General features: G+C 45.0%; 2 protein-coding genes across 31 annotated transcripts; both read left to right on the top strand.

Annotated features, from left to right (window-relative positions):
• Window positions 1–15744: 15744 nt before the first annotated feature.
• Window positions 15745–189237, top strand: RBFOX2 (RNA binding fox-1 homolog 2). Of its 30 annotated transcripts, none has more exons than XM_064654941.1 (15): window positions 15745–16210; window positions 51669–51719; window positions 127332–127556; window positions 137850–137993; window positions 151728–151781; window positions 161011–161103; window positions 163864–163924; window positions 166245–166298; window positions 166440–166532; window positions 167647–167779; window positions 173072–173111; window positions 178118–178194; window positions 180681–180769; window positions 181710–181782; window positions 182886–189237. In XM_064654941.1, exons 1-15 carry the CDS (start codon window positions 16013–16015, stop codon window positions 182938–182940), a joined length of 1440 nt encoding a protein of 479 aa, XP_064511011.1. In that variant the 5' UTR covers window positions 15745–16012; the 3' UTR covers window positions 182941–189237. The 30 variants fall into 30 exon arrangements, 20 of the variants coding, with proteins under 20 accessions (XP_064511011.1, XP_064511031.1, XP_064511017.1 ...); XR_010430660.1 differs by lacking the exons at window positions 173072–173111; window positions 178118–178194 and adding exons at window positions 171314–171371; window positions 175696–175738 and having other exon boundaries at window positions 15748–16210; window positions 137847–137993; XR_010430659.1 differs by lacking the exons at window positions 178118–178194; window positions 181710–181782; window positions 182886–189237 and adding exons at window positions 171314–171371; window positions 175364–175487; window positions 175696–175738 and having other exon boundaries at window positions 15748–16210; window positions 137847–137993; window positions 180681–180716.
• Window positions 189238–210797: 21560 nt separating this feature from the next.
• MB (myoglobin) lies at window positions 210798–214461 on the top strand. Its single transcript, XM_064654939.1, has 3 exons — window positions 210798–210975; window positions 213058–213280; window positions 213978–214461. Exons 1-3 carry the CDS (start codon window positions 210881–210883, stop codon window positions 214122–214124), a joined length of 465 nt encoding a protein of 154 aa, XP_064511009.1. The 5' UTR covers window positions 210798–210880; the 3' UTR covers window positions 214125–214461.
• Window positions 214462–236395: the final 21934 nt, after the last annotated feature.

Genomic DNA, 236395 nt, shown 5'->3' with positions numbered 1-236395 from the left:
CGTGTGCTTTCTGAGGGTTACCAGTTCAAAACACAAGGCTGTGAATTTAAGCTGAGCTAGCTCTGTTCTTGGCCTGAAGATGGTATTTCTGAGTCCGTAACTAACAATATGCAAACAGACTCTGCTTTGCTCCTATTTCCAATCTCTGGAGTCACTGGAAGGTAAGGATAATGGAGGAGGCAGTAGATATGTCTAGAAGTCTATTTTAATGAATGGATTGTCAAAACTGCCTTTCACTCATCTTTGAGCTTGTCCCCAGAAAATCTCCTTTTTGTTGCATTTTTGCTAGAAATTGAGAAGAAATATGAAGAAGAATGCGCTGGTGTTTTGGTCTTTCTGGCCTGTTGAAGTGCCACAGGTGTATTCTGGTCCTACAGCCACAGCATGAAAAGCTGCCATGCGACACCAGCATCTTGTAACTCTAACCTTGTCCCCTCCCTGTGCTGGCAGAGATTTAAACCTTGAGAAAGTCTGAGTTACAAGTTGTGGTCAGGGCTGGGTCAGGCAGTGATGGGAAGGAAGTGCTGGCACTCACCATGAAGGGCTTGGTGCAGCCAGCAAGTGCTGCTGCCAAGGTCAGTGCTGGCAAACGAGGAGCAGGGAGGGTGCAGCTTACAGTAAACTCCTTCCCAGGGGAGCACATGTGTCTGCTGCTCCCAAAGGGTGGGATTTCTGTCTAAACAAATGTTGGGAGGGGGAAAAAAGTCTTCTCATTAAGAAATATAAGTGTAAGTAGAAGTTAAAAAATCCAAGGGGGTGCAGCCAGGAGGAGGCATGAAGATTCACCACACACTGCTGCATGAGTGGGTGCAGTCCCATTAAGGGGTCAGTGTAAGCATGAGCTACTTCTGAAGTTGTGTTACATGAGCTACATCTTTTGAAAGCTTTGATAGGGATTAAGGCATGAAGGGCTGGAGAGGGTTCATGGCGTGTGGAATACAGGCACTGCTGTGCTGATGTCCTGCACATACACTGTTAAAAACAGGACTGGACTTACTGTCATCGGGGAGGTTACTGGTTCAGCTACTTCAATCTTTTTCCAAAGTGTTTACCAGGAACTTGCAGGGTATCTCTGTGACCAGTGTGCCCTCTAAATTGCATTAAAATTGCCTTCCCATCATAGGATCAACTTGAAATGACACCGCTGGCCAGGCACTGATGTGGTACAGAGCAGAACCTGCGTGCTGACGGGGTGCTGACCCTTTTAAGCTCAGGCTGCTTTTTGTGTCCTTTGCACTGTGATGCGTGAGCCGGTCCTTTGCTGCTGCTCTCTCCCCTGTGCAAAATGAGAGCTGTGTCCTTTTTATTTCCACTGGCACAGTATTTTCCTTCAACTTAGCACCTCTTTGTGCATCCTCATGGAAGGGACAGCATTTACCACTTTGCAGAGTGCAACCTTGAGCTAGGAAGTTCTTGTGGCTCCAGGTTAGTTGCTCTTCTGTAGATTTCCAGAGCTGCTAAGTGCTTCATAGAGGTTTTCCCAGGATTTTGGGAACAATATGAGTAGGTGAGTGGTTACAAAGGCTGTAATAATAGTGCAAAAGATATTGAGCTGGGACCTGATCTGTGGGCCCTACAAGAAAATAGTTCCTGGAAGTTGGTGCTGGAGCTCTGTTGTCTGCACCTTCCAGCCTCAGGGCTGATTCCAGCCAGTGTTGGAAGTGCCTGAATGAGAGGGAGGGCATAGAGATAGTTTGAGGAAGTGCAAGTGATGATGTTGATTTCAAACATTCCTGTCCCTGCACCAAGCAGTTCTGCTGGCACAAAGGATCTGCAAATCAGATCATTAAATGTAATAAACCTGGCTAAAAAAAAAAAAAGAAAATACACTGATGCAGGTTACAGTGTGGCCCTCATGGGGCCAGTGCAGCTGAGAGGCAGAGCCACCAGCCCCTTCACAGCCTCTGGGAAACGAAGGTAAATCGCTAAACCTGCAGCATCATCCTGCTGCCAAGAGCCTTCCCCTGTGGAGAGCAGCTGAACTTGTTCCTGCTACAGCTTCCCCCAGGGCAGAGCAAGAACAGTGGCTATTAGAGCCAGTTCCTTCTGGGTTCCTGGGCACAGCAGGAACTTAAACCTGACGGGTTTAGGATTTAGCCCTCTTCCATTTCTCTCACAAACTGAAATCAAGTACCACTTAATGTAAACAGAGAATGACAGTGCAGATGCAATGGCTGTGGAGTGGGACTCCTCGGTGACAGGCACTGGAGTGGGAGAGCTATGCTGGAAATGTGCAGCCTGCCCTGCCTGTGTGGTGAGAGAGTTCTCAGGACAGTGGTTTGAGTGATCGGAAAATAAAATGCAGGCTGCTGCAGCCCAACTAGAAATCAGGCAGCTCAGCCTGTTCTGGAGATGCTTTGTCACCACCCTGCTGGCAAGATCCCAGCTGTGTTGCTTTCCCTGAAGAGCTTAGATCTGAACTTTGCTGGGGGCACGTAGTTTTAAACCTTGTCTTCAAGTGCAGCTGGAGACAGTGTTCCCAGTTTCAGGACAGAGTTAATGCTTGTAGATAACTGCATGCTGTCTTTTTGGACTTAATTTTGCCTTTTCCCAATGCTCTAGCAGTGGGAGTGAAAGCAGAAGGAAAAGGTTAGGAAAAAAAAACAAACAAAAACCAAAAACCAAAAAACCCTTCTGTCCTAAATTTGTGACTCTTCCATCCTTTCTACCATTTTGAGCCAGTGTGGCTGAGCAAAACAAACAGCTGAGTGGCCACGCAGCAAGAGGAAAAGAAAAATGTGAAATGTCTTGAGGAATGATGGTCTGGCACACGAGAGAAGAGGTGCTGGAGTCTCTTCTCAAGCTGTCTCCCTGTGCTAGGGCAGCCTCCCTCACCAAGACTTTCAATTTGGGTAAAACCTGCAGAGGACACTTAGACGTCGATTAGGCAAAAGTACAGTCACTTTTTGGACTGGGCGATGGCTTGGTTGTGCATGAGGAGCATTTTAGGCAGGCCAGGCTGCCTTCTCCACTCACCTCCAGCGGCTGAGGGCACGTGCAGGCAGCAGAGATCTGCAGGACTCGGTGCTGCCTGGTGCACACGTGCCCTGCGGGAGAGGTCTGCCTTGGAGGTTTCACTATTGCTCAGCACTCAAGCCCTAAGGAAGAATGAGGGAGGAAGTGGAGAACTGATGATGATGGAGTGGTTGGCCTCGCAATGCTGTGTTACTAATAATGTGGTTGCTTGCTGCTAATTAAGCTGGAATTATACTGTGGATGGCTTAATTCACTGCAGCCCTAAGTGACTTCTGATGGAAATTGTGTGGGATCTCATGGAAGTGGGTGTTGTGGCAGGGTGTATCACTCTGGATAAATGTATTGCTTGCTTAGGCTCCTTCTTAGGAGAGGAGCCATCATTCAAATCCCTGACCTCATGTAAGACTGAGGCTGAAGCAGGGCTCTGTGGCCAGAAAAAGTCTCCCTAGGCATGAAGTACTAGTGGCAGAGAGTGGTGGTACCAGCCATGAGAGGGGAGGTGCTGAACCGTACAGCCAAGAGATGTGCTGAGCAGCTGGCCTTGTAGGGCAGCCTACCCAGCTTTGTGGGTGAAGTGACAACTTGATGAAGAAAAGGAGGAAAAAAAAAGGCAAACCATTGGAGCTGTGATCAAAGAAACTTACTTTCTGCTCTTCATTCCCGTTGTATCCAGGGAAACATCTCCCTGTGTTGCCTTATAAAGAAACAGCATCGAACCAGAGCTGAGCCCACCTTTCACTTTTCCTCCCCCAAACTCCTGGCACTGAGTTCTCCTAGTGTAGCAGAATGGGAAGCATCCTTCCACCTAGGCCAGGCTCTTCCCTCCTGGAAGGCTTTCCTCAATCCTGGGCTGTCCCTGGGGTTCTCCACAGAGGACTCTGGTAAAACTTCCAACCCCTGCAAGTTGCTGGACGGATGCAGCCTCCACAGGCTGCCCCACAGCCTGTGGGCATGTGTTGAAAACTTGTTTCGTTTCCTTCTCAGCACTTCCCCACTGGGGGCTGTGAGGGACATATGGGGTCTGCATGCACCATGTCCGTGCTGCCAAGTCCATCCTGGGCTGGAACTGGCTCTTTCAGACTGTGTTTCTGCCTCCCAAAGCTTCCCCTGTGGCCGGTGCAGGTGCAAGCAGCTCATCTCTGGAGGAGGGACTGGCTCCAGACTCAGACGAGTCTCTGTGCTTGCCTGAGTGTTCATGTTGTCGCTAGGAACTGCAGTAGGCTTTGAAGCTGAGGTATCGGCACAGCCAAAACAGGTTTTAATGAGGTAACACACAGCCCAATTTGCTGTGCAGGCTTTTGATCCTTTCTGCTGTCAGTGTAATTGTGTGGTGCACAGCTCACCAGCTCATCATTTTCAGAAGCACGAAGCACCCAGCTGTCTTGCCCTGATGTGCCCTTGTGGGTAAGGCAGGGATAATCAACCCCTTGATCAGCTTCTGCCTGAAGCTCAGCTCACCATTTCCCTCTCACCTGGAAAGTTTCTGGGAGGCAACTTCAAGGACATGGCTTATGCTCCAGCACAGGTCCACACTTTAACTGCAGTGTCACCCAACACAAGGAAAGATCCCAGGTTTGTGCTGTCCGTGTTTACTTGGACCCTTGTCGTGAGGCTGAAGGGGGTTTATCTGCACCCCACCCCCTTTCCTTTGCTAAGGGAAGTGCTCCCCTCTCTACTGCAGCCAAGGAGTTTGGTTCAGAGGAGAGACAGCCAGCAGGCTTGTTCCACTGGAGGGTAACATCCAGTATCTTCACAGCACAGGAGGAAATCTACACCAATCTAAACCTCACCTACCTCAGAGGTCACTGGCCTGTGCCGCTTCCCCGGAGCAGAAGGTAAGAAAACTGGAGCTGCTCGAGCAGAAAAGCCAGTGGACTGGCTAGGGCCCAGCACCTGAATTTATGGGGCTGACTGGTGCAGGGCACACTCCCCACTGCCACCCATGGGTCTCAGGACACAGATGGGATCTGCATAGGCACTCCAGTGGCTGAGGATGTTGGCACCATGTGCAGCATGGCCTGCAGGACTGGCCATCCTCTCATAGGGTGTAGCTTTAGGGGGACACTGAGGATGAGCCAAGCCTGGTCTTTGCCCCTTAGGCAGACAGAGCAGTAGTTCCCTGCTCTGCTGTCTACGATCTGGCAGATCAGTCCCCCAAAATCTTCCCTCTGCACTCCCCTGGCACCTCTTGAGCTATGCTAGAGCCAGAGCATAACTAGAGCACAGCTAGAGCATAGCTAGAGCTACGCTCGCACAGCCGCAGTACCTATGGTTTGCCCAGCAGGAGAGGCTGCCTCACAACTCTGCCGCGAACTATTAAAAGCAGCAAGATGATTAAAATAAACTGTCATGGGACATTCGTTCCAAACAAAAAGCACGAGAGCTGGATTCCTTCGTTTCCCAGGAAAGTTAATCTGTGTTTGCAGACAAGGAACGTGTCCTGGGAGGCGCTCGAGCGACGCTGGCAGGAGGCTCCCCAGACCCACTTCTCCATCGGCAAGCGGTGTGTGGGCAGCAGCACTGCTGCGGGCAGCTGGCTCCGTTATCCCCTGTCAAACAAAGCCTTTTCCTGACCACTGGGGTGGAGGAAGGAAACACCGCGCAGCAGGCACCGAGGCAGGAAGAGCTGGGACTGGAAATGCCAGCGCTCTCCTCCTGGCCCTGGCAGAGCCATGGCTGTGCTGCAGAAGGGTGAGAGGTGCCTGGGTGGGAGCCCATGGTGCAGCTCTTGGCCACAGTCCAGCTCGCTGGGGCACGGGGTTGAGCCCTGTGCTGGTGTCTCTGGGTCAGGGGTATTTCAGAGGCAGGAAACCCTCCTGCCTGGCTCTCGCAGTGTCAGGCACATAACGCTGCAAAGGGTGACACGACTACAGCCACGCTTCCCGGTATTCCCTGCACCAGGCAAAGCATAGCCGGGTCGCTCCCAGCACCAACAGCCCCACGGGCTGTGCCTGCGCCCTGCTCACGTGCTTTCTGTGGGCTCAAGCTGAGCTCTGAACAGCCCCATCCCACCAGGGCAGAGAGCACTCCCTGTGAACTGTAGTGGGCTGGTAGGATTTTCATCCACCCCGGGGCCAGCCAGAAGAGCCAACAGCTCCCTTCTGCACTCAGTTTCCTCCAGCACAGGTCAGAGACTCCCTGAGAACCCTCGAGCTGAACCCAGCAACCCTTCTGCCCGTCCAAGAGGCACCCTGCAACTGTGTGGGCAGGTAAGCCCCCTACCATCACTAAAAACAAGGCACTTAGGCTCTTGTTTAGGCTGGGGGTAAAGGCTTGATTGCCACCACCCAAGTACCTTTGCCAGGGATGATCACAGCCACCTATTCTCAGGTCTACCAGCCCTGTGTCCACCTCTGGAATGGTGCAGGGCTCACCCATCGTGTTCGAGTCACTGGGTAGAGTGAACCAAGCCGCAGAGATGGGTTGCCCAGACAAAAAAATTTTGTTCTGACGTTTGTTCCCTTTACCTGCTTAGCTTTTGGATGCTGTTTTTTTCTCCCTGGATGCAACTGGCACAGCCCTTCTTGCTAACCTGAGCAGCTACTGCATCAGGATGGTGACAGTTCTCGTGTGGTTTTGTTGCTACTGCTTTCTGGTTCTGTTGAGCAGTGAATAGATAAAATACTTACTGTCTTTTCTACTTTTTTCTTTCTTTTTTCTTCTCTCTTTTCTGAACTATCCAGCAAATCCTTTGATGAAAGAGTCAGTCACAGTACAACATTTCACAGAAAATAGGAAGTGCTCATGGCAAATCCTGCTCTGCAATTTAAACTTCTGTCCTCTTAAGAAAAAAAAAAAAAGAGAGACAAACATTGATGGGAGAAAGACCAGTGATGAAAATATAAATCTGTCTTTAGCAAGTACTCACACCCTTGTCACAGCTGGGCATAGGCTTATGCAGAAGCTGTTGGGTAAAATTTGGGGACATGAGCATCTGGTAGGGTCCTACTGCTAAATTACAGCCTTAGAGGATAACGTGGAAATTGCGGATGGAGAATACCAGCTGTGGCTAATGGACTGGGATGCATTTAAAAATTAGGTATCTCCAAAAACTAATGAAGAATGGTTTCAGCTGAAGATATTTCTCGTGGGTCAAAAACTGGAGGAAGGAGATGAATTATCAACGATACTTCAGGTGAAAGGGGCTGCCTTATTTATTTCCGAAGCACAGCGAGACGCGATGTGTACTTACCTGTGTTGATTATGAGCCCTGCTGAGCTTGATTATAATCCGCTCTCCGGGGCGAGCATGCTGCGCTCGGCGGCAGGGAGGAAGTGCAAAAGGAATTTGTCTGTGCCAGGATGAAATGTGATTACTGGCTGCACACTGCAGCAGGGGCTTGGGGTCTGAGGGTTGGGGATCCCACGCCTCTCAGGTAGCCTGTGAGTGCTAAAGCACTTGGGGGAAGTTTATTTCAGCTGGTAATTTTTTTTTTCGGCCTGTTTCTGACCGGTTTGGTGCCTTGACACCTAAGCTGGCACTTTGTCACAGCACAGAGCTGATAGCATGAGATGTCCTTCTTTAAAACAAAGCAACAGCTTGGTAATAGCTTTATATTAAATGGAGATCTGTGCTACAAGTTAATTCTAAAGAGGCCACCCCACAGATGTGGAGGAGCTGAAAACTGCTTTAAGAATGGTTTTAGTTAGAGCTTGAGCAATTTATGGAAGGGATTACCTGGCATGATGTCTGTGCTAGCAGAGCTCTGGGCTCAGTGACACAGGATGGTCACAGGCAGCCCGAGCAGGGATTTTGGGCACACTGCATAGACCTCAGTGGGTTCTAGGGAAGAAGAAGGCTGAGCCTGAGGCAGGGCAGTGAGCCCTTGTAGGCTCACGCTCCTGGTAGCTCCAGAGCCTTCAGTGAGGTTTTGGCAGCAGAGGGATGAGTACAATCCTGCTTACAATCTGAACCTCTGGCTCTCATTTCTCCTCATCTCCCTTCCCCTACTAATGGCTCCCAAGGGAAAGTTCCTGCTGCAGTAAGGGGGATGAAAAGACAAACCACAAAAACAGAGGGCTGAGGGATGCAGTGGGGGAAGCAACCCCGAGGGGCTGGCCTGCTGGAGCAGATGCAGGGATGCTGGAGAGGGAGTGTCAGTGGGGACAGACACCCCCTGCCTGCCCCCCCATCCAGGCTTGGGTTCCCATTGGCCTAGGCCAGCAGGGAGCTGCACAGGACGGTGCAAGTCGAGGATGTGTCCCCAAATCCCCAGCGACCTTCTAACCACAGGAACCCAGGGGCTCCCTTGAGACCCAGCGCCTGGCACTGTGTCTGGCAGTGGGCGGCCAGAGCATCCCCCTCTGGGCAAGACAAGCAGCTGGAAGAGATGGAGGCCCAGGGAGAGGCACCAGTGAGGGATGAGCAGCCTGCATGCATGAAGCAGCCCCTGAAGGAGCAAAGAGCAGTGCTGAGGCTTTCTTAAACCCTTACATGTATGTGTGTGCACATGGGTGTTTGTGTGTGAGCACACGTGTATAGATAAGCTTACATACGGGCATAAACTGACATATGTATGTAGGTCTGCATTAAGTAGAACACAGATGTTATCCAGCGTAAAGTCTGTCACATGGATTTTGTAATTAACCTCTAAATACATACTGCAAACTGAGGAAACTCAGTGTGGGAGTCAAATACAAAGTGTATTTGGTAAGTGTATGAGGTAAGAGCTGTACAGCTGAGGCACCCAAACAGGCTGATGGCTGGAGAATGGATAACAAGAGGAGAAAAAGATATACTGTGACTTTAAAAATCAGTATAAGCAGGTTTCAGGAGATAAAACTGAAGTGACTCCTCCAGAATGACACGGTTATAACCTGGTACCGCAATTACATTTATTTGGTTGCCCTACCTGTGCATTCTCACTTCTGAAGAATGCACTCAGACTGCTTCCAGCTTTCCCTTCTGTTCTAAATTGCTGGAATTTATAGCACTTATTTGAGAGACTATGGTGATTTCCCCTTTCCGTATTTAACCCGTGTTACCCAAACCACCTAAACTCTGAGTGCAAGTTGTATGAAGAAAAGCGGTATTAACAAAGTGGGAAGCAAGTGTCTGGAGGGAGTGGGGCCTGCACAACAATGGTAATCCTGAGTCATTCAGCTGATTTCTGTGTCAGCCAGACCCTACGGCATGGGGCTGGTATCCCCGGCCAGCTCCAGTGTCACTCAGGCAGGGGTTTCCACCATGGTTTTGTCATCAGCTTTGCAGGGCTGTGGATATCCCCTTCTGAATTTTGCATGGGCTGGTAACGTTTCATTTTGGTTTGAATCTGTAGCCCTGATCACCTTCCAAATGGCTGTTCAGCAGGCAGGAATAGGAGAAGGGGCTGGAAAACATGACTAAATATGGCTGTGTTTCTGATTGCTACAGACTGCGGGATTAGCGGCCCCTTCTTGCCAGCAGCCACAGCTGAAGTTCCCAAGGTTTGAGGAACACTGAGGAGAGCTACAGTCCATTCCTCCCCCCGCCTTTTTTTTCTTCTTCTTCTGTTATTTTTTTGTTTTCCACAGAGAAATCTGCAACCTATTGTGTGGGCTAGCAAACTTGGCACCCTCCAGCTGCCTATAAAATTGCATTAGGCGTTTATATTTCCTGTAGTGGATTATATGTTGTCTGGACTTTGGATGATTCTGGGAGAGAGGATTAGCTTTTTTTTTTTCACGGAGGGGCTACAAATTGCATTTGAAATAATTTCATCTTCTTGGAGATAAGAGAGCACTGGCAATTGGCAGGGCAGACGGACATGTTCCGAGACAGATGTAGGCAGCTTCCCAGCCTGCCACTTGCAGAGCCGCTCTGGCCGTGTGCGCGAGGCATGGGCACTGGGGAACTTGCCTTGTCCAGAAGCACGTCAATAACCTCATTGATTACAATGATATTTCTCATGCTTAAAGTTAAGCAACTGCTTAAATGTCACACTGAATCACAAGCAAAGGATTTCTTCACGCTCTCACAGAGTCAGTTTTCTTGACTCTCTCTCCGTGTTCGTGCACGCATCGGGATTTTATCTGAACTCTTAGTATTTAAGAAGATGTAGCATGTAGGGGGGATTCTCTTACAAACTGGGGGTTGGCTTACTTTGAAGATACCCTCTTGGCTCGTATGTAGAGTATTTATTGTGCTTTATCGCCGTTTCTAAATTGGATCTGAAGCCAAAGAGGCGGTAACTATTTTTAGAGAGGAGAAATCATAAAAAAAAAAAAAAAAGAAGTATGTTTTCAAATCTTATTTGAAATCTGTGCTGTATCAGCAACAAATAACATTGTGAAAGGGTAAAATCAGATTGCAAGTGCTTATTGGGATGATATTGTTATAAATTCACAGAGCACTTTTCTGCACAAAGGAAAACCAGTCGTCGTTTGTAGCAAACGTACAATCTAAGTGCACGATTTTATGGTCATGTTTATATGAGTAGGTAGTACTGTGTCTCACAGCCCCTGCGATGCAAATGCCGAACTGCTGGATAGCCAGCAGGTGGAGTCATCCATAATGGATGTGCTGTGCTCCGAAAAGTTGAATAAGTACGACTGGACACGTGGAAATTTCAGTTGGAAGCTGAGACCAAGGAAAATATAAGGAATGGAACTGGAAAATGCCACGAGTGTGGAGGACACAAAGAGCTAAAACTTTAGCAGAAAAAAGAGGAGGGACCTGCAAAATGTTTGGAATAGCAAAAAGCTGGAGCAATCCTGGAAACACTTCCGTGGCTTGGATCCCGAGGCGTAATTCATGCTGTTGTAATTTGCACAGATGGCGGATGTCTCAAGGGAAGGCTTGAACAGCTGGGAAACATCAGGGTGTGGGCCAGCTTCAACCGCACACCCTTTCTTTATCCCTGAATCAGTCACAGAAGTGAAAGGTGATACCAAGATCGCTGCAGAAAATATCTGCAGGCTATTCTCTGCCCTGTGAGATGGCTTCTCTCACTTATTGAGTCCTGTTATGGGCCAGCTTAGTTTGGCATTTTGTGTATAAGAATGCACTTTCAGATGCTTTTCAATAAACCCATTAGGGAGGAAAAATCAGCCTCAGCTCCAGAGATCAGCCATGTAGTAAATTGAGTTGCAGCTAAAGGGCCCTAATAAACAGGGTGCTTCACTGAAAATGAACAGGAGTTACATGATAACACCCATTCTGTTTGTATGATATGCGCAGCCACCACAGTGGGTGTTTTGCTTTGTCCTTTGCTCCATCTGCCTGTTACACCAGAGATGAACGTTGCCTCTGGCGGGGCATTTGCCCTTCTCGAGCTGTGCGGCCTCCAGCCTATTTGGAAACGAGCAGTTGTAAATAATGATTCATGCTGTCTGTTTGTCTGTGTGCCCCTGTAAGCTGAATAATAATGTCATGGCCACTCAGCTGCTACAGACTCATGTCTGAGAGAGGAGAGGGTGGTACAGCCATGAGGTACTTCAGAGACACAGCCAGGGACATGTAGCCAGGCTACCAGAGGACTGCATCAACAGCTGCCATTGCTGGCCCTTTGATGTGAACTCCAGCCTTCAACTACTTCTGGTTCACTCATGACAGGCAGCTGAGGGGAATAAATGCCAGGCATTTCCCCCCTTCTTGATTTCTGGCACCCAGAGGATAGTGGAGAGCCAATGTGGTTTTTTTCCTTCTGGTCTGTGTCCCCATGCAGGGAGGTACCACAGGTCCCTGTGGCACCCCCATGGCTCGCACTATCTTGAGCCCTGCTGTCTCAACAGGAAAACAAAAGACCTTTCATCTCCCAGGTATGCTTCTCGCACAGTTTTCTGTTATTATACATTTTGGGGATATAGTGGGATGCTCTTTCATATTAGAAGTGCTGAAGGACCTACTTTATTTCCCATCCCCCCAGGCATAAGCAGCGCAGGCAGATGGCATTTTTATGCTAATTGCACACATGCAGGTAACTGCATCTGCACTGCAGGTGCCCTCTTGCTTTAGCAGCACTGTTACACCTGAAAAGCCACAACTGCTGTACACGCTGATACCCCACAGAACCACAGAGCAGGCAAACAGCAATGATGAATGTGCTGCAGTGATGTTTGAAGGAAGCAGGAAAACAAGTCAGGAAAGTTTTGCTCTGAGCTCTCTGGTTGATTCCCAGCTGCTACCATGCTGCAGCGCTTAGGTGCTTTGTGGCACTTGCTGACGCCAGATGTCCTCATTGCAAGAGGTGCCACTGGGAAAACACTGGGTGCACTGTGGGTGTTGACCCAGTGACTGACAGCTGCCAGTACCCTTGCGCCACAGTGACATATCGATGTTGGTCTCCTGCCTCTGCCTGGGGACTGGGATCCTTCCAGCAGACAGTTTGAGTCAGGTGACAAGGTCTTTGGGTTTTGTTGACTTAGGTTATGTATTTTTGGCTGTGTGCTAATTGGTGACAAGAAAAGGCAGCTTCTGTTAATAACATTTTGTAGCAAAGAGCTGGCTGGAGATAAGCAAGAAGAAACATTTACCCACACTCGTTGCTACGGAAAGCTCCATCGCCGCTTCCTGTGAAACCAGGACCAAAGTCCAGGCTGAAACTTTACCTTGGCGGAACTTCATTACCTGGGGGTGCACTGCTGTGAGAAGGAAGAGCATTTGGCTCTGGAGGTTTGTCTGGCAGGATAGAAATAGCAGGAATGAGCTGGGTTGGGCAAGCCGCTAAACCTCCCCTGATCTGCTTAGCAGAGAGACCAAATACACTGTGAAGGTGCCAGGGACAAAGCTGTGTGAGGCTGCAAGGGCAAGAGGGAGCCGGTCAGCAGGATGAGACATCATGTGTAGATGATGGAAGCAGCAAGAAACAGTTCAGTTGTGGTGGTGGAGAGGAGAGATTTGCTGTCTCCTAATGATTTCTATGCCTTCAGGCCAAAGACTAATAGCTGAGCTTGTGCCTCTCTTCATGCCTGTGCCTTAGAACCTGCATGAGTCATTGCCTCTGCTTAATCCGAGCACATTCTGGGACCCAGCCCTTTGTACTTCCATAGATGTTTCATACCCAGCATCCCAATGCCACCTGATCTCCAGCCCAGTGGGAGCACCAGCACACGTTTCTTCAAGGAATCTCTTCAGAGGGTGTCTTTTGGAGGGGAGAAAAAACCTCACAACTTTACTCTAAAATGATATTAATCTGTTCAGGAAGGATATATTCTGCATTCCAGCTTCTGGGAGCTCTCTGGTAGGATAACATTTTTTAGAGTTCCTCTCACTGATCTGTTAAATACAGAACACTCTGCAAACTTGTCCATAAAATCACAGCATGTAGGGGCCTTTGGCAAGAGTGCTGTGCAGCAGTGGAAGGGTTAACAGAGGAGTCAGCTGTCTCTTTAGTATGTCTCAGATGTCACATACAAATACCTAAAAGGCAGCTGGGTTGTGTGAAAGGAAATCAATGGATTAAGATTGTGGTCCCAGCTCAAAAGCTTTTTTGTGACTTCAGGAATGCCTCATACCCCATCTGTTAAATTGAAATAATACCTATCCCCCGAACACACCATGAAGATTAATTAATTAATCTTTTTTTTAAGAGGAAAAGGAAAGAGCTAGAGAAATAATAATACATAGTTGCCCGGCAGTAATGTCAGCAAGCACACAATGCCACAGCCCATGGCAGTGGCAGCTGCAGGTCACTGGTAGGAAGGGAGCAGTACCTCAGCTCTTTTCACCTGCACCATAACTGAGGGTGCTCTGTGCTCTGCAGTGGTCCTGGCTGCTCCCCTGGCAGGCTGCAGACCACAGCCAGCCAAAAATGCCTCGCCAAGGGACATACCTATGGCACTGCCAGCTCTGCCAGGAGCTGCTCTGCAGCACAGACCATGTGCACGCAGGATGCAAGGGAGAACTGGCAGCAGCTTTGGCACCCGCATGGCAGGAGGTGGTGGTAATGGGTTTAGGGGGAGGCGAAGAGAAAAGTGGAGGCTGGGTACTGTAGAGCAACTCCTTCCTTTGATATCTCTCAAGGGGAGTGTCAGACAGACACCTAGACTGCAGTGAGAGGAGCGCTCCCAGTGTACACAGATTTGTCTCCAGACTGTTTACTCCAAGCTTGTCCGAAGGTTGAAGCCTTTGCAGCTCCTCACAGGCAATAACTTTTCCTGTACCCTTCATCTAGAACCCCTCATCAAAATTAGAGGGAAGACAAACACAGAAATGCTGCTTTTCTCTCTATGAGCAGCATCCCAGTCACAAGAATCTCAGCTTCTCTTCAAGCCAAGAGTGGACTGAACATGTTCCTTCAATGTTTTTTGACAGTCTGGTTCATTTTATCAAACCCAGTCAAGATGAATGAAATACGTGTTTACCCTCGGTGGGCGAGCAGACAAAAGCTGCATGTAATTGTCCTCTGGGTGCCTGCCATTCCGTGGGGATTTGTAATCATTTTGAAAAAAGAGATTTTCCCTTGTCACTGGAGGAGACAAGCTGGCACCTCAGCACAAAACATACCACTTAAAATAGCTTTTAATGTGGCCTTGAAAACTATTTTTGGATGACAAAAAAAGTGGTGTAAGGGAAGACTGGAGTCATGTATTGTAACTGTCACTCAAAACCAAAGGCTCTATCATTTCATGAAGATTGTCAGATGTAGCATGCACGGGGGATATGGGACACCAAGATAATCTAACTGGTCCCCAGGCTTTGCTACACATGATGAGATTTGAGAACTCAGGAAGGGCTTCCTCCTATGAGCATTGACTCACAATGACCACCTCCACTTTTAGTTTCCTTCTTTTTCTCCAAATCGTTTGCAGGAAGAGTGACATTCCCATCCTGTAATAAAGCCAACTGCGGATTTTTGTTATGATCCACAGGTTAGTTCCCCATCAAGTTGCCATGGCTTCCAGACTACTTTCAGGACGGTACACGCTGCCTGTGCGTTCCTCACCCTAGAGCAGGCATCGTCCTTGGTGCTACCAGACAACAGCTGTGTAATAAAACCAACTTTATGTTTCCATCGAGGATCCCGAATTTGTTTCTCAAGATCAAAAATGTGGGGACATAGAAAAGGGCTGATGAACAGGGTTTTTGAAGACTGGTGTCTCCATCTCATTGGAAGTCATCTGAAGCAGAACGAGGAGATATATATATAAAAATGCAGGAGAAACCCATGGAGGCTATTAGGAACAGGAAAGCGGAGCAGCCCCTTTCTCAAGGAATCAGATGCAGTCTGGGGCTGTGGGATGAGGCCTGGGCTGATGTGCCCAGAACAGCAGTAAGGAGGCCCAGAAAAGGCTGTGAAGAACACATGCACTGATTAATGCGAGCCTGGACTGAGTGGAGCTGGGGAGCACATCCCTCGACGCTGGATGCTCCTGAAGCTGGGGGTCTAGCCAGTACCCCTCACCCCAGATTCGCCTCAGATCAGTACCACTTCCTTACTGGAAGAGCTGCGAAAACCTCACCCCAAAGAGCAGCCCCGCGCCAGCTGGGGCCAGGACCAAGCGAACCCGTGACGGGAGACCCGGCTGTGCCCGAGGGAAGGGTGCCCCACGCTCCTGCGGCCGAGGTGGCCACCCCAGCCCCGCCGGGCGGTCCCGCACCCACCGCGGGCCCTCACAGGGGGGCACTGGCTCGAACCGCAGCGCCTCTGGCCCAGCCCCGCCGCAAACAGCCGGGCCGTGGGGATGAGGCAGCCGGGCCGTGGGGATGAGGCGGCCGGGCCCGGGCGGCCATTTCCCGCCCCGTGCGGCTCCGCAGCAGCGGCGGGCGCGGGCGGCCAGAGCCCCACGGCGGCCCCGCCCCGCCCCGCCCCGCCCGGCGCTCCGCCCGCGCCCCGCCCGCCGCCGCCGAAGGTTTCCGAGCGGGGGTCGCGGTGCTCGGCGGCCTTTCCGGAGATTGCCGAGGGGCTCCGGCCCCTCCCCAGCCGCCGCCGAGCCCGTGACCGAGGCGCTCCGGTGGGTCGGAGCCCGGCGCTCCCGCTGCTGCTCCGGTCGCGGCGCGGGGCTTGCCGCCCTCCCCCTCCTCCTTGTGCCGCTCCTGCTCCTCCGGCAGCGCCGGGCGCCGCGGTGACAGAGCGGGGCGATCGCGGCGGGGGGCGGCCGGGGCTCCGGCGGCGCGGATGGCGGAGGGCGGCCAGCCCCCGCAGCAGCAGCAGCAGCCACAGCCGCAGCTCCTGGCCGGCGGCGGCGCGGGGTCCGCCCGCGGCGTGAAGCGAGAGCCGGAGCTGGAGCAGCCCATGCCCGGCGGGGACGGCGCCGAGGGCGGCCACAGCAAGCGGCTGCGGACGGAGGCGGAGGCCGACGGCGGCGGCATGCAGGTAGCGGGCAGGGCCGGGCCGTCCCCGGCTCTCCCTTCCCGGGGGCTCGGCCGGGCCGGGCCGCGTTTGATTTCGGTTTGCGGGGTTCGGCGCGTTGCGCTCGGGCGTGCGGCCCTTTCCCGTCGGCAGCGGGGCGAGCGGGGCTCCCCGGGCTCCCGCCGGGTTTCCCGGGCCGAGCCGGGCGGCTCCGGGGCACAGCCCGGCACGTGGGGCGGCGGCGCGGGGCCCGCGGGAGCCGCCGCCGGGTCCGGCGCTCCGGGCACCGCGGCGCAGCCCGGGGAGGCCGCGGTGCGGGGCCGGGCGCGGGGCACCGGCAGCGCTCCGGGGCCAGCGGGGTTCACCCGCGCCGCCCTGGGGCTCGCGCGGCACCAGGAGAAATCCCAGGTACTGCCTGGGAAGGGGGAGAAGAGGACTAGTGGGGCGTCTTCCAGCTTGGTTCGGGATCTCACGTTCCTGTTTGTCTTCTGCCAGCGCGGTTTGATCGGCCCCAAAACATCGCTCGTTCCAGGTGCATTGGCTTTTGTGTTTGTGGGATGATGCTGGCAAGGTATTTCTGCCTCCCTTTGTCTGGGTGTTGTGGAGGGTTGTTTTATTATGGCAGTTGCACTGGCCTTTTCTGCTTCTGTCTCTCGTGACGAGTATATGAGAGCTCTTTGGAAGTGGAGTGATTTATTCATCTCAACTTGTTTCTCCTCTCACCTTTTCTTGGGCTGGTAAGCGCTGCTGGTAGTTTCCAAGGGGAGCATCCTGTTCTCCGCTGTGCTTCTCATCAAGATACCGAATGCTGACCAATACTCTTCCCTTTTTGCTTCACAGGCTGCCCGCAGTTTTCATGCTCAAGATTTATTTCTTTTTTAAACGGCTTGCAGCAGGGGAGTTTTGTTTGTGGTTCTGTCTGATGTTCAGCCTTTCACGGTGGTCTCTGCACACCACAACATCGTGTTTTTCCCAGTGTGATGGTGCGGCCTGAATGTGTGCTAGAGCTTCGCACCCAAGTGCTGCCGCTTGTGCTCCCCAAGGGCTGGCAAAAATCGTGCTGCACTCTTTTATCCCTTGGAGTAGTGTGTTCTCCCACACGTAGGTGTCAAGTATGACTCAGACAATGTGTACAGTTGCAAGGAGAAAGATGCTCAGCCTCGAAGGAGTTGAGTCTAGCTAGGAGTTATGAATGAGTGCGCAAACACAGTGACATGAAATTCTTCCAGCTCTGCAGAGTTGAACTGAGACAGAAGTCCTGTGTAACCACAGGAGATGCACCAGTTTACCTGCAGTTAGTGGTTAAACTGGTTGGTGTTCGTGTAAACTAGTGGTAAATCAACTGAAAATTGCCCAGGAAGGGACTTGGACTGGTTTAGCAAAAGTCTGAATTTTTTTTTTTTAACTGCAAATGAGTACAATTTCTGTACAGATAAAAGACTCCTCTTTATGTTTACATGGAAGAGTGTTTTGTTGTCTATCCAATGAACAGTGCAAGTTAGTAAGGTTGCAGCGTTCAGCCACGAGGCTACAACAGTGCATGTGTGCAGCAGTGTGTAATGCTGGTGTTAATGATACTAGGGATTAATTGTGGAATTAATTAGTAGAAAGTTGGGGTTTATTTCTGTATCAGATGGTGACAAACAGTGGAGAAATTAAGTGATGGGCTATTAGTAGGGTCTGATTTTTAATTATGTCTATAGTCAGTATAGCTGTTCTTCAGATTAGGACACCCATATTGTACTTATTTGGCATTTATAGCATAATTTTAATATTTCCATATGTATATACATGGAAAAGATTTTTCAATCTTTTCAATATAAAATATGAAAATGAACATATATATATATATATGTGTGTGTGTGTGCACAAATACATACTGTTATTTGGAACTAGATGATCTTTAAGATCCTTTTCAACCCAAACCATTCTATGATTCTGTGTCCAGAAGTTTGTCTTGACTTTTTTTACTGTTAAAGCATATGGCTTATATATTTGGAGAATCTTTTCATATTTGTAAGCAAGAAGTACCAAATTTGAAGCTAAACTTACAAATAATATCAGAGGTAGGAAAAAAGTGTTCTCCAACGTTTGGGAAATTCGGTGTCTTTTAACCTAGAAGTCAAAACACAAGATTGCCTTTTACAAGGATTTTGGTTCAGATAGTGTCTTCTTTTGGAGTATCTTATTTTAGAATAACGGGTTCTTTTTAGTAAATCCTCTATGTTTAGCTGTACGTAATGCTTACAAGAGGAATAAAGAGCCTATTCTTTGATTTTTCTTTCTCCCCCCCCCCCATATGTACTAGAGGCTTTCTGGAAGCTGGAAATAACACCAGCAACTGTCGTACCTTGTTTTTCCTGGAGATCCTGTCAATTTTCTACTTCCTGTTCCAAGAGCCACAGGCTGTTGCTGTGTAAACTTGGTGACCTCGGGTCTCTGGGCTGATAGCAGGGAATCATGGAGTGCTGTGCCTACCACCATTTCTTCTTTGCATGACCTGTACCTACCAATGGTTCAGGATATGAACACGGCTTGTAATGCTGAAATAAATCATTTAGCTGTAGAAATTACTAATGTAACTCTAAAACTCATAGCTTTTTTTGGGTCCTATTAATATGAAGTATCAAAACTAGCCTACAGGAAGATAAGATAGTAGCTAGTTATTAAGACCTTGGGGCAAAGGGTGTCTAAAAGCTTAAAGCAGCCCTTATATTTACCGGGCTTCTTGTTTTCTGCTGTCTCAGGCCAGCATGCTCAGACAGCTTATGCAGTTAGGGTTTCATTATCTAATCCATCTTTGATCAGGCCGGATAAATGGTGTTTGGCCAGTGCTGATCTTGTTAGGAGGGTGGTGTAAAGCTGCTTGAGTTGGGATTGGGACAAATCGGATCATGGCTGCTATCTGCTTCTGGGACATATTTCAGTTAATCATGGCGTGGGAGGAAAAGGTCCATCAGAAATTGCTGGTTTTTAGCTCCCTCTGTTTCATAAGTGGCAAAAATCAAACGCCGCCAGCCAGGAATGTCTCCTGGAAGTATTTGGATAGGTTTGTAAGCTTTGGAAGTGAAGTGCCCCAAAGGTGCTGCTGCTTTTTAACTGTATAAATACTAGCTAGTGACTAGTTTGTGCTCTTTGCTGGCTTGGATGGTTGGGTCATTTGGATCAGCTTGCTGATCTGAGTAAAAATAATGCCTAATAGAGGAAAGGAAAAAAAAACTTATATACTGCACTGAAATGCAGTTGTTGATGCAGCTGTATTTGCTCCTTGTCAAAAGAGACTGACTGCTGCACAGATGGAAGAGAAAGTACCCTTGCAATAATCTCTCTCCTCCTCTGTTCCTCGCACGATGAAAGATGAGAAATGTTGTGGCTAGCTAGAAAGTGTCCCTTTCTCTTTAGAGCTGCAGTCAAGGGTCCTGTTTTTGTATTCCAGGGTGCTGTTTTTGTATTCTTCTTCCAAGTGCTAGAGGTGTATCAGACATCTTACACTGCTCAAGAAAGTTACTAAAATATCTTCCCCTTGCTTTGCTTGGTTGAATGAGTTAATCAACTCCTCCTTCAGTGCCCAAGCTGAATTTTGATTTAACTTTTTTTATGGGGTCTAGACTGGTTAGTTTATACCTGGGGGTAATATATGGGTGGAATTATATGCAAGGTGTGAACAGAGCTGGTCCTTGTTCCTCTTTCATGAATGACTTTTGTGCTCAGCATCCCTGAGTATTTGGGAGAGTTACTGTTCTGCAGCCATGAGCATGGCCAAGTGCTCGGGGCAGACAGTGCAGCTGTGGTCTGTGCCTCACCCAGGCCACGTAAACCTTTAGTGGCAGCGATGAGTGGAGACTTTGTGTTGTCATTCAGCCATGTCTGCATAGGGTTCATAAAGATGACTGGTGGTGTTGAGATCAGTCCCCTGTGACTAAATAATGATGTAATAGACGATAAGTCTTTCCTCCGCAAGAAAGTCCACGGTTTCTCCTCCTGCTGTGAGCCAGAAGATGGTCTGTAACACCCTCTACCAGCCCGGCTCATTCCACCATAATGACTGGAAACCTTGAACTGCAGTATGCCACAGAAAGGGGGGAGCAGGAACATGGCTTGTGCTTCATGACAGCCACCAGTGTCCTCATTCAAATTGTGGCCTGTTTGTGGTGCTCCAGAGGACAGCAAGAAATCAGTCTGCTGATAATTTCCTAAGACAGGTTTGAGTTTATAAATAAGAGGGCCGATTGGGATTGTAATCAAGAAGGGGCCAGTGTATAACAGCTTTTCTGCTGTGAGGGATCCTATGGAAGTCTGTATTTTTAAATCTTACAGAAGAGAACATCTAGTTCCAGTAAATGGTGGAAAAGCTGTGTAATCAGGTTAGCTTTTTCCTCCCTCTTATTATTCATGGCATGACTGTCTTTGTAAAGAGATGCAGAGCAATGCAGGGGATACAAGATACTATAGAAAAGAAAGGAAGTTCCAACCTTTAGAAGCTGACCCCTGCCTTGGATCCAGGATGAGGTTTCCTAGGATGCTTTCCACAGACTATTGCTGATGTGTTGAGACATAATGAATCACCTCTAAGTGTGTTGTTGTTTCTCTGTTTGCTTTTGTCCTTTTTTTTTTAAATATTTGTGTGTTATGAGTTAGACCTGACACAGTCTGGGAACACTTAGAAAATCTCCAGTTCAAAGAAAACCTTTGGCAAACAGACTGAAAGTTGGGATTTTAGAGTTGTTGAGAATGCTTTAATGTTGGCTCTTTTCTTGCCCTACTCAGGAAAATGGAAAGCCCAAGTGAAGTATTCTGGATGCTTTAGTACCCCTCCAGGCTCTCTCGTTATTTCTCTGTAGATTCCAGAGGTTTCTGTTTAAAGGTGATGGCCGCAGTTGTGAGGTTGGAAGCCGAACAGAGGTCTGGCTCTACTGGAGATGGTTTCCTTCTGCATATGTGTACCAGCTGTAGACATATGCTTTTTATTTTTCCTTTTCAGAATTCCCGTTTAGAAACATGAGTGCTCTGATATTTTGCAGGAAGCCCGGGCCTCTCCTTTGCCTGTTGGAAAGGTTGCCCACCTAGCCGAGTTTGGAGCAGCTCCAGGCACATCCTGTGAAATACCCTCTGTCGGCTTTTCCTTCCAGTGATGTAGCAAGCAGGGCTCCTGCTTTGCCCTTCTGCGCTGGGGGTTTGCGTCTCTGTTTTCAAGGTTGTCTCAAAGAAGTGCTGCTCACTGAAGGTTTAGCAGCCGTGTTGCTGTGCTGGTTTCATGCTTTATTGTGACTCTGCTGAGAGTTTCCTGACTCTGCTGAGAGCTTTCAGTGGCTCTGCTGCGTGAGGCTTGTGGCAGTAGGAGTACCAGGACACACGAGATGCAAAGGAGGCAGCAGTAAAATAAAATAAAAAAAATTAACTGCTTCATTTGCACTAGTGGTAGGGAAGCCAAATTGAAGTCGAGACGAATCTGGACTGGATTCTGTGTGTGGTCTGTGGCCCCCTGGAAACTGCTGCTGAAGGACATACCCCTGTTAGCTTGGAAAAATAAAGCCTGTCGTTAGCAGCATTTGGTTGGCTGCACAGGAACCTCTGCCCCTTTGGAAAATGCTAGGGATCACATCAGTTGATGATGTTTCAAAACCTATCACTATGCTGCTGACTTGTCTCTTGGCGTGCAGTAAACCTTGGGTTTTGTATGAAGTGAAAGAGAAGGGCAGATGTTTTGGATGTCTGGAAACCTCTTATTTAATTTGCCCATCTCTGATATTACTTGACCTTCTCTGTGTGTGTGTGTGTTTGCTTTTGAAATGTGGTGGCTGAGGGATCAGAGGAACATCCAGAAGAGAAGTGAGAGAAGCAATTAGAGGTAACGAGTTCCAGTTCATTGAAGCATTCTGTTGATCTACATTTTACAGTGGTATTGAGTGGACGCCTGAGTGTAGCTGTCATGAGATAATCCCGATGTTTAGGGATTAGAGCTGCTTGGCTGCATTTTGGGCCTTAACTCCCTTTGCTCTCCAATAAATTTAATTTTGCCAGCAATCTTGTAAATTCAGTTTGAAAGATGTGTGTGTATTTTCCCCAGCATGTTTCCCCCTCCTTCTGCTTCACTTTCCTGAGCGCACCTCCTTTTTTCTAGGTTGAGTTAGAGGTGTTTGTAGGAGCCAAATCTACGATGACAGGGGCTGTATGAAACAGTCCTCACCGGTCCTGGTCCACGCCACTGTCCTGACCCCGCAGCATTCCCTGTCAGGGCTCTGCTGAACTGTCCTGCTGAGCTGTGCCAGGGCACCTTTCCTGCAGAAAACCTTTGCTGAGAAAGGCCCGACATAGTTTTCTAGGTTTCTAACCTTCATTCTCGGCTCTGGAAGATTTCCAGGGTGTTTGTGAACCGTTCCAGTGTCTCTCTTGTTTGGCTTGTCACACATACATACGGCATCTATCGAAACCACCCCTATCAGTTCTCTTGCTGGTCTGAAGGAAATGGGTCTTTAACTCCTTAGCAGTGATATGATGTATTTAAGTGGCCACAAAGAAGGAAAGGTTGTACACAAAAGCTCCATTGTTTAATGAGGGGCATCAGCTGAACTTGAGCTGGATCCAGCATCTGCTCGGGCAGAGCAGGAAATTTTGGCAGTTTCTGTCAGCTCACTTAGTGCGACATTGGTGTTCAATCAGCTATACCATTGCCACCTCCTAACCTTTGGAGTGTGGGCAGAGTGTACTTGTAATTCATACGGATTAGAAAAGAGGTAATGAGATCTTTTACTTGGATAGGACAGTGGGATTCACTCTGGCATGTTTTTGGAAGGGGCTGTGCTTTCACGCGGCTGTTGCTTGTACTTACCTTTGTTTAGGAGAGTTTGTTGTGCAGAAAGATTGGATGCTTGCTTCAAAGAGCATGGGCTAGAAGCAATTGTTGATTTTTTTTTTGTATGACTTTCTTGGGTTTTGCCTGCTCGTAATTGCCTCAGCAATAATGCAAGTATTAGCATAGAGATGGGGAAGAAGCTGCACCATTTAAGGGGGGGGAAAAAACCTCAGTGTGTCAGCACTTTTTACCCTTTGGCTGTACGTAGCTAAATTTCCTTTAATAAAGAGACTAAAGAAGCAACTTTATGTGGCATTCTGTGTGCTGCAAATATCAAAATATGCTCCCCAGAGGCCTTTGAGGTCTTGGGATCTGGATCCAGCTCAGGTTTCTTCAAGGAACAAGAGCATTGTGCTCTTTTAATGGAGGCTTTCTCTACAGCTTTCCCACTGCTATTTCTGTAGGAGATCCTTGCAGACACTTGGGGTGGTTATCACCATTGGGGGTGATGCCCAGGAAGAAAATCCCACCAAAGCATCACTAAAAAGCCTTGATTTAGTGCTGCGTGGGCTGACAGGAGGCTGTAGCTGGGATCCTAGTGCTATAATTTGCTGCTTGTGGTTGCCGTTCCCTTACCCGGATAGGGGCGGGAAGGTCGCCTTTTTTCCAGCCTGCTCACTGACCTCAGGCAGCGAGGCAGGGGGAAGGCTGGACTCTGAACTGCTGAGGGGCTGGGTGCCTTCTTTCTGCATTCCCAGATCTGCAGGCAGAGGAGCCAAGCGTGACTCTCCAAGGAGTTTCTGTGGGATCGTGCTTCTGAGCCATCTCTGCCTGTCTTTTTGGTTTTATTCTGTCTGTGGCTTTGCTTCCTTTTTGTGGGAAGAAGTGAGGGGAAGTGCAAGGAATGGCTTCTCCATTACCCTTTGTACTCTTCTGTCCTGGAAAGCAGGTCCGTCAGAGGCCTCTTTCCTATCCTTGTTTCATGTTAAAAGCCCTGTGTGGCGTTGAAGTGAAGCTGGACCAGGAGGGAGTGTATTTTGTAGGTACTTTGCCTTGCCTGTTCTTGAAGCTCAGCTTTGGAGTGATGTGGGGTTGTTCCTGGGATTAAAGACTGCTCTCTCTGAGTGATGCTGCTTTTACTTCCATTAGTGGGACCAGCCATACAGCCTGAGGAGATCCAAAAGGTTCATTCATGGAAGGAAATCTAGGCTGTGGTGTTGTTGCTGCAGCAGATGGAACCATGGGGCATACTGAAGGAAATGGGAGCTGGCAGTGTGATATGGGCAGATGTCCTGGGACTGGTGGCATGTACAAGAGTGGGAAGCAGGAGTTTGTGTTATGTTGGCCTTAGGAATTATTCAGATTGTGGAGGAAACTGTGGCAATAAAGCGTTTGCAACACTGCTGCTGTTTTGCAGTAGTGGATCTGAATGTCTCTTGGGCAGCCTGCAGGAGAATCCAGTTGGCTTCTGAAGTTCCTGCCCATCCTGCTGTTTGTTTTGTCCAGGAGCAGAAGTTGAAGCATGTGAAAATGCAGAATGCTCTCAATGCTCCAGTTTTTGGAAGAGGTGTGTTACGCTACGGTGGTGCTGTGGGGGTTGGGGTTTGACCTTCTGTGGTCTGAAGGTGCTGGGTGCTGTGTCCTCAATGCAAAGGAGACAGAGAACATGCCAGAGTGAGAACCTGTGCTGCAGCAGGCTGTGACTGGGGAGACTTGATACATGGGGCATCCGCATGGTAGGGGTCGGAGTTCGTGCCCAGCAAGTGCCCAGCAGGAGAATGTGGCAAGAAGGCATCGTGTGAGGTCATAATTATGTGGCTGTACCTTTTATGTTTTTAGAAATGACTTCATCTCCGCAAGTGTAGCAAATGGATAGTGCTCATTGAGCGCTATTAAATCTAATGGGAATTTTGTAACCAGTTAAAATGGGTGTGAGGTCAGGTTTTGGACCGAGAACTATCCAATATTTCATTTCTTCTTTTTCATCTCACGTATGACCCCAAACTGAATTTACTGCAGATAATCTAAACTTTGCACTGAAAACACAACTATTAATTTTTAATGGTCTCTTCTATGGTACTCACCACCGTGCTTCAGAGATACTGATAATCTTATTTTTTAGTTTTTCTGAGATGTAGAAAAGGTATATTCTGTCTTATTGTAGAAATGGGGAATTGTCGTACTGGTAATAAGACCAGTTTTGCAAAAATCTGATTGACACTTATAACCTGGTTTATTTTTGATTTGTATTTTTTATTGTAGTTGATGGGGTTTTGGTGATATTTAAATCCTTGATCTATGACTCTCCACAACATCCACTCTATATGTGAATGCCACTGCTTCCAGAGGATGATCCTTAAGTGTGTCACGTTGGGCAGATATAAAGTGGTGATGTCTTCGTCTTAAGAAACAGCAGAAAAGCTTGAATTAAGTAACTTGGTCATCGTAGTTAAACTTCTCTTGGAAAATGAGGTTTGAAATCTAACTTTTCAAGTAGAATGAATATTGTTTGTCTTAAACTACAAAACCATGTACCTTTTGGTTTCTGCAGGTGTTTCTCCTGATCAGAACACAGCACTTCCTAGGCTTGAATGCAGTGGGAATCAGGAAAAAATAGCATATAATCCTGATTTGTTGTAACATCCCTGCACATGAGGAAACAGTGCAAGTTGCATGGGTAGCTGTAGCTGCTATTTTTTAATCCACAGGCCTTGACTTTTGCAGTTGCTATTCTAGGAGAGAATGTAGCTACCTTGCCTTTTGAGTTAAAAGCATGTTTCTGTCTGTTAGCAATCAGAGAGCTGCTGTGTGGACAGGAAAGGCAGGAACTGGCTCCTGATCTGCTCCTGCGCTGGCTGCCTTGTGGGACCTGCAACTCTCTCCCTTCTTGGGTACCCAGGTCTCAGTGTGGTCACTTGGACTGTCCAGGAGGAGAGAGAGGCATGTTTTGCTGAGGATACTTTGTGACACATTGGGGCTGCAAATCAATCCCATTGCTTTTTGAAAAGAGGAGATAAGGAGCAATCTGGCAAAACACTGTTTGTGCCTCTGCATGTGTTCTGGGAATTCTTGTTGCCTTGAAGTGACAGGAGAAGATGAGGTTGGAGTCCTCTCCAATGCTCACATGAATCCAGTGGAGACCTGACATCTGCTGATGTCACCAGCTGCATTTCACAGCTTTTTTTCCTATATGACCTGTGTACCTAAGCACTTGGAAGATTCTGACTTCCTGGGCTAGTTAGATTTCCCTAAGAGTGGTGGTCTACATGCCAAGTGTTGTGAGGGCTGGGCTGAGAGGTCACAATCACGGACAGGAGGCAATATCATCCTCTGCAATGCCATGGTGGAATGGATTCAGCAGGAGGTGGTAGTGGCTTTTGTGAACAGTGCTGTCTGTGTGATGGTTAGATGTCAACCATGGACCAGAGAATGGTTCAGAGAAGGGGAATGTAAAAAGAAATGGACTAATTGTGGATTTTGATCATCAAATAAAGAGTTACAGTGGAACTAACCCTTTGTAGTGTTTCCATCTGTCATGGTTTAATCCCAACTGGCAGCTGAGCCTCATGCAGCCACTCGTTCACTCCTCCTCACTGGGAAGAGGGAGAGAATCAGAAGACTAAAAGTGAAAAAACTTGTGGGTTGAGATAAAGAGAGTTTAACAGGTAAAGCAAAAGCCAAACATGCAAGGAAAGCAAAACAAGGAATGATTTCACCATGTCCTATGGGTATTCAGCCATCCCAGGACAGCAGAGCTTCATTATATGTAATGGTGACTTGAGAAGACAAACTTCATCCCTCCAAATGTCCTCCCTTCCTCCTTCTTCCCCCAGCTTTATATGCTGACCATGACACCATGTGGTATGGAATATCCCTTGTGTCATTTGGGGTCAGCTGTCCTAGCTCTGCCCCCTCCCAATTTACTGTGCACCCCCAGCCTCCTTGCTGGTGGATTGGGGTGAAGCAGAAAAGGCCTTGACTCTGTGTAAGCACTGCTCAGCAGTAACTAAAACATCCCCGAATTATCAACACTGTTTCCAGCACATATCCAAAACACAACCCCATACCAGCTACTGTGAAGAAAATTAACTCTATCCCAGCCAAACCCATGACACCATCTGTCCATCCCTTCTTTCAGCGCTCACTTCTGACCTGTCAGGACTGTTGTGATGGACTTGGATGTGGTGAATGAGGCTGAGACTGGTATTTGAGTCTATATTGTCTGACCATCTGATAAATGTGTCTATATATATATGTCTGTATGTGACTTTGCCAGGAAATTGAAATTATGCTTGTAATTAGGTCTGTTTTTTGTGTGTGCTTCTGTCCACTGATTACATCCTTCCAGAAGAGGCTGGCTGCATTTCATCATCTTGCCTGATCTCTTCTGGCTTTTAACGGGAACATCATGTGGTCAAATACTGCAGATTCAGAAAAATAACTTTTCTCTGTTGATTAATCACAAATTAGCACCATTAAGAATTCTTGGTGCTTCATATTCTGTCTTGAAATCTGTGTGTCTGTAGGGCTGAGAACTGAGTGTATCTGTTTCAGCCAGATCACTGCATAAGTTCTCCTGGGGATGCTTCCCTTGGGAAAGGTGTTGACTAGAATAGATGAAAGTGCAATGAGACTTTGTGTGTGTTTGTTTTCCTTCTGTTATTAATTGCTTAAAGGGTTGAGTAAGAATTCCTCCTCTGCTATGGGTTGATGTTTTCATCTTGAGTGATCAGGTATTTGTAACTGCTTGGCATACCAGGAGGAGCATGGGTTGGATTTGCAGCTTCGACCATGATTCCTTTAAAGACCAGGAATTTTTTGATGAATGATTTCACTTAAGTCTGGACTCTTAGTTGATGGATGTAGATGGAGCATGTCCGTGTTGCTTGGGAAGGTTTCCTTAAATAGGCATGACCTTTCTAGTGAAAACAGGAAGATAGTTTTTGCATTGGATTTTTTTTTGAGCATGGTGTTTGTTTCATTTTTGGAACTCATGATTACTGCAGACATTTATGGTGGAAGTAGCTCATAGGCTTGGTAGCTTTGTGGGGCAGGGTTTGACAGCCCCACTGAAGTTTTGATAGGGATACTGGGTTGCTTTGCAGTGTGGCATTTGATACAGCATTTGTTCATCCTTACTGTATTTGTTACATCCTTTCTGAACCAGCCTCTATTTTTCACCTTTGGTGGTCTGGTTCTCCTTCCTTCTCATGCTGGCATCAAAACCTCTGAGGCATCTCTATGTACAGGGAAAAGATTAGCCAGTCTGCATGTTTTAACATGTAGCTGGGGAATGGATAGTGATTCACTAGGTCTGCTTCATCCTCTGGTAAGTGTTCTTGTTTCTGTTGGGTTTTAGTAGTTGTTAGTGTGGAATTTGCAGGCAAATTCGGGAGAATGGTCCTGTTCCCTCAGAATGAGGAACCCTCTGGCTGCAACGTGAATGTGGTGACAGTCTTCCTGAAGTAGTGCCTGTTCCTTACTCCTTGGGAGGTGTAGCAGGAGGTGGGTGTGTTTGACTCCCGTGTGCACTGAAATTTTCCAAGATGCCTGGTTTCAGCTAGTCACTGTTGCTGACAAGGTGTTAGCAAGCTGCTTTGTGAAGTCTGTCTTTAAACAAGCATAAAATCTCTATGCTTGGGCTCAGATATCTATTGTAAGGTGTTCTGTGAGGTAGCTTCTCTTCGATTTCGTGCTTGATAAGGAGATGATGCATGTGTTCTGGAGAAGATGCAGTACACTGGATAGACTGACCAGCCCTGCTGGCACAGTAGTATCAAGGGCTCTGTTTGCCTCATGTAGTTGACCTGATCCTCAAGGTTAGTCTGAAATACAAATTTTTATGTCCATTCTCCTGGCTCACCAGTTTCTTGATGCCTGAATTGTTGGGAATTTGCAATTAAGATACTGAGGTCTGTAGATCTATCTGGTTGGTTCTGCAGCTTGTGATTTTTACTTTTGTTTTTAGAATAGGATTTTAAAGGCAGTCCTGAAATCTCTGGGCCCTTTGGGCAGGAGTAAACATGTGGCATTTTTCCTCTTCCATGGGTTAATTCCTACCATCGTAAGGCTTCCCCTGCCTCTGACTTCCTGGGCAGGATTTTTGATGATGAATACAGTCACATTAAATAGTGGAGAACTTCTTAATAGGTCACTTCCCAACTTTACTTCCTAGGTAATATTTTTCTGTCTTGTATGGATTTTCCTGGGGTGTGGAGGCTGCTGTATGATTAACTTCACTCTCAGAATGACGTGCTTATTTATAGATGGCTATTGCTGAGTGCTCCTCATGGAGACAACTATCTTCATGAAGTTGCTAGAAAAACTAACCATTCATTTTGTACAGGCTGTGTTTGAACAGGAGCAAATAAGATTGCAGTGGGAAGGGGGGATGGGATGTGGTATCACTCATCTTCCAAAGGCTGTTCCATCCTCATGGAGCCAGGGCAGGTGGTCCTGCCTTCCCTGGTTACTCAAGGGGGGCTTTTACCTCTGTTAAATTAGCCCTGGGTTGGAGTTGCTGGAAGCGGGTCTAATCAATGCTACTTCAGTATGTTATGTGTGAAGCTAATTGACAGGGTAGAAAAAGTGATGTTGCCTGTAGGAAACTTTCTTCTTGCCTGGAAGAGGTATAAAAATGTAAAATGTAAAATGTCCAGTAGGAAAATTTTTTCTTCCTTGAGTGGTTTAGCAGTGATAACCAAAAGCAAATTATTCAAGGCTGTGTTCAGAGCCCTCTGATAGTATTGTCATGGCTTCTGCTTCTGTTTACAGATTTCCCATGTAGCTGAATTAAATTAACAAGACCAGTCAATTCATTGCTGCTGTATTTAACCCCCTGGGCAGCAATGAATCTGGCAAGGATGGAGCATCATTTTCATGTGCTGCTTGGAAAGGGAGGATGTACAGCAAAATGAAGTAGTGTTGCTGCTTGGGGGAGGGATTCACAGGCACAGCTCAGGTGTCAGACTAAGGGAATAGTGTAGGTTCCCAGAAGTCTTTTTTTTCCCCACGGCTTCCAGCGTGGGTCAGTCACTAGGTAGCGTGAAGGTTTTTTTTTTCATGTATGGGCTAGCCGGAGACTAATGTACCCACAGAGTTTGTTCAAGGCAGATAGCATTACAGGAATCAAAACAGATCTCTTGGTTCGTGTTCATTGATTTAATCCTTTGTTTTTAGCGGTTAAATATCCCTGTATTTTTTAGCCTAGCCTTCGTTATCCTGGATTTGAGCCCTTCTTAAATCCTAATTGCATGGTATTCATGCTAGGAAGAAAAGTGGTGTGAGGTAATGCACAGAAGAATGAAACAACTCCACTGGGTCAGCTGTGAAGGAGCAGAAATCTTGGAGCACTGGGTTCTGTGGGCCATCTTTTTCCCCTAGTTTGAACTAGGTGATCTCCTTGCTTTAATGCTGCCCACTCCATCTAAAGGAGGGTCCTTGGGGCTTGGTGAGCTGTGCACTACTCCTGTCTTGTGCTTCCTCAGTTTGCTGTGTTAGCAGGAGGGAGTTTGCAGCATTTTACAGCATCTTTCCCTAGCTCCAGAATTCAGTTAAAATTTATTACATATATGGATCTGCATCCTGTTGTTACATGTTTAATATTTTCTTTAGGCTTGTGCAAAATACATGGTATGACTGTACAGATTTATCTTTTTTTTAATGCCCTCTCTTGTGAGTCTGCATAGCTTGTGAGACTGGTATGATACTATGTGCTTAGCCTTGCAGCTGGTTTGGAATTCTGGGCTTCACCATGCCATGCTTGCTTTTCTTGTCTGTTTGCTCCAACTTTTTTATGTGTTTACAGATACTGGTGCAGTTTGCATAGCAGGAAGTGTCCCTTTGTAGCAGCTGATGAGTGGATGACGGACAGCTGATTAAGCTAAACCTTCAAAAGGCTTCTGAAAAAAAAACCAGTAGTATTAAATTTATGACTTGCAAATGTTGTATTAGTACTTCTGGGTTAAACAGCATTAGACCACCTGATGTAGCCTGGTCTGACTGATAACACCCCTTTGCTCTGGGCCACCGAATGCTTGTGTCCAAGGGGTATTTACAGTAGGTACAGCCCCTGTGTAGTGACTCCCTGTGTTGGGGTGCATGGTGTGAAACCTTTCTTCAAGTCTAAGATGGTCTGGGGGTCAGTAGATTCTGAAAGAAGTGATCCTTTTCCTCTGCTCTCCGTTTGGCTCAGAATTTCTTTTTCATGATCTCATAGAAAATGAGTAATGCCAAAGAGAAGAATTTATCACTAAATCCAGCTGACTCCACTATGGTGGATGTGTTGCCTCTGCTGTCCTTTTGACAGGGAAGGTGCTGTCCAGTGCTGGCAGTGCCCATCTCAGCAGTGCCAACAGTAGCAGCGTGTGCGTTGATGTGGCACGATGTATCCAGAGTGCAGCTGCACATCACTTCTGTCACCTGGGCAGCATCTGTAGCTCCGGCAAGGAGAGCCCTTTGCGTGTTTAGTACCACCATGCCACCGTCAACCTCTCTCACATCCATACTGCTTTAGGAGTGAGCGGTTGTCCGCTCCTCCCACAGAGGAGGGCGATAAACATTTGCTCATCCACTGTTTCTCTGATCCAACTGTGTTTCCAGCTCTGTCTTTGTATTTGACGGCAGGTCCTCCTTTCCCTTGGCGCGCGTCCGCAACGTGCTCATGTGCCGGCACGCGTGTGCTGCCCTTGAAAACAGACCCAACTTATTAAAATCATTGCTAGTTGCCATGGCAGCTGTTGTCGCTGTGGGCTAATAGGAAAGGCAATTACTGCTGCATGCTGGGGAGCGTACGGGGAGAGTGTGGGCAGGGGGGGACAGGCGACTGCATGCTGATGAATTGTGTGACGGATAAGTTGGCTGTCACAGTGAGCAAGCAGCAGAGGAGAGAAAGACCGGAGATGCCCTGTAATGAGGTTTGGCCAAATATGCCGTGTTTCCACCTCCTGGGCAGTCTCACGGAGAGATTCCCACCCTTCCTTTGATTGTGAAGGGGAATCTCGAGGTTGAGATGCATGTTTGCAGCTGGGTGCAGTGCATTGCTGCTCAGTGACTCTCAGCTGGCCCAAAAACTGAAACAGGGATCTGGAAAACTTTATGCATGTTGAAGATACTCATCTGGTCCCTTTCCTGCTGTTTTCTCTCTGTGAATATTCCTTTTCGGCTCTTACTTTGCTGTTTCCTGTAGGTCAAAGGTCATGATATAAAATAGCTCCAGTTTTCTTGGAGTGAGAAGGATCAGTTAAGAAAACTGCTTCTCATAGTAAATTTACAGCTAAAGGAAATTTGCATCCTTCATCTTTATTCTCTGAATTTGGGCAGCACGTGCCCAAGCAGTGCCAGCACTGTTTGTGCCCAGTGCAAACATGAGAAAAATGGGGACCATTTTATAGTGAGGAGCTTGTGGGAAATCAGTAAATTCCTTGAAAGATTTGAGTCGGGAAAGTAGGTGAGAGCTATAAGTCTGCAGCTTCTGTAAATCTTAGAGATATCCAAAACTGATTGACAGTGTCTGACAGAGCCCTGCACTCCCAAATTGCAACCCTCTGTCCCCTCCAATTTGTGCTGCTCTCTCTCGTGCTAGGAAATGGCCTGAGACTTTGCTGCATAGGAGCTCTTCCAGGAGATTCTCTTCGGACAGCAAGAGGCACATCACATAAGTTTCTTTTGGCTTCTAGAGTCCCTGATGGTGTCAGTGAAGCTAAAATGATGTCTGTTGCCCCCTTCAATGGGGAGACAAGTCCCTGGAGGCATGAGGGAGGCTTGTGGCCCAGACAAAGTGAGAAGAATAAAACAATCCTCTTGGAGCAGGCAAAATTGGGACCTTGTCTGAATTTATTTATCTCTTTCGATTGATCTCCCAGCAGCTGTTTCCAACGGCCCTCTGGATCATGCCCCGTTGGGATAGCTGCGCTGACTCACTCACTGGGATGGTTTCCGCTGCGTGTGGGAGCCTGGCTTCCCAGGGAGCTGTGGCACCAGGAAGGGGAAGGTTTCTGGTGCATTTGATTCCCTCAGTCAAGATTATGCTGTGTCTGTTTAATTAGAGACTTCTGCTTTCTTTACTGGGGTACTAAATATAAATAGAGGAGCTGGTCTAATATACTTGAAGTTGCAAATGTCAGGAGTTGATAGCTTTATTCTCCTCTTGCCGAATCTGATTTGATTTTAAGTACTGCCACTAAATCTAATGATGCAGTAATTCCTGTTTGTAAAAAGGAATGAGGAATTTAGACTGAGAGTGACTTCATACTCTTCTCCCTTCTCTCATCCCACCTCTGTTTTACAAAGGAAGAGCTACTGGTTTGCAGGTGTTTGTACAGTAAGATCTGAAGGTCAAAAGGCTTGACCTAAATACACTGTGAACTATGTTTGTATTCAGCTAAAATACAGTTGTAAGGTTTTCTCTCTGCACAGTTTTTGGCACAGATTTGTACATTCCAAACATTACCTTTGTGGCAGTCAGCAGAGTGCTAAAAAAATTTAAAAAGATAATAAAAAATGCAGGGAAGATAAAGAAGCTGCTTCTGGAGCCCAGGCTTGCGAGGATTTACGTAGGGCTTTGTGTTCTGCTTGGGATTCTTTCTTTGCTGAACTACAGGATAAGTCCTAGCAGGCCCCAGAGAGATCTGTAATGGGACAGACATCTGTGTTTAAGATGCCTTGCCCTGTCCGTCTGCTGTGCAGGAAAAGGAATAGGTATCAAATGAGATTTTTTTTTTTTTCCCCTTGAGGCTCCTGCTGAACACAGTGGACCCAATCTACCTCCATCTGCTTAGCCCTGTACAGTGCTGTTTGCTTGAGCGTGTCCCTGAGTTGTAGCGCGATGCCTGGGAAGTACAGCTGGCACTGCTGGCCACTGTGTGAAGTGTTTGGTCCTGAATCAGTTGGTTGGAAAGTTCTTGAGAGCAGAAAGGATGGGGAGAGCTCCTCGTGGGGAAGACTGATTTAGTGCTGTTATCAGCTGCTTGGTACACGGTGAGGCTCTGTGTCTTGCCCTCAGCTGCTGTAACTGCTGTAACTGCTGTTTGTTCATGCCCCGGCCAATTTGGAATGCTTTTGTTCTGGCCAGTGGGATAACGTGAGGTACCTTGTCTCAAGGCAAAGCTGGCTGCTGGGCTGGAGGAGGAGGGAGCACGCTCATTATGTGCTGGAGGCATTTTTGCCGTGTTGCAGCATGTGGTTGGAGAGGCATGCTTTAAAACTGAGACTACCTAGAACTTTGGGCTGATCTGCCAGGTCTCTTCTGGCCTCAGAAGTCGATCTGGCAGAACAGTTTCAGCATTAGATGTCTCTGTGGAAGGGGAGGAAAGAAATCCAGTGATACTTTTTGCCCTTCTTGAGGTTTTCCTGTTCCTAGTGGTGGCAAGGAGAAATTGTGTTTCTGGAATGTGTTTAGTTGTAATCATTGTCTGTTCTCAGTCTGCAAAGAGGAGGTGGAGACTCTCCCCAGTGTTTCTGTGCGCTCCTGCTCATCATTAGACATTACTGACTGGCACAGAGGGTTTTTTTCAAAAGCTTTTTCCTCTCCTGCATGATGCAGTGTTGAATCAGTAACCCTGTCGCTTTGAAGGTTAACATTTTTCATATCCCCAACACTTATATATTGTCTTGCTTTATCCCCCTTTTCCCTCCCCCCAGCTTTTCCCATTTTTGCTAGACTAATATAATGCTAGCATTTCCAGGGGCAGAGCAGTGGCCGCGAGAGAATAGCCTCCATCCTCTTCTGCTTTAAGCTTTGGGAGCCCGGCTGATGGAGAGCACATGACACTCCCGGTGGCTTTTCCTTCCAGACGGGACACAGGGAGCTGTGTGTGTGAGGGGAACAAGCTGTGCTGTGTAGCGCGTCGGCGCTCCACTCCCGCTGGTGGCAAGGGCAGGCCGGGCTCGCTGGCTCCTGCCAGCGTGGCACGGTTCACCAAGCCGGCGGCTTTCCCGGCACCGCGGGCCTTGCCCACCCATGTGCCGCTCCCGCACCGGCTCCTGGTCCCGAGCCCCAACGTGAGTGCGCGGGGTGGCTGAAGGCAGCGTGAGCAGGCTTCGCCTTTCCTCGGCGTGGTGTAAGCGAGTGGAGTGTCTGAATTATTCACTCCTCCTCGGCCTGCTGTTCCTATTGAATTCCCGGTGTCGAGGCACCCTGCCAGCACCCGCTGGTGAATTCACTGCTGCGCCTGCCCAGGGCCACCCTGCGCCCTGTGTGTTCGGGGCTGGGGGGGACAGGGGGCGGCCGCCTGCGCCAGGCTCGCCCTGGAGTTCTGTAGCTGCAAGTTGGTGAGACTCAGGTAGCCCTAAGGTCTTTCCATCTGCAGCGTGGGTGAGCACCGGCCCTTTTGCTGCTCAGAGGGTTGTTGGCAGGTTTGCGTGTCTCTGCCTTGCCGCCGTGCTGAAGTCTGCCTGAGCTACCAGATCCTAATCTTTTCCTACTGTCTCTTTATACGTGATATCTGGTATTGTGTCCTATATGTATTTTGTCTGGGTGGCATGGATTTCTCTGCAAAACAAATCTTTATTTTTTACACACCATTTGGGGTTCTCCTCTCTTCTGTATACCAAGTTTTCAGGGATGGTTGTGCTAAAAAAGAAAAATCACGTTTCACAATTTCTGAGAGGAAATGCTGATTTTATTGTTCTAGTGGAAACCATTTCCCTTTTGCCCATGATGTTACTCTTAGTAATCTGAATAATTTTTTTCTTAAATGTTTAAAAGATCTGTACTGTTCACATTATCACAACTCATAAAAGCTACTGAAGACATTTTATACTTTTGGAAGCAGATTATCACTTCTCTTTACAAAAACTTCTGGGTGTACGTTTGGTACCATCTTCATTGTGTTGATCCTCTGCTTTGTTCCTCTGTATTTTCTTTTTTAAGCAATTACAGCAGGTGGCTGGTCCCTGGGGAAGCTTCCTTTGACCAGAGTGCTCTCTGGTCCCGGTTGACAGAGTCGGATGGAGTTTCAGGTCCTCCTCCTGGCTGCACAGAGGAGTGTTTTTTCACCTCTAATTGGATCATGTAAATTGGCTCGTTCTTTGTCTCACCCTCTTTGTGCAGAATCTCCTTCTGGATTTTGATGAATAAATCAACCTTGACACTGGATTGAATTTTTCTTTAGTAGTTATGTCGATATTTGAAAACTAGTATATCTCATGAACAAACTAGGTGTAATAATCAGAATTGTGACCAATAGTTTCCCTCAAAAACCAATTTCTGTAGTAGAGGTGATATGTAAATGGTGGAGTACACAGTGGAAAGGGCTGGCTTTTTTTTTTCCCTGCTTGTTTGTTTGTTTGTTTTGGTGTTTTGTTTTTTTTTGTTTTGTTTTGTTTTGTTTTGTTTTTTTAAATCCTGTGCAGTTACAGCCCTCTTGGATTTTAGTGTTTGATAGAGTGCTGAGGGGTCCCCAGGGTCTGACAGATGCTGGACAAAACAGAGCTCCCTTCCAGAGAGAAACTCAGTCCTTTCATGCCTGTGCAAATGCAAAGCTTTTTGGGCTGGATGTTTTCCCCTCAGCCAAAGACAAAGTCTCTCAGAGTCACTGGCTGCAGTTTGCAGTGTGGGGTTGTGATGGGCAACCTCGCTGGGGGAAGAATGTGCTATCCTTTTTCCCACTTTGACTCTTACACCTGGAGCAGTGGAGTGTGCTGTTACCTGGGAAGCAATGACTGCAATATTGCTTGCTGTGGCTTCTCTGCAGCAAACAGCAGAGTAATTGAATGGAGAGAGAGGAGCAGAACAAACCCCAGGAAAGCCTAAATCATTGCATATGTCCATGAGCATCCACTGGCTATTAAATCAAAAAGGCTAGAAGGAAGAGAACAGAGGGTAAAGTAATTTTTTTTTTTTACCTTTTTACTGGCAGGAATGGCAAGACGAATGTAGTATTCCCTGACAGTAGAGGAGAGGGAAATGTCTGAAACAAGCTTCTGACTTTTGCTTTTAAAGTTGGATGAGTGGGAGACACCAAGTTGCAAAGGTGTGAAGCCTTCATGCAGCAACCAGGAGAAAGTCTGGGATTGCACTTCCCAATTAGCACACAGAACATGCAAATGTGCTTTTGCTGTGGGCAAAAGCATTCAGCCCCTCCAGAAGTAAATACAAAACCTGGCAGACTGGGACTCATGAATGGTAAGGCCTCCATGTAGTCAGTTGAGAAGCTAAACCTGATTGTAATATGTGGCATTTAGGATGCAGGAGAGCTGCAATGGCCATCGCCAGAGTGTGGGGCTCTGTTCTTTTATATTCTCTTTGGCTAGTAGAGATTTTAAGTTTGGAAGTTTCTCATTTGTACCCATTCATACCCACAGTAATGGCAGGAGAAACAGAAAATTTTTTATTCCTTCCCTCTTTTTTATTCCCTCAGGAGATTTTTGACTGTTTTCAGAAGGGAGCAGATTTCAGTCTTTTTTTCTCATCTTTCTGATCTGATTGAAGAGCAGTGGGGGACAAAAGCAATCTCATTCAATCTGTGATTTGCATGTGTTCAGCCCTTCTGTCCCAAATCTGTACAGTGCCTTTCTGTGCGGCTGATAACAGCCTTCCCATGCAGCAGCCACATCTGTGTGAAATTCCAGCATCCTTTAATTTTTTTCTTTTTTTCTTTTCCTGCTGCTGCTTCAAAGCTACAAGTAATCCTCCAGGCACCAGTGCTATCTTTCAATAGACTCTGACTGATGCAATGCTGTCTTCATATGGGATGGGATTTGGGAGGTGCGGTTTTTCACCCAGGTGGATTACAAGCTTCATTTTGACACAAACATTTATACACTACAGGTGGTAGTGCTGGTGCCTCAGGACTTGGTTTTTGGCATTAGGAAGATGCACTGCAAATTCAGCAGCTTCCCTAGGCCTTTATGCCTTTATGTGACAGTTTTAGTGCTGCAAAATCCCCATTGGCGTTGGTAGTTGCCTAGAAAGTGTAGAGATATGTTACATTTTAGTTTTGGCCAGGTTCATATATAAATATATATAATGTATGTGTAAATATATGTGTAAAATGTATGTTTTATATAACAAAACATTATCTTTTGTGGTCATCATTTAGGTTGCATTAAGCAATGCAACTAGTCTAATGAGATTATTTGTTCTTTGCTGTCCTCTTTAGGGAAAGCCATATATATTCCTTCAAGATTAGTTTTCGAAGATTTTTGTACATTTTTTTAATGTGAAAGAAAAAGTTTGCCTTTTTTTTTTTTTTTGAGACAGAGGGGATTTGAAGTAAGTATGTGCCTGCTGCTCCTGGGAAGTGATGACATCTGTGGTCCTCCTTGGTTTCAATGTGTTTTTTAGTATGACCTCTGTAAATGTTCACCCTGAGACATGCTTAGCCATTTGTATGGAGAACGGTAGTGGTTCAAGGCATGAAATCGTCACCTCTAGTTTCTGTGTGATTTGTGGTTTCCTAAAGCTGAAGTCTTGTGCTGTCACCGTCACCAGCTGTAGTCCAGCTGAGGTGTAATGAAACCATTAATCACTGAAACCAGGTTATATTCCAAGCTAAGATAGTCTCTCAGCTCTTGGATGTGTGCAAATCTTGTTGAAGGCTGTAGCATCAGGCTGAGAAGCAGGAACATTTCTAAAATATGGATACCTCAGATGACAGAGGATGTGTGCTTTAAGCATGTTTAATAGTGAAGTCTTCTACGTGCCTCATCCTACCCTTGACATTCTCCCCAGAATCAGTGTTCTGCAGTTGGTCTTGTCAAATCCTTGGTGTCTCTTTGTGACAGTGGTAGATGGGCCTGTAGCAAAGAGCAGTGCTTCTTGTCTGAAAGTCACAGAGGTCACAACTATGAAGCACTGGAAACAGAAGGGGTCTGTGTGTGCTTTTGCAAATTCGTTGGAGAAGAAAGTATTAGCATCTGGTTTTGTAGGTCCTCTCCAATAACTGATCTGAAAAATACCTACCAAGGGTAGGTAGATTTAATTGATAAAAATGCTCTTTCCCTCCTGAATTCTCACAGCTCTGTACATAATTAATGGACCAATCATGACAACTTGGTTTTGGATACTTGGGGCTACTGTCTTTAGAGCATCACTTTGCTCATGAAAACTCTCTTAAGCAGCTCCAGTCTTTGGTAGAGCAGTAGCAGACTTGAGTTGCTCCCTGCTTCTGAGAATGGAGAAAGGGGCAAAGTATGAGCAAACATCACTTGTATCTGGTTAGGCCATACAGCATTGGAGATGTTTTGGCATGGGGAAGGGAAGCCATTAAATGTGATGAGAACCATGACTTTCTTTGCTGCCTCAGATGATTACTTAATGTTTCTTATGATGGATTCTCCAAGGGAGTATAAACTCTGAATCTTAAAGCACTGTTAAAGATGCCTGTGTAAAAGGCTCTGAAATGCGTGGAGGTCAAGGGTTGGTAGTTTCTAAGGAGGAGTCTTGTCAGCAAAGCTTGCATTGCTCAAGTTGGTTTACGCAGATGGAAATCCATGCTTTCATTGAAAGAGCAGCCCTGCCTTCTCCCTGACTCCAACTATGTGGTCATACACCCTTCCATGTACAGGTGTTAGGGATTACGTGGCCTGTAGCGACCACTTTTGTTCATGAAGCTAATCCTTCTCCTTTTTGAGGGATTAGTTTCCAGGAGGATCAGCAAGCTGATCTGACTTGCCATGTTCTTCTGTGATCCCTACTGCGCATGCAAGAGGTGAGGTAGGGATGCACACTTGGGAACAGGAGGGGAAAAAAACCAGAGCAATTCCCTTTGTTGGCACAGTGATTTCTGACGTTGGCTTAATCTGGCTGTAAAAACCATGCTCTTAAAAGGTTTGTATCAATGTGTAGCTCAAGGGAGTTGAGTTTTAATCCCTTTATACTTGGGCTGAACAGTTGTTACCAAATGCACAGAAGGAAGGAGCAAGTAGAACTGAATTTATAGGGCTGCAACTGTCTAGAGCTTTGACTAAGAATGTTGGCTATATTTACAAAGGAACCGTGAGAAATAAAACAAAAAAGGCAAGTGGTGCTTTGGCGTGGTTTTAAGCTTTGACTGGCTCTTGTCTGCTGTTTGCCAGGGTGCCTTCAGTCTGCTCCAGCTCAGGAGTTTGCTATACTGCCAGTTTCTCTGTACCTAATTTAAGATGTTTGTGTGTTCAGTGGGAGGGTGGCTCCCTTTTTTGTTTCCTTCATCTGAATGTGTCACATAGGAAGATACAGGATGCTGTAATTTCAGGAGCCCAGTGTTTTTAGATTTCTTCTGTTCTGCATTTCATCCGCAGGCTCAGGGAGGGAAATGTTACTTCTTAATGCAAAGGAGTCTCCAGGGATTGCGCACAGGAGAGGTTTTTAGACTAAATTATGAAGGAAACAAGCTTTAGGTGAATGTGCTGTGACAATCCTTGCCCACACATGCACACTTACAAATCAAGTGGTAATTTCAATCACATTTAAAAGTTGGAGGAATTGTAATGCTATCACCTTCCTAAAAGCTTTGTGGAAAAATGATGATGGGATGGGAGAGATGCAGACAAGTGCCCCACAAAAGGCAAGGCAATCAGGACTCATGGATTATGCACTCCATATGGAGCAGCTGGACGATCTGTCTGGCCATGCCATGGTGTTTGCTCCCTTTTGCCTGGAGGAACCATAGCAGGGGACATAGTCAGGGGGGCTGTGGTTATAACTGCAGGAGGCTGGAATGGGAAGCAGTCAGGGGAGGCAGAAAGAGGGTACAAATCTGCAAGGAACTAGTTCGGGTTAGTTCCCCTGCCTTGTTTATTACATTGCCTTGCAGGCAGGGAAGGGAGAGGGCTTTGATGCTTTTGTGTGGTGCTGGCAGGAATATGCAGTCTGGGGGTTTTGAGACCTCCTGTAGCAGGGCATAGGTCTTTTTCCAGGGGCTTCAGACTATCCATAAAGACAATAGGGTGGAACTGTGGCCCTGTAAGGAATTTGTGTGCTGTTTCTGAGGTCTTCCTGAGCTTTAACTAAACCTAGAGCTGGTAGAAAGAGAGAAATGCATTGGAGGCAGTGCAGGCATGCAGGATGCTGCAAGGAAGAACTGTGTCTGTCTCCTGCCTGTTTGACAGACCCAGATCTTGCAGTCTCCTAGGTACCTGGGTTGCAGCAGCCTGGTGCTTTAGTGCTGCAGTCACTGCAAAGACCTCTGGCACCTGTCTTTACCTTTCACAGGTCCAATTTCTTCCTATGAGCTTGTGCTGTTTAATTGCAGTCTTAATTTTGTTGTTGATGGCTGTATTTAAATACAGGATGTATAAGAATATCCAATGCCTGAGACTACTGGGTGGAATACAAGCAGCAGCAGCTATTCCCTTATAAGCAGGGCTAGCAATCCCATCTGGGCTAAACTGAAGAATTCAGACCACTTGCAGATACCTCGCTGGTTAATTTTGCTCTCCACAGTAACACGATCTTTCCTAGAAACGCCTTCAGAGAGGCTTGCCTTGCTTCTGTGTGCAGTGAAATGGAAACAGTAACTTACTGTAAATGCCTGGTTTTGTCCCCATAGCTGAGTTGGGTGGTGTTTTGTTTTGAATCTTCCTCTCTTTTCAGAGCACTCTCCCAACTTTTTGGATGCAGCCTTCTAAGGGAAGGTCAGGCCTTTCTTCCTTTTTTCTTAAAATTTTGAAACAAAGCATTACTTAAACTCTTCAAAACTATTCCAGAGAGGAGGTGTTCCTCCTCTGTGAGGGAGGGAGATCCTTTGATTAGTGTTCCCTTTCTCCTTGTTTTAATCCTGTTCTAATGGTGACTATTGCCTGCATGGGGATGTTTTGTCCCTCCAGCATAAGTTATTTGACTGGCTTGGGGCATCAACTGTAGCCTGCCAGCCTGTGCTGTTTATCTAGGCTGGGTATTTCTGGTAGGTTAGGTAGGATTTCTCACTTTTCATATGCCCTACAGTAGAGGTGTGACCACGGCTACCATGCAGGCATCTCGGGGCACTCATGTTTAGCAATAGTTAGCTTCATGAGAGCAGTGAGGAGGTTTATATATCAAAAGTGGATTCCAAGGAGTCCTTGGTTAATGGCTTAGAAAACCTGTTATTTCAAGACATTTTTTAAAATTTATTTTTATGAATTGCACTCTGGTTATAGAGAGCTTTGGCATGTGGCCACATCCCATCCAGACTGTCTGTGGCTCGTAAGAAGGTGGCAGTCAGCTACAGGGTGGATGTAAAGAGAAAAACAAAGGTGTGTTGTTTTGTAGTGGAATGGCATTGGTTTATAGCAGGAATCACTCATGTTACATTTTATATGGAATTGCTTAATTGGGCTGTTGAAAGGTTAGCTTTGATTTTGTTTTGATACGTTTCGACATTTTTGCAGGCAAGTGTTTAGCACTTTGGTGTCTAATTAGAAGAAAAACCCTGAGAAATACTGATGTGTGTGGGAGAGATGAATAAAGGTAAAAGCAAGGAGGGAAAGGTAAAAGCCCTGCAGGCTTTACTTCCTTGTGGAGGTAGCAACCCTTGCAAGGGGAGTACCTCTATAATAAACTGTTACGTGGGGATTTATTCTGGTAAAATTCAACAGTCATGACCTCTACTTTTCCCTTTTAAAATAGTAGTGAATGGGGCTTTGGAGACAGACACCCTCTTTGTCTTCAGAACATGTGCTGAGGCACTAACAGGCTGTCCCTGTCCTTATCGGAAGGAGCTTGTCAGGGGTTGGAAATGGCTGGATCAATCTCTGTTGCCTTTCTGATCCTTGGTACCTCTGAGGCAATAGGGGAGCAACAGTGTGATGATGATGATGTGCTTTGCATCACAGTCTTTCTGTCCTCTTAAGAACAGAATTAAATCTTTCACGTGTGTCTGGAATGTTTGTCTCTGGTGGACTGGGTTCTCTTGCATCCATGTGAGGATTTATGGTAGAGAAATGGGAGATTCCAAAGGGCCAGAGTTCAGGGTGAACCCTCAATGTGCACAGTGCTCATTTGGGGATATTCTAGCTGCAGGATGACTCGCTGTCCATGTTTTTGTCAAGCTGATCATATAAGGTGCAATTACTGCACTGGATACTCTCTGATCAGGGCTGTTTTTGAAGCAGTGTGTGCCAAGGAGACATGAGGGTTTGGTCTTTCTCCATCCCTTGGGGTGCCACTTTGGGATGCCCCTCAAAAGCAGAGGGAGCTAACGTTGTGCAAGTTGCCCTTGCAGCAGCACTCGAGGGGTTTTCATTCCCTTTTATAGATGCCCTTTTGTTCCCCTCTGTTGCAGGGAGAAGAGTTTTCCAGGAGGGGGATGAAGAGGCCAGACTTGATGGTCTTAAGAGTGGCTTTATTATTTTTTTTTCTATTTTGTGAAGGAAGGACTGGGAGTTGTTTCTCTTTAACTGTTTCCAGATGGTGTTGCTGGAACACAAAGATTTCTAGTGTGTTTGGGATGGTGGCTCTGAGACCTCCAGCCCCCCTCCCCTCCCCAGCGCTTCCTGTGCAGCTCCACAATCCTGCGGGCTTAATCAGAAGCAGTCCTGGCTGCTGAGGCACTCCTGAAGCCTGCCTTTGCTTCACCCTGTGCTCCAAGCCCTGTACTCTCTCCCTCCTCCGGGCTTTTTAGCTCCTTGCCATTACAACTTCAGCCCTTGTGCCTGCCTGCATCACTTCTCTCCTTTCTCTAGCTGGCTGTGGGCACTCACAGTGTTCCAGAGATGAAACTGCATTTGGCTAGGCTGCTCGAGGAAGTTATATCTTTGGGCCAAGGGAAGATGGTTTGTAATGCAAACCTGGGAAAATAATTTCTGCAACTATGTAGGGCAGCTTATGCAATCAGGCCAGTGTGTCCAGGGCACAGAAAATTTCTCTCACACCTATTTGCCTGCGGCACTTGGTATCCAGCATGATTTTGTGCCTCTCGCTCTTTTTCGTGCCAATTTCCCTAAGAGCAAGGCAGGTTTAATTTTATATCACAGCTTTTTCACACCCAAGCAACAAATTAGCTTCAGCCTTTTCTTCTGAAGGAAATATGATAACAATAATGTTGTTCTGGGAAGTAGGAGTACTCTTCTTTCCTTTTTAGCCTTTGAGCCTGTGAATATTTGTAAAATCAGCCAAGGAGTTTGTGATCAACTGACTTCCCTTCCGAATCTGTGGTCTGTCATCTCCCTTGTCCTGTTCTCTCCGGTATTCTCCACCCTGGTTTTTTAAGCAAACAGAAGCAAAGAAGCTACTTACTAAGGCATAACTGTGTAGCCCTCTTCACCTTGTGAAAACTTGTAGCCATCATGTTTGAGCAAGCCGGATTTTCCTGTGTGAGTATGTTGTCCTGTAATGAGTTTGCTTAGAGTGACTTACGGGTGAAATGCTTCCTCAGCCCCATGTAACAATTACGGCTTGTGAAGGTGCCCCCAGTGCTGGATTTTAAAGCCTTGTTATGGCCCCTGTCCTGTTGCTGTAGAGTAAGAGTATAAATGAAGATGAGCTGCCATTTTAAAATGCTTCTGCTTAGTAAAAGAGGAGGGAAATCAATATTCTGTGCTATTGACTTCTGTGCATGCAGTGTGTCCTTGTATTTGCTGGATCACAGACGTCACACTGTGCACAGTATTCCCAGGGGCTTTAACTTGCACTGGATCTATTGTTGCCGACATAGGTCACGGACCAGCAGAGTCAGGCTGTATTTCCTTTATGCCTGGAGCAGTATGAGGATGCTGCCATATGTAGTCCAAAAAAAGTATATGTTTTGCACATTTAAATTACACTAAATTAATGAAATCCCACTTCTTTGAGAAGCTGAAAACACCCCTTGGCTGATCTGGAAAATGAAAAACTTAGCTGGGGAAAAGCTGCTTCTGACCTCCAGAGAGCTACTTCCATTATTTGGGAGGATGGGGGAAAGTCAGGGAGAAGTCAGCATTGTTATAAAGAATCTCTGTAAAATACTTCAATTTTAGCTGAGGAAGTGCTTTCTGTGTATAAAAGTCCCCCTTCTCTCTACAGCATTAGGCATCTGTTCTGTAACTTCATACGGACACTGTCAGCTTAAAGCCTGAGTATGTATTTGTAAACTTGTTGCATCCTGAATCTTTTAACAGATCTGAAGGTTTAAATACCACCTTTCTGTGTGGTTTGGTCAGGTGTGTATTTGTCTGTATTCCATTCTGCAGCCTCTGCTGTATCAGTCAGTTATTGTTTCTTTTATATACATAGAGTTTCATGGAAAAGAAGTGCCAGGAGGTTAGGAAATAGGTACTTCAAAATACAGAAAATTACACTGACATATTTGGGTGGTGTCCCTGGGGCTCTGTTCAGTGGGGACACAGCCATCCCAAAGTTGCCCTGTTCTGTCTGGCTACCTCGTGGGCTTCCCTAGCTGACTGCTCCAGACTATTCAAACTCTGGTTGGGGCAGGAGGCTATTTTTATTAATCTTACATCACCTTCCTTTCTTGTCTTTACTGTGTCACTGGGCTTCCAGCCCGGGGAGCCTCTGGCAGGCCTGGCCTCCCTCCAGTGGGCTCTGCCGGGGTCCTGCTCCGTAACGATGGCCAAGCAGAAAACCTGCAGTTCCACGGTGGGTTTTGGGCTGCCTGGGGCCGTGGGTACCATGTCCCTGCAGCAGAGCTGGGTGTCCAGCTTTGCAGAGCTGAGAGGCCAGTGTGGGCACCTGTGACAGTGACCCCCTTGTGCTGTGGGGCTGGAGTTGGTGAGAGGCTGGAGGTGGGGAGCTACATTCACTGGAGCCCTGTGAGGCACTGGGGACCTGGCAGCACAGGAGCTCTCCTGCCCCATGCATCCAACATCGTACTGGCTTCTGCAGAAAACATGATATTTTTAGGATACGGGGAAGCCTGGAGTGGGGTGGAGGGGGCCAGGCTGGAGGCTGCTGTCACTGCAGCAACAGGGCCAGAATTCCAGGAAGGAAGAGGAGCCGGATAAGCCTCCATCCTGGCCTCTGCCAGGGTCCAGAGCAGGGAGCCTGTGGGTGCTTCCCTGCTCTCATGGGCACGGCCGCTGGCATCAGGCCCCCCTCAGCCAGCGCCCTGCACTGGCAGCTGCACCCCTGGTTTTCTGTCCCTCAAGAAGTGGCCTCAGTCATTCAGGTGTGTGTCGGAAGCCAAGGCTGTGCTAGCCAGCATGTGTCTCCCCAGCCATCAAGGGCAGCCATGCACAGTGGACTTGGTGTGGTGCCTTTTATCAAAATCTCAAGCTTTTAGTCCCTAAATACACTTAAAAAAGAAAAAAAAATGTGTGTAAGGAGTAAAATGTAAGTCCTGTTACCTGCATCCAGAAAATTGTACAGGCTGTTGATGTCAGGGCACTAACAAGGAAGCGGATAAATGGAAGACCTTTACTAGATGACGTCTGCTCATCTGGAAACTGGCCAAAGCCATGAAACAAGTTTAATTGAAAGTGAAGACAGCTGAAGGGAAGCGTCCCACACTATAGACACAGTTATTGGGATCGCAGAGTGATTAGCAAGAGCTGTATAGCAAATTAGGATAAGTATTGAGGGAAAAGGGTAACATTAAGATCCATTTAAAAACTACTTAGTTCAGTTTTCCATTAATAATTGGTAATTCACCCTCAGATGCTGCTTTCTCCCATTAATTTTATCCAAAACAATTTGGGGTAGGAGACAGCACACACAATTGAGAAGGCAGACTGAACACATCAGATACACTTAGACAAAGAAACGGTTATTTCTTTTTTGTTTATATGCAACAGGGGGTCTGATGAAAAATTGCCCATTTTCTTGGTAACTGATAATAAGATCAAGGCGTTTACAGTTTTATTAGTGCTCTGCCACAGTTGAAGTACTAAAAAGCCTTTTTCAAGACAATCCCCCCCTCATCCCGCCTTCCCTCAGCACAGGATTTCTGTCTTTCCTGGTATGCAAGAAGTAAAACAAAAAAGATGGTGAAACCACTGGGCTGTGATGAACAGCGCTGGGATTTCTGTCTGGCTCATGAGCTTTACTTTTTCGCAACTGTCACTTTCAGATTAATAGCTTCGTTGCCAGTGTTTCCAGCCTTTTTTTTTTTTTTTTTCTGTGAACATCTTATTCACTGTGTTCTAGAAAAGTGGCTTCTGTTTCTCTAGTACAAGTCTCTGATAAATGTGTAGCTTGTGCTATCTCATCACATCAAAATCCCATTTTGCTTTTGGAAGGAACAAATAATTTCTTGTTGCCTTTTATTTCATTGCTCTGTGTAGTCTGGGGGTTTCTGGCTTTCTGGTGCAGGGACTCTCCCTTGTCACTTCTGTCCAACCCACCAGGCTGCTGCACTCTTGGGGGCAGCCAGAGCAGAGACACATGAATTGCTCTCATGAGTTTTGCTTCTGCTGTTCAGAACCCGGCAGGCCGTTGTGAAACTTGAAAGAACTACATTAACTTCACTTTTCCTGGCATTGTCAGGAAAGCAAGAATGCTGCAGATCCAGGGAATAGATTGCTTGGGCATGTTTCTGAGGTTATCTTTGCAACTGAAAGGACTCAATGCTTCAAGTGGAAGCTTGGAATTCATTGTCTTGCTAGGGAAATGTGGATGAACTCACTAAGCTAATGGTTCCTACCAGCAGAGTTTTAATCTGCAGGCTTTAGGTTTAGTTTGGGTGTAAAGAAACAATTGCTAATCAGGCTTCAGTGATTGTTGCATCTGGCAAAATGGCAAGTTGTGATGTAAAATTAATTTGTTCTGGGGTCAGGTTAGTCAAAGAGGATTACTGCCTCTTTAAGCTAAAAGTTAGTTTTAATTTTGAGCGAAGGGTAAGAGGACTTTTCATTATGTGTTAGAGCCGTGACATTTTCTCTAGAGGAATGACTCTACTCCAGACCTTTGTGGCCTTTCATAAGTTAATACCACCTGCACATCTGATCAGTTCTTACTGGCGTCCTGGTTTATTGATAGTTCCTTACATTTTTAAGATGCGTCTAATTCAGCAACTTTTAAAATTTATCAAGTTGAGAGATGTCAAAATCCCAACAACCTCAAAGCCTGGCTGTTCTGCTAGTGCAGGAGCATCTCCTTTGTGCCTCAGTCATCTGCAAATGGCTGTGCCGTGTTTACCTTTGACCTGAGGCAGTACCTGTGGCTTGCAATAGTAAGGGCTGCCACAAACTGCAAGAGCCAATGGAAAAGAACTCGTGTTAGCAAGGCTGGGAAATGAAGGAACAGGAAAAATGTGAAATAAAGGGGCGGGGGTTAAAGGCCTAGTGAATTTGACTGAGTTGTGACTTTCATCCTGTTAAATCCAATTGGCCTGCACAGAGACTATCACTGGGGTAGAGTTGCACATAGGATGTGGTCACACATCCTATAGAAGTGTGGAAGCCCATGTGTGAGATCATTGATACGGTTTGAATAAAATGCCCGTGTGTGTTGTAGAAAGCTGATTTAGGGTTTCAGCTTCTGGTTTTATTCTCTCCACTCTAAAGAAAATCTCAAGTACCTGAGAAATGCCTTTCAGTGGTAAACAAAGTAATGAAACATCCCAGTGTCAGTTTGATTTGATTTTGCAGGCTAGTGCTGCCTAACTCAATTTCTTTATGAATGTCTGGTTGCATGTTGGCATCGAAAGAGAATGTAATTGGCAGGAGGGAGCTGCACAGAAGAGATGGAGTTATCTGGGGATTCCCTCTTGCATCAGGCTGCTGCCAGAAGGCAGGGTCCCTTCGTGTTTGTGGGTAAGGTATTTATCTGTGTCAAACCTTCCCTCTCTCTTTTTCACTTCCATTTTGTGAGATTAGTTTTGTGCTTGTGAAGTCAGAGGAGGAGATTGAGCTGTATCCCCAGCCTCTGATGCCTTAGGTCTCCTACTAGCAGGGGTTTTCTGTCTGGATGTTGCTGGACTGTGCTGTTCCAGTTGCAGGAGTTTAACGCTTTCATTTCTTGCTCTGTTTAATTTTCAACAAAAGCAAACTCCGTATGGAATAATCATGCAGCAGGCCCCAGATTCACCATTAGTGACCTGTAAAATTGGCAGCACTGGAGATTATTGGCAGGAGACGGTTTCCCCAGGCGCTTCCTGCCTTCTCTTGGAGAGTTAAGTTCAATTAGAGCAATGATACGCACAGCAGGGATTTTGCAAAGAGTCCAGTACTTGATGGTAGCATTGCTGTATGAAAGATGAAGGGATATCTTTGGCCTTTTTGTGACCTTAATGCTCCAGCTGCTGCCCTCTTTCTAACCTCTGCTATCTCCAAACTCTTGCTTTCCTAATGTAACCCTCTTTCACCTCTTCTTTTACCTTCTGATGCAACCATATCTCTCAGACATTTTTAGTCTGCAATTTGTGGGGTTTGTTTTCCAAAAAGCAAAGTGGAGATTGTGAATGTGGGGTTTTTTTTCCTCCATTTGATTTTTCTTGTTTCTTTCTGACTTCTCATGTGTGGTGGACTGCTCTGAGATCTCTGTAACCATCTTTCTTTTCCTTTTCACACTCTTCTGATTTACTTCTACTTATGAAACTCTTCTGTTTATAGATGTGGTTTCTTTGCATCCAGATTCTTTGACTTCAGGAAATCCCATGAAGTTCAGTGTTGTTTCTTTTCTGCCAAAACCTCGTGGTGACAGTCGCTTTTATTAGTCCTCAATGTGAAGAACATCATCCTCAAAATAATGATTTCTTTTTTCCCTTTTTTCATTATAACTTTCAACTTGCATTCACTGCCCATGTCTTTAGTACCCGTAAGGGCAACTTGTCCATTAGTGCGTCATTGTCTGTGTGGAAATCTTTTTGGTTTACAAGGTGTTGAGAGACTGGCACATGAGCATGTCTGAGGTACTGACCTTGTAGGTGTGTGTACAAGTATTGCTAAAAGCATACCTGGAATAGTCTTTCAGGAGAAGCCCATCTCTCTTGATACATTCTTTTGTTTGGATATTTATGACACTTAGACAAAAGTTGGTAAACTATATTTTGTCGGAGAAACAATCACAGTGCTTCTTAGGTGTACTTATATTGGGGGAGCAAAGAACTAACCGTGCGTGGTGTTGCTTATTCTTTAATTAAGTTCTTAGTTAAAGCCCAAAAGCTTTGAGTGGTGCTATAGTTGACAGTCACCACTTGCTTTGTCCAACTTCTGTGTCTTTCCTTCTGTTTCTGAATTATTTGCGGAGTTTTGTGCTTAACCTGCTTGCTGGCTATTGGTATTTGAGAGGAATGTACTCTCAGGGTGGTCAGCCTAATTAATTACTGTTAATCCCCAAAAACCGGCTGCCAGAAGTTCTGTTGTCCTTGAAGCTCTCATTCTGTGCATGCTACTGTAGCTTTAGCATGAGAGCATGAGGAGACGCTGGATGTTTTCTGGCAAGTTTCCATGGAGAATCCCCTGGGCAGGCCTGAGGTAAAGAGGAAGAGAGGGAGGATGGATACAAACTTAAAATAGCAATGCTAGTTCCTGCATTGAAATATTAGCACCTTGCTTTTCACCAGAAGTTGTGTTAAAGTGTAAACTGTGAAATTGTGCCAGTGGCCACATGCCCCGTGTAGGGCAGTACACCTCTCTCTGGTAGGAGCTGGCCTGTTTCACTCGAATGTCCCCACACAAAACCCAAAACATCTCAACAAAATCTCTCTGACAGCGATTGTACATCTCAGTCAGCTTCATGCCCAGAATGTATTTGCTTTGGACAATTTGAGGTTGTTTCGCTGTGTTTTGTCAGGGTCTTCCCCTTGGGCCTCTTTCTCTCAACCTTCCCTTCCTCAAGAGCTGCTGAAGAAAGTGCAGGACTGACTTAGGAGTTCCTCCTCACAAGTCCTAGCAGGAGATAGGAACAGACTTTAAAAAGTGATTATGGAGGGTGGCTGTTTCCTTTCCTTCTCCTCTTAGTGTTCTGCTGGGAGTTGCTTGTGAACACACAGGGGTACCAGGGTGGAATTTATATAGGCTTTGTCTAGTTTAATTTATCTTCCACCTCGAGAGAAAGATGCACGCCTGGGGCATGTGTGAGTGCCCTTTCCCCATTCCACATAGGATGTGTTGGAGGGAGAGTAACCAAAAATAAATTAAGAAACAGAAATAAACGTTTAGGAAGTATCATGAAGTATGTTTATCTTAATCCTCACTGCACTGCTAAAATAGTGACTAGTCTGGGAATTTCATGGAGAAATTCCAGAAGTGTTGGAGGTTCATATATTTCCCGCAGAGCAGAGTGATGGAGCTGCCAATATCACAAAATGTGAAGGCTCAGAGTCCCTTCTGGGTTGAAGAAATAAAGCCTAGAGGATTGATTTCCTATTGGGAGTGTTGAGGTATTGCACAGGCTTACCAGGATGCTTGAAGTTACACTGACTGCTTTTTAAGTTCATGTTAAGCTATGAGTATAGTTTTGAAAAGGACAAAAATGACACTTTTATGTCTAATGTTTAGGGAAGCATTTCTTCAAGACTAGACGAGGTGGGCGATAGCTTCTGTAGTTTTGTGTTCAGTTTTGTTCAGTTTTCATGAGGGTAAATGTGTTTGCACTGAAAAATTCTTCAGAAAATGACAAAAATTATACACCACTGATATTACAGAGGGTAAGGTAGGATTAGTTTATGCTTATTTTATGGCCTTGATTTTTTTTTATTTTTTTTTTCTGCACAATTTGGCATACGCAGTTGAAAATAAATTTTAGGTGTATTGGCTTACCTGGAAAAAAGAAAGTTGGCAGAATACTTTAGCTCATTCTTCTCCCATTTCATGCAGGTTCTTGTCTTTGGCCGAGTTAACACAGACATTTATTTACTTGCTTTCTATTCCTTGTAACCCCTACATTCACTCTGTTTTCTTGTCTTGCAGAACGAGCCTCTGACTTCAGGTTATCATGGATATCCAGCAAGAGACAATCAAGTAAGTGTCTGATTGCAGTAAATGTGTGTGTACATACGTCTCTGTACACTTACGAATGTTTTGTCCGACAGCTTCCTGGCTGTCGTGTTATGGAGCGGAAATAGTTTTGTTCTGTTGTGGAATGTTTCTGGAGACATATGTGATAAATTGAATGGGTTTCTTTGGCCTCCAACAGTATGTGGCAAGGTGCCTGATAAGTGGTTAAATATCATCCACATTACCAACAGTTCAGGAAATTCTTTATCCTTAAAAACGTCAAAACTTAGAATCTCTGTCCTAAGCTCCCATTTTATCTCCTTAGTGTTAATGAATGTAGATGTTCAGTGCCAGTGCATGCTTGGCCCTGTTTTATACTTATTGCTGTAATTCTGGCATCTGGGAAGCAAAACAACACTGAGTTTTTGTAAGGATCTGCTTTGCTGGTGGAGTAGGGAATGACATGTCCTGTTGGGTTGTTTCTAGTATCTGTAAACTTGTCTTGCCTTCCTTTCAAGTCCTGCAGGGCCCCTGCCCCTTGCTCTTATTCAGAATGTTCTCCTTCTACAGCAGTAAAAATGACACTGTTCAGTGCACTGCATCTGTAAGCATTCTCTTGGCTCCTGACAGAAGACAGAGAAATCCCAGTTGATGAATTTGCGCGACGGAAGGAGGAGATGCTTTGGAACAAATGAAATTTAATGGTTGTGAGATACAACTGTCACACATTAAATCTCCCTTCTTAGAATGAAGTTTTTTCCAGTGCTCTGCAGCGCTACTGCAAAGCAGAGTATGAACCAGTGTAGCAGGAAATTAATATGCACGGAAAATCAATAATGCAGCACATTTCAGTAATGAGCAAATAACAAAACCAAAATCAAATTCTTTAATACTCTCAGGTACTGCTATATAAAGAAAGTGATTTTCATCATCTCTTGATGAGGTCTGGGTATATGTAACAACAGCTTAATGGGAGATGTTTTTATGAAGGAAGTGCAGCATAGTGCAGCCTCAGCAACTGAAGAGCTCCAACCTTTGGTGCCTGGTATGTGTGCGTGAGTTCTCATATAGGAGGAAATTGTTCAGAATGTCTGCTGGGATATATTAAACTGCTAACTAGCACAAATAAATACTACGCACAGGGATGCTGGGAGAGTTGTGTTCCTACTCTATCCAGGCTAAGTAAGGTAAACTAGATTGAGAGGCAGAGCCAGTCTCAGATCCTTAAAGTGGTTCGTATTTGCTTTTGGCTTTCCCAGTCTGGTGGCACCCTCTGCACCCTGTTTTGTGCTTCATTTTACTTACCCATTTAGGCATGTTCTATTTTGGTATGTACCAGTATGTCCCACTTCACAGATTTCCTCTTTCTCATCCTGTAAGAACTCTTCTGATTTGAAAGTCCAGAACTGCTGTTACTGGCAGGTCACCAGATCAGCAGAGATGGGCACAGAAAGCTGTACAACAGCCAGGGCGTGAAATGAGAATTACAGCCTGGGCAGCCGTGGAGGGCTCTGTATGGGTGAACACAAGGAATAATGAATGTTAGCAAGTATGTGTATTTAAGATGGCAGGTAGCTTTATGGAATTTTCTTGGAGGACAAACAGCTTCAGTTTAACTTGTGTGTTTTCATTTAGCAAATACTTGTAAAAATATTTTTGGCTGGTTTGTTGTTGTTGGGTTTTTTGTTTGTTTTGTTTTTTTCTTCCTACTCTTGACAACATTTTGATCTGTGGTAAGTGTTTGTCCTTCTGTCTTGCTTGTGTCCCTGAAGCAGCTTAAATTCAGATCTGATTTTCACTAATGAGGTTTCAAGGCTTTTAGCTAATCTGATTGGGAGCCTCTAACTTGATAGCAGCAGAAAAAGAAGTCTTCCATTGCCACAGGCTGGGGATGGTGTGGGAGAGTCAGGAATGGCTGATCCATCACCTGCCTTTTTGCACTGGGAAAGGAGGAAGTGGTGTGGGAATATGTGTAGGGATCCTCACCCTGTAACAGAGCAGTTATGAGATGCAGGAGCAATTGTGTTGGATTTGAGCTGGTGAGGGTAAGTCAGTGTGTCTTGCTGTTTCCCGTTGCAGTTCTTTATTGTAAATACTTGGACTGTGCTTTTTTTCCAGAGCGTTTTCTTAAGGAGAAGTAGCAAAGCAGAGCTTATTTTTAGGGCTTTTCATCCGGTGGCCACAGTAGTCCTGCCAGAAATTCTGTGGATGTAACTTGCCCTTTCTTTCACTTTATGTAGCATCCTACTCATTCCCTTGTTTGAATGTCCTTTTCATTCCTTCAGGCTCTAAATGCCGTTAATTGCTGTCTGCAAACCTTTCACTATGCTGTTTTTACACCCCCTAGTGGTTAAATCATACCCAGATGGTTCCAGGTTACTGTGGATTTTCTTCCTGCCAATGGAAGTGTGTGATTGGTTTGAGTCCTTGCTTTGGCCATTTGGGAATGTTTAGCTCTCCAGTACGGAGTTTTTTTGTACCTTCTCCTAAGTATTTAAGCTTTCTCTTGTCATCATGGATGGGCAGCAGCACTGAAGCATATGAGATGGGGTTCATATTGAGGCTGTTTCTCTCATAATTCTGGTGTTATGTGATTGCTTTATGATAAACCCAAAGCTTTGGGTTGTTGCACAGCCTTCTTGTTCCTCACCTGCCCTGCCAAAGCACTGGCTTACTGGACTTTTGTGGTGATAGGCCCTGGGGAGCATGTATGCTAAATCATTATTGTGTAAGTTTGCCTAAAAAGAGGCTTTCTGTTGCTGAAGTGTTGCATTACTGGATCTGTCTTGCAGCCGTGTCAGGATCTGGGACTGTTCTCAAGAATTCAAGGTTTGCCCTGGGGATGTCTAATGCATGTTCAGGAATGGGAGATGCCCTTCCTTCTCCCCAGAACTAGGCTGATGGTAGGGACAAAGCCCTCTCTGTAAAGGGAAAATAAGGGAAGTGCTAGTGTAACATTGCTAACTGAGATGAGAACCAAGTCTTTTGGTGAGGAGAGCTTATTCTCTGGGGACTATTCAGTTCTTCATCTCTCTGTTGGTTCTGCCAGCAAAGTGGTATTTCTTTTTTTGTAATGCGAGTGCCTGCCTAAAACGCAGTGAACCAAGACTTCCTTACTTCATTTCCCAGGCTGTGACAAACAGCTCTGAGGTACCGTGAGTCGGTCTCAATACGGAAAATGACTGGTACAGCTATCCTGATATACTTTTACATACAGACAAACTCATCAAGTGTACATCCGCTGCTTCCAAAAAGCTATTCCACGCTGACTGTGCCAGCTCATTTTGTATATAGCCAAGGCCTATGTTGTATTGCTCTAGTGCTTTTTATGTCCAACTGTATTAGACATGATATCTGAGATTTGTTAGAGTGATGAATACTGGCACTTATGTGGCAGAATTTGGCAGCTGCACAGAATAATTTTGTTCCCCAACAGGAAGCAAAATGAGCAAGAACACCTTGTTTAGCTGCCACTGAAGGGAAGAGAGGAGGAGAGAGAGTTTATGGAAGCAGGAGGTAATTGCATACATTAGAACTGGGTCAGGATGTTAGAGCTATTATACCTCTTCTGTTATGGAAAGTGATCCTCAGCTATCACAACCGGTTAGGATATTGGTTTGAAGCCTCTTTTAAAAGCTTGTACTTCTGAGTACAATTCTTAAATCAAACTGGGCCATTGGCTTGGTGCTAATGTGGTGGAAACATCGTTACCTATCACAAGTGACACTTCCTTCAACAGCTTAATTTCAGTGACTGGTTTTCCATCTGAGCACTCACCAAGTCTGACCTGTTGTTCTCGTGTGTGTAGATGAGACTGCAGCCCAAAGTAGTGTGGGTGCCCATGGCAACTGCTAGGAACAGCTTTATCAGTATCCCCTCAGTTTGAGTTCAAGCTTAAGGTGAAATGCTGTTAAATCCTCTCCAATTGTCAGGCTGTTCCCCTGGGTCTTTACTCACTTGCTGCTTTGGGATATCTGTTGGGGCATCATAGGCTGCAGGAGGATGCATGTGCTCACTTCCCTGGGGCTGCAAGCTGGTCTGGGGGAGCTGAACTGCAGTGGTGGCAGTCTGTGAGAACAGGAAGCCTCTCCTGTTGCTTTTTTCCCCCTGTTTGTTTTCTTTGCCCAGTCCCTCCAGATGCGGGGAGTTTGGCAAGGAAGCCCTTCATCCTGAGATGTGAAGGGGGTGTGTGAGCTCCCATAGGGAGGCAGGACAGCAGGTCACCAGGCTTCCGTTGGAGCTGGATGCACAGAGGCACTGCTGCTCCCATTGGTGGTCTCTGCAGCAAGCAGCAGGGATCTCAGCACAGAGTTCAGAGCGGGAAGCCTCTGTCCTTGCTCATCTGTGGAGTCTGAGACCCCTTCACCTACCTTCCTCTTCTCTGTCCTGTGGATGAAGTGTGAATTGGGATATTGTCACAACTTGATTAGCAGCTGAGAGGTTCAGCATGGATTAGGATACCCACAAAAAATTCTCTTGGTTTCGTATCGCCAGACTGACATGCTCTTACCATGAAGCAAGACATGCTCCCTCCAGGAGGGACCCAGAGGAAAATGGTTTGGGCACTTGTTGTTTTTACTTGTACCATGATAGCACCAGCCATGGTCCCTCCTATTTGTGGAACAAAGACTTCCTGTCTCAAGAGTTTAAATCTAAGTAGTGTTCCTGACAAGTGTTTTGGTCTTTAATTTGTTTTCCTGCTTGTCACTATGAAAATCCCTCTAGTATGTACGTTAACTGGCTCGTTAGCCCCTGAGATGGTGGCAGTGGAAGTGTTAAGTTATTCAGGACCTATAAAGGAGGGTGATTTGTGGATTTTTGGTATGTTTGTTACTTATACTCTTAGTTCAAAGAGTGTATTTGACAAAAATTTTTAAACTGGGGGACAGACAGAGGTTCTAGAGAGGCTTAAATAAAATTTTGACATCTTACTCCTCAAGTAAATAGCCAGGACAGAGATCAGGAAGCGTGTGAGGTCCTCTGTAAAATAAGGAAGACCAGGCTTGGTGTTCCTAGTGCTTTTGAGGAGTGCCTCTTTGCTTGAAAGCAATCAACCCAAAATTTGTGATGGGACCATACCAGTGATGGTCTAAACATCTTCCTTATGTTCAAAATGAGGTGAATTAGGGTAAGGTTGCCAAATCTGCTGTGTCCTGGCTCCTACAGCCTCTCTTCAGGCAAGCAATGAAATGTTTTCACACAGTACTAGACAGGACCGAAGGGATATTCTATTACTGACCTAACTGCAGCGTCCCATAGAAAATAACAAGCTTCATTTCAGAGAATGTGGTCTGGGCAAAAATGTCCAACTTGTTCAGGAGATGAGAAGCATCTGCGAGGCAGCTGCACACAGAGGGGGGGTTCAAAGGTGTGTAGTGGGGTAACTACTGGGGGTGTTACTGCTTCACTAAGCTGTGAAAAGTGTGGGAGAGTTCAGATGTGCTTATGGAAAGCCATTTAACACTGCAGAAGAGGAGGAGCTTGAGAGATCCTCTACTGGATTGCATCCCACACTACTTAGAACTCTCAGCACATTCAAAGGTAAGAAAGTGTTGATAGAGTGGAAGAGAGTTAAGTTAAAGCAATGTAAATTGTGACATCTCGAGAAGGAAAATAGAGAACAGAATGTACAGATTGAAGTTGAAATAATTAAGGATGAATTGGAAGAGGACAGGTAAGATCCACTGAGACTAATCTAGTGATACGTCTTCCCTAGATCCAGAACCATCTTGGCCAGACACTTGGTTGATCACTTGAAGCACAAAGAAGTGGTTCCTTGTTTTCTCAAGGCCAAACTATATCCAGAAGAAGCTACAGGAAGATACAGCAAGTAGGATTAGAAAAAAATTGTAAAACATATACCACTAAATAACTTAACTTGATATAAACCTGGTTTCTGAAATTTCCCTCTGAACCAAGTCTCTCTGCTTATATTGGCCACATTCCCCTAAATCTCTCCTTTCCTTTATTTAGCTGATTTCCTAGCATCAAAATCCATAAATAATACGGGAAACATGATGTCTTGCAGTTGACACAAGCCTTGCAAACAGATCACTCTGGCTGTATATGTATTCTTCTTTTCCCTCATGTCTGCTGCCTTCGTAGCCTTCAAGGTGGGGGATCCTTTCCTTACAGAACCCTGAATACCTTCCATAAACAATCCAGCATCCATACCGATGCATGCCTGTCTCCTAATCAATAACAAGAGAGAATAAGTAACCGTGTGGAGAAAAGCTGTATGAGGAGAGGTAGTTAAGGAGTGCATCTAATTCAGATACATGGGAAGACTTCCTGACAGTAAGCTCCTTAAGTCCTATAAACAGCTTCTCAAGGGAAGTAACAAATACCTTGCTGATGAATAGTCCGGCCAAAGCTCTGGGGTTATAAGGCGTTGGCAGGAAATGGGCTGGATGATGTAATACGAATTCCTTTCATGTTTGAGTCCTCTGATTCAAGCAATTTCTCATCTCTGCTTGGGGTTAAAGAGGAGATGTGAGTCATCCTTTGAAAGGACCAGGACTCCACGTTTTCTCATGTGATGTGAGCACTGGAGTGTTACCCAGTGTCTGCAAGAGTCTTGGAGACTCCCAAGACCCTCAGTTCCTTTGGCAAGAGGGACAGCATCTTGTTTAGATTTTTCCTGCTGAATGATTATGCTAGAGTGTGGCGCGTGTTAGAAGCAGTCTGCAAAAGGATCAGTTGGAGGACCAAAACCAAATGGTGCAGAGAAAACAGCCTGTTGATGGATATGATATCCTATTGAGGGTATGAAAGCAGCTATTCTGGGTCAGACAGAAGGTCTCTGCCTTCCAGTGTTCTGGCTTTGACAGTGTCTAATAGCAAGTACTTAAAGCAGAGGGAGCACCGCCAAGATTCAGTGATACTTCCCCTCCTCTGTGCTCTTCAAGCAATCCTGTGGCTTTGGGATTTCCTGGCCATAGATTTTTATTCTTTTTTTTTTTCAAGTCACCTGTGATAGATTTTTTCTTTATTGAATTTGTCTAAATGGTTTCTGAGCCTGTCTAAATCTTTGGCATCCGCAACATCCTGTGGCAACAAGTCCCTGCTTTAGGTATGTTTTATGGGGAAAAAGTTCTTCTGTGCTGCTCTACTTGAAACCAAAGTGCTTTTGAAGCTCTGGGTGAGGGGGGCTTGGGATCCTCAGCTTGCACAGCTGCACTGTCACCGCATGAGTGCGGGTTTTCTTCCTGGAAAGGGTTTTCTTTCTTGGAAGAAAAACCCACAAAACCAAAACAAACGAAATCACGGAAGAAAATTTAAGCAGCTTATGTGAACTTTGTATATATTTTTTTCCGAATAATACCTGCGCAGCTGTTGTTTCTAGGTACCCCTAAGTGCCCCAGCGCGTTGCTGGTGGACAGCCCGGGCTCTTGGAGCCTCGTCTGCGGCCCCCGCGCCCTGCCCTGCCCTGCCGTGTAAGCGGGAGGGCCCCGGGAGGTGCGGGGGGCGAGTGCGGGAGCGCGGGGCAGCCCCGCGGGCCGGGGCGGCGCTGGCGCTGGGCTGCCGGGAGAGGGCAGCCGGCGCACGGCCAGCGCTCCCCGCCCCGCCCGCCCGCACACCCGCGTCCCGCTGCCGCCGGGGCTGCCCTGGCGCAGCCCTCCCGCCGGGCGGTAGGTAGGGCGAGAAGGGCTGAAGCAGCAGGGAGAGAGGGGAGAGGTGGTTCGGCCTCTTGGCGTCCCGCGAGCATTTTGGGGGTGACTCCTCATGTGTTCTGGACAAGGGAAGTTTTGTTCAGAGGGATGGGGAGAGGATGGGTCACTGCCTGAACCCAGCACGGGCAGCATCCAGGGAGGGCACAGATAGCCCCTCCACGGGAGCTGTGTTGACATTTCGTTCTTTCGAGAGTCATGGTGGAAAAGATTTCCATTATGCAAGTCTTTAATCTGTTCCAAAATGTCTCAGGGTGAGGAGAGGAGACACACAGGAGGGATGTTTGAGAAGGAGTGCTCCTAATAGAGCTGCTTTTAGAGGGGAGCCTGAGCAGGCGATCTCTAGGCTTTCCTGGCTTGGGCAGGCTCCTGGCCCGAGCTGGTTTGATCCAGAGGCACGGTGCTGCACGACATTGCTGCTGCTCAGAGGGCACCGCAGGGTGGTCTCCTTCGAGCCCACAGAGGCTGTGCTGGAGTGGTGGGTTTTCTCCAGTGTATATTCCGCACATCATGAAATCTCACAGCTTTCAAGCGAATGGAGCGTGTGTGTGTGTGCACGTGCACATGTGTATGTGTGAATAAATATTATTCTCCCATCCTAATTTTTTTTTTAAAGGAGGCTAGAAATGCCAAGAAATTCAACTGGTCAGTGTAGATACAGAACCTGGGAAGATGCTGAAAAACATCAGATGCTTATGGTCAGATCCTTTACTAAAGGAAATTAAGGCAACAACAGACATACACTGCTAATTTTTAAGGGCCAATCATGTCAGATCAATTTAGTTTTTTCCTTTGACATGGCAGCAGGCCTGGCAGATGGAGAAAGCTACTGGCTTTGGACCCCGTCCCACATGACCTTTACATAAACTAGGCAAATGAAAGGTGAAATTAAGAAGGGGCTGAGTGCCTCACTGGAAAACCGTATGTGGAGCAATTATATCATGCTTGTCTCTGCGTGTGTGATCTGGAGTCTTAACATGGTCTGGCCTGGCTGCTCTGCTGTTCTGTACTGCTCATCAAACATGAGGGTAATAAAACAGTGACTGAATATGTGTATGTGCAAGGGCTGGTAGCCTTTGGAAGGTAGGATTAGACGTCAGAAAGATCACAGTGAATTGCAGAAATGGCCTGAAATCCAACAATGTGAAATTAAACAAAACCGAGCTGTATTAACAAAAGGAACTGTATATGCAGTATAAAATGGAGACTTTACTGGCTAACAAGGAATATTCAAGGAAAGATCTGGGGTAATAGGAAATAACAGACTGATTATTTGGTGCTATTTTTTGTGATCTTAAAAACCTGGAATGCATTTCCAGGTGTGTCACATAACTGCAGAAGGTAGTTATTGTTTACAGCTTGGTACAGAAAGGGGAGCACTGTACCTACTTTTAGCACTTCAGGAAATACAAAGGCAGAATCTGAAAATAGTCCAGGGAAGAACAAGAAACAGAGGCTCAGAGAGCCTGACACAGGAGGAAAACACCAAGCTTGTTCCTTCTTTTAAAAAAGAAAGTAGAAAGTATGGAGGATGGGGGTTGGTTATTTATTATGTCCATTGAAGACAGCTAAATTTGCATCAAGGATGGCTTAAATTAGATATTATGGGGTAAACCAACATTTTCTGATTCAATGTAGTGAAGCAGTGGAACGGTAATTTAGGGGACCAGAGTTCCAGTTTCTAGGAGTCTGTAATAACAAGTTAGGCAATTCCTGATGGATGTTTGTCTAAACATGCTCTGTGCTGTCTCTGAGCATGGAGGGCCTCTTGTCTCCCCTGCCCTGTATTTGTGTTGTTTTGTGACAGTCAAAAGCCAGTTGTTACCATCTACATTGTTCCACAGCCATATGACTGCTGTTGTCTTGGGCCTTTCTCTCTCTTTTTTTTTTTTTTTTTGTGGTGTGTCTAAATTGTAAGATAGGATGCTCTTCTGCTCCTATATGATCTTAAAAGTGATAGAGTTCCTTTTTTTGTGACAGCTGCCTCAGCTCTGTTTTTTCCTGAGCTTGCTTATTACTCAAAGGGTGCAGGGTATTCAGCATCTCTGAGTCAGTCCTTCCCTCTGTCTCACAGTAATAATATATATCATGTATGAGCCTTGGAGTTGTTTGGTGTCTTGATTTCCCTTTAAGCTCTCTGGTCAGATCTCCATTATGAATGTGTTTCCAGGAAAGATTATTATTATTATTTTTTTTAATTAACATAAACAACCCCCTCCTTGTTACCCTACCTGCAACTCGCCCTGCACGAAGAAAGGACTGAGAGAGTTCAGGAGGAGCGTTTCCTCAGTCTGGGCACGGAGAGTGCTTCCCTGTGGCTGAGATCTGCTGTGGGAGGGCAGCCCGTGTGCCTTACCCCGAGTGCAGCAACCGCTTCCCCGCCCCGCTCAGTCCGGCTGCTTCAGCAGGACCCCGAGTAAATGAATGGGATTGCTTTCTGTTCTGCTGACATCTCCTGCATGGTGAGTGAGCAGCTCTGCATTGGCTGGGCAAGGATGCTGTGTGCAAGCAGACTACCTCAGTGAGCTACGCAGATGCTCCCGAGAATAGCTGGTGGATGGAAGATGGTTTCATTCGTCTTAGTATTAAGGGAGAGGTATTTCCAGGAGTAGCATAACGTTGCTCGGAGCAGGCATTTGCCAGATGGTTTCAGCTCCCCTGAGGCTTTGGGATGTGAAAGGGAAAGGGCCAGGAACACACTTCTGATTCATTCCATTAGTAGATTAATCGGCACTGTCCTGGCTTAATAAGTCTCTTAGATTTCCCAGTGGAAATGGCACATGTAATTCTGCCCAGGTCATGCTCTGCACACCTGTGTTGAAGCTTTCACAGTAAGATGGTGTGCTTCTGCAGGCAACATCTGCAAAACAACACTGGGGAGCAGGGGGGCAGGATTTTTTGATGGTGGGAAACAGGAGAAAATTTTTTTAGTAAGTACTGTTAAAGAATGCTTATGGGAGCATGAGATAGATTGTGAGAGCATGCTTGAATTCTTCTGCCTTTTGGTGGGGGATGTATTTAAAAATTTTTGCAGTGGTAGTTTGATGTTATGAGTCTTTTTCCACCCCCCTCCATTCTATATTAATTGCCAACTAGATTGCATTTTCCAGGAAGTCTGTGATTAGAGGACAAGGATGCTCTTCCTGATAAAGGTCAGAGGCTGCTGTCTCCAGAGGCTGCTGCTAAAATCATGAGCACTATCTCACTGATTTTAACTGAAAACCGGAGCAGATGCTGTGCTGCTATTTACTTGGGGGGGCAGTCCCCCACAACCTGTCTCTTCCCGCCTCTGTCTCCAAAGGCCAACCAATTGTTGGGGAGTGGATTTAGTTGCTGCTGCCCCACAAAGGAGAATGTTTGTAGCAGGTTTGTAGCTCGTGGCAGTTTTAGCAGCAATCTGCGTTTTTAACTCTTTTGGTGCCTGTGGATTTTGACGAGCTGCACTCTGATGTCACACCAGGACCAAACTGACTTGCTGCCAGGCCTAATAAAGGTTTAGCAGTAGGATTGTATCTAATGAGACCCACTGAAATTCCTTTGCAGCTGGATTTTGTTGAGGAGAGACTTCAGGTACTGCCAGCAAACTCATCGTTGCCTTTTCTGGTCCCTTGTTCCTGCTACACCTGGGCTATCCTTTCTTACAGGTCAGGAGGACAGCAGTGGCTAACACTGGCAACAGTTTGATCGTCATCTATATTTCTGGGGCACCTGTCACCCTGGCTCCTTGCCATGGTCTCCCTAAGCTAAAACAGTGCTGCTCATTTCCAAGTGCTTCTGGAACATCTTGTTTTCCAGCCATTTATGGCAGCTAGCTCTGATCCTTTGCAGGGTCTGGAGAAAGACTGACAGGGGCCAAAGAAATAAATGTCATGAGACTCCGGAGCTTTCTGTTGAAAGCTGAGATAGAGATATTTTACATCCCGTGGTATATGTAGCTAGATTTAGGCTCTTTGGTATTTCCAGTAGAATGGCATTTCAGAACTGGGAGCTGAACTCTGACAGCAGCGTTGTCCCCAGTTGCTGCCAACTTCACCCCGGACAGAGAACTGCTGTTTTTCTTGAGCAGCTGCTGCTGTGGAGAAGAGTATGGGAAAAGTGATCGTCTCTGAAATAATTTGAAATATACTGACACAATAGACAGACAGAGCCAGCCATCTGAATTTCACTCAAGAATTAATCTAATCACTGTGTAATATGTTCTTACTGGTCTATGCTACCTAAAGGGCAAACTTAACTACATTAGGCACAATTTGGAGCACTTGATTTCCTTCAGACTTAGAATCTGGATACAGCTGACTATCCATGTACGTATTTCGAGGTTTCTGGGCGTCTCTAATCCAGTTTGTAGTGACATTAGCATTAGATAACCATAGCAAGGCCTTTATCTGAAAGGAAACGTGCATTCTTCAGGTCACACAAGGATGAAAAAAGATTGTTCTGGTTACTGTTGCTTTCTGGAAATTTGGGAACAGGGAGGAATTTAATATATTATTGTTGCTTTGTTATCTGAATGAGTAGCTTCTCTAGCAGTTACAATAGCTGTCAGACAGTATGGCTACACTTCAGAGCTGAAATTTGGATTAGGATAAGATGAGAATGTATTGCATAGGACCTAGGACACAATAAATGCACATGTTGACTAGCCATAATTAATTCAAACCACTCATCTCATCTAAACTCAGTGTGAGTGAGTTGCTACTCATTCAGTGTGTCTGTCTTAGAAAGGGATTGGAAGAGTAAGAAAGTTGCAATCAATCTCTAATGGAAGAGTCTAATTTTGCCAGGATTTGATCAGAAAATGCAATGGAATGGAATTTACAGTACTGTTTGGTTGGTTGTTTTTGTTTGGTTGGTTGGTTTGTTTGGTTTGGTTTGGTTTTGGGGTTTTGTTTCTTTTTTTTTTGTTCATAGTTGGATGTTGGGGAAAGAAGCCTTAATTTGAGCTCAGCTGAAGGTGTTTGAAGGTCACAGTATGTGACCCCACACAGACTGCAGTGATGTTGAAGACCGGATCTATAGCTGCTCTGCTTCTGTGAGGGCCAAAATCCTCCTGATTCAAGTTAATCAGCTGACACAAGTGCCAATTTGTTGGAACATCCCATGTTGCAAACTCTGTGTTTTTAGTACTTGCTGCATGTGAGATCTGCAGAATGGTAAAATGGCCTGTTAAAAGATACAGGTAGGTATCTAGCCATATGCCTTCTTGGAAGTCCCATATTAAATATATACATTAAAAAGACTTTAAAGAATGGTTTCTCTTTTGCTTATAAAGCAGGAGAACAGTAGTGCAGTTAGTCTTTACATACACACACTTTTCTAAATTGTCTTATGCTCATAATTCCCCGAGGGACCGGTCAGATGGAGTGAGCTGTTTACTGCAGCCATGAGAGTAATCCAGCTGGATGGTGGTGGTGCAGGTATGGTTAAGGACTGCTTTGCTCTGAATGAGATCAGAAGCAGAATTGCTTTTCTGACAACTGACCTTTGCTGATCGTTTTGGGATATTGTATTCTATAACTAAAATTTTCCAGTAGCATTTCTGTCATCTAGAAATCTTCCTCTGTTTTATATCTATTTATACTTCTTGTCTTCTGCTTTATTAATGCCTTTTACATTTGAACAGTCTGCCTTTCCTTTGTGTGGTTTGACAATTGCCAATACCCCTGTTTGAAATATTTTGCTTTTAGTTCTGTTAATGGAGATTTTGCCTGGGATTTCTTACTACCGTTATGTAATGGAAGTATCTGCAGTCCCTGACACGTGTGCTTGGTCTCCTTCCACCCACCCATAGTTATCTCAGGTTGATGCTGTGTTCCACCAAAGTCTTTTAGCAGTTTAGTTTTGTTGTTCCTCAGGAGATGTCATTCAGTGTTTATTGGTGTTACCCCTTCATTAGCTGCAGTCATTCCGTTCTTCCTTGCTGATTATGTACTTGTGCCGTTCCCCATAGTGAAGCCGTACTTCAGGCATTCAGCTGTTTTGTCTTCATTAGGTATGTAAGGCTGCTAGGTAATGTCATGGATTATTTTTCTTCTCAGAGGGTCAAATGAAAGAATGTTATTTGAATAAAAGAAGAAATAAAGCAGCTGTGACAATGAGGATAAAAAAATGCACAGAATGTAGTATTTGCTAAGCTGATTTCTTCCCTCTTAGAAGTGTATTTGCAGTTTACTTCTGGGGCTTATTAGTCTTTGAATCTTTCTAAGTTGGAGTGAATGCATTTTATGCTCTTAAAAAGGAATGTTAAACCCCAGTCTTCAAACTGAGCAATACAAGATAGAATTTTATTCCTGTCTCCAGAAACTTTACTATCCCAGGATTTGTAAACTGCTTTCTACACCATAGTAAATTAGATCGCAGCAGTACAGGGCCTCTAGATAAATATAGTAGCCATTATACCTTGATACAGTTGTATTGCCTAGGAAATTACTACTGTTATTGAAAAGGAATTTGCTCAGGGCAAGAGGGTATCCATTACTTCCTGAATAACTCGCTAACATTGTTAACCTTCCTTTACACAAACAAGCCAGGAGGAGTCCCTTTCTGCAGGATGGTATTACTCTCCATCTGTATTCCCCTTTATCATCAGCAGGCCTGAGCCAAAGTTTCAGCATATTAATAAACTCCCGTGTGGTCCAGGGAAGAGAGCTATGCCCTGTTCTTCCACTTTCTCTACTGTTACAATACTCTCATATTCATGTCCTTTCTTAATTTGCTGAGTTGTTGCTGTGCTGATGAATTGCTGATGCAGTATGGCCACTTGACATGGTAAGCATGGAGACAAAAAAATGGTGTAATGATGCTGTAGCTCCATTGATGAGGTTTTGGAAACAGTTTCTCTGTTGCCATGTGAAATCTCACACCTTGAATTGGATGCCATCAGTTCATCCTTTTGTATAACTTCCCTTGTGGACTATAGAAAGATGAATTGTTGATGTAGGAGCTGAGTTGCCTTTTTTTTAAATTTTTTTATTTATTTATGACTCCCTCTTCAGAGTCCACAACAAAAGAAGTACCCTATTTAGCACTGTCAAATAAGTCTAGGGCACAGAGAATCTTTCTGCCCTTTATCAGTTCAGCTGGACATTTTACTCCTGATTTAACACTAAAAATAGACTTTTGTTGGAGTTTGATGCTGTCTAATAATTTTCTGCTACTTAATGGAAAAATCGAAGTGAGATCAAAATTTGTGCTCTGGACATTACTAGTGAAGATATTAGGGCAGTTATTAGTTAACTAAACTTTAAAAAGTGTATATTTAAATACCAGGATTAGAACTTATTCTGATCCCCTCTTACAAGTACCTAAATGTATTTGCTATATGTCAATTCAGTATGGACTTTAGACTAGATCCAGGTATGACAGAATTGCAGAAGATACAGCTTGAAAATCAAGTCTGGGATGGCAACACAGCAGCTTGCTAGAATCTCCTCAGAAGGTACTGGGAATTGCAGACTTTGCTCCTAGTCCACCATAGTAAGACTGGCAGGTATATTTCACGGAAAATCCCACTTGGCTGCCCAAGCTCATGTTTGCTATATCCTGGGAGTGGCTGCATCATCATTCTGTTTCTGCAGGTGAATGCCCAAACCAGTATACCAGAGCACTAAGAATTCCTTACATCTAAATGCTCACATGCTCTTGAGCATTTAGCTTTGAATTCTCTGGGTTCACAGTTTAGTTTTATTGATGTGGGTGTTCTTGGTTTTAGTTTAAAAGTGTATTGCTGAGCTTTTTCTCTTGAAGAATTGACAGTGCCTTATACAGTGGTGCTCTTGAGCATAGTTGTGAGGGGAGGAAAATACCAAACAAACTCAAAAAAGCTTTTCTTGGGATCCATTTTCTTCCCTCCCCCCTTGAATGATAAGCCTGTGAATTGAGATCTCCTGAAGTTTATTTAAGGACTTAAATTTAATTACTGTGTGAAGTCAGTAGCAGGACAGTCCTTGAAAATTATTGGGTTTGTTTGCATGTGAGGGTGTTTTATTGTTCCAAGCTTTCTGATTTTTGTGGAAGATAAACTAGCTCTTGATAGTTTTGCTTTTAAATAAGTAGTCTCTTTTCAGAAACCTCTTGCTGTGTAGCTGAACCATACCTGCAGGAGAGAGAATAGGAATCCAGTTTTCCAGTAATGAAATGGGTTGCTCTATAACAAAATGGCCTTTTTTTTTTTTCCCCTTGTAATATGCCAACATTTGGCTTATTTGCTTGGCAAAACATCTGAAAGGGATTGTGGTATTTTTTTCTGGGTGATTTATTGTATGCACTTTGTGTTCTTGCTTCCTTTCATAAACAGGATAATGCAGAAAGAGGCTTCCTGGAGTCCTTTCGGATGTTAAGAGGAAATCTACCTTGTGGCTCAGAAATTCTTATAATCATAGATAATGCCAGGATCCTGAGCAGAGGGAGTCTTTGCAAATGAGCAGTACTCTGCCGCCAGGGTAGTCTCCAGCGGCACCGAAAGGAGCAAACCAACCTCAAAGAAGATCCTCTTATCTCCATAGGAACTGCATGTGTGCCCAGGGCTGCCTTCTGTGCTTCTCCCCAGATAGCTTCCAGCCCCATTTCTAATATTCTTTATAAAAACCAAAACAAACCCCAAATAAAAATCAACCAATCAAACCAAATAAAAACCGGCAAGACACAAGGCAAGCCCAAACCCACAGCTGGCAGGAGTCTGGTTCCCTTGTTCTCTTACCAGGACCTTCTACCAGAGTCAGATAAGCCATGGAAAGCAGCCGCTGAGTTGGAGAAACTTCTCTCTGGGTGCTGCAGAACATGTCACAGTTCCCATCTCCAGTCAAACCTTTTGTAGGTAGTTCTTGAAATGTTTGTAGTGGTGGGACAATGGTCTGAGTCTTCATCCTCAGTCTAAATCCAGCTTCCGCATAAAATATGAGAGCTTGGTCTGGCTGTTGGCTGTGAAAGTCACTGCTTTCCTTTGGTTTGAAATTAAATTTCCCTCTTCAATCTGCTCCAGCCTTGGGGTACCTTCCCTCCCACTCCCCAACCATGGAAAACTGCACGGTGAAGATGAACGTGTAGATTCAATAGCACTTACTAACCATAAAAGAATAATCTTTATTTTAGAGTTCAGCCTATTTTAAAGTGTTTTACAGTTTTGTTTGACAGGTAAGGTTGCCAGGAAGCCTTATTAAACATTAGGAATAGATATTTTTATGATCACTATTCTTTATTCATGTATCCTGAATGCTCTCCCACATGTGTTCAGGTACCCAGGTTAATTTGCACTTCCCTACCAGTAGCTTTCCACTGGCATCTTTGTTCCGCAAACATTCTATTATCAGACCCCATTTCATTTTTCACTCTGCTCAGCACTGGGCTGTTATTTTAGCTCTCATTAGTGGAAGAGTTCCAACATGGATGCCTCTAGGAAAGTTCAGATGCTGTGAAAATTGGTATTGGTGCCTTCCCCTGTAGCATTGCTTTCCTGATGCAGTCTTCTGGTATGACAGAAGCTGGCCGAGCTCAGCTAGCAGCAGCAGCACTTTAATAATAATGGGCTTCAAGAAACACCTGCATTTGGGGTTGCCATTGCACCACAGTGGTACTTTTGGCCTTGCAGCAGGTTTAATGTTAGTACTGCAGTTAGGGCTTGTTAAAGCTGCAAGTGCAGGTGATGCAGTTCAAAGCAGACTGCGCATCTTCCCAAGTGTCCACATCTAAATATGTTCACAGTTGTAGTTTGGTTAAAACCCACTTGTTATCTGGTTACATCCCTTTTGTTTGCAAGCTTGAGCCAGATAAGAGAACCGCAGAGCTGTTTGTTGGGTGACTGTTGGAACATCTTCCTTAGTTACTGCTGGAATGGAAAGCATTTCATTATCACAGACTGCAACAGCTGACTTTTCTCCAAATATAGAACAGAAATACGTATTGAATCCTTTGGCTCTTTCTTCAGTGTTGGGAATGTGTCTACCTTTTCCCCATAGTAGCAAATCAATGCAATTGCTGGAGTTTCTATTATTGAGAAGCTTTGAAAACCTCATTATCGTCTTCCAGCTTTGACTATGGATTTTGCCTCCTGTTGTTAGGATTCCCTTGTAAATTTTATTTTTCCCCTTTCTAATTTCCTTTCTATTTTCTTCTCTCAGCTTTTTTTTTTTTTTTTCCACTTGCTAGAATATATACAAGTGTTCAAGTGTGGGGATGTGACAAGGAAGCCCAATAGGCAATCCGTCTGTCTAGGAAAAATATGCCAGTGTACCTCTGGTCCCACTCAAGTGCTCAGTATGTACGTAGATACACTGGTTTGGTCTCTGTTCTCCTTACATATATCCAAATGCAATTGTCACAATCATTTTAACTAAGCTACCACTAATTTCTGTTTTTACAACTGATTGCTCTTTTCTGTCAAGATGGAATCTAATATGGACTTACTCATTTTCAATGTAACACTTCTTGAACTAAGAAATTGTTTTCTGTAATTTAGAAATTTGGAGGGCGTTCTTTGGCATTAGCCCCCCGATGCCTCCTGTGAATGTCGTTGCGTTAGAAATTCCTGATCAAATGGGTTTTTCCCTCTGTTATGAAGAGGTGCTCAGCTAGCCACTCATCCTGTGTGCTATCTAATGTGATTTCGGTAGTGTGTAGCAGGCACACCAGCTTGTACCCTGTCTTGAGCTTTATCTGCTAGAATGTTAATCCACGAGCATTTGAAATCATATGCCTCTGAGACACCATCAGCTAGAAAGAGATAACGTCAGTTTGAAACTGTGCTGTACCCGTTCCCCATTTGCCCACTCTGATCTCTCCTAAATAGGCTAGAACTTTTTGTAGAATATTTTTTAAGCATTTGGCTTATTTGAAACTTATATACCAGCAGTGGTTTTGGGTTCAATCTGTGTACATAACTGAGCAGCCACGATTACTCTTATGTCATTAAGGCTTTTGATACTGGTACAGAAGGAGGTAGAATTTTTTTTTCCTTTTTATCAGTGCCTGTTATTTTGCCAAAGACATTTAAATAATATTAAATATGTGGTTACTTGATCCTTTTTTTCTCTTTTTCCTTTTGTTACTTGCTAAGACCTTCCTTACCTCTCTAACAAACATTAGTCTTTCCAGACTGCTTTTTTCCCCTTTCACTTTGATTTACACAACAACCTCCCATCAGAGAAGAGGGACCAATGTTTCACTAGGCTGCAGCTCTCTGAACATTTTTCTAGTTGCTTGGTATATATTAATTTTAAAATATTTTTCTTTCTGCTTTTAATCTTTTTTGAGACATGAAAGATCCCTAAGAGATCATGTGTATTTCCACACACAGCAGCCTCTCTGAGTTCCCTGACACATATCCTGTAAAGCTCCGTTGTCAGGATTAAGACAAAGCATTTGCAGAGGATCCTAGCTACCTGTTTCAGAAGCCTGTCTTAGTTATGTCTGTCTTTCTGGAATAAGATGCATTGACATACTGTTGTCTTCTTGCTCTTTGGAGAATAGTTTTGGTTTTTTTAGGATAAATTTTTTTAGAAAAAAGTGTGTTGTATTGGTACTTTGTACAAACTATCTAATGTAATGGAAAAATCTGAATAAAAGCTTAAAGAAGGCGTAATAATTTGTCTAGTTGTTCCCCCCCAGTAGTTGTATTGACCAAGTAAATATTTTTCTTGCTTCTGAGGCTAAAATGGTTACCCCACTGCCACCTGTACTGTCTACAACTGTGGATAGTCTTAGGCATGCACCTCATGTTCTTAGTGTTGGTTTGAGCCTCTGGGCAGCAGCAGCGGCTCTGTCAAAGGGAGTCATCCTGCAGCCTCCTTTTCTGACCTGCCGGGTACTCCTCTCACTGCTTGAGAATACTGAGTGTTGAGAAACCTGCTCTTGCAGTTCATCAAACAGGGCTCCTGCTCCAGGACAAGGGTATTACATCACTGCTCTTCTCAGTAATCTTCTCATATACCTTCCATGGAGAGGTGGTGGCCTTGTAGCAACAGCGAAATAAATTTTGAGTCAGTATTTGGATGATTCAGGGAGGGTTCATGGGTCTTGTTTTGATTTGGAGGTTGAATATAACCTGCACAGCTGTGGAGTTGCTGGGATGATGCTTGTAACTAGTTTCAGTTGTTGACTGGGATGGTCTGTGACAAGTCTCACTTGTTGAAATTAAGGAACAGGCTTATTCTGAAAGTTTCTTTCCCCCCCCCATGGAAGAGTGACCTAAAGGATGAGAGATCCTGGGGAAGAAGGGGGAGAATTTTTTTCTTTTTTTCCCTTTTCTTATTTTTTTTTAAATTAGGGAACTTGATAGTAACTCTTCAGCTTAGTTTTAAACACTCATAATTTTCAAGTCTTTTATGGTAATACATATGAAGTAGGATTTATTTGGGTTTGCTCACCTGGTCCATGTGTCTTCTCACTTTCTCCTCTGCACACAAGGAATCTCAGCTTTCATTAAAATGTTACTTAAGATCATTTTTGGATCCTGATTCTGGATCAGAAGGAAACCTTAAAAATGCCATCAAGGTTATTTGGTGCAGAAGTGTCTGCTTGAGTCTGCAGGCTGGTTGAACTAGTCACTGCTGCTGGTGTGACCCTGCTGCAGAGATGTTAACAGAAGTGTCTAACCATGATGCAAATGTCAGCATTGCTGCTGTTTCACTCCTCTCAGAGCCTTTGAGAACAGGTTTATGGATCACATGCTTCACTCTTTGGAGACTGTGGTGCATAGGCTTTGGTGCCATAAGTGATTTTTAGGAACATTGCTTTTCACCTTCCCAACCTGACCCATTGTGCAAAAAGGTGAGAACAGATGGGGACCTGCGCAATGCCATAGTGGAACAGCCCTGTGACATCCCATGTTCCTGGAGGACCTTCTGCTCCTTCCCCTGAAAAGCAGGCTGGAAAATGGAGCGTCATCTTGCCTAGTCCCTAACTAGTACATCCCTATGACTGCTATGTCCTGGTCATGACAATAAGCCTTTTTTTCCCAGTTTTTATGTGTGACTGCAGTGACAGTCATGTATTTATTTCCTTAGAGCCCATTGGCGTCCTGTGTGTTCATGCCTGTTCCTGGGACAAGCCTGCCCTGGGGTGTGTCTGTGGCTTGCTGAAGGCGAGGGGAGCCTGTGGAGTGCAAAGCACGTCTGGGATGTCTGGTCTGGCTGTGGTGGGAGGCCCATCCATTTGTCACCCCATGTAGGTAGGGCTTCACTTGTGTGTGGAGCCTGGCAGGCCACAGGATGCTTGCTTTGCTCGAAGCCCACTGGATTGCATTTAAGTAATCTATAAGTACAGGGAGCAGAGGTGATACGTGGAATAGCACTGTTTCTATATCTTTAACTGAGATAAAAATATTTCTTCAAAACTCATTTCCAAGGAGACCAGTGCCTCAATGAAAACAAGGGGGGTTTTTTTGTTTGTGGGTTTTTTTTGTTTGTTTGTTTTGTTTTTTTTTTCTCCCCTGTTAGACACAGGGCCATATTTAACTTAGCTTTTGGAGCCCAGTGAGGGAAGTCAATTCTTCATTTTGAGGTGGGAAGGGAAGGGGGCGAGAAACCCGTTTTCCTAGTTTGGAAGAGCGGTTTAACTGATTAATGAGATGTGAGGTGACACTCATCCTGTGGCATCAGGCACGGGGGATGGGACAAGGATTCGCTCCTGCAGGGAAGGGCTTGCTGGTGCTTGTCTTGGTGGCTGGGGCGAGTGTCTTTTGCTCAGCGCGCCTTTCCCGGGGCTGCCGCCCCACCGGCAGAGCTTTGCTGTCCTGAAATTGGAGCAGGCTGGGAGTGCAAGGCTGCAAGGGCACTTGCCCCAGTCAGACTTGGGGGGAAAGCTGCCTCCAAGCAAGTGGGAACCCGATACACTCTGAGGAACTGGAGCCAGCTGCTGCTTTCCCTTTAGCAATATGCAAGTCTGTAAAATACTCATGTGGAGCCACCTGCGAAAGCAGATTAACCCCTTTATCTGTGTCGCTTCTTTTCTCCAGCTCACGCTGCCAGTGGTTGTTTTTCCTGAGGGAGTTCCAGGGTGGCTGGCACACAAAGATTTTCTGCTTAGCTTCAGGATCCCCATAGTTGTGCTCCTTGATTCCTGTCAGTGGTTAATGATTAAATACAGCTACTGAATTGTAACCGAATTTGGGGTGTTGACTAGTGGGGTAGATGAAGACGTGCAGAACCTGCCTATGGCACCTTTCACGGCTCCTGCATCTATGGATGATTCCTGCAGAAGCAGTTAGTGGGTGGGTCAGGGAATGGGTCCTCACCCCCAGTGACCTTGGAGGACAATGCTCTGTTCTGCCTCGTTCACGGCTAGAGATCCCTTCTTCTAAAGTAAGCGCTCTCCGGCACTGGGAGCCGGGCTGCATTTATTACTAACCCCACCCATCCCTGCCTCTTGCAAGAATCTTGTGAGGCCGAGATTGTGTTTTTAGAAGCAGAATGACAGAGAGAAATTCCCTGGAGGCGAATGCAGAGTGTGTGCTGTGCACGCCAGTACAGACACACGGGGCTGGGAACTCCCAGAGAGAGATTAAGTGCGAGAGAAGAGCGCAGAGCAGCCAGAGCTGGAGGAGGGGGGTGGAGGAGGCGAGACGCTTTCTAAGCCTCAAACTGAGCCGTTCGGATTTTTTTTTCTTTAAGAAAAAAAAAAAACAAAACAAAAACCACCCTCAACCAACCTCGGTCTCGACAATCTTACTGAAGTGCCTCTTGTGTTGCCGGATCATCTCACTGCTGGGTTTGAAGGACCCAGGCTAACATGATGTACCTCTGGGTGAGTAGGAAGCGTGTGTGAGGGCTTGCACACTTTGCACATATAAGGAATGGAAAGCTGAAGGACTCTGCACTAACGTGAGTGGCCTTCACTGTTGGGCTTAGCTCTCTGCAGCCTCTACACACAGTGGGCTATTTTTCCCTTGTAAAAAATAATTTTTCGAGCAGGTACTATTAACTGGGTATCGAGCAGGTTTTTCCTGTGGTTATAGGTTTCTCTGGAGAGAACAGTTTTGGGCAGGTGCCTTGGAGACAAGATTTTTGGTATAATGCTCATCACTGTCTGCCATCTGAGAGACCTCTGTGTGTATATATATATACATATATATATATATATAATTTTTCTTTGGTTGCATAACACTGTTCCCATGTGCCTCTGCTTTATGGGATTTTAGTGTTACTGAGAGACATCCCAGGTAGTGAAGGACTGCTGCTGAAAGGGATCTGTAGTCACTGAAGGTTAGGAGAGGAGCAGGAAGGGAATACATAGTTTTGGAGTTTGGGAGAGAGAAGCTGTTTCTACAAAAGTTGGATGCAAGGTTGTTTTTCCAGAAGTGGCACAGTTACTCAAGTTTCTGGTGGAGTATGGAAAATAATGTCAGGAAAAACATGTGTAAAGTGTTACATAGATCCAGCAAGCAAAGTAAAAGCTTATATAAAGGCATATATATTTTCAGCCTTTGAGCAAGGACTGGAATTTCCTCTGGAGCAGTCAGTTCTCTTAGAGTGCTCAGTCATCTATGTGTAGTTTTGTCTGCTCCTGAGCACCCTTGAGATCAGCAGTTTGCCCTTGGGTTTCCTTACCTAGATATGTGAGGTGAAGAATAATTGGGTTCCAAGTTTTTTTCTTTTTTTTTTTTTTCTTAAAACCCACCCTCGTTCCTAACACTGAGTGTGGGGGCTCTCGCTGCTGCTGGCTGCTGTTAGAGTCTGACTCCCCATCACTCCCAGGAACAAACACTGGTTTATTTTAGCAACAAAGCAAGCCTTGGAACCCAGGCAGAAGGATTTGACTTCCCTCCTTTGCACATACACACACTATCTTTGTTGCAGGGTAACTTGACTCTGCGCAGGGGTATGCACACTTGCCTGGTTTCGTCCAGCAGGCCCTGCTGGCAGGCACGTCCACCTCCTCTGCTCTTCCTCTTGCCACAGCCTGGTGTGCGGGACCCCAGTTGGGGTGCTGGTTTTTAGTGAGAGAGACTGGGCAGGCCCCATGGCTCAGCTAAGATTTGTGCTTGGTTTGGTGGGTGGGGTAAGAGGAGAAGTAATTCAGCCATGCTGCTGCTGATTTTAGATAAGGAGTAAACAATGGAGATGTTCCTTACTCTGCTAAAACGAAGAGGATGAGTGTGGGAGCAGACTAGAGCTGCCCTGCTATCTCGCCTCCTCATGCTGAGGGGTGTGTGAGCACTGTAGTGTAAAGCAGAGGTGTTAGCCTGCCTAAAGACCAGCTTTGGCCCAAAAGGTGAAACCTTGTCCTGGATTCTTAAAAGAAGGTTCAGTTTTGGGATGTTTGCTGACAAGACGAAGGCTGGTAACCCTCCATGGGGTGCCGCTTCTGCCTGCACCCTAAACTTAGGGCAGCACTGCTGCTGTGTATGCATTGCAGTTAAACTTAAGAGAAGTGGGGAAAAGAAATGTTAAATGCTTGAAAATAGCTGAAGGGGTTTTAAAGGCCTCATCTGGGCACTGTGCCATGATAATTAAAGAAATTAGTGAATTTTTACTATCTATATATGATCTTTGCCTTTTCAGTACAGGTTACCTTATTACTTTCGGGGAATCTTCTCCTCCTTGGTCCTTTCAGGAACGTTTTCTTCCATGCCTATTTGTGTTTCTGCTTTAAGCTCTTTTTATCTGACAGGCTGCATAACCTTTAGCAGTGAGAACAAGGAGCCTCAAGTGACAGATCTGGTTTGGTGTGGGGTTTGCTGTGCCTCGCCTGTGCCAGTTTCTTGCTTCCCTGCTCACAGGTTCCCCCCCTACCTCCCATTGTCTCCTTGTTCCCATGCTGTCTTTTTTTCTGTTCTGTGCCTCTTGTCCTTGGAATGTCAAGACTTCAGTAGATGCATGGAGATTTGTACTGAGTCATTCCTTAATTCAATGCATGAAGCTACATTAATGCAATGTTAAATTTGAGGTTTTAAATATGCAAGTCCTGAAATCCAGAATTAAGGTTCCCACAGCAACCATAATGTTTCTTCCCCCCACCCCCCAAGGGGTGCACATTACAGAATTATCTTCTTTGAAGAGATTGTGCAATATTGAGTGCTGTCAGGTTTGACAAATAGTAAAATAAAAAGGAGAATATGTCTTTCTCTCCAACTGTGGTATAGCATGGATACCGAACCCAGACATACAGGCTACCTGCAACATCACAGTCCCTGATCATAATGCTGTCTCTGGAATGAAGTGGTGCTGTAGCCTTGGTTCAGACTGACATTCTTGCTTGATGAACTGTATTCCCTCGGGTTAAACTTGTTGCAGGATACTCTTAAATATTTGAGAGCCTTGTAGACTACAGGAGATTGTGGGCTGTGGAGATCTGGAGAGTGGGAAACTTAAAATATCTGTTGTGATGACCTAATGCTTGGCATTGTGAGGGAAGTGAAGGCGGCAGACTATCTGTGCCATTAAATATCAAGAGAGACTATTTATCTTAACACTTTTACTGTGTAGGATGCAGTTGTATGAAGTCTTTCTGAGGCAGAGATGGTATGATAGTCTCTCTGATGGCGTAGACCACTTGAGTGCATCGTCAGTGTTGAAACTCAAGGTGGGTGCTTTGCCATATGTATAGGTGTGTATAGGAATTCTGTTTTACAGACAAGAGTATTTTTTTGGGGGGGGGGGACCATTTAAGTCTGCTTTTGTCTCTTCTCTCATTCGTCCCCATTTGCATGCAGCTGTTTGGGCTCCTGAATTGCTCGAGAGGGCTCCTAGTCATCCATTCTCTGAATGGGACATGGGGTAATTTGGACTATGAAGGCAAGAGGGTCTTTACTCTGAGGGAAGTCAGTACTGACAACATGGGGGCAGGTGTTCTGCTGGTGACAGCCAGGAGCAGAGTGGTTTGAATGTGGAAAAAGTGTTCAACCCTTTACTGGATAAGAAAGCCCGATTCTTTTTTTTTTTCCTTCTTTTTTTTTTTTCCTCCCATTTATGAGCAGATGAATCTTTGTGTACTGTGAGTCATAAGATATAATCTAGAGTCATTTCATTCCAAGTATTTTCTAAAGAGCATGATGTGTTCTGAGAGTTGCATGTATGAATGTCGCCTTGTTGGAGGTCTGTTTTTACAAGAAAGGTTGAAAGGAAGGGGCAGCAGCCCTATGAAGCAATTTATCAATCATCCTTCTCCTGTGCTCAAAGACAGCTGAAACTATCAAAGGCAGGAGGGACCAAGGTATGGGAGGTCCATGCTGTTGCTAGGCTTCTGGTAGGAAAGCACTGGATTCATTGCTCTGATCTCAGTTTATAGTGGGTATGGATAATTTCCTCATTTCTCGCAGCCACGTACAGGGTACATGCTGAGCGTCTGTGAGAGGGCTGGCTGCCTATTGCAACTAGAAATGATTCCTTTCTCTAGAGCCTTGTGAAAGTGAAGATCTTACCTAGAGCCACTAATTACCATACAGCAAGAATAATGCTAGTAAGCTTGCCAATCTCATTTTGAATTTTTTTTTTTTTTTAGCTTTCTTCCTGACCTGTCTTTTACTTGCCTTTTGTCACTTAAAAGTCTCTCTTTGCATTCACTGGAATAACTTTTCCCTCTAGGCTGCAAGCTCATCAGCTTTACCACCAAGGGATTGGAAACCCAACTCCGATGCCAAACTTGAGTCTTAGCAACATGCTCTTCCTCACGCCAGGTCTTTCTGTTATTTGTTTGGTCTTTTTCATGAGAGTGAAAAGTATGAACATTACGGCATGGTTTTCAAAGTGTGCGTTTGATAGCAGCAAAGCAAGTGGCTATCCAGGGAAAACTGCCTCCCTGCTTTGTTCTGGTGCCAAGCCTGGGGCAGCTCTTGCTGGGGAAGTCTGGCTGTGCCTCTAGGTCTTTGGCTGGAACCTGTTTGGTAGGCATGGCAAATGAACACATCAGCCAAAATGGCAAATGAAGCTCTGACGGGAGGGAGAACGCGCAGTTGCTGTATGTGAAAGGTGTGCGCGTGGCGTGGTCAGTGCTAAGAGAGGTTAAAATGGGGTTGCCTTTGGGAGACTGTGGCTGTGAGGGTGTAGAAAGGTTTTCCTGATTGCCTATTAGAGGTCAGGTCTGGGTGAATTTCTGTGAGTGTATTAAAAGACATTTTGTGTTAATATAAACACTGATTTTTGGATTCTTGCTCCAGAGCAGGAAAGCTCTGGAAAATCATAAAATGGAGCTCATGTGAAAATCCTCGAGTGAGTAGCCTGAAAGCTGATTCCCCAGCCTGCAAGTCCCTGCGGTGCCATACTGTGGCATGCATACATAGCAGCTTGAATCCAGAAGTAATATAGTTATGTTTGTCCAGCTCTGCAGCTGAGATAATGAGTTCTGCTGCTCGATAAGGTTTATTAGCTTTGGTGCAGCACCTCATGAACATGGTTATACTGCTTCCACACTTGAACTGTTCCGTGCACAGCTGGGTTGGGGATATCTGCATTGTGTTCTTTTGGGGGTTAGTGTGACAAAGTGACTTGCATTTGTTTGCATCTAGGGTTTTATAAAAGCTTTGGAGTTTTGGGAAACAGAGAAAGAAGAGTTTATGAAAGAGATTATATAATGTGACTGTCTGTGTTATTAGAGGACTAAAGTTGATAATCCAGGTGATCTTTTCCAATTCTGTGTTCCTGCAAGCCTGTAATTGTGGAAGATGTCAAGGTCACAACCGAGATGAGAAAGCCCAGTGCAGTTCAAAAAGAGAAGGTATTTCATGGCTTCAGGATCAGAATGATCTCTTCTGTAGGATGATTTTATCTGGTTTTGTATAAATCAAGTGTCCAGCACATTGCCATCATATTAAGGAATTCCCTTCCTTGAGGAGTCTAAACAAAAGAATTAGGGGGATGTAGACTGGCTGAGTTGGTGTGAATTTCTCCAGCAGCTCTTCTGCCTGACTGCTGTATTCCCACCTGTCCAAACAGTGATGAGCACAGGGGACTCTGTTTGCTGTAAGCCTGTCCAAGTCCTGGGAGACTGACAGGGACTGGGTCATGTTTAAGTTAGTTTTTCACAAAACAGCCTGTTTATCTTGGAAGGAAGAGAATAAACCATAAGAGAATAAGGAGAGAATAAACCTCAGCCTTCCTGATTTCCAGCTGAAAGCTTGAGGAAGAGCGCAGATAATAGCGATTTGAGACTGAACATCTGTGTTTCCTGCACTTCCCATGGTGCTTATTTGCTAATCTTAATTCCATTAGCCCCAGAACTGTTTTCACAGAATCACAGAATTGTTAGGATTGGGAGGGACCTCCTGAGATCATCTAGTCCAACCCCCCTGCCAAGGCAGGGTCACCTGGAGCAGGTTGCACAGGAATGCATCCAAGTGATTTTTAAATGTCTCCAGAGAACGAGATTCCATAACCTCCCTGGGCAGCCTGTTCCAGTGCTCTGCCACCCTCAATGTAAAGAAGTTCTTCTTCATGTTGAGGTGGAACTTCCTGTGTTTTGGTTTATGATCATTGTTCCTCGTCCTGTCACTGGGCACCACTGAAAAGAGTCTGGCACCATCCTGTTGACACCTGCCTTTGAGATATTTATATGCATTAATGAGATCCCCTCTCAGTCTTCTCTTCTCTAGACTAAACAGGCCCAGGTCCTTCAGTCTCTCCACATAATAGAGATGCTTCAGACTCCTGATCATCTTTGTGGCCCTCCTGCTGGATATTCTCCAGTAGCTCCTAGTCTTTTTTGTACTGAGGAGCCCAGGACTGGACACAGCATTTGAGATGTGGCCTCACTAGTGTTGAGTAGAGGGGGAGGATCACCTCCCTTGGCCTGCTGGCCAAACTTGTTCCTATGCACCTCAGGATACCATTGACCCTCCTTGCCACAAGAGCACGCTGCTGTCTCATGGTCAACTTGTCACCCACTAAGACTCCCGGGTCCTTCTCTGCAGAACTGTTCTCTAGTAGGTCAGCCCCCAACCTGTGCTGGCACTTGGGGTTATTCCTCCCCAGGTGCAGTACCCTACACTTGCCCTTGTTGAACCTCATTAGATATCCCTCTGCCCAACTTTCCAATCTGTCAAGGCTGTCCTAGTCCCCAAGGCTATGGCGGCAGTATAGGAGAGGTCTTTGAGTGGCTCTAAATTGGAGTGGCTTTTTTGCCACAGCTCTAAGCAGTCACTAGGGTAGCAACTGTGTATGTGTGCAGGCCTAACCAAAAGGATGATTGGATGGCTTGTGCAGTTAGCTGGAAAAGATTCCTTCATCCTTCAGTGAGGGCTACTGGGTCAGCAGGAGCTTGAGTCACAAAATGTTTTCTTTGCAGAGTTGTGAGTGTGGAGGAGGATCTGCGGTCTGGATGGTACCCCGTACTGAGGGCCGTATGATGCACCCTGTGGCCATGCATTGGATAGACAAGCTGTGCTGATGGACCAGTGCAGATAGTTCCATGCTGGAAGTGAAAACAGGCCTGCAGAAAATTAGGAAATCAATTGAGGATGTACTTTGTGCCCTCCGGTGCTAAAGTCTTTTACTGAAAGTGTTAAAGATTCCTCAAAGCTGTGAAGAAGCTTAAACAAGTAATTAAGTTTCCTTCGTCTGTCCCTTAAATTTAGGTTTCATTGTTCTCAGAGTCCTATGTCTCATGACTAATATACTGCCTGCACAATGCGCTGGCTGATTTTTTACCAGATGGTTCTTGGGTCTGTAGCTGAATCCAGGGCAAAGGCATTTAGTTTTTCTCCTGCCTCAAATGAAAGATGCTGTCCCCCACACAATGCTCTAATTGAATACTGGACATAAGACAATGATGAAGTGAAAATATTTTGACCAGATGACAATTTTTAAAGATATTCTTAGGGATTATTATTCATTGTGTTTTAAGGAGCTGACATAGGATGATTCTAGAACACTCCTTTTTTTTATAATTTATAAATCATATTGAAACGAAGTTTAAATGCAGAAAAATGCTGAAATTTAATTATGTATATGTGGCTAGAAGATAGAAAATGTGCAGTGTGAACTGCTTGTTGCTATTTTTTTACTTTTCATTTCTGTTGTAATAGCCTCCTTTTTCATCCCACTCTCAGTCACGATGGTGATGTCTGCTTGCATCCATGACGTATCTTTTGGATGGAGAACCCTTATGAGTAAAGACAAAGCATCCCTCAGGAAGGTGGCAAAGCCTGTTTGGTGCAGCACAAGTGGGGCGTGTAGCCCTATGAGGACCATCTCAGTAGCACTGCAGAGGAGCTTTGCTCCGAGGCCTATTGGATCCAGAAGTAGTTGCAGCTTCTCCCTCCCCCTCCCGCCAGATTTATTACATTGTGATTTTAGCTGCTGCTTGAGTGAGGAGGAACAGTGAATGACAATTACTTTTTTTGGTCCAGATAGCTGAAAGGAGAAGCCCGTTCAGCATACATGAAGCTACTGACTGCAACATCTTTTAAGAAATGGGCGGTTATTGGTATTTTAAAATGTTAGTGTTGGGGAAATTTTTTCTCTGCAGAAAAAACTTTGTCGGAGTGCGTATGGTGTATGTGTAACTGCTGATTTTAAACACCTTTTGGACTGAGAAGTGCTGTAGAAATATGAGATGCTTTAATGCTTTTTCCTTGCATGAGGAATGTTGCTCTCCAATGCAGCTGTTTAGCTGTTGCGAACAGGTGTGCAATAAACACCCCTTCCCTCTTCAACCAAGTGTGGTGGTGATAGATACCCTCTCATTTAAACATGCATGATTTTCTCTCCTACAAGAATTAAAAACTTTAAAAATAGCTTATGTATCTAGAAAGAATATCTAGCCTTGTCCTGTTTCCCTCTTTCCCTCCCCCTTGCTACCAACTCAAATTACCGACAAGCTTTGGAAATTTCAGGGCAGGGGGACAGAGGTGCAGCTGGCCTGCATGTGTTGCACCAGCTGTAATGCAAATGATACATGCTGAAAGAGGCTTTTCTCACTTTTGTAATTCTTGGATATTGTTGTGCAACAGGGACATGCGACAATTTGCCTTAAATGTATTTGCTGATATGTTCCACTGAGCATACTGCATCCTTTGTTCCTTGCCGGCAAGAGACTATCAAAATCCAATTGCCCGTCGGCAGCATGTCTGATTGCAGCTGGGACTGTCCTCCTGGCTTTCCTATCCATCATTCCTGAGGTGATCCCATCACACTTGAAAACAGTTAATTTAGAACTGGCCAGAACATGGACTTTGGTAAATCCTCAGCTTTTTTGGACAATTGTTTGGACAATTTGTAATAAAGCACAATTTTTCTGTCCTTTGTCTCTGAAAGTGGCATTAACCTATTGCTCTTCTGCCTCAGAGGGCTGAAGGGGACGTGCTTGGCCAGCCTGTGCACAGGTTCTCTGTGGGTACCTGTGAACTTTTCTGCTGCTTATCTGGAGCAGTAAAAACACAGGCGCTGGAGGTTCAGCTGTGTAAAAACAAAAGCTGATGTTGATTTAATCCCATTACATTGCGTTGATCTCTCAACCACTGGACTCTTAGTAGGATTCCAGCTTTAATCCTGTAAGGATCAATCTGACCCGTTGCTTTTCTGTCCTGATCCTAAATCCCCCTTTAATCTTGTTAATTACACCAGGCCTTTTTTGGTTTCATTTTTTTCCCTTGTGGACCAGCAAAACCACATTAAATCTTCACGCTGCTATCTCTGACCTGGTGTTTTTACCCTTTGTTCATCCTGTTGAGGAGCAAGGTGCTCCTGAAGGCTGGTTTCACTATTCATAGCAGTGTGTTTGGTGGTCCAGTGGGCTGCTTCTGCAGACTCCTGAGGACTCAGCTAGTTATGCTGTTGTGCTGAATCCCTCCTGATTCTGTCAGGATTTTTCTTTTTTTTTTCATTGTGGTTTGATATTGTACTGCGTGAAGGGGTTGGGCAATCACAGAATGAGAGCCACTTTGAAATTACTTTCTTATTTTAAAGATAAAGGTTTTTTTGGGACAGAATCCCAATGACTGGCATTGAGGGCTTAGGAGTTGAAGACAATGTCAAGGAACATGGAGCACTGCTTGGGTGATGAGGCAAACACTCTGAAAAGGCTCGGACTCGGGTCAAGGCTTAGGTAGTCCCATGGCTCACAGATATATTCTGAAGGTCACAGAGAAATTCAGCTGCTTAAATCAGCCTTTTTATGTTTACGTGTGTTCGGTGGCTTGAGGAGAGGAATAATGTGCATTCAGACTTGAGGCTCTTTATCTTCACATTGCACTGTCTGCAGGCCTCCAAACCCAGCACTGCCTTTTCTGTGTAATGCACAAGGCCAATTTCTCACTGTGACAATCTGCTCCTGGCACTTGCAATAATAGAAACTAGCTGTGCTTAATGTATTCATCTCTGGTATTTCCTATACTGTAAAGAAGAAAACCAACCAAAAATTGCACCTACTTTTGCTGTAACTTGATCAAGAGCTGACAGACCATTTCTGGAACATGTCTGTGCTGGGATCCTGACCGCTCTGCCAAATTCTGTGCCTTTATCTTGCAGTGCTGCGCCTTCCCTTTCCCCTATCCATGCTGCTCTGCCTCACCCAGCAGAGGCTTCTGCTTTTCCAGCCTTTCAGCCAAATCCTGACTTCCTACCACCTTGCCAGAGCACCACGGGTCTGATTTCTCTCCTTGCCAGAATGCAGGCTGTAGATGTGGGTCTGCCATAGAAGCTGACTCCCTTTTAAACCAGATAGAGAGGAAACTGAGTTTGGATCACAGAGGATGAGCTCCGTGGATGCATTTATTCCCATTAAAGCAACCCTTGTGCTTAGTTTTTGGAAAACACTTAGAGCCATGACAAGAAGTAGCAATTGCTTTTAAGGAAACGTGGGCATTTTCCTAGCAGTTCTAGGGTTAAGGAAATTGTAGAGGGGTGACACGGTGACTGTTCCCTATTTTTGTGTGTTGCCAGTAGCGAGAAGGGGGAAACTTTGATTTCTAATCCGCTTTGGAGGAGGCTCCGTATCAGGGCTGCACAGAAACATCCAGTCAAGCAGCTCCTTTATCATAAAGGGGATTTTAATTAAAACTGTTCTCGCATCATGAGCGAAATGAGCGTCAGTGCCAGCCAGCCCTGTACTGGGCATTTATCTCCTTCAAACCACATTACCAGTAATTGCTGCATTAAATCAAAGTCGAGGGAGATTACAGGTCTGAATTGGGCAGGCGGCCGGTGCCAGCGCGGGGAGCTCCGTGCTGCTGAGTCGCTGATACGGGAACCCCCTCCACCCCCCAGCTGGGGATGAGGGCTGCTGGATCCCAAGAAGCCCTTCTCATTATGGGGTGGGAATTTTTGTCATAACCTCGGAGGAGTGGCAGGCTGTATGCTTGGAGCATTTTAAGCCACTGGTGTTTTTCTATTAGCTTCCTTTTAAAACAAACAAACCCAATAACAAAACAAGCCCTGTGGCATTGACATCCCACCCCTGTCTCTTGTTTGGATCCACCAAAGACATTCCCTTTTATTCGTCTTCTACTGCTTTTTCCAGCCCTGAAACTTAAGAATTAATCACCTCTTGTTTTGATATGTCCTTTTTTCTCTACCCTCCTTGCCACAGCTCTGCTGTGGAGCTGCTAGCTTGGTTCCTCTCTGTCCCAACGTGGGAGAGCTTCTCCCCTTCTTCACCTCTCCCCCCACTGAGGAATTGTATCTTCCTTGACCTATTGTTCCTTTGCCAACTATGGCTCATTAGTTTGTTTAATTATTTTTCTAGGTTTTCTGTTGTCTCTAGCTCTAGAGCAGCTGTTTCCCTTCTTCTTTTCTCTGTACTTGGACCATGGTGACTCCAAAAAACATCTGATCATCCTAGCGTTGCTCTTGCTTCCACTCTCCAGACCTCTGTCAGGGCAAGGCTGAGGAGTGGCCATGCCCACATGAGGTTTTAGGCATGTGGACTTTGCTGAGGTAATTAGATCTATGTGGGCAATCACTGAATTATCAAAATGTGACAGCTGGATTTTTGGGGGCTGTTATTAGATCTGTTCCGTAATTGTAAAGAGGGTAAGTCAGGAAGAGAACGTGCAGTAAACATGTTGTTTTTTCTTTTTAGAAGTAACTGTCATTTTCTTTGTTTTCATCTTGGTGGGGGTTACATATTTCCCTTTCCATTGCAGACAATCTGGGACAGTTGGGTGGCAATGATGTTTTTTCTTTGTTTTGCCCAGAGGTGCCTTTGGCAATCTGCCATTCTGAAGTTTGCTTCCTACGGTGTTTGCATATCTACCACATTTCTCTGCTGCAGAATAGTCCCATTCCTAGCACTGTGCTGAGGACCCAGTAGTGTATGTGAAAGAGGGTGCTGCAGCTTGATCTGCCTGTCGAGCTGTATTGCATTTTTAAGGTTCGTGCAAGTTTCTCAGAAGCTATCTAATTCAGAGCAGTTGCAGGAGGTGTGCCTGCTGTGCCCCTTCAGAGCTTGAAGTTGCAGCTTTTGCTTCATTACAATGTGAGCTTGAGATGCAGCTTAAGTATTGCCCTACTTTAACTCTGGCCTGCACACCAATCTCTAGCCTGAGATAAGTGGTTCTTTTAAATTCATGCTAAGAGACCCATAAAGCCATAGAGGCTGAAGTTTGAGTGCTGCTGATATCCAAGCTGATAATTTGGAGGGGTTGCAGTGAATTTTTGCCTTAGTAGGCCTGTTACCATGAAGTGAGAGTAGCTCCACTGCAGAGTAACTGGAGAAATGTGCATAGAACATGAGCCAAGTGCTTTGGTAGAGATTTCTTGATAGTGACAGAAAGCAGAGATATGAGTTTTCATGGGAGCCAGGAAACCATCTTTATGGCATCCTGGTTTTGGGACAGAGAATGCAGATAGTGTGGTAAATTGGGGCAAATAAACATGAGTGAATTTTTTTTGTAAAGGTCACAGAAAACTGCTGAAAAGAGCAGGTATCTTGATTGTGCAGATGGTGCAACCAGAGAAAGCCCTCGGTGTTTGTTGTCCAGGGATTTCAACTACTGTGGCTTGCTTTAGAACTTGCTGGGAGTTGAAGCTAGCCTGCAGGAAAGGACTTGGGACCGAGCTGTGTCAGCCTTTATTCTGTTCTTTTGGCTCATGGGAGAAGTGTGGGTAGCAGTTAGCTTATGTGCCTGTAGCAGACCTCTGTGCCCATCTCTTGGGACTCTGTGAGGATAAAAGGATTTTCAGAATTTTGATCTCTCCTGCTTTCTGAGAAATATACAGGTTTCAAAAACTCCACAAAAAAAAAAAATAAATTTAGGTGTTTGCTGCCCTTTACTATTTTTATCTTAGTCTCAGGCAGAAAGTGATGTGAAGACAACTTCTTGCCTCTGAGCTGGCATAGCCTCAACATACCTCTTCTGTTCTCCACCACAGCCTTATACTTCTCCACTAAAACCACTAGAGAAGGAACACAATAATAACTAGCACCTCTGCCCCAAGAAGAGTAGTCCCTGGGGTCACTCCTACATTAAAGCATGACTTGCTGCTGTCACCATTCATTTAGTGTCTTGACTTTCCTCTTTCAGGGTAAATTGCTTCGTTTTTGCCAAACCTCAGCTTTGCATGCTATTTCTGGATCCTTTCTGTGCACTCAGCAAATGCACCAAATTCTTAACTGCAGCGCTTCTGGTATTTTGCTCTTGAATCTCTTTAGGGATGCCTGAGTTTGGGATTTTTGAAGTTTTCTTAAATGGGAATGGGGAAAAAGCAGGATTCATCATCTGAAGCTTAGTAGGCAAGTGAGATTTTGAATTGAGGCCTACAGAAATTAATGGACAGATGTGTAATTCTTCTATCATGAAATTGTCATTGCAGATTTACACTGAAAGTGTCATATTCTGAATATTGCTGTGCTGTGTTTCCAAATGACTTCCTGAGATTTATTTGGTGACCTGCTGTTGTGGCAGCTAAAGGTCCTGTCTGCATGATGTTCTCCAATTCCTCAGTTCCTGCCAGTAATGAAGTCTCAGACCCAGCTATCACGTGTAGACTGTGCTGCTTGTTTATTTCTGTCTTACTTTCATTCCATTAAGAGTTTGGTTTAATACTTTTGACATGTTTTGCCTCTTGCTTACAGTGTGTGGGCAGCTGCTCTGCTGTTCTGGTTGAACCAAGTTGAGCAGGGAATGCTTTTGCTCCTGTGTCAGAAGAACAGAATGCTGTCTGAGAAAACCTTTCCCCCAAATTCTACTTTTGTTTGTGAGGCTGGGAAGCCATTCCGCTCTATGGTAGGGATAAATTTAAGCTGATACCAGCATAATTTATTGTGTGGACATCCTTTAACTTGGAACAAGTACTTTATTCTATTTTAGTCTGTCACGTGGAAGCAATTTGATAAGCTGGGAGGTGAGGTGGGGAGGAAAATCCATAGCAAACCCGTCTCCGTTAGGAAGCAAGCGCTCAGCTGGATGAGTAAGACAGGGCCACATACTGAAATGCTCTGTGATAGTTGATCATGTGCTCCCTTCACCCCAGGCAAGGGCGGGGTAAAACGTGTTAGCTCAAATCCTTGGTGAAAGTGGTTTATCCCACGAGCATTTGCTGGGAGAGACTGGGAATGCAAGTGGCATTTCCAACGGCCCCATGTGGCCACTCACTGCTAGGACTGAGGTAATGGCAGAACTGTGCTTGCGTTATGGGGGAATTCGCCAGTGCAGACCAGCCCTAGTTTGTGATTCATTCAATTAAAAATACTTGGTGAGAGTATCTCTGATACTACCATCTGGTGACTTTTAATAGTATTTATTCTTAGGAAGGTGGTTCTTTAATTAAGGAATTAACCTTAATTTTTGTAGGCTTAGTGTAGATCTGAAGAAATGCTCAGGCTTAAGCTGCTCTATTTCTAGAAGAGTCAAGTCTTTCTTTTTTGGATCTTCCCATTGTCCCCTTAAGGATCAGCTAATTGAACTGCTGCTTCTTGTTAAGTGAAAAACCAAGTGGGACTATGAGAAATAGAATGGGCAAAGCTTTTCTCTGACTGAGGTTCTGGAGCAGCCTCTGAAGTGAAGGAAAACTGTCTGTTCTTTTGTTTCCTCTTTGTCCACTGCTCCCAAAGGAATATAGAAAGGCAGTGTGGCTCTCATGTAATGTCTAAACTACGAAGAGAAAACTTCTTCTTTTCTTTGATGTTGAAATTCTGCATCTGGGCACCTTTTTGTTTCTCATGTAACAGGCAAAAAGCATTTTGATGGAGATGTAGCATTACCAAGATCAGTGCATATACAAGTGGTCCCAAAAGAAAGCTGTGATACGATGACCTTCGTTGCCAAGTGGCTTAGCCCAAAAATACACTTATTTGCTTCCTGAAGCAATGCCAAGCATTTAGAGTTCTCCTTGAAAGGAGGCCCAGGCCCAACATACAGATAATTTTTTTTCTGGAAAAGCTGTATACTTTCTTTTTCCCCCTTTTATATTGTACCTCTGAAGATAACTAAGGCGATGGAGCCTGTCTGAATTTAGAAGCTCCTTTTGGACTTGTCGCATGTTGTACTCAGATGTTCTGGAGTTGTCTCAAGATAGTGTAATTAAAACCTGTTTTGTAATGCATGTAAAACACTGGGTTGGGGTAGAAAGGAAAGCTAAAGTCGTGTCTTCTATCTGCTGCTGGTATATCCAGACTGCTGGCAGGTTTATTTTGCAACTTAATCATGAATATATTCTTGTGAGTTATTGTTCTGTTAAAGCTGCCTTCCTGGGAGCCAGCTCGTTAGCATCATGCATAAAACCTCAGTTTTGGGAGTGCAGTCTTTTGACAGAGGATTTTTCAAACTTGAGATGAGTGTTCATCACTGCCTTACGTTTTCCTTTGTAATAATTTCAGAGATAGACTTTGGGCAATCTGAGTTTTGCCTGAATTGACTCCGGGTCCTTGTCCAGCAGCTGAAATTGTGTGGGCAGGATCTGTACTTCCAACTTAAGAAAGACTCTGCCTACAGAAACCTAACTTCAGGATCGAGAGCCTTTGTCTCTTGACAGCCATGACTTTGTAGGTCACGTATTCGGAGAGCTTGGTTTCTGGTTGAGGAAGATCCAGGCTTGTCATTTCATGAGTCCTGTTTGGTATATAGGTTTCTTGAGTTTGCTAATATTACTGTTCTACTGGATGGCTGTAAGAAAGCTCAACAGAGCAAAACAAAACCCAGTTGTCCAGCAAACAAAGGTCTTGCAATATGCTGCTTTAGCAGACCAACGTCATATTCTTGTTCTGCCTCCTTTTTCCATGTCCTTCCCTAAAGCAGAGTTTGTTGAGTTTGTTAAGCAGTAGTAAAGAAGTAATTTTTTTTTAATTCGATCCTGTTCTCTTATGCTATGTATTTGTAATTGTTTTTTAAAACTGTGCTAGTTTTCCAGTCTAGACAAACCATTAATATTTAACAGCTATGTGTAGATGATGCAGTGAAGAGCTAAGGGTGGTAACAGAATGCAGGTATCCTATGTCCATAGTTTAGGGCATGCATGGTGCCTAGCTATTAAGCCACTTTAAATGGGTTTCAGGACTACGGAGCTTAGTTAGAAAGTGTTTAGAGTGGTAGAGGCAGATGCAAACAAACTGTATCCCTCATAGGTAAATTGCCTTGCAAGAGGGGAATGTGTTGCAGCAAAAGATTTAAAGGGGAGATCTCCAGCACTTTGAGGGGAAAAGACATGACCAGAAGCTATTTTAGAACTTTGATTTTATTAAATATTGTCTGTGGTATTTTTATCTCTCAAATTTTTTTTTGAAATTGTGAATTTTATCCATTAAAACTGGATGTGTAATGACTGAAGTTCCTTGTTTGCCTGTGGTATTTTCTGGCAGAAACAGCGAGTATGATGGGGCTGTCTTCTCTGCTACACATAACCTGGTATTTGCTGCCTTCTCTAACTTTGGGCTTCTTGGGCCATTTGCCAGGGGGCTTTTAGTTTCCTTGGATTCAAAGTATATTCTTGGTAATTTCATTTGTGCTAATGTGTTTTAGGCCTATTAATCCTAATGAACACGAGGCATCAGTAGCACTAACTAATCAGACAGGGTTCAGGCAAGTAGTGGCTCCTATGGCTTTACCAATGCATTTAAATTCTTTCCTGTGATGTCCTTATTATGCTAATCCAACACACTCTGGTTTACTGCTACTCCACATTGCCCAGAACTGCTGGTTTCATTTCTACTTAATGCATCTCATTCCTGATCTGCAGCATTTGCCTGCTTAACGTGTTTCACTTTCAGGGAACGCACTGGCTTGGTGCTGAGTTACTCACCTGCATAACTAATCCACCACCAGATCTTCTTGCTCTTGAGATCAGGACAACTATGTAAAACTGACAGGTTTCTGAAACGTGAGAAAAAATCAGTTTCTGCAGTTACCTGTGTATTGTCATCTTTGCTTCTACTTGCCATTTGGGAATATTGAGCTTTCCTGTGTATGCTCCGCCTACATTTATGGCCTCCCCACTTGAATCCCTAATGATTCCAGGGTAAGAATAACAACTAGACCATAAGTAATTTTTCTAGTTGTTGGTGATATTAGATCTAGGAAGAAAAAAATATCATCCAGTTTTTTTAAAAACATTATACCTATTCAAACCATTCAAACAATAAAGCCCAGAAAATGTAGCCCTAGAGAGGAATGATGACTTTCCAGTATAAATTCTTACCTGGAGTGAGCAAAAGCCATCTTTGTGCTCAGGACATGGGACTTGCCTTGGTGCAAAATGAGAATCTCTTGCAGCTCTATAGATGTAATCTTGGTATCGAGTGCTGTTTGTCTAACACTGGTATGAACTGGCTGAGCTGCTTGATCTATTTAGCTGCTATGGAAATCAGTACATACCCAGCCAGAAAATGCATCCTTGCTGGCATGTTTCCTACGTTTACATCAGTCTTTAAAAAGCAGAGACATATTGTAAGCTGCTCATCAGATCCCTGATGACCCAGTTTAGCAGATGTAGTGATTGGCTAATTGTTAAAGATGCCATTTTTGGTGAGTGAGAGGAAGAGCATCAGCCAGGCTTCTAGCGATGAAGAGTTAGAATCAGCGGAGGTAAGAGCTCTTTAGTGGGAGTAACTAGATAAGGCTTGGATTAATTTGTCTGGAGAACAGAGAATTATACAAAAGATTTATAAATTTAGTTTGTAAAATGAAACTGTTGGTGTAGTTCCTTAGTAAAGATCAATGTGGTATAATGACTATGTAGAATGGAAATAGCTCAGACTCCATTCTGTATTGCTCTGTCCCCACAGTACCAGTTTTTATCAATTTAAAAAAAAATGTATTTGTCAAATGTCTGGAACTACTATGGCTGCACTTCAAGCATCAGGAGATTATGGCTATATTATGTTCTTATAGTTGTACTTGTAATTGTGACTTAGCATGCTTGTTATAAGCAGTCTGAACAAAGCAGGCAAAGCAAAGCCCAGGGCTGTGGTCTTGCATTTTCCAAAAATGTTCCTCAGTCTGCAGACATCAAAGAGAGCAGTGTATGTGAAGGAAAATACTGGGTTTTGGGAACATTTGGAAGAACTTGTGTAATCTCCATGCCATTAGGTAAATGCTGCTACAGTAGCATGTAAAACAATATCTCTAAAAAAGGAATGGGTAGGTAGGAGATAGAAAAAATAAAATCCAATGTTATGAAAAGAATAATAGAATTCAGCAGTAACTAGATGGGTGATACTCTTAGTTGAGGTAGCTGGGAGCTGTGTGATCAATAAATGCACAAACATATCAGGGTTGGGGTTTTTTTCAGGCTCCTGGCATTAGAAATAACAAATAGAGGAATCAGACCTACTGGTGCAGAACATGAAACTGGATATTATAGGGATAATATCAATCTGCAAGAATAGTAATCATGGCTTTAACATGCATTCAAGATTATGTGTGATTCAGATAGGGTAGATGTAAAAGGTGATAGGCTGCATTGTATGCAGTAGACTGTAAAGAAGAAAGTAGAGTTAATACTGATAATGCAGGAGCTGTTTCTGGTCAAATTGCTGTGGGGAAGAATGGTAAAAGAGGTCCTGGGGGAGTACTGTGAGTCTGCTGTAATCCCTCATAGGATTGGACTCGGATGCAAACTTGAGGCTCGGAAATGATATTATTCCCAGTACCATTAGAGAGATAAATATTAGTCTGAGAAACTTTAATTTCTCAGATATAGCTTGGAGAACAAATGCTGCTAATAATCATCAGGTCAAAAGAATTTTGTCACCGTAACATCATCACCTGTTGTTGACACAGTGAGTGAATTATCAGTGCTATGACTATTACAGGAAAACAAGCTGTTTAGAAGCCTCCCCACCTTTGGATGGGGTGATCATGATACAAGCTTTAATACATGAAACAGTATGTTTAATGAAGTCAGTGAGGTGGATTGAAAACAGCCTTGAATGTAGAATTGGAATTGTGTGGTTTGGGTTTGGTGGGGTTTTTATTGTTTGGTTGGGCTTTTTTTGTTTGTTTGTTTGTTTTTAGAGGCACTTTGGATACAAATTATTGATGGTATATGTATAAAGGGGGAAAACCTTCTAAGAAGAAACTTTGGCCTAACCTTATAAATCCTATTAGGTGAAAAAAAAATTTACAAAAGAGAATTTATCAGCAGAGATTGCTGTGCCTTTAAAGTCAGTAGGGATAAAATGAGAACTGCCAAAAATCAGGCTGAATTAAACCGTGTAAATGTTGCTAAGGAAATGGGTGACAGTTTCTCAAAATACAGTTTGAGAGAAGGGAAGATGTGGGGCCACTTAGTGTTGAGGATAGGGTAGTTAATGAGGATGCTCTTGTGGTCACAGAATGGAACAAATCTTTGTTGTTGTAAGTAGAGTTGGTCATGGGAGCAAGGGCAAGATGGGTAATGGGTGTGAACCTACCATAGAAACAACTGTGCTGGACGTTCAAAGACCTTAGTTAGTGCATGTAGGCTGGGCTGGAGAGCAGGGTTGCCCGGGGAAGCGGGATGCCCATTCCCAGAAGTGAAATAACTGGTTAATGCAGTTGCAGTTCTGATACAAGTTTTAAACTATCAAATAGCAGAGCTGTTGTACGTATGGAGAACAGAAAGCATAATAGACCTGCTGCTGGTGGGGGATGATCTGAGTAAATACAGACCTGTTGGCCCAAACTCAGTTGCATGTTGACACAACAATATTAATTAAAGGCCTGGACACAAATGAAAAATGCAATAAAAGGCAACACAAATCCATCAAAATCAGGGTGTGCCTTATCAGCCTATCTATTTTTAAGATAACCAATTTTCGTAACTTGGTAATGTGCATTTTTCTTAATGGGATGATGTCTCTTACTGTAGACAGGTTCTACACCATCTGATGTGGTGCTGCAGAGGAAAGTGCTAATGAGACTAGAGAAGATGCCATTTAGTGCTGAAATTGTGAAACAGAGATAATGTTGATCTGGGTGATGTCTTTAAAAAAGAAAAAGGAGTGCAGGCTAGATCAGGTGCAAGAAAGTGCTTCTGGAGGTCGGGGAATAGCAAGCCTATCATGTGACAGAGGACTGGAACAGCTGCTTGTTTGGATAGTTAGAGAGGGGATACACGAGGAAGGTTAATTGTAAGGGAAGGAGAAAATACAGCTAAGCTAGAGGACAGTATTGGCACAAGAACAGAGAATAAACAGAAATTGCTCAGGAATAGCATTAAGCTGGAGAAGAACACAGATGATCCCCGATGTTCTAGAGCAGCCTTTTTGCTGGGGTAGTGTAGCTGCAAAACCCAGTTCTAAGATACAGTGTGATACATTTTATGAAACTTAAGAGGATGTTGTGTGATAGCAGTTGATGTGATTCTGTGTGTCAGGAGATCTTTTTCAGTCTTCATATTTCTGTAATTTTAAAATTATTCATACGTGTAAGCATCTGCAGAAACAAGGCTATGATTTTCTAAGTTACTTAACTTGTGTTACTGGAAATGCATGAGCATAGCAGGTTGTATGGTAATGTAGTTGGACCATTATCTCAAAATAGAATTATGGAGTGCAGCGCCATCTTATATTTGACTAATATTTGTTGCAAGTCAGTGTGCAGTAGTAAACCAGTCCTTGTGGCCAGCCTTGCAGAAAATTCAGTAGTTTACTGCTGGCCAGTAAAGTCCTGTTCTATCCATCTTGGCACATGTGAGTTTAAAACTAGTTTTTGTCATTTAATTGTCTGTGGGACACAGGAGGTGTGATATGTTGTTACCAAAATGTCACCTGAGTATCTTAATGCTGGTTAGGCAGAGTATTTAAGGCTACATCAAAAACTTTAAAGCATGGCAGTTCTATCTGGATCTGTAGTTAAAACAGCAGAGGAGCTTAGGTGATGCTCTCCCTCCTTGTTTGTTTTGCCCATTTGATGGTTATTTATAGATAGGAAGATATCTGCACTAGGATTTGGAAACATTTTATTCCCCCGAGGCCTGGTGGGAAATGACAAGAATTGGATTGTGAAATAAATGTAAGGTTTTTAACTTAGTTAGGGATTTAGTTTTAAAACCTGGGGCAGTAATATGAAGTAGCAAAAAACAGGCTACTGGAAAAGGCTCTGGGTTTGTATAAATTAATGCCTTTTCATAAAAAGATTTTATTGGAGATAGTAAATTGCTTGAGTGCATAGTAATGAGCTATGCAAAAGAATGAAGGGTAGGCACCTTTTGAGCATGTAGTTACAGAAAGGAGAAGGAAATAAAGAAGTATTGGTGGTTCAGAGGAAACCAGATGCTATCTGTGCCCCGAAGCAGGGCATGTGGGGGGAGTGCTCAGAGGTAGCCAAACAGCCCTCTGAAGGTGAGGAGAAAGAGGCATAATGTGAGCTTCAGGAAGCTGGTTTGTGTCTGGGGCAAAACAAATTGGCCAAAAGCAGAATGAGATGGAAGTTCGTTGTGGGAGCCTCATCCTTTTTTCCCAGTGAAGAGATCTAGAAGCATAGCTGCTTTCCCATTTATGGGCAATTAATTTCTTTCTCTGTGCAAATCTTCACACAGAAACAATGGCTATAGAAACTTTTATTTTTTTTTAGATGTAGAAAATGTCATGCTTTGTACTCCCCAAATCGGTCATGCTCCTGTTGTAAGGAAGAAGTGGCCCTGTTGCCCTAAGAAAGATGATGAGAGTGGGCGACAGCTGCTGTAACCACTCACCCAGCTCATAGCTGTCCTTTTCTGAGGCGTCTGAGAAAGAAAGGACAGGGGGAGCAGAGGACAAGCCAAGAGTTGTCCTGCTGGGCTGAGTGGGTCAGAGGGCTGTGGATTAGACATCCCTTACCTAAATTACAAAGATCCACACATGCCAATTGTGCTAGATAATGATCCACATATTTAACCTCTTGAAGAAAAGTAAATCTTAAGTTTAACTCTTTCTGAGGGGGAGGAAATTAACAGTATGATGGAAAGGCAGCTGCCCCAGAGGTAAGCTGAGGTAGCTGTTTAGTGGTGCACAGCAGGACTACAGAAAAGGTAAAGATTAGAAATGCAAAAAACCCCTGACTTTATGCATTTAAAATGGTGTGCGGAGGGGAAATTTGGCTAGCCCTTCTTGGGTTTGATCCTCATAACATGCTTATTGTTGAAACCTCGGAGGGAGGGGTTTTATCCCTGCTGTCTGTTGGAGGAAGGTGGGAATCTTTTGTGGGTTTGGGCTGTTAACTCTTTAGGACCCTGGGTTTGGGCCAGTGGTTTTGTGCAGTGATAGGTGCAACCCTGTGCAATTTGCTGTGGGAGGTCAGGGCCACTTGGCACCCCCTGGTCATGGTGTATCTTTAAAGAATCAGCAGCGGGCTCTCGGGTGTCTGGTAACGTAGCCGGCATGTGGGGCTGGTGGGGTGAGCCTGCTGGCCAGGCAGCTCCCCATCTGTCCCCGTCGGTCAGGGAGCAGATTCCTCCCTGGGAATGAGGAGGATGGGCTTCCTAAAACGGGCACAACAACTGGCCCGGCCCAGCCTTGCCCCCTTCTCCCCACTGCTCACCGTCCCCCATGGCAGAGTTAATCCTCCCCCTGCCGCCCCCAGTTTGACTGGAACAGCTGAGGGGGCAACCCATTGGCCCAAGGCTGGAGTGGTGGGGGCCATTCCAGGGCCCAGCTCCCCCCGCCAGCCCCAGTTCCGGCAGCTGTCCCTGCTTGCCTCAAGTGGGGAGAGAGGGAGAAACGTTAAATGATACAGGCACATGCTCCCTTGTGAAAGAGATCCCTTCAGTTCGAGATGTCAATGTGGCTTCTCCCCTCTCCCTCCCTCCCTGACACCAAAGGGTTTTACTATGCTAATCCCAGCACCTGTCCCTGCTGAGGACAGCAAGAAGGGTATGGGAGTGGGGGAGGAACAGTCCCATATGTTTTTCCCTGTCCTGGATTGGGAGTGTTCCCTGTGACGCACCTAGAGCCCAGAACATATGCTCTTTTCAGATCCTAAGTGCTGTTTGCTTCCTCCCAGCCTTGGCGGCAGTGGCTGCGAAGATCCTGTGTCCCCCTCTTCCTGGCGGTTGCTCTGTTTGCTGCCTGGGAATCGCAGGACACTCCTCAGTCAAGGCTTGCAGGGCCGTTTTCAGTAGGGGATTTCTAATTTTAGGAGCCTGTGCCGCCTATGGTTGAGCGCTGCCTCGCTGGATCCCAGAAGAGAGGGGCTGAGCTGTGTTGAGCCAGGCAGCTCCTTTTTATTTTCAGCTGAGCTAGTGTCAACCTGAGTGGCCCCAGAGGCCCGAGCCAAGCACTGCGCAGGGCTGCCAGAGTCCTTCCCACAAGGCTGAAAGACGGAGACTCGGATTTGAAGCTTTCAGTCCTGTGTCCATTTGGCCTTTAGCTGGAGGATCTTTGGCTATGTATGGTGTGTATTGTATGGATTACCAATACCCAGTTGTCCAGGTAAGCGAAAGGACAGTGGCAACTTTAATGAGTTTTGGTGTTTGCCCTATATGATCTTTGGACAAAATTGGAGCTTACATGCTGGTTTTGTAGAAGGACACTGCTTCCAAGCTGGGCTTGTTGGCTTGGTGTGTCCCAGGCCTCAGCAGCCCGGAGACTCTGCAGAGGGCTTTGAAACTACTGCACGCGAGCGGTACCATTTGATATTTTAACTATGAGATCTGTGTTGTTTGAGATTGGTGTATTTTGGTTTGCATTTTTTGCCTTTTTCATTTGTTTGTTTGTTTGTTTCTAGAGGGGTTGAGCTGACAGCAAGGCTGTGCTCTGCAAACTTGTGTTGTTGCGTATCTTATTGCATTGTCGGAGTGCATGTGACTTGTGCGTGTGACTGCAGCCTGTCCCACAGGGATGGTGAGCCACCCAGAGCAGCTTCTCACCTATTCTCCTCCTCCCTCCTCAGAAACCACCCAGAAAACCCCCATAAAAGTCTTGTTTGTCACCTTTTTGCTTTTGGAGGTCCAGAGAGGATGTGTAGGGTGATAGGAAGGGGTGGGTTTGCGAGCAGCGCTCAGGGCTGGGCGAAGCCTGTATTGCAGCCTCCGCTGGGGGAGGGGGCTATATTTGGAGCATACGTGAGATTTGCTGGCCCAGTGTGTGGAGTCTTGGAGAAGCCAGAGGCTGTGGGTCAGGCTCAAATACTTTTGGAGCCAAGTGAAAGATGATGTTCTCTAGGCAGTCCTTGGCTATTCAGTGTCAGCATTCCTTGTCCTCACAGGCACCAAGTTTATCCAGAAAATGTGAAACATAGACTAGCAGTTGAAGATTATCTACCCTGAGATACATCAGATAGCCACTAAAGAGTATTTTGTTAGGTTACCTTGTATTGGGGGGTTTTATTACGCACATGAATAGAATCCACCAGCAGAAGTGTGTCTTTTGGTTGTTAAGATTTGTTCCTGATAAATTGCTTCTTTGCACTTGAAACTCTTTTTCTTCCCTCTGGCCTTGGTCCAGCTGGCAGATTTGCTCCATGTAAACTTGAGCCAGCACAGAAATGCAGGTAATGGGATGTTAAAATTGAAGGCTGTGTTTGCTCTCCACCCTTAGCAGCAAAGGGGAATTATAAGCATAGCAAAAAAAAAAAAAAAAAAAAAAAAAAGGAAAACAACTCTGAAACTCACTGAAAGCAGAGTATTTGTGGCCTCCTCATTTCCATGATTCCTATGAGTGTTAAACTAACCCAAGCATTTAAGAGTGTGCACTTTGTCAAACTAGTGGTTAGTTCTTCACCTGTGCTCTCACCAGTGTGATTTCAGTGGCCTTGTCCTGTCACCTGCTGCGTAAACATCCTTCTCCAGCTTCTTTTCCATTAGAATTTGAATGATAGGAGCTAAGCAAAAACTATCATGTACATCTGTGTGAACACAGAAGAGAATATAAAAGTGTCACAGGCATGTTCAGGTGGGAGCAATGAGGTTCGCCTGGCATGGTGAGGATGATCAGTTGTGCCCTGGCACTGCAGAGGCAGACTAGTGAAATTTGCCCACAGTTATTTCAAAATGCTACTTCTGCAGCACAGTAATGAAGTTTCAATACATATGTGCCTGTGATGCAGAAGAAATCGTAAGAACTCACAAGTATTGGCATCTAGAGCCATTCTGAATATATTGCCTTTTGAATAAATGCAGTAAGTAGGAAGGGTTGATCTCCTGGCTCTGAGCTGTGTATTCTTCAGGCTCCCAGCCTCCAGCTCTCCTCGTGCTTCTCAGTTCTTTTCAGCCCCAAGATCTCCAGTTTGGGTCTTTGGTTTTGCTCAGCAGAGGGTGGCAAATGGTGATGGTAAATTCAGGAGTGGTTCCATAATTCTCATGTAGGAGAAGCTAAGTGATGGCCCATCAAACTTATTCTGCATGGCTGAGACAACACCTGAACCCCCAGCTCTCAGTGCGGAAAGGTGAGTTGCACAGATTCACCAATTAATTTTGTCAGTTTTGTTCATTATCAGGTGTTGCTCTGTGGGTTCCAGTAAAACCCAAGACAACAAAGATCTCAAGTGTTGCCAAGTCTGGTCATGTTTTGTGTGGTATTTTTGAAGCTTTTGAAACTCTCTATCAGATGTTCATTTCAGCTGGTTTTGCAGCAATTGGAACTCCTGCAGGCCAGTGTTTCTTGTTGGCTGAGCACATCCTTTGGAAATTGGGTCTTTTCTTTTGCTCAACAGGAGCAAAGGTGGATATATTCCAAGCCACGGGGGAAGAGATGCTTTCTGGCCTACAATGGAGATGAAAGAGGGAGACCAGCAGTAGATCACACTGAAGGGAATTCCCACTCTGCTGGCACATGAGCAAAGCAGTTGTACCAACTGGGTGGTGGGAGGCAATGCAAGGGGAGGGTTCAGTGCACGGTTGGGCACCTCTGTGTCCTTAGGAGACTTTTCGATGGCAAGTATTCTAGAGGTTCCTCAGGTGAAGGCCAAAATGGAGTGGAAATGATGCTATCCTGGTTAACAGTGGCAGAATGATGGTAGCATGTCATTCCTTTGTCCTGAAGGTCTGTGCTACAACACCAGATCTGGGACAAGAAGTTGCTACCTGGTGGCACAGAGGAAACTGAGTAAACACGACAGTTAAATTACCAAGTGGAGAGAATAAAGAGATTATCCTGAGTCATTTGCAGAGATCTGATGAATGGGATGTACAATGCTGAAACCTGGTGCTTTGTCAAGTCAAAGGTTTAAGGAGGTCACTGTTTTTTGCTGCTTTGAAGTGGAATTTATACTTGGCCTAGAACTGTGCTCCAGAATCTCAGGTTTGTAATAGGGGAGGAAAAAACAAATCCAATACTTTCGCTGTTTTTGCAACATTGAATGTTATGTAGTACAGTAAGATACAAGTTAGCAGCGATGATGAGATAAAGCAGAAAAAATGTGGACTCTGACTCAGAGGCCTGCAGGCTGTAGCCATGGGGGCTGGCTTCTTCTCAGAAGAACCACAGTTTGGTCTTGTTGGGCAGCTGGCCCGTGGCTGTCTGCCTCCATGCGCTGGTGGGATGTAAGGGCTTCTGGTGTCTTGGTCTCCTGCTTTTCATGACAGAGGAGGGGACTGGGCTGTGACACTCGCTCCCGCTCACCTCTTGCTCAGTGAGGAGAGAAGGGGGAAGGGAGAGAGCCAGAGGTCAGTTTGCAGGGAATGAAATAGGGAAACTGAAAAGCACTGTGGGTCAGCACGGGCTGCCTGGAGAGCAGGACTGTAGCAGAAGCCCATGAAGCAAAACCACTAGTCTTTTTTTTGAGTGTGTAAATTATAACTGGGCCTGTTCATGTAAAGTAGAGCACATGGGGATGCAAGGTGTTACTGCACCATAATTTGACTTTTCTGCTGCTAAAGCCTGGGGAGTCTCTTGAGTACCAGGTGTCAAGAAGAGATACATCAGAGGGACAACTTGCCTGAGCTGGTTTTATCTCTGCATCATGAGCACTGGAGCATCAATACAGTCTTCTTGTCTAACCGCGGGATTGGCAGACCTGCAGTCAGCCCTGTCCTTGGGTTTCCATGGGTGCAATGTTGGGAAAAATCAATCAGAGCATCTCAGATCCCGTCTGGCAAATGGGGTAGCAGTGTATCGCTCTGTTTTACGGGGTCGCTGGGAGAACAGATGCTGCCAACCGTGGCGTGCTCAGGTGTTATGGGCCAGATGCTTGCTTAAGATAAATAGGAGGAAAAAAAGCAAGCTGGGAAGGAGTCCAGCGGTCTCCAGTTTTTATGATGATAGAAATGCAGATCCTGGCAGGGATACTGCTTCCGGTTCATCCAACACGCTATGTAACCCACGCGTTCTCCCGTTTGTGGCAGGAGGGAGATCTGTGCAAAACTGACAGCTATCTCGCCAGCATCCTCCAGCCGGGAGATGCTCCTTCCCGGCTGGTGAGGTCCAGGTGGTGGAGGCCTGGGCGCTAGGCATGGTAGGTGCGGAGGAGCGCGGGTACGCCGTGCAGTCCTGCCGGCCGGGACCGGCGCTCCGCGGGGCCACCTTCGCTTTTGTTTCTAGCTCGCGTTTGCGCCCCCGCCGAGCCCCGTGGTTCCCGCGGGGTGGTGGTGGGGTCCCGGCGGACCGGCGAGGGGAGCGCCTGGCTGGGGCTGCGGGCGCTGCCGTGGGGGACGGGCGGGGGGTGGCCGTGCCGAGCCGAGCCCAGCCGGGCGGGGCGAGGCGGGGCGCGGCGGGGGCGGTCCCGGCTCGCATTAATTACCTTCGGCATTCGGGGCGGTGCTTCCCGCAGCCATCTGGCTGAGCCGGGGGGGCGGCGCGGGGGGAGGGAGGGAGGGGGAAGAAGGGGAGGAACACGGGAGAAGAAAGAGAGGAAAAAGGGCTCGGGGGGCACCGCGCCGGCGAGGCAGCGCAGCGCAGGCACCCGCCGCCCGCCTCCACGGGGCTGCTGCTTTTTTATTTTATTTTTTTTATTTTATTTTTTCCTCTTTGTTTTTTTTTTCCCCCCCCTCCCTCCCCCCTGCGGTCGGGCTCCCCCATTTTGGTTTATGGAGAAAAAGAAAATGGTAACTCAGGTAAGGCTGGCGAGCGGGCCGGGCTGCCGGCGGCTGCCAGCCCGGCTTTGTCTGGGCGGGGAGCGGGCGCCCGGCGCGGTGCGGGAAGGAGCGGAGCGGAGCGGCCGGCAGCGCTGCGGGAAGGAGCCCCGCCGCGCCGGGCACTCGGGCTGGGCGCTTCGGGGAAGGGGTTCCTGCGGTCCCCCTGGCCGGAGCAACCTCGCAGTGCCCTCTAGAGAGAAGCGGTGCGTGAGGGTGCCCCTGCTCCGAGTTAGACTAAACCCGCCTTTGAGCGGCCGATCCCGAAGGTGAACGTCTTCCCAGCCGTTTCTCCATCCGGCTGCCGGTCACCGCGGGGGCCGGGAAGACCTTGTAGGTAGCTGTAGGCGTGGGGCTGCCCGTGTCTTCCCGGGGGAAAGAGGCTGACGTTTCCTGGGGAGCGCGCCCAGCTGCCAGGGCCATCGCGCATCCACCGCCTCGCAAGGGGATTTCGTCGGACAGTGCTCGCCTTTTAAGGCTGCTGTGCGCTTTTGGATTTTCAAATTTTTTTTTTTTTTTTTTGGCATGGCATCTGCAAGTCGCCGCCGGAGGGAGCGGGCAAAGGGAGGAATAGGAGAACAGCATCGTGGAGCTGAAATCCTTTGGAGTTAGGCATTATATAATGCCCCCGCAGTGCCTTGCAGAGATGGAAACCTTTGGGGGATATTCCCCAAGGGGGTGGAGGGAAGGACTCTCAGAAGGAACTTTTCTCCAGATCTGGGTTTCACAAGTGCTGTTTCTCGTTGGAGCTTTGCAGGTCTTAGACTAGGTGCATGCTGCCTTGGCTTTCTTTAGCCCTGGTTGAATCCCTCTTCGTTAGCTGTTACTGAGATCCTTCCTGTCCCACTGCAAGAGGCAATGCTTTTGCTGGTGTCTGACTCAGAATGATCTGCTGCAAGAAGTGACACCCACTTTGACCCTTTCCCTCTGCCATGTTTTTGTCAGTGGCTGAAAAATAGGTCTCTGTCCGCTCTGAAGGTATCTTCCCAGACTCCCAAGCACCACCGTCTGCTTTTAGTCCCTTCCATTACACATTCCTTTTTATCTGGACCAAGGCTTTCTGTTTCGAGACAGAAGAGCTCTGCAGAAATCTCCTGAGGCTCTCTGGACCTATATTTAGTTTAGCGAGTGATGCTGAAAAGCCGTGTTTTGCAGTCAGGGTCCATTTGTGTATTGCTGCGTGCTCAGAGCCTGCCTGGTGAGGTGCAGGTGTGTACCTCTAAGCTGCAGACTGATGTGTGCACATTTCGGAGAGTCGTTCCTCACAGCCTTGTACTGCAATGTGCTCTGAGCCACAGCTGTCACGCAAAGAGCCCGTGTCTGTGCAGTGCAAGAAGGTGCCTGGGTCACCAGTACGCAAGAGTGTGTAGTTCGTGTGTGCCTAGGACCAAGCACCCTGAAGCATGAGCCTGGTGGATTGGAGACATGTGGAGCTGGGAAGGATGGGATTCTGCTGGAGCGCTGGCTGAAATAGGGGAGGGTATAAACTCATCTAAAGGTTTGGGATATTCTGATAGACTTCTGGGAAATCTGTCTTTCATGGAAATTGCTAATTTACTGACCTGGGGAAGGAGGTATCAAGACTGTGCATTATTAGTATTGTTTGACCTTGAATTACAAACTGTCTGAGGAGTATGTGCTATCTAGGATAGGTTTTCAGGATCTGTGCTGTGTATTTACACACTGATGCTGAAGAAGATGCATATTTAAAAAAAACAGTAGGGGAGGAGAGCTTGGACTGTGTGTCAGTTGGGTATCTGGATGAATGACGGATAACCCTTGTAATGCAGAGTTGAGGAAGACAGCACAGGTGAGTTCAGCTATAGCACAGTGTTGCCTTCCCTCAGGGGGAGCATTTGGCTTGCTAGGCTGGTCCTTAGCAATAGTTCACTGCAGGTTTGGCTGAATGTGGGGCTGAAGGGGCATGGCAAATCCAAGATAATATCTCCAGCCACGTTATTTTCATTCTGCAGTGTTGTTTGAAGCAGTGGAATGGCCTTACTTACAACTTGTGAACTGATTTCCTTGGGGCTCTTTCTCATTTATGAAAAATAAATATTGTTGGTATGTTAAGCTGGTAATTGCCAATGAATGAATGCAGTCTCTTGTTCCTTTTGGTTCAGTCTCCAGACATTATTGCCTGCCTGGTCTGAGTTCTGTTGTGTTTTAGGGAGCAAGCTTGCCTATCTCTCTTGGAAGTCTGGGAGATCAGCTTCTACAGAGGCATGAGAGGCTGGTAGAACAAAGTAAACATGAGTGTGTGGAGTGGGAAGACTAGAAACAGTGATGGAAAGAAAGAGAGATGCTGGAAGGCAGAAACATGCTTGAAAAAGAGGAAACCAAAATTGCTAATGAGAGCAAGAGCTCAGATTCATTAACAGAAAGTACCCTTGCCTTATCCCCCTTAATCCTAAATCAGTGAAAATGAGTGTTAAACGAGGCCCAGTACATTATGTGCTAATTGCAGATAAAAGAGAGATTCTTCTGTGGATGGGAATTATATGCTAAAAGGCTTTTTCTCTGTGTGGTGCATGGTGAGGTTGCTGGCTTGCATAGAGCACAAAGCCCTCCCTTTCTTGGACAGCCCAGTGCCTTGCTGGCGTTTTCCTCCGAATCTGTTTCCCATCAGGGCTGGGAGAGGGGGAAGGTGTCGAGCATCTCAGAGAGTGGGGAGGGAGCTGCTGCCTCCTTAAGGAGTCCCGGACGCCAGCCCATGTGGCAGCCCTGGCAGCCGGTGTGTGTGTGTATGTATGTATGCCTGCCTTTGTAATGAATCCCCCCCTCCCGCCCCCCGCCATTGTCTGCTCCCCTCCCTGCTGTCGGCAGTGGAACCTTTCACCTGGGCTGCTGCCTGCTGGCGGGCCTTCTTCCAAGATAGGAAGAGGAGGAGGAGGAAGGATTGCTTGTGGTAATTAAAGCCAGACCAGGGAGAACTGCTATTTTCCGACCGCAGCACCCCGTTTTCCATCTTTCTCTGTCTTGAGTTCCCAGCTTTTGATGTGGGTGTAGGCAGAAACATCTGAAGGTCCGCTTTTGTGCAGCTGTAGGATCACCAGTCTCCATTTTGTGGCACCATTTGAAGCATCTTCGCTGCCCTGCCTGCCAGCATGCCCCCTCTTGTCCCCCCCAGCACCCCTTGGAGGCTCCAGCTAGCGCCGTTTATCTTGGCACGTGTTTGACTTGCTACACTCTACCCAGGGCTTGGGGAGGTGATGGCGTTTGTGGCTTTGAGACTAATTTATGTCCTTGTTAAAATGAACCAGCAAGCAGCCTCATTTTTTCCAGAGGTTTTCTTCCCTTTCCCTTCCCCCTTCCATAACCCTTTCCCTCCCAGATCCCATGTGTAAGTGTGAGACAACCTTGTGCAGCCAAAAGTTGCTTGCTCAGTCAGTGATTTTTTTTTAAATTAAAAAAAACCCCAATTGCAGTGCTCCTTAAATGGAGATCTTATTTAAATCAGAGCAGCAGCTGACTCATTAAAGGCCTCTGTCTCCTTTTCATTTCTCTGCCTCATTCCTTTTCCCTATCTTTCTCCATCTCCTGTTACAGTAATGGTGTGATAAAACAGATCTTTGTCTGAACTCCATGTTGGGATCATGCAGGGGGTGTGTATTTGAAGGGGGAAGACAGGAGATGGGGAACCCTGTCACGACAGCCACCTTGTGCTAGCTAAAAGTGTACAATGCATCCCATTATAGGAGACCGTCCTCCTTTGTTTGAACTGTCTGTAAAGGAGATGAGTCCCAGAACAGTCTCCCTCCTCCCATCCCTGTATGTCTGCTTTAGGTTCTGTTCCCCCCCAGGCAAGATGAATGCTGCAGGATTCCCTTGCTCCCCTAAAAGAAAGAATTAAAAAAGAAAAGCTTTTTCTGTGTGTGGTGGAACGCCTCCTTTTTTCCTCTCTGACTTCTCTCAGGAGCTACCACTATTCCCTTGTCGCTTTTCCCGGCTTTGAGGATTCCATCTCCCTTTCCTTTGGGGCCAGTTGTCCTTCCTGTTCGCTCCTTGCTTTGGTGCTACTCTTGCAAACTTGCATGAGCTGTCTGAGGGGGATTGCTCTTTTCTCTGTCTGTGGACTTGTGCTCTTCCCCTTTCTTTGCTGTTCAGAAAGTGGTGCTTGTTTGCATGGTATCTGACTCAGTGTCTATCCCCTAGCTTTTGCTTCCCTTCTACTGTTTCTTGTAGGACTTCTTTTAGTGCTGCAGACACCATTGTCAGCATCAGAGGTTTGTGTGAGAGGAATCCTGGCCAGTCACTTTTCCAGGAGAATTTCCCTGGGGAATGTAAAGATTAATTTCCATCTCACTTTCCCAGATGTTAGGACATGGTTGCTTGAGGTGGGGCTGTGCATTTTGTCTATAACTGTTGTGATACTCACTAACTCCTGATTAAGAAGGGCTTACAAATCAGTGGGGCCTGTCAGAACCCACTGAGTGAGTGTTTTTTTTAAAGTCTTTCTACCACCTGAGCTGAGCACTTTCGAATGCATTGGAGTAGAAGCAAACTGCTGCAGGCGCTTGCAGAGCTGCCTTGGGATGGCAGAAGCTGTATTCAGCGTTGCCTAGGCAGGATGGAGATGTGAAAGGGAACTTGATACAGCACTGCCATTTCCTTGAGTCCCTGTCCTAGAAATAACCTCGCTGCTCCCTAATGCATTTCTCCTGCAGGTGACTAGGTAGCTATCCCCAGGAATTGAGAAATGAGGATGTCTAAGTTTGCTGTGATATTTGTTGCCAAGGCTGTGTAAATTTAACATACTGTTGAAGTGTATTTTAAAAACTATTAATTTATGAAGTATTTCGATCAGTGAAAAGGCTGTAGTGAGCTACCAAAAATTATGAAAAGTTCAAGGTTGAGAAGGAGGGAGGCCCTTAAAACCAGCAATGTCTTTCCCTCCAGGTTATTAATTCATGATGGCTCCATTGTACTTAATTAGTATTGACCAGTCTTCTATAAAATTCTAACACCAGTGCAATGGGTGTGTCTGCATGTGATGTTTTTCAGACATGGATTCTGGTCTTATTAACCACTTCATGCTCGATGTTCCTGTTTTAGGTCCATTTTCAGCAAATGATGTGTGCAGTTGGCTGCCCCTTTGCAATGAGTTCCGTAACCTACTTACCTCCCAGCTGCAGAGTCACAGAATTCACTAACAGGCATCCCTTGGAGGTCTTAAGTACTGGGAAAGAGATGGTTAATTTGCCTCAGTCTGCTCTCAAATATTATGTAAAAGGATGTAGTCAGTATTCTTCCCATATGACATGTTCCCTGGAATTAGAGTAGAGAAATGTTAACTTTCCTACCCAGAAGTATGTTGGTGTCCTCCTGTAGAGTTATTTATGATCCTGTCCTGTGCAGGATGGTGTTTTGCTGGGCTTCTCTGGAGGTTATTCTATGACCAGTGAGAGCAGGGGATGTATAGGCTGGTTTTGTAGGATTCACAGAAGCTAGAGCGATTATTACTCAACTGAAAGCTTTTTGAAGAAATAGAGCGTGTTTTGTCTGTATAAAAGAAAATAGAATAAACGCTGTGCTTGCTAAACAGCATGCGTTAATACCTGATTTTTTTTCTTTGCAAAATTGTCCATTGAGCAATATTATTCTCAAACTGAATTGAGAGTGATCAAGATGGCGATGGGAAGGCACTCCAATTCCAGGGCATTTCCATTTTAAGCTGGGAAAGAAACCTTCATTTGTTCTCTTTATTTCTGTGTCTATTTATGATACTCTTTAATAACATGATTGTATGCTATTTTTTTCCACAAGAAAGAAAAGAAAAACCAGACAACCCTCTACCAGTCCCCATGAGCTTCAGTATATGTGGCACCATGATGACCTCTGCAAGTTATCTGTGGCAGAGCTGGCCATCCCAAATGCATCCCATAGACCTCTGCCACTTTTACTGAATGTGTAATTAGTTGTCATTTTCTGTGCGGGCCGGCTTGGTCAGTGCTTGCCAGTTGTATATTTGCTGACAGCAGAGGAATGGTGTCTTTTCAAAGTATGAAGCTCTGGTTTAAGCTTTGGGGCTGTACACTGGTATGCACACTTTCCCCTCTCTTCCATCCCTGCGTGACCTTTCCTGTCTCACCTCTGCCTTCCATCGTTGATTGATGGATACGTCTTCTTCCTCTCACTCTCTCCTCATGATCCCTGGTCAGTAGCTTGTCCCATACAAATGTGTATCTGTGCTCTCCCTGTCTCCATTCCTCTTCAGTTAAATGCCCTCCTGTTTTGGCAGACTACTGCTTTACTGCTTGAATCATTTCAGTTCCTTCTGAAGGAGCTGATTTTTAGACCTGCTTATTCTTTCTCTGCTTCTCTTCCTCCTCCTCCCTGTCCTCACTACAGTCTCCTTGTCGTAGGTTTTTTTAATTCTCCACCTCCTTGCATTCCTCATTTAGTTTGCCTTCTCTGTTCCTATTGCAGTCAAACTTGTCTGTTCTATCCCTTTGCTCACTGTCACTGTCTGTCCTGTTAGTGCCCAGGCTTCTTGTCCCAATTTACTTGCCTCCTGCTGTGCTTACAGGTCTGTTTCTTGGGGTTTTTGGATTTGAGGTAGGAAACTGCTACTTCATGTTACATCATCCCTACAAAGGAGATGGTGCAAAGTACAGGAGATGGGTCATCTCCCTGCTGTCCTTGATCTACAGACCTGGATCTGATATGGCTGGTATCTCCTGTGAAGCTGTAGATGAGCCCTGAATGAGGGCATGAAATCACAGAAAATGGGGTGCAAGCAGCACTGCCAGCCACTCTCAAGAGCATCTCTGTTTCCTGTTAGAATAAACAATATCTAAACCATTCCTGATGGCAAGTAACCTGCCTTAAAAACATTTGCAATGCCACTGCCAGCCTTTCTGAGCATTGCTAAGTCTTTCCTAGTATTTAACATAAAACTTTTTTGCCACCATTTGTTCTTTCCATAATAAATATAAAGAATGGATCAGTTCTTTCCTTTTCAGCAGGTTTTGCATAATTATTACTTTACCTTTTATTTTTTAGCCAGTTTGGACCATTGCATACAGCTGTACTAGCAGATTTAGCTGATAAAATATAAGACAGGTACTGTAGTTTTCCATAGCTTTGTTATAATGTTGGTCAGATTTTGGTGGTTTTTTTAGTGTGGTTGCTTAATATAGATTCCTGAAGTGCAAGTTTTTCTGTGAAATATGAAGTCCTCATAGGCTTTTCAGATTGTGTGGGGTGGTTTCCTCCCCCCTTAATCATAAACAAAACAAAATATTCCCCCTACTTCTTTCTTGTGTTGGATTGCTATGGCTGAAGTAACAAAAAAATTGCCAACCCCAAAATCGATTACAGATAGCTTGAAAAAAAAATTCAGTTTGAATGATTTCTCAGAATTATAAACAACTGAAAACTACATCCTGCAATGAGAAGTATCAGCCAGGCTGGCTCTATCAGCCTGCCTGTAATGGAGACTTTTACCCTGAGTAGTCTCTAAATACCTAACTGGAATTGCACTCCAAGTAGCCTGTAATCTGAGGGTGCATGGAGACACCAAAAATGTCCAAGTAATTGCAAGGGTAATCTTTCTAGCTTCTGAAGTCTGCCCTCAGGCTGGGAGTCTTGAGTATGGTTAAAACCCTCTGAACTGTCCTCCCAGTTATCCTGCTTAAAATTCATACTGTCGGCAGATGTGGTCCTGTGGAGTTTAGGATTTCTGTGTGCTTTATATAAGTCCTGGTCTTGCTGAGTTATCTGACTTGGAGGGCATATTTGACTTTCAGATAATTGCTTTTGATTAACCAGGATTTAGATAATCAGAGTTTGACCTATGCAGTGCGTGGACCATCATTCATCTATCAGGTCTCACTGAAACTCCTTATCTGAAGCCTATACTCTCTCTCCAGTCCTAATAGCAAAACCTGCTTTAAATTACTTCAAAAGACTGATTTAAAAATGCCTTGGAGACGAATTTGGATTTCTTGGATTGCACTAGTCCTCTTTTGTCTTGTGTACCCTCCATGTAGAGTGAAACCCTTAATTTGATTTGTTGTTCTTTGTAGCTTTTCCTATTTTTGCTATTGCAGCATATGAAAAGAGGTTATCAAAACTGAACAATTATGCAAAGTACTTAGGAATATTAGGGAGCAGGAGTATATAAGGCTTTTGTTTTCCAGCATGTGTCCCTTCCTGCTTTGTAAAATGTGGTTGAGAATAAATAGGACAGCAAGGGAAAGGATTTCAGAGCTTCAAACAGACAGAGTTTTAGATCTAATTTAACTTACAGAGGATTCTTCCAGCCTGAATCAGGAGGTAGAGGAGGAAGAGCATGATAATTTGGTGAAATTAGTGAATTAGTCAATTTGTTGACTGTTGGTTGGACTATAAGGTATTTGTGGTATGTTAACTTTGCTTAGTGCTCAAATATTTAATACAGCTTAGTTTGCTTTAACTTTGCCCTTTGCTTTTCTTTGTGTATGTGATGCTGTTTAATGTTGTTACATTTGCTTTGCAAAGCCATTCTTTGGTCTGTCTCCACCCTGCTCCAGGATGAAGCTCCTTCTGTCTCGAAGCAGTGGGAAAGGGAGAAAAAGTAGTTCCAGGAGTCCCTCTTATCTAAGTTTGGTTGGGGAAGTGTTAAAGCTTTTTTGGAGTCATGTTAGACTGTGTGATGGAACCAATCTATGGCAAAGAGTATGGTGGGGTGAAATATAGGAATGAGGAAGGTGGTGACTGAAAGCTGTGGTGGGAACTTGGGACAGTTCCTTGCTCCCTGTGTCCTTCCCAGGGACATGGGTGACAGACTGTGATGAGCATACAGTAGGTGTGACTGATGAAGAGGTGTAGTCAAGGAGGGACTGACCCTCTTGGTGTCAGAAAGAATTTAGGTCATCCAAAGCCAGTTGCAAACCTCCATCATAAGAGAATTTTTCTGAGGGACTCTAGGTCTTCAAAGCTTCTTTTGATCAAAATGCTGCAAAGAGTGTGAGAATGAATTTATCTGGTAACATGGACTTCAGAAGGGTGGAAAAAATACTGCGGAGATCTCAGTGCTTTGTCAGAAAGCAAGATTTCTAAATACTTTGTCTTATTCAGGGACATGAATCTAAATTGGGTTTAATCAGATTAAAGATCCCTGAGCTGTATTTTCCATCAGGTCTGAAACTGTAGCTTTGAGCAGCCCAATGGTGACTGGCCCTAGACAAAAGGAAGGTCCTGTAACAAGCCCTGCTATGAAGAGGTAAGAAAGGCGGTGACTTTACTGTCCCTTTCAGCTCAAATGTGATTTCTCAGGGCTTTTTTGGGGTTTTGTTAGGAGTACTCTTAACTGATTTTGACAGCTGCAGGACTTACTGCAAGTGTGGCACAGAAGTCAGGAGAAAGCTGCACTGGAAGCTGCAGAGCTGAGAGTCTCCATTCAGATCTGTGCCTACCCTGCCTCCTGCCTGCCAGCTCCAAGCCTCCCTGCCTGATGGGTGGCCGGGGTCCTGCTTGGCAGAGCTCAGCCACGTGGCCCAGAACGCATCTCCCAGCCAGCCTTCTGCTTAAAGCAGAAGTATTTAGAAAGCTGGTGGCTTTTTTTTTTTTAGTGGGTGGATAGGAAACTCTGACCTATGTTATTTGTAACACAGAGAATAATAGCTGGAGCTGAGTAATAGGAATTTCTTAATGTTTTGGAGGAGCATAAAGGAAGATAAATTTCATTCTTCTAGGACATTTGTAGAGGGCTGTAGTGGCTTTCAAAAGTGTAGTAGGCCTCTAGGTTAGCTGTGAGGCTCTGTGTGTCACTGTACAGTTATTCTGAGACACTCTGTGGCCTAAATCTAGGAGAAAAGAATCTGGTGGCAGGAAAGAACCACGTTTGACTGACACGATTTAAATGCAGAGTTGTGATGAGCCTCCTGGCTACTTTTCAGGCAATCCTAGCAGAAATGTTCCTGTAGCAAATCATAAAATCATAGAATAATAGAATAGTTTGGGTTGGAAGGGACCTTTAAAGGTTATCTAGTCCAACCCCTCTGTCATAAGCAGGGACATCTTCACAATCCAGCTGTGAAGTGGTTCAGGAATTGCCCTTAGCTGTGTCTGTCCCAAATTTCTGCTTGGGATTACTGTGCCTGTATGAGCTGCTCCTGTGCCCCCATGTGAGGTCAGCTGTATTAGTCCTGCTCTTGCTTAAGTGCATGGAGATGAGTCTGTTGATTAGGTGTGATGTTGGTAGTACTCAGCAGAAGCAGAACACAAAACTAGAGGCTGTTGCTCAAACCAGTTCTTCTGTGATCATCCAAGATCAACCATGGCTATAAAATGCAGGTGGTCCTTGTACCCTGTGGTGCCAAATACTGGGATTCTGGAAAGGCTTTATGTCCTAGACATGCAAGGGGAAGCTAAAAGAGCAATTTTCATTTTAAAGGATTTAAAGGAAGTTTTTCAGATACATCAGTCTCCCTGTGAATCGTCTAGTGCATTTTCAAGTCCTAACAAAGCAAAGGGACTTAAGTTAACAATAGATATGTTTGCTGCTGTGGGCTACTACACATGCTGTCGTTGGCCACTTTTGAACATTAACTCTTCCTAAAAATTTAATAGGACAGAAACAATGCTTGGTTTGTGATGATGGGCAGTTCAGAACTCGTCAAATGAAATAAAGTGAAAACCAAGTGTTGAGGGCTAGTGCTGAAGAACATTTCTCAGGTTTGACACTGATGAAGTATATCTGTGGGCTGTGCTGGCCTATCTGGGAGATGATTCCATGGAGCCCGTCCAGCAAGCTGGGTCTCCGGCTTCCCAAGCTGAGTGTGTTGGGTTGCAGACATCTGTTTTGAAGGAGCATGTTTGTAGGACATCTGTTTTGAAGGAGCATGTTTGTAGGACAGAGCAACTGTCCGTGTCTGTCTGTTCCATGCAGTAGCTTCAGACTGCGGAGAAATTATTTCAGTTCCTTATGTCCTCATTGATTTGGATCGAAAATTTTACATCTTCAAAGGAACAATTCACTTCTGCTTTCTTCTTGTTTCAGTTAATTTGGCTCGTTCTAAAGCAGTGAGGATTATCATCTGGACCATTTACATAGTTGTGCTGCAGGATCTCCTTCATCCCTGACCTCAGTTAGTGTTAGTGTTTCACACATCACATCTCTTAAAGGAAGCGGTTGCACCTTTGAAAATTAGAAGATCTGGCAGAGTCTGCTGAAATCTTGGGGTGTTTTAGGTCAGCTGTCAGTGATAGTAACCTGATCTATGGCAAATCTTTCCCTCCCTCTCCCCGGGGTGCCTGCTCTGCCCTTTGCATGCCAGTGAAGCTGATATGATCCAAATTAACTTTTACATCTGTTTGCATTTATTTTCTGAGTCATGAGAGGTCCTCAGGAGCCACAGAATTAAACCTTGTTTTCCTTCCTAACACTTTTTGTATGGTATCAAACACGGGTTTTTATTCTTGCCTGGGATCAGATGCTGGTTTTTTCCATGTTAGTGTGCTGCTGGGTATGTGGCCCATCATGGGAATAACACAGAGCTGCACAGTCAGCAGAGGAACACTTGTTATTTTGATGTCTGCTGTAAAATGGTGGCTCCTGCTGGAAATGACTTGGTGAGGTAATACTCATGTTCCGAGAAGTTTTCCTCTATCTTTGTATGAGGTCTGTTAATAAGATAGGAAAGTACAAGATGCTTTTTGGGTCAGGTTGGGTCTGACTTCTGACTGGATCCTTTAGTTTCAGTGATATATAAAGGGCAGCTGGCGTGGTGGTTAGAAGCAGAGATGTAAAATCCCAGGACTCACTGCTGGGAAAGCAGCAAGATTTTTGTCACTCTCTGAATTACACTGCTGTGACTGCTATTTTATACTTTTAATGTAAACAGCATCTTTTTGGTGGCATGGCCGATCGCCAGTCTTGAAGGAGGGATGCTACCGCTCTTTCAGGAGCAGAAGGGACAGAGGGTGGTGTCAGGTGATTGATCCACCTATTCAGTAGGCAGCTGCTCTTCCTTGACATGGAGAGAGGTTTTGCTATTTGACAGTTCAGTACTGAAGTACAGTTCAGTACTTCAGCTTGGAGCCATTTCGTGCCACAGACCAGGAGAATGAGAGAGAATTTCATTAATAAGAAACTAACCATCCCAAACAGGCTGTGCAGCACTTGGGTCCTGCCTTGGTCTCTTCCCTTGGCTATGAGGACCAGGGATGAAATAACAGGAGCTCTGGCTTGCCGTAGGAAGCTCACTCTTGATGTGCTGTGGGGCCCTTTCTGCGCAAAGCAAAGACCCGGCTGTTCTCCTTCAAAGGACTAAAAGCAGCTGAAATGAGACTGCAGGGGAATTTAGCAGTTTAATTCAAGACTGTGCATCTGCAGACCTTGCTGAGTTGTTGCATACCCTTGCACGCTCCCTGCTGTGCCTAAGCCGTGACAGGGCTGAACCATTTGGTGCCCAGCTTGTACCTTAAGCTGGGCCAGGATCCAGGTATGAGAAGTGTGTTCTTGCGCAGTCCGAGAGGCATCTTGGACAGCATGTGATACATTGAGATTGCAGCTTAGTTACCATCACCTTTTAAAAGATGGTCCATGGGTACCAAGAAAGGCAGAGATGACTCTTTCTATATACTGTTTATTACGGTCTTTACCTGGAAAGGAGATGTCCTGGTGCAGCTCAGTTAGCCAGGGCAGACTAACTTGTGCCTGTCATTTAAGATAACCCTTTGTCTGCTGGCTGCTGTTTGTGAGGGTGTCTTTTTGGCTTCCTTTCACTCAGAGGAGCTGTACCCGTTTTCTGAAGCCTTCTCCATGTATTGTGTAACCAGCAAATATCTCAGATCTTTTGAATCTAGAGAGATACGCAGTGGAAGCTGTTATGAAACGTAATTTTTGATTCTGGCCAAAGGTTTCATGGCCCTATAAATTTGATCCTGAGTAAGTGTTTTTATATGTGATTTTGATTTTCTGCGAAATTTTAGTTACCCCATGAAATAGTCTTTAAAACCCAAAAATTTAAAAGCGAGACTGTAGCTAAGGTCCTAGTTAAAAACCCAAGCTTTTATCACTATGACAGTCGAAATAGCCCTCAGTACATGAAGGGCATGCAGGTGATAGCTGAGTAAATGAATGCATTTTCTATTACGTCCTAAACCTGTTTTCTAGCCAATTTTATTCATGCCAGTGATGGCCAAGTTGTGTACATCTGTTAGCATCCCACTGAGAGGCCAGCAGAGCTGCTCGCACCGGAGAAATGCACCACTGAAATTAAGGAGGGAGTTGTGGGGGGAAGAGGAAGATTGTCATGCATTCTCGCTCGGCCGGGTGCTGTCAAGCTTTTGGCTTTGTTGCTCTTAGTTTCTTGCTTTTTTGAGGTGCAGTATTAAAAGATTTAAGATCCTGTGGAGTCTTCAAGGAAGTTATTTTCTTCCTGAGAGTGAGCACCCAAAAGCCCAGAAGAGGTGAAAGCAAAGCATGCACTCGTTGTGTTCTGCACCTCTCTGACAAGTGGAGCACTTTTTTACTTTTTCATGGGTGTTTCTGCTTGTTTGTAAAGTAACCCGAGCTGTGCTCGTGAATATTTGAGGCTCTCTGTTGAGGTCTGGAAGGAAGTAAGGCCAAGGGAGGGCAGGCGGTGTGAGAACCGGAGGGGCAGAACAGGGAGCAGCCCCGGCTCTGCGTGGTTGTCTCAGCTCTCTTGTGCTAGTAGACTTCTCATTGGGATGAATGTGCTCTGAAATATTTATTGCCCTGTTTAAATATTCATCGCTGCAAAGGCAGTGCAGCCTGATGGCAGCAGTGGAACCTCAAGGGACAGGGGCCACAGCAGTCCCTGGCATTTTCTTTCAGTAATATGATAAAAATATATTTAAAAAAAATAATCGGGCATTCCCCCACTGCAAGATTGACAGGAGCAGTCAGGCGTACATCTCGGTGTTTCCTCTTCGTGCCAGAGACTTGTATTTGCTCTCAGGCTCTTATGCTGGGGTGCTGCTCTTGGTTGCCAGATGCTAATGCTTTTTTTCCAGGCCTGTATCCTGGAGTGAGCGGCTTTGTTTAGCCTGACACTGTGTGCGTGAAAGGGGATGTACAGAAGGGCAAACCGACTGGCTGAAAGGGTTTAAGTTTTGCATATCCTGTGCTCTTGTCTTTCTGTAGGTGCAAGAGGAGGGAGAAAGAAGTATCTTTAATGCACTTGGCTGTGGAAGGTGGAGATCTGCTGGGAATTATGCAGGGGGGTAAATTTCACGGGAACCTTTGCAGTAATGTATTAAGGGAGCTGCAGATGCTGACAGGCATGCCACTGAAACGGGATTGCCCTTATCTCAGTTTAGCTTTTAAGGTTTATCAGTTTAAGCTTTAGTAAAATAGAGCAGTTTAAAAGTGGGACTGCCAGTAGTTTAATGTGAATATTTGGTATATCACTACTATGAGACCCGCACACGCTTTCTGTGACCAAGCATTGATGTGGTGGTCGCAAGGGAGAGGGGCATTCTTCCAAAGGTACTGCTGAGCGGGGGGCCACAGGAGCTGCATTAATCTCACCCAGCCCAGGAGAAGACACCTGAAAGGTGGTCAAATGTGCTGCTGACCTCGAGTTTTACCTTTCAGCTGTGCAGGTGGCCTGTGTAGGGGAGAAGTCTATACTGGTTTGTGGTTACAGCAGGAATTTGGTAAACATACATTAGCTGGAAGGCCTGGGGGAAAGAGGCTTTAAAAGGATTTTATAACAATGGGGAAATCTTTCCTGAGATACTTGACAAATTCACTGTGTACAAACCAGCTTTGTGCTGGCTTACATGGGCGTGCTTTAGAAGTTAAGCATAAGTGAAACAGGTAGTGGCAGTAACATATGCTAAATGTCCACGTAGCCTCTTGTTCTTGTATGAAGTGGCTTTCAGGTGCATTTTCAAGTTGCGCTTAATGTAGCGTAACTGTGGGCTGCTGTGAGAAGAATAGTCCCCCTCGTCTCTCTGCCCTGGCCATATGTTCAGCCTCCTCACCACTTTGGGCATCGTGCTTAAGCAGATATAAAGCGAGACAGTTCAGTTTATGACCAAACAGATGACTATTGTTTGGATTAATTTTCTGGCAATGGCTGTGGCATGACAAGAGCTCTCAACGGCCGGGGAGGGAAGCGGAGCCACTGATTCTGAGGCCAGTTGGTAGTTTATCATATTAGGTGGTACACAAAACTGCACCTATACTTTTCAATAGCTTTTTCCTCTCCGTAAGGTTAAGTCATTTTGCATATAAATGTGTATGCTGAGTTTAATCATTCGTTTATGTGCATTGACTTCCACCAGCTCTTGTTAGCTTTCCAGAATATTGTCCTATAGATCTGGCTTTAGATAGCCTCTTTTGGCTCTACATGTGGTGTGGGCCATTATGTCTTACTCAGGTACCTCTGTTTTGAGTGACATAATGTTTTCAGCACAAAGGCGCAAAGAGATGGAAAGGACTGAGTCCTTCTCAGCAGCTGACTTAATGACCATCATTTAGAAATCAGCAAACAAAATGAAATGGTGTCTTTTACCGGAGCTGAATTTATCAGTCTCAGCTTTTGGCTATTTCTTGATGCCTTTTTAAATTAGATTAAATATTATAAACATGTGGTTTTTCCCCCCTCACAATTAATATACTTTCACAAAATAATCAGTTGCCACTTAATTTTTTAAAAAAATTATAAGCAAAATAAATTGGGCTTTTCAAGTTTTTCAGTGCACAGCCATATGGCTTTTTCCAATCTTGTCGTCATTTCTGTGGCTCTTTTGTGTTCCTTTTGAATTTTTTAATTCTGTTTTTAAAATTCATATATGGAAGCATGTGTCTTATTTTTCATCTGGCCAAGGCCACGTACCAAAGTAGCAGTGCTTCCCACATCTTACTTGTTGGTAATATATCTGAACAGCTGTAGTCACTGTTTGTGCCAGGCTGCTGCACTGGTGAATTGCTTCTCCATGACTCTCTGCTCCTATCCAGAACCTCTGCTTTCCAGGACACATAGTGGAGGCTTCCTTGAAAAATGGAAAACTACTCTTGGAACAAATGCGTAGCAGGAGATAGCAGAATGCACTGCTGGAATGGAAAGTAACTGTGGGAAGAAATCTGCGTTTTTAAACCGGCAAATTTCTGTTCTCAAACATGTGCCAAGTCAGTCACAGACTTCCTCCGCCCTGTGCCCTGAGAGCAGCTTGATATAATATTGCTGCTGCGTGACTGAGTCCTGGTACTCGAGTCACAGATGGGTCCCGTTTGCCTCATCTCATCTCCTGTCTTCTGTATGGAATTCTGACCATATCCATGATAGGCCAGGGGCAGTGAAAATGTGACAGGACTGAGATGTTTAGCTGCTTGCACAAAAAAACCCCCAAGAGCCCCAAGAGGAGCTCTGGTTTTGTGTTTAAGTATGCTGTATGTGTCTCGTCCCCCACCTTTGCTTCGTAGTCACGTCCGAACACGTGGCTCCTCGCTATGGTTTCTGCCAGCTCTGCAGTTCTTTCCGAGGCATTCGGCGCTCTCCAATTGATTCCAGATGTGTTCTCCCCTTCCCAGCGCTTTCTCCCTCCCTCCTCCTCCTACGCTGGCAGCAGAGGCAGGGCTGCTTTTTTTCCTGTGCGGTGCTGGAATTAGCGCAGGCAGGCGGGAGGACTTTCCTGCTGGCCACTGAAATCTGGGGAATTGAAGGGGCCTGTATAAGTGCAGTATAAGTGAAGCTGCCAGACAGGGCTTTAAGGTTTGTCTTTCCTCCAGGAGCCAAGTCAGCTCAGAGCAAGACCTCTGCACAGCTCGGTACTGCCTTCAGCTTATAGCCCTCACAGCAGGGAAGAGGGGGACAGGAAAGCCTGGTACCAAAACTGATCTTCAAAATCCTTCCTAAAAGAACACTGGATATAGAGAGAGATCTGGGAGAGTCTATTACAGATAGCTGTGTCGATTTGAGAAATTCTTGTGACTAAAGTAGATACAAATCTTTGTAAGGGGCTGAATGAGCTTCATGAGGATTTAAGCAGTCAGGAAAGCCGTTTGAATTCTTGACGTTGCAGGAATAACTCCTCACACTCACTGGGGTTTGGTGGTGTACTTGCAGATACATGATGATAGTCCATTTGCAGAGCAGAGACATGGGGTGAAAAATTGTTTATCTGTCCAGCACCAGCTACCTGATTGGGCTTGGAGAAGCAGTACTGGTTTTCTGAAATATGTCATCTGGAGGGTTACTGTCTTCCTTGAAACAAAGCTGTCTGAAGCGAGCAATCTGATTGCAGAATTAGCTGAGGTGACAGTAGATGTGACACTGCCCTGACAGCCTGGTCAAGAGATACCATGGCACCAGGTGGGATTTTCTTCCCTGTTATATTTTCATATTCTGTAGCCCTTCTTTTTCTGAGCAGCACCAGGAACCACTGGTTAGCATCGAGAGTAAGGCAGAAAACCAGCACAGGAAAATCCTCTGTGCCATTTAAAGTGTCATGTACATGAGTGCCCGTATACCCTGATGCAACCATGGAACACTCCTGAAAGAGCAGTTAGCACATTCCTTCCCCACCACTGGCCTCTGCTTCCCTGAGAGAGGATCTGCAATCATGCAGCTGAAAGTGTGATTGGTTTGCTAATCTGCTGAATAGCTAATCACAGTTAGTTTGGATTAAACATACGTGACACATCTGCAGCACACTGTTTCTTAGCTGTGACTCATTTGAATTCTAGTCCGACAGAAGAAACTTAAGCGCCTTTTCCTGATGGTAGAGTAATCTCCCCTGTGTGGGACATGCTTCTGCTGCTCTGGGTGCCTGCTGGATTAACATAGGACTAGATGTGTAGTATTTTGAGACTTTATTTTCATGCTGATTTGTTGAAAGCTAGTCATCTTATGGAAATCTTTTTTTCCCCCAAGAATGTTTGACTATGAATGTGAAGTGGAAAACAGTCACTTGGAATACTGCAGAGGTGGGGAGAAGACAGCCAGGAGAGGTGCTAAAGGACCAATCTGGAACAAAAAATTGAGCCTGAGCTTTTTTCTTACTTGCTGGCTTTGTTGCTGAAGATATATCCATCCTGGTGACTTTTTCCTTTGTTCCACACCCCTACCCCCTTCTCCCCAATAATTCTCAGAGGTAGTTTCATTCCTAATATGGAATGGAAACAGATGTTGAGACCCCAATGTCGTCTCTTGAAACACAATTCTCTCTAATCAGCCCCAGAGAGCGTGAATTGATTGAAAGCATTTGTTGGGATGTCTTTATGCTAGTAACATTTAACTTTTTTTTTTTTTGAATGGGGAATAATGTAGATTTCAGGAGCAGAAATCAGTGCTTTTTAAAATCTGAAAGCTGTGTTTCAGGCTGGTAAGTAGATGTGGCCCTGGGCCTTATTAATGTTGCATAACTCTAAAGCTTTGGCTGTATCCAACAGGAAGCCTCTTTGCAGGTTGCCCAAGGGCTTCTTACCAAGTGTGTATGCATTCAGCACTGAGAGCCTGTGTTTGTGCAGAGCAATAGAGTAAAAGTTGGCCATTAGTGGACAGGATGGTAGCATGGGGATGAGTGAGTGCTTCCTGTGTATAAGAGTAAGATAAGACTATAATTTTCTTTTATCCTTTCTTACAGAAGGGGGCTTGAACTTCTTCTCTATAAAGTTCTTAGATGCATTAAAAAGAAAAAAAGGCCAGCTGCTTTATTTTACAGAACAGTTTTTGGTGGCATGGAATGATAGAGTGTGTATTGGAAGATAACTTGTTCTTCCTTTGCTTTACATATCTAGGAGAGGGAAGGGCAAGATTAGATAATCTAGTGCAAGCTTGCACCAGGAAATTGAAGGAAACATGCCTTTAAATGGTTAGCTAGGTGCAAGCTTGAGTGCAGGCATCTCTTTTTTCTTTTTTTTTTTTTTCCCCTTTGGTGCAAGATTAGCTTATTGAGGCTTAACTTAGCCCAGTGCAAAAAGCATTTCTGAAATGATTACATCCAATTTAAATTACAAAAAAAAAAAAAAGAAAGGAATACATATGAACTTTTCTCTGTTTTAACAGAACTAGCATAAAAGTCCAGCAGATATTTGCAGAACTACCATAGATAGAGCCCTGCTTTTGGGAGGATTCAGGAGGAATTGCTCTTATGCCCATGGTAGTAAAGTGAAAATCCAACATCCTTTTCTGTTACCCCAGTGTGTCGTAGATCAAACAAAGATCAAGCTCCAGATGTGCAGATGAAATACAAAACTTCTTATTACCGTGATCCTCTTCAAGGTGCTTTTATGATCAACCCACACCAAGAAAGAGTGTTGATTTTATCAGTCTCGGTCGCCAGACACACAGGCATGCCAGTCTTGCTCTTTGGAGTTACAGAAATGCCTTTGTAGCATGGACTGTGGGTGTCAGGTTAGGGTCACATACCCCTCTGAATCCAGGAACAGGTTTGTACAAAGATGAATGTGAGATGGTTATATCCTTTGTATATATGCTTTTCACCTCCAGATTTCCTTTCTGTAGGCATTTTACCCGCTCTTCCCATTCAGAAGCTAATCTGTAATGAAATGGCCATGATGGAGGAAGTGTTATTGCTGCATTTTTATATGGAGAGCTCATATGGTGTTTGTGGGCACCTGCAGGGTCGGCGTGGCCAAGACACTGGTTTGGGGTGTTTGGGGAGTTGGAAAGCCATCACTTCATCATCCTGTGCATCACTTTCCCTTGTGTTTGAGTATCCTCATGGCCCTAAAGAGCAAAAGCACAGTTTTAAAAATTAAAGCTTAGGTTCTATGTGCTGTGAGAGCTACCAGTGTAGGGTGGGGTTCCTCTCTGGTGTAATGAAATGCCCCAGCCTCTGTTTTTCTGGAAGCGATAATGCTGGAGTTCCGGGTGTGTCTGGGGAGCATTGTTCACGCTGGTTTGTATCTATTCCCATTTGTGAAGAAATTGCTTGTTATCAGTGGGCAAATTGTGGGATTGCCTGGGGAGAGGGTTAATGCATGCTGGAGACTGCAGTTCCCTGGCAGCCTGAGCTCATCCAAGAGCTGGTGCCCATGGCCCTTCCCTCCCCAGCTTCTCCACCCCCTGTCCTTTCTGGCTCTGATTCTCCTCTAGCTCCTTGCCAAGGCATTTCAGCACTCTTAAGTGGCAACAAAACTAACCTGACAACAAAAAGTGAGTAATTTTTCTTTTTTCCCCTGGGATATGTGTTGAAAGGACTCAGCAGTGGGCAGGCTGGCAGGGAGAAGAGGGCAGGAGTGCACAGCTGGAGGTGGGATGGTGACAGCTCCAACCAGATCCTCTCTGAACCTGCAGCTCAGAACTGGGAAGGGAGACTGTGTTGGAAGAGGCTGAGAAGAGGACCCTGCTAGAGCAGCTTTTTTGTTCGCCTGTGAGAAGGGGAGGGGGAAAAAATCCTCAGCCTATTATTATTTTTATTATTATTATTTCTTTTGCTCCTAAGCAGGAGCCTTGTATTGTAAACCCTTTCTCTCTCGCCTGTGTACAGCTGGGGAGCAGTGCTTTGCTTCCTGTACCAGGGCTGTGTGTCACATTTGCATCCCTGGCAGGAGGCTGCGAGCTGGGTTGTAGAAAGGAGACGGTGTGGTCCCTGCATCCCCCTCACTTACAAGGATCCCCTTCACGCAGAGCTGAGGGTGGGCAGCGGCTCCAGGTTGAACGGTCGTGCCAGGCTCTTCAGATCCCAGCTACAAACATTTTTGCTGTTTACGAAAGGGATTAGGTTAGTGCGGAGAGCAAACAGTGTAGGCTGGAACACTCTGGTCTTCACAAACAGGTTAATTACCTCCCTTAGCTGCAAGTCAGTTGCTTCAAGGTTTCATAAAATTAGTTCAGTGAAGATATACCTATTAGAAACCCTATTCCACTAATAGGCTTATACTCACATCTATACCAGTGATTTGGGGGTTAGCAGAGTTCAAAGGCATTTTTAAGAGATTATTTGATGTTTATATGCTGTACCATTTCTCTGCACCTTTCTGTGATGCTTATGATTCATTGTAGGGTTATGGATAGCTCAGATGGGTTACCTTGTGGCAGTTTGCCATGTCTGTACAGAAATTGTACCAGTTTAGCTTTACCAGGTTAATAATTTTTATTTGGGTGGTTATGCTTTACTAAATATGCATATTATGGTGTACCAATACAGAAGAGATCTGGACCTGCATTGCTATAAGGCTTCTTTCATATTCCTGTAATTACATCCGTTTCTCTAATGAGCAAAACAAAACCACTCCTTCACAAAACTCACTGATCTTTGACAGTTTTATGGAAGTAGGAGGCCTTTGTGTGCATTTCTGGTGTTTGCTCTTGGCGCTCCAGTGCAGTGATCTTGGATCACCACCTGCTGTCTGCTGAAAGAATTCATCCTATGTTGCATTTGCTGAACCACTTTGCTCCTTGTTGAGACATCATCTCCAGTTCCCACCCTTCCACAAGTTACCACTACGTGCATTTACTTACCATTCCTCTGCTTAGCTTGGAGCTACAAAGTTCGTTAATTAAGTTAAAGCTGCATAAACTCTAAGAAATGTGTCTCCATTGTTTTAGCTAATTTGTTTTTTAAACAAAATGTGGGACGGATTTGTAATGAGCAGTGTAGGAAAAAACCTGACTTAAGGAAGAAAGTTGGCACCTGCAAGGACCTGACTAGACCTTTGTAGGGCTGAGAATAGGGAGCCCAGATGAATATCCATATCCTTCTTGTGCTCTGAAATCTTGAGTGCTGATGAATCAGATGCCAACATTTTGCAAGAGAAGGGCTGCTTTGAATTCCCACCTGATGTGAATGAATGTGGGAGCAGAGCAACAGAATGAATAGCAAACACAGGAATTACTTCTTCTTTTTGGAACTTGAGGTTACCATGTATCCTATTGAAGTTTTTCCTTTTTTTAAGCAGTATGTGTTAATTACACTGAGTTCCACTTGCACTGACCAGCCTTTCCCAGACTGAGCATGGGATGACAGCTATCGTGGTTGGTGCATGGCAGCACAAATTTGTGGAGGGAATTGGATGATCTGGAATTACCACAATTATTCCTGCAACCAAATGTCCATCACACTCCCCTCCCGAAGACTGCTGGCCTGATGCATTGTGGCCAAGAGAAGTGTCTGTCTGCTCCTGAACATTAGTTAAGATTTATTTCATGCCCTCACAGAAGTTTAAGATGACACTAGCTTTTGGGGGGAGCTGCAGCCAGGTTTTCCTAGTCTTGTGATGGTGTCCTTGTGTGTATTTGGGGATGGTAATTGCCTTGGACATACCCATCTGGGTTTCTTGTTGCATTTAAGTAGATGTTACAGAGATTTTCATGGCTAGAGCAGGCAGGACTGGCAATACAGTGAGGTATGTTGTCAGGATTGGGTGAACAAAATACTTTCTGTTGAGTCTCTCCTCCCAAGTACGTACCTTCAGCTGGAAAACTTGGGGTTTCTTCGTGCTCTTTGTACCTCCTGAGGAGTATGAGAAGCAGCACCTCTGACTGCAGAATTCTCTATGGTGGGTTAGAACGAGGGAAATGAGTTCAGATTCTATGTTTGAAGATTAATGGGATTTTTTTTGTGCGTGTCCTGTGTTAGTTCTTGAAAATATGAAGTGTGTAAATGTTGAAATTTAGCAGAATAACAGAAGAGGTAGAATCTCCTCTGGGTTTGGAGGATATCAGTATGCTGTGAAACCTGCAGAGATCTCATCGGGAGTCCTTTTCTGCAGACACTAGTGGAAACAGAGAAAAAAGTAATTCTGAAGCACCAAAGGAAATTAAAATTACAGAAAAAATCAGATGGGAAATATGTCCATAATCATATAAAGAGAGAAATAATTTGAGATACAGATGCTCCATGGGAAGATGAAACCTGGACAAACATAATGGTGATAAATCTCCAGATAACCTGAGACATTAAATGAAGGATACATTTGTAATAAAAGATATATGATTTTTGCATGTTAATGCGATTCTGGGGGGGAGGGGAAGTGACAATGGTATTAAAAACATTCATTTGGCACCAGAAATCCTTTCCTTGAAAATCTTAGGAAGGTCAGAGAGAAGTAATAAATAAAGTTACCAGGATATTTTGGCTTGAGAGGTGTGATTAAACTCAAAATAAATACGTATTATCAAAATGCCACAAGCAACAGAAGAGAGAGTAAGCATTTTTCATCCTTCAAGCATTTGTAGATAATTGAAGAAGGGAAAGAAAATATTTAAAAAGGTTCAAATGCATTTAAACTGGAGGGAACAGTATTAACTGAGGGGTAAAACCACTGAAAATAAGATTATACAAGGTTCATGGGCTGGCATTTTAAGTAGTCTAAGAGTGAGATTAAACAAGATGCTGGACTGTGTCCTTTGGGGAGCATCCCTGCACTGTAGAGAGGATGGCAGAATAGGTTTTGTTTAGGGCTAATTAGCATTTTGTTCCTCTGATCTGGGATGCTACTGGCTTGGAAATCTAGCTTGTTCTGAGAAAATTGGAAACAGTTTCTGCACCTGCATCTTTTCTGGGGTTACCCTATCAATTTTTTAACTTAAAATAAAAAATCAATTTCATATTTAGTTCTGTTTTAAATGTAAGAAAGGGGCAGACAGTGTGGGCCGTAGCACACGGACAATCAAATACAATGAAATATTGTAAGCAGAAGAATTTGGAAAGGAGACAGTATGTGGACGGAATGGAGTTGTCATGTCAGGGGATAAACAGTGTGAGCAAGTGAGCGAAAGGGTTTGCTGATACCTGGTTTGCAGTGGGACAACCATCGTTCTGCCTCTCCTGCCTCCCGTTTCAGAACTCAGCTCTGCAGATCTTGGTGAGTTTAGATTGTCAGAAGTGCCTTGCTTTGAAGCTGAGAATGGCAAAGGAATGAGCAGAAGCAGAGTGCTGGTGGAACTACCCTCCTTTTGGGGAGAAAACTAAAAAATCCTGTTCTGCTTTCAGAAAATGTGCTTGGTGTGTGAAAAAACCCCTGCAGACCCGCAAGCACACGACGCAGGGCTGCAACGGCTTGGGGGAGTGCGTGCAAGGAACTGAGCACTGGCCGTGGCTGGCGTGCGTGCCTGAATTTTTCTTTCTCAGATAAGGCTGCAGAGTTTTGTGTTTCTGCAGGCAGCAAGGCTTTGCAGTGGCTGGACTTGAGTTAATGAAACGGTCCGTTCCCGGTGCAGGCCAAGGCTTTAGCTTGGCTCTGCTAAGTGGTATTGAATGCCCTTCCCTCTCCTTCTCCCCAGCTGCAGGAGCGTGTGGCCACGTGGCCCCCAGGGGAGGCAGACCAGATAGACTAATGTCAGAGCAAATTTGGGATTCAGCCAGTGTCTGAATGACCCGGTGCTGGCTGGAGGTGTGCTGCGTTTATCATTGTTTCCTTCGCCCGGAAGGGAAAGCTGCAGGTAGGCTGATAAAAGGAATTAGAGGTTTGTCCAGCTTCACTGGAGGTCTGTCAGGTCCTGCGTGCTCTTTGCTGAAAGGCTGCCTGGTAATTCCCACTCTGCCTTTCCTACCTGTGGGATAAGGTCTGTTTCGCTTTTACTCCATTGATTTAAGCATGCTGGTGTTAGAATAGGCTCGAGCACCTCCAGACTTTATGGGGGAGGGCCCAGGGCTGGAACAGCAGCCAAAATTTAAAATCAGGATTAGTCTGTTGACATGCACATAAATCAAACAGCCCTCCTATCATAAATCTTTTCTGTGGATTTTTTTTTTCTGCTGCGGCGATGAAGCAGTAGGAGCAGTGCAGCAGCCTGGGCTTCCCAGGGTTGGGCTTCAATGTCAAGGCTGTTCTCCTTCACCCCAGGTGGCTGAATGCAGCTCCCTGCTCCCCCTTTGGTGAGATCCCTGCAGAGGCTGCAGAGCTGCATGCTTTTTTGTTTGCTTATTGTGGTTTTTTTGACATGATGGTGTAACATTTTTTACTGTTTTTTTGGGATTTCTTTTGCATGGTCAGGTCTCTGTTTCTGAGTCATCTGGTTGGTGTCAGCAACATCTAAGACACTGCTAAAAGCTTCTAAAAAGCCCACTAAGATACCCAAAGCTAAGGGAGGAGTGGGTGATTAATGTCTTGTGTGATAGCAGGGATGCTCAGGAATGGGAAAGAGTGAGTGTGCTCCAGGCTTGCAGTCTCAGCTCAGTTCCCTACAGGTCCTTGGTGTCTTCTGCGTGGCCAGCAGCAGGAAATTGGATATTCCAGCAATTGATACCTGAGCACCTGTGGTGTGTACTCAGTGCTGCCAGAGCAAAGAAGGGGGCATCTGCACAGATGGGTTTGAAAAAGTAAACTTTTTATTACTGTAACATAACAGAGTCATGCTCTGAACCACATGATGTGCTTGCTTGTGAGCAGAGCAATGAGTGTCAGGCTGGAGGAGATGGACCCAGTTGCGGTACTTTCAGGGATATTAAAGAAGCCTAATCTTCTTTCTGTGTTTCCTTCTCTGTTCCAATGTTTCAGTGTCTCTTCCCCCTTCCAAAATAATGCTTTACTGTGTGTAAAGCTTTGTGTGAGATCACAGGGGTACGCAATTTGCAAACCCCATAATTTTTTCTCCATGCGCCAGCCATTAGCAAAAAAGTTGCTCTGAAAAGATTAAGAAAACAGTGTCATGGCTCAGAGGAGTAAGGCATGCTCTTTTTGATAGAACAGTTAATAGAAGACTGTGCAATATTATGGTGATGGTGCGTGGGATGTTCACATGTACACGTGTGTGTTGTTTCTCGGGCTGACGTTTCGATCTATCTTCTGTAGTATAAATCTGTTTTCTCCTTTTCCTTTTCTTCAGGGTAACCAGGAGCCAGCAGCAACTCCTGATGCAATGGTGCAGCCATTCACCACAATCCCATTTCCGCCACCCCCACAGAATGGGATTCCCACAGAGTACGGGGTGCCACACACTCAGGACTATGCAGGCCAGACCAGCGAGCACAATCTGACACTCTACGGAAGCACGCAGCCGCACGGAGAGCAGAGCACGAACACGGCCAGCACGCAGAACGGATCTCTTGCAGTAAGTGCACATCTCTTGCAGGGTGCAGAGCCAGGAGAGCAGCACAGTGCTTTGGGGAAAAGCAGACATTGATTGGATTGCTGTTTCTTAAGTATATGGCAAATCGGCAGTAGACTTGAAAAGGAGAGAATTATAAACAAAACATGGCTTCTGACCTTCCATTACTAGGTTTCCATCTTTCCCCTTGTGAATTGGTGTCTGCAAAGAAAAAAAAAAAAAAGGAAAGTAGTATTTGAAATCATGATGTTGTTACCATGACGGTGTTGTCCAAAGACAGTCTTTTATAAAAGTGTTAATAACTTTGTGTTAATTGGCAAATGGTTCAAATAAACATGATGGAGGCAAACTCTGGAAGGTTGATGGTACACAGAATTAGGGTGAGCACATGCATTTTAGGTGTAATCCCAATGTGGTTTTGTTTCCAGGAAACTACCAGAGTAGAAAATCACTTTTATTTGACTTTTTGAAGATGGCAGGGAGCTTCAGAGGGCAAAGTTAGGAGAGGAGCTTTTAGCTACTGGTCATCCATTTGCCAAACCAAGATTTTTAGCATCTTCTGTATTTTTGCTTTCTTCTTCCCCTGGCCTGGAACTGGCACTGGGCAACATGCTGGCAGATTATCCCAGGAAAAGCTTTATCCACCCCTTAAGCCACTTGTTAAGACTTAACTTCCTAATAAAGAGCCTTATGGTGAGAGCCTTCGGCACTCAGGGGCGGATTTAATCTGTTAATGCTTTCAGTTTTACTTGTAGTTGGTGTTTGGCTTGTAGAGATTATTTTTTTCCCTGGTAAGTACTGAATGAATTCAGTGCCAACAGTTGGAAGAACTGATAGTGCCAGCTCAAGTGTGCACAGTTCCCGGTGTGTGCCTCTGCTCCACTGCAGTGGCTTGGCTCTATTGGTCATGACTTTGTGAAGATATCTTTGATTTCATCCTGGGAATGCCTCAACTTCAGCATCTTGAAGAAGCAAAAGAGTACAAACCCTGTAAGGCACACTGATAGTGTGTAAAAGGAACTTTGAGTGCCTTACTCTGTAAACACAAACGTAGATGAGAAGAGGTCAGGCAGGAAATAAAGCTTAGAGCTGGTGCAGTGTGCAGAAATGCAAGTCATCGTTTTAGCACCAGATTGTCCGATGTCATTCCAAGCCGTAAGATTTGGGCTGCCTGTCTCCAGCAAGCAACTTTCTCAAGCACTGCTGGTTGGATGGGGAAGCTGGAAATAGGGAATAAAACAGGGCAGTGGTTTTCCCCATGTGTTTTTGCTGTTCCCATCCTTGTCCAGAGCTTAGGAGCATTTCTTTTTAATGGAAATGATGTGACTCTTGACCTTGAATGTAAGTTCTTGCCAACCTTCCTGCTTCTCTTCCATATTAGGAGCCATCTCGGTGGCTCTGCAGGGCTGAGCTCTGTGTTTTATCAACTAAAGCTGGCTCCAAGGAGCCCACAGCGTGTGGCTAGCCTATGAGGAGGGATTGGGAGCCTATCTGTGTGGAGGGAGTGTTGCTGGGAGACTGCTGGGAGGCAGTGGTGTTGCCAGGAGTCTGCAGAGGGAGCCTGACTGGCAGGGGTTTATCCAAGAAACAGGCTGAATAACACACAACACTTGTACTGGCTGTTGGAAACAGGTGGGCACATCTGGTGTGACCATTTGATGTGGTTAAAGATGTGTGAGCTGAGCGTGCAGAGTTAGGCTCGAGGGCCACAGCTGGCTGGGAAAGGGTGAGGGCACAGTGTTGCTGTGACTGCTGTGACTGGGACTCATCAAGCCCAAAGGATCCCAGATGGTGGCACATAAAGAAATCCAAGGAGAGAGAGGGGGGAAGGTGCCTCAACCAAGGGCCTTTCACATGCCACTTTCACATCCACTGCATCCTGGATCTTCCAAGTCCCCTTATCTTTTTGTAGAGGACTTCTTCTGTATGAAGTTATTTTTATTCTGTGGGCTGCCTTGGGATGTAATTCCATGTAACTTTTCTCCATCTCAGTATGCTGATTAATGATGTAGGATCTAGGGGAAGGAAGAAGGCTCAGTAGTTACTCAGGCTAAAGCGTGCTATTAAAATATACAGCAGAACAGGTTGGGTATTTCACCTTAAACATTTACAGGTAATGTCAGGCACCTTGTTCATGACATGCACTGGTTATTGCTTGTTGGATACACGTGTTCAGTCCATGTGGACTAGACTGCTATGCTTTAAGGTATCTTTTCCTTTCACCATTTTGTTATCTTACTCAAACAAAAGTGCTAACTTGAATAGAGTGAAAAGTCATCAGGGGTGAGGTATGAGCCTTCCCTCCCATTATTGTGACTGACAAGCACAGTTGCTGTCATTTGTGTGAAGGTGATACCCCAGACCAAACAGCCAGTAGGTTTTCTAGCTGCTTACTTGAAGCCTGTGCTCCCATGGGATGATTCAGAAATTCATTCAGCCAGACAGATAAGTTCCCTGCTTGCTTTTAAGAACAAGGCCTGTGCTTGGTCCAGTTGGCGGGACAGGGTGAGATAGCAAAAGGTGTGGTCAGATGGTGGGGCCTTCCTGCTTTTCAGGCTGATAGCCTTTAGGATAATAGCCAAAGTAACAAAGAACATGGAGTGGCTTAGGGGTCCCTCATGGAAAGGGCAGTTTAATCTCGTTGGTAAGATGCTACACAGCAGTGTGAAGGGGTCTATAGCAAGGTCCTTAACACACCAGGTGGGAGCACCTTTTCATAGAAACTTGGCAGATTCTTGTGGGTGGGTCAGATTGAATGATTTGAAATTAGCGGTGGTGTTTGAGTTAATGTGATTTGGAAGCCTGAGGTCAAAGATCAGTAGTGAACTTACGTAAAATAAACTCTGAGAGTCAAAGTCCATGCCTTCCTATGCAGTCTAAAAGCCCTGAGCAAAGGGGAATGACTGGTTGGTGTCACCAGCTAAGGATGAGGTTGGTTCTGGCAGTGTGAGTGTAGTGGAAAGCATTCAGAGCTTTCAGAACAGAGGCATGGAAAAGAAATTGACACAATAGGTAATGTAATACAAACAACTTCATATTTTAGAATCTTTTTTTTTATTTTAGGATCAAGCCTCATCTGTGGGGCTTTGTTTCTTGCCTGGCATGCAGATCTCTCATACTTCATCTCCAGGCATCTGTCCTTTCTCTTGATACTGTCCCAAAGCACAGCTGAAAGAACTGGATTAAAAATAGACTGAGGTACCGGACCATATTTGGCCTATGTGGTCTGCCTGTTGCAGCCTGTCCTTAAACAGTTGACACTCTGCATTTCACTACTTACAGTGCTGGGTCGCCTGTTTTTTTCCCCCTTCCCCCTTCTTGGTTTACTTTAGTGCTCTTATCCCTAATGGAGACACCCAGCATAGTTAGCTGCAAGGGGAGATGCTAATTAGGCTGCAGTACCTCTGGCAGCTGAGCTGATCTAAAAGATTCACTGCTGTCAGAAAAGAGATATCTGGCTCCAAGCGCAAACTCCCACTCCTATTTACTGGCTCTGGCATTCCTTACGTGAACCACTTTAATTCACTGACCTGGCAGAAAGCTGTCCAATTCTTTTGCTGGGTTAATGAATTAGAGCAGCTCTTGGAGGGATCCAGCAAATGCTGTTGTTGCAAGGTAAGCGTATGGAGAGCATGGCCAGAAGCCGAGAGCAGTTGTCAGCTCTCTGCATCCCCTGGTACTCTACCCGCAGAGGGAAGATTAATCATCTGCTGAACTAAAAAAGCTTGCTTGATAGTAAATGCAATGCACTTAATACTGCGAGCTGATTATTCAACTTGTTTCTCTTGTTAATGTCAGAGGGAAGAATCTGTATGTCTGTATAAATTATGGAATGCAGCTGGAGATACGGAAGTAGAGGAATAAGTTTATGTAAATTATTTTGCGTGAAAATGGCAGGTGCTGTTGCCTTGATGTTACGTTGTCATGAACCAATATAAAGCATTATTTAATTACAGACCGTCGTGCCTCGGCTTCTTGATGTGCTGTCGTACTGGAACATACTTAACTCATCCACTATACCATAAAGGGATCTCGACTTTCCAGTTTCTCAAAGAAGACGCATCTGTGGTGGGAGACCCATATGTGTCATGTTCAAAACCAAGGCAGGGAAGGTGCTTGGTCGTCTGGCTGTGCCCTGTACATCTTGCAAGACTTTAGATAGAAGGGAGCCAACGGCACCAAGGATTCCTCAACTGGCTTTTGCAACACATGGATGATGTTATAATGATGACTTTCCCTTGGGTATTTCTTGCCTAGACTGAGATTGCAGAATTTTCCTCTGTAATTACTTTTCATCCCTTTAGTAATTAAAGCAATTGCTCATGTGAGGTATTTCAGGTGAAGAATATGTTTAATGAATATCCTCAGTTATTTTCTGATACTGCTGAGCAGGTGGACACGAGGAAGAACTAGCTTCACATAAGTAGTTGGCTGGTGATTGTTTGGCCACCTCAGCCTAGAAATTGCTGTCTTGAGGTTGCAAACCCTGACATTTAACATCAGGAGTTTTCTTTGAATATGAGGCAGATTATTTTATTATTATGAGTACAAGGCAGATTATTGTCAGCACTTGTAGACTTGTGTCTAGTGAGGTGGTTTTAAAATGAGAAATGGGAAATAAATCAGCACATATCATTATGTTAGAGTATACAGCTGTGGTACTTCTGTGTATCTTTCAAAGGTTGTAGCAGATCTAGCAGTAGTACAGGGAAGGATAATAGTGATGATGAAAGGAATGTAGCAGGTTCTTTATGAAAAGAAGTGAAATCTTCACTTACAAAAAGGGCTGACAGGAGTGAAGGCATATGACAAGCACACAGAATATTGGATGGTAAGGGAACTAAAATAGGGAACTTTCCCATTTTCGCTTACTAGGATGCACACATGAAATAACTGGGTACCATGTATGAAAAAAAAAAAAAAACAGGTTTTATTACTTGGGTTTTTTTTCATATAATGAAGAACTTGTCATTGCAACTCTTATCCACAACTTGCATGCTTTGCAAGTTATGACATCAGCTGGCTTAGTTTGCTAGAGAAAAACCAGTGAACATTTGCCCTGTTCTTGCATTCTTCCACAGATTTGGCTGCTGTTAGAAAGAAGATAATGGGCTGGATGGATCTGAAGTCTGTCACTGTGTGACTGTTCTTCTGCCACTGTCAATGGAACAGTCCAGGGTTGACTACTAGCTGGGGAAATCTTGCTGTTTCTTTCACCTTGTAAGGGCATCCTTTTGTGAGGAATGGGCTGGAACTGCTGACAAAGGGTTTGGCTGTGACCAGCAGAGCAGGCTTTTTGGGGGGCTCCATTTGGGGGGCTCCATTTCACCACTTTCATTGAAAGGTGGGGAAGAAAAAAAAAGAAAAAGTGAATCCCATTAGAAATATCCACCTTTAGATTGAAAGTGTTACCTGACAAATCAGAGATGTACAGGAGAGATAGCAAAGTTTCCTGTGTGCTTTCCTGTGTTAGGTTTGTGTTCTGTGAGGTATGTTTTTAATGAGGAAAGTGAACAAAATGACTTAAGCTTCAGTGTGTCTGAAAATAGGTAACTAAGAATTGAAAAAATATGCCCTGAATTCATCTGACTACACTGAAAATAGTAAAAAAATCTTTCAGAAGTAATTTGGTATGTCCTTAGCATTTTTGTCTGTTTTTTGGCATACAGAGTACTTTGGATAATAGTTAATTGTGCCTGTAAGTAGCCCAAACATTTTTTTTTAATACAACGCTGCTGGCATCTCTGAAAAATCAAGTACATGGATATAATTGTAAAACTATATTTACTGCTGCTGAAAGATGATGATTAGCCCTGTGGTCTTCTGTCTGCTAAATGAGTTTTTTAAGCAGCCAAAGTTCCCATGGCCTTTGCTCTTGGATGTGAAGGACCTCAGTCTGACTTCAGTAGAGTGTGCTGGGGCAGGAAAGTGATCTTGTGTCTAGAGCCTAATTCTTCACTCGTTTTTCCACCAGGCCTGCTCAGTGGACATCTGTTCATTGGTGGGTGACTGGTTCTTTTGACACAGGTTCTTCACTAGAAGTTACAGAGAGTTTTCCACATTATCTGCACTCTGCTTCGCAATGGGAAGATTGCCTTCTGCCACTTGTAGCTTTCAGTCCTTGTCTCCAGAGTCCTTCAAGCTCTTGATCCAAACAAGGTTGGATGTGTGGTTTTGGGTTTTTTTGAATTCAAGACTGGTCTAGGAGCAGTGGAGTGAGCACAGTCTGTCTCCTAGATTTTGTAAGCCACCCAAATCCCCTTTTAAATATAGTTATTAGTTACAGTTTGTATTTTGTAAATATTTTCTTTGCAGTGATTTATAGCTCTTAACCTCCTCATTATGATTCACAGCATTTTGGACTGCCTGCTTCTTGGGGGAGAGAACGAGGGGTTGTTTTTTGTTTGTCTCTAACTTAGACCTGAAGCGGTTCCAGTTCTAGAAGCAAGTGGGAGATGTAAACAGAATGTTCTGGGTATTAATAATCTCTGTGCTAGCCTGTCACACTGGTGCTTGTCTGGTTTGCTGGGGAGGTACCCCTCTGTCTAGCCATGCAGATGGAGATCTGCTCAGAGCTCAGGTGGTGCTAGAGCCCCAGCCTCCCTGCTGCTGCGGAGAAATCCCCAGCATTTAATTGATCACCACCTGGGTTAGGACAGAGGAGTCCAGCTGAGAGGTGGGAAGATGCCCCCAAACCTTTCAGAACACCCTCATGTTGCCAGGTGTCCTCCTCCCCAGTATATAACTGTGCTTCTCTTTGCAACTGCCTCTTCTTGCGTAGCGTTTCCTTACTGCTGGTGGGTGTAAGGGAGGAGCTGACATGGGGGCACAGGCAGCAAGTAGTTAAAAGTAAAGCACATGCTGCTCCTCTCCTGAGCTCTGATGTGTTTCTCAGTGACCTTGAGCAGAGCTCAAAGCTTGCGTGTGCAGGCATGAATGACATTATCACCTGCATCAGTATATGTTACACGGACTGTGCTGAGGAGGTACAGAGAATGCAATACAGCTCCTAAATGCGAGATCTCTGCCACAGCATGTCTCTGTGTTGCCTGATGACAGGCATTGAACGTGTGTTAGCTCCCTTCCGAGCTGAATCACTGTCTATAGCAAAGGGAGAGGTCCATTTCTTCACTGTGAAGTGTTGACATGAGGCCAGAAGGAGATTAAACTCCGTATGGGGAAGGAGTCAAGGTGAGGAGTGGGCGCTTGGTGAAATGCGGGCTTTTGTAGTCTGGCTTGGTCAGAGTAGCGCTGTTGCCAGCATCTGTTATGTGCTGCCTTAGAACAGACTCCAGGCCCTTCCTTTCATCTCCTTCCTAGTGAATTAAGCCAAGGAATAACTATAAAAGGAAAAAAAGAAAGATCTGAGGACACTGTTTCTTTCATTTATGTTGTAGCTGAATGTGTGACAGTAGTCATATGTATTGAGCTAATGTTATAGTGGTGGAAAGTTCAAATCTTACCTTAGGACCATGGGACCATAGAGATGAGGGAGCTACAGCATCCAGAGACACAAGGTATTTAATGTTAAACTTCTACTGAAAAATCAGCATTTGAAGACTCTCAGTGTAGTTAAAAAGGTAAAGGACCAAAATCCCCTGTTCCTTCTATTGTTTCTCCTCTTTGAAGCATTTGTCTTGCTGTACACATCTCACATGATGCAAAATGACACTGCCATATGCAGGACCAGCTGTGAGTGCTTTTGGGTGGGCCACTCTACATGATACATCACACCCTTGGTAAGAAAGGAGTTCTGCCCTTTGCCTAGGAACAAATGGATGGGAGAGGAGTGCAGACAACATTCTGGCTTCCTCCCCTGTGGAAACAGCAGATCCAATCCTGTGCAACCTGTATTTAAATTTGAAGACTAAAACATTTTTGTCATCACCATTCAAGATCTGCGCGTTTCCTCATTCACACAGCAGAAGATGCACTTTGTGCATGGGTGTTTGCTCACTTGCCAAATCCATGCAAAGCCATAGAAAACATGGGATTTGGCAAATTGCACTAGCAGGGCTCCAAAGTGGATTGTAGATATCCCTTTTAGCAGGAGTGTTGGTGTTTTTTGGGAGTTACTTTGAAGAACTCACTTGCAGGTGTTGCATACAGTGATGATAGGTAGGCTACTCCTGTGTTTTGTCCTTCTTGGACAGATTTGCCCTGAGGAGCAAAGCACTCTGATGGAGTAAAAAAACACCACTAAATAGCATGGTCTGATTTAATCGCAGGCCAGCTGCACTGATTGTTCCCCTAGGGTGCACTCTCTGTATGTTTGGAGAACCTTTTTGTCCTGGGGTTGAGGGCAGGAGAAGAGGGGAGATGGTGGGGGTGGGTGGAGAAAGCTTTTCGATAAGAGCAAATGGAAGTTTCTGAGGTTGTTCCTAAAAATTTTATGTTTGTGGGATGAATGAGTCTTAGCCAAATAAAAATTCTTCATTTTGCCAGGCTTCACCTAAGACTTGCACAGCTATGGGAAGTAGAGATACTCGCCAGGGCAGTATCTTCATTCTTCCTGCCACAGCTTAATTTGTGTTAACCAGATCAAACATGTTTTGTGCTGCTGAATGCACAGCCCTCCCGAAATGAGATGGAAAGCTGCCACTGCTTTGCTCAGCATGACAAGACCCCAGTGCTTACTGTTTCCTTGCCTTATCTTTATATTTACTTGCTTTATAACCAATGTGCAAGTTCAAGGTCATGTCTGTAAGTGATATTTCTGGGCAGAAGACACTCTCTTAATGTTGCCGGTTGAGCTTATCTGTGGAGATAATTCCAAATGTACATGAAGTGTGTTGTATATTGAGTGATGTGCAGATCAGCCTAGCAAGTACATTCAGTGGTTGGGGAGATGTTGTGGGCAGCTCCCCTCAGATTTTTTTCATCTTTGATACACAAATCACATGTTTAAAATGGGGGAAAAAAGGGCCCAAACCAGTAAAAAACTCACCCCAACTCTTCCATCTTTAAGGCCTATGTGTGTACTTGAAAATGCCTTAAAAAGACTGACTCTAGCAATTGCACAGTCCTTGCCTTCTTGTAGAACTTTCTACTTTATGAGTTAAGGCAGAAGTCAGGTTGGCATCTAAAGAGTTGAAATGACACTTAAAAGTGCATCACACAGGTAGTCAAAGCATGACTCCTAGGAGACTGAGCGAGCAGCAGGAGATAGTGAGGGGGTGGGTGCTCTTTGAATACCTTGGCCTGTCAGTGCATGCGCTTGGAAAGGGACAGAGCAATAAAACCGACCAAATTGTAGTCTGCTTTGTTCTGTAGCTCTGAGGTTTTGAGCTCGTTTTTGTGAAGAATGCCATTTTTCCATCAAGCCATTTTGCAAAGGGGCCTTGCCGTTATATTTAGTGCTGTGCTCAAATTTTACCCCTTTTCAGTCTAAGCCCACACAAGTGGCTGAGGTTCTCTTCCTTTCTTTTCTTCTGCCAGTTATCTCAGCGGGGCATTAGGTCTCTCCTCTGGCACACAGGTCCCCCTTATTCCTCTGCCTGTGTGCTGTACTTTTTCTGTGAACAAGAACTCCTGGCCTACCCTTTGGCCTTGCTTTGCAATGCCAGTCAGTGCTTGAGTATGGTGGAACAAATACCTTTTCTTAGCTATGGAACTGGTAGCAGAAAGTAGCACTTGAAATTTTTATAAATCTTGCGGTGATGATGATGACTGTTTTCTCTTCCTGGGCTCACTTAAATGTACGAGAAAAGTTAATCAAAGACATCCATAATCTGTTCATACATGGATTTTACCATTTAATTATAGATCTTCTTTTGGGGTAATGTTTCTCTGAAGGGAGCTTGACAGAGCAGATGCCGTTTTGCTTGGGGATGCACGTCTGGTATTGGCCCAGTGAAGAGCTGCCACTTCAGCTGTGGGATTTTGATGATTGTATGAACATCCTGCCACATGAGATTAGAGTGGCGGTACTACCTCCCAGCTTCAGGATATGAAAGATCCGCCTCTTCATTAGAGCTTTCATATGGTGGCAGCTGAAGTGAGGAAGAACAGGCTAAAAGAGAGAAGCAATTTAAGAAAACCAAAGACAACTCTACTAAGCTGATAGGTGATACGAGGGGAGGGAGGCTGAGATCTCATTACTGTTTACTCATGGAAAGGGAGGGGAAGAACAACAAATCAATTGTTAAGGGCTGCTGGCTTTATCAAAATAATTGTCAAGTGCTAGATTGTGCAATTACAAGTGTAGTGCTAATACCTAAAAAAAGGTAGACATGGATGTGAGAGGAATTGTGGTTTCTACTCATGCACGTGCTTTTGTCTCTCTGATTTCAGCAGACAGAAGGAGGGGCACAGACAGATGGACAGCAATCACAGACGCAGAGCAGCGAGAATACTGAGAGCAAATCCACTCCAAAACGACTTCATGTGTCTAACATTCCCTTCCGCTTCCGAGATCCTGACCTTCGGCAGATGTTTGGGGTAAGTTATCGCTGCCTTTTAGGGCATGGCAGATTCTCCTTTCCCACAGGTGGGACACCTGGTGCTGGTGAATGAAAAACCTGTCCCCCTCAATTTAGTCAGCACACTGTAAAATAATTGCAGGACTAGGACAATTGGTAGCATTTAACTTGGCCGGTAAATACACATGAGAACTGTAACAGTGTTCTTCCTATCAAGTTGTTAATAGAATCATAGAATGGTTTGGATTGGAAGGGACTTCAAAGATCATCTAATTGCAACACCTCTGCTATAGGCAGGGACACCTTTCACTGGACCAGATTGCTCAGAGCTCCATTCAGCCTGGCCTCAAACAGCTCCAGGGATGGGGCATCCGCAGCTTCTCTGGGCAGCAACGTTCAGTGTAATCTAACAATTGGTTTGGGGAAAAAAACCAACCAACAAACCCAAAACAAAACTTCACCTTCTTTCTGAGTAAAGACTTGGATTAAACATTGACTTAATGTATCCCTTGCAAAGGACTGTTTTTCAGTTGCATAGAAACTTGATGAAATATTTATGCCCTTCTCCGTGATCCATTTCTGCGATGAAAAATTGCTGCAAGGTATTTGCCACCTAGCAATTGCATGTGGTAAAGCTAGTGCAAGTCAGATGGTATTTTACATTGCGTATGATATACATTCTGTTTCTTTTGACCAAATAGTTTGTCTTCCCTAATCCTTGTATGCTATTCATGATTCTCAATTTATAAGCTCTTCAAGGAAGAGTTTGTTTACGTGAGTATAGGTGGTGACTCATTCCATGTGAACACAGAGATAAATGTTATAGATGCTTCATGACCTAACCCTGAGGTGAAGTTATCTATATATCATCATCAGGAGTATTGGACTTGTTGATATGATTACAATATAATCCTTGGTTGATGGCATTTTTTACAGTCTTAAAAAAATTATTTCTGATTAACTTTTAAGTTAACAGCCTGTTTAAGATACAGTCCAGAGAATTCAAGTCAGGAAAGACGAAACCTAGAGTTCCTCTTGTCACTTTAGGCTTTGAGTATATACCTTGGTCCTAGCTGCTATATCCAGCTGCTCCTCCAAATTCTGCAGTATTCCTGTTTCAGTTGTTGTATCTCCTGAGCCATCTCTGTGGGTATACATGGGTGCACATACACACACTCACATGCAGAGTAGTGTTGCAGTATTGTAAATATGTCAAAACATGCAGAAATGTTAAAAATTTCACTGATGGTCTTAACAAGAGCCCCAGTTGCTATATATTGTGAGAGATCTTTGCTCCTTGCTCTTGAAACTTTTTGTGTCCATAAGAAGCTGTTTTGTGGATGAGGCCAAATGGAGAGGAGTGGTCAAAATGTATGAAGGCAAGGCTGCTATTCAGCGGGACCTGACCAGGCTGGAGAAATGGGCTGAGGGAAATCTTATGATACTTGGCAAAACTGAATTTCAGGCTTTCCATTTGGGAGGGAATAACCCCTGCAGCAGTACGGGCTGGTTGTCTAGGGAGATGCCCTGCAGTAGAAGATGTGGGATCCTGATGGACAACCACTTGAACATGAGCAGCAGTGTGCCCTCGATGCAAAGGGGTGCGGATGGCACCCTGGGCCTTGTTAGTGAATAGCCAGCAGGCCCAGGGAAGGGATCCTTTCCCTGTCTCCAGGAGCTGTTGGGCTGCATCTGGAAAACTCTGTCCAGTGGAGGATCTCCAGTGCAAGAAGTGCACTTCATCTAAATGAAATACTGAAGGAAGCCTAGTGGGCACCACTGAGATGATCAGGAGGCTGCAGAACTTGGCATGTGAGCGGAGTCTGAGGTCTGGGCTTTTGCAGCTTTGAGAATAAAAGGGCAGAGGAGGGCTATTTTTGTTGTCTGCAACTACCTGATCAGAGGATACAGAAAAGATGTATCCAGATTATTTTCAGTGGTATCTGATGATGAGACAAAGACAACAATCACAAGTTGGAACATAGGAAGTAGAATCATAGAATATCCTGAGTTGCAAGGGACCCACTAGGAATCACACCATGTGCCTAAGAGTGTTGTCCAAATGCTTCTTGAACTCTGGTAGGGTTGGTGCTGTGACCACTTCCCTGGTAAGCTTGTTCCAGTGTCCAGCCACTGTCTAATTGAAGAACCTTTTCCTGATATCTAACCTAAACCTCTCCTGACACAGCTTCATGCAGTTCTCTCGGGTCCTGTCGTTGGTCACCACGGAGGAGAGATTTGTGCCAACCCTTCCACTTCCCCTTGTGAGGAAGTTGTAGATTGCTATGAGATCTCCTCGGTCTCCTCTTGTCCAGGCCAAACAAACCAAGTGCCTTCAGCTGCTCCTTATACAGCTTCCCCTCAAGGCCTTTCACCATCTTTGTTGCCCTCCTTTGGACACTCTCCAATAGCTTAATATCTTTCTTATATTGCAGTGCCCAAAACTGCACATGATATTCAAGCTGAGATCTCACCAATGCAGAGCAGAGCAGGACAATCCCCTCCCTCAACCAGCTGGTGATGCTTTGCCTGATGCCCCCTCGGACACAGTTGGCCCTCCTGGCTGCCAGGGCACTGCTGACTCATATTCAACCTGCCATTACCCAGGTCCCTTTCTATGGCACCGCTTTCCAGCACCTCATTCCGCAGTCTGCATGAACATCCAGGGTTGCCCCATCCCAGTGCAGAATCTGGCACTTGTCTTTCTTTAACTTTGTGTAGTTGGTGATTGTCCAGCCCTGTAGTTTGTCTAGGTCTTTCTGCAGGGCCTCTCCGCCTTTGATATATCAATTAGATATCAGGAAAACTTTGTTTTTACTGTGAGGATGCTTAAATAGTGGAAAATGTTGCCCAGGAAGATTGTGGAAGCTCTATCCTTGAAGGTGTGTGCCTTCACTGACACAGCCTGGCCAGCCAGATCTTCTTAGACCTGCTGTGAGCAAGGGTTACAATAAACAACCTCTGGACTTAATTGCCAGCCAAAACAGTGAGTTTGTGATTCTGTTGCAGGAGGATTAGGTTTGCTTCCGTGTTGTTCATACCTTAGATTGTCACACTTTTGCCATCTGTTGGAATGTTTTCATAATGAAACTCATCTCCTGGCAATCTGTGATTGCTGAATATTCTCAGTCGCCTGCTCTGCTTTTGTGGTTTTTTAGCTTGCTTTTTGCTGTTGCAGGGCTGTGTGGTAGGCAGTTCCATCCGGTTTGGATAAATGGTTGCTGAAATCACAGACAGTTCTTGGACCACCTGCTACAATCTGTATTTATCACGTCCTGCTCTCTGCTACTGCTGCTCCCCTCTCCTGGGAGCTGCATCGCTTACATAAATCACTTACACGTTGCTGTCCCTTCTCCTGGGACTGGCGCTTGGCTTGACAACTAGCCCTTTTCACACTCCTTCACCTTGATGCTCCTCCTCCATGTGCTCCTGGTGTGGGAGACGTGGATGAGATGGAAATGACAAAGACATCCCTGTCCTAGTGACTCTTGCCTCTGCTTTACAGACTGGATGACCCAGGCAATTTAAATGAACTGCTGTCTTAAGTAGTGATTTGTAGAAAATGCAGCCTAATTACTTGCCTTAAGATTTCCTGTCCTTTTTTTCGGCCCATAGGGTACCCTTGTTGTACATGGAAGGGATAGGGAAATAACACTATGTGTTCAAGTTATTTTTGTTTGTTTATTTTTTTCTCTAAACATAATCTCAAGCTCCAGCACAGTGATGTGATTTTAACTTGGGTAAATGGTATATTTCTTGTAAAACCTTTTGCTAGTTCACCTGACCCTTCATCTTCTGGGGCATAAAAACTCCCATGTGCCATTTTTCGGTAATAGAGAACTTTGCTACTTTGCCAAGGAAATAATGATCCTTGTGCATCTTCCTTTTTCTTTCAGTGCTGCTTCTCTTACCATGCTCATAGCCTCAAGCAGGAGAGCAATTCTCTCTAAATCTTGCTTGCTCCTATTTCTTTTTCAGGATCAGGATGCTTTCCTTTGGGTGACTCACTGAAACCTACCCCTTTCTCCTAACGGGGACTCACGGTTGTGTGAGTCTTGAGCTGTGACTAGCCTGTAACCCCCATCTTCTCCCTCTCCCTTCTGTGTGTCAGGTCACATCTCTTCAACGTCATATCTGAGAGACTCAAAATCCTTGCCTGGAGTGTTTTTCCCAAGCTGCTGTACAAAGAGAGGAATTGGGTAGACAGTGAAGCTGTGGAGGAAGAAATAAATGTGATGGTAGGGAGGGAGTAAAGAAGTCCCCTCAAGGATGCAACAGCATGTGAGAGGTCAGCCCAGCCCTGAGGCGCAGAAACTATCTAATGCTTTTGTCCAGACTGGAGCAGAGGGGGACTTCAGACATGTTGTCCCATATGTGATTAAATGGATATTACATAATGCTCTCTGAACTTGCACGATTTGTGAGAGGGGCAAACATAAGGATTTCTTAACAAATTCAAATTATTTGGTTTCCAACCATTTCTCAGCTATTAGGTGTTTCTTACGGGTCCCTGAAATATCCTCAGGATAGGAGCAAACATTTCCTTATGCATATGCATCTTACAGGGAGGCAAATAAAATGGCCTGCTTAGAACAGGTAATATTTGCTTGACATTTCATGAGGCCATTAAAAAGACTTCCAGAAAGCTTCTGGAAGGAATAGGTCATTTTTTAATGCACACAGTTCTGCACCCACTGTGGAATAAATCAATAGTTGACCTTGTTCTAGCAGATAAAGAAGAGTTAATAGCCGACCTGAAATCCCACCGTTGCCTAGGTACCAGTGATTGTTATTTGTCTGTATTTGCTTTGTGCAAACAGAATATGGCATCAGGCAGTAATGTAAGGAGCTTTAGAAGAGTCTGTTTCTTGGACATTAAACAATTGGCAGGATAACTGTCCAGGAAGGTATCTTTAAAAGCAAAGTGTTAATGGAAGCTGTAAAGTATTCAGCAGCATCATACTGATGGCCAAAAAGGCATGATTCCACAGTTGGGGTATTTGTACCTTATCTGCTTTTCTATATTATTTATAACAAAGGAGGATGAGACAGTGCTCACTAATGTTTTAAAAATAGCAGATCTAGATAAGGTACATCCAAAGATAATAGCCAAAGCAAGGAGATGGATTATTCATTAATGCTGGTTTTTAGCCAGTTCTTATAAGCTAGGAGGAGTTGCAGGAGGCCGGAAGACTGCCAACCAGAATTTACTGTTGAAAAAATCTGAAAGAAATGACCCAAAGAGCTACTAACTAACTATCCAAGATAAAAATAACTTTAGAAAGTTTTAGAAAAAAACATTAGAATCTGAAGAAATGTGTTAGTATCTGTTCAGCATGACTTTGTAATATACATCTTTGCAGACAAATACTGTTTCGTTTATTTTGACAAGATTGTACAAAGCAATACTGGTATAATTAAACACTGCTCAACCAATCGAATTTGTCCAAGTAACCAATTTTTAAGAAAAATCCTACTTATCTCAAGCACAGCACACATTAGAGGGATTAAAAACCTCTTTAATGACAGATAATAAAAAAGTAGTAGTTACTGGGGAGACATCTGTGATCAAGACTGTTTCTAGTATCAGTTTCCCTGGGAATCTGTTCCAGTCTCTGTTCTGTTCAGTATCTATATCAACCCATGGAGACAGTACTATTAAAACCTTGCCAGTAAGGTTTGCAGTTAAAAAAATATTTGAGGAGGAGGAAAGAGAAAGATAAGGTTACTGTTAGAGAATGAGTTGAAATGCCTGGTTGACTGATGATAAATCCAACAAAAACGTGTTTGATGCATCTCAGTGCAGAGCACTGACTATATGGGAATGGGTCTGTGCTCGTAGGATGGAAAGGCTTCTTTGGAAAATACTGATTTGGAAGAGTACTAGTGATCGTTGAAGATAGTTGCTTCAATAATTCAAAGGGAGTTATCAGGTTGAAGGAGGGGTGTGATCTTGCTCATGTTCAAAGTTGAAAAGATTGTGACTACACAATTTTACTCAGGTCTAAGATCAGTTTAACACCAAAAAAAAAAACCAATTAGGGCTTGAAAGATGAGTGATTTTTTTTTTTTAATTGTGTAAGGTGTTAGGTACATTATTTACACTCAGCTTATTAAAAAGAGAGGTTGGGAGATGACAAGTCTGTCCTATAGAGGTGCTTATGTATGGATGATACCTACTAACGGGTTTAGATCTTGTTTACAGTCACAATAAGATTTTCCAGTTGGAAGCTGAGATTTAACACAATTACCCTTGAAATAAGAGCAAAATTCATTAAATAATCATTTGGACTAATTTAAACAGTGGAACAAGTTATCAGGGAGAAGAAGAGTTGCTATCAGTGTTAAAAACAAATTAGGAACCTTTTAAAAATCTTACTATCACTAGACATTCTTTGGCTAGTGTGTGTAAAGACCTGACATGATGGTAGTAGTCTTCTCCTTAACTTCTGATAGGTTGTCCCCTTCCTTTCTGGACTATGTATGCAGAAGAAAAGCTCATGTTTCCCTCAGTGTGTTTCAACTTTGTGCTATGATCGTGTCTGTGCTTGTACCTTATTCCTGATAGCTTCAGCCCTTCCCTCTCATGCTTCAAGAAGCAGTTCTCCTCCCAGTATAAAATTGGCTGGCATAGTCTCATCGTTTCTGGACTTCAGAGTAGGATGGACTTAGGAGTCTCCTGGTGAAGATGGAGGCTGGGTTGGACAGCTCACATGATAAAGATTCTTCTGTTCTCAAGCTGAATCTTGAATTGCCTCTACAAAAACAAGTAAAGTGGATTGTTTTGGTAGTTTTTATGGGTGTCTGTGCATTAAATCTTTATCTGTTGTGAGAGCAACAGTATGAGGAGTCAGAATTGATGTTTTTCAGAATGTACACTTAAGCAAAGAGCATTTTACCATAGTAAGATAAAAATAAGGACTATGCTGATGATGTTTGCAGATGAAGGTGGGTTAGCACTGTACAGGGTGTGAATTTTCTCAGGCTTTGGCTTCAGATGGAGACATTAGCTTTTTTAAAACATGCTTACTGCATGACTACTACTTGTAGACTTTACTGCTTCTGATGGGAAGCATCATCAGCCCAGTTGATAAAGGGGTTTTGTGCATTATCAGCTACAGCAGTAATAACCCATAGATGTTTTCTATGAAGGTGACTATTCTGTCACATTTAATAACTTTCAGTTTATGAAGTCATTAATAACATCATTTATTACAGGTGACAGAATGGTAGCTACTTTTTTTTTGGTTTATTTTACTTTGGATGTTAAGGCAGGTAATCTTAAAATTTTCCCTCTCTAAGCATAATTCATATCTCTATGGCGAGGTTCTTTATAATCTAAGTTTGTGGTAGACCACTTCTTTGTATGACCCAAGCATTGCAGCTCTGCAAGCTCGGGTATTTTTGGAAGCTCTTGTAGCCCTCAGATCTTGGCCTCTGAGGAAACATTTTGTCACTTTGCACTTCCTAAAATAACTCAGTGGATATAATTTCTCATCCAACTTCATTCTGGTGTCAAGAGTGCAAAACACCTCCATGAACCTATAGTTCGAGGCTGAAGCAGTAACAAGTTAGACTACAGCTCTTTGTCACCAAGAATTCAATAGAATTTTAAATCTGTATTTGCCAGTAAATAAATTAAAATACACAAGTAATTCATGATACACAAGTATTGGTGATGGTAGAAAACTACTCATTATGGGTTAAGGCATATAGGTGAATAATATGATAGACCAAGAAGCTCTGATCTGCAGGTGTTCACGCACTGAAGCCTGAAATACAGCAGTAGGAAAGTTGCAGAAAGGGACTCTGCTTTCTTAGTGAAAGTTGCAGAAAGGGACTCTGCTTTCCTAGTGGATTGGACATCTGAAGGAGGAAATCTTGTCTTCTGCATATCAAGATATATTTTAAGTTCTTCATCTGCTAATAGTATTGGCCACCAATTGCATGTAACAAGTCCTATGTGCCAATACTGGAGAACAAATATTCTGGCACAAGGTGGCCTCTGTGACTTTTCTTGTTTCCAGGCTCTTTCTTCGATGAGAGTGAGCCCCAGCCCTGTCACATGGCAGGACTTTGTTCCTGCTGATGTTGGTTAGAGTTACAAGAGGCGCTGTTGTTTATACTGATGTGTTTCACTTGTGCTTTTCCTGAAACCACCTTTTGCTAAGGACTTGTGTACTCAGTGCTATTTGAACATCATGCTTTGGCTGCTCGGCCGCGGCAGGGACCACAGTGCTTCTGCACAGGGGTGCTTGTCACTGCAGCTGTCAGCAGCTCTTGTACTGTCAGTCTTGCTCTGCAAAAGTGTATCTGCTGTGGAAACTTCTGTACTAACTTTCTGGTGGAAGGCAGCAATGACTGGAGCGTACATACTTGTCTGAGGTTTGTTTAGGTTTTCATGTGAGTTACTAGGAGAGTCTCCAGCGAGACTGGGCTGAATGTCATTTAGTAAACAGTGCTGTGCTGTAGCTGGATTTAACTATGTTAAAGGCCTGGGTAAAATTACATGGAGTTAACTTTTATTAACCCAGTTTCATATGGACTCAGTCTACATGCTAAGTCCTCTCAAACCGATTTTTAAATGTGTGCTACTTTTGTGGGCATGGGTCCAAGTACCTTTGCTGTGGCAGCAGTACCAGGTACACTGCAGTCAGACCTCTGGGGAACAGCACAAGGCAGCAACAAGGAGCTGGAAGTGTAGACCTGAAAGCTGGATGATGTTAAGATTTCTGGATGGTAACCTCCAGTACTGTTCACCCCTGTCTCAGTGTTTCATGTGAAAATCTTTTATTTGTGAGTCAGAGGATAAGAAATGACTGAGAAGCTGTATTCCTTGTCACCTTTTTTTTTTCTTTTTACTGGGATGTCTGTGGTCTGTAAATCCTGTAAGAAATCTGTGCTCTTTGTGTGGCTTCTTGTTAAAGTCTGGTTTCTTAGAAAATGCGTGTTTTGCTGGGCAACAGGTCAACCCAAATAAGGGCTGCTTGGTGCTTGCTTATTATCTGTTCAGTTGGTAAACTGTGGTAGTGCTTTGGTCTATAAATGCTCCATGCTTCCATCTTCCTGTCAGTGCAAAACATACTGGTGTAGCTTGGCTGAACAGGGTTGGCCCCACTGTTTGAAGACATGTGACTCAGCTTTGCGTGAGGAAGTTCGTGTACTGATAACAGCATAGCTCTGGCAGACCCCGTGCTGCCATAATTAAGCACTGACTAATACAGGCTAGGATGGAGCCAGCTGTGTTCAGCTGAAAGTATATCCCATGGAACTAGGAGCTAGGGAAAGGACACTCTCTGCAGCATGGACCTATTCTGCTTATGAAATGCTCTTGCTCATGCATCTCAAGCTTGAGGACCTGAAATAGTTTCCTGCACAGGAGGTTGGTTTCCTGGCTGTTTTGAATTTTGACCATCTTTAAGAATGGATTGTTTGACACCTTTGAGATTTAGATAGCTCACTGGACTCTAAGTGAATTTTGTTAGGCTACAGAGTTCTCTTGTAGGGATGTGATGTGGTCACATGGTGTCTTACATTACCTTTTGTTGTTCCATGATTTCTAGAGAATTTACCTTGTACTCCTTGTTGTTTGCATCTTTAGGATTAAGTTATTTGTCTGGCACATTAGAGCTGATTTTGAAAGCTCTAGACAGGGAGAGGAGGCAGGGCCAGCTGGAACAGAGCATACAGGAGGGGCATTACCAAACTGTCAGTGCCTTGGAAGGCAAAAGCTCTCGGGTGCCAGATCTCTCAAATTTATTATACTGAATGTAGCTATGGCCTCAGCTGGAAAAATCTGTTGCCTTCATGTCATCTGGGTGGAAAGAAACACACAGCATGCATATACCTTTACTTGCACAATGCCCTTGCATCAGTGATAAGGTAGATGTTCAAACAAGAGAACTGGATTCTGGTCATAACTCATGTCTGTTATTATTTTTATGCCTCTTAAAAACTGTTACTTCTATCACTCCCCGCTACCACTGTAGCGGAGCTGATTTTTCATTTATCTGCTTTACAGGAAAATAACTGAAGGCTTGTCAAGGTCACTCCAGGGAAGGGACCACTAAGATAAAACAAGATGCTATAGCTCCTATGCCATGGCATAACTGGAAGAGAGTGTGTGTGTGTGTGTGTATATCTTTCTATCATATGACGTGTGCATGAGCAGTTCATGGAGGTGGCTTCTTGCACAACCTGATATATGGTGGGGAAATACTGGATTCTCGGTCACATTTTAACTCATGGTGGTGAGCATGCAATGCCTTCTCTAGAGGCTGTGCAGGGTTCTAAGCAGAAGTTCTTGGTAATCACTGAATGAACCAGTCAAGTCTATCAGCCCAGTGACTCATGTCTTCAGGGTCAGAGGTTAGACGGTTAGTCCTCAGGGATGACTTAAGCATGGGACTTGTTTCATTTGGCCAGACCCCTCTGTCTGTTGGAACATAGAAACATGCCTGTATACATGATTTAAAAAAATTATTATGGAGGGCACTTGGTGTTGACCCTTGTATTTAGATGGCCCACTATTTTCCATACAAAAATTGTGACCTTTCAGTAAGGAGTTCTTAAAACTTCCATTGTTTGCATTGCACTGTTGACATTTGGTAGGCAAAGCACCATCGGAGAACAAAGTGCCTTTTTATGTTCCACTAAATTAGATTCAGCTTTGAAGGAGATATACACTGTTAAAATGAACTAGTTCTTTTTTTCCCTGCTTCCATTCTTCAGGAAAATTCTGGCATGCTACCAGAAAAAAGTGCCTCCAGTGCTAGATCTGCTGTAACGGTTGCAGCAGTGAGGACGAGTCATGGTGTTAGGAGCTGTCAGAGCAGCTGTGGCAAAGGCAACAGCAGAGCCTTGAAGAGCCCAGGGCACATCCTACTGCCTCATGGTCATGCTGCTTTCTTCCAGGGATTTTCATGGAATTGGAAGCCCCTCCCCAGCAAACCTCAGTTCAGCAGTTTTGTCTGTTCTCTCCCAAGGAGGTCCTTCCCTCTTGCCTCTTCAAACACCCACAACTCCTAGGCAGAAAAGAGATTGGGGCAGTTTGTATGGGTGGATGTAGCCTATTACAATAGATGTCAAGCCTGTGCTTGCTGCAGCCACAGGATTTAGTGATCTTAAGTCTGTCATCTAGGAAATTACGTACCTCCATCATCTGCTAGGCAAGGAGGCAAACCTGCTGCCTCTCATAGAGCTGGGTCAGACCACGTGTGTTCAATGTTACCATCAGCATTTTGTCAGCCACAAGAAGTTAAACACACAAGACAGGATTTCCTGTTGGTGTGGAAATCCTGTGGGAGGAACTCAGCCCAATGGGACTGGGAGGCAGTGCTGGTAGTAGTACCCGGGGATCCAGGTCCAGCTGGGTGTGCAGAAAAGGGAAGATGGCATGGCATAATTGTGCACCAGAAGCTGCACAGTTTGTTTGCTTTCAGGATGATTCTAATGGGGTAGAATGGTGATTTTGGCATTGAAGATTCTGAAAATAATTTTGGCACTTGCATTTATCGAGAGGCTGGCTGTTTGAGTGTGTGTGTGGCAACGCTAACCAGCTGAGGTGATGTGGCAGGGGACAGATCCTGCTCTCAGGATCCCTTGTGCTTCTTAGAGCCCTAATGCTCACCTGACCCTTTAAGCCACTACAGATCAGTAAATTGTCAAAAAAAGCTTTGTATTTATTCCTTTTGTTGGGTTAGGTTTTTACAGAATCATTGAGCTGTACAGTTTATCTACAGGTGAGAATGAAAACTGAGGCCATCTCTAAGAGGCTGGTGAGACCAGACAAGGAAGGAGAAGGGAACAGAGACAGCTATTCCGCAGCCACGAGCTTTTAAATTGGTTCAACCCATGTCATGTAATGACGCTGGAATAGTCTACCAGGAAAGCAATCATAACTGATTTCTTTCATGGCAGTGCCCAAGCCATATGCAACAAAGACAATAAAAAGCAATCAACGGTTAATCTTCTTTATTGACAAGCCCACGCCAAGCGTGGGATAGAAATAGAAAATGTATTTTAGCGGTGATTGGCACAGCCACAGTCAAAAGAGGATCCAGCATGGATCAAGCCTAAGCTATTGAGATGTTGAGGTTTCCTTTCAAGGAAGATGCATGTTTACATTAGCATTATTCAAACTTCATGTAACGTGGAATATTGTGAATTCAATTGTTCTTGGGATGAATAGAAGATCAAGTATTGTCCTTAAACAATAGAACAGCAAAAACAACATCTGTGAACCAAGATCTTCTTTTTAAGAATGGAGAATGGAAGCGGACAGAAACTATAGCTAAAATTGTTGGAAGGGGTTTGCTTGCTTGCAGACAGTTGTGGAATACTTGTTCAAGGAACTTAATAGCTTTTTGTTGCTTTACATATTCAGAACTTCTCCTCAGCCATCATGGCTCCCTGTTATAAATGTTCCATGTTTTCAAATCTAGCCACGAGCCTTTCAAGCAGGACTCCCACAAACAGTATTATACCTATGTGACTCGGAATGCAAATGTTAATTAAAAAAAAAGGCAAATACTATATTAAGAGCAACAGGCAAAAGGGAGAGAGAGTGTCCCAGTGCCTGGAGGTTGTGTTCATCACCTTTATTTTCTTGCTGACTCTTCCTTTATATGCTACCAAACTTTTGCAAGTAGTGAGATCAAAACGATGTCATTGGAAGCTTTCCTAAAAAATGGGATAGGAAAACCAGTCAGATGTAGCATTTGTCTGAGCACAGTATGTCTCTCTAGAATGAAGACTACTTATACACATGGCTCCTGAAAATGACATCTAGACCTGTCTTTCTAGAGAGCAGACCTCCAGTTTGGAAATAGAGCCATGACAATTCTCAAAGACAGAGGGGCCTCTGAAGTGATGATGCTTTTAGCTCTAGGTTACTGAGTTGAGTCTGGCCACTTCAATAGAAATATTTTAATATGTTTCAAGCAAGATGAAAGATGTAATTCCACAGAGGTGGTAAATATCCTTTCTACCTTGTAACTCTTGTTTTCCATTTTGTGTTCTGTGCTAAATAGGGAGCTCTTTTGAACCCATTGATAAAGAGCAAAGCTCTCCTTAGGGTCTCCAAGCTGAGACAGAGGTCAGAACTCTGTCACATATGGTAGACTTGCACAGGCCATCAACAATATGTCACAGGTTGAAGCTGAATTATCTTTTTTTCTGAAAAACAAACTGTTGGGAGTTTACCATTTTTGTGGTTTCTGAATCTGCCATCAATTCTTTTAAAGGCTTGGAGTTTTGGTAAATAAGAGGAAAGGAGATTCAGAGTTTGGAATCTCTGAGGTTGGGATGTTATGTTACTATCCCTTCCAGAGAAACATCATTGTTAGGTTTCTCTTTGTGATAGCCACTTCAGGAGGAAGCTGAAATGCTGAATTACATGTTAGAAATGTTGTTAGATGCCTGAGATGTTGTAGATGAAATAGTAGAATGAGGGAAGAAAGAATTGTTTAGATTAAAAGCAGGAAAGATGAGATACCTCAAATCCCTGAAACTCTTCTGGAGATTGTTTTTCTTCCTGTAGACTTTTGTGAGAAAACCTGGGGTTTGTTACCAAGAGGATCTGCATGTCTTAACCCAAGAGAATTGGGTCACGTCACTGGGATTTTATTCCTTTGCCTGTATGCTAGAAATGGAAATATTTTCACCTCCCTTCTTGCACTAAGCCAGGTCCAAAAAGGTAGAAAAAATGAATTGTCAAAAATAAATCTTTTTTTTCCCCCTTGTCTCTCTGCAGCAATTCGGCAAAATCCTTGATGTAGAGATAATCTTTAATGAGCGTGGCTCGAAGGTAAGTCCTGTTTCTGTACCCGCTTCTCTTGATTTGATTGCAGAGTAAAAGGCAGTTCATTGCCTAGAGAATATATTCTGTAGAGATCAGCAGGAATTAGTGTGATGGGGGAAGGGAAAAGCTATTTTGGGGACTGTCTCCTGTTCCCTCTGACTGGAGACTCTGAGCATGGTCAATTCTGGGCAGCATGTACAAATGCTCCTGGACACTCCTGTCTGTAATGTGTGATCAGGTTCCACAGCCTTTTGAACAAACAGGGAGTCGGTCAATTGAGCCTTCATACCAAGCTGTTCCCATTGCACTAGCAATGGCTGCCCTGTGGGGAAGGCAGAATAAGATAAAGCAGCTTTGTGTGATGGGAGACTGTAAGAAAAAAGGCTAACTCACCCCCATCCCCCCATTTCATTGCATTAAAATACTTCTGTAGAAAACTGTCATATCTCATATGTGAAAGGATTTTATTTACTCTGTGTTGTAGACTTACTTGGTGCTTCTGAGGCACTGACCTTTCATGTTTGAGATATTTGATGCTTAATTTAAGTATCCTCATTCCACTTGCCCTGCCCCATGTGGACCTCCCCCACAGAATTTGCATTCATACACCTATTTTCATCTTACAGATATATTAAGAGGGAGGTTTTGTTGAGGGTTAATGGTAATTTATCTCTCTGAAGATGAGATTTCAGATGTTGCTTAGGTCAGCTGCAGAGATATTCAGTGATCTCTGTCCTAATTGGCAATTGGTTCTCATCACATAACCGGTATCACCACAATGACAAATTGATGTGATTCTCTCTCTGCCCAGGAGGTTCAGCACTGGAATAGCAGGGAGTTTTGCAGGTCAGGAGCAAGGTGCATTGCCAAAGCTCTATGGGGGAAGCTTGCACAGTGCATGTCTATACTCTGCTTGACTTAATCAATGCTAAGATTCCCATTTTCAATTAAAACAAAATTTCCCTCCTCCCCACACACGTGTGTGTGCACATGTGTGCATGCACACAAGAAGTTTTGAAGTTGCGAATCAGCTAAGCAGTTTCAGTTTACAGTCTATGCCTTTTGCTTGGATTTGAGGTTCACAGTCTTTATGGTGGCCTCTTTGCTTCAACATATATTCTGGGGTATGTTCATGTTCAGAGTTCTCTGCAAATTTCCACCCATGTTGCCCAACATGCATTCTGAAATTCTTCAGTCTCTGTATTAGCTGGAAACCAGAAAGCCATTGATCTCGATATTAAATAAATGAGTCTTAGCCCTTTTCCCATCCTTTATTTGTGCTTAATACCATGTTTTCTTTTGTTTTGATTTTTTACAAGACAGTCTGAAAAAGTAAATATCTATATGATTTAGTTAGAGTGTTTTTCTTCCACGAATGGATAAAAATCTATATGCTTTACCAAAACAATCAGCTGTGCTGAGTTTGTAAATATTTATTCTGCACTCTGCTGTTCTTTTGATATTTATAGGCCAAAGCTATCTCTGAATTACTCTTGATTTTAGTAAATTTTGTTTGGCTTTGGGAATAGCCTCTGGCCTCTATCAAATCCCTACTTATTTGGATATTATTGCGAAAGAAGGAACAAAAGTAACTGGCCTGGCAAAGAGGTGAGCTCTATCTTTCATACCCCACTGCCTGTGCCTTCCAGAGCAGTGTTTTTCCTCTCCACACATGAACTTCACTCTCTCTCTCCCATCCATACAGCCCTGTGTATTAAACACCCACGGCTGCCCTTTCCCTTCTAGGCAACATTGACATTGAAGACTTTTCTATGAAGACTTAATTTATTATTACAAAAAGTACCTTCTTGTGCAGTTGCTAAAGCCCAAGGCTTCCGGTTTTCAGTTAAAACAAAAATTACTGCTGAAGAGTTCCATGACAAATTTTATCCTGAACCCTTCATAAATATTTGGGGGAAAAAAAAAAAAGCAGAGATGTTCTTCCAGTCCTTGACCATGCAGTTTTCTACTGCTTGTCATCTTACAGCAAAAAGCAGTTACAAAACTGGTAGCCTATATTGAGGGATGGGGCAGAATCTGAACAGAATGAGAAAACAGCCAAAGAGTTATTTCATGGTATCTCTGCATCCTTCTCTACCCAAAGTAATTCCTGTTCTAAAAAGAATGCAAGATTCTTCCTGCTTAGCATGAAAATGGGAGACCCCAGTGTTTGAGTGGGGTGTAGCTGCACGAAGCACCTGGTATTCACATAATAATGGAAAAACAACAGTTTGGTGATCTGATGGTGAAGCAAAGGAAATGGATCTTTCTGGAGGCCGCTCACTCACTCTTGGGTTCTTCCTCCACCTTAGGAAAAAAATTCTGAATGCATTTTCCTGCCCTGTGGTTTCCATTCTAATCTAATGATATGAAACCTCTCTCTCTTCTTCTTCTCCTCCTCTCTCTTGGGAATCCGAAAGCAGATGCTCCTGCTGCCTGCCTTGTGCTGTGTTCTCAATGCTCCCTTCCCTTCCCCGGGTTCCTAAGGGTTGTAGAGTTTTGTGTATATGTTTTGTAAATATTTAAAAGGTACAGTGGTGAATCCCAAACTGCCCTGGGTTCGTCCCCACCCAGCGTGCGATGGGGTCGAGCAGCGCTTTGTCCCTGCCAAGCTGTAGCAGGAGAACTCTGCTGGGATCACTCCAGTGCTGGTCGGTAGGAGGGACTGAAGGAAGTGTGCTGGTTGCATTCTTCCTTTTGAATCCACCTGAGATGACTGGGCAGTTTTCTTCGACAGCCTGGGGGAACTATCAAACTGGCTGCATTTTCAAGATCTCTGTGTACTTAGGAAGTTTGGTGACCAAAGAGAGAGCAGAGTGTGTCCACCACAGCCTCAGGTTCTCTCAGAAGTGTTATTTGTTGATTTTCTATATCACAGCAGAGTAGGAGGCAGTTAATAATTAGTTTTGCTGATTGTTCTTTCAAAGCAATGTGAATTCTTGTTTTGTAACTCAATTTCTTCCCAGATTCAGTCTGTTCGGTAGGATTATATGGGCCCTGGCAGACTTTACACTTATATTGCTTTGTTGTGTATGAGAAAGAAGATACAAACTTTAAAAATCCCTTGAATTTAATTTTGTTTGATGTCATTCTATTAAACAGAATAAGTCTTCCCTTGATCTGTTTCAGGTTTTTTTGCTTGCTTCCAGGAAACTAGCTGTTTGTTTAATTTATCCTGTTTACCATTACATTTCTAGTTCTGACTCAGATCAAGTGCCTTTAAATAGCATTCTGCCCATGGTTGCAGTTTACCATGCACTTCACTGAACCGTGAATAAAACACCTCCAGAGGAAGATGAGAGGATTCCTGCTCGTTTTGTTAGTGGAGATGCATCCTCTAGATGCGTATTTTATCACTATTGTGCTGAACTGAACAAGTGGACATATTTGCAGAATTAATGCAGTCTGCCTGTGTAACGAGTACCCTGTGGCATTCATAAAGCTGCAGGGGAAGGGAATCCAAGCTCTTTGCTCATCAGCTGTGTACCATGTGGCATTCCAAGATGTGTCCTCGATGACATTCAGAGACCAAGAGTGCATAAGCACATAGCAAAATCTTAGCTGAATAGGGAGCGCTTTTTTTTTGTAGCTTTTTAAATCATAAGAGTTCATATCAGTGCAGATGAGCTCATGGTTTCAGGATACTGTAAGTTTGTCCCTCACTGCTTTCCACTTGGAAGATCCAGATCTCCAAGTTCCTGTATAGGACTGAAGTGACTTGAAGTGCTTCATATTTAATTAAAAACTTAGTTGTATAGTAGGTTACATCTTGTCTTCACAAAGAAATTGCATCTATTGGCGTTTGGATTTATGTAAGTAAACCTGTCCTAACTAAAAGCTTGTGCAGGAAGCTGTGTGGGATTTTATGTTTGCAGTTAACTGTAAGTTAAGATAAAAATATGAATACGGGTTTTGATAATTAAGCCTTAAAGACTGTATGCTTACATGTGCATTTACTTCTCTTTTAATGGATTAGGTGCTTTGAGTTGAGCCATTCTTGTTCTGGGCCTAGTTTCCTGTCAGTGGAAAGCCCCTTCTTACATGAAATGAATTAGAGGTCTTATTTTCATTTTAATTCTATTTTTATAAATTTTGTTCAGATTTCATCAGTTGAGCCAGAAATACAAATTGTGTTGTTAACACAAAGAGGCTTAAAAACAAATTAAGTCCTGGCAACCAGCATGACCTTCTCAGGTCACCAAATCCCGTTAGAATGCCAGTGGCATGAAGGAGACGTGACTGGTGTCCCCTTATCCTAGTTCACTGAAGTAGTTTTATGCCTTGAAGTCTGCAATACTAAACTAACGAGTTAAATTAGTCCATACACCGAACTGGTTTATTTAAACTTGAATTTCAGGCTGAAGTTGATGTTTTCATAGTATAAGCTAGCTTACTGCTCCTGTGGGAGCACCTTCCCAGTAGTGCTCGTTTCACTGTGTAGGGAATTGAATCTAGGGTGCTAAATTGGCAAAATACTGATGCAGCAGGAAGACAGAGACAGAAATAAGCTTGTTTTCAGCCAGTTTAGCCTGTTGAACTCACAGACCACACAGTGAGATCCACGATCCATTGAAGGGAGGAGGAGCAGCACACAGCCAGGGATGACATGGGCCGTGAAGCCCCTGACCTGGGCTGGCTGGAGCTGCCCTGAAGCCCTAAGCTCTCACTGCTCAGCAGTGCTAGCTGGATTCCCACTGCCCACTGCCGGCCTCTGCCCTCCTCTGTTCTGCAGCAGGGATCGGCAGTGGAGCGACACAAGCCGGACTGTGGAAATGATACAGCTTAAAAATAGCCCTGCAGGGTTTTTTTGAAGATACATTTACATTTTTTTTAGCCAGATTAATTCCTGTATCTGCCTCACCAGATCACACAGGTGCGCGGATGGGTGTTTTACACGTATGCTTTAATGCACTCGAAGTGAGGCACAGGGCAGGGAGGAGCTGGAAGAGCTGCTGAAATGATGGCAGCTTGTTTTATGCTGATTCTCACCAATTGAAGGGTGCGTTTGTGTGTGTGACTTCAGTAACATGTTTTCTGGATTTTTTGGTGTGATGCTGTCGGTGCATTCAGTCCTGCTCATCTCAGGTGGATTATAGCTGAAACCTTCCTAGTCTTTCCAAATGTCTTGCAAACAGGTAGCCTAAACTGCTGCCTCTTTGGCCGTTTTTTTCAGGCTTCTAAAAGTTTGTTTATTATGGAAATAAGGGAAAAGAAACAAAAGAAAAAAACTTGGTTTGAACCAAGCACAGCAGCAGATGACAGCAAGGCTGGTTGCTGGCTGTGTGCTCCAGTGGTAAATGGCAAAGATGCTGCTGCTGGGGTGACTGGTCTAAACTCCATGACAAACAAAGGGATAACAGTGCATGGATTTCAAGGGGCTCTGTTTAGTTTTCTTTGGTTTTATTTTTTTATTTTACTTTATTTTATTTTTGTTGTTGTTTTTTGTTTAATTTCTGTGTTCTGGCCACACCCAGGAGAACCGTCTGCTTTTGATTTCTCCCTTTACGGTTACATGGTAAATTTTCTTTCTCATTCTTCAGAGATGGAAACGTTCAAATACTATATATACATTTATTATTTTTTTTTTCACTGCTCATCATGTTGCTTGTTATTTATTGCAGAGTCTGAGGCCAGACTAAAAGGGTGGCAGTTACTCGGTCTCTTCAGGCCCTTTCAATAAACCTTTGGGTAAAAAGGGGTTAGTCTGGTACTGCAAATTACTCACTAATCCTAAAAATGTTGTTGGAGTTTAGTGTTCGCTGGGTCAAACTTATTTTCTGCTTGGGAGAAGTTCATGGCAGTTACTGATGGGGAGGAATTGTTGAAAATTTCAGCCTTGTTATCATAACAGCATTATTAAACCCAAGCTATTTGTATAATCTAAATTTTAGAAGCCCTAAGTCTTTTTTTTATCCAGGATCTTCCCTTCCTCTGACTCCATACCTACTACTATGGAGCAATCCAGTACCTGCTATAAAGCTAAGATAGTAAATATTGGATACCTGCCATCTCTTTTTTTTTTCCTTCCTCCTTTCTTTCTTTTTTTTTCCAAGGTCAAGACAACCTTGAGGAGGGAAAACTGAGAATTGTTTGTTGTATATGTGTAGTTACAAATTAATCCCTATTCTTTACAGGTCATGTATGAGAAGGAAAAAAAGTATATGTATGTGCTTTTTTCTCTCCCACATCAAAAATATGTGTATATATATATATAATTGCTAGTTTTTAAACTTTGAAATAACAAAAATGTCAAGCATGGCTCACCTGTTTTTCCTGATGAAAATTTGAATGTGTAAGAGATGCATTAATATGACAAACCAAGAGGGCACAAATACTGACTCTGCCATAGTCAACTATATAAAGCATTAATTCAGCATTGACATTAAATGGTTCTCAACAAAGTGAGTTGCTAAGGACTGATCTGTCAATATGGTTAATTAGTTATGTTGTTCTGAATCAGATTAATTCTGGTTTAATTCACATCGTTAATTATATTCCTATAGTCTGCATGTGGATTGTATGCTACCTTGAGTCAACTTAATAAAAATACTGAAAATTCCTACTCAGTTTAAAGATAATTAATGCTAATGTAGTTTTTTAAAAACCCATACAGACTTCACTAATTGCAAGCAGATGTGAATTAAAATAGTCTTAGTTTGGTTCTAGCCTGCACAGCTTAATGTCTAAAAAATTACCTTCCATCTGCACTCCAGCTTTCAGTTCACATCATCACCGAAGACATAAATTTCATTCAGTCTCCACAGGCTTGTCTAGAACAAACAGAAATTTTAATGTAAAAAGAGAAGAGGGAAATAGAGATTCGTGTTGCAGTCCTTACCTCCCCTCCTCCTCCAGCCTTTAGAAGATACTTTTTCCCCATTATACAGAACCAGAGGGAAAGGTGTTGCTCTATTTCTCAGGCTTGCCTTTCTCTGTAGGGGTTCTTTGAAGCAGACACAATACCCTATTCCTTCATAATCAGCTTTGCTATTACACCCCCTGCACCCCCTTTGGTTCTCTGTGACATATTTGAGAGTTATATGCAGTTGGGCTGTTTTATTAGCCCCTGTGTCTGTGGCTCTGATTTTAAATCATTTAAACAGCAAACTTTTATGCTGTTCTGAAAAAGGCATCAGTCTGATATTTATATAGCTCCTTATTTATAGCTGGAGAAATGAAATTATCTGAAGCTGTAGATTATTGGGTTGGAGCCCAAAGGAGCACTCTTGTTGATCTCAACATTGCACTACTTGGCTAAGTTATTTTTATTATTGCTGTTCGAGGTTTGAGGGAAGTTAAAAAAAAAACCAAAAAACAACCCCCCCCAAAAAAACCCCAAACCAAACAAAAAAACCCCCAACAACCACAAACCAACGACAGAAACAACCCCAACCCTCCGTTTTACAAATGTGTAAGAGTTTTGTGCTGGAAACCTAGCTGTGGGTTGTAAAAGCCAGCTTGTCAAATGGCTTGGACTGTTTGATTAGTATTGTAAAGACCTTTAAAAAGCACTTGAAGAATAATGGCTTGCTTGTGTCTCATTGCTAACAATGCTTAGAAATCATTATGCTGTCTGTTTTTTGGAGTGTCCAGTCCATACATATGGGACCCCAAGGTGCATGGAGGAGGCCAAGTGGCTAGCATGCCATTTCCCTGACAGGCATAGCTGTAGATCACTCTCATCACCTTGCTTTTCAATGAACATTGTGAGTTTCCATTGCATCAAATGTAAGCTTTGTTGTTCTGCTCCTGAGGGTATTGAAGCTAGTGGAGATTAAACCAGTACATTAAATCAGTATTTGCTTTATACCAAGCCACAGGAGCCAATTACTTCTGTTCTTAAGATACCCTAAAAGCAGAATGCAACAACGTTTTTCGTTTGTGTCTGCTCTCTGTAATGGCATGAAGAGTATCTCATCACAGTTGTCCTTATTAAGATGCCATTTGTTACTAGTTAAAGTCCTAATTCACTTAGTCATGTTGGCTCTCTTTTTAATGTCAGCGCATTCATCTCTGTGGAAGGAAGCATGATCTCTTACCCTGCTCTGCTACACGACTGCACGAGTTGGCAGCAGCATGAGCATGTAGGACAGGCGTGTTGCGTGTGCCTTCATGGATGCGGTAAACCTAAATTCGTCCAGCTAAAGTGATGTTTTGGCAGTCCTTGAGCCTTTGTGGTTGCACTAAGCAGGGCATGTCAGTTTTTCTGAAGCTTTCTGGTCTAACTAGGCAGAGATCTGTTGCTATCCACAGCCCAGAGGTTGCCATCTCAGAACAAAGCCAAGTAAAGTGGGTAGCAGGGTAGGAGGGAGGTAGCAGTGGGTCAGCAGTGTCAGACAAAACCTGCCTTGACCAATAAATTGGTATTTAGGTGTTTAGATTTACAGTCAAGTCCAACACAGTACTCAGAGATGGGAAGATTTTGACACTGCACTATGTGATACTCTAAATCTTCACATTAAGTAATGTTATTTGATGGTGCCACCTAGAAGCCCTGCTTACTTTCAGGGTCTCATATGTCATTAGGGAAGTTACAGGCTTAGGAGTAGACATGAGCTGTGCCCCGAAGAGCTTACAAGGGATGCTTTACAAAGAGCCCTTCCTCTCAACAGTGTTCTAAGGTAGGTAATTATTATTGTCTCCATTTTACAGGTGGAAAAAGCAAGGTTCAGTGTTTGATTTGCCCAAAGCTTCGCAGACTTCCTGGTGCCAGGCATGAACTCAGATTGCTGCTTGCTCTTGTAGCAGTTTCTCAAGAGAACAAAGTGCTGCTCAATGTCCAGTACTGTGTTGGGGTGGGTGGGGGTCCTGCAAAGCATGTGTTCATTAGCAGAGGGGAGAGAAGCCCTGCTTGGGCTTGACCAGCTTGCCTATGTTGGAGCAGGGTTTAGTGTTTTTAAACAAAAAAAACCCAAAGAAAACAAAACAAAATGAAAAATTGTCTCGAGTAACTTTGTACTTCTTTTTTGGTCTGGCCTCAATTGCTTTTATGTTTTCTTTTTTTTTTTAATTACTCTTATTATTCTTATTATGATTACGGTTCCTTTTTTTTATTGAATTTAATTTCTTTCATTTATGAAACATGCATGAACCAACAATGTGACTCTAGGAGGTTATTGCTGAGTTGTGCTGATGTTGATTTCATACTGTGATATTTTTTCTCTATTTACCTAGAGATCAGTATTTCAATATATAACGATGTGCATGTTTTCCCCCCTTCTCCCGCTGCATGCAGGGATTCGGGTTCGTAACTTTCGAGAATAGTGCTGATGCAGACAGGGCCAGGGAGAAATTACACGGCACCGTGGTAGAGGGCCGTAAAATCGAGGTGCATGTCTTCAGTAATTCAATTTCTTCTTTATATTTATTCTTTTGATTTCTTTTTGTGTCTTGCCTCACTTATTTCACATTTGGATCCCAGTCTCGTGTGTGCGTGTGTGTTTGTGTCTGTGTCCTTCACCTCCCTGCACTGAAATGTATAGAAGTTTACACCCTTTACAGAATATTTTTATTGTTGTTTTGGGTATTTTTTTCTTTTCTTTCTTCTTTTATTATGTTTTATTCCCACCCACTCCAAATTTTTGCCCTTCTGCTGTCTTGATTTTTCCTTTGCTTCAGTTTGCGAGGCTCCGATTTCCTGTTACCAGGCCTGAACAAAACTAACTGAAAGAGTACTGTCCAACTTCTAACTCTGTGTCCAAAAAAGAAAGCAGGGGGCCAGTCAGTATCCTCTCTTTCCTCTGAGGCCAGTTCTCCTCCATGCAAGTGTGAGATGATGCCTGTGGTGGGGAGGGTTTGGGAGACATGGGGGCAGAAGCCCCAAGTGGGCTGTGCTATACACATTGCTGGTTTGTTGACCTGCCCGTGGTCAGAAGTAGGCTCGGTGAAAGCTAATCCTTAAAGCTTCTAGCTCTCGCCGCAGGGGAGGGAAGGGTTAATGTGTGGCTGGCCAACATGGCCAGATGTTGGGCATGCCTGGTATTGACCAGTTTGGTGTTCCACTGTGTTGAAGGCTAACTGGCATCATCCGTCTCTCCCTCTTTCTTAAAAAAAAACCAAAAACCACAACAACAAAAAAACCCCAACAAAAATCCAAAAAGTAAGAATATTGAAACAGAAAAAGCCACCGTTTTTGAGTAAGATGTCTGCATATTTTGCTTTTTTTTTTGTTTTGTTTTTTTATTTCCCTTTCCGATGGTTTAGCGTTTAGGGCCCTTCACTTGACTCACTCTTTCCATGGTAACTATACACAATGCTGGCGATGGTACGAGTTGGCGGTAAGTGAAACAAAAGCGCTAGAGAAGAAGCTTTTTTCTTTTTTTTTTTTTTAAATTTTTCTTAAAATTACAAAAAAAAAATTAAGAAAGAAAAAATCCATCTGCCATCTCACATTAACACTACAAAATGTGATTTGACTTGTTGTCCCCACCCACCTCCTTCCCCCTTCTCCCCCTTTTATTTTCAATGCTGTTGAGTAATGCCGCCTGGACTTTGGATGTACATATTGTTTTGTAGCAGTCTGAGCTGTTTGATTACTGACTTCATGGTGATTTCCCCTTGCACATCTTACTCAGAGTTACTGAACTCCAGTTTGGCTGGTTTTTATTAATGCACCCATTTCCTCTTCTCTCTCTCCTGCCCCTTCTTTCTGCTGCTCTTTCTATCTGAGACCTGTTTGTAGCTGTTACTGTTTGTTTTCTCTCTTTTTGTTTCTCCCCCTTCCCCAGTTTATTTCTTTACTAAGTTAAATGCAGCTGTTGGTCTCTTTGCTGACTGGTGGTTTCTGATCGGTTCTGGCAATTTTTCCTTTAAGTGCTTGTGTTGCACTTTGCTGTAGCAGCTGATTTCAGGCACTCGCTCCATCTAAATGATTGTTTGTGAGACCTTATCCCCTCACTCCTCCCCTCCCCACCCTCTGAATCAATTGTGGTGTTTTTTTTTTCTTTTTTTTATCTGTGTGTGTTTAACTGCATGCTCTCAGTCTCATCATTGTTGTTTCCCATTCTCTCTTTTTAAATGTGTAATGTTTCTATTGTTTTGGGGCTCAAACAAGAGTAAAATGTAGCTCCGGACTCCCCACCCTGTGTACGCTCGCCATCCATACATCTCAAGGGCCCGAGGCAGCTTTTATTTTTATATCCACTTTTTTCCTTCTTCACCCTGGCCTCAATTCGCATTTGGCATGGGTTTTGGTAAATTATTGATGATACATAAAGACTTCACCCTCCTTGCAGGAACTTTGAGGCTGTCTGACACAGGGCTGCAGTAACTTGGCTTCCAAACTAGTCCATCTTTTCTTTATCAGCACCATCTCTGTGGTAACACCCCACTTGCTTGAGCAATCAAACTGCTTGGAACTATACAGAGCTCTGCAAAGAGGGTGGAGGACACAATAAAACCAAAAAAAAGACCCAGGTCTGCTGCTATGTATTTCTTGTTTTTGCTCTGTGAGATATGTGACAAGGAAAAAATAATCTGGAAAAAGATTGTAAAATTTTGGGGAAGAAATCAGTGATTATAGACCATCCAAACAGTTTGTGGTGTTCCAGAGACTTCCTCAAGCCTTGGGAGTTCAAATCTAAAGCCGATGGACTCCAAGCCACCTTTTTCTATCCAAAAGCATGCCTGCCAGAGACCTGCTGGGCCCCAATTCCAGTAGTGAGCTTGAGAAACAGGTCAGTTTGTGTGTCACCTGGTTCAGTTCCCCTGCCCTGGGCTGCAGAAATTATTGCTGCCTCTTGAACAGAACCTGGACAAAACATCAAGTTTTGCCCTTTGGATCACTGAGCTGTAAATAATCCTGTGCCGAAGGATGGCAGGGCGGTGGAGAATCTGCACTTTACTCTCGTTGGCCTTTTGTTTAATGCATAATTTTAAAATGCCACATTTAGCTGTAACTTTTATAATTAAATGGCAACTGTTAAAAGTAATTTAAAGATTGCATTAATGTAAAATTAATTTTTTTTGCTCAGAGAAGTATAGTGTGTGTGTGTGTGTGTGTGTATGTGTGGTATCTGAGTTTTCCACCATTTTCCCTAACGTCCTATGCTTCCTTCCCTCTCCTCCCCCTCCCCTTTCTTACTTTTAGGTTAACAACGCCACTGCCCGAGTGATGACCAATAAGAAGATGGTCACACCTTACGCAAATGGTAAGAGAGACTGTTTGTACTACTGATGAGCTGAAACGTTTGAAGAAAGACGAAAGGGAAAAGTCATGACCTCTCCTCAGGACCAAAAGAAACCAACAAAACCCCACAAACCCTAATTTATTCTTCAGTATAACCTGAAAGTTTTTGTGGAGAAATACCATTTTCCAGATGGAGAAGTGGGGACAAAGAGAAGTAGGGATATGCCCGACATGGCCAAGCTAAGTAAAGATGCCAAGGAGTGATGAGTTGCCTGTCCTACTACTGCAAACTGATGCTGTACAGTGGGATATTGCCATCACAGATACCTAAATATGAATGCAGAAGCATAACTTAAGATGTGTAATTAGCTATATCTCAGTTTAGGTTCTGTCTGTAAAACTATAGCTGTCCCCAAGCAACCAGGAAAACAGAGGCTTTGCACTGCTTCTGTGCTCGCTTTTTTTTACAGATTTTGCTTGTGTTCAGTAATTTTCTAGTGAACCTAAATAGAGAAAGGCCAAGTTGTTTGGATAATGAAGAATCCTGTTTCTTCGGGATATCTTGGTGGTTCTCTGTACAGTAATTTTATTGCATAGGCATATATAGCGTAAAAAGATATTGTCCCGGCAGAAATGAATGCTGCTTTGATAAAGATTTTGAATCTGAGCCTTTGTCTTGAAACAGGCAGGCAAGTCCTTTTTGGTCTGAAAATGTTCCCAAACAGCTTCAGCAAGGCAGGAAACTGTGTACAGGTAGTTAGTTGCTAGTGTGAGAACCTTTTTTGATTATAACATAAGGCTCTGAAGTCAGAAGATAAAAATTTTGTATGTGCCTCTGCTGCTGACCTGTTGAGTGGCTCCTGGCAAATAAATCTGATTTTGGGTGCAGAGCTGGGGAAACAGGGCCAGGCAAAAGGGCTGGGATTCTGAGTTTCAGTACCTGAAAGGATTTTGTAGCAAAAGGCAATGCAGCCGTGCTATATTGTCCTGAAAACAAGGGCATAAAGTGTCATGCATGTGACTGGTAACAAAACTTGATGTACTTGTGAAACTGATAAGAGGCAAGAATATTTTGCTTTTGCAGCCAGCAGTTTAAAGCCCGCTTCAAAGCTATGCAAAGGTATTAGACCAGGCTTAGGGCATACTGACAAGTGGGTGTACAACTGTTAGTAAATTTGAGAGTTGATTCCCAGTCCACTTGTTGCAGCCACTGGAGTATTTTGCCATCAAGGTGGGCAGTGCAGCAGAAGCCTGCCTGTTCTTATAGAGGGAGCTTGCACTGCATCTCTCATTGATAACCTGCCAGCAGATGAAGGGGTGGTGTTGATGGGCTGCAGTTCACAAAGTTTGATTTCTAGAGTGGTTTGAGGTGTTAAAGTTCAGTAAGTGCACCAGGGCTCCAAGACAGAGGAAGGGTATGGATTTAGTTAAATAATAAAGCCTGTGTGATTCCTAGCTGAACAGCTGAGATCTTTCCTGAAAGGAATGCTTTGTGGAAGCTAACCAGATTATGTTGTTAGCTTTACACCCCTTCTCTCCCCTATTGGAGAGATGGAGGGGAAAAGGACAGATAGGTTTCTAGATCTGAGTAGAAATATGTTCCTCCTCATACCCATAGTTTTTTAACCCTATTCTCTTGTAGGGAATCATCTTATGTTGATGATTTGCAGTTCTTGCCAATTATCCAGATTATATTAAAATCAATTCTCTGTGAAGGCTTTCACCTGAAAAGCAGCACAAAGAAGACAGGAAATACTAAAATAACAGAGAGAAGAAAATGTGAGATGAACAGAATGCTAATAGGCTTTATGAACCATAGTTGTGTAATGCAGTTATTGAGGAAATTCAGACACTGTTATTTTTCAGCAGTTCTCTAGGAAACAAGACAGAACGGTGTTTTGAGAATTCAAGGCTATAGGTTGACTTGCCTGAGATGACAGTCTGGGCCAGTGGCTTTAGAGAGGGCTTGGATCTGCGGTGTTCCTGGTAAAGGAGGGAGGAGTTGGCAGCAAGGTTCAGCAGGGAATGCCAGGTCGCATGGTGCTCACGGCGAATATGCGTATAAGGCAGTTGGCATTCCCTCAGCGGTGCCTCTGCCATGCTGCGGATCAGCTGATGTTTTGCTGTTCCCTCTGATACAGCGACCTGTACCTAGAACTTGACATTAGAAAAAGGCAGTTGGCCTCCATCTACACCAAGGGGGATTGAGGCGAAGCAGAAATTGGAAAGAGCTATGCATGTGAAGCTGGGGCCGCATGCAAGAGACCGTTCCCCCTACCCATGCTGCCCGTTCCTTCTCTTGGTGTAGATTTTGGCATTCACTGCAGTCTTTGTTGTTTCAGGTTGGAAGTTGAGTCCTGTGGTTGGAGCGGTGTACGGCCCTGAGTTATATGCAGGTAGAGCTTAAGCAGACACTTCCACTTCTGCCATTTAACTGCAGTGGTGTTTGTTTATGTTCTTAATCTGCTGTTTCTTTATAACCTTTTTATGGTTTTGTTTTGTTTTTTCTTTTTTTATTCTTTTTAAAATTAAAATAGCGTCCAGCTTTCAAGCAGATGTCTCGCTCGGCAATGACGCCGCAGTGCCCCTCTCAGGAAGGGGGGGTATTAACACTTACATTCCTTTAATCAGTAAGTAACCCCCGTTGACCCCTGTGTTGTTACTGTGCTTGAGTTAACAATGACCTGTTACCCTTCTTCTCTCCAGTCTGTATAATATATACTTGAAAGGATGGGTCTCACTGGGAATGAGTTCACCTTGAGCCAAAGTATACTGTGCAGTTGCTGTAACTTGTTCATCTGCAGTGTGTTGCTGTACTACTGAATGTGTCTTTCTGAACAACAAGGAAGCTGCAGAACAAGGGGAGGGTGTGTGTGAGCAATAGGCCATTCCCTTGCCCCCCCTCCCCGCTTTAGAAATCAAAGAAACCAAACAGACAAATCCCTAAAGTACATATTATACAAGCTGCTAAACCGCGAGTCTGCAGGGCCCCTAGTGGCATGTACCTGGACGCACGTTGGGTTGGGTTTGGTTTGTGCCCTGGGACTCGTTCCCTCTCGGTATCTGATTATTACGTGTTTGCAGATGCCTGTGAGGTTTTACTCATTTCATCACGAGCCAGTTTACTCCAGTTTAAAGTGTAATCACTATATGTGGTGCTGGTTATTGGTCACACTTGTTAAATGAAGGTGGGCTCTCAGTAAACTGGCACTTTACGGGAAATTTCTGCTGCTGTTATATGGGCTATCTTGTCTTTCAGGCTTTAAAATGAACATACAGAGGATTGGGTGGCAAAGAGTGGGAGGGGAAAGGAGGGAAGAGACTGATGTAAGTTGGTTGACTTTAAGGGCCTCTTGACCAATTATTTTAAAGAGCCTCTGCAGTTTTGGAAGAACCGCGTGCTGTATTGATAGTAACTCCCCGCGCTTCTCAGACTCTAACCAGACTGCATGGCGGTGTCGGAAGGTGGGGGGATTTGAACCCTGTTTGGGGTGGGTAAGGCATGCCAAAACATTAACCTCTTGCATGCCAAACCTCTCTGCAACCCTTCTCCCCCCAAAGGGCCATGGTGTAGAAGGAAGTCTGTATGGGATGCTTGCTGGGTTATAAGCATGTCCCTCTGCAGGATTGATGCAAAACGTCCCACTGCTGTGGAGCTATTGTGTCACTTTGTTTTAAGCAGGTGGTTGTTCTCTGGGAAAGACCTCAGATCCTTTTCACCTTCCACTTTGTCTGTCTTTACAGTTCCAGGCTTCCCCTATCCAACTGCAGCCACCACAGCAGCCGCATTTCGGGGCGCCCATCTGAGGGGCCGAGGAAGGACAGTGTATGGGGCAGTCCGGGCGGTACCTCCCACGGCCATCCCTGCCTACCCAGGGTAAGCACAGGTCACAAGAGCAGAGTGCTCTGCACAACTGTGTCAAATAGCTAATCAGTTAACAAAACAACCCTAAAATTGTCTGGATGGTGAGAGTCAAGATATTGCTAGTGCCAGAGCATTCTGCACATGATGGAATCCAGTGGGGGCAAATCTAAATTTTTCTGTGTTGAGTTTTTGATTGAAACAATTTTCAGTACTTGTGACAGCTTCAAGCGCTGATGAATTCCTTCTCATAATTTCTCAATTTGTCTATGGGGCGTTTGTCATCCATTGACCCAAATGTTATAGTGCTGCTGAGAAGGACACAAAGAGAGAAGATCTAAAATTCCTGAAAAGGTTCTGCTCTTTGCACTCCATTTGCGTTTTCGTATCCCGGATTGAGGAATATTGTCCATTACCTTCATGCCTCACCATCTGGCAGTAGGACACAGAAGAGCCAGTTACCCACAATGGATTTGCTTTCTTTGTTGGAGACGGTTTAAAAAGGTTTAAAACAAAGATTAATCAAGTCCATTAATTTAAAGCTGGGAGTGTTTGGGATATAGGGAAGATAAAAGTGCAATGAAGCAGCAGTGAATGCATGGCCTTAGCATTCTTTGCCCTCAGACTTTTCACTAGTAATGCAGTGGAATAGATGCTGTTACAAAAGAATATTCCGCTGTTTAAAAAGTACAGGGAACTAGGTCCGTATGTGAGTTTGTTTGGGGTTTTTGTTGGTTTGTGTAAATGTGATGGAATGACAGATAAATCAGCAAATCCCTTCCAAACTGTCTTTTTTTTGTTTGTTTCTGATTTTGAGGATGCTTTATTCATATTGTCTCTGGAGTTTTGCTTGCCATATTTTCCAGGCCATGTTCTCAGAAAGAACAGGAGTAGGAATGAATCCTCCGAGACAGAGAAGTGGACTGACTTTTTTTTTTCTTTAGACTAAACCCAAAAGGGAAGAAAATAAATCACAAATCTTTTATTAAAAAGAAAGGTGGAATCCACACACATCAGTGCAGGGAGCTGGCCTGATAAACTTACAGTACCTTCTATAGCAGAATAAGTGGTGAGAGCTTCTGTGGCCCTTTCTTTTTAGAGTCCCGTCTGATATTTAAAGTGGAGCTTGAGGAAGCAAGCTGCAGTGGTCATGTGTCTGCCAGATTTGCTGGAGAGCAAAGCTAGACAATGTTTGTATTTAATTCACCAGAAGACTTTAAATGAAACCTCCTGCCTGAATGTTGGTCTTCTGAACAGTGTTTCTTCTGGGTTTTCAGATCCACCTCTTTCTTCTACCACTTCTAGTTCATGTTATCCCCTAAACATAACCTCTGACCTGCAACTTGTCTGTTGCTCTAAAAATGACCCAGTCAAGTTTTATTAGGAAGTGCTCCACAGCTTAACAGAGAAGCAAAGCTGAGCTAAGTGCTGCCGTCTAGCAGAATATGAAATATTTGCACCAGGGAGAGGAAATGTGCTCTTCATCCCTGGGAGTAATGGCTAAGCTTTCCTAGCAAGAGGCTGTAATGAGTGGGGCACTGGGAGGGCTTGTCTTTGATATAAATCCAGCCTGAGTCCCTGTAAAAGGTTTATTTCCATTTGGAATGTGGGCCAGGCTCCATTTATTAGCCATCCCAAATACTGTCTCATGTCTGTATTTACTTACATTACATCGAGTTTTTTGACTGTGCTGACTGATTCCATGTCTTCATGGGCAGGACACTATGTAGTAAACATTGACAAGGGCAGCAGTAAGCAAGGCAGGTTCACAGATGGCCCAGGACTGTCCCTAGTCCAAGCACTTGGGTGTAATTAACTGCTGGTGTTTTTTGTCATCATAGTCTGAGTCTCCAAAAGATATTTTGTAGACCAAATTTGTTTCCTAGTGGAATCATACAAAATGTGCTATTCAATTCCATATTGCAGTAACCTGGACAGCCACTGCTTCATGTGGGCACTGTTGACCTCCATGAGGTCAGGGACAGGCACATGTTCCTGACACCTTGCCCTGCATCAGTTAGTTTCTTCCTGGCCAGTGGAAAGATGACACTACAAGATCAGTCAGCAACACATGAGTGACCAAGACATAGTGAGTAATGTGGTAGTACGGTAAAGTAAGCTGCAGGTTAACTCAAACCTGGTGGAAGGAATTGGTTTTCACAAACCTCAGTGGTGTTTCAATTATAAAACTTAATGGTATCACTGCATTTGAGAGCTTAGCAGAATTTAAAAAACACAGAATATAGATTAATAAAAGCTCATTGGTATTGCCATACTGGATCAGACCTGAGGGCCATTCAGGTTAGAGTAAGTTTTGACAGTGTCAAGTGCTAGACCAGAGGAAAGTGCAAGAAATCATAGCTCTTAATGATTTAATATTTATTTCAAGAACTCAAACTAAGATTTACCAGTGTGTAATTGGAATTTCCATACTTATGTATGGACATGGATGTTTATCCAGGGAAGGCTATCCCTACCTCAGAAAGCAGTTGCTTAGACTCTTGGAGATGGTGTTAGATAGTCACCTGAGCCTGACTTCGAATACAAATGCCACCTTCAGTTTATAACTGAGATACCACTCAGTAGAAATAAAGAGACCTCTGATATATAGCATGAGTAAAAACTGTACTGGAATATTGCCCTGATTTGTAGCAGCCACGCTTTTTAAATGAGAATGCTGACAAATTACACTTCAGACCGAAAGCTGTAAGAATTTAGATAGTGTGAAAACAACTTGCCTACTGTAAAACTCTGAAAGCTAAATAAGCTTGATAAATTTTATTTCTCAAACTGTAGGTTAGTCTTTGACTTGTTCGTGGTCATTAAGTACCTATATGAAGAGTGGACTTGCCTTAGTAAAGAGTAATTTAGGAGTGTAAATATGTAGAGGATTCACAGGTTCAAAGCCACAGCAGATAAAAGACTAGGTACAAGGCAGCAGGGAGCTTTGCGGGTTTGGAGTGGTTTTTTGGTTCTTTTTACAGCACAGTCAACTGTTGGTACACCTAAATGATATGCTGGCTGCTTTACAAAACCAGCATAATTCTTTTTCCCGTGGATGTGTTTTAGCTCAGTTAGTGTGTTTTTTGCAGATGACACAGATTTGATGGACTGCTGGACTGCTTTATGTTTCTGGTCAGGCTACATTACCAGAATGGCCTCTGTGGTTCTCAAATGATGGAATTCTCTCAGTTTTTTGTGAGCATTAAGAAGCAACAAGTATGGATATTCTAGCATATAAATCAACCTTGCTAAATTTCAACCCTGCGAGTTGATGTCAGTCAAGTCCTAACTAAAGGAGAGATGGAGGATGCACGTGTGCTTGGTTATTTTGATCCAGGAAGTCTTACTCTTACCTGTTATTAGTGTTCCTTGCAGTTTTCTCTGGAGAGCTGATGCTAGCATTTCTTGCTGACAGAAATAGTGGCCTGATCCAATGTGGTAATGCTTATATTCATCCAATTGATTGTGTTCGGAATAACTGTTAAAACTGATAACCTGTTCATAAACCAAGTCACTTCCTCTGTCATGCGTTTGCCTTTCCTGCAGGAGCAGGTGGAGTATCACTGCTAAAACACTCCTGGTCCTAGATAGAGAACCCAGCAATGTAAGTCACTGCCCCAGGAGCCAAATTCTTTGTTATGTGGTTGTAAAAATTTAGCTTCAACAAACATGATCTTATGGCCTGCTTCTCCCTGCTGAAGTGGCTCCCCTCTTCCTCTAACAAGGGTCTCTATCTTCATACCTGCTCCCAGCGCTCTTGGACACTACAGTAACTTTGTCCATTGGGAATGGAGTGTACTTTTCCTGGGGAAGACAACAAGACTAAATTATTCAAGCAGTAGCTAACATGGCAAGATTTTTTTTTAATTTTATTTTATTTTTTAGTAATAGCATGCAGAATTTTGGCAAGATCTGCTGGGCTTTTTTTGCGTGTGTGTGCCTTACAATAGGTGGGTGTCTGAGGGTGGCAGGCTCTTGGCAGCATTTCACATTTCATCTGATAAGTAAAAAATAATAGTCAAAAGAATAGCTAGTGTTCCATACCTTCTTTTTCCTTAATGCTATGGGTAAGTCATACACATCAGATCCATGAACATCACAGTTGGTGGGGCTAATGCTTTTTAAAGCCTTGAACAAGTTTGTGCGGAGCTATTGAGAGGACAAAGCAGGAGGAAATTCCTCAGTATGTGAAGCACACGCTGAACTCAAATGGGTGGGGGGCATACCCTCTCTTCCTTCCTCATCCTTCCCCAACCCCTGTCCCCAGAGCGAGCTGCCTAGTCTTAAGCTAGTGAATGCTCTGGTAAGAGCAGCTCTTTGGGAACCCCAGGCTCTGTTTAACAGTTTTCCTGCTTGAAGTTCTGAGAGAAAGAAAACTATGGCTTAACGCAGAAAAAGCACCATCCCATGGAAACCCTTCCAGTTGCTCCTTTCTGCTATGGAATAGGTTGTTACTACCAGGGACTCCCACTGCACCTTTCAATTCTCGGACCTTGGACCAGTCACCTAACCTTTTTAGCTCATTATCTCTGCTTGTGAAAGCAATGCATTGTGGGTATTTTTGGTTTTTTCTTTTCAATTACATTTCTCTGTGTTTACTTTGATCAAAATTGATTGACTTGTTTTCCTGAGGTGTTGCATCGGTTCTTTAAGATGCTGAATAATAATACTTTGCATGCTTGTGTGATCAGCCAAATCTTATCGCATGTCTAATGTGCAGGGTAAAAGCAGGTGATGTATGGATGTCAGAAACAAAGTCATGCAGCCCTGTGAAGCCTGAAATATGTAATCAGGCACAAGTCTCTGAACCACACTTCCTGACATAGGTGATTCCAGCCCCCATGGGATGCCTTCTGAGGGGCTCCTCAATTTCACAAACCCACTTCAGGAAGCCAATGTTTCCACATGCTTAGGGGGTAACTAAACTCATTCCAGGAAAATAACCAAGAGTGGAGGTTTCTAAACCCTTGTTTCTCTTCTTCAGGACATCAAATCTTTTTGAGTCTATATTTATGGTACAAGATGGTGGTTCCCCTCCCTCTCTCCTTCGCATACTGTCTCCCCCTCTGCCCGCCCCTTCCCCCTCTGCATGCCATGGAAGATGACTTGGAGCCGTCTAGCGTGCGTGCGCACACACATTCTCTTGCTGATTTGCTCCTGCCAAAAGCCCAGGTTGTGGATTCATACATCACCTGCCTGTGTAAAACGCATGTGCATGCTGCCGTCCTCAATAACCGGAATGTGTTTTCTGTTCTTTTGTTTTTTGTTTTTTTGTTTTTTTGTTTTTGTGTGGATTTTCTGCAGTGTGGTTTACCAGGACGGATTTTACGGTGCTGACCTCTATGTAAGTACACACACCGGAGCCTTCTCGTCCCCAACCCCTGACAAGCCAGCCTTTTTTTGTTTTGTTTTCTTTTTCTTTTGGTTTGTTTGTTTGGTTTGGTTTGTTTTTTTAAATATCATTTACTTTAATTTTCTTCTTCCTTGTGGATATATATATTTATATATTTAGGAATGCAAGCATGCTTCTCTGTCACTGCGCTTGCCCCTGGGTGCAAGACCTAAGCCTTTGGGTTTCCTGATCATTGCCAGGGTCAGTTCACTGGGTGTCCTGTCCCCCACACGCACACTGATACTAATCAGCCTGAGAGACGACTAGCAAATTAAAATTTCTCTCAACACTTCTCTCATAATTTGAATATAAAAATAACAGGACTGGTTTAGCCTCAGACCTTCCCTTTCCTTCTCCCCCTTCACCCTCCCCTTTCTCTTCCCTCTTGGGGCCCTTTCAGGTTTGATTTGTGCAGCCCACACTAAACTGAGCAAGCTGTATGTTTAAAAATGTTCATGTGCCACTGGGATGTGGAGATTTTCCCTTTGGGGAAGACACTGGGACTGATTAAAAATGGAGACTGAGATGCTAGAGTGAAAACTGACATCTGATTTTGCTAGTAGAAATGGTACCTAAATAGGCTAGATTCTCTCATCTCTTTGGGGAATTGTAGAGTACAAATATGTTGAGATGTTCGGTTACAAGAGTCAGCAGCCTCCTCCTGTCTGGGAATTAGCTGTGATACCATGGGAGACTTTGTCCTGTCATTGTCTTTGTCCTACCCAGTCAGTCTGTATTGCAAATCTCCAGGGCATCTATGTTTACCTAGGTGGGTTGTAGATGGAGGTATTCAAACTGGCCAGTGAGAAAAGTGGGAGGGGGAGAGCTGTTGCAGAGCAGGAATATGCCTTTCAAAGCAAATATGTTCAGGTTCACTACTGCCATTGCAACTTGTGGCCTGCCTAGCTCTAGCGGAGTTTCCTTTTGTGATATTGTAGGTCATAGCTCTTTGGAGCTGGAGAAGTTTTGTACTGGGTAGTGGCACAGTTGTCAGCATGAATTTCACATTCCCATTCCTTTGAAGGTGCTATTCCTGACATTTATAAAGAGGATCCTGGGGTTAGACTCAGGATAATGGATGGAACTAGCTTTTGGATTTTGTTGGCTTATGTAGAGGATCAAGTCTCGTAGAGGTGCTTTTCCCAGCCCAGGTACACCAGTTGGAAGATGTGCTCTCTGAGCATAGAGATACTCGGTGCACTTCTTCATTCTTACATATACTGTTATGTGTGCAGTCCTTTAAAAATTGATCTGCCTAGTCAAGTGTTTCTCTATAAAACTGTGTCAAGGACAACAGAAGATTCTGGGTTTTCCTGCTTCACACCTAAAACACTAGCTTTACCCACCACTGACTTTGCTACAGCAAGTAACCAAGAAAATGAGTGATACTTAGGGCCTCTTCCCTCAGTGTGGCATATAAGAGTCTGCCACATTGAAAGGAAAGACTGGCCAGGGTTACTCCCTGCTTCTTTTGAGAAAGCTCCTTCAGAGCTTCTGTTGCAGGTGGGGAGAGAGACTTAACATGTTTTAAGGACAGAGACTTCAGTAATGAAGAATGCCCGTAACGACTTGGTGCTGCAGTGCACTACCATCATGTAACACAAAAGCAAGCCCCCAAGTCAGGTTAGAACCATTAGGTGGACTTCTGATGACTGCTGTTGGTGGCTATGGTCTCTCTGTCAGAAAGCAGGCTGATAGAAGAGGGAACTCCATCAAGGTAGATGGTGGTGCTTTTTCCTATGTTATTGCTGCTCAAAGCCCTCCAGTGGAGCTCAGGAAAAAGTTATCATAATCCAAACTTGAAATTGCCTTTCCAAACAATTTCTTTGTCACAGGTGGAATGATTGCAGTGTCCCTGTGCCCCACTGATTTGTCGTGCTTTTCACTGCAGTGCTTCCATCTCTCTGGTTGGTGTGATAGACTTGTCCAGATTCTGGAAGGGATGGCAGAGGATACTTCAGTTAGGACTGGGGGGAAGTTAAATTGAGGTTCTCTTAGGACGCCTGAGCCCATAGGGTTGTGTGAAGGAAGGGTAGAAAAAGGAGCTAAGCTGGCAGGGAGTGGTTAGTCATAGGCAAGATGAAAGGGAAGTGTCCCAAGTTTGGGCTGCTTTTTCTGCATATATGCTACGCACCGATTTCTCATTTTCCTCCTCCTCCTTTTCCTCACTCCTTTTTTCTTTCCTGGGGCAACCATCCTGCTAGCCATTTCTTCTATGAAGAAGGCATTCCATCTGTTGTTGGATGCGTCCCACTCTGGCAAGACACCTGAATTGATAAAACAACCTGCCCCAGGATGCAGAGGGCTTCATTTCGGATCATAAGAAAGGTTATCTTTCTTCTACAATGGGGTCAATCTGGGTGGTGGGGGGGAAACCCAAAAAACCCACCCATGCGAAGACCGCTCCTGCCTGTGAAAAGCGTGCTTGCATCCACTGGAAAGAAAAGGCTGGTGAGCCCCGCTGCGGGCTGTTTGTATGATTGTTTCTTTCCACAGCTGTGTTTTTTTGAACTGCTCTTCCTGTGTTCTGTTATAGAATAGTCTTACAGGAACCAATCATTAGCGCTAAAATACCTCAGGTAGGAGTGCCAGTGTGACCTGCCAACCAATCAGATTGTGGATTGCAGTGGAACAAACTGAATTATACTAACCATTCCAGCACCACATTAGAGATGGGAACAGAGGCTTTTTTAGGGCAGCGCAGACTCACGTGTGATCCAAGCCCCCGCTGTAGCAGGGTGGCGTGTGTCCAGATTTCATACTGAGTGGCATTTCATTCAAAATAAAAAAACCCAAACCAAAACAACAAAAACTAAAAAAAACCAACAAAACATAAATTCAGTGGAAGGGTTAACAAGGTCATGCTTGTCCCATTACCATGTTAGAAGCACCTGCTGCAATGGACACCGTTGTCCTGTCACCTCTTTTAATTCATTCATGCTCATTCCTGGTGCACATATGCCACCCTTCTAATACAGAAATACCAGAAGGGGTTCTAGCCCTTTCTGCTTCTTAAATTCTGTTATATGGCAGTTTGGGGGTGGAGAAGACACATTTGAGAGATGACAAATAGAAGATCCTAAAATTGGGCTCGCTGCCTAAACTTGGCAGGTGGTCGAACGTATCTAACTGGTACCATGAGTTACACATTTCTCCAGGGTTATGTGTATGCTTGTGCCTTAGGGGTATTAAGGCTCTTTGAAGTAAAGAGGGCCAGCAACATACTTTGTGTGCCTGTCTAAGGCAGGAAGGGGAAAAAAAAAAAAAAAAGGAGGCTTATACCATAGGATACACTGGCATAGTAAGCTGTAGTGTTGGATTTCCTCCCGCTCTCTTTGGATTGATCACCTAATATGGACCTGAAGAGTGGAAGAGAAGATGGACTTATTTTGAGCTGAATTGCATTGTGCTCATTTATTTACATTAACATGCTCAGTAATTGGAATGCTGCTTTAGTTGGGATTGCAGCTTCCTGCGTATGTTGTTCTTCCATGTTTGTATTATTTCAGAGAATATAAGACAGTACTGAAAAAGCTGTCATCTAACATTAAAGAAGGAATTTTAAAAAAAAAATTGCTTTGTTAATGAGCCAAGGACAGTAACATTGCAGAAGAGTCATTTTAAATTTGGGCTTTTGTGAATACCTGACTAATACAGGCAGTTGAGGTCTGAAGGCCCAAGTGCTACATGGGGAAAGGGTTCAGCATAGTCCCAGCAACACTGGCCAGATAGCCAGAGAAAGAGAACTTTGAATTAATATAAGCAACATCTAGGCTTGTATTCCTCTCTCACATGTACCCCAGACAATCCAAAAGCCTGTATAATCTTGATTTACACAGTCCTTTTGGTTGTTACTGCCCAGTAAAAATGCATAACCCTTCTCATTAGTTCCTGTTCCCTTGTGTAGGCAGTGATTAAACTGTTCCAGTAATGGAAAGGTCTCTGACTTAACATCTTTGCAAGCAGCTCAGACAGACTCATCTCTTTTGAGATGAGGCTGAAGATTTTAAAAAACTGAACCTAGGTGGGCAACCTGTCCCTGTGGAATCAAATAGATTGGAGTGGGAGTTTGCATGGCTGTCCTGGGTTTCAGGCACTCTGTCACTCAGTGGTGTCTTCTATTGCAGTTTGGCTGTGTGGCACTGGAGGAATGTGGTGAAGCTAGCAAGGGCCTTTTTTTTTTAAATATTTATTTAATTGGTAAACGTGATTATTCCTCTTTATTGCAGATGCTCTACTCTGTTATAGTTTATATTTACTGGAGTACCTGAAGTGAGTGGCACCAGAAATCACTAGGGGTTTTAGGACTATGCAACTGAGGTTACAGATGAGCTCTGCATATCAGTTAAAAGTTCTATGTGAACAGGAATAGCAGGAGAAAATATCTGATGCATTGGACAAACTGAGCAGGGCTTTAGATGCATTTATGGAATTATGTAGGTGGGCACTGGGTTATGGAGAACAGGAGCATCAGCTGGATGAGGCAACCTGTACAGTGTCTGCTTTGCTCTGTACAGGTCCCAGAGCTTGGTGAAAGGATTTATGAAATAATGAATAATAGTTGCAATAGTTCCTCCTCTTTCTTTCACCCTGTTTTGGTGTATTTGGACCTGCTGGTCATGCTAAATACATCCCTGTGTCAGAAATCTCCCAGCTGTCCCCACTCATTGCTCCTATGACAGGAATGCACCATGGCCATTATAATCCCCATTTTTGGTTTTATTTGAAGTACACATAAGTAGACTTTGCAGATCGCTTTGAACTGAGCAGGTCTGCCTGTACGTGTGTACCTCTATCCTGAGATTTTTTTGTTTTTTTCCTTTTTTAAATAACCAGTAGCTTCAATTTTGCATCAGTGCATGGTTAAAAAGCAATACACGTCAGCTATTTCTTAACTTCATTTCTCCAATGAATTATTTCTCCTGTTTTTTTTTTTTTTCTTTTTGTTTGTTGTGCAGTTGACTGAAGAAATGTTAACATCCCGCTCTAAATCTCTCAGTGGAGTCTCTGTTCCCTTCTCTGATATAACAGATGGGTTATTGCTTGTTATAATTATTAACATTGTGGTGTGGGACAGGGCTAGGGTGGGAGCCATTTTGGGGGGCGAGGGCGGGAGGCTGCGGGAGTCGTTAAGGTTGGAATGTTAACTCCAGTGGTGACTGACTGTTTCCGTAATAGCAGGTTGTTGTGGCTGCACGCTCTAGTACTTGAGGCTGTGTACTTCACTGAGCTTGTGGTAGAGCCTAGGGCGAACTGCTGTCCCAAGAGAATGCTGGGATGGATAGAACTAGCCAATATGAGTCTGAACGTGGTGACTTTGCTGGTTGTTCTAGCTCCAGATGTCAGCATGCTTAGTTTTTAATTTTGATTAATAAATGTTACGCCATTCCCCCCACACACCTGATTCCAACCCTTCTTTTCTTCTTCTTCTTCTTTTTTTTTGTTTTGTTTTGGTTTGTTTTTGTTTCGTTTTCCTTTATGAGAGACATGAGTTAAAAGATAATTACATGATAAGCCTTTTTGGTTTCAAACTGCATCTTGCTGTCATGTTAAGAGTATGTGCCAGGCACATTTGAAGTGGCTTCTGATCAGAAATGTGACTGGCAAGTGTGGGGCAGGGTGGGAATCAGGGTGCATGCTGAAGTCAGCTGCCCTGCAGAGGGTGGTGCCAGGAGAAAGTGCCTCTTAGCTGTGCCCAAGTAACAGATCAAGGGTTCAGGAAGCTGATAAACCTAAGGGAATAACTCAATAACAGTGATATGAAGTCTTGTTTTAATTTGGTGAGACTGCTGAAGGTTTGGTTTGGATTAAGGCTGCGCCTCATTGCAGTTGCCTTCATCATGTTTTGGAGGTGGAAATAATGGTGCAGTGATACCATGACAAAACCAAGCTAAGGATCCCCAAACCATCAATCCACAATGCAGAGTTTGAAACAGCCAAGTGAGATTAAAAGGGCAAAACTGCAACGTGACACCTCTTCCAGGTCATGTGGCGATGTTTCACAGGTGTAGATATGGGTTACTTTTTCTTCTGTTAACTAGAAAATTGAAGAGGCTGCAGGTCCCTCTCCTCTGGAGTAGGAAAGGGTCTGCAAACATGTTTTCGATAGCATATTAGCCTCCATGGGACTAACGCGGGCCCCACAAAAGCAACCAAAATTAGTTTAAAATCATTACTTCTAATTTAAAAGCTACCTAGCCCCAAACTGAGCACTTCTGAGCAAACACAGTTCTGTGGTAGAGCTGATCTTGTACTCTTAGTTACATATGTGCAAAGGATATATAAGTGGTAGAGGTATGTTGAGCTGATTCTGGAGGTGAAGAGCATAACTCTGCCTTCTGCTCCTTCAAAACCTGAAATGTCATTTGGAAAAAAAAAAAAGAAAAGAAAAGGCCAGAAACAATCTGGAATTTTCTGATTTTTTTTTTTTTAATGGCTCATTGTGTTTCAAGCAAGTCAAAGCCATGGTTCATTTACCATTCCCCCTTCCCCTGTAAGTTAACAAAAATGTGTTCAGAAGTGTCCAGTAAGGAAAGACCTAACCAGGGCTTCAGAGTCCCCTTTGCTTCCTGCTGTGCCACCTTTGCCCCTGGTCTGAAAGGTGGCTGGCCTTGACCCTTCAGTACTGCAGAGTGTGCAGAGCCTGGGCCAAGCCTTGCTCTGCCCCAGGAGCTCCTTGTGGGAGTTCCAGGAGAAGACTCACAGGTCTTTCTCTGAGTCAGGATTCATGTTTTGCCAACACAGCTGTAAGCACATTTTTAGTAACTGCCTCTGCTCAGTGTAAGCCCCTTTGCTACAGTGTGTAGCACGGGCAGAAAAGCAGCAGCAGTACAGACTGCTCTGGAATAATTTCCCTTGACCTATGTCCTTTTCATATGGAGGGGAAGGTAGAACAGTCTGATTGGCTTCCTTGTCAGTTTGCTTGTTGACAGCCCTGAACCCTCTAGGGACTGTCTTCTCTGACCGTCTTTTCCTGACTGCTCTTTTGCTTCTCTGGCTATTGGTACTTTTGCACATGTGGACTAAATTAAATTCTAGTCTTTTGTGTTTTCCAGGCTTAAAAAAAGAGAGGTAAAAAATAATAATAAATAAATGCAGGAATTTCTCTTAATGGTCCCCTTTCTAAAATACACACTTCACAAAAAGTGTCCACCTCTAATTTCTCCAGCTTAAGAGGAAGGGACCATTAAAATTACGTTACATGCAAGATTTCAGGTCCATTCTGGTTTTCAGTTCCTCCACGCCAAAGTGCATTTTCTGCAGGGTTATAACCATGCTTAGTCTTCTTCAGTATATTTTTTCTGCTAAACAGAGTAGTAAAAGAGCCTCCCTGGTCCCTCTAAGGAAAGGAATATTACATGAGTTAATGGGTGATGCTTGCGATAGACAAGACATGGGAGCTGATGCAGTTTGAAATACTTCCTCTCCTTGTGATGTGTGTGACTTTTATTTAATTTTTTTTTTTTATGCTCTGCGTGGGTGGACAGGTATCTGTAAAGTCAGTTCTCTTCTCTCCTGCAGGGTGGATACGCAGCCTACAGATATGCACAGCCTGCTACTGCAACAGCAGCCACGGCCGCTGCAGCCGCTGCAGCAGCTTACAGCGATGGGTATGTAAGGGACAGGTGTCCATGGGGGTTAGCTTGCTGTGCTCAGGGATTCAAGGAGCATCGATCCATTACAGAACTTCTACTTCTTTCCCCCATTTTTTGGTCTTTCTTGCACTCGCATGCGCACACATGCATGGACAACCCAACACGAAAGAGTTGAATGCACGGTTTGTCTCTACTCCCAGACAGTATTGCACTCCGGTGTATGTGAGCTGGCACAAATCCTAGCCTCTTCCCTATCCTTGTGATTCTCTGCACAAAGGAGGCAGTGCGGTTACAGCCTCAGAGTCAGAGATCTGGCTTTCCTTGCTCTGTGACTCTGGGCAGGTTGCTTAATCACTGGGTGCGTTTCTTTCCCCATCCATAAAGTAAAAATGACTCAGCTCATGCAGTGCTCTAGGATGCTGTAACATGCAGCTCTGAATAGATACAAAGGATTGTCATCATCAGAGTGCTTGCCTTAAGATTTTTCATCTCCTGTGCAGTGAGGCCGTGTTTTAATCCTAGCACATGAGAGACCATTAAAGTTTATGCTCTCTTTTCATTATGGAGAATCCCTCACTGCTTTCCCTGTAGCAGCTGTTACCGTGCCAGTAGCGCTAGCGCCAGCAGTCACTCTCCTCCCAAATTGCATCACGTGAGGTAAGGGATATACTAGCTGTCATTTCAAAGGCGATGGCGTCTTCCCTACAGGTCAAGCTCATGGCTTCTACCATATCCCTCCATGCAGGCCGTTCTCTTGCCCATCTCATACCGATGCATGGCAGCATGCCCATTGGTTCTCTTCACAGAGAGGCTGCCTGCGTGCCTGTGTGTGCATGTGTGCATACATGTGTGTGGAAGGGCATGCTGCTGCTTCCATTACCTGTGGTCAGACAGCTATTTCTCTGCCCCTCCCGAGTGACTTTTTTCTTTTTATATCTTTTCTCCCTCTCTTCAGTTATGGCAGGGTGTACACAGCAGATCCTTACCATGCCCTTGCCCCTGCCGCTAGCTACGGAGTTGGCGCTGTGGTAAGTGGGATTTTCTTTCTTGTGCTGTTTCTCATTTCCAGCATGGGGAACAGCTGTTCACTGGGTACAAGGCAATGAAACTTCACCCAGAAAGACTTTGAGGGAGGAGGTCCTTAGCTGCAGTGCTGGGTTCCCAGTTGTTCTGCATTCATATGTGTGTGTGCACTAAGAAAGGAACCAGGTTGTAGGAGGCCAGTTATTACTTGGTCTTGCACATCAGCTAGTACAATAAAAAATGACAATTAAAACTGACCAGAAGTGCCAGGAGCCAGAACACTGCTGGTGAATCAGTAGAACTGTATCAAAGTGATATATAGAGCAAAAATCAGCAATAGTTTGAGATTCAAGATGCCCTTTTGTGCCATTTTCCATTGTAGGAAGCAAGGGAATAAGTTGTTCTTGTGACATCTTGCAGCAAAGCTGCTTCACTTGGTTCCCCCTTCCACTAGTGGAAGGATGCGGTGTCCTGCCTGCCAGCAGTAGTTATGCAAGGGTAGGAATGAGGTATGCTGGCATCAGAGACGAGTGGAGCAGCTTGGTGAAAACACACGCTTGCCCATCTGCTAGCCAGCGCAGTAGCTAAGTTGTTGCAGAGGCTGGAATACAAATGTGTTCAGAAAAAAAGACACCTAAAAATAGATAACTGCAGTGTAGCACCTCTGTTTCAGCCTCAGCTCATCATGTGGATTCTTTTTAGGGTCAGTGAGGGAAAAGCAGGTGATTCTAGGGTACCTGGTCATCATATCACCCTAAGGTGAGGTAAAGAGCATCCTAGAAGTCTTGGTGTCTGCTATCTATCTATAAAGGCAGCCTAAAAATGTAGCTTGAGATTAGGACTCGTGAATCCCTTCTCTGGTACTGAGCTCCCTTCCACTAAGACTTGCCAAACTTCACCTCCAGCTTGGCTGGCCATGAGCATGTTCTCCTGAGCCACGTCTTTGGATTTGCAGACAGAGTTCTCTCTTGCTTCTTAGAGGTGCTGATGGTGGTGGGCCAGTGCCAGGACAGGTCCATTGGTCCTTCCAAAAGCATTTGGGTGCTGTCCTAGGTATCACTTCACAGTTCTCCTAACAGCCTTTTCTTCTCCCGTTTCATTTCTACAGGCGAGTTTATACCGAGGTGGCTACAGCCGATTTGCCCCTTACTGAAGTGACGTGAGCCCCCTGCAAGTGGGACAGCCCCCCAAGTCATGAGGCCTGGCTATTGCAATATTTACTAGTAGAGGAACTCTATAGCAAGTTGAGGAGGAAAAACAAAAAAACAAAAGAGAAAATACTTTTTTATACCTCACTATGTTCTTTGAATATGTATTTTTTTTCCTTTAAATTTCTGCCTTTAATTCTTTTGTTCCAAAGATTGTGCTTTTTTTTTTTGTTTTGTGTTTTTTTTTTTCTTTTTTTCTTTTTTTTTTTTTAAACTGTGGTAAAAATAATGCATTTCCGTGTCTGTATGTTGGTGCATAGCTTATCCTACCAATCACGGAAAAGGCAATTAGTGATAAGGAAAGCGGTTAGAAACTGATATCATGCAATTAATCAGGAACACGCAGACAGAGTTACTTCCCTGGTCTGGTGCTTGGTGCCTGTGAGACAGAAGGACGTGAGGGAGAAGTCTCCACCTGCCGTGTTTCTGGTCTGCAGAAGGAAGCACTCTTTGGCTGCGGCTGGGACCTAAATGCTGGTGGGAAATAGTCATTTACATTTGGAAATGGGGGAAATGCAGAGACTTTCCTCGTTCCTGCCATCATCTGACGTGCACAGGTTTGGGACAGCTTCAGCAGTGTCAGAATTTTAGACTTCACAAGAGAAGAGTCCCTCAACCTGCTCTAAGACTTCTGCTGTTATCTGCTGTATAGGGGACAAGACTTTGGAAGAAGTTTTTGATGAGGATGACCTTTCCCCCACACACAGAACTTTTACTAGCTGATCATTGTCCATTGCTGGTGGCTATAATTATCTTAGTTTTCATTCCTCCTTTTCAAGATCTTTCTCCCTTGCTGTCCCGTTCCTCGAGAAGTGGCAGATGCAGTGCAGGATCAGGCAGAGTACCTCTGCTGCAGACAGCAAGTGGTTAAACTTGCAGAGGTGAAGCACGTGCAGCCTTGCAGAGGAAGAAATTTAGCAGAAGAGTCGAGCATGGCAGATGCTCTGAGGCCCAGCGTGCAAGGTCTCTGCTCCTGTTCATCCTGAGCTACTTAGGTGCTTCTGCAAGTAATCTATTTCAAACAACATGAGTAAGGTAAAAACAGTCATGTATAAGCTACTTGAGGTGAGGGACAAGCATGTGGGTTTGTGTGGGGGAAGAGGATCTTTTATATCTAAATGTGATCCTGAAGTGGTTTTGTTTCTGGCAGAAGCAGTTTGTGCAAGCTCTGAGTTCATAGGAACTTCCTACCACAAGCTATGTCAGGCCCTTACATAGCTGCATTGGAGCCCCTGGGTTTGTTTTGCCCAGCCTCTCGTAGAAAGTTGTGCACCTGGTCTGCTGAGTCCATATAGACACTACATATTAGAAGAAGCTTAGAGACTATTTAGCAGAAGGCTCCACAACTCCCAAGACCATCTCCCTTCTGCTCCCACATACATCAAATTCGCTGTGTTTCAAAGATAGCACATTTAGATGACAGAGCTGTGGTGTGATGGGGAGTTGCTGCTCTCCAGACCTCCCTGCTCAGCTGCTGGCTCTTGGAGTGCTCCCGGTAACCCCAGTGGTTAGAGGCAGGGCTCACCACCTGGTAGAGAGGTGCATAACCCTAATTTTATTAGGCTGCCTCGACTCCATCAGTTGGTGCTGGGGTGAGCCACTGCCCCCAGAAGGGCGGCTTGGAGTATGGGTTTGTTGGTGAAGCCTTTCCAACTCCTGTTGTACACGTGCTTCTCCATCCACCACTGATACAGAATAGGAAACTTCCTGCATTTAACACTAAGCAACGTCACCAAGTGGAGGTTCCGAACGCTCCTGGGGAGGTGTCCTGGCCCAGCCACACGCAACCACACATGTTTTTAGCTCTTCCTCAGTGACACATGGAGCCTCTCTGTGCACAGCACCTCTAATGGGAAGAATGGGGAAGCCATTAGTTAAGCTAGAGATGCTGAAGCAATTGATTCTATGGAGGAATAGACAGATAAAGAGGACACCAAACTGCCAGCCTGTTGGCCACTTTTTTTTCTGGTTTTATTGTTGTTTTTTTTTACTTTTTTTTCCCCCAAGCCAAAGTTTGGTTTGTTGCTGTTATGACAATTTTTTTGTTGTTTGTATATAAATATTTTAGCTTGAAAATGGGGAGGGGGGGGAACAGGGTGTTGGGGCTTTCACAAAATCTAGGAAATGAGAGGGACTCGGAGTGTTTGGGGGCTTTTACTGCCTGAGTTGGGGTAGAAGAGGGAGGACTTGTGGTACAAATAGTTATTTTCAAGGGGAGCCATTTCTACTGAAGGGTAGCCGGGGTACTTGAGGAGCTGGGATGCAGCAAAAGCCTCTACTGGACTTGTTCTACCGCTGTAAATGGAGGGCCTGAGTGAGGCCATCCCTTCCCATGCCCCCAGGCAGTTCCTCAGGCAGCAGGTCTGCAGGCTGTGGGCAGAGGAGCGCAGCTTGCAGAGCACCCCTGGGGGCGCTGCCCCCCTCCCCACTGCCCCTCTCCTGCGTTCAGTTCAGCTGGTTCTGACTGCGGCTCCTGAAAAGCTGGGTTCTCCCTCCCTGAGTGCCCTCCCCTGCCCCGGCAGTGCTGCCTGCAATCCCCGCCTGCCACTTGGCCTCTCTGGAAGTAGGGAGGCCAGCCCCATTTCTGCCTCCGAGCAGAGTCTATGCATGGCAGCTTCAGCCCGCCCGAGTATATTTTAGGAATGTGAGGGGGTTAGTGCAGAAGCACCCAACCTTTGTGGGGCTGTGGTCCCCTGATCTCCGAGTAATACCTGCTCTAAGACCATCCAGCCTGATTCCTCTTGTACCTGAGCCTGGTCTGCTCTGGTCACTCCCTGCCAGGATCCTCTGGTGTGTTAACCAGCCAGTGTCTCCATGACTCCATAGTTAGTGCTGCCAGATCCCTGCTAAGGGAGCTTGCTGATAGCCCAGCTTCCTGCTCTCAGCAGTGAGCTGCAGAGGGGACACTGGGACACTTGCATGGCTGGGGGCCAGAAGTAGCTCACTGGTTCTAGGTGTCCGGAGCACCGGACCTCCCAAAAACTTGCATGCCAGCTGGAATTTTGCAGCAAGGTTTCTCGAAGGAGTGTTGTGCCATGACAGGAGAGCTCTTCAGCCTTTCTTCCCTGTTGGCGAACAACAGCTCTGTTTTCGCTCTGATGTGTTATAAACTGGCTAGAGATGCTTTCAGAGTAGCCAAGCTGTGGCTATATCCATCTTCTGAAGAAGTGAGGACAAAGCCTATATCTCCCTATGCAAAATGAATTACGTTTAATAAATTAAACTGGGCCCTGGCTTATTTGAATGATGGCAGCTAGTGCTTGCCCCTGTGATGGGTCTGCAATCACAGGTCCCTTGCAAAGCAGGGTTTGGCTTTCTGAGGGAAACCACACAGGCAGCATGGCAAATAGCTTGCTGTTTGTCACCTTCTAGTCTGGTGGCATCTGGGATTCCTCTTGATGCAGAATAAAAATGTTTCTTTAAGTGTAGCTGTTTGTACTGTCTTGCAATAGGTCTGGCCAGCACATGATGATATACTGATAAAATTTTGGTTTGAAGAGTTGATTTATTTAATGTGCTGGTCTGTATTTCATTGTGGGTACAGTTGTGCTGGTACAAAGATGACTTCTACTAGTATAGCATATTCTCAACTGGGAATAAGTTGTATTGGTGCCCAGCACATTAGCAAACTGTTATCCCTGTCCCCACGTTTGGGAGGCTGCTCTGTTGTAGGTGGGTTAGCTTTTCTAAGAAAAGCCATGACAGGACCTGGAGGCAATGGGGAGCTCAGTATGAGCCTGCTATAGCCAGCTTTTCCCAGGTTAAGCAGTTATGTGGATCTTGTGTCATGAGTTCAGATAGACAAAGCCATGTTTAAAGATAGCTGTGGCTTGGCTGTTTCAGTGCCTGAGAGGGAGCAGACTTGCCCAGCAAGAAAGAGTGACAGCTCTGGAGTCTGAGACCTGTGTTTTGGGCAGGGCTCTGTCAGTGATCCTCAAGGGCCACCGTGGAGCAGTTGTGTTGCTACGTTAGACTTCGCTTCCCCGTCCCTAAAGTGAAGTTGAAGTTTACCCCCTGTTCTTACCTGTTTTGAGACATCTGTGGATGTGAAGTGCACAGCAAGAGCTGAGGAGGTTTTTCTGAATAGCTGGCTCAAGTGCTAGTTGTGGAATGGTTAATGAAGCCATTTCCCTGCCTGAAAAGAGACACTGGCTGCTGGACTTTCAATTCCAGCACCCAGAGCTCCATCAGCGGGAAATACAAAGCAGAGCCTCCCAGTTCTACCCATGTTTTTCCCTAGCCCATCCCTATCTGTATCTTCCTATCCTGGCTGTGAAGATGGAGGCAAGTGGAGAACAGGTTTGGGGAGCACTTAGGAATTTAATAAAGGGAAACTCAAACAACAGCTCTGGGGAGCGCTTTTGCTGAGTCTAGCTCCAAAGGGAAAGCGCACAGGCAGCATGGCAGAAGACCTGCTGCCTGTGACCCTCCAGCCTGGCAGGGTGGGGGAATGCTGTCCTTGGTGCAGAGGGGTGATTTTTAAAGTGTTTTACCTGTTTGCACTGTTTTAAAATAGGAGGGGGGGGAAAACCAACATAGTGAACAAGAAAAACATCCAATGTAAACTTCTTTGTGTTTTTATTTTTGACATGCTCTTGGATAATGTCAAACATTTTGTAGTATACACCAGTGAGACTTGATTCTTTGTTGCATAAAACACTATTTTTTGTGATGTTAATGTCTGAAAAGCCCGTTCCCTCCACCCCCACCTTACTGATTGCCCTCTCCGCCCTGCAACCCCAGTAAACTTCTCTTCCACAATGAAAACTCCAGTCAACAAGGCAAGCAGGAGTCTGATAGCAAGAGCATGAAATGGGGCCCTTTACAAGTAGGCTCTGGGGTTTATCCCTGGTATGCTTCGCTCTAGCCAGGAGTTGTCAGGATAGCCCCTGTCCCTCTGCAGTGCCTGCATCGATGGCAGCCTAAATGGGTCTTGGGATGTCCAAGTCCCATCTCTGTTGCCACTGCTGACCCTGGAAGGCAACTTCTTGCCAGCGGCTGCCAGTGCTGCCAGTGGTTGTCCTCTCCAGGTATCGGGCTGCAGCTGGTCCAGGCTTGTGCAGGAGACAAGCTTCCCATGCTGCCTCTCAGCTCATGGTAGAGCAAGAACACATCAGCCAAAAATCTTGCCTGATTTCACCAGGAGATCGCTGGTGTCTAAAGCCGTCCACCCAGATACTCATTTGGCTGGCAGTCAGCAAAATGCTGGTTAATCTTGGGAATGCTTTTTTATTCTTTTTTGTTGTTATTCCGAAGTGGGTCAAGAAATCTCTTACCAGATTCCCAGTTCTCTGCTGGTGGAGGGGCTTGTTGATTCCCCACAGAGTAAATTAGAGAAATCAGGCCTCCCGCGTTAGCAGTCTCAGTTCTGGTCATGTTTTTCTATTTTTTCTGTTCACAGTATTTTGTGTGTGCTGCGTGTGTTGTAGTTTTGGCAGCTCAGTTTGGCTGCATTATCAAGTGACGAAATCATCCTCTTTTACCCCAGGGGATATGATTTGGTTTCGGTTGTTTGTTGTTTTTTTTTTTTTTTTTTTTTTTTATGGGGTTTTTTTTTGTTTGTTTGTTTGTTTTTTGAATTATTTTTTTAATATGATAAATCCTGCTTGTAAATAGCTGGAGCTAAAACCTGGGGCTGATAGCAAATGAGAACCAGGGCTATAGAGTGATACGGAGCTGGTGGAGTATTTTACTGACCTCACAGGCTGATCTACTTGAGACTTGCAGATTTTCAGTGCAAGGCTGAGACGCCGCAGCACCTCCAATGGCAGCGACAGACTTGCCCCTTCTTGCAGTCTCCCCAGCACCTCCCATTGCCAGGTACCGCCGGGGAACAGGACGTGTCCCAGGTGGGATGCGTTCCCTTCCCCTGGATCATTTCCTAGGACGCCCAAGCCGCTTGCCCAGGGTCCCATTTCCCTGCTGACTCTGGAGAAGCAGTATCTGCATCCCAGGGCTTCGTGACAGCCTCTAACTTCCCGCCCTCCCTCGTTAAGTATCATATTGTATAGTAGCTTTCAGACCATACAGTATTCATTGGGTTATTCCTATTATTATCAAGTAGCTGGAATTGTGAAGGTTGGAGTAGTTAGATCTTTAGCTTTTATTCCTTTTTTTTGTATTACTATCCATGTGTATAAATTATTGATCATGTTGCTGGCTTTTATAAACTCTAAGCAAGGGGGGAAACCCTTCCTAACCCTTTGCAAATGGTAATGAAGCACTGTTTTTAAATAAAAGAGAGAAACACCAGTCTACTGGCTCCCATGTGTTGTCTGTTTTTCAGTGCATCTGGATGAGTTTTGCTGGTGCATCTCCCTGACAGGTAAAATGCAAAGAAGGGAAGCTGGTGTGAAGAATGAGCTGGGAGATTGGATCTTCTTAACAGTGATAAAGGGCAAAACCTTGGCAAGTCATGCTGGCAAAATCCCAGCCCCATCTGTTTGTACACTGAGCTCTCTGAAAATCCACATTCTTTCCCATTGCTGCTTATTAGCAGAAAAGGGGCCATTTGTTTGGAATTTGATAAGGAGCTTTTTTTTTTTTTTTTTCCCCTCCTCAAGCTCAATCACTGTTTAAACCTGTTAGTGTGGAAGGAGAGACAACTGTTTCAAATTACAGTATCGGCATTTCCTTTAATGCCTGTGTAGCCAACCTCAGTTCATCTGTGTTAGCACAGGTTTAATAGTTAACATCCACAACTGGAAGTTGCTGTTACCGTGTTTGGTGTAAATTTCCTCTGGGAGTTTGGACATGTCTTTTGATCACTGCTCCTGTTTTCCTGCGTATAGAAGGAGGATCACTGCAGACAAGCAGAAATCCATTCATATCCTACGAAGTATTTAGAGATCCTGCAGTGAAAGATGTCATGCAAATATAGATCCATATAATCAGGTGCCTTTTCAGCTGAAATGATCCTAAAAATAACAAATAAATCCCTATGGCTAATTGGAAGTAATTATGGAAACAATAACTGAGCAAAATGGTACAGCTAAATATGCCTAGTACAGTTGAGGCTGGTGCAGGATTTTATTGCTTTTGGAAATACAAGGTACCAGGAACAAAAAGGGTGGGATGAGGTGTGTCTCCGGGTGGTAGGATTGTCAATTAGGATGCAGGAAGGCATGCGAGCTCTGTAAGCATTCCTTCCCAGTACTTACCAAGGATATGTTCCTGTCAGATGATCCTCATTTCATTCTAACAATAACTCAAGAGGATGTTCAACAGTGACTGCTAAAATTAGATGCCTGGAAATCAGGGCTGAAAATTGTTGAAGAAGAGCTGGTTAAGGGATTCTTCATCAGTGGAACTGGGAGTGGTCTTGAAAGGCAGGTTGGCTGTGCTGGGAGAAAGGCATTGCAGAGCTGCTTCAGGGGCAAAGCAAAGAAGCTTTAGGTCTTCCAGCCTGCCTTCATTTCAAGGCAAAGCTGTAAAATGGCTGATCCTGGAATTCACTAGTAAGTCAGTAAAAGTGTTGTAATATTCAGCATTTCTCAATATGATTTATCAAAAGTAAAGCTTGTCAGAGGAAGCAGAGATTCTTTGAATGCACTGCAAGTTGGTTGAGGAAGTGAACACGGCTGATTTAATACATTCCCTTTCTATAGGCTGTAAATACTTATAATAGATAATAGACAAATCACACAAATCACAGCTGATCACAAGCCATGGTGCTCATTTCAATGTGTGTAGGTAGCATCAGCTGAGAGTGACAGTACCACTGTCACATCAGGGAAGAGCTGGGAGGAAGGTTTGGTGACAACCTGGATGTGGGCTCTGGGGTTTGGTGCCAGCCCAAGGTCCACCAGCACGGTTACTGAGTGAGAATCCCTGTGCCACACGGCCGTGCTTGGCAGCTGCAGGGTGGGATATAGTCAATAAACGGTAACATTTGCTGGAAAGCATTTGGATCACATTGAAATGATTTATGAATTCAAACTGAATTTGCAGAAGAGCTCAAGGGTGAGGTTAGTGTTACTGCTAAGGCTGCATCTTAGGCTGGCACTGACAAGCTGCATCAGGAGATTTGACCCGAAAGCTCAGGAAGAAGCCCTGATCCCTGTGCCAGTGGCAAAGCTGACTTCTTGTCAGGATTTTGCTGCTGGACCTCTATTGACTATACTGGCTCAGGGATGGCAGCCTGAGCACCCTTTGATAGGAGAGCTTAGCTTAGTAGCCGGTGTGGGAGGCAGAGTTATTTGCATGCCCTCTTTCTGTCTTTATACAGAAAATTGCAAAGCTGTAGAATAATTTGGGTTGGAAGAGATCTGTGGAGGCCATCTAGTCCTCTGTCTTGCTCAAAGGTCAGTCAGGTTCATGTAACTGAAGCATCTTCAGCATGAGCTCAAAGGCAAAATGCATTCTGCAGTGACAACAACTTCAACGTGCTCTGGGAGGTGAGAGGTGACCTGTGGCCTCTGGTGTGTGCCTGCAGCCCTGTTTCCTTCCTGTGCAGCTGGGGTCAGTTTTTGCTTGTGGCTGTTTTACTGGAGTGCAGAGAGGAAAAACTGCAGTGGGCTTAACTTTGATTTAGACAAGATGTATTTTTTATGGTTGCTCTCAGTTTGCCTGAAGCGTGATCATTTCTGGCATAGCACATCCAGTGCTGGCTCCTGCTGCTCCAGAGGAACTGGGAGAGGTTCAGTGAAGAGCTTCCAGCGTTGTTCAAGGGTGAACTGGGTGGGGGCAGAGAGGGGAAACAGGGAAACAACTGCGAGAGCTCATCTGTTATTTGTCAGGCAGAAGGATAATTGATTGTTTTCTAGAAGCACCTTGCAAGGAACAGAGATCTGACTTTTCCAGGTCTTTCCTACTAATTGGTGTAATGTTCCCCTGCACACTGCAGGTGAAGCCAGGCAGCTCCAGCTGTACCTGTGGGCTAAGGAATTTGCTGCAATTAGTGGTTTCTAAAGTATTTCTTAGTGTCAAATCCAAGAGTTTCCAGCGACTCGCACCATCCAGCCCTATTGCTTACCTCATTGGAGATGAACCATCCACTGTCCTGGGTGCTCTCTGTTCACCTTGGGCTCACACTGGCCCTTCAATGACAGCCCAGACTCTTGGGTGCTGCTCCTCTTTGCTTTGCTGGTTGATGAAGGCAGCCCTACAAGCCAAGTCTTAAACCCATAGAGCCAGCCCAAGTGTGCCAAGACCAGCATTCCCCCATGTTGCCTGTAGCAGCGGTGAAGGCTCCTGGCTTGCACAAGCACTATAACCAGGGAAGCAAAGAGAGTACTGGAGTCAAAAACAGAGGATTTTTGTGTCTGGGAAGAGGCAGTTGTCTCCTGCAGGTCTCTGAAGGTAGAGAAGGGACCATTTAGCTCCTAAGGTGCAGTGGCCACCAGCCCATGACCAGAATCTAGTCAGCCTTCCCACTTGTAGAAGCCTTGCCATGTTTGGCCCCTTTCCTGGGGTAGCGAGTGTGCTGATGCTGGGAGCCCCACTGCGCACTGAGGAGGGGATGCACAGAGCTGGCACCGGGAGCGGCTGTCCCAGTTTGTGGAAACTTTCTTGCCTTTTTAAGGACATGCAGAATGCTATGCTCTAACTTTAGCACAAAGGTATGGTTGACTTGGCTTCTTTTATTAATGGATGAGTATAAATATATCTGCTCTTGGTGCCTGTCTTGTTCTGCCATGTGTAAACACTGAGCTCTGTCCCAGCTCCTTTTGATGATAAATTCCTTGTCTTTTGAATCACAAATCACCTTTTTGTGTGTCAGAAGGAAGCGTCAAAGCCCAAAGTCATTTTGTTTTTTATAGCACCAGCGCTCTCCAGCTGAACTCTGCTCAGACATCACCGATTTCACGGAGCTCTGCAACAACAGCCGATCTGGCGTGTTTACGGTCTTATTGAAGTAGCCTTTGAGCTCCTCTGGAGTCCTCCTGCCACAGAGCACTGCAGTCCTCCCTTATTTTTGCAAGGATGTTGCCTGTCCTCCCCAGTGGGAGGCTGGGAAACCTCGCTTCCCATTTGAAACACCAGGGCTTTTCTTTTTCGGTCAGTGCTCCTGAGTTCTGCCGCTTCTGCTCTGAGAGCAGCAGCTCTCCAGAAATAGCTCCTGCTCTTGGCCAAGTGCAGCTCACATGGGCAAGATGCCGCTGGCTGTCACTGCGCTCTCACTGAGCACGGAGACAGGTCTCACCCAACGAAGGGCAGCTGCAGATGCCTGTGTGCAGAATGCAAGGGGGTGAGGAGGAGTTTCAGCTCACCCCAGTGTGAATGTGGGTGAGCTGCCTGCTCCACCATCCCACTCGGCTGTGGGGCTCGAGGGTGAGAAAGGAAGCGGGAGAGTCAGTGTCATCCATGGAAAGCTTTGCACAGGTAGAAAGCTTCACACCTATGCTGGGGGGGGGAGCTGATCGAAAGTTTGGGGATGAAATGAAAAATTCAAGGTTGGGGAAAAGCTGGTGTCTGCTGAGCTTGCTCAGTGGCCTTGAGGGGTGAGGGCTGAGATGGCTGCAAGGCTGTGGCCCAGGGATAACACTCCTTTTTCTCCTCTGTGGACCAGCGATGGGATTCGTGATGCAGAAATGGAAATGACCCACCCTTGCTCCCTGCTAACACTGTTGTGTGACAGGCACCAAGCCGAGAGCCGGTGCAGCCAGAGGTCTGGAGAGATGAGTCTGACACACTTCACAGGGTCAGTTTGGGTGAGACAGCCTTGAAGCATCAGAGATGACAGCTAGTGGTGAAGCCGACTCATCCCGGGTTAAAATCCAGGCCCTGCCATGTTTGAGAGCGTCATTAGCTCCAGAGGGGAGGCCAGGCAGAGGTCAGCTTGGCCATTCGGGTCACTGAGCGGCTGTCCAAAATACCTATTCAGCCCTGGGCTCTCAAAGAGCTTTGACTTGAAAGGAGCAAATACCTGGACTTACTGCAGGGTTGAGTGAAACATGCCATTCCCACAGGCTTGTTAGTGACATCAAATACTTCTTACAAAATGGATTTAGGACCTGTCAACACCAGCACAACTAAGTACTGGAGTCTTTTTGCTGAGCAGCACGAATGCTGGTAAGTCACCAGTCCCCACCATTATCCATGAGCTGTGGGGGATGGTGAAACACCTTCCCACCATCAGCCAGTGTCCTCATGCCAAAACTGGGCAAAACCCCCATTTGTAGAGCTAAGGGAGCTTGCTCTGGTTGTTCCCCTGAAGAGCAGCATGCAGGAGGTGGCTGTAAGCCATCCCTAGTACCAAGGAGGGTCATAAATAACCCTGGGGGTGTGATGCCAGACCCTGATTTTCCTCCAGTTGAGCCTGGAGCCTTCAGGCTCAAAAGCATGTTGCATTTTGCTAAGGAATGGTGCCCTCAAAACAAAAAATGAGGCTGAAGCCAAATTTCACTCCAGGGGCTGTACACATTTGCACTTGGATGGAGCTGCTTGTATGTAGGAGTGGTGACTGTCCAACAGCTCCCAGCAATGGCTCAGTGTGCTCAGAGCCACGCCAGCCTCCTGGGAGGTGTCACAGGTGAGACATCCTGGCACCTGCAGAAAATCCACTGTGATTTACGGACCAGGTGTGACCCAGCACCGCAGCAGGGAACCGGGGACATTGCCTCTCAATGGCAGTGAATGCCCACTGCTGAGCATGCAAGGAACTTTATTCACCATTTTTCTTTGTGTTTATGTTTAAATGTTTCTCATTTTGTAGAAGAAAAAGCATTTGGAGGGTTTGAACTCTGGCAAGGGGTAAGTTCCAAGCTTCCTTCACTTTATCGTACTGGGAAAAGGCAACCAACCCCCTTCCCTAGCAAGTGGGCAGTAAATGGACTTGTGGAAAAGTAATTGTTCTGGAGCCCTGCCCATCTTTGGCATGCCCTCATCCTGTTCACAAGTTCCTGGCAACTGTTTTTCTCTAAGCCCTCCACTAGAAATGAAACACCTTGAATGAAGGGTCCTGCAAGAAACACCTTGACTGAGCATCTCTCTCCCTGCTGGTGACTGATGGCGCCAAAGGCATGTACTGTGTGCCTGTGGTGCAGACCCAGGAGCCAGTTTATCCCTGTGAGGCAGCAGTGCCTGGCTATACTTGGAGATGGGCAGATGCACGGTGGATTTGTACTCTGGTCTTCTTGGGAAAATGTGAAATACTCGACTCCCTTGTGCCTTTGTATGGCTTCCTGTCTCCTTGCTGGGGACCCTCACAGCTAAGAGGCCCTAGAGGCACAGAGCAGCACCCTTATGGGCACTGCCAAGGGTGAGATCTCGGCAAGCCTATGTGTGCAGAAAGCATGTCCTGAAGAACAGCCCAGTACAGTGCATCCCTGATGTGAACCCTGGAAATTTCGCTCATCACGTGCGTCCACTTCATTCCCTCCCTGCCACTGGAGCTACGTAGGTCTCCTGAGGCCACAGGTTTCTAGTTTAGTTACCAGCACCTAGTCTGAGCATCTGTGCCCAAAATACAGTGAAAGTTGCCAGGAGGAGAGAAGAGGCGATGGGTGAATTTCCTCTTTTCTACTTTGCAAACAATCAGATCCCAAGCTTTGAGCTGTGCTATGCTGCCCTGACTCCTTGGCTTGGTGGTAGGTGGCTGCTCAGGGAGTGCTGCAGTACAGGAGTTATCTTTTCTAAACCCTTCACTGCCCTCTGGCAGCCAGGCAATCTCCATGGGACAAAATCCTAACATGCCCAGAAATGTTTCTGGCCTCAATTTCACTCCAGGCATTGGGGAAAATGGGAATGCTTTTAAAAGCTGCCATCTCATCGTCTAAGTCAGAGAAACCATGTGCCATGAATGTGCCCAAAGGAATGACCCAGGGGAACAACAGGGCTTGAATGGACAGGATGATCCAAGGCAGAAAAAGCAGAAAGGCAGATTTTAAATGGTATTTTAATAGTCTGATCATGTGGACAAAATTAAAAGGAGAACCAGGACCAATAAATCTGGTTTTAGCCTGCCTCTCAAGACACACCATCCCCTCTTTACTTGCTCTGTGTGGGATTTGCCCTGGACATGGCTGCAGGATTCAGCAGCACCATGAACACCCACCCAGAGCTGTGTCTTACCCACCAGGGTAATCAAGGCCATGATATTTCTGAGACTCCTCTACCCAGGATTGTTATTATTCCACTTAATTTTGCAATTTATTTTTTTAACACCTCTTTCCTTTCACTAGTGTTTCTGCAAACAGCCTGGAGAGGTCCAGATCTTGGAGTTATCAGCCCTTGCCTCCCAGAATCATGGTACAGCACCTGGTCTGTTATATCCCATGGATCTTCTGCCTCTCCAAGTGTAGGAAAGCCAGAGCTGTGCTGCATCTCTGAAGGTCTGTGGTCACACTGGAAACTGGACTGGCTTCTCCTCTTTGGCCTTGCAGGTGTCACTAACCAGTGAAGAGCAGCAAACCCAGGACCCAGGCTCAGATCTGGCCCGCTGGTGGTCTGATTTTACAGCTGCTTCATGCAAACAACACAAGACCCTGGGTGGGAAATCTGGAAGACCAAAGGATTGTTAGCAGGATGGGGCACAGTCCTCTGGGTAGGGGCATCGCCTCTTCCTGCCCATATGACCACTTGGTGCCTCCTGCTCAGCCCTTTCATTTGAAAAATGGGACTAGAACCTCATCACTGAAGTTGGCTTCATTAGTATTTGTGCTCTACAAAACAGTTCTGCCAGGAGCCACTGATGTCCATGTTTTCATTGCCATCGCTGCAGTTTTACATATTTCTGATATCAGAACATGTGGGTCATTAGACATCAGGATGACCTCATGGAGACACTGCCTTGCTTAGTTAACATATTTCCCAAGATGTGGGCACAGCGACTCAGTGGTATTGTGTGATATACTCACTTATTGTTTTCTCATCCCAGAGCTACTTCCTTGAGGATTTTCCTTCTCTATCTAACCCCATAAATGCCTTGCTGGTTTCCCACATGTGGCATGTGGGTAGTGAGGTCTCTCATACCTCTCAACTGGCTGCCCCAGGTCATGCCTCTGGCTGAGTTTCCCACATGGAACATGCACATCTGGTCATATTCCTTCACTTCCGTAGGGAACCAGTACAGGCTTTGGCCATTTGGAGGTGGTGTTTCCCCTGTGTGGGTGGTGTGGTGGCCCTAGAGCTCTTGTTTCTCAACCCCACTCACCAGTGTTGGAGTCATGTCTCTGTCTAATTCTCCTGCAAGCTCAGGGCTGTTTCAGGAGCACCAGAGTTTGAACCAAAGCTTTTGGAATGGGTTGATTTCCAAGCATGCCATGTGGGCTTGGAGCTGGAGCTGCTAAGGGGGTGCAGCTGTTCCTCTGTCCCTCTGTTCCTCAGCATCTCTGGGATGTGAACACTTGGACATGAGCTCCTCAGCATTTAAGGGTGAAAAGGTTATTTTTCACATACTACCTGGCTCCCACCTGTCATTGGAATGCCACAAAATAATTTAGATGTGGCAAAGGTAGCAAGAGTCCTTCAGGTCTCTTCCAGCATGCCAAGAGTTTGAAGTCAGATCACATGCATAAGAGGACAGGAATTTCCCTTAGGTTTTCCAGAAAGGCTGGGACCCAGGTTGGGGTCCCGCAACTGGAGCAGTTGGACAATCCCTGCCATGGCAATGTGCACGTGTTGCTGCAATGGTGTTCATGTGGGTTTACCACGGCAACACCCACTAAAGTGGATGACATTATTCCACTGCCACTGGGTTCAGCTGCCATGCAAATCACCGATGGCATTTTACAGGAGACATTTGCCCGTGTGGTGATGTTTGTGCTTTGGGTCATGTCTATTTTTGCTATAACGCCATGTATTTTTAAATTGGGCTTGAATGGCGTACAGTGCCCACAGTGCAGCTCCTTTCAAATCATCTGTCATGTCAGAAAATGGTTTTGAATATCTGTCTGCTCATTTCAAGCAAAATATTTATTCTGTAATTAGAGTGTTTTGTTCCAAATGCTTTTTTTTAAAAAAAAAAAAAGTATGAATGAGAAGTCAGTATTAGATTGCTTAAGTGGATAGAAATATGCAGGTGGAAAAGCAAAACGCTTCTGCAAAGCTGGTGTGGGTGTTTAGCCTTCACAAAATGTTTCTCTGGGTTTTTCCCCCCTATCTCATCACTGTGAAGATCTGGTCTATTAGTTTCTGTGCCAGGACATGCTGGGGATATTGCAGCTGTGTCTGTGAAGGTGAGGGAAAAGTCTTTAGCCCATCCTCTCCACACTTGACTATGCTCCTCGATGTTGTCTCCCCAGCTGAGCTCTCATCCCTGCAGAAGTATCAGTGCCCTGGCCCAAGGATGCTCTCTGGGTCTCCTCACTGTGGGTGCCACACAGTTAATGTGCGGTGCAGTGCTGGAGGCATCTCTGTGCATCTCTGACACAGCACTGTGGTCCATGTCACGGCCTGTGAGTGTTGTGCAGGGATCAGAAATGATGGATAACTGGGGTAAATATGATTTAATGTATTTCCACTGCCAGAGTACTAAAAGTTATGCTCTCACAGAGACAGAGGGCTCATGTGTGCACACGTGGGCAAAGACAGAAAGGAAGGAGCAAGTTTCATGTTTTACTGAGGCACTTGAGAAACATTTGCTGCTGTTGTAAATTTACTCCCAAGATAGCTTATGATTCACCTGCAAGTTCATGGGGGGAAGAAAAAACAAAAATGTTTATGTCAACCTCACTCAGGCTAAAAATATTTCTTTTAGGTTCCTGGCAAGCCAAAAGCTTCCTGGCATCCTGGCCGTGTGTTGCATCAGGGGTCTACATGGTTTGATTTTGCTTTCAGATGAAAACATTTCATTTCCCCGCCCCAGTCCCAAGGCAGGTCTCCTTGTAACCTGTACTATACTTCTGAACTCCAACCTTCAGGTCCTGCATTGGGGCAGGGAGCAAGACACTGGCCAGTGGCACTGCTGCCTCCTGGCTGCCTGAAGCTACACAACTGGTGTCTTCCTTGCTCTGCCCAGCAGGATCATGGGATCCTGTCCAGTGCACCAGCGTGCTTGGCTTTGCAGATGGAAGTTGCCTCTGGATTTCAAACTAGAGAGAAATTAAAGGTAAGAAAGAAGGATAAAGATTTAAATTTAAACCTAAAATATAACTTCAAAGGACACAACAGCTAAGCTGCTAGGGAAACTGGTCTGAAGTTTAGGGATTTGATTTTGTGAGTGTCTACAAGTAAGAGCTTCCCTTTAGACCTGAATTCAGTGGCAGGGGAACTCTGCCTCAGAGCACGACATTACTTTTAATTAATTCTATCCAAATTTGTATGAAGTAATTGTGTACTATTAAATGATCCCATTCAACACAAGGTAACTTTACTTTTTGTTTTCTTATCCTGTACAAATAATACATATATCCACTGGCTGTTTTGTAAATAACCTCGCTGCCTCACCCCTGCCAAGGGGTGGCCCGTATCTCCACCTTCTCGCCTCTGATGCCTTTTGGTTATGTTATTTCCTGTCAGCATGCCCAAAGCCAAGTAAAAACATGCTGCCTACAGTAATCAGTTGTATTTGCTAAGCCTCTGTTTACACAGCTGTCTTACTGTGTCTGCTTAGGTGACCCTATCCGAGCAGGTAATGCTGAACGAGATGCTCTGATTGACTGCAGGAGCTGGGATTAGGTGCTGGCTCTTCACATTGTGCATTTCTGCATCAGCTGGATGGTGAGAAGCTGCTCTAAAAGGCCGATTGGGTGCATGAGCTCGTGAGCCCAGCCCCACAGTCATAATTTGGAACAGAGTGATTAAGGCTTACAGTAAAGCTAGCACAGAATCACAGAACCATGGGCTGGTTTGGGTTAGAAGGGACCTTTTAATGATCATCGAGTTCCAACCTCCCTGCCACGAGCAGGGACACCTCCCCTCAGACCAAGTTGATCCAAGCCCCGTCCAAGCCCCTTGACCACTTTCAGGGATAGGGCATCCACAACTTCTCTGGGCAACCTGTTCCAGTGCCTCACTACCCTCACAGTAAGGAATTTTTTCCTATTATCCAGTATAAACCTCCTCTTTCAGTTTGAACTTATTCCCCCTTGTCCTGTCACTACATGCTCTTGTAAAAAGTCCTCTCCATCCTTCTCATAGGCTCCCTTCAGGTACCAGAAGGCTGCAATTATGTAACTCTTCTTTTTTCTCTTTTCCAGACTGAACAAACCCTGTTCTCAGCCTTTCCTTATAGGAGAGGTACTCCATCCCTTTGATCATCTTGGTGGCATGTCTCTCCTCCCTCTGTTTTCTTTTTGCATTTCCCTCCTCCATCTCAATGTGCAGTGTCTTGCACAGCATTGTGGATGTGCTACAAGGCAGGTCATGCAGGTGTGCTGATAAATCTTCTTGCTTTGGACATGATAGCCCTCTCCTTGCCCAGTGCCCCAAGCTAGGCTATGAACCACTCTCCCTGCTTTGGTGAGCTCTTTGGCCACTGAGCAGGCTTAGGAGCCCATATGGTTTCGAGTGGATGCTGCTTTCCAGGGCAGTTTGTGCCCAATGCCTGACATACTAATACCAGCAGGAACAATGTGCTTCCGAGGAAGCATCCATGGCTTTTTGCCTTGAGCTGGAAATCCCTCTCCTTAGAGGGAACCAGCAGCTTCCCTGCTTTGTTCCCTTCCTCCGGAGAGCTGATTTTTCTCCTGGCTGCTGCTGCTACCACACTGCAGCCAGCTGGGCACAGGCAAGGCTTGTTCTGGCAGTTGGAGGTTAATGGTGGCCAGAGGGTGGCCAAGGCGCTAGGAGCCACACCTGGTGGCTCTGTGGTGATCCTGGTGATGTGGTTCATGTGGGTCTCCTCTGAAGGCATTTCTCTAGGCTTTCAAGTTAGAGAACTGCCCCAGGAGTGCTACGAGTTTTGTTAGAGTTTCTGCTAAATCACTAGCCAAAGTCATCAAAATGTATCTTGAAAGTTTTTGGACCTGGTGATTTAGGGGTGCTGTTTGTGGAGCTGTTGGGGTGATCCCACAAGAAAAGTCCCTCTGGTGCTCATGCTGCACCAGCACCAAGGAGCACCTCCAACTGTAGAGGCTGCAGAGCGGCTATTTCCACATCACCAATGTCTTCCAGCACTTCCTCACAATAAGCTTTGTCCTGCAGAAGTTCAGAGACTTCTTGGCTCTTGTTGCTGGTAGCTGCCCACTATATTTGGAAAATGGATTGAAAATCCCATGTCTCGATGGAGTCTAGTTTAGACCTGAGGTGTTGAGGCTGAGCAGAGCCCAGCAGGAATGGCTGGTATTTTGCATGTGTGCCCATGGAGGGCTCCCCAGAGGAGCAGATGTGGGGTGCCATCTCCAAGTTATGGGCTGGGCAAGAGGAGGGGATGCCTGTGCTGAGGCTGGTGCAGGGTTGCCCTTCCAGCACAGCACAGTGTGCATGGAAGGAAAGGGAAGCAGAGGAGAGAAACCATCTTAATCACAGTGCCTTTCCAATAGTACTGTATCTAGTGCCTGTACAGTGTGACCTTTTGGCTTACTGCACATAGAGAAGATGAAATACCAGTCATCTGGAGAAAGAAGAGGAGGGGAAAAAGAGTGGAAAGGGGAATGTCCAGGAGTGGGAAACATTTCTGCTGGGAGAAGTGAAGCAAGAGGAATGGATCTTCAATTGCCAGGCAGGGAAGTGCCGTTTGCACAAAATCACTGTCGAGACTGGCACCAACTCTCCCTCTTGTGGGCATTCTCCTCTGTCTTGTGTAGAGTGTGGTATCTGCAGCTGCTGCCAGCAGCCTTGAACCTATGATGGCTTCATTGTGATGAGATGGTTCATAATAACTTCTGTATTAAATATCCATGTAAATTAGGCCAAGAGGGTGGGCTGATTGGCAGAGCTGGCATCTGGAGTGTCCTGGCATCAGGCTCATCACTCAGCAGATGAGAGGCACATCTATGTCTGTAAAGTGAAACACCCAAAAGCAGGACCCATGACAAGGGGGCCAGATACTGAATAAATTACTTGCCATGTTCACTCCTCGCAGGTCATACTGGCCAGGACTTCACTTTCCTGCTTTCCTCTCACTTTACTCAAGTTGGTCTTTTTATTTTATTTAATAACCCAAACAAATCAAAGCTTGCCCATGTTCCCACCTGAATTTCCATCTGAACCCTGACCCCAAAGACTCCCTCTTGGCCCAGGCTATGCTCAGTGGGTGAGATATTTGTAATATACATTTTTTCACACAAAATGTCTACCTGCTTTGTCTGGTCTATCTGCAGTCCCCTTTCTTCTCCTGACTTTTTTATCTGTGGTCCCACTGTTGTCCTTGTCTGTTTTTCTTTTATGATTTGGACCCTCTCTGCCCCAATAAACAGGTGAGGCTGGGGCTGTCTTGTTGTGGGGGCCAATGTACCTCACTCAGCTACATCAGTTGCAGGTCTGCAAGAGCAGCAGATAAATCCTGGCCTTTTGCTCAGGAGGATAATAAATCCTGTGTAATTTGGCCTTTGCTGTAAACCCATAGATAAGTCAAAAAATTAGCACTGAAACCCAGGGAAGGAGCATGGATTCATTTAGAGCAAAGAGTGGAATGAGATCTCTGCTGAAGATGATGGGGAACGAAATAAAAGGACCACAGGCTAAGATAAGCAACTTCTAAAACAGATGCTGTCACAGAGCAGCTGGATCCGACCAGCTGAGCCAACAGCACTGGACCCCTTAGCAGGGGGTCAGATTGAAGATTGAAAAATAAAACCATGTTGTTTGAGGAACTTGCAATTAAAAAGTCACCAGAGGTGGGACCCCTGCATTTACAGAGATCTAGAGATCTTCGATGGTAATGGAGCTTCATTTTTATTGGCCTTTTTTTTTTTTTTTTTTTTTTGAATGATCATGCCTTAAAGCTGTTTGTGAATGGTTATAAAGTGACTATCAGATTTTTGTCTTTGTGCATTGGCTAATCTGTTGCAGAGTCACCAAGTCAGCAGGTTGTTTTAAACTGTTTGACCTAGTAAGGCTGCAACCATGTCTGAAATATATTTTGAGGAGCATGTATAAGAGGATTAAAAAAATTATAAACTTGTGAAGAATTCTGCCTACAGCTGTTAAATGCAAGCATGCAAATATAACCTTGGGAAGTCCTTTAGCCTCAAGTTGCTGCACAGGAGTAGAATTGTTCCTGCTTCTTACACTTTCCCTGGGCATCTGCCACTAGTGCTGTTGGAAGAAGGAGCTAGGTGAGCTTCTATCTGTCCATGGATCCTGTGTGTGTAAGGTGAGCTTTCCAAAGGTGACCAGCCTGGGACATCTGTATATGCAACCCTAGATCCCAAAGAGCTGAGGGGGCTAGCCAGGCTGAGCATGTGGCAGGAATGCTATGTTACACTTGTACCATGGGACCAGGAGTCACAGAAGAGGTGAAATCTTCCAGTGTTTTTTTTGTGCCAGTATCTTGCAGTCAGCAGCAAGTCCCACCACTGTGGTTGTCTTGCCAGCAGGACCCTAAAGGGCAGAAGACAAAAGATCTGATTGCAAGCACAGCATTGAAAATAACAGGGAAGAGATACAGAACAGAGATGCCACCCCAAATTCAGTGTACATCCTCTGCTCAGGCAGCCAAGCCACCAGCACTGTGTTTAGGGTGCTCACTGCTGCCCAGTGTTGATCTGCTTGAAGAAAACACTTATTTTTTTGCCAAGGCATCAGTTTACTTGCAGAAGTTCCCAAAAGACTAGCAGAGCACATAAGGCACTACTGGATTAGGGGCTGCTTAAACTGGTGCTGCTTCTCAGAAGAGAAGAAGTCCTGATTGTTCCTTTCCTCCCTAAGGGAGCACTTGGTGTTGGAACGATAATGCAAAATGAGACGTTGAACTTTGAAAAGGGCCAACTGCAGCTGGAAGCAAGAACCTGCTGGAGCTCATTAAAAGGCAAGTGTAAACATCAATACAAATGAGGGGTAGATCTTGGCTTCCCCACGGGCTCTTATCTTGCAGAAGCTTCATGCTTTGTGGATGAGAGGCTGTTTTGTAGGCAAAGAGAATAAAAAGTGTGCCTGTTTTCTCACTTTTCACCCCATGAAACTCAGGCAAAGGGAAACCCTAATCTGTATGTGCTGTTCCACTAGTTAGACAGTGCTGCCTGGGGTTCTGGAGGATGGCTCCATGGGTGTTTCTTTTACAAGCGATGCCTGCGTAAGTAGCTCTGCGTCCTCCTACTCCCCCTGCCAGCATATGTTGGTCCAGCTGTGTGACAAATCAGACTGTAGAACTTATCTGGCTTCAAAATAAACTCTCCAAAAGATAAACACAGTTACTTTAAACTCAGACCAGTTCCTTGATCCACTTCATTTCAAGCCCTCATAAAGAGCTGCACAGGCATTGTGGAATGGAGCAGGCTTTGCTGGCATTGCCTGCAAATCCAACTTAAAACATGCACAGGCTCATATTAAGTGCTGGTACCTTGAGGGCCATTGTCTGCCCGCTGGGCCTGAGAAGGCAATTTCCAGCTGTATCACCCAGTTTTACCATGTAGGGATGGGCTCTCCCACTCTTTTTTGGGAGTCTGAGATGTGCATTGAGTGTTGAGGCCAGGTTAACTCCTCTTCCTTGAGATAGGAAGAATTATTCAATGCTGAGTTGACCTCATCTCAGTCTACAACTTCCTCATGAGGGGAAGAGGAGGGGCAGACACTGGTCTCTTCTCTGTGGTGACCAGTGACAGGACTCAAGGGAATGGCCTGAAGTTGTGCCAGGGGAGGTTTAGGTTGGATATTAGAAAGAGGTTCTTTACCCAGAGGGTGGTTGGGCACTGGAACAGGCTCCCCAGGGAAGTGGTCACAGCACCAAGCCTCACAGAGTTCAAGAAGCATTTGGATGATACTCTCAGGCACATGGTGTGACTCTTGGGGATGGTCCTGTGCGGGGCCAGGAGTTGGACTTGATGATCCTTGTGGGTCCCTTCCAACTTGGCATATTCTGTGATTCTGTGAGTTTAACCGGCAGTCAGACACTTCTGGCTCCCTGCAAACTTTGGGCATGAGTGCTGGTGTGTCCCAAGGAAAGGTGGACAGCAAAAAGTGTGCTTGTTTGCACAGTGGCTCAACTTTGTCGCTGCTGATGCTGCTCTTGCTTTGGTCTTGGCCATGCTGCAATTGCTGCTGCCTTTGCAGGCATGAGAACACCTCCCCTGCAGCACTCAGCCACACCCAAAATGCACCCCACACTCTTATATGGCAAGGCAGCTTGCAAGGCACCACCAATATTCCCAAGGCACTGGGAAGAGGGGGATGAGGACACTCTCTGGCATAAAGCATGGTCTGGGAACAGCCACCCCTTCCAGTTGCCTGGATTTCAGTCAACCTGTTCATGAAATCCGAACCTCAGCCATGCTGCAAGAGTCTCTGTTACAGCTTCCTGTGGGTAGCTCTGAGCTGCAGAGCTCCGCGGTGGCAGGCAGTGCATGTTTGGACATGCAGGCTCATTGCTTGACTCTTTTTGCCCATATGAATTTCTGTGGCCCTTGCCTTTCTCAGTTGTCCTTCAGCAGGCTCTAGTTACAATATATTATTCATGATGAGGGAGGAATTCCTCTCTTGCTTTAGTACTTGAGTAAGTAGTACACAAATCCCTGAGTGCCATTATGCTGTTATGAAGTCTAATCCACCTGAAGGGACTTCTGCATGCCACATTTCTCACTGACTCCTAAAGATCTCTGGGGTCTCACTGCTATCATCCATGTTCTTACCTCTGAACAGTAATTTCCTCCTTTTGCCCTGGGGTGGGTGAGACTTTAAAATCTGCCTGTTCTCTAATCATAATCCTCCTTCCTTTAGCTGCACTCAGTTTCCCACACAAAAACCTCAGTCCTTTTGTGCTCTGCTTACAGAGTCCTCCAGAGAAGGTTTACATCCCCAGGGAGAGCTCATGTGCCTCAGAGACAGCCTCAGTTTCTATATTGTAGCCTAAATATTCTTGTCCTGGATTGCCCTGCTGCTTTCCCACATGTTCTCCCACTGAATCCAAGCACTGGTCTGCAATAAGTGTCCTGCTTAGCCGAGATAAGTGTTTTGTCCAGGTGCTGTGCAGTGTCACATACACTGTGAGATGCCTCAGTGATTGCACAGGAGCTGTGGGTCATGCCTGTGTTATGTCTGATAGTCACCAAAGGCTGGATCCTGTGAGCACTGAAGCAAAGGTAAAGCTACCTCTGACTTTATGGCACAGGGCATGATCCCTGAAAGAATCCATGCCAAGATACTGGTAAGTACGTAGCACATCTCTGCAAACTCACAGCCCAAATGTTGTCCTGATGCTGAAATCTTCTCCTCCTAACCTTTCCTCTTCTTTTTAAGCAAGCAGGTCGGGTCACCTCTCAGCTGTGTAAATGCATCAGTGTGCGGGAGCCCTGCCTGGAGGCGCTGCTAAGAATAGTGTCTAAGAGCAAGGGGAAGAGAGGAGTGAGCCTGATTTGGCCACTGCCATCGTCAGTTAGATTCCACCTCATTTCCTACAAGCCATAGAGGCTACACAATGAACGTAGTTGCAGATGGTGCTCTTACTTGACCGTCTTCTGATCCTCTGAATACCAAAGTCAATGGTACAGCTTCAGAAAACTCAATGCTGTTGCCCTGCTATGGCTATAAGATCCCGTTACTATATCCCTTACCTCTCTAGCTAAAGCTGCTGTGAGTACAGGGGTCTCACCTGTCTGTCTGCATGGACTGAGCTGCAGGCTCCTGAAATAAAGTGCAAATGAATCCCCTAGAAGCATCCGTGTTTCAGCAAAATGCCATAGAAACCACAGCTGCGTTATGGAGGGCCTTTCCCCTGGCATTATGCAATAGGTAATTATGTAAGTTGTTGTTATATAATATTCCTAGTTTTTTTGGAGTGCCAGCCTCCCCCTGACCACAGCAATGTGTACTACTTACGTCACAACCCAGGATCACAGCAGAGCTGGGGCTGCTGTCACTGCTTCTCCCAGCCATGGGACTCTTGGCTATTCTCAGGGCTTTTAAAAAATTGTACTGTGGGGGAAAAAGCTCATTGAAAAGAAAAAAGTATTTGATGAAAATATCTGTTTGTTCCTCTGAGATGTTTTGCTGTGTAAACACACAAGATGGCTTGGCTCCCTTCTTGAGGAAGAATGGGTTTTAGAGCATCTCTCTCTCTTCCTTGCTGGGAAGTTTATTTCACAAGCTTACTTCAAATGAGAAAGAAATCTATGATTTCTGCCAGTGCCTTTCTCTTGGGTGCCCATTTTCCTACTTGCAGCAGGTCTGGCTACAGAGGAAACAGAGCTAGATATTTGTTCTCTTAAACACCAAGGCAATGTGGGGGACTGCTGGGCTCTCTGATGTTCACTTTACAGGTTAGGGTTGGACTTCTCTCTTCATAACAGCAATACTCTAAGAAAAAAATTGAATGTGGCCAAACAAACATGGATCTGGTCCATCCTTGTGGCTGGTGTGCGATTCCTCTGTGCCTCCCAGCGCCACTTGGGTGGCTGAGCCCCATAGTAATAACCACCAAACAGCTGGTGTTTCTAAAACCATACCCAAGGGCCAGTCCCTGCTCTTTCAGTGGGGTATCTGTGGGCTCAAGCAAGTCATAAAACTTCTTTGATCACTCATAAATGGAGAGAACAAGTGGCTTGTCCATCCGCAGGATTGGGGCATGTTCTAAATTCATTAATACCTGTAGAAAAGTTGGCCATATGTGGAGGGAGGAGCAAGGCAGACGTGTGATTGCATCCACTGTTTTGCCAGAGATGGCTCTTCCCCTACCTGCTGCACTCGTTACATGGGGGGATCCTTTCCTAAGCACCTTTTGGGAACGTTTTTGGGTAGAAACAAGCCCCACAAAGTCTCTAGAACAGCCTTTCTCTTCCACAGTACCCTGAGTCTTGGCTATGGCTCTGCTGCTGTCACATGGGATCTTCTGCCCCCATTTCACCACCCCAGACCTCTTCAATATTAAGGCTTGGTGGGGAAAGGAGGGAGGCATAGCACCCCAAGTGACCAGGGAACTCAACGTCTCTACATCCCACACCGAAAATGAGCCCCTTACAGAAGTTCTGCACCCGACCGCAGCCGCAGCCCCGTGGCGCTGCCGGCGGGGGGATGCTGAAGTCCTGCCTGCCCTAGGGTCACCCTCCTGCCTCCGAAATGCGAGGGCTACCTGTCGGACATCTCCCCGCGCTTCCAAATCCCGGGCAGGGGCTCGGACGTGGCCTCCAGTGCCCGTGGCTCAGTCATCCGTGGCCACGAGGTGGCAGCAAGTCCTGGCCGACGGGGCCGGAGCTACGGCGGGTCCTGCCCGGGCCGGGCCGGGGGAGCCCCGGGGGAACCCGCGGGGGGACCCGCGCTGGCCGCGGAGCCACAGAACGGCTGGGCTGGGCAGGGGCCACTGCAGGTCATCCAGTCCACCGCACCGTGCTCAGGCAAGGTCTGCTAGAGCACGTCCACCCCGGGAGCTTTGCAACGAGGTGACAGTGGCTAATGTACCCCAAAACATTGTGGCCCAAACCGCAAAATGGCCAAAAGCATCAGCGGTCCATTTTATGCTGGTTTTGCAAGAGTGCCTCAGGTGTGGGTGCAGAGGCACAGCCACGCATGCCAGCATGGCTCTGGTGTGGGCAGAGTGTCTGCTTGAAATAGGCTATTCATTCACCTGGAGCATTTTAGAAGAGGCAGCCAAAATGCTGGCTCTCTATGGTTTGTGTTTATCAAGATGATTATGCAAGTGATAGATTTTGCCCCAAGGGAGGCCCCGAGAAGAGACCTGTAGATATTAAAATGTTATGTCCTTTTCAAGGCTGCAGGGTTGAGGGGGAGTCAGGTGCACTATAAAGCTTTTAGTATTTTTGTAGACTACTTATTTATTTAAGCTCTAGAGAGAAAGCTTATGATTTTATTTCATTATTACCTCACCTGCAAAAAGAGCAATATGGAATCTCATGCTCGTTTTAAGTCTTCTGACCATTTAATATTAATATTCATACCAGGACTTTTGGCTTCACAGCGCTGGAGAAAGTTACAGAGAGAGAAGAGTCGACCAATTTCCAACGAAGCTATTACAGCTTTAGTTTTACACTGAATTGAGTAGTTTCAGCTTGGGGAATAAGACAGAGCTCGGTGCATAAGCAGCAGCCTCTTGTTTCTGCCATGTTTGAAAGGCTTGTAAACCTGTAAGGTCAATATTCAGCATTCTACCCAAGGCTGAACCTGAGAGGGTACAAATGCTTGTTTACTGCTCTGAGTACTTGGGCAGTGAGGTTGCAGGTATGTGATCTCTCCCCTCTCAGTCCTGTGCTGTGGAAAACTGCACAAGGAACGAGTTGGAGGAGTCCTAGGTGCTACTCCAGCAGCTTAGTTTAGGTAACTGGTAGCAACCTGGTGTTTGCACAGATATATCAGGATGAAATCCTGGAATTGAAGTGTTTAGGATGTGGCTTTTTGGATGTGAAGCAAACTGGTGCATAGAGGAGAGGGAAGGGGTGGATTTCAGGGTCACAGGCTCATTTGGCTGACAGAAGCTTGTAACATGTAATGGCCAAAATTTTTTTACCTCTACACTTGGAAACCAGCAGACACCTCCATTTGGCTTTTGCCACCCTTCTTAATCAAACTATTCCCTTTAAACCTCTGTGTTTCTGAGGGGTGTGAGGCTCTGTGCCTCCATCGTCCTTGCTGCCTGATTACCCTTGTAATGTGGGCACTTCTCTCCCCTTGCAAGGCTGGAACAGGGAACCTGTTCCTGTGTTGTAGAGAGTGGAAGGGTGTAGAGGCAGCAATGCACCTCAGGTTGTGCAGCACTGTGGTAGAGACCATAGGGTGCATCTCTGCTCCTGAATCCCAAGGCAGGTATCTTCAGCCCTTTGTTGACATTTCTCATCTGCTTGCGTCTTGGAAACATCCAGAGATAGGTTTGGGACACATTTTCCACATGGTTTGGGACAGCAGTGCTAGCTCAGCTTTGTTATCAGGCTGTGCTCTGACTGCAGCCAGCCCTTGGAAGGGACTAGTCATCCCATTGGTGTGCCAGGCTGTTACCAGTCCTGACAGAGAGGGAGGAGAAAGTCTGGGAGGTGTCCCAAAACATACCCATGTGGTTTGTTAGCCCAATGGCTTTTCCTTCAACACTGATTGATATTTGTTTGGCTTGACAGAGGTAGCCAGAGACCAGAACTGCTGGCTGGGTGGGTGTTGAGTGAAGCCTTGCTGTGTCCTTGTGTCTCTAGCCCGCTGCAAACTACCCTCCTGGCTCAGCTCTACATCCGTTGGCTCCAATATCCAGGCTCATCCAACAGCTAATCCTAGGTGTTTCCCAGAAGAGCAGGCAGCAGGATCCCAGCAAACAGGTGTGGCATAACTGGCTCCCATACAGCTCTTGTCCCTCTCCTTCCTCCTGCAGCAGCTGGGGAAATGACTGGGCTGCTTTGAATATGGTTAAGGACATGTCTCTTTAACATTGTGCTCTGCTCTAATAACAAACGGTGTGTTACCCCAGGAGAAAAGGACAATGAGATCAGCATGGGAAAGGAAAGGCCTTTGGAGTGATGGAGCCAATGTTTCTGTCTGACCTGGCCTTCTCTCCTGCCTGCCCTTGCCAGGCCAGGGGAGAGGGAGGCAGGGTGGCCTTGCAGATGACAGTGCTCTTCAGGAATCTCCTGGAATACAGCTTGACACTGTCTCTGGGTCCTTGGGAACTCAGGACAGGCTCCTGGCACTGTGTTTCGGCAGTGCCCTTTATGTGTAGAGTGGGACATGTGCCAGTCCAATACGAAAAGCAGAAATTATGCCATCAGTGGCACCCACAATAGTACCTGACCCAAAATAGCTCCCTAGGAAAAAACAGGGAGGCTGATTAGGTTAGACAAGGCTGAAAGAGAGCAAGATTTCCAGCTAATGATTGACAGGTGTAGGTCTGTGAACGGGGGCTATAAATCCCAGAGGTGAGCTCTCCAGCCACCTTTTGGGGAAAGACCAACGACTGCAGGGAGCACTCAGGATCTGCCTTCAGTGAACCATGGGGCTCAGCGACCAGGAATGGCAGCAGGTCCTGACCGTCTGGGGAAAGGTGGAGTCTGACCTCGCCGGCCATGGGCATATAATTTTAATGAGGTAGGCAAGAAGCTTCTGTTCTAAGATTAAAGCTGAGCCTTTGATGAGAGACATGTTTGTCAGTGTTTGTTTCAACAAGCTGCTTGCTTTCTTGTAGGGTGGTGGGTTTTCCAGTGCTGTGGTTTCTCGGTTAAAAGTAACTCACTGTGTAAAGTGGCTGTGCTTCTCTGTCTCCATCTCTCTATGGGTGCAGGAGCAGGCCGGTGCTGCTTTTAAAAGATGGTGGTACTTTGTCTCTCTGCCTCTGGTGGCTAAGCTTTGCTTTGGATTCCCATTTCCCAAGCCCTACAGTAAGAAATGCTGGGGAGAATTGTGTGTTGTGAGTCTTCAGGTGCTCTGCAGCAAGGATATGTGGAGGCAGGGAAGGAAATGAGAGGAAAATCACCTCTGTGAAAATTTTCTTGGAATTTACTATTTCAGTAAAATTATCTGTGAAGTACCTGAGTGTTTCCCTTTCCGCACCTTAGTGTCACCTCACAGAGCCCTGTTCATCCCGCTTTCTGGCCAGAAATCTGTGTGGTAGCACTTGTGTATTACCTTATGATGAATTTGCAGTCTGGGTGTGTGAAATGAAGCACATCCTTCCCCCTGCTTCCCTCCTCCACGATTCTTGTGTCAGAGCAGGAGTGCTCATGAGATCTCCATCTGAGAGGACACCAAACTCCATGAGATCCTGCCACCCTGACTGGGGAACACCCAGATACTGCAGTGGGAAACAACATTAGGTGGGCGTTGGAGCCTAGCTTGTCCTTTAAAGACCAGCAGGGATGGAGACTTCGAGGAAATTCTCTTCAGATCTCCCCTGAGGTGGTGCAGAGTGCAATGTGCTGGAAGGGTACAGAAAAGGCCAGGAAAGTCAGTAGCATTGGCTCCATCACTCAAAAGGCCTTCCCTTTCCCATGCCGATCTCATTGTCCTTTTCTCCTGGGGATATGGCACCTGCTTGGGGGCTTTCCTACCCTAAGCATAGCTAAGGAAAGGAGCCCACACCATCAGGCATATCCACTGAAGAGCTCTGAAAACCTTTTTTCAAAGATGAGACAAAGCAGGCAGCTGTTTTATTTACCTTCTTTATAATGGCCCAGTTCAGCTGCCATTTGAAGGGAAAGGAATGAAGTGGGAATGGAGTGGCAATGTGATGGCTTTCCCCTCATGCGGTCCAGAGCAGGCATGCTGGAGGGGTAGCAGGAACCTGAGCCCTCCTCACGTATCAGTTTCTGTGAGGTGGCTACTTTGGCTCTGAATTTGCCACATGATGGTAAAAGCAGTTCCAAATGGAAAGGTAATACAATTTTTATCACAAATATCGCATGGTAGAGCATGGCATTAAATAAATAGATGGCAGCCCTTCCCCTGTAACTTTGTGCTCCCCAGCCAAACAATTTCTTGTTCTTCCAAGGAGTTTCTGAGGGAGAAGAGAGGCAAGGGAAAGAGGGTGGGGAAAAAAAAGGCAGGAACCAAATTCCTTTGTGTCTGCATCATAGGGTTGGGGGGCACAGTAAGCACTCCCATACAGCTGATGTTCAAGAAAACCTGAGCTCCAGATGTAGGGGACCTGTGGCTGAGGACTGCTGCCATCGTTTTTGGTTTTTGTTTTTTTTTTTTTTTATCTGTGAGAAGCTTCTAGAACTCTCCTTTCCTGGTAAATGAACAATGGGCTGGAATAGAGTCCTTGTGAGAGCCAGAGGTCTACAGGTTGGCTCCTCAGCAATAGTAACTCAATGAAGACAAGTGGTTTTGTTTGGTTTTGGTTTTCCTTCAGATGAATGCAAAAACTCACCTCTCAGTACCACAACCAGCCTTGGCTCTGTCTCTGTCTTCAAACAGTTAACATAACCCAGAGGACCGGTGCCAAAGAGTTAGCAGAGCTATATGAAAAAAATACAGACACTTACTCTGTTGCTCTAGTGGGACATGTTTAGGGCAATGTCTCTGTCACGACCAGAGGGAATGGAAATAGGCAATGGCGATCGTATCAGGACATGTGTAAAAGGATGGGATTACAGCAGATTCAATACTCAAAGGGAGGTATGTCAGGAACTTCTGCTCTCCAAAGACAAGTCCCTCTATTTTTGTCCACAGACTCTTTCAGGACCACCCTGAGACCATTGAAAAGTTTGAAAAATTCAAAGGCCTGAAGACCCCTGATGCAATGAAAGGCTCTGAGGATCTGAAAAAACATGGAGCTACTGTTCTTACCCAGCTGGGAAAAATCCTGAAACAGAAGGGTAATCACGAGTCAGAGCTGAAGCCCCTGGCTCAGACCCATGCGACCAAGCACAAAATCCCTGTCAAATATCTGGAGGTATGGAAAAGGGCAAGGAATCTTGGTGTCTGAAGTGCAGTGAATGTGTGTAAGACATCTATGTGAGAGCTGTGCTTTTATTTACCAATGACTAGTTGGACTTCAGTGAGTTCTCCCTCAAGACCAAAGTCTCTGTGTACAGGCAGCAGGAGGCACAGAAAGGGCTAATGGCATGCGAATGGTATGTGAATATCCAAATTTAGATTTCCCATTCCAAACACCACACACAGTCTGACTAACCCTTGACAACAACAAACCAACCCATGCAGCCTCTGCATGCCTGGGAAGCTGTATTACATAAGACCTGTCAGTGGCTGGACACATGGGACATACAATTTTATAGGAAGCCCTAGAGGATCCACTGGAGACCAAAACCCATAAAACTAAATATTATACAAACATACGGCATGAATTTTCGGTCTTAATGGATGAGGCAGACAAAAAGTGGGAAGGGCCATGGTCTGCTCAAGGTCATGAAGCAGATCAGTGTCAGAGCTAGGAATAGAGCCCAGTTCTTCTGCCTAGGCCAGGTTCCTTGCATACTAAACTTCACTGTCTCTCCAGAGACTTCACAGAGGGCTACTGAATTAGCTCAGAGATATTTCCAGGCTCTGCAACCTATTTCTCAGTCTGGTTTTTCTGAAAATAAACCTTGAGTGTCCCTTCAGTTTTTCTCTCTCTCTTTCCTTCCTCACAGTTCATTTCTGAAGTCATTATCAAGGTCCTTGCTGAAAAACATGCTGCAGACTTTGGGGCTGATGCCCAGGCTGCAATGAAGAAGGCCCTGGAGCTGTTCCGAAATGATATGGCCGCCAAGTACAAGGAGTTCGGTTTCCAGGGTTAGCACATATGCACAAAGGAATATCATGATGGAGGCCTGGCCAAGCATCTTAGATAGCTTCCCCAGCACTGTTTTGGACATCTCACAACTGGCCATCCATGATGTGTGGGAAAGCTTTGATGAGAGGCCAAGAGTCACTCCAGGCAGAATAGAGGCACTCAGAGTGATATCCATGATAAACTGTTGTTCCTTGGCTTCATGTATACAAAAGAAATAATCTGCTTTCTTAGGAAAAATAGTGTTAGGGGTTATTTGTGAGCTTCTCCCTATCCTATATCCTTTCTCTCTCTCCCTCCCTCAGTCTCATCTGAGAGGCAAATGGCATGGCCAGAGATGAAGGGATGTGGAGGAACAAGGGAAGTGTTGTGTAGTGAATGAGAGTGTGAAAGGATGACCCAAATGAAAGTGTTGTAAGGATGGCAAGCAAGGACACAGATTCCCATTCTTCCCACAGGTCAGTTTGTTAGCAGGTTACTATGGCAAGCTTCCAGCACAGTATTACTTTGCTTTGTGAGGGCGAATGCAGCCAGTCAGCCTCCAGGGCCTGCCAACTCTTGGAGGGTTTAGGTGTTAAACTTGCATTAGCAAAACTATAAAGAGCAGTACCGCCTGTGATCTGTACGTTTCTGGCGGCCGCCACTATGTATCTGAAGGTCTGTTGCACTGGGAAGTAAAGTATGTGTTTCTCAGAAAATAAAAATCCCTGCACCAGTGTTGTGTGTTTGCTCCTGGCTTTACAAACGCTCCAGTGAGAAATGGGGGAGAAGGAGAAAGTGGAAAGGGGTTTTACCTACTTATCTGGCTGTGCCGCATCCTGCACTGTCAGTCCATGACCTCAGCAGCACATGGCATCTGTCTCAGCCGGGGGCTCAGAGCACTCAGATGTCACCATGGGGACCTGACCTGGTTACCGGACCTCACAGCTCAAAAGAGCAGCTTAGGCTGAGAAGTGCTCCCTGACTGAAGGCCGTGGCCACTGCTGGGGGGATGTGGTGAGGCAGAGTCCTTCGTTTATTTATGGGGAGGTGGCATGTGCAAGCACCTTCAGCTTCCAGCAGCAGCACAGTGCATTGCTCCCTCCAGACACTGGAAAGAAGGACCGATTAGCTCAGGAGGGAGGCTGCAACACCAGCATATGCTCTTGAGACTCAACCTCTGGTCTCTGTAGCCTCTTGAATTTTTGCTGAGGTGCCTCTGCAGTGCATGCTGCACTCTGTTTACAGATGCACACCCACGTCCTGTGGCGGACTTAAAGGACAGAGGGAGTGGCAAGATGCCTCCCTCTGCCGGTTGCCCTCTCCCCATCTTGATATCACTGGGTTGTGGTTAGGGGAAATGTGTGGAGGTGACATGGCTGCTCTTTGTGTGGATAAAGTATTGTGCCTTATCTCACTGAGACAGTGTGAGGGCAAGCACCAGAAAGAAAAAATGAGGTGCTCGGTAACAGGGGCTACTAGCAGGATCTGGTTCAAAGTACCCCCTACTATGCTCTTTTTGTGGAGACAGAGGAGGAGCCACCAGCTCCCTTAGAAATCAATCCTGAACCAGCATGAACTGCTGCGTCTTTGGTCAGGGAAAAGGCTACAGAATTTCAGTCTCTAAAAGGAGAAGGAATAATAAATTCCTTCCCAGAAGAGTGCATCTCTGGTTTCTTGCTGTTTATAAATCCTCACTTTACCTCTGGGAGCTTGCTTGGGGTTTCAGCCTTTCAGAGAGGGTCACAAAAGCATGTGCTGTCACCTAGATGAAGTTACAGCCAGGTGGTCCCTGGCTTAAGCAACATGCTTCGTCTGATTCCAGTCTGGTCTGTCTGGTTCTGTGGGGAGGGCGATGTATTTAATTAAGGCCTAGGATTGCCTGTCCAACACAATAAGATTTCCTGCCAATGACAACAGACTCTGCTTTAGGATTAAAAACTCTGCTACAGCAGCTGCCTCTGTCAGTCTGAGTGAGACTAGAGTTATCCAGATATTTTCATGTAGGGCACTGTGGTGGAGGAGGGAGTGTTTGCATGTATGCTGTGCCTAGCTACCCGTTATTAAACGGACTAAATGTCAGTCCACTGGGAGCACTGCCCCTTCTCTCTGCCTGCCTTACCCCACCAATGACAGTGGAGCTATATCCAGCAGGCTCGGTGGGCTGGGATGCTTATGGTGAAATCAATGTCAAACCTTTGCTACTCTGGATACTGATTATGCTCTTGGCTGAGTCCTGACATAACTGCAGTGAAAGGGCAGTAATTCCTACACAGTGGGTCTATAAAGCTCCTGCAATGGCCTCTGCTTCAGGAACAGGGCAAGTTTCCTAGAGCAAAGAGGATGATAGGGAAAGGATTTTTTATCTCCACGCTATATTGATTCAGAATCTTTGTTGTTCTACTGTGCTGATAGCACGTGGAGCTTTTCTGATTCATCTATGGGACAAAGTCCTTCAGTGGAGATAAACCATATCAGCGTAAGCCCAGACATTTTCCTGCCTCCTTTCCAGGAATAGCTTTACGTAAGGTGGATGGGTCCCAGGGACCTGGACCCAGGCCCCCTCCCCGTTAGCACCGTGTGGTGTCACATGCACATTTCGGGTCGCTCGATGGGATGTGGGTGGTGCGGCTGCCAGCCTCCTTGCTCCAGCACGTACATGCTGACTGCAGCCAGGTCAGGCTGCTCTCACTGTCGAGGTTTCCATTCCATGGCACAGCTCACCATGGCACCAAGCCACTGCCCTCTCTGCCCTCTCTTGGGCTTTGGTGTCAGACACTGGCCACTTGTCAGGATCTCAGATGCAGGGAGCAGGCCCTCACTTCCCAGACACTGTGCAAGTGATCCAGTCAGCCCCAGCCAAGGTACAACAGCACTGCAGCCTGTGCTGACTTTTCCCCTTCTCTTTCCTTCTGCCTGCAGATCCTGCCTGACTCCAATACACCTTCCAACATCAGGTGGCATCACAGAACAAGTCCTGGGGACCATACTATTAGTCCTGTGATCTGTCTCTTGGTCACCTCAATGGGAGAAAGGGACAGGGCTCCGATGACTAATTATGTTAAATATTTAGCAAATTAGTATGAAGTTTCTGACATTCTTCGTGTTTGCACCTCCCTGCAGGGCTAATGTGAGAAAAGGGCAGGGAAGTTTTCAGTCCAAGTCATAGTCACTGAACAGGTAAGTCTGGTTTCTGGAAACTGAAGCACAGACAGTGCCTTAAGGATGTAATGTCTGTATAACATCAATTTAATAAGGAGACTCAAATGCACACCTACACCACATGCTTTCAGATGAGGATTATTTTTGCCATGATCCTTATGTTTTCTACCACCTGGCCAAAACCTATCCTGTATGTTATGCCACTGAGGAGAAGAAATGGTGGAACCAGGTGTTTCTTTGACGTAGACATGCTTGCCAATAATATTTTTTTGAGAAGGTGCATGGCATCAGAACATATCCTCTTTTTCTTGGACTTGTTCTTCTCAGGTTTGCTCAAGGCTGCATCCTTGCTTGTTCAGGCTGTGCAGGGCTTAACAACCAGAGTCTCTTCTGCTTCTAAGCGCACACACACACACACACACAGAGACACAGACACAGACATCTATATACAACCACCAGCTTCAAAACACACATTATAGCAAAGCCCATCTGTCCAAATCCTTCAGATTCCAGCATTCCTGTGTGCTGGTTCTTCCTTTGAGAGGATGATATATATGAATTCTCACATCATGCTCAAAAAAAGTAGAGACTTGAAATGGCTAAGGTCTAACCAAGTGAGAAGACAGACTACGCAAGGACATGACACCTGGAGAGTATCGGTAGGTAGGGGGCTGTTAAATTTCATGAAGGTGTGCCAACAGAGTCCAGAAGCCACCTGGAACTACAGTAAGTGAAAAAAGAAAGTCCAATTGACCTCTTTTATCCAACAGGCTAATAAATGAGCATTTATGAACATGAGTCACAACAATGCAGCATTCTTGACCAGCACATAAATCCCTCTCTCCCCTGTGATCATAGGCACAACAAGTCCATCTCCCAGTCCTGTGACTTCTATAAAATCCTTATCCAAATGTCAGTAAAGGTGACCTTGTGGCTTTTTAAAGCAGTACTTAATAGTCACTTGGCTGCACTGTACCAAAGTCCTTTCCCAGTTTGGCTTTTCATTCCATAAATAAATAAATGAAACCAGCTGCTCCCACCTTTCCCCCCAGCCCTGTGTTGACTACCTGTGACAAGCCATGTCAGACAGGCAGGTCTGGGGCTCTCTTTGGCAAGGCAGGCAAGCAAGCCCTGGCACGGGGCATAGCAGCATAGCTGGTAGTTTTTGTGGAAAAGGCAATGTGTATTTGGGATGGGGAGGGTATTGGAGTCTCCATTCCTCCCTCTATGCCCCAAGAAAGGCATCTCATGCTGAGAGAAACAGCAGTTCAGCTGCCCTGAGCTGGCCAAATGGTCATTTGGGTTATGCCCATGTAAATGCGAGGGGGGACAGCCTGGATATGAGACTATTTCACTTCATTTAAACACTGGCTTGGATACATATTGTGGGGCTGTGAGGCTGGTTTACTGGAATTGCCCAGAGCTGCTGAGAGGAGGCTGTCACTGGTATGGCTACTGCAATCCAGCAGTAGACATGACCCCAAAACAGGTTTCCACTTAACTGTTTCAGGTATTAAAAATGAGTACAACACAGATATTCGTGTCCAGGAATTTGTGAATTTCCTCAGGTTGTAAGGCTGAGAAGGAGGCTGTAGCTATGCTATTATTGATATCCAATAAGGCTACTTTAAAGCTGATACTGGTGTATACACCCTAGCCGCAGCCTTATGTCTGGAGGAGAGCTTAAAGAAAAATATCCCTCTTTCCCACTTCTTTTCTCCAAGGAAAGCTTGGTATGAATGCAGCTGCTGGGTGTCCAATCTTATTTTAGATTGTCCTTAAAGCAGGTTCAAATGTTCAAGTGACAGAATAGCTTTGGGTGGAAGACCCTCTGCATTATTAGCACTTAGTTCTCTATGTCTCTGTGCTTAGCTTGGACCTCCTGTTACTTCCCAGTGTATTCTATGAATGGTGTTTTGTTAAGGTTTTCTATCTTCTGTCCTCCCTTAACATGCCTATCTGTTTCCTCATGCAAGCTAGATTCCAGTGTCTGAGCTCTCACCAAAGGGGTGGAAAATTCCTGGAGCTGATACTCTCACCAGGATCTGGGATTGCTCTGCCCAGGGCTTGCATGACATCAGGCTTGTCGTCCTCTTGGTGAGCTTTTGGGTTATCTGGAGAGTTAGCTGATACAGTGTCAAAGTGAGTCTGTGTTTTTTCACTCACTTTGCAGCTGGATGAATAGTCTGGTGCCCTTTGAGGGATGTCATGGATTAACTGTGAGTTGGCTGGGGAGAAAGGAGAAAAAATACCACAGAGTTTTGTCTAAACCAGCCATATGGTGTCCCTGCAGAGTCTGTGGGAGAGCCTTCACTGAAAAAAGGGTTTGTAGCAGGCATGCTCAGACAAGCTGTACAGAGATGCAGGAAAAGCAGGCAGGGCATGCCATGTGCCACACTTGCAGCTACCCCTCTTTTTTAGGGCAGACGGATCTGTGGGGTTGGTAAGGGAGAATGAAAAATGGAGGGAAATGGAGACACAACTGTCTCCCCTCAAAGGCTTTTTACTGCTATTAGTGCCTTTTGAAGAGCAATAGCATCATTCTGACAGTCACTCTGCTGTAATGTGATGGAGGGAGTTTCTTAACTCCAGCTGGTAAGTGGTGCGCTTTTGTATGGGAAGAAAGATGGAGTTTACTCGTGGTGGTGCAAGCACTACGGATGTGATGCTTTCACAAAGCTGGCCCATAAATCATGAGAAAGAAACTTTTTGTACATTTTGGTTTTGTCTTGGTAATAGCATGTATTGCTAACCCAACTAATTCCCCAGCTAATTTTAGCATGTCGCGTTTAAGCTGCTGTCCCTTTGTCTTTTGCTATGTTCCCTTTACAGCTGAAATGATCCCTCAGTGCATAAAGTCATCAATTTTTTTCTTTCCAGTGAAAATTCCCTATCCTGAAATGGAGTTCTTTGTAACTGTCACAAATTGCTAGCTCATAACAACAAGAGCAATCAGAAAATAATCCTTAACATATTTCCTACTATGGTTTTTCAAGTTCAGCTGTGCTGTAGCTTCCTTGTCTGTTTTAGATCAAAAACTTGTTGACCGTGAGTGTCATCTGGGGAGAGTTCTGTTCTAATTTCTAATGGTAATTAAGACCTCTCTTTCATCCCGTTTAAAACTCTCAGTCTATAAAATACTGAAACAGCACCCTTCTTACAATATGCCTGAGTTATTTGCTATACTGTTTTTAGCCTAGACCTTGGAGGCCTATCTGTGCTTTCCATCTACAGTACTGTGCAATTAGCCCCATTTTACAGATGGTAAACTGAGGCAGAGCCAGGCACCAGCACATTGTTTCACTCTTTCTTCATTCAGTTGTCCACTAGGCCAGGCTGCTGACTGCATGACAGTGATCTTTCTGTGTAGTGTGAAGTTGTGCCATCTTCCAGTAAGCAGTTCTTGCTCTGATGCAGTGGCATTTTAGCAGTTGTCAAAGGACATCCTGGATGTAGACATGCAGTTGAAACGATGTGTGGTGTAAATACCCAGATAGCTTACAGATGCTGCATACAAAGAGAAGCAGTGTAGTGAGTTTTGGGCTGAACTTGGAATGAAGTTCTCTGGAGATTAATGTTCTCTGGTATCACTTGGGACACTGCTAATCTTCTCACTTTCAAAGAAAAAGAATCACAGACTGAGATAATAAAGGACATGAACATCTAAAACAGGTCACTGGCAGAAGTGAGGTCCCTAAATCCAAGTGTATGAATCTCAAATCCTCCTGTGTAGCTATTTACATGCTTACATTTTCATCTGTAATCCCCTCCTTGATTTCTAACATTTAGCCTCTGCGATGCCCTGATTTTCCTCAAGCTTGGGTGCGTCTAAGCCATTCAGTGTGCATCTGCCTAACTTAATTTATAATCCACAGAAGTGACCTTGCTCTGCCTACTCTGGCAGAAACCAGTCATATTTTGCCTACATCTGGCCTCCAAAAAGTGCTGTTCCAGATACTTTCATCCAACAGCATGGTTAGTGAACAAGGCTGAGGTGCATGCCTCTTATCTCATAGATCACTCAGCTCATAATATTTTGGTCTTTTAAAAATGAGCTGTGTCTTGCACTCTGTTTTGGAAAGGTCTTGCCTCCAGGAGACCAGGTTTTGGTGATGGACTTGTGTGCTAGGCTCTAAAGCAGTAGGCTTTAAAAAAACCTAAAAAATGCCAGAGCTGGATTTCATACTAGCTGCACTTAGCTAGCCCTCCTCCCTCAACACACAGCCAGCTGAATCCTTTTAAACCACCAAACTCTCTAGTGGTGTGCTGGAGTCCTGGGCAAGTGGCTCAGGCTTCATATTCTACTCCAGCAACCAGGGCTGTCTAAAAGCCTTCATACACCTTTGAGGCTGTTACTGTCTTAATGGGACCACTCCTTCCCAAAAAGATTGTCTTTGAACAATTGAAAATGGAGAGAGGAGGGAGAAAATATTTCTACAACTAGCATAAAATGACATACTACGAAGCATGAAGTGTCTGCTTGGGAACAACAGGCTATGTGACAGCCTGCTATGTGTTGTTCCGAGAGTTTGGAGTTGTTTTTTCTGTGAGCTATGCTCGCAACATCCCCTCCCACCACATTGACAGTAACATCTGGACCTACCCACAATAGGAGTGAGTGCAAGAGGAGAAAGAAGGTTTTCTCTCCTCAGTGCTCTGAGGAGACCTTGCAGCTGTGACTGACTGGAAGGAAATTACAGATTTCATGTATGATGGTAAGAAACATTTCCTCTCCTGACTTCATCACATCCCTGTTCATACACATAGTGGTTCCTAGCCGGGATGTCTTCAGTTCCAATATTTCTGGCAACATACAGTGCAAAAAAAAAATAGACAGAAATGGAAGCAATGCTTTTTCTTTCCATCTATGGTCAGGTTGGAGATGGACAACGCTGCATCTGCCTCAGTAAAGGGGTTAATTATATCTGTGAAGAAAAGTGTGTTAGAGCCTCTCAATGTTAGAAATAGACCAAAACAGAGTAGGTGCTGCAGAGTACATCATGCTTTCAAGTACTGGTGTTGGCGAGATAAGAGATAATACGTACTAGAGGGTGTCTATTGAGAGAGAGAGAAGAGATTGAACACACATCACTTGTATCTTGAGGGCATAACATCTTAGAAATAAATTTAAAGAATAACCTTTCTTTGGGCATTTAATTTCACTCCTGTTGGAAGCGCTTGCCTACAATTAAGTCTGTGATGAGAGCGCATGTGTGTGGGTGTGTATGTATGTACAGCACAAAGCCTGTAGTTAGTACACAGAATTAAATGTTTTGTTCTGGAACCCCAAAGGTACACGACCTCTCAATACTCATTAATTTCAGTGGGTGTGAGACCTTTCAAAGACCTGGATTCATACAGCAAATTCTTTGCCACAGGGTTAGGACCAGTGATTTCTTTCTGCTCATGATGCAGTACAAAGTCGGAAATCAGCTCTGCAACTATTCATCAGCTGAAGTATGAGCCCCTTTTATTAATGCCTTTTGTGGCAATAGCTGTGATCTATTTAAAGTGCTAAGCCTTCAAACTGTAATTCCCCACAGCAGATGTGGTAGAAGCAGATATCCATGGAAATCAGTCAAAATGAACTCGTTTTGCTGCTCAAAGGCTGGGCTTCATCCCGATCAGCAACAGTTACCCAATGCCTGCCACACGGGCTTTGTTTCCTTCTTTGGTGGTTTGGGGCTTGGAGGGAGGCTAGTTTTCCTGGGGAAGTTTTGCTGCCATTTATATTCCCTGCTTCATATTCACTCTGTTTCATTTCTCCCTCTTAAAGAGCATACAAAGAGGAGACACTGCTGTTCTTGTGGCCTCGCTTTGCATCTTTAAAGACATCATGCCTAAATCCATGTGGCATGACTGCCAGCCATGGTCCCCTGTTTACAGCAGCAAACTCATTCTCATCTCAGCAAGTGATCCTTAAATACTAACTTTAAAGCTGTATGGGAGGATAGGTCTCACAGGAAACCGGAGGGGCTCAACCAGATCTTTTTATTGGAGCAACTGTTGAGATGCACTACACTCACTGGTGTCAGAGCTGGCCAAGTGCAGGGTTCTTCTGCTTGGAGAATAGCCTGGTAGGAGACCATGGATGGCTACTAAGAATTCTGGATAGTAAAGGTTTGGCTACAAATTGCTATGTAAACCAAGGCTCATATTTGTCAGAGTTGCTTCCTGTTAGGCTGTTCTCATTGGAATGAGCCTGCAGCAAATGGAGAAAAGAGCAAAAGTGGCACCAGGTATGCGAGTGGTGTGCTTGTAATGTGTCCCGATCCTCTCATGAGTGGTGTCCCTCAAGGGTCCATACAGGGACCAAAACTATTTAGTACTATTTAGCACTATTTAGCACAGTCCTTCTCTGCAGGGCTGTTCAGCCTGGAGAAGAGAAGGCTCCAAGGAGACCTAATAGCAACCTTTCCCTATATAAAGGGGGCTGATATGAAAGATGGAGGAAGACTTTTTGCCAGAGTTTGTAGTGACAAGGGGAAGCAGTTTTAAACTGAAGGAGGGTAGATTCATATTAGATACAAGGAAGGCATTTTTTACAATGGGGGTAGAGAGACACTGAAAGAGGTTTCCCAGAGAAGCTAGGGATGCGCTAGCATTGGAAGTGTTCAAGAACAGATTGAATGAGGCTTTGAACAACCTGATCTAGTGGAAAATGTCTCTGTCCATGGCAGGGGAGTTGAACTAGATGATCTTTAAAGGTACCTTCTAACCCAAACCATTCTATGTTTCTATGACTTATTTCCCTACTGGTGTGTCACTCTGCTTCCCCACTCTGTCCTTCTTATCAGTGCCTGGATGAATGCAATCATCTCACTCTCAAACAGGAAACAAAAAATAACTACCATATACAATACTATAAAGTACTGTATATCGTGGTTGCAGCCTTATTCCTGTAAGCCACATACTTACATGGAAGTTATAAGAACAAATGCAATTTATGCTTGCTCAGGAGAGTAACTGAAAGGCCCATCAACCTCATGAAGGAAAAAAAGTGTGGCTGAGAATCAAATTTTTAAGCCCTAGCTTATCCATATCAAAGCTGGGTGCTTTTGTTTGGAAGAGGTGTGGGCCACAGGGAAGAGAACAGTTACTTTTTCTCTCAGATTAGGTTCTGTATCTGGATTTTGGTAGTTCAAAAGGGCTTCTGCTGTGTTTTACCAAGCTTTGTGAGGCTAAGTCAGGAGACATGAGAGCCACATAAACAGGGACAGTTTTTCTCTTGTAGCTACTTTTTTGGTGTGTATCATGCTCAGGTAGATTGTGGTAGAAGAGACTATGGAGTTCACAGACAAATGGTGAACACTCTGGTGGGCTCAAAGGGGAAGGCTGAGATCACATGATACCAAGTTTTGCTCCACTCTTGAGCTGCTGACTGTTGTCTTCTAAGAAAATTCCTTTTTATTCAGGAATTAATGCAAACTCCCGGTACAGCCTAAACTAGTTTGTCATGACATCACTTGTTTGGTTGGTTTTTTCCCTGAATAATTGGGATTTGGCCTGTAACAGAAACAGGCATGGGAAGCATATTTGCCCACCCAGGCTGCAGAGAAAGATTGTAAATCATGACATTAGTCAAGTAGCAGTTTGAGTCATGCCTGGTACCATAGTACAGCTGACTCAAGAAGCAGTCCTCTGGGGAACTGAGCAGGGGAAAATAGGAAAGAAAAAAAAAGCACTTTAACTAGCAGTGACTAGTTTTAGTTCTTCTTTCCTGCCTTTATTTCCAGGTTGTCACCTGCATTACTGGAGGAGATATTGTTTGGCCCAAGGGAATTCTTCCTCCCAATCCTCTGATCAATCCTACAATTCTTTTCAAACCAAGACAGCAACTGAGCTGGGATTCCTGGTTCAGACTCTTTCTCCCACTCAGATAACTGTTACTGTCCAACGGCGCAGGTGTGAGACAGCTGCTCACACAGCAGCATCTAGCTAGATGTTGGAGGTCTGATTAGACACTGAAATGAGAACTGGAACGGGGGAAAGGACATTTGTACCTTCAGATTCTACCTGCTTCTTTATCAAAGATATCGTAATGAGCTATGTCAGTTCCACATTCAGAGGACTGGCTTCATAATTACATTATACAGCACCTTTCCCAGTCTTCCACAAGACATCATTTATCTGAAAACAACATTCTTTCTCAATGAAAAACTTTAGATCTGTTTGAGGCATTACCTTTATTATAATTGGTGGAGGGATGACTGTGTGTTTGGACAAAGCACAAGATGCCACAGATAAATAGTCTCTGCTCCATAGATAACCTTGCTGAGCTGACTTTTCTTGCCCATGAGGGTTGTATCAAGGTCATTTCCCAATAAGGTAAAATTAATATCCGCTTCATTCCCCATGACTGTGAAAAAATAAGGAGAGTATGATTATCATTCCTTAAGTCACCTGCCTGTTTTCTGTTGGAGGTCCACCTTTGCACTGACATAACTGTTACTGAAGACTACATGCAGTTTTGTAGAGCAACTTCTAATGTTCCTCTAGAAAAGCTGAGTGTGAGCATAGCCTGCCTAAAATGCAGTTGTTGACTCCTTCTGGTTTTTTTCTAGGCTTAACCTGCTTCAGAAAAGGCAGTCACTTCAAGCAAAAAGACAGACTTTGGCTCATTTGCTTCCAAATGCTGCGTCCTGCTGCACAAGGTAATGTGACACTATTTCATTATATGACCTCATACACTCAACACAGCTTTAAACTGTACAGAAGCAACACCAGTCAGACACAAAATATACTCAGATGGATCTACTTGTTCTTCACAAAACTCCTTTGGGTAGTCGTGAAAGACAATGTGCTATATCTGTAGGATTAGGCACCATGACACAAAGGATTTCAGTGTGATTCAAGCAGGTAGAAGGTGTCAAGATAAGAGGAAGCTTGACTTGATTACAGAGCAGCCAAGGAAAGGAGATGAATTTGGCAACAAAACTGAATTCAGTTTTAGATAAAGACATGACACGCTTGACATGAGCTTAGTTGTGAGCTCAGCTTCAAGTTTCGATGATTCTATGATTGTATGACTATGAGGGGTGATAATTTCAAGGTACAAAAAGAAAGAGATGTGATATTCTAAGACATGAGTTTCCTACCTAGCTCTGCCAGTGTCTATGTGTGTCTGTGGACCACTATGCAGCACACAAAGCACAGAGTGTTCCTCTTAAGGATCTTATCAGGACTTGTCCAGGACACATTTGTGCTGATGTCATAAAGAACAGAAATAGAAAGTTCAAAGGCTTCTTCTGTGGGGAATTATGGAGTAAATGTTCCAATTCCCTTCATTCTCAGATGTTAAGGAAAGGTTTTTATATGAATTTGAGATGGGAAAAGAGAGGCAAAAGAAAGACAGATATTGTCTCTAAAGAGTATCACACCTGATGCCATGCCATATGGCAGCCCATACTACAACACTGGGCAAGGAGAACTGTAACCTCTCAGAGGAACTCAAACCCAGTCTATGATCCTAGTTTGATAGGAGGCTGCTCTCTGGTCCGAAGTAGCCTTTTCTTTGGCAGAAACAGCTGCATTACCTGGAAAACTCATAGGCAAGAGGCAATTTGCCTTTCCTAAAAATTTGAAGCTAACTTCTAAGGAGATCAGGTGAAAGAAACTACATGCAAGAGTTTGTTTTCTGTACATCTTCACCTCTCTCGTGTTTATTCCAGAGTACAAAAGCAATTCCTTTCCCAAATCTGACTCAACTACAGATTTGGCTTTGAAGAAAAGAATCTGAAAAAGAAGACCCAAAGAAAATAACTGCACTTGTAAAGTACACCAAAGATGCTGGGGCAAACATGAATGTAATCTGAGGGGTGCTGAGTTATACGTACGATGTTGTGATTGATACTGTCACAACAGACTTCCCTCCTTTTGGTAGATATAAGGGGTTGGATTGTCAAACAGCATCAAACCATTCTCTGGGAATTCAAGTGCAGATGGTTGTACTCTGTCAGCCTTGACTCACTACATTGAGTCCAATGACTAAGAAGGTCAAGAACAATTCATTCAGAAACAAACTTTCTTTTAGTTCTGCTGCTGCACTTCAGGACCACGCTAGGGATAAAGCTTGAGAATTCATTTTCACAATCTTCTTTTCCTGGTCTTTGGGATCCTCATTGTTTCTCTGAGTGTCGGCCATGAGCACAGAGGACAATATCTGCCGACAGCTGCTCACAGGGTCTCTTATTTTGCCTTCCCTCTTCCTTTGACCAGAATTTCCATCATTGGTCATGGAAACCTTCCTGTAACACTGCCAGGGCAAGCTGCCCATAGGCAAAGACCTTACCGCTATACAATTTCCCAGCTGAGAATTTTCCCACCTGGCATATGCAGCAAAGGAGCGGTGACTCAGGCTTTTAGCTACCAGCACACCACTGGGCTTCACAGTGGTTAAAGCATGACGTTTAACAAACCGACATTTGTTAACGTGAACCGTGTTTTGCCAGAAAATTCCTCCCCGGTCCACTGGGAAAGCTGGGAGCTTCACACCATGCTCAGCGGCGGGGGGAGCGGAGCGGCGGAGGGGCTGCCCCGGGAGCCACGGTGTTTGCACAGCTGCGCTGCCCCGGCTCGGGGTGGGCGAGGGATGGGAGGCACCGCAGCGCCCCGAGGGGCTGCATTTCAGGGGACGCTTTCAACGCCACTGCTGTGGGGTCACGGCTGTCGCTAAAATGATGGAAAGTGCTTTCACGGCGTACCAACTACCCCCACAAGTAACCCAATCCGTCAGCGCAGAAGTTTGCCTTTTGTTGGCTCTCCGGGGGAAGGACGGAGCCGGTTCTGGCCCTCCCCGCCGGCCCGGCCCCCCAGGGCACAGGCGGGGACATGGCGGGACGCGGCGCGGGGCTGTCACCGCGGGAGAGCCGCCACGAGATGGCGCCCTGGCACCTCTCGCCCCCGCAGAGAAGGGCGGCCTGTCTGCGCGGGCCTTTGTGGGGCTATTTTTCCGCCTTTTTTCATTTTTAAGCCTTTCCTTTCCCCCTTCCCCCCTCCCCCCCCAACTTCTCCCACGGACAATCTGGGGAGCTATGCTGGGTTCTCTGGGTGAGGAAGGAGGGGGCTGCGCAGCGCGGTGGGATCGCGCTGCCGGCTGTGGCGGAGGCGTGTGAGGGATGCTCCCCGGGGAGCCCCCGTGCTGCTCACACTCCCCACGGCAGCTGGAGCACCCCCACTACTCCCCCCCAGCCCGGGGAGAGCACCCGCTGTGAGGGTCAGCTCGCTGACACACGGAGTGGCTCAAACGCATACTAAGCATGGTGAAGGATAATTCAATCTCCCCTCTCCTTCTTCCCATCCTCTGGCCCCCACTGGCACCTCCACGCGCACCACTGTCCTCTCCTGCTTTTGTGATTGCCCTGTACCAAAGGCTCAGGAGTCTGTGGGGAGGGACAACGAAACATAAGAGGATTGAAATCCTGGTGAAACCCGGTGTCAAACCAGCTGGACAACTCCAGCCCAGGACTCGTGCAAAGCATGCTTTTCCAGGAGGCTTTTCAGTTCCTGCTGGAGGCCTGGGGAGGATGGGGACCCTCACCTCCATCTGACCTGAGCACTCAGTGAAAGTGGTAATCCTGAGCCACTGGACAAGCCCAAAAGAAAGATGTGGCACTGAAACAACAGAAGCAACCAGACCTGCCTGACATGTACCTGCTCTGAGCAGCTTCTCCTTCCTTCATCCGTGTGTCCCTTTGTCTCCACCAAATTCAAGGATGATTATGTGTGAGGGTGCAGGGATCTCTGCTGGGAAGAAGGATCTATTTTGTGAACTCTCGTTCATTTTTCCTCACTACAGGTTGTTTACTTAATGCCAGGACTATTGGATGTACTTTCTCAGGGGTGTAAACTAGAACAACACACCAATTTCTTCTCATTTTCACTTTTCACTTCTCTTGATTGTCCTTAAGAGCATTTATGAGCTCACAGGGCCTGCCTGGTTTTGGGTTTTCTGAGCTTCTGCAGCTTCCCTTAAAAACAAATCTTAGATCTATAAGTTTACAATGGCATGAAAGGCTTTGGGGTGAAAGATGGAGGGGAAAATGTGATAGCTGTTCTACGATTAAAAGAAAAAGAAATAGCGGAGTCTGTTCTTTCTACATAGGGGGTTTAGTGTACAGAAATTCTAACTCAGTTAAAAATAAACCAACCCCAAATTGACTGAAATGAAAAGTCAGTTAAAAAGGGGAAAAAAAGGAAAGCTTATAAACTGTAGGAAACAAACTGATTTTTGGAAACATATTGTCCCTTAATTGAACATCTATTTCTAGACGGAGTCATTTGTGCATGGAATCCAGCTCTATGGCTTTTGTTTGACAGTGAAATGATCAGTTCCTCAAAGTGTGAACGTCATGTGGAGAACCCTATCACTGCCTTGGAAAGGACTTCTGCCCTAGCAGGGCTTTGTTGGCAATGTCAGAGGGTGCAGAATCAAGCTGTGTTGTAATCCCTAATTGTATGTCATCACGTAACAGCCTTTTAATGGCACTGATGGCTTTATGGGTTTTAGTTAGAGCCCCAAGGGGGTGGAATCCCATGTGCCAGGCGCTGCAAAGGGCCAATATGGCCCAGGGTCTGTTGCTTTTACAGGAAAGGCCAGTCGAGGTGGATCTGGGTACAGGCAGGACAGGCCTTGAGCAGCAGTCTGCTGGGCGGGAACACAGCAGCCCTGCTCCTGCAGCTGACCTTTCCTTTGCCAGGGCTGCTGAGCTGGCTGGGACTCCTGACAGGCTTCGACAGGGGGCTGATGACCAATGCTGGGAAGAGCAGCCCCTGCTCCCAGTAGTTTTTTTCCTCTGAATGCGGGAGCATCTACCCCTACCTTTAAGAGCTCTCTCCTAGCCCTCCATCTCCTTTTACATCCTCTCTCCTTAACTTCCCTTACCACAGTAAAAATTGACCTGTCCAGGCTCCTTAAACCACAAATATCAAAATTCATGGCACTCTGAAGATGTGGCTTTTTTAAAAGTCCAGTCCAACCTGATTGTAAGCCTCCCCCATGCCTTTCCTCCACTCAGATGTCACTGCCATCGGTGGAAGTGGTGAGGGCTCACTGTTGTTTGACTTCCAGGTATCTCTTGGGATGGGTAGTTGGGCTCCCCTGTACCCTTTTGCAAGTGTTTTCAAGCCTCTCAGTGTCTATCTCAGCAATATTAACAGGCTAGTTTTGCAGAAGGTAGAACTCACCACGCAGGTGAATCTCTGTCCCACTGCAGACAAGTCCTGACTCCAAATGCACCGAAGAACCACTAAGCAACACAGATATTTCTGTCACACCCCAGTCTGCGGTATAATTCCTGTTCTTTGTCTTCAACCAGATATAATTTGGGACCTTCCAACCACCCTTCCAATTCCATAACATCCAAATGAATTTGGCCGCCTTCACAGGGCGGTAACCAGATCTCTGGTTTCCAAGCATGCTCAAGACCTGAAGAGACACCAGTTCAGTTCTTTGCAGCTCAGCACCATTTCTAGCTACTGCATGTCACCTCTTCTTAGACCAACCTTTAGCAAAAGACTTCTGCATCGAGCTTCCAAGATGTTGGCTGTCAACATGCAGATGTGCAATCCTGCCTCCCACTTCCCTCCTTCTTCCTTCCCTATCTTCTCTATCATACCGCAGAATCTCTCAGGCTCCTGCAGTGTGGAACTAATCCCACAAAGATAATCTCGCTATCTCTGGCAGATGGATATTGATCACCTACCTACACAAGGACCCTCCACAAGTAGCATAATTTCTCTCGCCCCTTAACCCTGAACAGTTTCGTTGCCAAGACATCACACAGTGCTCCTAAAAATCAATCTATACCTCTTCTCCTCTAGTAAACTAGACTGCTTCTTTTTCTACAAGAAATAAAAGCAGCCATGAGTCCTTCAAGGGAAAGATGTTTTCCTCTCCTCCCTCCTCCACCTACATGGCATGAATCTTAGGCTATATTCCACAGGTTTGATTGGAAGTAAGCTTCTTACTTGTGGCAGAATCTGCCTCCGCGCCCTCTCTGCTCATTCAGTGAGTGACACTAATCAGTGGTGTGGGAGGCAGGGACAATATCAAGTACTGAGGTGATTGACAAGCCTCACTGAGGATGTACATGTACCCCATGTACATGTAGGTATGTGAGGGTGAAATAGGGTGGATCAATCAATCTCTTTGTATCATTGCCCATCGCTGGCACAGTTCTTCATTTAATTAATAGTTCACTGAGTGGAGAAGAAGAAACAAAGCAAGTTTTCCCCTCAAAAGCCCTATTTGGTGAAGATTTTAGAGTATTTTTGTGGGGTTTTTATGTTTTTTTATATCTCCTGTTAAATGAGCAAATGCCTCCATATTAATCACAATATGGAATCGACATGAAAAATCAGGCCCTGCTGGGCAGGGAAAGATCCTCTGAATTATCTCAGCAGGAGAGCTGGCACTAATTTACTGCTGTTGTGCTCCAAGTACTTCTGATGCAAAAAACGAATGGAGCTAAAGGTTTGTGACTTAGCTTGCAAGTACATTTAGGCTTTTTGAACAGCATCAGCGGGGCAATGTAAACTGGCATGAGACCCTTGACTCATGGTTCGAGTCAGCAACCTAGCCCTGTGTGACCTGCCTTCACACCTCATTGTCTTTTCTTTTTTGAGCAGCCTTCCTTCCCTCCTCCCCACCACATATATTTTTACTACTCCAGAGCCTTAGATGTAAAAATGCACTGCTGTTTCTCTGCTTTACCTTCCAAAATAGTGAGTTTCATGCCTATTCTAGTTTATTTCCATGAGTTTGCCAGTGGGCCCTTTTGTTAACAGAGAAAGAGATGAAGGAAGCAGCCACAGCTCTGTTTATCAAAGATGTGAAGGATGATGTTGTTTCACACTATGAGCAGGTTACAGCAGAGATTTTTCCAAACCTGCAGCCTTTTCTACCCTGTTCCTTGAATGGTACTGTAGGCCAGAGTTGTACCAGAAAACTAAATGTAGGATCTTTCTCTGGCACTGAAACCAACTGGAATGGAAAGGTCTGCATTCACTTACATTAAACCTCATAACCCTTTAGAAATGGCTGTCTGTCTGTAAACTCCCTATGAAGAATTGTTCCTGTCCTGGGCTAAATCAGAGATTGCTTAAAGGCATTGTCTGGTGGGACCCCTCCTTGGTTTGGGTCAAAAATGTGGCAGGAAATGTACAAACAATTTAAGAGTGGGTGATTCAGTTCTGGAGTCTGGGAACACACCCTGGCACCATTTAATTTTTTAATATAGTAATGACCAAGATGTCTTTTGCCTTTGAGCATTTGATTTTGTAAACCCACTAACACAACTGCCACCATAAAGCCCTTTCTTCTGCAGAATAGAGGCTTGTGTTGCTCCACCTCCTAGCAGAATGCTAGAGACTGTAATTGCCTAGGTGGCAAACCATCCCACCTTTCTTGGTAGCTTCTGTTTTGTAGTCTCCCCTTGCCTGAATGTGCATTTGCTGTTTCTGTGAGGAGGCAAGAACTGTGAAGCTGTGGTTCCCAGGCTGGGAAAAGAAGTCAAGACTTCTGTCTAAGGATGAGATCTATACTTCCAAGAGATAACTTGTCACTTTAACCCCTGTTCAGATTCTCAAGTTTTATGGTGAGATATAAAAGACGAAGTCTTTGGGGTATTAGGTTCCAGTGTGTTTGATTAACTCTCAGGATTAACACCTCCAGGTTTTTGGGTTTGCATCAGATTACATGCTAGTATGGGTTCGCCCTGGCAACATGTTCTCACAGCTACATTGGAGGCACAGGCATTTGTGAATACCTTGCATGGTCTGGTGCTTTCCTGTTAATCCAGCAAGTCATAGACCATTGGTGCCCAGCTGCTGCTGGCTAATGTCAAATCCCAGACACCAAGAACAGCACTACTACTCACTTGGTTGAAAGGGATGTCTGACATACACATCTCCTTAGACAATTTTTTGTCCACCTGAGTTTGCTTCCCAAAGTTTCCTCTTTCCCCCTGAATTACTTCTTCTTGAGTGAAACTAAAGGCTTTTTTTTTTCCTTTTCCTATCTCCTCCTGAGAAACAGACCAAAGCCTGTGGACGGCCAGAACTTGAGCTTTAGGAGTGCAGTGCTGGAATGCCTCTCCTGGGTCAGAGTGTCCATTTCCTGACTGCAGCATCCTATCATGTCACACAAGGTCCTTCATAATGCGTCAGACTTATCTTTAAAAATAGTCAGGCTCTTGTCTCTGGCCTCTGGAACAGAGGCAGAAAACGAAACTTTTAAAACTATCCCAAAGAAACATTTCCTGTCCACAGGACAGACTTCACCCTATGACAGCTCTGTCTGGTTAATTTTTCCCAGTTCCTGACCACTTTTTTGTGCTTTCTCTTCTCTGCACCTTCCAGGCTTCAGAAAGTAAATTGGCTTTCTGTTGGGGTAACCTGAAGATTTACTCATCACCCTTGGCCTGACCTTTTTTCGATATACTCAGCTGCTCCCTCTCTGCCCCTCCTGGCAAATAGGCAAGCAGGACATCCCACCACAGAGCAGTTTCCGGCTAAATGCCCATACTCAGCTGGAGTCATGTCAAGGCATGAGCCTCTGACGTTTACTGCCACAGAGGAACTGGTGGACCAGTTATCCTGCATCAGGCCTTTGTGAGGTTGCTGCTTTGTTAGCATGGTGTCAAAGGCTGGTGTGTCCCTACACTTACCTTGCTAGCTTGTTAATGTGGTGCCAACATACTCTTGTCCCTCTGAGGCTACTGACCCTGAGCTCTGGACTCAGTTGTGCTTTTCTGTAAGTACCCCAGAATCAAGCTGTTTGAACATGGCACTGTTTGTACAGCAAGCCTTACATAACTGCCCTGGCGTAGAACTGCAAGGCTTTCACAGTGCCCCCCTTTTGACTTGTCACTTCTGGAGTTATTTTGTCTGGCTGTACACTTATTTCTGGGATGGTCTGTGGCTGTGCCCCACAATGGACTTGTTGGAGCACACTATGCATCTGTTGGAACATATCACAAGTCTCTTTTTAGGGTATTATCCCAGATTTCCTTTCTTTGCAGATCAAACCAGTCATGTCTGGTATGTGACAAAGACAGGATAAGCACCACAGCATGGAAATTCAGAAATATTCCTGTAATCTAGGCTTACTCTTTATTGTACTGTTTCTAATTCTTTGCCTGGGACCAATGTTTGCTTATGTGAAGTAAGCCAGGGGAAAGCCCTCAGTTCTGGCAGTATTTTGTCACTCTGTATCGTGGCTCTCTGATGGCTTTCTGAGATGGGACAGAACATATTTCAGAGAAAAGTCACTGTGCCATGTGTATTAAAAGCCCTTGTCTCCTCAGCCATCTCCTTTGACATGCCAAAAGGGAATAGGCTCTGGAAACTGTATCTGTGGAGACTCTGGTCATGAGTTTGAGAATACAGCAAGATTATGGACTAAAAGCCATCAAGAAGGCATGGCTCTGCAGTATGCAAAATCATGCAGGGGATGAGGACAGTCAGATCACAAGACCTGATATACAAAACATGGAAATATCTGGCAGTATCAACACAGGTCCTCTTGATTCCGACTAAGCAGAAAAAAGAGAAAGCTTTCACCTGAAGTTTAGGAGGGCTGGAAATAATAGGTGTTATCTTTCCCTAAAACCATAGACATATGTTTGCCACATGTCACGGCCCTGCCATCTGGACATGTGAGAGCTGGTCTTCCACAAGGTTCCAGTGGTATCTATATAATTTGTCTCTCCCTCTTTCTCCCCCTCTCTTCTTCTTCCCTCTGGTTTTCTTTTCCTGCTCCTTTCTTGGTGTTTTGGGTGGCTTGGAGCTGGAGAGTTTGGATTTTGACTTAACCGTTGTGGAATAGTATGTGCTGGGTCAGTATTGTGGTGGAACATTTTGTCTAGCTTGTGTGGTGCCCTTTTGAACTTTTGCCAAGTTCCCTTGTTTTCTCCCCTAAATTATCAATAAAAAATACCTCTTGGGAACAAGTCTGTGGCTTGTTGTCTTGATGCTATCTCAAGGTATTAAAGAACCCTGTATATGTATTTTAAAGTAAAACTCCTGGCTTAGCCTGTGAGCCTGCAGCTCTGGGGCCAGAGTGTTGCAGGAGAATAGAAGAGGACAGGACCTTTCTAGTTAAGAATAGTGGCAGACACAAAACACAGAGCTAATTGAGAGGTAGTTTGCTGACTCAGTTGCTAATGATGTTCTTCCTACTGGCTTAGAGTCCTGGAGCACCCCACATACCTCTAATCAAAATCAAACTGGCTCTTTGTTCTTGCTTCAGATTCTCCTATAGCCAGTGGGGGGAAAGATAGAGGTAGGAAACAGAGCCAGCCAACCCCAGGTGGGGGCATGGATAACACATTATGTTTTGGGCTCCACCCTCCCTTTTGCTTTAATTCCTGGCTGACAAAAATATACCATGGCAAAAAATGCAAAACCAACATTTCACTTTGGAATACACTCCTTTTCTCAGTTCTTTTAAGAAACAGAAAGCTTTTCTTTTTTTTTTTTTTTTTCTAATATAAATGAGTGGGAAAACGGAAGGGCCTCTCAGACAGTTCTTGCTTTACTAAGAAAATCTTCACTACTCAAGAACCTCTCACTTACCTTTTCAGTTTTCTCTTTCAGTGGAAATTTGGTTCAGAACAAGTATTTCCTCCTCACAAATCTCAGTCCTTAAATGCTCCCTCTTCACTCAACCAATTTGGATAAAGTTGAAAAAAAGCACTTAAGTGAGCCTAAGCTCATTTCGTTTTCAGAAGTCAGCTGGGAGTCTGAAGTCTCATGGAAAATCATCAAAACTCGAGGCTCCTTAATTAATGAGGTGCTTTCAGACATTTTCCTCTTTGGCAGAATTCTTGTCTGAAAAGAGAAAATTCATTGGGGAAGATGTGAAGTCCCAAGAAGAAGGGATAGAAAACATCCTTAAAGCTCTCCCTTTCACCAAGGGTGTTCATTTCTTATGCATCTCCTCACTTTCTAGCACAGTAAAGTGTCCTGCTGCTGCTGGGTGCTCTCCATCAGCTGGGTTCTGTGTTGTCTGTGAGAGTTTTACCATCTGAGGGCAGACCATTCTCCAACAATCATGCTGTGGAGGGAGAAACCAAAGTTTTGTCAAAATCTGTGCCAGAGGTATTCCTCTCTGGGAGATCAAGGTCAAATAATGGC

Source organism: Pseudopipra pipra, chromosome 5, assembly GCF_036250125.1.
Source record: "Pseudopipra pipra isolate bDixPip1 chromosome 5, bDixPip1.hap1, whole genome shotgun sequence".
Taxonomy (NCBI): Eukaryota; Metazoa; Chordata; class Aves; order Passeriformes; family Pipridae; genus Pseudopipra; species Pseudopipra pipra.
This window is presented reverse-complemented; position numbering and strand designations above follow the sequence as displayed.

Bases quoted from the DNA above. Each gene is read 5' to 3' on its own strand.
- RBFOX2 (XM_064654940.1), top strand. From the start codon at position 16,013: ATGGCGGAGGGCGGCCAGCCCCCGCAGCAGCAGCAGCAGCCACAGCCG. The intron at 16,211-51,668 runs GTAGCGGGCAGG...CTTGTCTTGCAG, and splicing joins CCGACGGCGGCGGCATGCAG to AACGAGCCTCTGACTTCAGG. The intron at 127,557-137,846 runs GTAAGTGCACAT...CTCTGATTTCAG, and splicing joins CGCAGAACGGATCTCTTGCA to CAGACAGAAGGAGGGGCACA.
- MB (XM_064654939.1), top strand. From the start codon at position 210,881: ATGGGGCTCAGCGACCAGGAATGGCAGCAGGTCCTGACCGTCTGGGGA. The intron at 210,976-213,057 runs GTAGGCAAGAAG...TTTTGTCCACAG, and splicing joins GGGCATATAATTTTAATGAG to ACTCTTTCAGGACCACCCTG. The intron at 213,281-213,977 runs GTATGGAAAAGG...CCTTCCTCACAG, and splicing joins TCCCTGTCAAATATCTGGAG to TTCATTTCTGAAGTCATTAT.